Below are 245,095 nucleotides of genomic sequence, written 5' to 3'. Positions count from 1 at the left end.
AAATCATAAGCTCAAACATTTATTAACAAGCAACGCAGCTTGCATTACAGAAAAATGCCTCTATTCTTCAAAAACAAATACAAAATATTCATAAATAATGGAGCCATAGAGTATAGGATCAGTAATCCCATACGTCAACAGTGGTACAATATTGAGTGACACTTGACATTTGTGTGAAGAGGATGAACAGAGCACGCGGGGGTTGGATGTGGCAGTTTAGTGCGCTCAGTGCGATCGATGGCGTATTTGGAATTTTTTTGGTCTTGAGTTTTTAAATCACTGTTTTAGGTTTTAACGCAATATTGTGTATAAGAAATGACAAATTTTTGTTTTACTTAAGCTTTTCAAACCCAAAATATGCTTAATAGTGCGATTTATGTAGTAAAGTACTGCGAAGAATTTTTAAAAAATATTGGGAGAACTTATAAAAGTATTTTGAATTCTCTCTTTTGAAACAGTATCTCAATCAAATTAGATCTACATCCTAAGTCGATGTTAATATTGAGCCTGGAACATATGTTTTTAATCTACATATAATTTGATTGCTTAGCGTATCTTTTTGCCCCTCAGAAAACTCACCATATACTCGTACTTATGTATATTATACAGTATACTGCACACAAGGACATAAGATATGATAGATATATTGTGATAGATTATATTGTGTTCTCAATACCACATCCACACTAACAAACTCTACGCTTCCAAAAATGAACAACACGTACCATAGATTCTTGTTGATTTTTGTTCTCAACGAGGGTTGATCAGGCGTTCGCGCGTTCAGCCTTGTTCCCAAGACTGCCAACCTCTGGGGACGTGAGTGGACAAATGTAGCTCGTCGTAAGCCTGTTACCACCCTACGTGGGACAAATTAATATAATTGACACCGGTTTAGGTAATATTGTGGGAAGGTATTACCGTTTACTGGATTTTCTGATCTCGGTGTCGGTTTGCTAATGATTTTCTCTATAGTAATCTAAAACATTAATGTTGTGATCTGCCGATATTTAATTTCGAATTAATCTAGCTTTGTTATTTATCAAAGAAATTTGAAAAATTCAAAAACTATATAATGGGATACGGAAATTTTCTTTGATGTATTATGCCTAATCCTTAGTAAGTGAATATAATTTATTTGATTCATTTCTATAATATATAATCACACCTTGATATTCGCATTTCCAAACAGAAAAAGGTAACAGACTATAAAAAAAGGAAAAATAAAATATAGTTTTTGGTCTACCCTCATTCCCGCCAAAATTATGTAAATTCTACCACAGTATATACTTACACAATCCCCTAGCAATACAATGTGCATAACTAATATTTTATCGGTTTATCTATGGTCCCCAAAAACCGCTATCGTCATCAATGACGTCATTAAGGGAATCTGCATAAACGGTACTTTGCACCTCTCTAGGGAACCACTATCAACTGAAGGTACTGTATTGTTATTTGACAAAATATTGTTCTAAATTGTTAAAGGATTGTCGACTTTATTACTATGGGATTGAAGACTGTTTTTGATTGAGGTTGAGTTTGTTACACAGATTAAGGACAGTAGTTTAAGTTATTTCAGCTTGAAATATTGTTCTAAATGTGGACAAAACTAGGACAATATTAATTCGAGAATGCCTTGTTTATTCAACATACATACATTTATATAAAAATCACACCTTTTTCCCATAGAGTACTACGCAATCTAGTTCAATTCATGTCTGGCTGAAGTTCATTTTTGTACATGGTCCGTAAAAATAAGTATTACATAGGAACTTCTCTACTTACAAGCTCGAAGTTTATCATAAATACAAAAGTCTTTTGTTTAAATGACAATGTATGCTTGCTACTCTTTCACGCAAAACTACAGTATCAATTACCCGAATTAACTCATACACAAATGACGCACGGATAGAAGTAAACAAATATATAAATATATTTGGACAACTCACACACGGTCATCTGATTCCAAACTAAGCAGAGCTTGTACTATGGTAACCAAATAACCGATAAACATGCATATATACGACAATACATACTTATATAGATAAATTAACATCCAGGCTCAGAACAAATATTCGTGCTCATCACACAAATATTCTCGAACCCACCACACGCGGCGATACGGTTATTGCGGCGAGGTGACCGAAGTAAATCGAAAAGCTGTACAAAGTTAACCTTCTATAACTAGTCTGTATATTTCAAACTAGCTGACCCGCGCAACTTCGCTTGCGTCCAATAAGAGAAATGGGTGAAAATTTTTGTAACATTTTTTAATGGTACTCTGCTCCTTTTGATCATAGCGTGATGATATATAGCCTATGTCCTTTCTCGGCTATCAAAGTATCTCCATACCAAATTTCATGCAAATTGGTTCAGTAGTTTAGCCGTGATTGAGTAGCAGACAGACAGACAGAGTTACTTTCGCATTTATAATATTAGTATGGATATGTCACCCTACAGTTATAATATGCAAATAACATGCATAACTAGGGGTTCGTGTTTTATCTGCTTATCTGTGGCGGCTCAATTAATGACGAGTCGCGCCATTAAAGACCCGTCAAATATGCTAAATGATTTATAGATAGCTTTGATGCTCTATGGTCGAATTATTCTGTGAGCAGTAAGAATGTGATTTTGAAATTGTAGTGCAACGGCATTGCTTTGCAGAAATAGACTATGGGACTATAGGCAGTACCATAAAGAAATTTTAAATATTACAAAAAAAATGCTCCTTTGATTCACTATCATTTAATTTAACTGCACGTTTGGCGCAGTGGTTTAAGCGATCACCTTGCCGCAACAACCGTAGTGCCGCGTGTGGTGGGTTCGAATCCCACCCGGGACAAATCTTCGTGTGATGAGCACGAGTATCTGTTCTGAGCTTGGATGTTAATGTATCTATATAAGTATGTATTAAGAATGTGTATTTATTTGGTTACCATAGTACAAGCTCTGCTTAGTTTGGAATCAAATGATCGTGTGTGAGTTGTCCAATTATATTTTTATTTATTAATTATTAAAAATTGCTCCTGAATTGACTCTACACTTTAGACTCTATCACTACACGTATTATATTCAATTTAAATATTAAAAATAATGTTTTAGTTGATAATACAACGACAATTCAAGTACCCAAACCATCATGTAATATTAGCTACATAAACAGTAAAACCAACTGTATGTGACCTTTGACACACTACTCATATCAGTAGTAAAAAGCTTGCAAATGCCTCGAGGCGTGCACGAAGTTCGCAAAAATACCTGAAAAAACAACACCTTGGCTTACAATGTTTTATACAACTAACAAAAGTGAATGTAATAAATATTTGTTTAGGCCCCGACTTTAGGCATTAGGCGCTAACATCACTCGAAATCGTGACATGAGGTCAGACCGCTCTTTTTACAAAAGGCCACACGCATTAAATCTTAAATATCAGAACATCCTAAATATTATTTTTATTACGGTCACACATTTATAACCATTAGCGGCATAACAAAAAACTACAACAAACCACTAATTTCACCGAATCTATCCATACTAATATTATAAATGCGAAAGTAACTCTGTCTGTCTGTCTGTCTGTCTGTCTGTCTGTCTGTCTGTCTGTCTGTCTGTCTGTCTGCTACTCAATCACGCCTAAACTACCGAACCAATTTGCATGAAATTTGGTATGGAGATATTTTGATACCCGAGAAAGGACATAGGCTACTTTTTACCTCGGGAAAATGACGCATTTCCCGGGAAAATTCAGGTGGCGAACGAAGTCGCGAATATTCAATGTTATAATGACACTGAATTAACAAAATTCCGTTGTCATGGCAACTGTTTTAATGGCGGATATGCCTTAGCGCGATTTCGTTATATTATGAGATATAAATAATTTTGAGAATATTTTTCGCGAAAAATAAAGAATATTTTATATCATCACGCTACGACCAACAGGAGCAGAGTAACAGTAAAAAGTGTTACAAAAACGTGGAAAATTCTTACCCATTCTCTCTTATGTGACGCAAGCGAAGTTGCGCGGGTCAGCTAGTAAAAATATATAAATCAAATAAAAAAGCAAACACACACACAGACTATTAATATCTCTATCCTTATACTTAAGTTCGGAAACGATGATAATTACAGTCCATGGACGTCGGGCTTAACGTTCGAAAATTAAAAGCTGTAACGTTCAGCCAGCACGTATCATTATGTTTGCATTATTTTGTTCTTATTTGTCGACCTAAGGTTAAGTTGGGTCACGACACATCCCAATTAGGGGTGATTAGGCGTCGTAATTTATTGAGTGCGTTTCTGAACGGCTGTGGCACCGCGGCGAGCTTTGAATCGTGAGTGAGTGTCATGGCGCCAAATTCTTACTTTTTTTCTTTTTTTTTATAATGTGTTGAGTTGCGAACATGGTATTTGAAGCTAAGTATTTTGATATAATGCGAGTCATCGATTTAATCGTCGCCACGAGCGAGTAATAATAATTTTAATATTTTAATGAGGCTACTTTCTCTAACGGCCGTTGTTATAGCTATTAGGCGTACTTAAACTTATGTATTATTATTATGCGTAGGTTTTATGTCCAACCTCCTTATGCGTGGAGCATAACTTCATACCATTAAGAGAGTATTAGGCACATTTTATAAATTCCTATAGAAAATAGTTAAAGAATTACGGTACGAGGATTGTAGGTAGTAAACAAACATTTAATTTTGATTGCGAAATTTATGTAGCCATAATTATGTTAAACGTAAAAGTATCGGTAAGTAATTATAACTGAGGCATAGGTATTCGATCAAACATACAATAATAGGTTGAATAGCATAGCTACCAGCGCAATCGATAATTTACGTAATAATCTATGCAAATTGTATAATCTGTGCTATTAAGCTGTCAAGTGAAATTACGCGGTAAAGCAAATTGTCGTTTGACCTATGCTTTTGTCAGAACTCAGAACTTAGTCTTTAGTAATAGGTCATAATCATTGACTTGGCTGTAGTCGTGCTCTAGGTAGATGAGAGAAACAAAAAAAAAATTCTTTATGATCTTTGTGCCATTGCAGTTCGAGGGGCTTAGGTGGCGCTTTTATTTTATCTATACTTTATACTATAGTATAAAGCTGAAGAGTTTGTTTGTTTGTTTGAACGGACTAATCTCAGGAAATACAGGTGCGAATTGAAAAAATATCACCGTTGGATAGCCGAGATATATGAGGAAGGCTTTAGGCTATATGACATCACGCTACGACCAAAAGGAGCAGAGTACCAATAAAAAATGTTACAAAAATGGGGAAAAATATGACCCATTCTCTCTTAATTGACGCAAGCGAAGGTCAGCTAGTGTCTTATATTAGGAGCTCCCCTTTTCCTCTTTAACCTGCCTTGAACTGCAACGATATGTATGTTATTATGATCGTTATATGATCTTTCTACCTTAGGTAAAGTAATTTTTGAGTTTTCACGTTGGTATGGATTGCAAAACTTATTTAATTTCCTTATAATTTACCTTCCCTACCAAGCTTAGGTATGGTGTATTATATTAATCAAAATCTGAGAGGGATACCTACTTGCTAACATTTTCCCTAGTCGACGAACAGTACTAGGTTTATTACCTATACATTTTATATCTATAGCATAGTACCTATGGTATACCTATATACCGTTATGGTACATAAAGCTGTCACTAGCGCCATTATCGCCAACAAACTGGTTGTCAGTTTGGCGATTTTTGTATGTATTTTATAATGTGATGTATAATATGAATAAACGTTTAAAAAAAAAAACTTATGTCTCTATGAATGCTTTCCTAAAAACAACAGATATTTGTGAGGTCTGTACTTCCTCGTTAAGGATAAATTTATATTTGTCGTCCTTCAATGATTTGTCTATAAATATTCTTCCAGTACACGAAATTACTTTATACGAGGAAAATCGTGATTACGTAAGAATAATAATAATAATTTAATTAACCAGTTGTATACAACTGCATGCCTGCTAATAAATAAATAAATAAATAAAAAATTATCATACTTAATTTGAGCATTAAAAGTTGCATTTTGCACCACAATTTTGCGTCTACAGTGTATTTCTATGTTGCAGTAATGATATACAGTCGTGTACTCTATAATCGATCATAATGTACCATGATTATCGACGATTACAATAAATCAAAGGATTAAAAACTCTTTTATTTCGTACCTATTTAAATATTCATCGGAAAATGGCGGGATTTTCGACATATGTCAAAATGATATGACATTAGGTGTCTGAAAAAGAAAGTTATTTTTAAATTAGAAGCCAAGCCTTTTGAGTGTACAATTGGATAATGGTATTGCTTTGTAAGAAGGCCTGTAGCGAAGTGGCAAGAACGTAGCGATATTGTGTTATAAAAGAGAAAGGTATGGACTGTCATTATCTGTTTGGTATATGGAGTACAATTTTCTATATAATAACAATGGTGCAATTTTGTAGTAGTTACAATGACATTTGCTTTTTAAGCTTGCTTAAGATATTAAGATAAGTATTTATTTTCTATGTTGTTGCAGTTACGACATACTAAGATAAATAATATCAGCATCACATGATGTCGCGTCAATGTCTAACTTATATTATTGTAGAGTTATATCAAAGTCTGTTGTCTGTTCAGCCTGAAAGTGTAAGAAAATATGTCCTCACAAACTTTCTCATTTAAACGTTATACGGTCCTGTACTTATATATATAATACTAGCGGACCCGACAGACGTTGTCCTGTCTACACGTTACTAATAAATTAAAAATTAATTAAAAAACCATTGTCCAGCGGACAAAATTGTGAATCTAAACCATTCTCAGATCCCCTTGAACACACACAAAAAATTTGATTAAAATCGGTCCAGCCGCTTAAGAGAAGTTCAGTGACATACACACTTACAGAAGAATTATATATATAAAGATGTATATATTTCCTAAACTATAAAAATACTACTATTTTCCGTGATGCATAGGTTGAGGCGGTCTTATCGCCACTACCAGTGCGTCTGGAGGTACCATAGATTCGATTCCCACATGGAATAATTTTTGGTGCGATCCACAAATAATTGTTCCTGATCTGATTGTACTTTGTGTCCGCTGTTTGTATGTTTGTAACATTCCCCGCGATATAAAAGCAAAGCTAAGTGCAGAAAGTTGTCTTAAAAATTATCCGAACAGAAATAAAACACCCCATTTTTTACATAAATCTTGTAATTTTTTCATCCATTATGTTAAATCGTGGTTAATACACGCAGGCCCAGCAACAGCCTTCATTTCAATAGTAGATCTCATGGAAATAAGACGTCTCGATACCTGTACTAGTAAGTAGGGATGTTATAAATATCAAGTTTCGGATATAGATACGAATATCACATTATATTGGTTTCGGATACGAGGACGAACATGCTTTTTTTTAAAATATAACGGAAAACACGAAAAAGCCTATTCGTCATAGTTCAATCGTCAATAGTTACGGATATAGTTTATAGAAATTGTTAGATAACAAACGAATTATCAATCTAGACTCTGCCCTTTATTCGAAATTATTATTTATTGTTGCAGTTATGAATAATGTTTTATTTTAGATATCCTTTAATTTTGGTTGAGCTTCATATTTATGCTTGAAAGAGTTGAAATAGTAAATTTAGACTACCCATACTCGAAAATAACCAAAGTGTTTATATCGGTTACGGATAGTATTCTACTTCGGATATTCTAGAGTTGACTTTGAATTCGACTCCGGATACGTTCACGAAGCTCCATAGCATCACGATTATCGATTTACCCTCTTATTTATAAACACACTACAAACCTATTTTAGTTAAAAAGCTACTATGATATGTTTCTCTTTTTCATTTCGCTAAGGAGTGAAAGAAACCAAACACTTTATAAGCCTTTCATAACTTCATATATTTTTATGAATAAGAGGGTTAGACTGCACTGATCCGAAGCTATCCGAAACTTTACATTGGATACGGATAGTAATTTACCTCGGATATCCGATAGTTTCGGTTAGGTTACATAGACATCCCTAGTAATAATGTCTGAACTAAGTGATGTCTTCCTGCATCGCTAAGATAAGGCGACCGGTAATAGCACCGGACTGAGATTTAAACGGTCTTATAGTATAACAACTCGGTAGAGAGCCTGGTACGCAAGGTTCGCGGCAGATTGACTTATCCAACATTCAGATTTTAGAACATACTACTACTATTATGGGCTAAAAGTGTCACGATCTTTGAACAAGTATCGCGTAGCTTAACTGATAGGTATTATATTATTATTATACTTATTCATAGCCTGAAACTGGCCTGCGCGTGCGTTTAGTTCCAAGTGCCAGTAATCACAAAGTTGATAAGAATTTGATAGGTACTTCAGTAATAAATATGTGTTACAGAAATTTAATTTCAAAGGTATTTATATATAATACTAGCTGACCCGGCAAACGTTGTTTTGCCATATTAATAAAAAAATAATGTCACTTAGGCGTATGAAAAATAGATGTTGGCCGATTCTCATAGATACCGGATAAACACAAAAAAAAATCATCAAAATCGGTCAAGCCGTTTCGGAGGAGTATGGCAACGAAAACTGTGACGCGAGAATTTTATATATTAGATTATGATACAATAAGGAAGGTTATATGAATATCCTCATGTATTTGCGACTACAGTGTCCAAAAATATTATGTTATTAATACAATATGACATCATTATGAAATAAAGTCCCCTCGACGCGTCTGCCTTTTCGCAATTAACTGAAAATATACTAAACGTATTATTTATTTCCGAGGAAAGTTTAAGTGTATACTACTTACTTTTTATTCTGTTTTTTTTTGCTGAATATATAATACTAGCTAACCCGCGCAACTTTGCTTGCAACACATAAGAGAATGGGTAAAATTTTTCCACGTTTTTGTAACATTTTTTTCTGGTATTCTGCTACCATTAGTCGTAGCGTGATGATATATATAGCCTATAGTCTTCCTCGATAAATGGGCTATCTAACAGTGAAATAATTTTTCAAATCGGACCAGTAGTTCCTGACATTAGCGCGTTCAAACAAACAATCTCTTCAGCTTTATAATATTAGTATAGATATGAAATAGCTGACCGAAGCCAGTGTCATTTATTTCTTAGTCTCGCGTTTAGGTTGTTCTTGAGTTTCTTTTATCGTATGGTTAGTGCTCAACCTAGTGTCAAAGTGGTTCAACCAGCTCAAAGGCCTTTGTCATGACTTAACGAAGACAACAACCAGGACCGATTTGTTACGTGCCTTGCGAAGCACGGAGGCGATTAGTTCAAATACTACTTTGCTCACCCATATATGGTCGGGGAAAAAGTCTTTTCGAATTATAATATGTATGAACTTGTAATAAAATCTTTTCTCTACACATAAAAGCTCGATATTTGGGTACCTCACGAGCTCACTGAAAGAAACCTAATGAACCGTGTACTCATTTGTGATTCTTGAAGCCAATGAGATTTTATTACAAGTTCATATTCATACATACTATAATGCGAAAAGACTTTTCCCCGACCTAATATATTATGTAATGACCGTAACCGTAACCCACAGATTGTAACTGATTCGTATCCCACCCGGGACAAATATTTGTGTGATGAGCTCGAGTCAGAAGCTTGAATGTCTTACAAATAGACTTACCGAGGGGTACCTAGGTCAGTGACCTGGGTTTTAACTGGGCTGTGGAGGTCTAATAGGCCGCCGTTCCATGTAAAATCCTGGTATTCAGCTGCACCTGGTAAGAGAAATCGATTCTAACGTAGTTGGACGGAAGGGTTAGTCTGATGATGATGTTTACCGACCGGTAAGCGACTATGGGCCTCTTGCACTACATCAGCTATGCTAATTGTCATAGATAACATCGGCTAACGGTCGGCAACAGTCGGGAATGTTCGGGATAGATCGTGTGGCCATAATTGTCGTTTAGTTATAGTTATTAGTCCGCGCGTGCGACGCCCTCGGGCTATGACGTCACGTTGCCTGGAGGTTGGCCAGAGAAATGGGCCTAAATGAGAGGCTTTTGTTTTAATTGCTGTTTATGAACGTGGGTGTGAGCTGAGGTTAGATTTTACCCCGATTTTGTTTAGTTTTTGAGTATGAAAACTAATTTTTTAAGCGTAAAAGTCCATTAACTTAGCGTTTCTTATGCGCAAAAGTTATGATTTCACCGACTTAGCAGAGCCTTGGTATGGACGATCTATGTAGATCAGTGGCTCCCAACCAGTGGTCCGTGGAAGTCAAAATATGGTCAGCGAATGATTTAACTTTTTTTAATTTTCAAGATGATTATTACACTTTATTTTTAATATACTTATATGTATAGTGGTCCCTGCTAACAAGAATAATATAAAAGTGGTCTCGGACTAAGAAAAGGTTGGGAACCCCTGATCTAGATTATTATTGATATGGTTGTGTTTTTAAAAAATACACTAGATGTATCATATAAGCCACCATCAGCTGCGTAAGTCTTCAGGTCACTGATATTCTACATTCTGAACATGAGTTTTATAATATCAACATCTTTAACAGCCTTTTTATTTAAATAAGTCTTCCTACCTGGTAACCGGCTACGGCTCATAGCCAGTTGCGCTCACCGGTCTGACAAGATCTGTGGGTGAAGCAACCGTTGGCGCGGTCGTTCTATAGATGGGTGACCGCATAGTGGTATTTGAGCTGGGCGTCTCCGTGCTTCGGAAATCGGAGGGCACGTAAAAAGTCGGTCCCGGTTGTTGTCTATTACGATAACAGTCGTTAAGCCATGTCAAAGGCCTTTCGGGCGGCTTGAAAGACTCTGACACTAGGTTGACCACTAACCATAAGAAGAAGACGGCCCATTTCATAGAAACCGGCCAATGACTTGGTTTAGAGTGTCCATTACATATTTTTGAGATATCCTGAAGGACGCATAACGTTGTCTTCATTGATGTATCATATGTTCCTGTTTGTTTCGTTGTGCTAATGTGATATTTTGTTTAGAATTTGGTATTTTTAAAACTACTTCATTTTCAATTATTAGGATTAACGAGTATAAAATCAAACAAAAACATTGTTATAATTAAAACTTATTATTATTCTTTTAAGGTCGTAGACACATGTCAGCGGGTCGCCTACTATGGTGAGTTTTATTTTTACTTTAGATATCGTTGGTTTACAGTAAATTGACACGTACATTTGTTTACTAACACATGTTACAGAACTGTTCACTGTTTATAGTTTGCGTTTGTTTCTGTTTTTGAGGCCGGGACAAGGGTAGCATATTCCGTTAACCAAGCATTGACCTGCGGGACAATCTTTCATGGGGCTTATGCAGTTGCCTGCCCTGTCCTTGACACATTTTGTGCGACGCTCACTCCCGCCACTCTCGTCAGCTCCAACTTGCAACAGGACGGCCATTGCTATCAATGTTAGCAGCAAATATATACGCATGATGGCTTCACACGCTGTAACAAGAAATATATACTTAATATCTCGACTATTATATCTGATGCTGTAGGCAGAGGTGTATGAAACCTCGTGATCAGTATTGGTATGCCCAGACTACAAAGTCAGTATAAATAAGTTTACTTGTAAATCAAACGAGGCAATCAACAAGTCGTTAGGACTTCATAGATTTTTCCGCGTGAAAACCTCTATGACAATCCAGGTTATATCTACAAAATTCTACTTATATTTATTGGGCAAAAAGGCGCCAGTTGCGCTCACCGGTCGGTACGCGATCTGTGGGTTAAGTAACCCTTGGCGGCCTTTCATAAATGGGTGACCGCATACTGGTATTTGAGCTGGGCGGCTCCGTGCTTCGGAGGGCACGTAATGAGTCGGTCGCGGCTATTGTCTACCAAGATAACAGTCGTTCAAAGGCCTCTCGGGCGGCTTGAACAACTTTGACACTACGTTGACCACTAACCATACCACAAACAAACAACAATTTGGGCAATTTCGGCATGAGAGAGTAAAACATCTATTAAACAGGAAATAAGATAAGGCCTAAGGCCTCGGAGAGCTCGTGACCCCGTCGATAATGTGCATGACCTCTCACTGGTCATTTTAGTCATCCGTCCCACCGGGCTAGGAGAGAGTGGGACAAGGTTAATAAATACTAAAATAAAATAATATCAATCCTACCTTATCAATAATTATCGATACAGGAAAATACGTTGTCGCCACTGCGATGTAACACAGACTGCAAGTTTAACGTTAAATACAGTGATTTTATATTAACTTTCTATGTACTCTTCAAATACTTATTTATCGATGGTTTCAATTTAAGGTAAATAAGCACATTTATGCGTAACATGTTTGTGTTTGTTATAAATTGTATACTAGCTGAGCCTCGTAGCTCCGCTCGCGTATTGTCGTGTCTACAGTTGCCAGATGACCGGGATTTCTGGGATTGTCCCGGAATTTTGCCTGTGGTCCCGTGTCCCGTAATCCCGATTTTTTCGTCTATCAGCTTAGCCTTTTTTCCACACTATGTTGGAGTCGGTTTCCAGTCTCACTGGATGCAGCTAAATACCAGTGTTTTACATGGAGTGACTATCTGACCTCCACAGCCCAGTTACCTGGGTTATAACACGATACCCATTTTGGTAAGACTGGTTGTGGAGATCAGGTTGAGTCGTTCTTGAGTTTTGTGCTTAGTAACACATAAGAAGTATCTACCTAAAGCAGATTTTTTTCTGTCAATCGTCCTCAGTCCTTCAAAAACACTAACTCAGAAATTTCCTCTTTCTGCGGTAACCGTGTATGGAAGAAATAAACAAAATCTCGTTACGGCAACCGCAGGGGGATAAATTGCTTCAATAATTGTAACTCAGCGTTTGGGGTGACGCAAGTAGACTGTACCTACAATACGTAAAGATTTAGCCCATGTCCTATACTCCATGGCGCAGTGGTTAAGGTGCTCGCCGCGCCGCTACCATTGCGTCGGGGGGTCGTAGGTTCGATTTCATGGAACAATTGTTTGTGCGGACCACAATTGTTTCGGGTCTGGTTGTACGTTGTGTCTGTTATTTGTATGTTTGCAAAAGTCCCCGCGACACAAGAGCAATTCTTAGAGCGGGAGTTGTGTCAAAAAGATACTGCTAGACGAGGGTCTCCTCCCGGAATGAGGGAGCGGTTAGACCTTGTAATCGTGAATCAAGCTTTAAACATTTATATTATTTCGACATTTTATGCTTTCTTTGATCTTTAGAGAGATGTGGTTGTTCAAAGTGAATTATAAAATCGTAATACTTTAGATTAATTAATGAAAAATATTTAAGAATATTTTTAATGATGGCCAAGTAATAATATAGATAAGGGTGTAATTAAAAGAAAAATATGTAACTTGGGATGTTTGATATTTATTAAGTAAGGGACAGGAATGTTTTTAATTCCTTTATTTACAATTCGTACAAAAATAACAATTATTACCTACATACATAAAATCATGCCATTTTCCAATAGGGGTAGGCAGACCAGAGAACAACAATTATTATTTTTTTGCAGTAAATAGTACTTCATGTAATAGATGGTAAAATGTTGATGAATATTATATTTTAAGAAATAAAATAATATGTTTGTGAACGTGTACCAATAGGGTTGCCATAATGAAAATTTTCATGACTATGATTAATAAAATTACAAAAAAGGATTATTTTTGTGTGTGTGTGTGCGTGTGTGTGTGCGTGCGTGTTCGTGTGCTCTATTTAATTACAGTTAGAAAATCTTCCGCGTCATCGTACGATGTTTGTAGCAGGTCGGCTTTAAGTTCCTTTCTTGCTTTAGGTCTTTCAAAATGATGAATGTTGAATTTGGTTTTCAGTTTGTTATAGACATGTGTGTGAAGAAAATTTGGTAATTTTTGTACGAAAGAGGAGTGTACGGGAACGGGTGGTATTTTATTTGTGCGACTATTTGGCGTGAAGCCTATGAGCCTTGACAATAACTTTAAGTGTGTTTGACATGTGAATACATATAATTTGCGCACGCTTAGGTTATCAGGTTCGATGTAAATATGATGGGTGGGGTATCGGTAGGGTTTATGATACATTACTTTCAAAACAGCGCGCTGGGCCCTTTCTAGGGGTAGCATGAATGATTTGGCTGCTCCACCCCAGACTCCTATGCAATATGACAAGATTGACTGACAGAGAGCTATGTACATTAGTTTAATTGTTTGCAGAGATGAGCATTCTTTCAGCAATTTCATGACATATATTATTTTCCTAACGCGTTTAGTTAAACCTTCTATGTGTTGTTTAAATGAGTTACAATGACATGTTACAGAACTGTTCACTGTTTATAGTTTGCGTTTGTTTCTGTTTTTGAGGCCGGGACAAGGGTAGCATATTCCGTTAACCAAGCATTGACCTGCGGGACAATCTTTCATGGGGCTTATGCAGTTGCCTGCCCTGTCCTTGACACATTTTGTGCGACGCTCACTCCCGCCACTCTCGTCAGCTCCAACTTGCAACAGGACGGCCATTGCTATCAATGTTAGCAGCAAATATATACGCATGATGGCTTCACACGCTGTAACAAGGATTATATACTTAATATCTCGACTATTATATCTGATGCTGTAGGCAGAGGTGTATGAAACCTCGTGATCAGTATTGGTATGCCCAGACTACAAAGGCAGTATAAATAAGTTTACTTGTAAATCAAACGAGGCAATCAACAAGTCGTTAGGACTTCATAGATTTTTCCGCGTGAAAATTTCCTCTATGATAATCCAGGTTATATCTACAAAATTCTACTTATATTTATTGGGCAAAAAGGCGCCAGTTGCGCTCACCGGTCGGTACGCGATCTGTGGGTTAAGTAACCCTTGGCGGCCTTCCATAAATGGGTGACCGCATACTTGTATTTAGTGCTTCGGCTCCGTGCTTCGGAGGGCACGTAATAAGTCGGTCGCGGCTATTGTCTACCAATATAACGGTCGTTCAAAGGCCTCTCGGGCGGCTTGAACAACTTTGACACTAGGTTGACCACTTACCATAAGACAAACAAACAACAATTTGGGCAATTTCGGCATGAGAGAGTAAAACATCTATTAAACAGTAAATAAGATAAGGCCTAAGGCCTCGGAGAGCTCGTGACCCCGTCGATAATGTGCCTGACCTCTCACTGGTCATTTTAGTCATCCGTCCCACCGGGCTAGGAGAGAGTGGGACAAGGTAAATTAATACTAAATAAAATAATATCAATCCTACCTTATCAATAATTATCGATACAGGAAAATACGTTGTCGCCACTGCGATGTAACACAGACTGCAAGTTTAACGTTAAATACAGTGATTTTATATTAACTTTCTATGTACTCTTCAAATACTTATTTATCGATGGTTTCAATTTAAGGTAAATAAGCACATTTATGCGTAACATGTTTGTGTTTGTTATATATTGTATACTAGCTGAGCCGCGTAGCTCCGCTCGCGTATTGTCGTGTCTACAGTTGCCAGATGACCGGGATTTCTGGGATTGTCCCGGAATTTTGCCTGTGGTCCCGTGTCCCGTAATCCCGATTTTTTCGTCTATCAGCTTAGCCTTTTTTCCACACTATGTTGGAGTCGGTTTCCAGTCTCACTGGATGCAGCTAAATACCAGTGTTTTACATGGAGTGACTATCTGACCTCCACAGCCCAGTTACCTGGGTTATAACACGATACCCATTTTGGTAAGACTGGTTGTGGAGATCAGGTTGAGTCGTTCTTGAGTTTTGTGCTTAGTAACACATAAGAAGTATCTACCTAAAGCAGATTTTTTTCTGTCAATCGTCCTCAGTCCTTCAAAAACACTAACTCAGAAATTTCCTCTTTCTGCGGTAACCGTGTATGGAAGAAATAAACAAAATCTCGTTACGGCAACCGCAGGGGGATAAATTGCTTCAATAATTGTAACTCAGCGTTTGGGGTGACGCAAGTAGACTGTACCTACAATACGTAAAGATTTAGCCCATGTCCTATACTCCATGGCGCAGTGGTTAAGGTGCTCGCCGCGCCGCTACCATTGCGTCGGGGGGTCGTAGGTTCGATTTCATGGAACAATTGTTTGTGCGGACCACAATTGTTTCGGGTCTGGTTGTACGTTGTGTCTGTTATTTGTATGTTTGCAAAAGTCCCGCGTTACGGCAAATGCAAGGGGATAAATTGCTTCAATAATTGTAACTCAGCGTTTGGGGTGACGCAAGTAGACTGTACCTACAATAGACTTTCAAGCTTCTTACTACTGTACCTCGATTCTCTACTACTATCGACTACCGACAACCGACCGGTCATCGAGAAATTTTGTATGAAAATCTGATCAGCGCCTCTGACGGGTGTCGTAGGAAACATTTTGGCAGTACATTCTAAATGTCAAAATTTCGATAGCTAGCCGGTTCTCGGTAGTCGATAGTGGTAGAGAATCGAGGTACTGTTATCGACTATCAGAGATCTTCGAAAATACGACCGAAAATGCCGGGACTCACAATTTAACGTGCCTTCCGAAACACGGAGGAATTCGACATTTTATTGCTTGCTTTGATCTTAAGGGAGATGTGGTTGTTCAAAGTGAATTTTAAAATCGTAATATTTTAGATTAATTTATGAAAGTTATACAAGAATATTTTTAATAATGGCTTAGTAAAGATTAAAGGGCATAATTAAGAGAAAAATATGCACTTGACAGCACTTGATATATTTAATAAGTATGTTTTTAGTGAAGGCAAGAAATGTTTTTTTTTAATTCCTTTGAGAAAGAATAATTGAGTAAGAAATAACAATTATTACATTGATAAAATCACGCCATTTTCCCATAGGGGCAGGCAGTGATGACCAGTGAACACACAACAATTACCTTACTTATTTATTTATATATTTTGTTCCAGTGGTAAATAGTGCTTCACGTAATCGATAACATGTTGATTATTTAAATCGATACAGCTGTTTAGATGTAAAAGAAGGACAAACAGACATACACATTATACAGTAAAGATTATTACTTCAGTATGTATAATGTATTTTAATGCAGACATTGATTTTACACGCAAAGAAAATTAATATATCTAGTTAACATTATTTAAGTACATATATGTAAATATTCCGTTACGCTGTTACGGTAAAACCGCGTAACTGATTTTCATGACATTTACCTTGGAGATAATGAAAGATTGAAAAAAAAACATAACATTTTTTCCTTTTTTTTCCTTAGCCGGTTTGAGTGTCCCACTGCTGGGCAAAAGCCTCCCCCCTACCCTTCCAAATCCCCCTATCGGCGGCAAGAGAATAATATACTGTGTGAAAAAAGTTGTAAGTGTAACTATTGGCGCGTAGTTTAAGTATGTCTCTAATTAATCTATCTCATCATAGAGACAGCAGCTATTTGTACTACGAAACTCAAATTATGGTAAAATCGTTTTTATATTATCCCAATTTACTTCCACATTCCCAATTTACTACTCACGTGGGGAAATAATTAGTAGTACTAATATTGAATTCCATCAACTGGACACACATGTGTCCAGTCTTGTGTGTCGACTTAGTGAATAACCCGTATGCCGTTTTTGTATGCCATAAAAAATTTCGAAGAAATACCCAAAAATAAAGAAATTATAAATCTTATACAATGCTAACTAAACACATTTTTTTTTTTTTTTTTTTTATTTTAAAAAAGACAACTCCCGCACTAAGACTTGCTCTTGTGTCGCGGGGACTTTTACAAACATACAAACAACGGACACAAAGCACAACCAGACCCGAAACAATTATTTGTGGATCGCACAAATAATTGTCCCATGTGGGAATCGAACCCACGACCTCCCGTTGCAGTGGTATCGGCGTGGCGACCTAAACCACTGCGCCACGGAGGTAGTCAAATTGGTCACATTGATGTCCCACTATTGGGCAAGGGTCTCCCTCCGTAATTGGGGAAGGCTTAGACCTTGTATTCACCATGCTGGCCAATTGCGGCTTGGGTTAAGTCAATGGCATTTCGGGCGGCTTAAGCAACTTTGACACTAGGTCGATCACTAATTATAAGGTAAAATAAAAATGAAACCTATTACCTAAGGGCTAATTAGCTAACTAATAAAATAATAATATTATGACTACACCCAAGTTTAATTGTTAATTGTAATTTCGTACAATTTGTCTAGATATTATTATACATCTATACTTAATATTATAAAGCTGAAGAGTTTGTTTGTTTGTTTGTTTGTTTGTTTGAATGCGCTAATCTCAGGAACTACTGGTCCGATTTGAAAAATTCTTTCAGTGTTCGATAGTCCTATTAGTCGATAGTTCGATAGTCCTACGACCAATAGGAGTGGATTAGCAACGAAAAATGTTACAAAAAACGGTGAATATTTTGACCCATTCTCTCTAATGTGACGCAAGCGAAGTTGCGCGGGTCAGCTATCGTTAATATAATCCATGTTAGGGACAAACTTGTGTGATAAAAAATGAATTATGTATATTTATTTTCGTCTTGTACCTATGTTGTTACTAATTTATCACTGGTGTGTATTTTCGAGTCAGAATTGACCCGTCTTATCGTTTGACGTGGGTTTCGTCGAATTGGCTGAAGATGTGTGTTGTTGTCACTATTTGTGTCACGGATGACTGGGGAATGATAAAATGATGGTTCACCCTTGACTCTTCTGGGAATTATATATATTGTTATTAATTTGGAAATATTGACATTTAAAAAGAGCAAGCCGTGAGTTTCTTGCCGTTTCTTCTCACGAGCAACAGCTTTTCCGAAACGGTGGTAGATAAAAAATATTTTGACGATTTCAAATACTTGTTAAAGTTTATGAAATAAAGAATATTTGACTTTGACTTAAATTTAATTCCTATAATTCATTCATACGAAACTCTTATAGGGGATTAAGTTCACATTTAGAAATTAAGGTAATTTTAGATTCAAAGTCCCCTCAGGCAGGGATTCCTCACGATTCATTCATATCTAAAGCGATTGCTCATTTCCAATATTCAAATAACTTCGATACGTTAAAGGTCGGTCAGTCGCCAGCACCACAATGTTACGTTACAAATGTTTATCTCAATAACTAGCTGATCCGCGCAACTTCGCTTGCGTCACATAAGAGAATGGGTCAAAATTTTCCCCGTTTTTGTAACATTTTTTATTGCTACTCTGCTCCTAATGACCGTAGCGTGATGTTATATAGCCTATAGCCTTCCTCGATAAATGGACTATCTAACACTGAAAGAATTTTTCAAATCGGACCAGTAGTTCCTGAGATTAGCGCGTTCAAACAAACAAACAATCAAACAAACTCTTCAGCTTTATAATATTAGTATAGATTACAACGTTTTAATTATTGAAGTGGCTAAACCGTTCACAGTACTTTTATCAAATAACTTGGGTTTTGCCCGCATTAACAATAATCAACGTCACTGCAGTACTTCACGGGTCATCGTAGTTTATCTATGCGATGAAAAGCTGTAGGTAATCCCACTTATAAAGTGTAGCAATCGTAAAGAGGAAAACTTATGTAAAATAAACTTATCGTTTGAACCTGCGTTTCCCTATAGAGACCATAGATGGCGTTGCAATCCATTTCACAACATTCGCATGGTGAACGCGGCGCCGGCCGTATCGATACCTGTTGTCGCACCAACCAATAGATGGCGTTATAGTCTGCGAGAAAGCATGTTTTCCTTATTAATTTATTTTGATGGCTTAATTGTAAAAAATAATACCTTTGAAACGGGCTATACATTTATAAGATTTTCAAACATAAATGTTGTATGATATATTACACAAAAATGTTGGTTTACGTGGGTCCGGTGCGGTCGGGATATCCTAGATGGCAAACCAAGTATTTTCGTTTGTTGTCGTTGTTCGCCGCAACTAACAGATGGCGTTGCAGTTCGTAACACATAACCAAATTAATTGGCTGCATTAAGGAAATAAATTGGATAGCTATGAAACAGACTATGTGGTAAGTTTTAAAAAATAATTACGGGTTACGCGGTTTCGGACGTATCATCGCAAGTATACATTATTTCGCGTGTGAAGAGCTCCGGCGCAGATAGGTCTGTCTGTACCTATAATAATATTCTGAATCCAGACGGGTAAGCAATGGTCAGTCTATAATAAGGTATTATATTTTACACTGTAAACTGGTACGGATACAGACGAGAGAGGAAAAGAAGGTAACCACAGGAAATCAGGCCTGCCTGATCCTGTGTCACATTGTGTGCACTTCGGGTCCCTTTCGTAAATAACCATTAGATGACAAAAGAGTTGTTAACATTTTTATGTGAAGGTGTATCGAGTGCTTCGCAATTCGCGTGCTCAAACGAATAAGCAACAGTACGAAATTCACGCGAGTGGAGCCGCACGGGTCAGCTAGTCTATTATATCCAAGGTTCTCAAACTTCACTAGTTAAACAGTTTAACTAAACTTTACAACTCAAAGATTCGCTCTGTTTATAATAATAACATAACAATAGATCCTTTCACTTTAATATAACAATATCAGTTAATTTTCTTTAGTGGTATACAAACTCTTTGATTCAAAACTTTACTCTAAATATTGTATTAAAAAGTTAAAATTTCAAATTCGAATACGTTACCAGTTTTGGAGCTCTACTTTAGATAATCTATAAAAAATAAAATTGATGGCCAAATGCTTTATCTACGTAAAAAAATGCGGATTTGATAAAGCATACTTGTAATGTAAACCGCTTTAGAAAAGTATTTAAGTGAGTCGGTCTACTTTTTCATGATGGTCATAACTTCATTAGTCAATAGTCAGTGCTCTAAACTATAAAAGAATTGAGGTATTTGCTGATAATTGGTCTTATTTGAACAAAAAAATACGACACTCTTTCTGTTCCGAAAAACCATTCTCATCCAAAACTCCAGACAATGAAAGTACCGAAACAGAAATAATTCACTCTAAAGGACGTTTCGACTGTTAAAAAGCTCTTAAACCGGGAACGAGGCTAAGGAACACCCATAACATGGCAATACACGCGAAATGCCTCAAATATCCCAACACGGCCGCCTGGCCGCATGCGTGGAATACCTTTAACAACCGACGAGTAAAAGAAAAGAGTATTTGGAGCGAAAAAGTCGTGATAGTTATTCAAAAAGGAACGCTGGGCAATTACTGGCACGCGAGCGGGCAGTCGCGCGCCCGCCGAGGATGCGTTCACACCGACTCTACTGTACAGAATATAATAATATTATGATTATTTTTTGTTTGACTCACCCCCGGTTTCTGAGGTACATTTAGCGCTAGTTTAATCAATAGCGTGTAATGTCAGTTTGAGTAGATAAACTACCGCTAAATGTGCCTCAGAAAGATTAATATGATTTGATTATTTTTTCTTTCTCTTAACATGTAATATGTGTCGAAGTGAGGTTTACTACATTACGACTATTTGAAATTATCAGCAATATCCGTAGGCCCCTGTAAAGTTCTTCGTGCTGATGAGCAACAGCCAACTACCTATTTATTGGACACCTCATTGTAAATAGATATTAGACTACCCTAACTTTGCGTCACGATTAATTATTGCTTGTGTTGTTTAGGGTCCAAAAGCTATAGAAATGTAGATAGAGTAAGTAAGTTGAAGCAAGTAAGAAGTTTGTTGAACTCGTAGAAACTGGCATACTTTCATCTCTGCCCATTCTCTTTCGGATCAGTCGTACATTATGAGGCCCTATTTAGGAATTTGTTGTGTTGCTTTTTTAAAACAAAAGAATGGCTTAAAATGTTCGTTCTAGTGTTCATTGTGTGTATATCCTTAGGTCGTCGGTCGTCGTGACCGCCGCGAGCCGTTGACGGATCGCCGCACCCCGCCCGCGCGTCTCCCGCGCCCCGCGCCGCGTTTACACTACCTCCTTCATATATCTGGTGGCCTGGTACCTGCTAGCTGATTTGCTTCTGGCCTAGCCTATTGTAGGCTAGGTAGGCTATTATTGCCATAAATGGAGATGCGTGCTCGTGCAGTACATGTTGTGTTATGTACTCCTGGTAAACGATTTAAAATTGTTTTTAATGTATTCTGTTTTATTTCAGTGATATTAAGATCAATTTGAGTAACTTTGAATTATTTGGGTAACATTGACAGTGGGAATATGAACTAGTTTTAATTTTTTTAATCATATGAAACCATCACAAATGATAAAGGTTTATTTTAGTTTTGCAAACTTTTATCAATTGTGTTGGTTTCATATGAAAAAATAATCGAAACTAGTTGAAATTCCCACTGTCAATGTTACCCAAATGATTCAAAGTTACCTAGGTTGACAGTATTTATTTATATATTATGTAGATATAAATATACTAAAACTTAACTATGACTAACTGACAAAAAGGAAAATATTTAGAATTCTACAGTTATGGATTTTTTAGATATTCATTGGTGTTCAATGATTGTTGAATAATTTCGTAATGCATAAAAAGTGCATGTTTTGTTTATGTTCATTGGTTTGTTTTTTTCAGTGACTAATCTGCGAAAGCATTTAATCTATGGGTCATCATCGTACATTGAATAGAGCGTTATCGGGCGTCCTCTCAACAATCGAGAGTTGAATATATAGGTAATCCATTTGTTTTTTTCTTACAGATTGTATGACCTTTAGATATCACCATCCACAGATAAGCAGCATATCTCAAATCTATCATAATATATATAAAGGACTTCACAGAATATAAAAATAATAAAACCTTTTTTATGCGTCAGAAATATCATGTAACAGTTCAAAAAAGCCAGTCACCCTATTCTTGTAACAATTCTATGTATTAGTTCCCTATCATATAGCCGAATATCAACAATAGTTCATAATATAACTAGCTGGCATTGTAGCCAAGTTATTATGGAGGGATTGTCTTATTCCAATACGCACTCGAAAGCAAATAGCTTCGGGCTGTGCAAGCGACCCCTTCAAAGGCGAGTCCTGGCAACCCTGCTCTAACGCGTTCGCCGAATATGTTCCAATTAAGAATAAAAACCTATTCTTTTTTCAAATACGTGGCGGGAAACGGTTGCAGCTCAGCTGGAGATCGGTAAAAACAATCGACTAATAGTTAGGTGCGTGTTTTTTTTTAATTTAGCATATTCTTTATGGTCATTAAGAAAGTGAAGTGTTTTTTTGGTTGAAAGGGTGGTTATCGATGACTGGATTTAATGGTGTTAAATTCGTCGTATTATTTTATTACTCATAACGCGGTCACATTACCTAAGCGCATCAGAAATATGTAACGCGGCCTCTTCGGTGTCACTATGGTCAGTGTCTTGGATATCTTTAGTCTCGTCAATAATTTGACTTGTTTTTTGTGCTGTTTTATTGTTTTTGGACATCTTTATCGACGTGTACCTACACTTTTTTCTCAGTCTCTATATTTTGTCTCAAGCAATGATTAATTGATTTCTCAGTTACATTATTACAAAATTACTTTCATAGAACTAATCTACATATTAAACATACATTTTAAATGCATGAATAAAGAGCATGGCATTATTCGCTAAATCCTTTTGCCCACAAAAAATAATCTAAAATTCGAATTTGGTATCCCCTTCGAGAATGCGTTCCGTTTCGCCTGAGGTTATTTACATTTGCGAAACAACTGCAGTGCTCTATGGATGGGGGATTATAGCGATCTTTCATTACCTAATGGTACATTGTGAGGGGACGTCGCATGATTTCGTTTTAGCAGCTTGCTTTGAAGATCGTGTGTTGTACAGTTAAGAAGGAAGTTGATTATCCCTTTTTTGTACTGATTTGAAATATTCGTACTTGTTTTTGTGCGTTGTACAGTTGTAATGCTTTGGTTCTGGTCTTAAATCGAACTACCGAGAGCCTACCCAGCTATTTTTTGGATGGATGATAGATATTCTGAATTGTGGATTTAGGAGATTCCTTATTAGGCTAAGCCACCATTATCTACAATGAAGAAATTAAAGTAATTTTGTAAATGTAAGCCATTGAGATATCCTTCCCCTTATTTGGATCATAGCTGTAAAAATAATCTGTAATCTTTGGTAGTCAACAACTTATATTAAAACACAATACTGTACAGATTATGACACGTACAAAAAAAGCAATTTAGATTGTTTTAGGGTTCCGTCTCCAAAGGATAAGAACAGGACCCTGCTACTGAGACTTCTCAGTCCATCTGTATGCCACCAGGCTTTATCTCACGAACCGTGACATTTAGACAGTTGAAATCTTCACAGATAACGTGTTTCTGTTGCCACTATAACAACAAATACTAAACAAAACAGAATAAAATAAATTTAAGCTCCCATACAACAAACCTAATATTTTTCGGTTTGTTACAAACTTACTGTAAATAGTGCCCAACTTTAACACACATTAACGGCATTTTTCTCATAAAAAAAAAACATTCAAAGTTGTAACATGTTAATACCAACATAATGTTAGCAGTGGTGGCAACATAACCGCACGTATGAAGCTTGTTACCCGCGCGGCGGGCGGCGGCGTCCCGTAGCGCGGGCCGCTACCGACCACTAGTAGGTACCTTCCAACTTTAAAGCGACATGTCGATGAGCTCGTTTAAATGCTTCTGGTTATAAAAATATGTTGATTATGGTAGTTTTTTTAATGTTATTTAGAAAAAAATGGTAGAAAGGCTCAACTTTTTTTTTAGTTTGTCGGAAAATTTGAAAAGTCAATAGGCTGTTTAGCTGCTTTCAGTTAAGAGAAATTTCTTATCGAGTTACGTTTTTTATCTTAAACTTAATAATTAATAATAATAATTATTGTAAAAAACCGGAACTGTAAAAGGCATATAAGGCCTTGACTTCGGCTCCAGTCTTCACGTACACCTTTCAGAAGTCCGGGACGCTATAGTTCTGATATAATATTATTGTGGTAGAGACTTACAATCAGTAAAGATAATTATTTAGACTGTATCCTTAAACAAAGATGTCGATAATCAGGGTCAGTCCTCGTGGAACTAAATACGACAGTTGTTCTACATTAAATTTTGATTAGTTTCTTATAAAAAAACAATTTTTTCCGCTCAATAACTAACATTCAGCCACGGACCATCGACAAACAAACTTCACGCTAAAAAACAAAACAACTCGTGACAAATTCATATGGCAACACATGTTCGAAATTCGAAAGCGATGCAGTGATTAAACCTCTTTTGTGTAGTGTTGTTCTAAAACAAAGGTACACCATCGACAATTTGCACTGTCTTCAATAAATAATTGGGGTCGCCATTATGAGATATGGAAGCAAGAATATTTTAAATGGAGATTTTTATGATCAGGAGTTGAATTGTATATGATAATTTAGTTTTTGCTTTAATGATTTATGGTTCGAAAATATTTGTAGCACAATTTATTGATGCTACCTGCTGTTTTTGCAGAAGCTTTAATGAAATATATGAATATTATAGCAGACATTTGCGCGATACTAGTTACCTACGAATGCGATGCCATACGTTTTATGTGACACTTATTATAACGGAAAAAGCTACCTATGATCATTAAGTTTTACTACTGAATTATTAAATTATTGATATAGCCTTGAAACAGAACGAATCACTTTAAAATAGTTTTATACAAATGTTTAGTTATCTGTAAAACCAAAAGGTATTATTAATTAAATACAACTGAGAAGATGTTAAAATCCACTCATAAGATATAAGCAATAATCATAATAAATTATAGTAATCAACCAATAAATTTCAAAATTCTCAATTCTTCGAACTAAAATCAATTTCCGTATTGCACATCGATATCGTAAAAAAACCTTGCGCTTATTATGCATAACGCGTTCAATATTGGGACGCGTATAATCACCGCGATCACCCCAGTGTGGGGTGTCACCCCGTGTCACCCCAGCAGGCAAGTGAAATACCCCACTGTATTATTGCCAAATTATAAGTGGTTACATTTGCAAATTAATTGCGGCCAGTCCTTTGGTTTAAAAAGCGGTGGATGGAAATTCAAAATGTATTTTGTATGTAATTATTGTAGGTGTATGGAGTTTGTATGTGTATTGATTTTAGAAGGTTTAGAGATTTTTTTTGTGCTTCTCTGATAAAGATTTTTTTCTAGAAAAAATCGGGTCTATAAAAAGAAATAAATTAGACATCGAAATTATTTATCGACATTAATGTAATTTCTCAAAATGTATTAATTTTGCACGTTTAAGAAGACAAACTTCTTTACTAAATTGTTTGTAACCAAGTTATTTTTTGTCTACAAGTAACATCCACATCTATCATCAATCAACATTAATTAATCTTTCAAACAACGCTAGTTATACTTGCAGATTTATGAATGGCACTCGTAGTGTAGTGTGTGCCAAATATGAACGGTAATGGCGGCCGGACGCCTGCGGGCGGCCATCTGTCAACTGTGATGTCTAGAAGCGAGAAGACGAAAGCCAATGAAATATTAATCCGAAGTAATCGTGCGGAATACTGTTGAAAATATTATGGAATTACGATAGATTGTCTTTTAAATAGTTAAAGGACATATTTTCTTTTACATTTTTCGTTTTTGGTTTTTAGTTTTTTTTATTCGTGTGCTTAGTGGTCAACCTAGTGTCATAGTTGTATGAGCCGCCCAAAGACCTTTGACATGACTTGTTGTCCGAAGTATGGAGACGCCTAGTTCAAATACTACTAAATACTCATCCATCGATATAATTACAGCGCATCTAATTCTTAATCTACAGATCGTTTAGCGGCCGGCAAGTGTAACTAGCCTGCTATGGTCTGCGGTTTTTAATTTAGCTGCTTAAAGCGCTGTTTGAAAGAAAAAGGTGTAAAAATGAATATAGTAAAGTTCAAAGTAGTATTACGATAAATCGCAATTTATTGTAATACAGGGGTAATTTACCTGAATTTTTATTTTATCGGCGTCATAACCATACAGTATTATGTAGGCATTGTATCGATAACGACTTGATGTCTTTACGTGCTTTTAACTAGCTTTTGCCCGCGACTTCGTCCGTGTGGAAAAAGCTGTGACTTAGGACAGAACTTTCATACAAACTTTCATTCCCTTTTTTATCCCCTTAGGGGTGGAATTGATCAAAATTCTTTTTTAGCGGATGCCTATGTCATATCATCTACCTGCATGTCAAATTTCAGCCCGATTCGTAGAGTAGTTTGGACCGTGCGTTGATAGATGAGTATGTCAGTCAGACCTTTGATATATATTTATTTCAGAGCAGACACTGGCTTGCCGTACAGGTGCTGATAGAATGGCGCGTACGTAACATCCTTTTTATGTCAATAAACAAAATATTATATCATTTATTTTAGAACTCAATACTTGATTAACTTATCGTTTACAAAACAGGTGAAACTAAAATGACTGAGTGAGCAGTATTTATTTTGTCATACAACATTAAATAACTTAAATAAATTTAACCCATTAATGTTCCACTGCTGGGCAAGGATGCAGACCCTGGAATGAAGGAGGGTTTAGGCTTTGAGTCCACCACGCTGGCCAAGTGCGGGTTGGGCTTTGCTTAGGACTTTGCCTGCCCTCAATAAATGTATGATGAGTGGGATGGGTTATATGTTTGTTAAAAACATATAACCCATTAATGTCCCACTGCTGGACAAGGGTCTGCTCCCGGAATGAGGGGGGGTTATATGAGGGTTCATATATGATCTTACTGAAAGCAAAAAAAGGTTATTTCAATAGTATATCAAGTATTAAAACCTATAAAATATTTCACGATACGACGGCATTTTTTCTGCAAACACCTGTGCAGGCTGTATATTTAGTTGTCATGGCATAATACGGGCACAGTTAGTGTGATGGCGGGAATTCAATTTATTTGTCGATGGCGTTCGCTCAGCGTGAGTTGGTAGCGTGCCATATACACATGTTTGAGTACGCATTCTGATAAAAAATAATTGTAGTGATTTATTTATTGTTGTAAAAATGTTTCTATTAACGCTAGTTATAATTAATTATGTTCATTAATGAAACAAGGTTATAACTGTTTGTCACATTCTATTTTAATCTGTTCAACTGATAAAAACATATAAATACAAACGTTCGCTTAGTTTAAAAAAATAGCAGCTGTCAAAATGTGCAGACCGGACAGATCTTAGAAAAAATTAAGTAAATTTTATAGCAGTAATAAGTAAATAACACAAAAAATATGCGACGATTTCAATTATCCAATACTTGGTAGTATACTCCACAATTAATTAAATTTTATTCTTTAAAATGGTACAATTGTCCTCATAGATAGGCGAGTGGTTTACGCATGAGCTTTCCCTGCATGTGATCGAGGGTTCGTACCCGAGGTCTTTTAAGCAATTATCGTTTTTAAGTAATCATTTGCTAATTTCTAAGTAGCCTCTGTATTGCAAAGTCACCTCGTTCTACCGCACAGTTTTAGGAACATTTACAATGCCATAGTAACATTCATATCAAAGAGAAAGCAAACCAATCATTGTCAGTGTCAAGTCCTGTATCTAATATCTGTCAGGGTACTTGAAGGTCAAGACTTCCCAGGCTTTTCCAGGAAGGCACAAGAAAACCTTCCTTTTGTGCCTTCCTGGAAAACCGTTTACATCGTTACAATTGAACAAAGAAATTGGATCTGAAATTAACCAATTTACTTAGCCAGTCCTATTTTTTATTTAGTTTAATTTACTAGAGCTTTCCTGGGACTTCGTTCGCGTTATAATTTTCCGAAGTAAAATCCTATTCAACCATTTATAAACCAAATATCATCAAAATCCATTTAACAGGTATAAGGAGTACCAAACATGCATATTTGCATACTTATTACATAATATGTACATTCATCCTCACCAACTTTCGTATTTATAATATAACTAGAATATAAGGACAAGCTACACAGCAGTCCAGACAGGCAAAGTTTTATAAAAAACTAGCTTATACCCGCGACTTCGTCCGCCACCTGAATTTTCCCATGGAAATTCGTCAGTTTCCTGGTGTAAAAAGTAGCCTATGTCCTTTCTCGTGTATCAAAATATCTCCATACACAATTTCGTGCAAATTAGTTCAGTTGTTTAGGCGAGATTGAGTAACAAACAGACAGACAGAGTTACTTTCGCATTGATAATATTAGTATGGAAGTATGGATGTAAGTGTGTTTAATCATAGATCTTTTACTATCCCAAAGCATTATCAACGTAGTCAAAGAGGGAACAAACATATTAATAAAATTACGACCAAATTTTTATATAACATACGATTTTTGATAGAAAACAAACGAAATTTCACCTAATATTCCCTTTTGTTGATTATATTATAGTAGAGTAAGAGTACTGGTGTGGTAGACATTCGTGACTGATGTTCTCAGTCAGTCAGTAGATGAGACACAAAGTTGCAGGTTTACGAGTGTTCGCGCCGTGTAATTGAATAATCAACATGACCGTCTTAGGTGTTGTGCACAAACAACCAGATTTATAATTGTTTTCGTAACATAATAGTTTCTTTGTTTCTGTACGCTCTGATAAGAAAATAACATGATTTTGTGTATTTATATGTATGGTAAAATATTGATAATAAATAACAGAATAATACCAATTTTGTAAAATTAAAAGTAAAATCAAACTATCACATTTACTCTCGAGTTCGTGAGTATTTTGATATTAAAAACCTACTCAAAATTTACATTAACTTACGAAAAATCGTTCATGTACCAACCTCTTGCTGAAAATGGCTTGTGGCGCGACAAAAACTAATTTCAAAGTCTCAATCGCTTGTTTTCAAAAGAATAATACTGATAAAAGAATACTCCTAAATTGAGTAACTACTTGAAACAAAATTAACTGAGATGTGTAGTAAACATTTCACATGTTGTTCAACATCGGTATAGTTGCGTGAGTGGACACATTCCTGCGATAATGTCTCCGTCAGCACGCAAGACGCACTCAACAGAAACAATTATATTGTCTCTTGTTATTATACAGCGCTTTCAACGATAAATACTACGACAATAGTTCTGTTGTTAAAAAACAAGTGAACTGGTTAGTAAGACTATTTTAATTGGTTGTTCAAAGGACTTTTAAAAAATGTGTCTCATATCAGAGAAGTTGAAAACTAGCTTTCTCGGTGTTAAAGCTTTTTTTGCAAGTACTTAATTTATTACATAGATTGGTGGAAAACAGTAGCTCCAAAAATTAAGTTATTTTTATTTTGATTGCTTGCTCATGAACCAGTAGTGTGGCTTTAAATTTTAAGGAAACAATTTAAGCAAGAGTCAGTTAATTAGGTTTATTAATATATAAGAAAATAGCCTATAGATAGTTCCGTAGTGAGTGGTTTTTAAGGACTTGAAAAAAATTGTGGCCAGTTAAAAGAACAGTCGTCAAGAAAGTTATAATCTTCGCGTAAAACTACTTATGCCTTTCACTAAAACTAAAATGAATACAAAATTATTATAATCATAGATTTTTATTAAAAAAAAATATTTAATGATCATGATCCGAGACATGTAATACCCTGAAGCGTTGCTTCTAGCGTACCGTATGTTTAGAGCCTTACTGACCGAGGTGTTGTCGTGTCTCGCCTGTATATATCAGCCATAGGGCCCAGCAGGACTCCGCCGGCGGTATAATGTGGCTACTTTAACATATCAGAGAGGAAATATACCTAGATTTGTCAGGCGATGGCCTCAAATAGCCGACGGATCCATGTTAGTTGCCAGAGCGTAAAATGTTTCGGTTTTGTTATGTTGGCAACACTGATGTAAGTTGATTGTTTATTGTTGAGTTGGGTAATTATTTTTGTATTGTTTTATGTGTTATTATTATGTTAATTACACGATATAGGTGTATGTTTCTTATATGTATAGTCAAATTCGTTTACATTGCTCATTGTCATAACTTTTAAACTCTTGCGTTGCATGTTTAATGTATAATAGAATACGGGAATTAACGCGAACACGCATTTTACCTTAAAATGCCTAACCTTAAAACCTTTTACCTTAAAGTGCAACCTGCGCCGAAACGTTAGGCATTTTAAGGTAAAATGCGTGTTCGCGTTAATTCCCGTATTCTATTATTGCTCATTGATTTACAAAGTAATTTAATGCATAAAGTTAATTTAAAATGAAGAATGGTTATTGATATAACTTTTATGTAATCTTCCGATAATTACCTGTTAAAGATGTTTTTTAGATATAAAGTTAATTGTATTAATATGCCAAGTTCCTAAACAGTAATACACCTTAGGAACTTGGCATAAAAAATATATGAAAAAGAAATTGTAGTTTTTGTTGTAAGTTTTCTGTAATAGTATAATATTGTACATATAGTAATGCCACGTACCTACTGACACGTGGAAGTAGAGAACCCTATAAACATAATTAAGGAAGAAAATAATACGTAACAAAATTTTACCTTTAATCATGAACGAAATCCTTTAAGCAACTTTCTATGTTTCTGAACGCAATTAACAAATTAAAAACAAAATAAAACACATACGAAATTCAAATACGAAATCCCAATAATTGTCGTTGGCACACCCTTCGTACCTTTAATGTTGGTAGTACTGTAAGCCTACACGCACTCGAGTTAGGGTCATAAGCTTACAAAGTGACGTCACAAACAGGACCACGGCTTGAGCTTTTGATCCCTACAAAGGGTCGACTCATGTCGGCTATGTAACAAGTAGGTAATTAAATTGAGTGCTCTAAATTATATTTTATAATGTATCTTTGTATTTGCGGACTTTGAGTGTATTGTAGTATTATTTTTAAGGATTTGTATTAGGATTACATACGTTTAAGGGATGATTAATTAATATTTTGTAGTGCAGTTCTTTTAATAGAGCGCAGTTACTGTTTTGCTTAGTCAATAATCATATAATTTTTGATCAAGCCAAAAGCAAGCCAAGCTAGAAGAAAGCTTTGAAGCAACTCCCTGAAAGCATATCAAACTGTCAGTGGTTTTAACCATTAAAAAACAGTTTTTACGGGAAAGCGTTCTGTGTTATATTTATTTTTCTTCGAGATCTGTTCATTAGATGAAAAAAACTTGCGAACGGCAAACTCTTAAGAACAACGGGTACAAAGTGTTGTATCTAATATTAATTACAATGTAATATTTTTAGATGACAAGAACATACTGCAAAGAGTTAGAGGTTACTACTAAAATTAATATTCAAATGATTTTATGAGTCACTCACATAAAAAGTAACACAGGGTGTGGTTGGAATTAGTCATCTAGTTTTATTTTTATAAACAAAAAGTTCTAAATTAGTCAATAAGAAGCTTACTAAACTAATTAAGAATTAACCGATACCGCCAAATAAAAACAAAACTCTTTAAATGTTAACAACAAAAAATAATAATGAACGTTTAAAACGAATGCTGTTTACACCGCTCGCAAAACGAATTACTTTATTACATTCCATTGATTTAGTGTCGAATCTATCGGTAAAGCAAACAAGCCTGTATTTGTTATATTGGCAGCATTGGCCCAGCGTGCGTTCGCAGCGTGGCGCGAAAATTATAACCTCTTGCGGAGCGCGGCGCACAAATCAATTTGTGGCATTTTGTGCCGTTATGGCGATGTTAACGCACGCGCGACACGAGCCTCCTTGTGTACTTTATTTGTATTTATGTTCAGCTTGTAATTGTATTAACTGAGCTTCTAGAATCTTGATTTAAAATGAACACTTCTTGATAGAATTTAGTAAGAATGTCTTATTTGTCTCTAGGTAGAGTTCGGCATGTTTAGGTCCAGTTTCACAACTTATAAATAGGAAGAATAAGCAATAGGAAGTAGATTTATTTTCATAGTATTGTTGTTATTATTATTTTATTGGGCAAATAAGTTATCTGATATATTCAAAAGCTGTAACACTGGCTTTGAATGTTATTAAATCTGTGACAAAAATGAAACTTTATCCTAATATCCCGGCCCACGTCTATCATACGATTCAGGAGGTGGCCCTACAATGATGTGTTCAGATTGTGCAGCGTAGGAAAGAAATGGCCAATGTCTGCTGAAATCATTCTTCTAACTAAATCTGTAGGCCTATATGAAACAGGCTAAAAATTTGTTAAATACATTAAAATTTATAGAGGGCATGCAAAGTCCCCAATCCGTACTTGGCCAGCGTGGTGGACTCAAGGCCCCTGCAGTGGGACAGTAAAGGGTTAAAAAAAAGATATGAAACCTGTGTTCCCACTGTTAAATTGCTAAGGAAAATTAACAAAATGTCCCGCTTCATGTCCTCAAAGCAAACTGTTTACATTCTCAAGTACCACATCGCTGTCATACGACACAGGAGGTCGTCCAACAATGATGTGTACGCTCTGTACAGCGTAGGAAAGGAACGGCTAATGACTGCTGAATAACAGCTAAGAATCCAGGCTCCTGCGTAGACCTATGTGAAAACTAAGGGCTAGTTTTACTTCTTCTAAATATCTATCAAATAGCTCATCAAGTGAAATTTTCACTGTTGTTTTCATACATTTGCTGTCACCAATCCACCGTTCATTTTAAAGGAAAATTTTACAAAATATACCGGTTTAGGTCCTCAAAGCAAACTGTTTACAGTCCACAAGTACCAGGCTGTCATACGACACAGGAGGTCGTCCAACAATGATGTGTACACTCTGTACAGCGGAGGAAAGGAACGGCTAATGACTGCTGAATAACAGCTAAGAATCCAGGCTCCTGCGTAGGCCTATGTGAAAACTAAGGGCTAGTTTTACTACCTCTAAATATCTATCAAATAGCTCATCAGGTGAAAATTTCCTGCTGTTTTCATACATTTGCTGTCACCAATCCACTGTTAATTTTAAAAGAAAATTAACAAAATGTCCCGGCTTACGTCCTCAAGCGAACTGTTTACCGTCCACAAGTACCAGGCTGTCATACGACACAGGAGGTCGTCCAACAATGATGTGTACACTCTGTACAGCGTAGGAAAGGAACGGCTAATGACTGCTGAATAATTTAACGGGGAGGCGGCGCAACCTGCGCTGCCGTTTGTACCGCCGGTTTTCAGCCTTCTGTTTTGTAGTTTTAAATACTGTTCGTTGATTATACTTAAGTACACTTTATTAATCGAAAATTCGTGTAAAAAGATGGAAATTTATCATTTAGGTGTTCGGTCTACCTTTTTATTACAATGGGACGCTGATTTTTAGAAAAAACGAATTCATTGTAGAGCTAATTTAGTTTTTATTGCGTAAATCAGTAAACTAATTAGTTTTTTACCTTATCGCCGAAAGTACGTTTAGTATATATAAAATGGATAAAGAGAGCAAAACCAAATAAAAAAATCTACATTTTGAAACCAAACTTGTCAACTCAATTTTGGAGTAGAAAAAAAAAATCAAAATCAAAATCAAATCATTTATTCATTTAGGTCAAATATTGACACTTATGATAGTCGTTACAATTACTGAATCTACCACTAGCTCGGAAAGGGGGTAGAGCCTTATGAGAAGAGCTAGCGAGAAACTCACGGCCACTCTTTTCAATCGCCAAAAGTTTTACAATGTGGTTGATACAATAATTGATCTTGCGAGGAGCTGCCAACAATCAGCGATATAGACTAAACGTCAATTATTAAGGAAAATGAATATAGCAAGGTTATTAATTAGTCTCTGATCATACCGTATGTTGGGAGCACCTACTAGCATGTGATAATAAGAATATGGGCAGCAAGTGAGCACATTGGTTGTAACATTATAGAAGAAAAAAGTGACAGTTTTATGATTAAAATCAAGTTGTACGTAACATCACCTATTTGCATCATTAATTGCCCATATTTTACAATATTTAGACCTACTTCTACTGAGTTTATACAATTTATAGCAAAGTTCCCTAATTTCAAAGAATCCTAATCAAGCGAGCGACTAATCCCAAGAGCTATTGTCGTTTAGAAACTCATCAATTCTGTAATAAGCTTTCCTAACGAGATGTTCCTTAACAGCAACTTTGAATTTAGGCAGGGGTAAATCAAAAGTGTAGAGCCCAAGTTGTTGGCGGTATTCATTCGTCACGCTTTTTGCGTTTCAACATCACAATGTACCACTTAACCTACCACAAAGAAAAACATTGCAAAAAGATACAACAAAACTTTTTGCAAAAAAACATCGTACAAACAGTCGCCATATTGTCATATTACACTCCCGCGCAAATTCACTCAATATTTTTTTTTTAATGATCATATGCTATTCAGTCTGTTCGATGAATAGAATCGACTGATCGAGCATGAAATTAATTATCTGGGGTTTAAGCTACCTGAGTTTTGTTATTTTATGAGTGTAGTTCGAATTATTCCTTGAAAAGGATTTATTAAGGAGTTAAGATTTATTTTCGACATTGAAATAGATCGTTTCTTTATCTAGTTATTTTTTATTAGTACAGGTTTCTATACATTGGTTTTATTTAAGGACGTTATTGTCGACTTGCTAAATAATGGTAAAATAGGTGTATCGTTTTTTAAAAACAAAGATAGCGAATTTCATGACTGAGAGTTTATTCTAGAAACATTCCTATATAGGCGAGTAAAAATTCTATTAAAAATTGGGGTGATTAACATGATAGGAGCCTGCGTGCAGCGCAACCTGAATGAAAATAACAAACTAGTTTCGGTAACTCAGGACCTAGAAATAGGGTGATCAATCCTGTCACCATATTTGTACGAACTCGAACCAATACTAAACAGAACATCCAGTCTTCAACTCCAAAAAAACTAAATTCTCAAAAGAAAAGCTTAAACATTTACGCACTAATTCATATATAAACGTAACTATTGTGTACTAAACACCTGACATTTGGTACAAAATATTCCCATGTCAATATTCGTAGGTGTAAGTATTTACAAAAAGGTGCGTGTAATTGAAATCTCCGTGGTATCGATGCAGGTTGTATTTAAAATGTATCTATTTTGAAAAACAACCGTCGAATTTCATCGGTCGTGTAGTGGCGTACCGAATTGAGTGGCTAATGCCAATTTTGTATAGGTACTTTTTTTGGTCGTATTTTGTTGTGATGGATGTTGCGTTGAAATTTAATTGTATTTGTAAATTCTGCTTTTTCGTACATTTTACCTAAAATATTTGCATCTAAAATTGAATTATATGGCGATTCCGTAATATTTATATCTAGTTGTGTTTTGCTTAACTATGTTTTGTTATGTAAGTACCTAACTATTTTATAGAAGGTAGGTAGGTACATGCGTGATTATGCGATATATGTTTCTTAGTTTCCAAATTATATTAGCTAAACAATTTCATTAGTAGAAAACCTCATATTAACTTACTATTCACCAACCAATCTCTTGAATTCAAAGCTATAAAAAACACAATACACCCCCTATGTACAACGCTAACAAACTTTCAGCACCCCTAAAAATGCTCATCAAAATGAGAAAAAAGTATCTAAAACTTTGCAATATACATACATCTACATCATATCTTGACTGTTTATCTTGTGCTCAAAGTATTCAACGAGGGCCGAGGACTTGTTATTGCAAATTATATTTTTTCTTTAGGGGAGAGAATATTTGTACGAATCCTTAATAGAAACGAAACATTGGTGAAGGAATCTGTATAACTTATAACTTATATGCAAAAATAAACCTTATTTCTTCAACAATAAGGGTTATAAATATATTAAAATTTCCAGCTTTGATTGTGACAGGTTTATTAATTTGCGTTCTTTTCTTCTTCTGCTTGTTTTCTTTCGTTTGTCGTTATTTTAATCAATTTATGTTTTTACTTTTGATTTACTTTGAATTAAAAGAAAACATGCTTTTGTAATTAGCTTTACGATACATTATTTACTTGTACAAAGAGACTGTATTAATAACTGATCAAGGTTTTACAAAATGTTAACTTTTATATTTTTTCTTGCGTTTTAACAAGTTTCTATAAGAGTTTGATCTACCTCTGAAGTCTGGGTGGTAGTATATACGACTGGTGATCACGAATTCCCAGGTACCGTTTCCGGGTCGGTCCAAGTGCTATTAGACTTTTATAATTTGTATTACAATTTTTATTGAAACTTAATATACAGAATAGTACATAGGCGATATGCTTAAGACATTTTCTACCGGTCTCCGTTGGGGATTTAATATTCATATAGACTTTTGCCTGTACCTTGTGATACAACAAACGTGATGTTATCACTGCATGTATGTATCTATTAGGTCCCTAAAGGTTAAAATAAACTATCTGTGGGCCTAAATATATCAAAATCCATACACGCAGTTTTCGCTTAAAAGAGTAACAAACATCACTTTCAGACTTTCGCATTAGAATATTAGTTTATCAAACAATAGTTGTCCATACGTTTGGCATATATTATACAACGTAGAGCACTATTATTCGGTATTTCGAGTGAATAATCGGTATGAGTATAAACAAGCCTTGAATCAGCATTCACTGACATTGAACTTATCGCCGTTTGATATCGCGCGTTATAATTTATGATGTTTTCATGCAAAATAGTTTTGGTAGGTTTTGTTCATAAATTTTCATAGTAATGTATTACTTAATAAGGCATATAGATCCCCAGAGTTTGCTTGTTGGTACACGTTAATATCAGAAACTACTGAGTCCTACATATAGTCGAAATCGTCTGTTCGTTAGAATTTCGTTTGCTTCTGATCACAAATCTTTCCATTATAAAATGTCGGTCGATCTAATGTACTATAAACTAAGGCATGCTCCTACCGATATTGCCTACTCCGTGTCAAAATAAAATAGAGAAAAGTCAGAAACACCTTCAATACTTTACGAAACTTCGTTTCCACGAACATAGTAGGTCCTCTAGCTCGAAATGAAAAAATAATTTTGTGCTGAATAGTCCATTTATTGAGGAAGGCTAAAGGCTATGTGAAATCACGATATGACTTTCAGGAGTGGAGCTGAAAACTAAAGTCCACGCGGTTAAGACGATATGGTTTTATAAAAACTAATCTCTAATCGTTAAGTAACTGCGTCCGCGTGACAAGATTTCCCTCAGTAAAAAGTATCCTATGTTATTAACTATATTCGTACCGAACATCAAAATCTGCTCAGTAGTTTTGACAAACAACCAAATCTTCGCTTTTATTTATAATATAATATTAGGTAAGAAGTAGGATTATGCCTTGGAAGGATAGCATTTTCCGCTTTTGACTTCCTTAATTTACAAAGCATCCAGTTTTTAAACAATTCGTTATAAGCGGCGGCAATAACCGGCGGCCCCGTATGAGCAGTGTCAGATTATGAACCACTTGATGCCCAAAGCAAAAAACACTCGCTTATAAAATACGAAAGAATATCGTGAAATGTGACACGTTCTTTTTGTATGACACTTTTCGGTTTTTGTTCCTAAGTATTCAATAAGCCTTCAGAGTAAGGGTATCCAATAATGACTCTACCTGACTATAATCGTAATACATAGATATTTCAAATTCATTTATATACTACCGTAAAATGGGGTGGATAGACACAATTTTCAACTTCTACATCGATTTTCTTAAATATTTTATATGCGAATCATTATTGAAGTATTGTAAAATCAGGAGTCACGTTGCAATTTACTAAATATTTATGATGAAAATTAATTAAAACGTGTCAATAACTAGTAAATTAAGAAAAAGTAAGCGTTTTCTATTTACCTGGAAACAGGGGTCAAAAGATACGGGAGGGGGGTGAATAGAGAAAAAACACTAGGGTTGTCAAAATCAACTTTTATTTTTAATCAGTGTTATTAAGACAATATTTGTACATATTGCACACAACTTTCCTAGAGTACACGGCAAACCCAGCTAAATATATATATCTATCGCGATGATATCGCGTGATTTTTACACAGGTGATTTCGCGATAGATACATTATATCTATCGCGAAATCACCTGTGTAAAATGAGGGTTTGATTATAAAAAAATAACAAATAAAATAATGTTTTAGTTATAACATAAAACTATTAAATTCTAAAAATACTATCTATTAGTTTTTGGTTTACATTTAGTAAAGAATGAGATCAAGAATCACAAATACTCATAAAATAATAGTACTTATAAACCTAAGCTGAATACCTACCTATTAATAAAACTCACATTAAGGTAAAATGATTGTATAAACTGCAATCAGTGGTAAGTATGCTATGACTGAAAAACTTAAGAAGACGAAAAAGTTAAAATATTATACCTACTGAAAGTACTCAAATGAAAGTTCGAAGTGATCATTATGGGATAATAATTATGAAAACTATTAAATCAAGTAAATTATCAATCGACTCTAATCTAAAGCCATCAAATCTTTTAGGATGTCATCATCAGACCTGTAGTAACTGGGCCGCCGCGAAGGGCATTTTTTTGAAACGGTTGACTTATCTTTATTTGACAGTATTTTCTTCAATTCCGCATCACTAACTTTCACATTGGAAATAATTTCAACCTTTTTCGATTTCTTTTCATTGGGATATTCATTTTCATCTTGTACAATGGTTTCAACATGACCTATACCATTTAGGTCATCTTCAAAAATTAAAGGCAATGTTCTTATATCATACCGGCTGATGTTAAATGAACAACTTGGAATAGCTTCGTCTAGTGATATTGTGTGTTCAATAGTCGGGATGGTTTTGATGTAGGAACTATTTGCTTCTCGCTGAACACGGTGATCTTCAAGTACAGGTGGGTAATTTTTAACTTTTGTTTTTTTTCCTTTTCCCTTGCCTTTAGTGACCATATCGTTTACTTCTTTATTTTGCTTTTCATTGTTTTCTCTCAAGACAGAACAAGGCAAGTATTCTGGGTCAGACTCAATATATTCTTCATCACTGGAACATAAAACACTTTTCCCTGCCTGAATTTGAAGTTTTTTCTTTCTTTTAGGTTCTACTATATTGATAGTCCCATATCGCATTTCCTTCAAAAAATTTAATACTGTCGTATCAACAGCTTCGGCTGGTTTAGATGGATCTTGCCAATCCGGTAATTTTTTTAATACTTCTGATGGGTCCAAAGGATTTATCCCTGTTTTCCTAAAGCCAGATATGACATTAGCTGGACCATTTTCTTTAAGATCGTCCATTAATTTGCCCAGTAATCTAGGAAAACAACCCTTTGGGATTGAAGATTGATTACGGCCATCAGTTTTCTTCCATTGGAAAATGATTTTTCGCCACGCTATCTTCATAGGCCGAAAAAAGGCCACATCGAGTGGTTGCGTAAGGTGAGTAGAATTCGCAGGTAAGAAAATGAAATGGATATCCTTTTCCTTACACTTTTTTATTAATTCTATTGAAAGGTGGGATGATAGATTGTCGCCTATTAGTAACTTTTTGCCTGGTTTATTTTCAAAAAATGGAAAAATCATAGTGGTTACCCAATCGTGGAATATGTTGGCATCAAACCAGCCGGATTGACTTCTATTATAGCGTACTCCTTTTGGACCCGACTTGGTCCACGTATCAAATAAGTTCTGAGCTTTATAAACTACATATGGGGGTATAATTTCTCCTACCGCTGTACACGCCATCATAATGGATACTGATGCCTTTGAGTGATTCATCACCCGTTCAGGATATTTTGTTCCCCTCTTAGCTATAATCTTTTTTCGGCCGGGATCATCCGTTAAATTAGTTTCGTCGTAATTGACGATGTTCTCGATCGGAACGTCTTTAATAGATATTTTTAAGTGCTCGAAATAGTCTTTTATTACATCGGCTGAAACAGCAGCCCGATTCCTTTTAATATTCTGCGATACCCTTTGTGTTATTTTGTCACTGTGTCTCTTTAGAAAACTTCGGGCAAATTCTAATCCAGGCATGTTATCTTTAAACCTTTTTTCTGTAACACCTAAATTGTCTAAATAGTTTTTTACTAATAACCTCAAGTCATATAGTTCAAGAGGATAGCCCCACTCAGCACATATGTTTATATATTTTATGAATTCCAATTCCGTCTCTTTAGATAGGACTGTCTGGCCACCTTGTGATTTCATATTTTTAATGCTATGTCTGTGAAGGACAGATTTGTCCATATCAAATTTTTTCGCGATGCAACTCAAGGAATCGTTACTTTCCTTGTACTCCCGGACAGCCTGCTCTATTAGTTCTTTGGGGTACCTTCTATACTTCCTGCCACGAGGATCTGGCTTGTAAATTCTCGGCATGGTGGGCGCACCGCAATGTAGCCCTCGCGTACCTATTCAAAATAATTATCAAATATTTAAAAACAATAAATATAAATAATTAACATAACATAATATCATGCCTGTACTCCCAAAACGAGGGTGGTAGATGGAGGTGTTAAAAACATCCACATTTCGCCAACTGTGTTTTTATGTCCCAACGTAATAGGGGGCGAGCATATTATCAGACTCCGCGGTGCTACCGGGAATTGCCTGATGGATGAACCCAATAACACTGCCCGACCCGAGACCGCGCGTCCGATCCTAACTCAAGCGCAAGCTTATGCCACGACACTAACGAATAAATACCAATATAAATCTAAATAATAATTAACTTCAGCTATTACGGCAAAATATAATCATCATCATCATCATCATCATCGGTAAAATATCCCATTCTATTTTAAAATATAAAAATATTTAATGGCTCTGTAGCCATGCACCTAATAATTTTAAGTTCAACACCTGTGTGTTGCACTTAAAATTATTAGGTAGTAGGTACCTATACAAATATGTACGTGCTTTGACAAACCATGCCTCGATTGACAACCCTAAAAATCATGTTTCTATTGACCTCCCACCCGTATCTATTAACCTCTCATCCGTATCTATTCACCTCCAATGGCGTATCTATTGACCCTAAAGGCGTATCTATTAACCTCCTTCCCGTATCTATTCACCTCAAATAAGATCAAAAAAGCTAACATTTTGAATTTGCTAGAAATGAGAATATTAAATAATCAAATACGAACTTACCTTTGTTTTTCTTAAAGATAAGTAATGTATGTATCCAATTACACACACTTACAGGGTATATTAACCGAGAATTTGCTATTTAGCCAAAAGTTCTACACAGCAAATATTGCTTGATTGCACACCTTAACTTTAACCGCTTTTTTTTCTATGACATTTCAACTTGACATAAATTTGTGTGTGCCAAGCCTAAAGAAAAAATGTTGCTGTGTAATAAATCATAGAGAAAAATATTCTATATAAAGCTAGTAACAAATTAGAGTAAGCAATATCAAAGTGCCGGACATTTCTCTATTCACCCCACGATATCTAATCACCCCATTTTACGGTACCGCTCAAATTACCAACAGAGAGAGAGCACATGAACATGTTTTCTAAATAAGTAGGTAAAAAATCAGGTAATAGTCGTATTTAAACACAGCTGAAACATAGCACAAAGAGATGTTACAGCCCTGCACGGGTAGGTGTAGTTCACAAATTTCAACAAAGCTCCCTCTGACAGCAATTCCGTTTTAGAGCTTTAATCCCGACTCTAGTACGAATAAAAGGCATATTTCGTTCGCCGACGCTCGCAAAATTGTCATCGCAAATAGCTTTTGCCTTGGGCGTAGAACTTCCGCAACTCCAAAACGTACTATCTCCACACAAACATCAAGCCGCTTCAATCTCTCACTCGTCACAATAAAGCACGTTATTCTTGCCCTCCACAATTCCCCCGAGTATTGTAACAATGAAAATGCCAGCATTGCACACGTAAATACAATTCGTTGCCACTTTTCAACCGTTTAGGCTTAACGGCTTAAAGAATAAGGTCGACAATCCCTTGAAAGGTAAATCTGAACTTGAAAATCGTCGCCTGCCTGACGCTCGATATCAAATAAACATTATTACGGATGCAGAACGCCCGAAGCGGCGCATTGTGTTTGAGCAAAATTGAACCTTTATGCCTGTAAATAAAGTTGTTAATTGGAGGAAAATTCTTTATTGCTAGGATTTTCGCCGGGGGAAGTAACAGAGATAGTCGGATGCGGGTTTCGGTGAGTGGGTAAGGGAGAGCGATATAGCTCGGAGCACTGTGATTGGTCAGGAAGGCCGCAGGCTGTGAACAGTAGCCCGCCCTATGTCTACTGTAAACGATGACGCGTCTCATACAAAAGGTCGTAACTAGAGCGGTTGCTATTATTTTTTTATAAGTATCTGTGCAATTTATATTGAAGTTTTAGTTTTGTTTCTACAATTAAAGTGAACATAATTGTGTTTTGTATGAATGAATATACATTCGTAAGAATATGAAGAAAGGAGTGAATATTACAATTGTGGTCGAGGAGAGAAATACAATTATTTCAAGCGTGCTTTGTATTTTAGTATCAACAGTAATAATTACACATTAATTGTAAAACCACACGAGCTAAAATTGCATTTGCCTGCGGCTCCACTAGCCCCGTAGAGAGATAAATTTAAGTTAAAATTTTAGCCTTCGATATTATTTCAACGGCAGTTCTACTAAGCTACATCAGAAGTTGTAAGTATTCAACCATCTTATCATTTGTCTTACGTAAAAATAAATAATTATATTCAGTACTAGCTGACCCGCGCAACTTCGCTTGCGTCACATAAGATAGAATGGGTCAACATTTTCCCCGTTTTTGTAACATTTTTTATTGCTACTCGGCTCCTATTGGTCGTAGCGTGATGATATATAACTTATAGCCTTTCTCGATAAATGGACTATCTAACACAGAAATAATTTTTCAAATCGGACATGTAGTTCCTGAGATTATCGCGTTCAAACAAACAAACAAACTCTTCAGCTTTATAATATTAGTATAGATATCTAAAATCTAAGTCACATGTCACTTGTTTTATTTACAAAATTAACACAGTCCAAAATATTCGCAAATGTAAAGTGTAAGAAATACAGTTACGCCTTGGTTTGTCTGCGTCCTCGCCGTCGGCGTGACCGAGGGCGCATCGCTCGGGGCGTGGCGGCACACACGCAAACACACCCTCCACCAACACGAGGGAAAACAACCCTGTACACACACACAACGACAATCCAAGATGGGAAATATTTCTATGTCTCACACAAGCACATTCAAAGAAATTTTCTTCAAACAAAGTACTCACACATTCGAAAAACCGTTCCTATTTCCATATATGTATATAGAAAAATCCCTTGTGTGTTTAACAAAAAAACTTTTTTGGTACAATCCTACAGTTCTTTTTATATCCCGTCCACCCACACAGTGGTGTTTCCTTAGATTCGTGTTCTTGTTAGGTATGTATTTCATAATAATGGAACGATTTTTCCACGTCTGCTGTATAATGTAAAATATTTCTTCCTAATTACGAAGAAACAAGGTTCTTATGTACGGTATTATTATATAGGCATAAAGCTGGTATATTTAGAAAATAATTGTATATTTTGTATTGTGTTACAGTTCCTTGTAGACTCTGTGCGGCCGTCGCCAACAAGCGAGCTATCGATTGATTGCTAAACCTTTCTACATACTTAACATAAAGGCACATTATATACCCTTTTCACGGCTGTACAGATAGAACAGACTTTGCCAATTCTGTACAAGTCCGTCAGTAAGTAAATTAAATGTTGTTCTACTTAATGTTATAGTGTTGTTTAATCTTTCACCATTTTTAAAAAGAACATTTTAAACCCAGAGCTCTGGTTTCACAGCTTCTGAATAGGATGCTTGTCAGGTGTTTTTCTTTAACCCGCTACTGTCCCACTACTGGGCAAGGGTTTCCTCCCGAACGAGGGAGGGGTTAGTCCACCGCGCTGGCCGTAATATCTGTCAAACATCTCATTAATTTGCAATCACTTTATCTCTCAGTTAATTTATCCGAAACTTATTCATAAGTCATGAAATAGGCCATAAAACTTGCCAATACTATCTAAGAGGGTAAAAGGAAAAATACTATTGAACGATTTCCTGACTTTCTAAGAAAACGGCCGTAGTTAATGGAAAATGCCGAACGGCTCCGATGTCAGTAGGTAGTTAGATACTAACGGGACGAGGGGTTGATCTACGTGTTTATATGTAAACAAGCGTAGCTATGTACAGATAATTAGTCCATGTATTCATAGTTTGTTATATAATTAACACTACAATTACCTACTACCTACATGATGTGTGGTTTAGACTAGTAAAATGATCAATGATAGTATCTTTGGCTATCCGGGAACACCACCAAATATTTGTGTGATGAACAGGATTATCTGTTCTGAGCTTGGTAGTACATGTATCTTTATAAGTATGTAAGCACTATATAGTCAAAGGTCGAAAGTGCGAGTTGTCAAAAAAAAAAATTGTTAAGAACAAAGAACTTTAGAAGCATATAACATTGTTATACTATGAACGAAACAGTCTACAATTAAACAAACCGAATAATGTAATAACGTACGATGCTCACGAAGCATGTTCAGACTCCCAACAGCTTAAACAAGAGTAAAAATCAACGCCAATTTACGAATTCAGCGCAATATTTCAGTGTATTTCTGTATAAAATCATATTATCGTACAATATACTGTGGGTAGTTATATTGCATTTTGTTTCAGCCCGACGCTCCGTTAGTTTCAGGCGGGACGCCCTGAAACGCGGCCATTCTCGCGACACTCACGCCATCTGTTATATAGATAAACAAACAATTGTTTTATTTCGTAATTCGGAATTTTGTAGTTCCATTGTTATTTATTACGGGAGTGAATAACACGTGGTTTTGGCAGTCAAATAATTGATAATAATAAGGTTTGTGTTAACGAAAATATGCGGATCTTTTCTATAAACATCGAAATATACGTGACACTTTCTTCTATAAATATATTTTTTGCGGTGTAATGCTTTAATTTTTATAAACAAATCAATAAAATGTGATAAAATTTAGCCTAAAATGTGTTTAAAAGCCGTTATTTTCTTAAAACATATTTCATTCTTCCTGCTTCTATGCGTAAATGTTGGTCACATGTGAATTAAAGCACATATATTCCAAAATTCCGACGAACAAGCGCTAAATGGCATTGCTGTTTAAAACTTAGCAGAAAATTGTCGATAATACTTTATTAGATTGTTTATAAGGTTGTTTTGATGTTAAAATAATGAAGAGCCCTCAAATTATAGTGGTTTGCAGTCATTATCCCGCGCAAATTGTCAGTTAAACGTTTTAAAGGAGAGAGAATTGAAATATTTACACGAAACGCGAATTTCTTATAGTGTTAAAATGTAATTTATATTGTTAGTTTCAGTTTTAGGGTAACTTTTATGACTAACGGATAAGTGTCAAATAGTTTATTTGCTAGATAAATAATAGATGAAAAAAAAAATATCTAACCAATAGCTATGTAGAGGTGTTAAAATCAACCATTAGTGATATTAATTAAAATTAAAAAAGTGACATAAATATGTAGGTACATTTTACAGGTTTCAGTCACAATAATAAACGCATATCTATGAAATTTAACCTTTATTGCCATAAATTCAGTTCGTTACTTCGCGCGTTCGAACACATGATACAATAAGTACATATTTATTTTGTAATTTAATAGTGAGTATGATAAAGTAGATCTAGGTTATAAATAAACGACGTCTTCATTGCGATATGTTATAAATAAAAACCTGCCTATTAATCGCAATCAAACAAATATATACCTGTACTTTAATCTTTTGGAAACTATTTTACGAAACATAATTGACAACAATTTTGAAAATTACAGGCTGTGAATTCGATTATAAACAAGTTTCGTGACTCTCGGATAAGTGTCGAATAGTTTGTCTGATAGATAAAGTACCAGCTTTATCTTTGACAAAATTTTCAAATATTCTACATGTAGCTAATCACTACTATAGAGATCGTGATATTGATTATAATATAGATACTGGGATAGATATAAGTTATGTGTGTACTAGAAATATCTAATTATCACTTGTACTAACTGTGAAGGAAAACATCTTGAAGGACAATTAATGTTTCTTGACGGCTTGAATGTGTAGTCCCCAACTCGCACTTGATTAGCGTTGCGAAGGCCTAATACCTCCCATGTCCAGGAGAGTTGCCCAGAAGGAGGAAAATCGTGTGGTCAAAAATACTGTAAAAAACATCAAAAACCTTAAAACGCGGATAATTCCCTAAAAATAATAAGTAAAGCCAAAAGGTAATCATTGTCTTTAATCTTGTTACAGAAATGTTTGTTCAAAATAAATAAGTATAATTATTTAAGAAATTCCGAGGTACAAACCCTCCCTCAGCGGTGAAAGGGAGGGTAAAGAGGGGCCAGGAGGGGCTGAATTGTAATTATTTTTCTTAAAAACTTTCCCGGTATAAACTGTCGGGAAAAAGAATTATGCGGACATGGTTTATGGAAGTTTCCATTTTGTTTTCAGAAAGTCGGTTTGTTATATTAATTTATTAGTTTGAGAATAAAGGGAGGTTTTTCGGGATGTTTTTTTACGTATATATTTCATGTGAATGTTTTGTGGTTATTTAGAGCTACTAGTACATTGGTTTGTTCTTCTGTTGTCATATTTTTTGTTACAAGTATTTTTTACCTAGCTATTGAACCCAAAAATTGAGCTAATATACTGTTTAATTTTTAAATCGTGCCCATAAAACTACGAAACACTTTACTGAATATACCGCATTTTCATATGCGTCACTATCAAACTGAATTAATTTTAATATTATACCTAAATTATAGAGCCGAAATAAATAAATAAATATTGTTGGACAACTCACACTCACAAACTAAGCAGAGCTTGTATTATGGTAACCAAATAACTGATAAACATACTTATATACTAAAAAATGAAATGGTGCAAAAAACAGATAAATACATAACAAAACTAAATAACTATCTTTAAATACAAACAGATCCCCAAAAACATCAAGATATAAAATTAAATAACCGAAATATTCATACATACTCGCAGTGGCTAACAAGGCCGCTGTTACGAACTTTACTTCACAAATACTAGCGCAGTGAACCCCTACCTCACCCCCTAACAAGATAGGGGGACCCCCAAAGACATCTACGTATTCACTGAAAAGTATCGTGTAATGTTTCAAGTATATTTTTCAGGTAAGGCTTTCTCGGAAGGATTATTTTCAAAAGGTTGATCTTGTTCAGCTTGTTCTGATTTCCACAAAGATGTTATGTTATGTCACTCTGAATGTTTTTGTTTTTCGACTTATAATATACTAGATTCTGCTTCCGACTTCGTCTAAGTGAAAACATTTCCAGGGCTAAAAACTCTTTAGTGTTAATACAGGCCATAAACTCTACTCTACTCAACTAAATCTGTGTATCAAATTTTATTTAGGAAAGACTATCAACGCCAAACCGCAAAAGGATCGGTTGCGTAGTTTAGGAGTGAAACATAATAGACAGACTATCGCTTTTAACTATTCGTATTATGACTACGTAATGTGGAATGGGTGTTTGGAGTTTTATTTCGTTAAAGTACATTTTGAGGTTGGTTATAACTATGTACTTATCACGGTCATGAAAATGTGGTGTTGTCATTTTGATAAATTATAAAAACGTGTATATTGTCAATGTATCTAGTTCGTGTGTATGATTAAGTTAAAAGGTAAAATAAAGCCTAAAAGAAACTACTTAAAAAAAACACGAGAGATACCTTATTTCATTATAGAGGAAACATGCTTTTATTTTTTATAGTAAAGTAACTACCTACATTACATCATTGCTGTCATATTTATGTAAATAAAATTATTCACTACCTACATTTGAACATTTTTGTTAGACACTAGCCGGTGATAGAACTGTGTAAATATTTTATTGTTTTTACTCAAAGGTACTGTAACACAGGGCTACCCTAGTACAGGCTCCAAGTCCCTCAAAGGTTTCTCTTATTTTCTTAATATTGATTTGTAAAAGTGAAAAATTGTACAACCTTTGTGGAGAAATAAATACTTTTTATTATTTTATTACTCAGGTAACGATGATGCAAGTTGTTTTCAGAAGACGTTTTGTCAACTTCATACTCAAAAAAACATATAAGTGTGTGAGTGTAGTGTTTGTACAATAAATATCGTGATACATGTGTGCGTGGGATTCACATGACATTTCTTACTCTGGATTCTAACCAATGGCAGGTAAGTACTCAATAATCTGATATATTAAAAATATTGTATGTAATAATGAAGACATGTTGTTATTTGTATGTCTGTTTGTGTGTTTTAGTAAAAGGAAATATATATTTTTTTTGCGAAGATAATAACTAGCTGGTGAACTATCTATGTACATACAAATGAAATTCATTGAAATGATGATTGTTTTCATGTAACAAATCAAAGCGGATTTTACGTAAAAGAAGGAATAGAACAGGCTCAAAGCAATTTACCGTTAATTCTTTTACAGTTTTTTAATAATATTTTATTCTTTTATAAAACAAACCAAAATAATAGACACAAATAAACTTTAAAGCTTTAATAAACCTTCAAAAATCATAAATAAAATAACCATAAACATAACTAAGTAAAATATAACAAACTTCCACGCGTTTGTTACAAAATCAGATTTCCCATCTGAAAACCTTATTCCTTGAACGGAAGTGACGAAGCAAACTAAATAGTGGCGCCACCTGGCCGCGCCGGAAGTGGGCTTTATTGGCGGAAATGGACCGGCCGACCGGATATAGCAATTTACAGCGCTCACGGCTCTCGTTTTGTGAAGGGAACTGGATTTATTTGTGGTTGTCTGATGAACTACGATATTTTAAGTATTTATTTTTATTTATTTACTGTTTGAGTTCTGCAGTTGTGTAGATTTTGTTTTAAAGAACAGGAAATACAACTATGAGGTTACTTTATTTATAATTAGTTTACGATTAAACCTTGAATAAAATGGTTGTCAGAAAGGTAATGAGATAAACTCTAGTTTGTAGTTTTCTATCTCTATTCGCTTATGAGATGCTTCGCAAGGACTTTTTTCTTGTTCTTATCATTGTTAGTTTTAAAAGTTAGCCTGTGACTTACTGTTTTGATTTGCTGCTGTTCCTGGCCTTTTCTTTAGCATCGTACTCATTGATTTAAATAAAATCAATTCAAATTATAAGCTTATCTCTACATACACTCGTATTATGGGGTCACTTTACCCAACTAAAATACCAAATTGCGTTCCTAAAAATAACTTTGCAAATACTCTTGCCAAAATAGCTTCAAAAACCTGCCATCTGTGAGCTAAATTAGCCGGAACATATCAGATGGTAATCTCAGATAAGTTAACAGTGTTATGTTTAAATGTTCGTAATCGTTGGTTTTGATCTGATAGCGCCCCCTCGCGGTCACGGCCGTGACTAAACGCTTTGACGTGCCTCGTTGACGATACTGATTGATGACGTTTGATGTTTATTTGATTTTGATTTAAACTATTAAATAGCTTAGAGATAGTAGTGATAGAGAGGTTCAGAGTTTAATACGAAGAAAACACACCTATGACTTTTCCAAGTCATGTGTGTATTAGAAATAATTATCCATTGCTCCAACGGTGTAGTAAAACATCGTGATGAAACTTTGAGTCTAAGAGTTCTTTCCAACAGTTTTTGAAGGGATGAAATGGGCCAGCGTAGGGACTCATTCTGTGAGAAGACCATGGCCCATAAGTGGAATTTTAATGTGTCATAAAAAACTGCGATAAAATGCACATTGATCGTAGTTAAGTTTCAAAAGTATTTTTTTAATAATACATATATAGAAACATGACTTTCCTTAAAACTATTCAGTAGCTGAAAAAATGCTACACGCAATAACATTATGAAAACGAATTTTACTTGTCATAAAAGTGGCTGAATCCAAGTTTCTATTCGAGGGGAAGCACGGTTTAAGAACCTGTTTTAGTAAATGGGTCCTTAAAGGTGTGCTTGCAAGTTGACACCAGTCTACTATACGAACATTAGTTTGACTAAAACCTAACGCTATTATCTCTTTATACCATAGTTTAACATAACGTTTGATTACACCTAACAGACTTACCTGCCAAACTTTCTAGCAAGTAACAAACTCAACAACTACACGGGACAAAGACTGCTAAAATCAATTTGACAACAACTTAGTTATTCAGACATCGAGTTTTCATTTCTATGTGCAAGAGGCATGCAAAATCGCCTTAGGGGACGTCCAACTTACAAAGATCTCCACTACAAATGAAATTAGACTCTATTCTTTAGCTCATAAGGTCGTTATTTTTTGTCTTAGGGTTCTATGAGTCTTGGTTTTGTTGTTCATCGTCATCGAAGTGCGTTCGCGGTCGTTTGGACTTTACTTCGGTTGAGGAGACTCGCTGAGGGTACGTAATAGGCGGTGCAATGACGTTTCATGCCCCTTGACGACGATAACATTGATTTTTTTTCAATGGGACTTTTGAGAAAATGGATTTTTTGAGTTCGGAGACGAAGAGGCAATCTTAAAGTTTTGATCTTGCAAAATCTTGCGACTGCGCTGGTTGATAAATTGATCTATAAAACTATTTTAAAAGTTCAAATTAGTTATAGATAAATAACACATTCATCTTTTTTGAAATACTTTTTCTTAAATCTATCGTGCTCAAGAGAATCTTGATTCAGAAAAGTCGTTTTCTGCACAAAACAACCATAACTTTTTAGGTCGAAGAGCTTTTTTTCCGTAAAAGACAATAATAACATGAGACTCTATCTGATATAAGTAAAAAATATTTAGAAATACTTAATTTACGTAAGATTTTAGCATATAAAAAACAAATTAATATACTAGATTTTAACTCCTACACATATATTAGGTATACCTACCAAACTAATCAGTATGCTGTGACAACAAATACAAATTGTAAAAAACCACCATCGAATTCTGTGGCCCTGGTACATCGTAATTAAAGCAGACGATTGTTCGTGGATGTTGCAGAGGGGTGGGCAGAACGATTGTTATTTAAGCCAGCCTCTCCTGTATTGATCGCTAACAATGCCCTCGTACCTACCGATAGGGTTATGTAGAACTAACAAATGGTAGAACTGGATTTTGTGAGATAAAATTGTGTAGAGATGAATAACTACGGGACATTGTCATAGAAGAGTTCACTGTTCAATGGTTTTAAAGAGGATTGAGGTACTTTTTGTTACGTGATAGAATATAGTTGCAAATTTAAGTATGACTGTTTGTATAGAATATACAGTTTAAAAAAAATCCTTGATAAATATTCACTTGCATATGTCTTAGGTCTTTATTCAAGAAAGTTTCGTTTAAGTTATGTACTTAATTTTAATAAAAAAATGTATTACTTACTTTTTGATTGCGGCTCCATTCTGAAATTATAATTTTTCAATAATAATACTGTATTAATTCTATACATACAAAATACAAAATCGACTTTTTTATCGTCCGATAGGTTAGTCTAACAAGACATTTCATCGATGTGATATCGGTCATAACTTTAAATCTTAAGTCAAGTAAAATTAGTCTCGAGTACAAATGATTCTCTCCCGTGTTCTCATCTACAGATTCCCACCCCTATATCTCGACAAAGGGTTGCTCAACCCTTTCCCTTCCGGGCGGACATGACACCGCCGCTTGCCGCTGTACCACACAGTACTGTAGCACTGTAGTACAGTAACTATAATCTCCTCCCTTCACTGCGCGCCTGGTACATGTGTGCAAAATATTTTGGAAAAAATACCCTCTAGTTTTGCAATAAATGACCACTGGGTAAGGGGTAGTTTGGCATTCGTGGTTGGTTGATTTTGATTTTCTGGTTGGGAAAATGGTTTTTTGGTTATGGTCTGGATATAAAGAGGATTATAAAGAATGAAGTATAACTCCAAAATGTGATTTCAAGAATGGTAGTTTGCAATTTTTCAGGAAACTGCATTTTATAAACTTTCCAAAATTTCATGGTATAAAAACAATGTATAACATCTTTATTAAGCACCTATTGAGTTTTTTTATTGAAATCAACAACAAATGGTTTCTTGGAAACTAAGCTTCTTCTTCTAGTTTTTTCGTTCAGATACTTATTTTATTTACAGCAGGCAGATGCCCTAACACAATGGAAAAAATGATTCTATTTTCCTACAATGAAAATTTCTAGTAGTACTGCTCTACTTCACGTATGCACCAAATAACTGGAGTGAACACTAAACAACAGTCAGTAAGTGATCCAAGTTTGTCCCATTTACAAGTCGGGCCGAGCAAGTGCGCGTCTCTTTTATTTTCACAAGAAATATGATTGTGCCGGGCGTGTGCCCGGGGCGCGGATATTTTCAAAATAATAATTAAGCGGATACATTTATTATGGCGCACGAATATGTAATGCGCTCCGAGAAAAAACACATGGTGTTTTATGAACATCTTTATAGTTTTAACACTGTTTGAGTAATGTTTATGAGATTTTAACATGAAAATCTAGGCTAGTATTGTGTTGTTTAGATATAAGTATATCGTAAGTCACTAACCACTGAATTCAGTCACCACACACCAGAAATCCTTGTGACATTTTAGTTTAGCAACTGAATACTGAAACCACTTTTAATTTCAAGCACCGATTTCATTGAATGCTCTTTCTTTTACTTCATCGGACCTACATTGTAATGACGAAAATATTTAAAAGTGCCACTTAAGATAGGGAGGGTTTACACTTCAAATTGACTGGCTAGTAACTTAAAACTAAAAACTTTCAGAAATTACGCAAACAATGAATCATAATTATCAAGGAAACGAAAATGTCCATAAAAACTAGATACATACATAATATACACCATTTGTCGATAAAAATATACCTAAGCATTTTGCCAGCACCCTGTATAGTCTATATCTAAGCCGTCAGCGGTGTACAGGGTGCGTTCATTACCGGAGTGCGGCAGCTGCGCGCGTCGCCGCCGGCCGCGATTTGTGCGCTTGCGCAGCGCACCGCACTGTATCGCACCGGTTCACGATGCCCGTACAATCGGGATCTTCGAAATAACTTTTGTTTTTCATATTTTTTTATAAAACTTTTTCTTTTGTGATACATACAGATTACTAGGGGCCAGCCAGTCCAAGGTCTTTGTTATGGTTTAGTTGTGTTTATTGCTTGTCCCTTAGTTATTGGGCGGTAAAATTAGTAAGGACTGGCGAAGAAGTTAAACTGTCTCAAACGCAACCTCTGTACCGATTAATCTAAATATGTACGAAAATCTATTAACATTATCACTTTAAGCTTTATTTCCACCATTAAATCCGGACATTATATTATACAGTTACGAAAAATATATATTATCCCTAGACTCAATAACCCACATGACCATCAAAGGCTACAATATACCACAAGCCACAAACTTGACAATTATACGATAGCACTGTACATATTCTCGAAGTGACTCAACGATGACACGACACCGTCTAAGAGATAGATCTACGTTCACACGTCCTTGGTTCCTAGAAATTGATCCTCAGGAGCAGTTTCCTACAAGTATCAGCTTTCAGCTGTCGACAATTATTATTGCTGTCAGGAAATCCTGTACCTATGTAAAACTGAACAATGCCTTTTATGAACATCCAAAAATTGTCTTCTGTCAAAATATCTGCTTAGGACATCACCTACTAGTTTTATTTGATATCGTTAAAAATATTTGAGTATTTCGTTTCTGAGTATAATCATTTAAAATGTCAACATCATAGAGCTTCAATTTGGACATAATATATCCCAGAACTCATACATTTATAACTATGTATTTACGTTTCATCTAGACAACACATAACTGTTTTGAGAACCCACTGAAATATTCTATCGTAGAATCATCTTGTAGAATAAGTATACTAAAGTAACACTTTACTGAAGCTTCCAACTGAAAAGCCATCCGAATAATCGTGTAAGCAACTGTAACATAACATTACTGGCAACAATCTGCACACAGTTTTAGTTATTATTCTTATAAAAACACATCACAAGCTGTTTGCCGCGGGACATGGCCGCTCCGAGTATTTTTTATAAGAGTAGAGACAGCTCGATTGTGTTGTGTTTAGACACAGCTGATGTTGCTTTTCTGTATTGATGTTAGTTATAATGGTTTCGTTATATTGACAATTGTAATCATTCAATTTTGTTCATTTAAAGTATTGGGCTCTTTAGAAGTGATCATTGACAAAAATATCGTGAGGAAATTGAATTTTCTTATTTCATTGATTTTGTGTATGAAAACTATGTTACAGTAAAAACTAATATCTCAAAGGTGGATTTAAATTTGAAACATTTGGCTCATAATCTACCTCTCTATAATTTCAAGTGTAATCGCGACTTTATTTATTATTATTTTTTCGGATGAAACTGGAACTTGGAGATAGTTAATGCTACTAACTTTAACAGACGGTTTATAAAGAGTTTTATGGGCTCCATAGTCGCACTAGAAGGTGGATGAACTGAGTGTAGAGCTTAGATGCAGAGAAATTATATACATACTTATGACACTAACTTCGACGAATCGATAGCAAAAAACAGCTGTTTAATTTTACACTAGTTACAATTAAAGAGATAGAGAGTGTAACATTTGAATTTAATTAAGTCGCCCTCAAAGATTAACCCGCAACCAAATTTTCCATTTATTTTCCGGTATTTAACTTTAACGATTTCACTAGTATGTAGCTTCAATGTCTTTTGATTGAGGAGATTATATTCCTAATGTAGAACGTTCATTACAATTAGATAGAAAATATTACATTGTAGTTTCACCTTACACAATACATAGATAACTTAAAACATACGAAGGTATAAATAAATCATACCTATCCATTATCAAATACGGTGTAGAAGCACAGAATATAGTAATATAATGGAAATTACCATTTTAAAAGTAATAGCATCTAGTTTCTACGTTTTAATACCATAGTTGAATGTAAATTATCCGCCATCTGTATGCAACAGTGTACGTAATAACAATGTTTTAATGAGAAAATTATAAGCCAAAGGAATTGCGATAATGCCTTACTTAGTAGCAATTATTCACTCTATAAACTAATATCATACCTTGTTTAGAAAACCAACGTAACTTTACATTTAAGCCAAACGATTTTGAACTTTATGCCCTAAGTAATAAAAGTGTTAGTAAGTGTGTTAAGGTAAAGTAGTTAGGTCCTAATAATAGGTTATCAGAATAACATAGTATTGTTTGTTATATGACATATCACAATATTACAGTCACGATTTTGATAAGCCATTATTTAATATTTAAATTGATCGTTGTGAGGTCAGATTTAATATCTGTTTTTAGAGATTTTGTTGATGATAATTGTTGTTATTTATATCACACTATGATTAAATAAAGGTGTATTTAGCTAGGAATACACTAGAAGGGACAAATGTTTAAATTTCGGGTAAGACGATACCAAATTTTACTTGACATGCTACACTTCGCTATGAAATAAATCGCGCGTTGTTCCCAGTAGTTTTAAGTGAAATTGTTCGGCTTTGCTTGAAATGTCGCCGTTACATGTCGTAAGACATTTTGTCAATGCATCCCTAAGTAAAAATTTTCCTCGTCACGACACGGTAAACAGCCAAATTGACATATAAATAAAGCGTCAATTCGGCTGTTTTGGACCCATTTTGGACGATGTTTCTTGGTACACAGATAATTTATAACCTGCATATACAAAATTAGATTCCCGAGATAACTAGGGACTTTTTATCTCGGGAAATCTATCCACGAAGGTGCTCGCTAGGTGTTCACAGACAGGTGGTGTGATACCCTACAGCGTCTCCTGAAGCCTCCTAAGTACCTAATGGTTCAGTTATACGCTTAGCTTCATAACAGCAGGTGCTCTATCGAAACTAATATACTTTATTAATCTCATTAATGGATTAATGTACCCATAATTAGAGTTTCCTTTTTTCTTTCACAGTAAAATGTGCTATAATTCTATGCTCTATTTAAGTGCCGACAAAGTCCTGTGATTAATAAAATCATAAATCCAATTTAATTAATTGAATTATGAATGGTTTGAATACTAAAATAATTTAAAAAAGTTAATTTTATTAGTTTGATCAACCGTAACTAATTATTAGCAGAATTAATATCTAATTATGTAGGTATCAAAAGAATAAAATATGTATCTTGGAGTTCCAACGAATTCATTTTTTTTATAATCACAATAATAATCATCGCTAAAATGGAAACCCTATTATTCAGAGACAATCAACCTCCATCTAGATTCTAGCAATACCAATATAACAAAAACATTCCCGCCAAATTACTGACACACTACCAACATTACGAGATGAGCAGTTACTACCAACCGCACGTAATTGAGCCCTGCACTTTGTCTCGAGGCCATCATGAAGCTAGACCCACGACTACCCTTAGGGATACACTAAATACAACTTCACATTTCGAACAAATTTTAATTTCGCGTTTCGTGAAATTCTTAAACGGTAAGGATTGTTTCAATCGTGAGAGTTTTTCGTCATATTCGTGAGGTTTTTTGTTAGCCTTAGGGAATAATTATGAGCGGTTGATTCACTTCGTGGTAGGGATGTGTGAACTGACGTCACGATCTGTGCCCATCATCTGATGTCAATTGTTAGGGAATGTTTAGCGTTTTGGGCGCGTGAACTTGTTTGTGTTTATGATACCCTGGTACCTCCATTAATCTAAACTTATAAATGAAAAGTTTTCTTGAATCGTTGAAAAGATGTTTGTTTGTTACTTTTCACGTAGGCAAAGCCGCGGACAAAATCTTGTGCTCTATAAAATTGGAATAAATAAAGGTCATGTACGTTTTCGGAACTGTCCAGAACATAATACAATTCTAATAGGCTCTTTGTAAACCAGTAAACCTTTATTAACTCAGCTTTCGTACAAAAGTAATTCTTCGTAATCGAAATGTACTAAAATATTCAGTAAGTCTTTTACAGAGCCTTTTAAATAATATCTAGGTCTTTGTGAGAAGAAACGAAAGCAAATAGATATTCTTTTTGATACCAACGTTATGAATCTCGCAGTGACAAGGCGGCAACGACAGAAAAAAAATGGAGTTTTGACGTAGACTCACTGTTGAATTAGTTTTCTTCGTAAAATGGTCAGGAAGTGAAAAAGGAGAAAAGCTAGCGCTGTTTGTTTTATGCCAAAGATAAGTTACGATTCTATATTATACTATTGTTACGTCTAGATTGGGATAGTTGAACCGATTTTAATGACAATCAGAATTGTAAGTTGCTGCTATGAAAATTGAACGTACCTATCCTAAAAAAAAGTAATTTTGTGTGTTACGTTGTAAAATTTTGTTCTTATGGAGATTAGAAATCTAGATTTAAATAGATCGATATTTTCGAGAACGCGACTAACCGTGTAATATTATTTCAAATTGTTTGTGATATCATTATAAACAATTTACTTACTGAACTTTAAGCATTACATATTCACAAAGATGTAATTTAAGATTTTAAACAGATTTAAGTGAAATCTCACAATTTTAATTTTCTCATACTTTTGTTATCATCTTGGTTTATCCAAACAGGTCTAGCGAGCCATTCACGAACCCTTCATAAAGAGACAAAAGTGGTCGGTGTGACGTCACCGGCGCATGTTTGCTCACATCAAAGGCAAGTTTTCAATATGGCAGTGCAGCCACGCACGAGGAGGGTTGCAGGGTGATAGAGTGCGTGAGCATTTTAGGGTTATTTTTGAGGTTAGCTTTTTGACAGATTTTTGTAATAGTGAATTGTTTTAGAGGCGGTTTCAAAATTGGTATTACCTAAAATTTTGGGAAAAATCATACTAATATTGTAAATTCGAACGTTTATGAGTATGTATGTATGTATGGATGTTTGTTACTCTTTCACGCAAATACTACTAAATCGATTACGATGAAATTTGTTATGTAGGTAGCTGAAGACGCAGAATAACACATAGACTATCCTATCCCGGAGTTCCCGAGGGCTCGGGATTTACACGGGAAGGGAATCCACGCGAACGAAGTCGCGGACGGCCTCTACTATAATTATAGAATAGGCATAAAACTAAAAATGGCGTAAGTCACGATACGTAAGCCGAAAATGTTATTTCAATTAATGAATGTAACGATATCAATGAATGTTTCGGTTCATCGGATATTTATGAGTACACGTTATTTAAACTGAAATAATCCATTAATACAAGTCGAACATCATATTAAAAAATACATTCATTTTTTTAAATGAATAAGCAAAACAATATGGCACAAGATTAATTTGCCTGTGCCAAAAATATTTTATTCAATTTAATTTTTTTATCCGTACACGTCATCCACAACACTACACATTTAAAATTCGAATGCATTCTAATAGAAATTTGTTTTTAATCGACCTCTAATTGGGCGCGAAATGAGTTCGGCCCCTCGAGTGGGGTGCGACAACGATATCTTCATTACTGACTTTGAATTAATATTCTAAACATTTATCATTCCTATCAAGATATTTAGAATAAAGTTCTTTAAAGTATGAAACACCTGCTCAGTATGTTTTTTATTTTGAAGTAATGTCTGATTGTTTTTTTTCATTGGCTGATTCGGAAATACTCTTTTCTTTTATTTAGAAATAATTTCACTTTGTTCTAAATTTCGTTAAGTAGGTGCCTGCGTTTATGGCCAGTATTCATGATATAATAAAGTGAGTAAAGTTGATCGGTAGATATGAATGAGTAGAAAAGTGACCACAGATTAAAAGTCACAAACCAGAACCAAATGTTTTTCCCTCCAAAATCTGACAGCTCAATTACTTTTCCCAAACGTGCGACATTTGTTCAAATTGGTCTTGTTTTATAGATATTACCACTTTTTATATTACACTACAAGAATTACCACAACCGTCTTATGACTTGAGTAATAAAGGTTATTTTCGTTTAATTAGTGATTGTAAAATAGTAAATATAAATTTGTAAAAAAGGTTCTTTTTACGTTCCATTTCGCGGTTAACACAGCGTGTAAATGAGTTCTTTATCACGTCGTGTTTTAAGCGACTGTTTATATAGTTTTGGGGTGAAAAGGGTGCATATATTAAAATAAGAGAGAGCTAATATAGGGGTATAGTACAATGAATTGTCGTGTAGCTGTAACTAAATTATTTGTCGTTTTGTTACGATAGAATGAACAAATGTTTAGTTTTTTGGTCAACCAAAATTTGTAAGAGGGGACGGAGTAATGAAGACCTATAATTATTAGATTCTTTTTACCGCAATATGATATGGTATTTTTATACATTTGCAGCTCCAAAATGGGATTATTTTGCATTTGTTAGTATGGGAAAAATTTCAATAATGGAGCCGAGATTTTAATAAGAGACATTTTAAAAGAGGTTTGTATCTAAATAAAAATATAAACGTTCATGTCGTGACCTTTCGATTAATGTAACCGACATACATAAATCATAGTTGTAACTTTTAGAACAATGGAATAACATTATATTGTTAAATATCTAGGCTAACGATAGATAACTCTATCAAGAGGTTAATGCAAGAGTACGAGAACAGTAGCGTAACTAATCTACCCTTTCAAGGTAAATTATCAATTATGATAACTAAGAATTTTTCCGCTGAAATGTTTTGGCTATTGCTTGGGTCGTTTTACAGCGTAATAAAGAGTAAATAAAACCGTATTTGGAGTGTTTTATAAAGAACTAGCTTCTGCAAGCGACTTCGTCTGCGTGAATACATTTTCCAGGGTAAAAAGTATCCTATGTATATAACCTAGGTTATAAACTAACTGTGTACCAAACATGAGAATCCGTTGGGTAGTTTCTGCGTGAAAGAGTAACAAACAACTACCATACAAATCTTTCCTCTATGTAATATTATAGTAAAGTACTTAAAAGCTGATTGAAATCTAACTATTTATCAGATGTTGATGTATCATACAAACAGCATCTAAGGTTAACCTTATGGTCGCACAAAGTGAGTAGAGTAGAATCTATGTTTGTATTTGAACTTCCCCCAATGAAATATGTCTAGATTTCGAAAGAGTTCATTCATCAGAAATAAGACACCTGTCGGTTGATATTAAATGGGACTTTATTCATATAGTACTGAACAAAATGCACGTTTAAATAAAATATATAAATGGTAAGATTATGTATCCTACCTTATAATGATAGGCTTAAGACTTTTAACTTCCTGGATAAAAGGACTCGAGGTAGATTTTGTTAATTTGGATTCCAGATTGTCGTCTTAACTTCTTTTTTTAATCTGTGATTGTCCTTCTACTGGGCAAAGATCTCATTTCTAACGAAAGAGGATTAGACATTAAGTTGACTACGCTGGGCAAGTGCGTGTTGAGGACTTTATATGTCCTCCAGAAGTGTGAAAACTTTACCAAAATTTGAAAACTGCGACAGATTTTAGGTATTTTTTCTAAAAAATTAAACTTTTATATAATGACAAACTGCCAAAAAATGCCTGAAAGTTGTCATACCTGACCTTTTCATCTTGCTACGGGTCGTTATAACGACACAACTGCCTCAGTCCACCTAGTTCAATCCAAACAAACTTACATATCATAACACGCAGCTTCTTACAACTTTCTACATCTACCCACTTATATACAACTAATACATAAAGACATACACATAAGTCCATCTTGCACCTGCCATTCAAATCACGCCTACAATAATGCCACTCAACTATCAATCTTATTCCCTTGTAATAAAGACTATAAGTACAGATTGAACTAGTAAGGTGTTTGTCTTACTAAAGCGAGTTATGACCACAGATTAAAGATATACCAGACAAGATTTATTTGCGTCTAATGGACGTTTATAACTGGCTAGTTGCGAAGTTATGGTCGTTTTTGTTGGCTGTTAGGAGGTAGAATAAGGTGTTGTTTTATGTGAAGAATACTATCAAAATATGGTCTACGTTATATCTACGTGTGCTACGAAGCTGTCAGCGACGAAAGACAAGTGCTCTAGATCCACATTTTGGTGTGTGACGTCACAACTCATCTCCCCGCGCTGTGTAAGATTGGACACCAATAAAAACATACGTTTTTAGCAGCATAGTATCTTTAGCATGCTTTGCATTCTATACAATATAAAGCTTAATATCTTAAGCTAGCAATAAGCTGGTGTAATAAGTGAGCAAGTCAAATGTCAACTTTTGCGTTGACACACTATCGAATTTAATTACTGTAGAACTCGTAGCACATCGTAGCGGAACCGTAGACCGTAGACGTAGCACTAGCCTACGTAGCAATCAAAGAATTAGACTACTTTCTAAATTTTAGAAATTTAGGAAGATTTTTAAAAATATACATAGCCTCTTTCTTTTGCCTTACATACATAGGTGTATCAGGCTCTCCAACTACCTAATCGAGGGAAGTAATGTATTTTCTTCTTAGTATATAAATATTGTATTATAGTAATACCATCTGTATGTTAGTCTATGAGAATACCCGTGGCATACAGTTACCGAAGTGGCAGAACGCAAGCGGAGCGCAGCCCGCGGACATCACGGCTGCGCCCGCGCCGCCTGCTGCCCTCCTCCTCCCCCCACACTGCCCTGCGCCGCCCCTCTCCTTCCTCTACGCAGCGCATGCGTTCAACGGATTATTGTGATGCCTTCAGTTATGAATATGCGAAGTATAATTTTATGTTGAATGAAATGTACTTTATGAAACGAAGGTTATTTTTTTGTGAAGCTTTTGATTAATGTTATAAGATGAGGTATGAAGTGGTATTATGCCTGTACTTCACAAAAACTGGCACTGTTTGGAAACTGATACAAGTCGTTTATTCATATTAAATAATACTTTAATCAATTATTACACTATGACAATATACTATTCAATGTTTGTCTTTCCTATTTACTCCATTTTATTAAAAAAATATATGTTTACTTACCTAATTATCAGTACCTATCTATATTAATATTATAAAGAAGATATACGTAATACGTACTAACTGATAAATATAGATAAAATTAAAATATTCCGCCCGTGCGAATGTAATGCCTTTAGGTTGCATATGTGATCGAGATATGTGTATCGAAACATGTGATCTATAAAACCTGAGACATAAGTAAAACTGTTTAAAAGTAATAGATCGCTGTCAAAGTTCCGACTCACTCTCAAATCGTAACTTTAAGCCCCTGCCTCAGGCGTACGAGTATTTTCTTACACTCTTGCGTGCCTCTATCGTGGGAGGGACGCTTAAAATCCTCTAATGAACTTAGATTTACTACTGATTATACTACTAAAGTTAAAACTTATAGCTATCTATCTACGTTATATAATGTTTGCGTATCACTATGCGCAGCAGTTCTGTAGATGTGATGACACAATCGATCACACATTTTCAATTACCTATTTATCCACTGTTAACTTACTAAAAATGAGCACTATCTAACTATCCTTTATCATTACTCCCTTTCCTATATCCTATTTATGCATAACAATTCATATCGAAATCGGTTTATTAAAGGACAATTTGACTGTGATCAAGTGTCACGGTAAATTCATTAAGTAGTTTATAGTTAGTGTATTAAGTAGAGTTTATAGTTAGTGTATTAAGTAGAGTGGTGATTTACAATTACAATCAACTATCCAAGATCGAGTAGCTACAAGAATTTGATTTGTTGTATTCCAAAAGAATTGTTTTTAAAGTCCTAAAAAACATAAGTCATTCTTTACTGATTTGTGTATTTAAAACAGAAAAAGCCTCTCTTGAAAGAAGAAGGAAAAACCTCCGTCTGTAAAATTTTCCTCTAACTTTATCTTACGATACGATTCTGTGAATCAATGACGGCATTGTTCCTTGAAGCAAGATGCAATTACTTTAGTTTCCATTGTAAAGTGCGATCAATCGGTTTATAAGTCATGCTTAATGTGATCATAGAGTTGCATGATTAGGGTAATTTTAGTACTTTTATATGTCATACTAGCTGACCCGTGCAACTTCGCTTGTGTCACATAAAAGATATAGGTCATAATTTTTCCCGTTTTTCTAACATTTTTTACTAGTACCCTGCTTCTATTAGTCAAAAAAAGGCTATCCAAAATTAAAATATTTTTTCAATTCGCAACAGTAGTTTCTGAGATCAGCACTTTCAACCAAACAAACAAACTCTACAATTTAATAATATTAGTATGATTATGTCATGATTATCTGGATTAATTATAAAAGATTAAAAATTTAAAACATGTTACTTGTTTTACTCATCATTCATTCTACGAAATCGTAATGATTTCATTATCAAATATTTTTTTTACAATTTCATTAACGATTATTATTTTACTGTTATCAACAAAAGTAAATAAATGTCTGAAATAGTTTATATTGCCATCTGTTCAAGCTTCACCTGGCAAAATAACGTCTTGAATTCTTCGATTAAGCAATAAAAATCAATCATTTGACAGTTCGTCATTTACAGAAGTTTGTCATGACAGTATGTTTGGACATAGGGACCCTTGCCTGCCAACGAGCCCTTTTTTTTTCAATAATGGCAACTCCCTCACTAAGAGTTGCTCTTGTGTCGCGGGGACTTTTACAAACAACGGACACAAAGTTCAACCAGACCCGAAACAATTATTTGTGGATGGCACAAATAATTGCTCCGTGTGGGAATCGAACCCGCGACCTCCCGACGTAATGGTAGCGGCGTGGCGACCTAAACATCAGCGCCACGGGGGCAGTCAAATTAATAAAAAAAAAATTAGACACGTAAGAAGTAAACGACGTACAGAATAGTGGCTATCAGTGTTATCACGCGGTTGTCAACTGGAGACACAATAACCACACGAAACGTGGAGCAGTCGTATATACTAAAAGGGCAATTAAAATAAATGAACCTTAAATTGCATAATAACTTAATTAAAAAATATACTAGCTGCAAAGCTTTGTCATCATTTATCAGCTAGTGTTATCGTATGACATCGTGCAGACCACGCCGCGGGGAGTGACTAGTGTACAGTTGATTTATAGCCGATAATTGAGTGATCATGTTATTCATTGTGTCTGATAATTACATAATATATGTACATTGTGTTATAGACCATGTGCTTGTATAAATGACGCATGATATGATAGATTGTGATCGAAATTAAATCATATTTTTCTTGCAAAAAGGTCAGCTGTGCGTAGTTCGTATCCGATAGATTTGTTTAGAAGTGAATGGACCAAGTAAAATTTGTAGGGATAAACTAACTAACATACAAAAATGGGGTGATTTTATGTATGTATGTTAAATAATTTTTATTGGCAACTTGCTGACACGCGCAACTTCGCTTGCGTCACATTAAAGAGAATGGGTGAAATTTTTCCCCGTTTTTGTAACATTTTTTACTGTTACTCTGCTCCTATTGTATCGTATCTTAGCGTGATGATATATAAACCTTCCTCGATAAATGGGCTATCTAATACCGAAATAATTTTTCAAATCCGACTGACTTGAACAATATTAAAATGAGCATGCTTATTACTGGCAGTGTTTCGACACACGTGCTACTAGTACTTCTTCTTGCTAGTATTAAGCATGTGTATCAGCTTTACCTTGGTTTGCTTGATGATTCGGTGCACGCAGGTTATACAGCAGAGATTTTACATAACTAATGGTCACTATTAAGTACATTGATGCTTTGCGTATCGTGTTAATCACTATAATCTAAGGGAGAAAACAATGTACAGCAAAGTGGCTTTCAAATAGTTGCCAACTGAGCTAAGCCGTGGTCCCAAGTTAGCATAGCCTGTTGTATACTAACCTTGTAGTTCTGATCACTCGATAAGATGGTCTCTTTCATGATAAAATTAATTGAAATTATAGGTGTCTTTGTACGCGGCGCATGGCTCGTTAAATGTAAGCACATCTTTCCGTTCCACGCATAGAATTAAGTCATTTATTGATCAATTAATCGCTGATACCATACATTGTTGTTGAAGTTTATAGAGTGTTTAATTCTTTATGGCGAAGTCATGGGTTCGATACCGAAACGAACAATGTTGTATTTGGTTGTAGTCTGATTGTGCTTTGTGTCCTTTGTTTGTATGCTTGTAAAGCCCCTATGACATAGAAACACTTCTTACCCCCGGGTTCTGAGTACATTTGGCGGTAGTTTTACTCATACAAAAAAAAACGCTATTAAATAGTAGTTTATTCAATGAATAGCGTTTTTTTTAATGAGTTTAAACGCTATTGAATAGATAAAGTACCGCTAAATGTACCTCAGAAATCGGGGGATAGTGCAATAAAAAACTTTACATAAATATTTACCGGCCGCATGCAGAAATGTTACTCAACTTTTTAAATCTTAAGTTTCATGCTGCCTTTGTAGCTTTGAAACGCATGATAGCGACTGAAGTACTTTTAAGAATAAGTTGAAATGGAATGAAAATATGGCACTTTTTTTCTTACTAACGATAGGTTATTGAAAATACCATTAAACCTTTGCCTTTGTGACATGGTCTGTTCCTCGGTGGTCTACTAACTGGTACATAATGTACAAGTAATTTCACAATACGGGATCGATTATATATTTAAGTAAATAGCACAGATACAGTTTACATTCACCTAGTACCAAGAATCGTAATGGCTGTAGGTAGGGTCACCATACTATAAACGGTGCTAAGACATTATTTCTTTAATCTAGCAATATGAATCCTGCAATGTGGGCTTTTAAGTTCTATTAACTGGGGGCGGTCATTGCAGAAGCGGAAGTCCCGAACAGACCTGAACTTTTTAGTACTGGTCGGAGCTGGCCGGTGATGTGATGATTTCAAATAATATTTTTGCTCAGCAATGAGACGCCTGACAGGCTAATGAAAAATACATTATATTGGAATTTAGGTGAACAAACACTTTACTCCGGATTGTAGCGGCTAGCGAATATTGCGCCAAAACGTCATGAAATCCAGTGAGACTTTAACAAACTTCTAAATAAATTACATTATGAATTTATATTTTTCACTCATGACACTTAACAAAAACATAGCCGTAACTGACTTTGTCTTAGTTGTCCCGTGGCCTGACAAATGGCACACCTTTGTCGATGAATTCTATACCTTGTAAACATTATTTCAAATTACATTCTTAGATACTTTTCGCTATATACTGAAATACAAAGCAAACTTTCCAAGCACATTTCATTAAAATATATAATCTCCCAAATTTACAATCAAAGACAAAAGCCCTTTACAACTTAAATCTTCCACAAAAACCTTCGCAACCTCTCCCTCATGGAGTGCCTACACTGCAATAGCGTACTAGCGGGCAGTAGGTACGATGCCCGGGGCTGTCACGATAAATGACCGGCCATGCCTCCCATACACAATTTCACCGGTCAGTCGCTCGCCGCAGTCGCCTGCGCACCTCTCGCTGTACTCATGGAAACACACCTTTTTTCTTTAACCTTTTTTTAGGTTGAGTTTTTTTTTATTGTTTTGCCTTTTGTTTGTGCTTTAATTGTTTTTTTTTTGGAATTGTGTAGAAATATTTGTCACCAGTATCGAAAATATAAAAAAATCATTACGGCCATTAATATTGTTTAAAATTACGAAATTCAGATTTTGAAGTCCCATCGTAGTATTATACCGATTTGCTACTCTGTAGTTATGCCACTACTTGTCACCTTTGTCGTATATGATTATGATGAAGAGCCGTTGTATATCATAAAAATATAAGCTATCATGTAAATTAAGAAGGAGAGATAGATTTTTTAAGTGTGTGATAGAGATAGTGGTTTTCATCCCATCAATTGTAGAGCTTCATATAATTGTCACTACCGTTGTGAAGATAAAGTAGACAACTGTTGATCATTTGTAAAGGGTTCGATTTCCCGGTTGAGCAAATGGTTATCAAGTTAGATACATTCATAATAAAATCTAAGATCATTTAATAATAATACCATAGCGGAACATAAATAATTACATAAGAAATGATTAAAATAACTCTATTTGTAAGCAAGATATCTTCATTAAGAAACGCCTGGAAGCGTTCGCAGAATAGTTCCTATTTATTTGAATGTTGGCTATCAATATTAATTAACATACAACACGTCTAATATAGCGGTTTTGCTGCTTACAACGCTTCCTATCTATATATCTCTCTATCTATCATATGGTTAGTGGTCAACCTAGAGTCAGAGTTGTTCAAGCCGCCCGAAAGGCCTTTGACATGGCTTAACGACTGTTATCTTACCGACCGACTTTATACGTGCCCTCCGAAGCACGGAGACGCCCTGTTAAAATACCTACCATTATGCGGTTACCCATCTATAGAATTTCCGCGTCAACGGTTGCTTAACTCACAGATCGTTTACCTATCGGTGAGCACGTCTGGCTATCGCTTCCTACCAATAGTATTGGCCTAAGCAATACAACAGACATTATAGAAATCTCATTCAATCATGTCGTGCTTAAACTAATGTCAAAATTGTCTTATAAAATTCCAAATCAACGCATGATTAAACGTTGATTGATAAATGATAGATTCAAAAGAATAAAACGATTTATTTCAGTTTACGCTACACTCGAAATGTAGTTTTGTCAAGAAGTACTTTGGAATTTAGGGGTACAATTTCTTAGCCTGGATGTAAATATTTTTTCCGACTTTATTCAATTCTGGTGCTCAAATTCTTCCAACTAAAGAGGTAAAATAGCTGCGGTCGAACAGTATGAGTCCCGTTGAATTTTCACATTAAATCATGCATATTATAATATAATAAAAATTACAATCTCAACAACCCCAAATCAATTTGTCCTGCGCCAGAAAGTCTCTTGAACTATAGACAAAAAAAACACAAAAAAGGGGACCACAAACCCTAATATTACACTATGGCTATAATCACCTTATCCGTATTTTTTATCTGCAGCCCACAAATCTACGTAATGACAGGACCGGCCATAGACAACGGATCGAGTATAAGCGCCTATTTGGAGCATTGGGAACGTCCCTAGTGTCATAGACACGATTTATTTGTGGGTTAATAATAATGATTGGTTGTAATAAAGAGGTTGGATGGAATTGTTCTAAATGTTGTGTGTAAGACGTCAATAACTATATTTTGCTTTTATAAACCTATATTTGAGAATAAACTATTATTATTACTGTAACTAAAGATTTTTTGTACGATTTACTAAGTCTCAAATTTTTATGTAATTCTCAGTAGTTATCAGCTGATTCGAATCCGAAAACGATCAAATATGAAACCCATGACTTCATCTCTTTATCTATCATATAAATTTATTCCTATGAGGTAGAACAAATGACAATCACTTCACTGAAACAATATGAGAATCTAGGATCTTAAATTATTAACAAGAGTTTAACCAAAATTGTATCTAAGCATCTAATAACCAAAAACCACATTCCAATAACACCAAACCGCTCACAAACACTCATTGACAGCGTCAAATCTTTCCCCGCCACATCCAATCAGTGTACAATGACGTCACAATCCCCGCACACAGTGACGTCATCGCCGCGGGTGTCGCGCACAGCGGGATGCGCGCGCGTCGCAGCGTGACACCATTGTCTCTGCTCACCCACTCGTTAGCCGTGCCTACTGTTCCACTACTGATTCATTAAGTCAATATGCTTTTGAAGAACAAACAATTTGAAGCTCCTTAAAATTAAGTCCTTTATTTAGTTTGGTGATATTTTGACACTTATTTCTTTCCTTTTCTTTCTTTAAAAAAAGGCAACTTCCGCACTAAGAATTGCTCTTGTGTCGCGGGGAATTACAAACATACAAACAACGAACACAAAGTACAAACCAGACCCAAAACAATTATTTGTATACGCACAAATTTTAATCATTGTCCCGTGTTGTATTCGAACCCACGACCTCCCGACGTAATGACAAAATTGCACGATAGCTAGCCGGTTGTCAGTAGTCGATAGTGGTAGAGAATCGAGCTAATGATTATGTTTATTAAAGTGTCAACTGTAATTAAACTTATGATTACCAAAGAAACACTAACTGAATTGACCACTGGTTCAGGATGACTTCGGACTGGTGGGTGATGAAAAGGAGCAAGATAAAAATCTTATATGAACACTGTCGTACGCTTGCTGAAAAACTATTTATGTGTTTAAATGTTTAAGTACCAGTTATTTTTATCTCTGTTGATGTCAACTGCTAACAAAAACGTAAAATTCTTAAGACCTAATGGCAACAGGGTTGAATCTACGAGTGAATTCTTCGTTTATACATATTACTATTTTTGTAGAGTGAAATACATGTAGTGAAAGTTCTCATCACTCCATTATAATAACACGACCTTAACCACTATTTTACGACAACAACAGTAAAAAACAAGGATTATTATATTGTTGCCATACTACAAAAACTATACGACGACGGTAGAGTTCTTATCAGTTATCGTATCGAGCATGTAAACAGCAAAATTATACCATTTCAGAATATTTAGCACCCATTAAATACATCTGCATTTTACCGTGTAATTATAACGTTGTTGTAGCAACGTATACACTAGGGGAAAAATGTCTTGCGACTACCGACTACCTTCTTCTTATCGTATGGTTAGTGGTCAACCTAGTGTCAAAGTTTTTCAAGGCCTTTAACGTGGCTTAACGACTGTTATCTTAATTGACAACAACCGGGACCGACTATTTACGTGCCCTCCGAAGCACGGAGACGCCCATTTCAAATGCCACTACGCGGTCACCCATCTATGGAACGACCGCGTCAAGGTTAGCTTAACCATCAGATTGCTTACCGACCGGTGAGCGCAACTGGCTATGGACTACCGACTACCGCTTTCGAGAAAATTCCGTAGGAAGCTTAGAGGAAGTCTAAGAGAGGTTTTTTGTAAATTTCTGAGGAATTTTCATACATATATAAATTTCAACTTTCTACGCTCAGTAGTTTCGGCTGTGCATTGTCCATCAGTCACTCAGCAACGGAAGAGTTTTATAAATGTGTATTGGTTAGAATATTTCTCAATAGCAATAACTAGTTTGCAATAAAAGCCCGCCCCCTATTTCATGGGACTAGCATTGGTAATGGCGAAACGTAGGTGTATTTCATACACCTTTGCTTACACCTTCGGGTGGTATTATGTATACAATATAATACATGCAAGTAGTACTTAATTGATAAGACATAGACATGGGTGACAAGTGTGTTATCATGTTTGAATCAAACCCAGCCAGTAATACATTAATGTGTTTTTATAATAAAAATACGAGAATAATATTCATTTTTTTATATTCTGCTAGTATTCTGGGCACGTTACCCGAGAACAGTGATGGAAAGATATTATATCGTGGCTTATTTTAATTATTTTTATATTTTTCTTCTGTATACAGTTAGATTTTAAATGTAGATTTAAAAAAACTTTTCATACCTATAGTTTTATATTGTTTTCGGTTTTTTTAAAGGAAAATTTCCCTGCGTTTTATTTGACATTTTTAAAATACGTAAAATATAAAAGCGGTTTTTTTTATTAACGATATTTATATTGTAGTTATATATGTATAAGGACATCATATTTTTTGATAAAAGTAATAAAAAAAACATATTTTAAAATTCTCATAAAATAATTTTCCCATAAAATGATTTCGTCTTATATGTAAGGGGATACTGATATTTAGTTATCTTTTCATCAAAATAAAACCCACGGTTAACAAGCTAATGCAATAATCCGTCAGTTTTAATAAACAAGACGTATCGAGTGACGCCGCGTGGCAAACAATAGTGTAATGTTTTTTATTCAGCCTCTAATGGGCGGCGCGTGGCTGTATGAGTGGCCATGCGCGTATTGTGACGGTTCTTGAGGGGTACAACACTAGTGATACCGTAACTACGGTTATTTACCGACACGTGTATTCGTTATTGTAAAAAGGTAGGTGAGTTAATGTAATTTTATGCTTCGAGTGTTCTAGGTACTTGTGCGGTCAGTCATCTTTGTTTTTTATTAAGTTACGACTCTTTTATCAATGTTTTCGGTTTTTATTTTCGTAGATATGGTCAGCTCTATCGCTCTATTTTTTTCATAAAATTCTGTTTCGTTAACTATTTTCCTAAAACAAGCGTTCCCCGAAACGAATCGATGTTTGATAACAAAGAATCGCAGGAAATATTTTGTTAATTTTTCTACAAAATATTTTTGCTTCGGGGTAAAAAATGGCGGTCGTATTGTAACATTTTCGCGCCAATATGCAAACGAAATGCATAGAGCACGCGCCACCTGCCAGTTCAATTTGAATTTGGAACGCTTTCGAAACTTATCTGCGTGATGCGATTTTCGGCACGCAAGCGATGCGAAGGGGCGAATCGGAGGGAATCGATGCTTGAAATCACATTCGATTTACAATTTAAAACGATTTTAGTCCTTTTGATGTTTTAATATTATAGGACGAAGTGATTGTTATTTTTTGTCGGATTAAAACATAGTCATTATCAATTTGAGATAAAAATCTGTTTGGTTTTTATACCAAGATAATCGTTTTGGGATATTAATAACTAGTCAACGATGTCTATCAGTAACTTTACAATTGCAATGTGTTTCTTTCATTTTACTTGTAACAAAATATACTATTATAAGATTATAGTTGACATAAAGTATTTCCAGTTAAAATTATTACGCTCCTATATACTGACCAATAATAGCATGTAAAGAAAACAACAACAACTGAACAATCTAAAAACAATTAATTTAATACCTAATATATACAGAAACATCAAAAGCACGCATACATTACATCAAATTACAATATTCCAACATCGATAGCCATATTCACCAGCAATTTGAATTTCACTCCATTTGCATTCCGTGCATAAAATTTAAACATGAATTGATTAACTAAACTCCAAACATCCAATCTCCTTCATGTTTCGATGCACCTGTTCGTACATCGATATATCGAATTACCATAATCGATTTGAGGGTAAACCACGCGATGTGCAATACCAAACACCCTTCCCTAGTACTCGAGTTTTTAATTTCATCGACAATATGTTTTTGGGCAAAGGAATCAAATTTTGAGGTTTGAAAAGTGTTTTTTTTTGTTGTTAGACGTCCACCGATTGATATTTTTTAGGACGTTTAATGTATTTTTGAAGTAAAATTGATAAAATTAGTATATTACGAATACAGACATATTAATAACAATTTACTTTGTCACTTATACGTGGTATATTTCTTATAGTCTGTGGAAATAATGCAAAATAGTGCAAACAATTTAAATACTGGCCTGTAATCCCTATTAAATTTCACTAAGGCTGCCTAGGACTAAAATTAAGCTTCAGGAATAAAAAATACAACCAAACCAAACCAAAAACAACTATTTGTTTTCTCATAAATAGATCCACAGAATACACACTTCAACATCACGCTGGCCACTCCCAAAATATTATTTTAATACTCAAAGCGCATTTTCGCCTCTTATATTGTACCACAATTTTTACAGTCAACTTCTAATAGATTCTTTTAATACTCAAAGCGTATTGTTCGCCTCTCAAATATACTACAATTAAGTAAAGTAGTTAATAAAGAAATAGTATAATAAATCAGTGTTGTAGAGCACAGCCGAGTGCTCTACCTGCGCTACCATCCATCAATATTTCGACCATGATACCACCAAATTGCAGCCATATCTTAACGACTCCATTTTACATAAATGAGATTTCGGAAATTTTGAGATACCACACATAAATATTACAGCTGTGATTCTTTACATTTAAGATTCGGTAGATTTAAACCTTTACTCATATCTTGTTCGTAAATTCGTAGTAAACATATTTTTTTTATTTAGATTGTAATTTTAGCCTGAAAAGTGTCAATCATTTTTATTTTAGTGAAATATGTGAAAATAATTCACAAAATGCATATTTATTACGAACACACACAGCCATTTACCTTGATGTGTGTTGTAGGAATAGATATAACATTCAGATTTTCAGAATTACTTAAATCGTCTGAGTATGCCGTATACGACGTAAGGGTGATTTTAGAAATTCACTTATCATATAAGGGAAGTTTGTTAGGATCGAGTGGCATTCTTTGGTTTTTTTACCCCTATGGGAGTGGGCGTGATATTATGTATGTATGTACTTACTATTATTGAAGTAATATTTTTTTATTTAAGTAACTAGATACCTATGTAGTGTAAATTCCTCCTTTGTTTTACTTTCCCCGAACATTTAGTAAATCACATTAAACAACGATCACCGTGAAATGTTGTAAAATCTAAACTGTGTTGCGTGCGCGCCGTGGATGGCCGTGATGGTGGATGGTGGGCAATCAATCAGTCAAATTATATTGTCTTAGAGTTGGGACTAAATTGTCCCGGGCCGAATATACCGACGGCTTAAATCTTTAATGGTACGTAATTGTAAATAGGATTTAAATTGTGCTATATGCCCTCTTGTTAAAAGAAATCATCTGGATAATTTGGGCGAGAAAGTCCTGATTGTATAGAAATACTGACGTCTAACAATACAATTTCAATAATAACAGATTTATAAAATGATAATCAGTAACGCAACCATAGATCAGGTTAAGATAAAGAAATGAAAAAACTAGTAGATATAAAAAAAATATTTTAACATCGTTACTTATCGTCGTATTTCTTACAAAATTGTCCTACGAATAAAATAACTTCATATCATTATATCACAGGTAACTCGTAAGACTCGCAAGAGACTCTAAAAACAATCACACGTAAAAGTTACAGAATAGAAATAATCACATATTATGTGAAACACATTGTCAATTCAACTCGTAAATAAAAAAGACAAATAAAGCTCGATGACAATTTTACTGAAGACGACAGGCAAGCAAACATAATAATCTAATGATATATGGACAGACCGTCACTTAAGGTGTGCCATTTTTTGTCCAATCATTCCCTACCAATAATTAAATGTATTTAAAACCTCTTGATTACATGCTTTATGACATAAGGACAAAAACACCTAAAAACCCAACAATCAGACAACACTATGATTATCTACATTTTTACATGTTATTAAGGAAAAAAGACCAAAAGCGCAGTTTCGTGCATCAATATTTTTTCTCCAAATCAAAAATATGAAAGGTTAAGTCAATCGATTATCAGATTAGTGAGATGATCCTTTAGTCGAATTATAATAATTTGGTATCGTGTTAGTCGATTCTTTTTGTAGTACTCGACTAAAAGACTGTTGTTTAAAACGTTTATATCGTTTTAAAAAGTAAATTGTGATTGATAGATGTAATTTTGGAAACAATATGGCGATTGTTGGGACCTCACGCTCGCAAAGAGATAAACTTTTGATGGTGCAATTTAGCTTTAATGTTTTTGAAAGTGCAACATATTTGTTAAAATATTTGAAACTTTTATATTATAATAACTTAATTCTTGAGAAAAGCTCTTTTAATTATAAGACGACGTAAATCATTATTTTTTTTAAGGTTATTAAATTTAATTAGTCCTTAACCATTTTGGTGAGAGACTCTAGCCTAATGGGACATGGTAAATATTTACTTAAATTGTTTCATACAGCTCTGCCAACACCTTCGTGTAAAACAGGCGTGATGTTGTGTATGTGTATGTTTTTAACATTCATAATAATTTGTCTACGCAGATGATCTTAAAATCAAAATATATTAAACCAAAATACAATGTTCAATCTCAAATATCGTTACACCTTCAAAAACTTAACATACTAACACAAAATAAAATTTAATAAAAACCTTATCAACACAAAAATCACTTAAAAATATTATCCCAAAAATACACATGTATCAAAAATGCTGTGACGATAATGAAGATCATCTAACACAAAAACAGCTCGGCTCATTATGTTGTAGAAAAACATCGGCATTTTAATGTTCCTATAAGTATAGGTTGCGCTCGTCACCACGTGGTACCATCTGCATACTTGGCTATGGAAATTAAGAAGAATATGTATGGATAGACAATGGTTTGACTGCCTTCCTGGTGCTGGTCGCCACGCTGCTGCTACCATTGCGTTGGAAGGTCACTGGTCGTGGGTTCGATTCCCACACAGAACAATTTTATTATTTGTGCGATTGCGATCGACAAATGGTTGTTCCGGGGCTGGTTTTACTTTGTGTCCGTTGTTTGTATGTTTGTAAAATTCCCCGCGAAGAGTGATTCTTATTGCGGAATTGCCTTAGGTAGGAAATAATTATATGCAAATGTTGAGAAAATTTCCAGCTTATACGTTAATTGATACCTAACCATATACATTATAAGATGTGCTCTATCTCTATCTACTCGTCTTCTACTACAACCTGAGAGTAAAATAGACAATAAAGCTTAAAAAAATCGAAGACTTTTGGGACATTGCAATTACCCCATTAGCAATTCTTTGTTTTTAACCACTTTATCTATACTAACTAATACTAACTAATATTATAAAGCTGAAGAGTTTGTTTGTTTGTTTGAACGCGCTAATCTCAGGAACTACGGGTTCGATTTGAAAAATTCTTTCAGTGTTAGTTAGCCCATTTATCGAGGAAGGTTATAGGCTATATATCATCACGCTACGACGAATAGGAGCAGAGTACGAGTAAAAAATGTTACGAAAACGGGGAAAAATTTCACCCATTCTCTCTCTTATGTGACGCAAGCGAAGTTGCGCGGGTCAGCTAGTAACAAATATAAGTCACAGCCTAGTTTGCGTATGGACTCTTCCCCTGCCTACAATTGTAGCAGAATTATGACCAGTGATCATTGGGCCACCATTAACTGCCACGAACTTTATTCGACAACAAAGCTTTCATCACTCTCCCTTGCATCAATTTTCTAAACCAAAAGTTATCTCAGTTACTCAAAAATATGTAAAAGATCTCTCGCACGCTGATTATCCCGATAGCATCTCGGACTAGTTCAAAACAGCCTCTAATTTCACGAACAACGATGTCCCGCCATAATTATGGGTAGTTTCACTCATGTTACTGTTTTTATATGATAATAAGTAACTGATAACATCAACGTGATAAGGTTTAACAGACCATTTGCAGGGTTCTTTAGTAGTTGAAGCATTCCGTGCGATTTACCCCACAGTGAGAATGATTAGACATCATTATTATTCATTATTAATTTTAAGCCCTTGGCCCTTACGATTTAACATTGATTTGTTATTTCCATGCAATCTTTGGCGAAATTCTGTGCTTGCTTTGAAACTTATTTAAGGGGCTTAAATCTTCTGTAATATAAGTGGATATATGAGTTAAGACAATATTTAGCCTGAGCTCATTAAAGAAATCTAACTGAGCTACGACAAATCGTAATCAAAATTCTGTTTTTTATCGGGCTCTACAATTATATCAATCTTTGAATCGGTAGGATATATTTTACTCATATATTAAGTACAAAAATATTAAGAAACGTTACTTTGTTTCTTGTAAACTCTACCGTCCCACAGAGTCCCACCTACAGACAAAGTCTATTCTTGATGAAGCAGAAAATTGTTAGACTATCAACCACCTGTTTCTGTCAACATGACAACACACCTCTTTATCTACTACACACCTCCACCTCGTCGTCGCTTCGTCTCCTTGCCTAGGTTTAACTTACAATTAAGATTGTAGCCAAACTGTAAAAAAAAGTCTTCATAAAATTTAAACTGTTCACACCTATTTTTATAAAATGCTCAATCAGACAGATTTGTCTGTCTGCTACGTGTCTAAGACTAAATCTCTTAACCGATTTTGATAAAATTATGCATAGAGATACTTGATCATGATGAAATACCCGATGTCGAACATAAGTTTCATTATTTTAGCAATTATATTTTTATATAATTGTTTTATTTCTTCATTATTACAGTCTTAAAATCCTGCCGCCTTATTGGAGTAGGCAGAGACCAGAGAATTATAACAACTTTAATTATATTTTATCCGACTTACACGCGAGCGAAGTCGCGCTTGTCAACTAGTGATCACATAAACATTCTAAAACTAAAACATATTGTGTATTTATAATTGTGTTCTTATTTAAATTGTATAGGCTCCTATAAATGATGTAGAAAAATGTGTTTCTAGTTTTGACAAATTTAGTTTTTAAGGACATTGAAAACATTAATTAGTTCCTACTTTCCATGTTGAAATAATTGAATTATAACATTAACTATTATTATTTATACATAATTATTGTAATTGAATTGGAATTTTTGTTGAAATTATTTCGGTAAATACGTAATCCCATTCATAATAATTACTTATTAATTGACTTCGTACGTAGAGACTTTCTCATAAAAACAGTAAAATTTTGTGGTTTCAAAAACACACTATCCACGTACAATAATTAGAGTATATTAGTGAGCGTGTATCACATGACATTAGTGATGTTCTAATAGACAATCACCCGATAGTCGAATAATAGAGGTGAGCTCGCGTGCCTCAACGAATTCCCGCGTAATTGTATACTACACACGACCGACATGAAATATTTCACATTTTTACCAAATTATATACCTACTTCATAACACAATTTTTAGACGATTATTTTCTTTATTTTAAGTTCTTCTTTAATACTGCCAGTCTACATTCCGATCGAGATTGTTTATGATTAATCAGCGAAGGAATCGAATTTTTAATGTCAGTAAAAAATGTCTATGATTTATTTGGAGCGATCGTTATGATTTGGATGTTATTTAATTATTGGTAGTTGAGGACTTTGTGTATGTTTTATGAGACTGGACCCTAGGAATTACTTCCTTGATTAGTAGTTAGTTTGCTACAGAATAAATGCTAAAGGTTAACGTTGAGCTACGATCTAAACTAGAATATGGCTCTAGGCACACTCTTAAATATATTTTTTTGCATAACAAGTTGCATTTTCGACTTGACAAAGAAATTAATGATCGGAAATCAGCACTATTACGAACCCATGATTAAAAATTATCATCGAAGAAAAAGCAAAAACAATTTGTGCAAGTTTCACCACTAATAGCACTATAATGACTTTGATTAAAACAAAAACGAATCAACAATAAAAATAAAAAATGGCGACCAATAAAAAAAATACAAATCTAATTTCAAACCTAATTTTTAACTTTCCAAGAGACCGTTACGTAATTCTAAAATTCAAATCTAACGGGTCACCGCGACTAATGGGTCGGTAAGACAAAACGGCATAAGTCAAAAAATGAAAATTTATCATATGGAACTGTCATTTTTGTAATTTTTAATTGATGACCCGTGGGTCGGGTCGCCGCGGCGTATTAGACTTTAATGAGCCGATAATATGTTCGGCTATTTTTTTGTCAGAAGTTTGTTGTGGTTTTTTAGCCTTTTATTGTATGCATTGTTTATGACTACATGTGTTTGTAGATTTGAAGATAAAGTCACAATTTTGCTGGTGCAAATATTTTGATGTATAAATTAAATGTTTAGCAGCATCTACCTGATGTTTAAATCTTCAATAAAATTCAAGTAGATATTATAATATACAGAAATAGTGCGAATACAAAGTAGATATTTTTGGGTCGATATTTATAAACTGGTTATGTTTAGAATATATTATTATTAGTAGATTTAAGCCCATAGGTTTCTTATGAATGAGTATTAGTCAACCTATCTGCTAAATAAAGTGACAGTAAATGTATGAAAACTATTGTCAATTCCTTCTGATGGGCTATCTGACAGAAATCTAGAACGAGCTTTAGTCTCGGACACTCTTGGAGCCGCATCAAGACATCCTATTGGCGCAGTGGTTACCATAGTTACCTCGCCGCATTAACCGGAGCGCCGCGTATAGCGGGCTCGAATCCCACTCAGGACTAATATTTGGTTGATGAGCATGTATCTGTTGTTAATTTATGTATATAAGTTGTAAATATGTATTTAGAAGTATATAAGTATGTTTATCAGTTACTAGCCGACCCGGCGAACGTTGCTTTGCCATATAAAAAAAAATTGTGTCACTTAGGTGTATGTAAAATAGATGTTGGCGGATTCTCATAAAATTTTGTGAGCATCAAGCCGTTTCGGAGGAGCGTTACAACGAAAACTGTGACGCGAGAATTTTATATGTTAGATTTGGTTACCATAGTACAAACTCTGCTTAGTTTGGAATCAAATGATCGTTTGTAAGTTGTCCAATATTCTGTAACCGTGGAACTTCAGCTAGCAGTCTCTTGCAACACCGCTACAAAGTAGATATAATCTCCATAAAACATGATACATTGTATTTCATAATGGTGTCAATATTCAATAATAGTCACCATATACAGTTAATATTTCTTCCGCGCACCATATTTGTATACAATTAAACACTGCAATTTTACACTACCTTATACTTTGACCGTGATTGAGTTAATTTATGTAGGTTATTATTATTATACGATACTAGCTGACCCGCGCAACTTCGCTTGCGTCACATAATAGAGAATGGGTCATAATTTTCCCCATTTTCGTAACATTTTTTATTGCTACTCTGCGCCTATTGGTCGTAGCGTGATGTTATATAGCCTATAGCCTTCCTCGATAAATGAGCTATCCAACAGTATAATAATTCTCCAATTCGCAACAGTAGTTCCTGAGATAAGCGCGTTCAAACAAACAAACAAACTCTTCACCTTTATAATATTAGTATAGATTTCTAAGCTTGGTGTTCAGTTAAGGATGTCGTTAAGGCTTTACCTCTGTACCGAGAGTCGCGGTTGTATGAGGTATTCGGGCTTGAATAACGTTTATTCAAGCTCTAATGGCTACAATACTACTATTCTTCTGTGTAACTGCCTCTGTGGTGAACTCAATAATGCAACTGTTGATCATGAGGTCTCGGATACGATTCCCGGGTCGGGTATAGTCCTGTTGCATTTTTCTAATCTATAAGTATAATAATATCTTGAATAGTAAGCCTGGGGTTTGATAACGTGCCCATTACATGACATTAAAATTGCTAATGCGGGACGTGGATGTATTTCATACAACTCTAAACCTTCGCTATAATAGGCGTGATATAGTATGTCTTCATGTATATTTCAGGCTCTTTAATATATAGAAAATGCGTTGGATTACTCCCCTTTGAACTATGAACGAAAGATAAAACAATAATGCGAGCTAAACCCGCTGCGCATTTGAGCATTCAGGTGTTCCAAGTAAAATTAATTCCAATGGGTAAACTTTTTTGGAATAAGCTAATTACCTTTAAACAGTAATAAACATTGTAACCATAACTTAGGTTTTAAACAAAGAGTAATTCTTGGGATAGCTGTTAATGTTTTTCTTCCTTTTTAACAATACTACAAAATATAATTACTACGTATGAGACTGTGTAAGCTACGTTAAACTTATTTGAAAACACATAATTAGTATAATGAGCTATTCAAATCAAACAAACGATGCCCTTTGTAACAGAAAACGGGTCTGTTTCAAACTTTCGATATAATAAGAGTTTTCGGAAATTTCGTGGCGCGCCGACCAAATGTCCGTCACCTCAGGGAGGTTATTAAACACTGCATCGCGTTTCCACACGAAATTAATTATCTCCAATTATTCGCGATGGCAAGCCCGAAAAATTGACAATGTCGCCACCACAAGCCAACAGTTTTGGACCACACAATGGTTTGACAGCTGTCATTTGATCATTTATTTTTTTATTTCGCTAAAGGCGTTCGCAGCAAATGTGTATTGTTTTAGTAATTTTATACTTCCGCGTTTTGGTTAAGGCTGTTCTCGATTTTAATTTAATTTATGTACAAATTCACTAACTGTGGTTTTATTCTTAGACAAAAACTTTACATTTCGACTGCCTCCCCGGCGCAGTGGTTTAGACTACCACCCCGCTACTATTTCGTCGGGAGGTCGTGGGTTCGATTACCATACGAAACAATTATTTGTGCGATCCACAAATTGATGTTTCGGGTCTGGTTGTACTTTGTGTCTGTTGTTTGTATGTTTGTAAAGGTCCCCGCGACACAAGAGCAATTATTAGAGCGGGATAAAAAAAAATAGTAATACTAGATAAAATCAAAATTGCAGTTTATATTTAAAAGTAGAATTGCTATTATAATCTAGCTAGCTCGTACTCCTAAATACATTATTTAATAGCTTTCTATTTTAAATTGGTAATAATTAGTAACACGAAACTTATCTTGTAACAAAAATGCGCAATAGGAGGTTTACAAGAATAAGTAACACTATAAATGAAAAACTGGCATCAAATGAAATCCACAAGCTCTTTTTTCGGCAAGTTAAAAATACACTATTTGATTCGTTTTCATTCGTCGTTTCGTGAATAAAATTAAAATATAACTGAAACTGAAGCCATGAACGTGTTGCTGAAATTCCACTGTCTTATTGGTACCTATTAAAAAGGTGAAAGTTTGTATGTATGTTTGTTCCTCTTGCGAACAAAATTACTGATTGTTTTATGATTATATTACAATATACTGAGGCTGAAACAGTATTAATGGCGAAACGTGAGTGAATTTCATTCTTGCCTCCACCTACACCTTCTAGTAGGTATTACAGTCAACGTGTTATGTATGTGTGTATGGATTATAATGGAATTTTGGAATAATGATAGTTTATAACCGAAAATTAACACAAGAATACACTAAACCTTGAAAAAGGTCTCAATGCAGACAAACTTATGGGTACTACACTTATTTCCGAGAAATCGGGAAAATGCAAACAAACCCGAAGACCGAAGCTAGTCAACTGTAATTAATAAACACATAATAAATATCATAAAAGATATCATATAAATCAACTGAAATCAGAACAACTAAAAGGTATACAGTTTTTATTATAGTTGTATAAGTAAATCTTAATACAGAAACCAAAACTTTCAAAATTACAGCGTCATACAAGCAAACACTAAAAAGTCAAAATAAGTAATTCTCTTTCAAATTCTTTTAAAAACAGCAGTATTATCCTTATTATAATACATTTCTTTATGATATTATTCATTCAATAACAATATATTCTTAGAAGCCTTGCACCCTTGTACGCGCCCTCTTGAGGAAAACCCCTAAATCCGTTTCCCCCACACTTTTCTAAGATAAACATAGTCAGATGCGTTCATTGTATGTATGTATGAAGGGAGTACCGAAATACACCCTGTATAATAATAAATGCATATATGTGTATTGTTTTGTATTTTTATGAGAAAAATACGGGAGCCTATGCATGTATTGTTTAATGTTCTCGAGAGAATTACAAAAAAATATGTAAATAATATGTAATTCTTCTTTTATTTTAAAACAACTCCCGCATTAACAATTGCTCCAGGGACTTTTACAAACATACAAACAACGAACACAAAATACTACCAGACCAAAAACAATAATTTACGGATCGCACAAATAATTGTCCTGGGTGGTAATCGAACCCACGACCTCCCGACGCAATGGTAGTGGCGTAGCGACAACCTTAACCACTTCGTCACGGAGGCCGTCGAAATTGAAGGAATGTTTAGAGTTAAAAGTTTTTAGTATAGAACTATTTTGTAAAGGATATCAAACTACAAGTGTTTCCTTCACAATAGAGTTTTTAGCTGTATCGAATGTTTGCAAAATCTATTGAAAATATTTTTACCTTCGAGTAAGTAAACATGGGAACAATCGAACAGACAACCTTTCAAACGAAATGTAAACAAGTGTTGAGAATCAACAATAAAATTGTAAAAAAGAGAACCAAACGCGGACACAACGAGCCTACACAAATACTGACAAAAACTGTAACAAAACGCATGCGCCCGCGCAAATGTGCCACTCGGCCGAGCCACTCACAACGAGCTATACAAACATGGAACACAAACGTCACGTATAACTGCTCACTTAACCCTACAATAGCCATAAAGAATTACAATTAATCGCCGCGACGAGAAATGCCACCGCGCCGGTAAAAAAACGTCAAAATATTGTCTGTGGATGCGACACGGTACCCCCACCGGCGGCTACCGGGGAGCCAATGGGGAGGCGTTGTGGAGGCTCGCTACCGCATTTTGGCCAATGGCGCTCCCCGGGGCGGAGCCTCGAGCTACGCACGGCGTTTCGCCCCCAGCGAAAACCTTTTCGCCTGCAGTCGTTTACAGATAAGCCCGCGGGATGGTCGATTATTATTACATTTCGTACGCGTGATTCTGTGATCTACGCGCGTCGCCCGGGGCCTCACCGAATCGATAGCGATGTACCACAGTACAAAGGGAAGTGCGATACTAGAGTTAGTTCCGGATATATGATAGAACTTGCGTTGTTGTGATATGATCATATGAGAGACATACAGTGCGTTCTGTGATATGTTTGCCTTAGTATAGATATACGTGCGACGCCACGGCATGAACCTATATATGCAGTGTCATCGTGAGGTATGGATGTATCTGACTTATTTATGCTTGTGTATGTTCCCTGGCGTGCTGTTATTCCCTGGGTAAAGCTATGTCGAGTTATGGATACCGTTTGATATAATCCCGTGTATAGGTACTGGTACTGAAAGTGCAGCGGTATTACTGCGCGTAGAGCGTTTCAGGGTTATGATTTTGTCTAAATATTTTGAATAGAGATGTTTTTTAATATGTGATTATTACGGTGATTATATATTGCGGTTTAGTAGTTTGTGATTATTTTTAAAGAAAAATAATGGTTTAAAACTTTTCGGAAAAAAAACTTGATTAATAATAGAAGTGCTTAATAAAATCTGTGTATAATTTTAAAAATAGATTTGATACTTAAACAAGAAAAAAATGAAAAAATACAAACAAAAAAAGTATAATTCATAATTATCGCTAAGAAATAAAAAAGAACACATTGATTATAAAAAAAGAACTTCAACATCCGTTAACATAAAGTACATAAATACCTCTTACACCACATAAATTAAAAAACACTAATTACAAAACCCAACTAGAATAACACAAATACTAAAAAAACAACAAACATCTACGAAAAAACTTTTAAAAAAAATAATTTATATCAACGACAAACTATTATTATGAAACAAAACATCTTTGAAACACACTTGCGTAGGGCTGGCACAAAACATTCTTCATATATAATTAAACGGCCAGTATCTCTAACTTATACTTTAAACCTCATAATTGCCGGTCGCCGACACAAATTACACGACAGCCCTTTGTATCTTTAAAAAACTAGTTCGCTTTTATAAAAATACTTCAAAAACCGTTGTTTTTACGTTTATTTATTTAATTATACGGTTCAAAATGTATAATTATTAACAAAATATATTAAAATGTTATAATTACTAGGTACTAAAAGTTTTAGATTCACAATTATGTTAGTATTATTTTCATTTTAGCGATTAAAAGTCTAACTTAATTTGCAATAAAAATATAATTTGTAGCAATTTACGAAAAATATCGATAATTAATGAGGCAAGAGAAGTTTGTGAGGATCGTACCAATTCTCTGGTCTCTGCCTAGACAAATACTTATGTGATGAGTATTAGTATCCGTTCTTAGATTGGTAGTGAATTTACCTATTTATGTATTTCGAAGTATATGAGTATGTTTATCAGTTAGTTACCATAGTACAAGCTCTGCTTAGTTTAGAAATTCAAATTACGGGGTGTGAGTTGTGCAATGATATTTATATTTATTATTTGATTAGAAATAAAATACTACACTGTTTCTTTTATGGTCTTTATTCTGTACGTACGTAAAACACGCTAATTACTATAAATCTTATTGCCCACATTAAGACGTCTTCTCTACTTATTTAAGTAATACAAGCTATGTACATTAGAATATTATTTACATTTATTATTAAAAACCAGTTTATTTACCCAAGAAGCTTATATTTTGAATAATAACGTTTATGTTTATGAAATACGGAAATAGGCTTTTAATTGTAGTTTACAAATTAGCTACTCAATGTGAAACGTCCAAAACACTTTTTATTATAAAAATGTGGTCAAAAGTAAAATTAAGTTAATAATATCTTATGTATCAAATTAACACGTTATTTTTAATAAAGATCAGCCTTTAGCTCCAGCATTAAGATGCATGTTTTATAACAAATTAACAAGCTGACCCGCGCGGCTCGGTTCACGTGTAATTTACTTTTTTACTATTCCTTTGACTGAGAAAAAAAATCCTTTCCTTGTGTCTTAACCAAAATACGACGAAAAGAATTAGCCGCATTGTAAAAGCCATTTATTTTGAGTGCACTCGACTTTCTACTGTCCCACTGCTGGGCTAGGGTCTTCCCCCGGAATGACAGCGGGTAAACTTAGAAGCCACCACGCTGGCCAGCGCTGGTTGGGAACATTATATCCCTTAAAGAATTGTTTTCAGGAACACTAAACGCCAAAATTCACCTATAGAAAAGTATTTTAGGAACACAGGAAATTCAATTATGCAGGAAATTAATTAACGTTCATATTGTGAGGAGAATTTTGAAAAAAAAAACGTTGGATTCCAGACTGACTCATTGATGACTCAAGTATTTTGCTTCTGGGCTATCACATTTGTTTTGTTGCGTCATTATTTTATTTCATCATAAGTTTATTAAAAATAAAAATGGCTCGTTCATTATAAACGCGCTAAATAATTAAATTAGTTTATACTTTAAAACAAAAAGAGAGCTGTTTGCTCTATGGTTTACAGTTTACACGTTTGTAGTCCTTCATAAAATAAGCCGAATAAAGCCTTACTTCTTAATATTGAAATATTTTTGATTTTGTTTAGTAAAAAACCATGGCAAGTGTAATATAAATTGAATTCTGTATTTTCTTAAAAATAAAGTTGCTGTATCAAACAGGCCCTTCAGTTGCATAAATCTGCGTGTCTCTGATATTCCAAATTCTGGAAAATATATATACCTCCGTCAGTCGCAAACTTTGCATACAAGGCTCTCTCTGAAGCAAAGGTCTTTACTAAGTTGTTAAGTATTTCCTTATATAAGCTCAATTAGACAAACAAGCTCTCCCTCTTTTTAAAAGTAAATATAAATAGTTATTCTGTAGACTCTTGTACATTGTATGTCTTGTCTTATAAACAAGTTCTTCGGGGTTTTTAAAGTAAGTATAGATATGTAAACTATAGATGCTTTGTATGTCTTGGTATGAAGTACTCAATTATATATATTCTTAGAAAGCTGAGAGGTGTGACATCCGCTAATTTGTACAAACTATCATCCGTCGTAACTCATCCGGCGGCTTTTAAACGATTCCACGGAATTCTCACTAACTTGATTTCTTATAATACACTTATTTTATACTAGCAACTACTTCAGGCGTAACACGTTTAGCCGCTTAAAGAAATACTTCTAGACAAATAATTAACAAACTATACACTAAAACCTCCCGCAGGAAAGGCTCTTTCTAGTGCCTATCTATTCGAGAAAGCCACATGAAAATCCGTTTAAATTAAAGAGATTTTTTACCGGCGGTGAATGGCGGCAAATCTTTTGATTTTTACGCTAATTATCAAAAATGTTGAACTGATACTTCAGCAGGTAGTAGGTACCTGGTGATAATTTTATGAAAAATGTAATAATTGTTAAGCAATGAAAGGAAAACGAATTGATAGGGTTTCCTTATTTTTATTTTCGAATCAATGAGCAGTTCTTAGGACTGAAAAAACTGATCGATAGTCTGACCCAAGGCAACACACCGGTGACTCCACGAAGCTATGTGTATCAAAACATCGTGATGAATAAAACCTTGCATGCTTAAAATGTCTTTAAAACAGTTCTTGGTCTACACAGTCCTCAACCCGTCCTTGTCCAGCGTGGTGGACTCAAGGCCTGACCCTTCCATCATTCTGGGATACCTTTGCCCAGCAGTGGGATAGTAATCGCTTAAATTTTTATAATTGTTAGTCATCAGTCACGCTTATTGGCGAAAACAGCGCTTGCCATAAAGTACCGTGAAAGAATCAACAAATTTGTTCGTGTCTTAAGAAAAATAATGGGCAATAATCTTTTGATTAAAATACCTACGATGTATTCGTTATACGAGTCAGTGAACATTTTTCAGTGAAAAGACATCAACGCGCGAAGGACAGCGGTGATTTTAGCAGTAAAAAAAACATTTCGTCATCGCAAAATTAGAAGAAAATATTATTTCTAGTTTATGCTTTTGACTGCCTCTATGTCTAGACAGTAGTATTTATTCCTCTTTTCCCGGAGTTTAGCTTGCTGACTAGTTCCCTGTTAACGCTGTAAATTGCGAAATATAGGTTTGTTTAAGCATTTTTACAATCACTTTAATTTGTACTTACTTTATTTCCAACGAAATCGCTAAATTGACCATATTAATTTAGCTACTGTATTTTATAGACTATTTTAGAAATAAAAATTGCTACTTAATACACTTTGCGGAGATAATTGTAAAGAAAAATACTCATTTAACGGAACGAATTACACTGAAAGTAAACAGATTACGCAATTAAGAATACCTAATCTACTCTTATTGTTAAATTACAAAATTAATTTACACATAAACAAAAGGGAATTAAAATACAAAAGGAAATCTTCAAACGAAATGAAAGGCATTATATTTTTTATGTTCGCGATCCCATTAAGGCGCTGTCATCGCTACCTTGATAAGATTTAAATTAGCTGCACAATAAAGCTCCTGTCAAATCCGCCATTAATTTCCAATTTTGAATTTAGAACAGGAGCGAAATGGCCGACGTCCTTCGTCCATACAGCCAGTGTTCGGAATATAATTTTAACAAATTAATTTTGCTTCGCCTGTCTCCTTTTGAATAACAGTATTTGGACTTCAATTGTCTGGTGCCAAATAAAAATAATAGCATTTTTGATGAACGCCACACACGAATACGTTGCTTTTTGTAGACTTTAATTCTCTATATTAAAGCATCGCCGACTCTAACATAATAAATCAGATTTTCAATAATATGTAACCGATTTCTTGACATATTGACTGGATAAAATAAAAGCTTGCATTTTTATTTTTATTGTAATTATAGAGCACTCTAATTAATTACCTAATATATATTCATTATAGATATTCAGCTAGATTTACTATCAACATTTATAGAGACATTTATTTTTAAGAAATAGTCGTCACGAACTTTTTTATCTGTAGTCTTGAATAAACTGCTCTACCAACAGTCGCAAACCTTCTTTATTAAAAGCAAAAACGATTAATTCATTATTTATGCTAACAGCGAAAATAATAAAGCGTCCGAAACAGGTATTATTATACTTGTATAACATTCCATAATAGTTATTGTCAAAAAGATTTAACGACATGTCACTCGGACCCCGCCCACAGAGCGAACATAATCTATAACGAACATTATTTGAACTCGTTCGAATCAACTAATTGGCTATCTCAAAATTCGAATTTCAATAATCATTGCCGATATTATATTTTAATAGGCAATAAGAACAAGGATAAAATCTTTATTTTTTTAATAGTGTAGGTACCGCACCGACCAAATGAACGTGTTGTTGTTTTTCAATATTTTGATTTACAACCGATGAATGGTGGAACAATTAATGAAATAAGTTTCAAGTAATGTCGCGAGGTGAACACGATGCTTTTATTTTAATGTTTAATGCCCGACAATAATCGTAATTCTTGTTGTTAGTGCTCCTTTATAATGCACGTTGTTAAAATCATTCCTTTATTGTACGGGCAGTGTACGAGTGATGAACTAGAGCGTCAGTAATACGAGAGTGGCACGTTCGATTGTTAGCTTATCATAACAACACTTTTAAACTATGAAATATCAACAAAACATTCAGTTAAAAGGCTAGTAATTTTTCAAAGTCCACTTTTTGTAATAGCACATTTATTATAGCAAATACGGAGCTATTGTGTGGTTAATACAGAGGTCAGGCCGAGTGCGGCCGTCGCTTTTCTAAGCCATAACCGGAATTTATACCCGACATTATTCATGCGATGCCGTTCGGTTGTTTTCCTCTAATTAGAATCCATTCAAGCGTACCCCATTAAAACTCGTCTAAATTAAAATTCAAATAACTTACTAACTAGATGTATAAATCACAACCGTACAGAAAGACAATAAAATATATTGTCCAGCCGCTGGGAGGATGCGGGGATGCGGCCGCGACCGGCGCACCAATAATTAATACAACAATACACTCACCGGGTAATTAAAATAAACTAATTTCTAAACCTGAATGGCTCGCTTTTATGAATGAATATTCTATGGTGTTTTTTTCTGGCTGGTAACATTTCTCATTCTGCGTCTCTCGTACTGACAGTCGGGTTGACGGCGTTGTTTTGTGAAGCGCGACCTCTCAGCGGGGCGCGCGCGCGGCGCATCCGTACCGCGATACAATTATCTCATTTTAATTTAGAAATCGGCATTTTCAAGCATTGAGCTAATAATTCATAAAACTCTAAATCAATTATGGAAATATGTTGACCGGTTGTTATTACCTACTTTCCAGTAATCCCTTTGTTTCTTTCTCACGCTAAGCAAGGGTTGACTCCCACGAATTAGGCTGCTAAGGATTTTTATTTGCGGGAACATCGGATCGAGATGAGCAAATCGGTGTTCATAATTACAACGTTGGAGTATTTGGGCGAGGGCCGCGTGCACAGTAGCAATAACGTGCAATTTAAATGTTTCACATTTCCAACACAACCTTTTTTTGAATTCGAATCCGTTGCGTGTGAGCACGCAGCCGAAATATTTTGTAGCTGGCTGGTAACAGACACTAACTGTGAGTTCCAATGTTGAGAATATGCTCCGTGGATAAAATATTAATTCCCAGTAAAAAAATACTAATATTTTGAAAACGTCGAGTGAATTTATCGCCTTTGTAACGTGAGGAAATACTTTACTACATACATACATAATACATACACACGACTTACACGAAGCTATAATCTAGACATAATGATAAAATTTAAATAACTTACCTCACCATACCCTGTAAAAAATTGCAATGCCTGAAAAAGGCTACTAAGTTTGTCACTACCCTAATATAAGATCCTTCTGTATATAACTTAGTAAGCAATAAAATGATTTGAATTTGAATTAGATTTTTACCCTTAAGGGTCCAAAGAACCTACGTTAATACTTATTATATTCAATGTCATAAAAATGACAACCACATATTATCAGCCCATAACCTATCTTTATATTTCATACACACATTGCAATATTATATTCAGATGCTCACACTAAATAATAATTTTATCCACAGAAGGCGTAAAATGTATTATTAAACTAGCAATTTGAATACAAAAGCGATAAATAAATGAGTTATTTAACTTTCTAACCTGACTTTAAGTAAATGTCAAAATAGTTATGGCAACATTGACAACCGGTATTTTTGCATAACTGGCAACACTAAAAAGGTGGGGACGAATGAATGGCTGTCAAAAATTGCTATTATCTATACTTCTATACTAATATTATAAAGCTGAAGAGTTTGTTTGTTTGTTTGTTTGAACGCGCTAATCTCAAGAACTACTGGTCCGATTTGAAAAATTCTTTCACTGTTAGATAGCCTATTTATCGAGGAAGGCTATAGGCCATATATCATCACGCTACGACCAATAGGAGCAGAGTAGCAACGAGAAATGTTACAAAAACGGGGAAAATTGACCCATTCTCTCTCATGTCGCAATGACGCAAGCGAAGTTGCGCGGGTCAGCTAGTAGATAATAAATCATTAAATAAACGTTTGAAACAATTGATTATTTAAAATTATGTAACCGATTGACAGGTAAAGTCGACCAGTTAAGAAATTGAAGGCTATTGTCGTAATTTAATATGAACTTTTATCATATGGTCACGATATTGTTGCAATGATTTTGAACACTCCAAATTGAATTAGTTACCTATGAATTCTGCTTAAAAGTGAATTGAATGAAAATTAATACTATTAATACCGAAGTCCTGTGAATTGTAACTAATACGTATGACCATATTTTAGTGTGCATTCCCTACAGAGGGAAGCATATACTACAATTTGGATTTTTCGTATTTTTAATTGCTTTCAAAATTCACAAACCTACTGTTATTTAGGTGTATGTACATTATACAGAAAGTTTGACATTGAGGAACGTGAAATAACAGTCAAATATACATATATGTGCTCCTGACTGTACGCCCAAACTGAACAATTGATCAATCAAAACCAAAAAATCTTAAAAATATAGCAACCTATTTATTAAAAGGAACATGATTGCAGGCCACTAATGTCCAAACTCGCATTGTACCACTGTGCTGACCATCACGTACCATAAATAATACCTTTATTGTTCCTTCCATCCAAATGAGCCACTTTCATTGTAATATACCCCAATAATATCGAATCGAAATTAAAATAAAACCTTTTTTTGCGGATACTTTTGTCTTTGGCAACACTGTAGAGAGTATTTTGAATTGAGAAGGTAGTAAATTGGTGGACTACCCGATTTTTTTGTGATTGCCTTTAATAGTTTTAATTTAAAACAATGTATAAATATGTATACAAAAATATATTAATGACTATAGTATCGTGAAGAAAAGTTCAGATGTTCTCATATTCAAATGCAATGCGATTAGAAATAGGGCAACAAACTGAATATACATAAAATCACGTCTTTATCCCATAGAAGTAGGTCCTAGAGACCAGAACACATCAATAGATCCCTACAAATTTCTATTGCTTTAATATAATTATACATCCAAAAATTTTCATTCCATTATTACCCAATTTTCTTAAAAACAAAATTTAACTGACCAAAAAGCCATTTATGTACTTTGACAGATAAAAAAAACAAACATCCATAATTCGACACAATAAGTTGGCACACCTACCCATCATTCACTATGGCACAGAATATATTAGCTGAAAACGTCTGTCATCGCGCATTCTAGTAATTAAAATAAATAATTATTGTGAAGCGAGCCTTGAGGAATATCGAGAGATAATACCTGGGTGTAATTTAAGCGTAGCTATTAATATTTTATAGATTTTATGTCGTTGGCAGAAAAATATTTTTTATAGTCCGGGTGTTCTCTAATCACGATTTTGATTCCTAGGTCAGACGAACAGCTTTTCGTCTTTTCTAATGTAGAAAACATATTCTAATTTTTATTATTATTTAACAGAAATTTCTTTTCCAAGATAACAAAAAACCACGATCATTTGACTTTAAATACATGTGCATTTCTTTGGAATGTAACATAATAAAAAAATAATACATTTATCTGGAACGATAACCTAATAAGAAAATAGTTCTAACAGAAACTCCGTAAGTTTATTGAGCTTTGTGCTTAATTTCTTCATGTTTACTAAGGAAAAAGTAAATCAAAAATATTCTTAACTAAAAAGGACCATATTGTACTAAATCTGTAATTTTTCTTCTTCCGTTGACAGCTAATAGCCAGCAGTGGAAACAATCCTACATCCTATAAGGCTTTCTACACACATATTCGGGTCGGCATGGTCGATTCGGCAGTATTTATCAAACAACAAGACCGACTCGGAGCAATTACTGCCCTGGCTTAGCTTGTGCCGATCGAGTCATTCTTCTGGTTCAACCAATCATTCAATTCGGCAGTATTTGTGCAACGAAAAAGCCGACCCGTAACTACTACACTAGGATACGGCTTACGTCAATCAGTAAAGTTCCTTCGAGTCCGATCGTCATAATTCAGATTCCTTCCAGGCGCGGCGATATCAACTTTTAACTGCTCGATTGGCAATTATAGTTGTCACTACGCTACAATCACCGTAGCGCCGAGTGTGGTGGATTCGAATCCCAACCGGAACAAGTATTTGTGTGATGAGCACGAGTATCTGTTTTGAGCTTATTATTATTTATTTATTTATTTATTATTATTAAAACAGTGTTTCTTACATGAAACTTATACTTATGGTCCACAAAACTGTTTGAACAGTTTGTCTGTGGACACGGTCGAGTCTCATTTAATTATAGCAGTACTTAAGATGTACATATATGTATATATTGTATAAGAGCTTTGATTATATATTATAAGTTTATGTATTATAATGTATTTATATTGTATGTATAAGAGTAATATTATATGGTTCAGTAGCTTGTGTTTTATACATGTATATTTGTATGTATGTTTATAGATATTTATAAACTACTAAATAGATACTTTTTTAATTTTTTAGAAAACTTATTTTTATTTCTTTCTGTTGCGATGTCCACAGGTAAACTGTTCATTACATATGGTATGCGTTTCGATAAAGTTCTATCACCATAATAATTATTAACTCTAGGCACATTGTATCTACCACTGGTTTTGGTTCTTGTGCCGTGTGTATGCGACACGAGCGACAGGTTATGCTCTTGATTGCCATGTTGGTTGGTTAATAATAGGTACTTATGTTTTAAACTGGCCGGCAGAATATTACATATTTTAAATAATTTTTTATAGTCATTTTTACAACTGTTTTTGGTTTTATTATTTACTAATAATTTTAAGAATCTAATCTAATCTAATCTAATCTTTACTGTGTGTGAGTTATCCAACGATATATATATTATTATTGATGTTTTTCTTACCTAAAACAAAATTATATTCGATTTTACCGCCTGGTTAATGCCGAGTCGAATACGTGTGTAGCAAGCCTGAACAACTCACATTAAGTTTTTAATATTCGAATACCGGAAGACATGACACCTACGGATTTACAACCATCAATTATGTTAATAGACTATTGTGTTCTCTCTCACTCGTATGCACCTGTCCCGCTCTATTCATTTAGTTTTGTAGATTAGGATAAAAGAGGTTTTGTCCTTATTTTTAAAAAGTAATGCTAAAAAGTTAATGGCTGTTTTTTGTGACGTTTGTTTTTGGTTGTAGAGTTGAAATATTACTTTTTTGTATACTTTCTCATTGGTCATATTTCATTGGATTTCTGGAATGATCAATCTTTTATTTATATAAAACTGTTCCGCTACTGAATAATTAACTGAAAGACAACCCACAGCCGTAACTACCGAGCAGGCAACTGATATTTGGCATGTATGTTCCTTGAAGAGTGTAGGTGAGAGAGCACTAAGGTACGATTCAGACCAACCGGCTCGCGTCGGGCCGGGCCGGGCGGCATTTTACAATGCGGTAAAGAACATTGAATTGTATCAACAGTAAATACAGTTCATATTTGCAAGCAACTTACGCATAGCTATCTCCGTCGGCATCCCGCGACGCGTCGCGACCTGTCGCGACGGCCGACCGGCCCCGACCGGCTCCGACCGGCCCCGACCGGCTCCGACCGGCACCGACCGGCTCCGAACGGCGCCGTCGGCATCCAATCGGCTGCCGTCGGGTCCGTTCGGAGCCGGTCAGCTGTGCGTCGTGAAATACGAACGGAGATTACGGTGCAGCAACTAGCGAATCATTGAAGTTGTGTTCTTCAAGCGACAGTTAACATATTAAAATCAAAAATGGATACGGAAGAAACACTAATTTCTTTAGTCCAAACATATGATTGGATTCCAGCGGACGCTGTCGGCTGCCGCGGCACGCGTACGGCTACCGCGGCAGCCGTACGCATACCGCAGTAGCGGTACAGCTCCGGCGGACGCGTTCGGCTGCCGCGGCACACGTTCGGCTGCCGCGGCACACGTACGGCTCCGTTCCGATGCGGGCCGACGCTAGCCGGTTGGTCTGAATCGTACCTAAGAGTTTTTTTTTGGGAAATCCACTCTGAAGGGAAATAAATTCCACACGGGTAAAGCTGCGGGCGGAAAGCTAGTGGCGTATAATATAAGTTCCAGCATTTTTGCTTGATTAGGTCTGCGTGTCTCGTGGTGCGAAGCGAGGCTCTAGTGTGAAGAGACGAAGAATATTAACCGATTGGATTGAAGCAATTAAGGAAAGTCTTGTGCAATGCTTTTGACTTATATATCTGCGTTCCTTCGCTCTACAGTCTCACTGCGTTCCGATGGATAAGCAGCGTTACAAAAAAAAAACAATCCAATTTCAGAACCTTAAACAAGATCTTATTATTTACCCATTTTCGTGTGACACTGCTGAAACCCTTAGACCTCCACACTCTTCTACCATTCATTCTTTCTATAAATCTAAAAACACTCCTTACACAAACAATACTAATTTCCAAAACTGCTTAACTCTATACATCACATAATAATAATAATTGTGTATAAGAGTTAATCAAGTAGTTGTTCGTGTATTACCTCGGCTCATGGCGTCGCGTCGTGACTCGCGCACGCGTCCATCTCCCGCGTAACACGGTAATGACGTACCCGGCCACGGTTTATAAGACTTCTTTATATTATACCCTTAATTGATGGTTTTAGGAAATTGAAATTTTTTGAAGATTTATTAGGTTGATAATTGGAGTTGCCTAGGAGATAGTTTTAAATACGGTATGTTTCTAAAATGTAATATGAAATGTTTTTATAATACTCTAGGGCACTTCAGAACAGTTAACTTTGCTAGCTTTAGATCAGATTAAAAGCCATGTAAAATAACTAATTAAGATCTCCTTTAGGACTATAATAAATACAACACCATTATATTTTTTCTGATTGAAAAAAGGCTCCATTTTTTACATTAAAAAATAAAGGCTCTAAGTTAAATTACTGATCCAGTTTTAAGAATCAAAAAGCCTGTGACATATTCAGATAAAATTACATTAAAAAATCAAAAAAACATTTGTACATAATTCTATCTATCGAGTTAACCCATAACTCCCATAATACACTTTTAGGTCCTAAATTAGCTACTGTTTTAGTAACAAAGCTACTATTTTAGTAACAAAACTACTATTTTATTAATATAACTACTATTTATAAAGCTATTATTTAGTAGGTTCATTACTTTAAGATAGCTTTAGTAATAAAGCTACCTTTTAAAGAGGTCGTGACTGTTGACCGTGTCGCGTAACACGGGTGTGTTCGATGTTTATCGTAACGGAGGCGGCGCCACGTAACGCGGGCCGCAGCGCTAACTGCATGGGAGGAAACTCATTTATATCGAGGTTTAATTACCTTTTTATATCTGCTACTGATAGGCCTTTTTTTAAGTGTTTGGTGAACGTTTTATACAGATTTAAAGTGTTTTGTAAAGATAGGGAGTTTTGTAACGGTAGAGTGTAATAGCAGCTTGCCTGACTGAGAATTTTAAGGAAATCTTTGAAGGTTATTTTGTCAGCTTCTCCACGTATGTAGTAGGTATCTAAAAGTCAAAGTATTTAGAAAGATCTTTAGCCTAGAATTTTGGTTTCTGTTGTATCGCAACAATACCTGGTTTCCTTCCTAAAGACTGTCTACCGTCAGGACTCTATGTTTGTCATCTATCCCGCCAATTTTCTAAACTTTAGACTTTACAAAATTAGAGATTTCTCCAATTCAGTGAAGTTGCTATGTATCCGTTACCATGTTTTTAAAAGGGTTAAATTTTGTACAAAACAAGGCTTTGTTTTAAAAGGACACTGACATCAATTTTAATTGTTTCCGAGCGCATACATCAACGTCAGAACTAACTAACAAAAACAAACGCTAAGATATGGCTTCCTTTAAATCATTAGCAATAACTTACAAACCACTCTCTCGCTCTTAAAAACACAATATTAACAATAAGTTTTTTATTCAGAACTACTTTCTGAAAAAAATTAACCCAAACAATTTGATATCTTACAATGATTGAATGAAACTTTTCTGAAATTAAATAAAAAAATAACTCATTTCGTAGGCTCTTTGTCACTGTTTCTGTTTTTACTGCTACAATATTATGTTAATGTAATCATCTGTAGCATTTTAATGAACAGTTTTGCGCATTTTCACGGAAAACTTGATAATACTAAGCGACTGTCACCTATGATAGATCAGCCTTAGATTATTGGCATTATATTTAACAAAACTTAGATCTTTGTTATGATATGCAGCTGTTGAACGCATACAGCAGCAAAATAAAATAGAAATAGATTTTTTAAAGCTAAACAACTATTAAACCATAAACAGTATGAAAAATCACTTTAAAAAAAAGCTTTAAGAGAAATTCTAACAAGCTGTCACTCCTGTCAGTGTTGCGAGTTCTATTTTCAAATCAATCTCGCGCCAAGCCCGCAGTACAGTGCGAGGCACAGACATCGATCACAAACAGCCACGCCCCGCAACCGCCGCGACAACAGACCCGCAATATAAACTTTTTGAATCAACCTCTTTAAATTCTGTTGTGGAATTTGTTAATCTGTTTTTAGATTATCTGTGGGATTAACGTTGGGTTAAATGTTTTATATTTTTAGAAGCTTTTTTTATCTAAATGGATAATAATTAAGATAAAATGTTATTTCTAAAATACCACAAGAGCAAGAACTAACATTTTATTTTGTTTCCAAAAATTACTTAGTCAACAATTCAGTTACTTTAAATAAAAGACACAGAACCTCATTTTTAAGCAATATTTCCTTGAGATGCACACAGGCATGCGGACTCTATCACAATTCTATTGTCTTATATTCCTACATCGTTTCCTGAGGAACCTAAACATATAGAAATATTATTCAGCCTCTCATATAAGGCTTATTTGCTTAATTATATACAAAAAGGTACTAAACATTTGTACGTGATGCCTCCTAATTTTATCACAATAATTCTCTTGATAAAAGTAATCACTATCAAAACATTTCATAAAGCATTTTAACACTGACATGAACGAATGAAAATAAAAACACAAAACACTGGTAATTTAAAAAGAAGCAGAATTTAAAAAAGAACATTCGGAATGTTGAAATGGAACGGGCTACCATTTTCAATAAGCCTTTTCTATACAAATTCAAACTCTATTTGTAGAGGAATAGAGTATGTTTTTAATTAACACGATTCTTGTACTAAAGCCCTTTTGTGCTTCAGTTTCAGTTAATTTTGACTTCCGTTTTACGTGCATCGAAAAATTGGTTTTAATTTAAAATTGTAACCAAATTGATTATAGTAATATCAAGAGATTTGTAACTTTATTGATTGCACGTACGTTATTTTAGGACTGATGCTTAGAAAATAATAATTTCCTGTAGCAGCCTTCAATTTTACATCGAAACTGACATTATAATCAATTTTTAATTTTAAATAAATAAAAAAGCAATGCGTACAGCATTAATTTTATAAACTACTACACAGATACAACGGAAAGACGTAAAGTTAGATTGTTACTTTAATAAGTAGGTCTCTGATACAATTTAAATTCAATTACAGAATTCAGAGAACAAAATCCGTTATGGAAAAACGTAGACAGCCATTAGTACATTTACCAAGCTGTCTGCAATAATTGTATTTAATATCACATTACATCTAAAATCTATTCTGTGTGCTAACACGAGCTACATTCCGCAAATATACTAATTAATCTTTCCGAAACACGCAAAAAATACTAAAGATAATAATAACTCAGTATGTTCTACAATGAGGCATAAAATTCTTGATGTCTGTGGCTCACAAAAAAGAAATTCTAAAAAAGCGACATCTGTTATCGAAAAGTGGACTTAATCACTTGACTATAGAGCACAAAGTTGAATCGCCGCTTTTATTTTTTTCTTTTTTTGGTGTTGTAAGTTGTAAAAAATGTTGGAGGTGCGCGCGCCGCCTCGGGCATGGCACGGGCCGCGCCGCACTCTGCCTAGAAATCTTCACTTCAAATCTGTGCTTAATGATTGCGTACAAGTTAAAATTACCTGTCAATATTAACTCTCGGCCATTATTTTTATGTAGTCTATTTAATCTTAGGTGTAAATTATAAAATGGATTTTTGTTGAGGTGGTGGTTAGGACATTTAAATACTTAAATTTATTTCAATTGAATAATAAAAAACAACATTTCTTAACATTTACGAATATCATCAGCAAAGATAACAATGCTTTATATAAATCATCCAATATTTCCTAAAAAATAAGTACCTACATGATTTTTATTATTATCCAAGCATTGCTTCTTACTCCTACATTTCAATAAATAAAAATAAATCCAAGTTCATAACTTAAAACAGCAGTTTAAATGCATTTAAGTGAGTAGACGCGGCACACGGAGGTATTTTATATCGGAACTAAATCTGTATAAAATTATAGAGTCCAATCATACACCGATCCAAATTATATTGCTCCAGTAAGTTCGTGTTAAGATACTTATACATTATAATATTATATTATGACGTAGATGACGAGAGGTGATCAGGTATTTAAACATTAGAAAAATGTAGAGATATTTACTTCCTCCTATGTACTCTGTGGTATTTTCAGGAAACGATTGTACTACTAGTGATAATACAAGATTATTAAATTTTATGTTAAATAGAATAAATTTGGCAAAATCATTGATTTGTTGCTTGAAATTGAAAAAGTTAGATCGGACCATTGTAAAATACTTTTCTTCGCCGTTATTAAAGGATTTCATTTCTGATATTCACCTTAGTTACATTTAAAATTTGCCATACGTTTAAATTATTTATAGTAAAGCAAGTTGACTTTCCAAAAAAGTAAAGACCTAATTTTATCTGTGTAGAAAAAAAGTTGAGTTTCCTAAAAGTGTTTCAGAACTAATTTTATCTATGTGTAGTTATAAAACAAACTACATAACTACGTAACATTTATTAAATAATCTTTAAATTCCATATTTTTGTCTGTACACCACACAACTGTGTAGTAACCTCGTGTATAAGGTCTGTAAAGCCGGCATTGACGGACGTGATGAAGATTGCCGTCAATTATCCCGTCACAGCATCTTATCTATAAATCAATACTCACCACACGTTTACCTTATATGATGATAGTTCAATATTTTATATTATATCGCATAGTAATTTGAATGACGCATTTTAAAGACGCTAGGCAGATAGTTATTATAAAATATTCTATAAAAACAAACTGTACTAACATACATTTTAAGTTATTTCAATGAACGAGATTGCTATTTAAAATTATAAAAGATAAAACAAAGAAAAGTAGTAATAAATTAGAATAAATTTAACCCATTAATGTCCCAGGATCTCCTCCCGTAATGAGGGAGAGGTTAGGCTTTGAATCCGCCACGCTGGCCAAATGCGGGTTGGGGACTTTACATACCTTCAAAAACTGCTCTAAAGAACTCTCAGGCATGCAAGGTTGCATCACGATGTTTAAGGATAATAATCTGTAAAAAAATGATTTTAACTTAAGGAATGTGTCAGACGTAAAAAAATATTTCAATAAAGTTAAAACTAAGAACTGCTGTTATTTGTATCACTAAGTAAGTGTTTTGTTTTGTTCTAGGTAAGCTGTGAGAAGAAGTTTTCATTTAGAAGTTGACCAATTTTGTGATATTTAGTAAAAATGACTTTTCGGTGTGTTCCTACTTTTCAAACCGTGTCCAACGATAGTAACGCCACCTGGGTAAGTCTTGTTCAACTACAGTTTACTGCTCTTCAACAACAGATTACGCTACTACGATATTTCATAAAAAAATCTTTACTGTACTGTTAAAAAGTGTGCCCGAAACAAAAAATACAAAAGGAATAACATAAAAAAAGATTACTAAATGTAGTAATAACCACATAATGTTTTCTAATCATGGTTTTATACCGGTTTATAGGAAGCGCCATCTCTTGCATTTATGGAGAACCACAATAGCATTACACATTCTACTGTTGGACTTAGTTAATCTACTCGCCGCTAGATGTCTCAACATGTGTGTGTAATTTAATAATTTTGAACAGCTTTTATTACAACGAAATTATTCATTTCGAATATTAATTATTTCATTTGAACGTTTAATTTATTGATGGTACATATGAAACATAGTATCGGAACAAAAATCAATTAGACCCTAATATTCAGATCAACAAACCGAAAAAATCTGCACATCATCGTAGAGTAATCATAAAAAGCAATTATCGTTACAAATCAACAGCTTATTGTCCGAGCGCGAGCCATTGACACGTGAAGTGTAGGTCTTGTTGACACGGCGATGAACTGGTGACCTCGTGGTCGCCCACTCACTCACTACTCCACAATAGTGAAGAGCCCCTCTCAACTTTGCACGAAAGTGACCCTGATTTCATGGCTATGAAGGAATAGCTTGTTATAAAACTGTCAAACTGCTGTCAAAATGATGATGTTACAAGTTAATCGAATCAAGGCGAGATCAAGTGGTTTCATCTTCAATCATTGCTTTGATACAGTAAAATCATGATTTCATTTTATTCAATCGTTTATAATTCAGTTTTTGATTACTAACATTCGGAAATTTCCATAGCATAGCAAGCCGCTTAATGGAAATTCCGACAGATGGCAGCACTACGAAGTGTTCCCGCCAGTATTTTTTTACATACACAACCCGAATAAAAAGTTATTCTGTGTTTCTATCTCTATTTCTGTTTTCATGATGATTACTTCGTAACCATTCGTTATTTTAGAGAGAAATTGTTTTGCTAAGCAGAAGACTCTATTTCCAGAAGATCCTTTTCATCGTTTATCATTGATCTTCGGTCAGCATACGCCAGCCACAATTTTATTAAATTAGTTCTTACATTTAATTAACCATTAATACATCTCAACCAGCCTGCGTAAAAGTATAATAACACAACGTCAATAGATGTCACATAACTGTTTATTTACAATATTAATTTATATTCTCAGAGAGTCACACTATCTGACAGGAGCGTGTTAATCATAGCGCGTGGGCCGATCACAATGACGAATGTTATGACGGCTGTATTCTAACAAAAACATTGAATTATTTGATAGAAAATATTGTGACGAAATACAGTTATACAGGGTGTCCCAAAACTCAACGATAATCCGTGACAGGATGAAAGGCCAAGTCATACCGGTTCTAGGAAAAAAATAAAAAAATTCCATATCACTTAGTTCAGCAATAATAGACACTTTTCAAAAAAGTTGAAATTTCACACCCTTGGTCGCATTTTCAAGTCCTGTGATCACGAATGTCACAATTTCGCTGTGTTTTTTTGAATTTCGTGATCTTCATTAAATATGCTATTAATCGTAAAACAAATTAATGCACAAAACATTGTTAATTTAATAAAAAAAGTTAAGTTTTAGTGAGTCATGGTTCACAAAAATATCGTTAGTTAACTTTGACCCTTCATATTGAAAAAAAAATGTACTACACTACCCTTGGCAAGTTATTTCAAAAGTTGGCGCATTTAATCAAGATTTCAAAACTGTGCAACACTTGTCACTTTTCTTGCCATTAAAAATATTATTTTTATTTGAACGACGAGTATACTCGAAAATGGACGAACGCAGTGGTACAATTGTATGGCGTCCTCGTTCCCGCGATCTAAATCCAGTAGATATTTTTTACTGGGAATGCGTAAAAGAAAAACTCTATTCGAAATCAATACAAAATCTATCAGAACTTCGCCAGAAAATTGACACAGCGTCAGAGGTAATAAATGCAAGGAATTTTGCTTGACTGGTGCAAAGGTCTTTTGTAAGGCGTTGCAGAGCCTGTATTCGTGCCAGAGGAAAACAATTCGGAATTACTTTAGTTTAAGGAGAATAATTTAATAAGAACGATGGTTCGTTCATTCTTTTTTTTTTATTATCATTACCTATTATGTTTATTACATTAAATATTGGTTATGGACTGACTCAATTACATCTTTACTAAAAATAATTGCTTTCCTCTGGCACGAATACAGGCTCTGCAACGGCGTACAAAAGATCTTTGCACCAGTCAAGCAAAATTCCTTGCATTTATTTCTTCTGACGCTGTGTCAATTTTCTGGCGAAGTTCTGATAGATTTTGTATTGATTTTGAATAGACTTTTTATTTTATACATTCCCAGTAAAAAATATCTACTGGATTAAGATCGGGGGAACGAGGAGGCCATACAATTGTACCACTGCGTTCGTCCATTTTCGAGTATACTCGTCGTTCAAATAAAAATAATATTTTTAATGGCAAGAAAAGTGACAAGTGTTGCACAGTTTTGAAATCTTGATTAAATGCGCCAACTTTTGAAATAACTTGCCAAGGGTAGTGTAGTACATTTTTTTTTCAATATGAAGGGTCAAAGTTAACTAACGATATTTTTGTGAACCATGACTCACTAAAACTTAACTTTTTTTATTAAATTAACAATGTTTTGTGCATTAATTTGTTTTACGATTAATAGCATATTTAATGAAGATCACGAAATTCAAAAAAACACAGCGAAATTGTGACATTCGTGATCACAGGACTTGAAAATGCGACCAAGGGTGTGAAATTTCAACTTTTTTGAAAAGTGTCTATTATTGCTGAACTAAGTGATATGGAATTTTTTTATTTTTTTCCTAGAACCGGTATGACTTGGCCTTTCATCCTGTCACGGATTATCGTTGAGTTATGGGACACCCTGTATATATATGAAGTTGTAGTATATTTTTTGAAAAGTAAAGAATAAATTAAAACAAAGCTATATTTTGTAATCTTATACCTAGTAAATAAGCATGCACGTTGAAGTCGTTACAAAATTCTCTGTAACTCTCTGGTTTGTACTGAAATTGTACTAAACGTAATAAACTTATAGTAAAAATAACATTTGAAATTTTCAGCATATTCCAAAAAAGTTTCCTTTTGTTAATAAGTGTTAGAGGAATAATGATATACACTGAATCAATTTTACAACATTTAAAATGGTCGTGATCGAAGAACTTTTTTACGACAATCAATATACTTATAGTAAATAGGTAAGATTAGTTGGTGGAATATACAAATTACGTAAAACAAATTAAGAAAATCAAAAAGTATTTACCAAACAACATATATCTAGAAAGGTCTTTTAAAATACAATATCAGCACCATCCATAACGATAGAAAAGGTCTAACTTAACGATGGACAAATTACAAACATGATATGATATCAGCTCGCTTGTTAAAGAGAAAGCGTAAGGCAGTGAGGACAAAGCGAGCATGTCGTATCTGTAGATCGTATCACGGATCTTATATTAATGACATGAAACAATGCAGTAAGCGCCGCTTGTGCAGTCAGCGACTGCCTCCGTGGCGCAGTGGTTTAGGTCGCTACGCCACTACCACTGCAACGGGAGGTCGTGGGTTCGATTCCCACACGGGACAATTATTTGTGCGATCCACAAATAATTGTTTCGGGTCTGGTTGTGCTTTGTGTCCGTTTATGTTTGTAAAAGTCCCCGCGACACAAGAGCAATTCTTAGTGCGGGAGTTGTAATTTTTAAGAAAAAAAAAATATAAAAAATTCTGTAAGCACCGCTTGTACTTACTTCACTTACCCCCGGTTTCTGAGTACATTTAGTGGTAGTTTATCTATTCAATAGCGTTTAAACTCGTTTAAACAAAAAGAACGTTAATGTTAAATGTACCTCAGAAACCGGGGGTAAGAAAATACTTGTAGGTACTTATTTAAGGTTTTATAGTACTCAGAGAATACCTTTTCTGTCTTCGTAAAATTAGAAGTTCGACTTTTTTTCTTTTCAAAAGACAACTCCCGCATTAAGTACCTATTGCTCTTGTGTCGCGGGGACGTTTACAAACGTACAAACAACGGACACAAACTACAACCAGAACCGAAACTATTAGGTATTTGTGTATACAAACAACTATTTGTGGATCGCACAAATAAATTTTCCGTGTAAGAATCGAACCTGAGTTTCCAACGTAATGACAGTGGCGTAGCGACCACGGCGCCACAGAGGTCGGCAAAGGTTTTAAGAGTAATTTAGAGATTATTTTTCAGATTTTTGAAGACTACGTATGTTAAATAGCTTTCAAAATGTAGAATTATATTATTCAAAAGCTTGAACATAGCTAGCTTTAGGTTATTGCTGTCTTCTTAGTAATGTCTGTTCTTCTACGCTGTCTTGAACAAAAATCTTCAGTAGAGCAATTATAGCGTACCATTTATTGACAATGCAACGTAACTAGAGCATTTTTGAAGAAAAGTACTTTAAAGATCGTTCTTTCAGACATTTTACTCGACTAAACTAGGCATCCAAAAAAATCCAAAAACATATCTACGGAAAACTCCATTGTTTTATAAGAATTCAATGTTTCACCCAAATAGCTGTACAAAAATACCTTTTTTTATCCCAGAATCAATTAGGTTCGGTTTAATTCTCGCTCCAAAAACGTATCATGTACTTTACACCCTGAAAATTCCGAAGCTCATTTTCCTCTTAAACACGGAGCTTTTTAAAAGCTCACGAACACGTGTATGCGTACACACGAAAGTCACTGGTCACTACAAACTGGATGTGAAAGAGACAACGCTATAGATTCGCGAATAAGTGCGAGTGAGAGGAAGAGAGAGAATGTAGTATACGTTTGTATTTTAGATAAAAATGAATCGATGATAATCATCATCGTTATATTTTTTTTATTACTAAATATTTTCAAATCATTTTTGCTAAGTTGCCTATATGTTCTTAAGAAGCAATATTTGTGTAACTTCTAACCCCTTATTCATAAACAGACTATAAACCTATTTTAGTTAAACAACTACTATAATATGTTTTCTCTTTTTCATTTCGCTAAGGAGTGAAAGAAACAAAACACTTTATAAGCCTTTAATTTAGAGCTTGAATTTAGAGCTAAACTGAACTAAAACTAAGCTAACTAAATTAAAATGTAGACTTTTACATGGAAAATTGCAAGTCAAAGTTGTAATAGTCGAGAATTGACATGACATTGAATGAAGCTCGATACTATCGAAATTTTACATATTTTCTTAATTTGACTCCCAGCCGTCGCTTTTCCTGTTATATAATGATATATTGTGATTAATTAACGTCTTAATTACACAATTATGTAATTAATTTATCTTTATAAGATGAAGGTAATCGCAGATTTCCGCAGACATTAGTCTTGCTGTTAATTGCATTTTTATGAATAAAAGCATTTCATTTAGTTTCTTCAAAATATGATATTAAAAAACAAATTATGAATTTATCAATAAACCATTTAGTATGCGACATTTAAACATAAAAAAATATGGACGATCGGCATAACCAATCAATGTTATATTTACATAAGGAAACAATTAAGTTATTAAGGCGACAGTTCGATTAGCTGTTATTAAATGTTAATGTAAGTTGATCTGCATATTTGCGATGTTCTGTGGCACTCCCCGTCTTTATCACGTCTGGGAGGTGGAGGCGGCGGCGCGCGCGCACCACTCCATGTGATAGCCTCGAGCGACGCGCGCACCTCCACCACCGCGCACCGCTCACGTGGGCCCGCGACCCCACACTGAACATAACACGCGATTACATATACTATAATCGAATTTTTCAAATTTCGCATAAAGAATAGGAAGTGTCAAACCAGTGTTTTTTTTTGTTTTTTTTCTTCTTCGTGGACAGTGTCAACAGTGGGTTATGCCTTTTTAAAAATAAAGTTATTATCAACCGCATGGGAATACCATCAGACGTAATCACATATTGGTCGGGCAATTTCCTATACCATCAATAATAACGGGGCAAGTAAACAATAACATTATTTGATGTTAGAGCGAGACGCACGCATACAGAAGAGGGAGATAAATTCAAAATCATCGATCTAAGAAAATAGAATTCTCATACGAAATGTAATGTCGGTACAATGATCGTGTAAAAGTTCACGATAGTTACCCAACGCGGACTGTAACAATGCAATATTACCAGCGTATGTAGAACTTGTACAAATCGATTTTTGTATAGTTGTCGTGCTGAAATTAGAGGTCCAGAGAGAGTGGTCGGTTTATAGCGGTCATCTTGTGGTAGATAATGATCTGTCGATGATTTACGGCTGTTAAACCGACAATGGCACGAGATAACCCCCGGTGCGGCACAATGTGACCAATTAGAAACGACCAACATTCGCAACCATGACGAAAATGAACGGAATCAACCTGCCCGACATGACCGACAGAGATCTATCGGTCGACGATATATTTAACGAGAATATCAGCGTGAAAAGAAAAAAAATACAGATTGACTATGATACTAATAAAAAAAGTGAAGATTCGGAAATTAAATTTGTGAATAATAACAATGTGATTGATAAAATGGAATCGCCGCAGAATTTGAAGCGGAAATGCAAGAGTTATGATAATTATGATATTGATAAGATTGTACAATCAAATATGATAATTGGTAAAGAAGATAAGCATATGAGACAATTAGACAATGACATAGATTATAAGACAAACGGCCATCTTAATGGTGATATGAATGAGGTGTTACCTTTGGAGGATGGTAGCAACTTTTCTTTGAAAAATGGCGCTGATTTGCGGAGTGAGACTGATGTTAAAATGCTGAATAATAATGAAGGAGATTTTAATATGAATGGGGATGAGGAACATGGAAATGACGTAAGTAGTATACACACTTATAGTTTTTAGTTGGTTTTTCTCTACTACGCAGCTACGGTTGGACCCGAAGGAGTTGAAAAAAAATTTGCACCGGGTGTAAATTGCTATTGTCTTTTTTTTTGCAATTTATTAACAACTTGAAGATAATCACGAATAATACTATATTAGTTTTGAAAATTGCTTTAAATCTGGGACTTCATAAGCAGGCACATCTCCCATCTGGACCATAGAATCTACGTAAATATAAAATTCAAAAATAAAGCTCTAACAAGGCCAGCCGCACTAACTTATTTTCTTTCATCAAATCAAAACACTACAAACTTTCAAGGCTATATACAAATTATAAGAAAACCCTAAACAATTTACTATAAATTTCACTTAAACTACAATGTCTCAGTGTAAAACATAATAGCAAGTACACTTATCTATAGATCATACAAGACTTGCGCGGAGATCGAATCCCGACCCTTAACCTCGAGAGCTGGCCGATCTGCTACTACACCTACATACACAACACATTGTTATTTTAACGAACGGCCTCCGTGGCGCAGTGGTTAAGGTGGTCAGTGGTCGGTGGAGAGATCGTGGGTTCGATTCCGACAGGAAACAAATATTTGTGCGATCCACACATAGTTGTTTCGGGGCTGATTGTACTTTTGTTTGTTAAAGTCTCCGCGACACGAGAGAAATTCTTAGTGCCGGAGTGAATCTGATTATGATCATGAAACGGACTTATGATAGAAAGCTTACAATAAATTGATAGTACCTATTTGTTTCATAATTTAAGGTGACTTATAATAAAATAAAAAATAATCTTAAACCATAAAGGTCCCACTGAACAAGAGCCTCCTCTTGTAATTAGGGAGGAGTTAAGCCTTGAATCCATCACGCCGGCCAAGTGCGGGTCGAGGACTTTGCATACCTTCAAGAATTGTTCTAAACGACTCTTAGACGTGAAAAAAAAAATCTCTCCTATAAAATATATTTTTTTAAACATCTATCTTCATGAGAAATTTTACCAAAATCGACCTAGCATAACCGTGAAAGCGTAACAAGCAGATAAATTACAGATTCTATAGCCTTAAAATACCGAACGAATACTCCAATATACTAAACCGTAAAGAATTTGTCGTGAAGATATCATGTTGCGATAAGATGGCGGAATTCTTACAATACTTGTCTAATTCTACAATAGTACCCGTTAGTCGAGTACAATGGGGTTATAATGTGGAAATAATCGGTAACAGTGCGCTAAGGTATATCCTTTCTAATTGTCATGGATGATGATATGAGAATTATGTACTTCCGGCTGTAGAACTGTATTGAAAAGAGCTTTTCCGCCAACGAACGAACGAAAACGTAGTCGTTGTGGTAGATAGTGTATACGACTGTTGAGCTGACCACGAGGTCTAAGGTTCGATTCCTGAGACGAGCTAAATACTATTGGTTTTTCTATTCTTGTCGGATTTAAAATTATTTTCAATCATAGTCCGGAGCTTTTCTACTTGCCCAGTAGGGTATGTGGCAATAAGGTCACCTCCTATTACATTGGACATCATTGTTAGCGAAACATATATATGTAAGCATAAAACTTAAAAAGATGACAAATAATTGTTACAGAAGTAAATTAAATTTTAATACACATTAATGTAGTCAGTGTCTAGTAACTAGTCTAGGTTTTTGACAGAAGACGCTACAAAAAGGCGCGAAAATCTCAAAAAAAGTTAAAGATTTTTTTTATTAGCTTCGTGGCGATCCCGGCTTTATGCCTCTACGTTCGGAAACGCGTACAGGTTATAAACACGCATGCACTTGTCACCGTCATTCCTTCAATGTGGGTCACAAGGCAGGTTGCTGTTTATTACTTATTACGATTATACGCAAATGTCATTATTATTGTACAACCGCAGGTCAAAGTTTTGATATTAAATGTAAGGTTTATGACCCCGTTTAATTAGGTTTCTTTTTGCAAGAGCAATGTTTGGTAATATTTTATAAGGTAGAATGAATGTTTCGCAACATTGTTTCAGTCAATTTATTAAGTGTGTAAGAAAAAACATTCTGAAGATCTAATTCTGTAGATTTTGGTAATTGTGCTGGACTCTGCGCTTTGATAAAACTTTGTTTATTTAGGACTAGCTTAATTCCTTTCATCAGATAATTACTAGTACATATCTGTTCTTTTCTTATTTACCCCCAAGAATACGATTTTACACAAACAAAACTTACTACAAACAAACAAACTTACAAATCTATGGTCGGATTTTTATGTTTAATCATGCAGAAAAAAACAGGCAGTGCTATCGCAAACCAGCTTAAAAAAAACTTCGATTATGTTGGTACCACTGCAATCATCTACCAACTACAGTTAATGACATTAGGAAAAAAAAAGTTGACTGAGCACAGGTCAAAAGTCTAACAGCCTAATAAAGTGTGCACACCAGTAAGACTGGGACACTTGTAAGTACTTAACTGTTAGGCGTGAGAAAGATTGATTTGTGACTTCAGCTGTTTTATATTTTTGGTACTTTGTTTAACGCATCATCGAGTAATGAACTATGATTAAAATGTTGCTTTGCCCCCCAACGTTTTGAAGTAGTGACTGCCTCTGTGGTGCAGTGGTTTAGAGAGGTCGTGGGCTCAATCCCCACATGGAACAATTATTTGTGCGATCCACAAATAATTGTTTATTCCTATGATAAGATAAGAGAAGAATGGCAAGCAGGGCAGCAAGGGTTATGGAAGTAGTGAAAATGTTTTTTTTTAATCCATTTATTTAACTTATACAATTTAAAGCGAAGACGAAATTAAAAAGAAAAAGAGATGTACATACTATGTAGATATTACTTAGTTATCTTGCTCTTGTGTAAGAAGGAAGAGTCGACCCTCCCTTCTTTAGTACTATTTTAACAATAATACAGTACCACATGCACCTTGCAGAACCGATACCACAAATAGTTTCCGTGCGAACTTGTACTTACGATTACTTGCGCTACAAGTAGGCCAATACGTGATGACCACAACCTAAAGGTCATAGAGCTACCACTATACAGGCGGGTAGGGAACTATTAGTGAATTATAGGCTTGCGTTTAGTTAGATATTAAAGTTATTAATGACAGTTTGTCTCTTTTCTATTAATCATGAAAATGGTTTACAACATATAGAATTTCAAAAAAATCATGATTATTTGGCTAAAAACATTGAATTTCACACTGCAGGTTTCATTTTAGCATTGGGGAATTTTATCATATTCTACAATTAGTTATTGTTATGATTAACTCCTACTGTGATTGAAAGAGTCATGACTCTTTCTTAGTCTAGAAAGCAATCAATGGGACGGTCTAGTTACTATTGTTAATTTTTATTGATCAATTTTTTTATTGCGACGAAAAATCTCATTCAGCCATACGTAGAGTTAAAAGTTAACACTGCAGAGAATCGCCTAAAATTCCAAAGTTCAAAATTCGAATTCCAATTAAAACATCAAAGCCACTAGCCACTAGGCGCGAAATAGTCACGTCTCTAAAAAAAAAAAAAACTCGTATGATCAATTAGCGCGCATATTCCTACCAACTCAACTTGATATATTGTTTATAGTAGCATTGTGGGTTCTTCGACCTCTGGCCAATAAGTAAATGTGTCAAGCGTCAGTTGACGGTACAGTTTTTGCCGCCAACAAACCAGAATACAATGAGCTTTGTGGCCGAAACGCGATTCATATGTCCAACTTTAAATATAACTTTGTTTTATCGTGATTTCATTATGAAAACTGCTGTTTCTCCTAAATTAAAAAGTTAATTTTGATGGAATTTTAATTCTAAACTTTAAACAATGTATCTATGCATCATGGATCTCAACAGTACATTAAAAAAATAAAGTTACCATCACCATAGATAACCTATAAAAAACGTAATTGTTATAGCACAGATAAAAAACGTAATATATATTTTTTCAGCCAAATTGCATGCAGCTAACTTAAGCCCAACATGTTAATAAAAAACGTATCAATATACAATGGTTAGTCGACAAAAAATCTAGATCCAGACTGTCTGTCTAGTCTAGACGTTAATGATGTCATTATACTAATCGGAACGTTATAGATTCATCATCTACATTTCAATGTTTTTATAAACTTATTATCGGTATAATCAGCTAAAGTAATTGCAAATTAGGTGGGCCATTCTCTGATTGACAGGGTTTAATACCGACGAGGATAACGCCTTAATGCCTTTTTAGAAGGTAAAACGTTAAGGATGTAGGTACTTTTATGTTTAGTAGAAAACGCAATTCCCGGAGGAAAGACTTCTTGCAACCATCTATAAAATACATATGTCAAGACTCTTGCAGAATGAAACGTTTTTAATCCAATGTTACTTATTTATTGCCAAAAGATATATGTATCTTGATCTTCGATTGAAACTTTTTTTTTAAAATAACAAGGAAAAATATTTTTCCGTAGACTAAAAAAGAGACGAATAAATCTTTATTAAAAATGAATCGGTTTACAAATTGTAAACTGCCATATTAATGTTGTTTCGACTACTTTCGACTGTCTCCGTGGCGCAGTGGTTGCCACGCTGCTACGTGTCGTTTGATTCCCACACGGAACAATTATTTGTGCGAACCCCAAATAATTGTTTCGGGTCTGGTTGTACTTTGTGTCCGTTGTTTGTATGTTGGTAAAAGTCTCCGCGCCACAAGAGCAATTCTTAATGCGGGAGTTGTCTTTTTTAATAAAAGTTTTTAAATCATCTCTACCGTGAATCTTTACAACCGGCCAGTAAGCAAAGCTCTACTAAAGCTGGCCATAGAACATTGTACGCAGTTGTAAGACGCCCACGCACGCACGCCCCTACTCTGTAACTACGAGCGGTAGGTGCTGGCTGTTTGTTTTTGATACCTTATACTTGTTCATAAAAAAAAAAGTTGATGCATCTCGTCGTTTTAAAAAATGGAACTTTTTGCGTAGGCGCGAAAATAATTGTTAATATTAAACTCTAAAGGTTTGGCCACTTCTGATTATCTATTGGTTAGCGTATCAGGTGCAATTTTGACCCTTGTTTGTATATATTTGTTTTCAGTTCAACCTAGCTGTAATCCGACATACCTTACCCAACCATAAAACTGACTCTAGCCGCTCTAGGATTATATAACATATAAAATAATTTGAGGCTACACGTCAGAACTTATGATTTACGTTTAATTTTACGCTATAATATAAAGTTATCATTGCCACTGTCTCTACTACATATTTTCACTACATTTTAGAATTCAGTATTACAAATCGGTTCTTATTGACTTACTACAGTTAAAGTTACGGACTAATACAAACTTGAATACTTTAGGGCGCTATCTCTTAAAAGGATCTACGAAATGCACATAATATACCTCAATCATCAATATTTATTGCAAATCTAGCTCATACAAGTGCAGTTTTAGTACAAACAAGTGAAGTACCGTTATTTTCAGTTTTTACAAGCAAAAGTCGAAAACCGCAAGTTTCCAGACCCGTTGTCGGTACATTATAATTGAATATTTCGGTGATTACTTTTTGTAATTCATAAGTAATGATACTTTGATATAAGTGAGATGTGAATATATGAGCGGAGCAAATAAACGTAATGACTGTTTCTGATTGATGTTAAGACTTTATTAGTTGCTTTCTTGTTTTTGGTTGGATAAACTCGTATTTATGGTCTGTAAACAACTTTTTTTTGTTGTCTATGCTAAAATGACGTACATCTTATACTGCTAATGTTATAAATGCGAAAGTTTGTGAAGATGTTACTATTTCACGAAAAATGTAGTGAACGGATAAAAAGTGATTTTGGCTTGTTGGCAATTAGATAACAGTGGTTAAAGCCATGTAGAAGGCCTTTGGTGGTCTTAAACAACTTTGACACTAGGTTGACTGCCAACCATTTTGAATGAATGAATGAAACCTATATCAATTATTTAAGCAGTTTTTGCTCAAAAGAGTGACAAATAGACAAACATTTATCCATTTAAACCTTCTATTAGGATTGATAGTGGCCAGTTATTGGCATCGCAAATATAAATGCGGTGACTAAAAAGGTTGTGACTCAAAAAGATTGTATTTTTCTATAGAAACCAAGTAGGTAGTTATCAAAAGAGTTCTATGATTGATTACTGAACTAAAAAAACTGCTTATTTGTATTCCACACTACTTGAATTATTTGAAATATAATTCACTGTACATTAACAAATTACAAGCAAATATTTCATTATATGGACGATGAACTCATTTCCTATAGCACGACAACTTAGTAGAGAGCCTTGTGACGCACGAATAATCGTTTGGCGCAGTAGTTAACGTGGTCACCTCACCGGAATAACCATAGCGCCATGTATGGTGGGTTCGAATTCCACCCGGACCAAATATCGGTGTGATGAGCACGAGTATCTGTTTCTGATTGTCAATTTATCTGCATAAATACCTACCTATGTAATAAGGAGTATAAATATAAGTATGTTTATCTTTGTTTGGCTACCATAGTAGAAGCCCTGCTTAGTTTGGAATAAGACGAGAATTTTGGTCAAAAACTTCAGTATTAGTTACCATCTAAATTTCCTCGTTCATGCCAAGACTCTCAACTAATTTGTCGTATTACAAGTGACTCAATAATGAGAGAATTTCATTACGATTAGCTACTAGCTACTATAACAATAACATCCTAAGTTCCTTCAGAAAACATTACATATTGTTTTTTTCTCGCTTGACCAGTCCACAGATAAAGTAAAGAAGTATAAATATAGGCTGTAGAATGAATGCCGTCGCTCAAACGTCTATCTGTCAAACGATTGGGATCTTTGGCGCGCTTTTGAGGTTAGAAAAAAGTAAGCATTTTATTTTCGTTCGCAATTTATTGATAAATGCGTGATAAAAGATTACATACGGTTAGTTTTATTGTTATAAGAACTCGTTTCTTAAATAAACTATCTTTTAATCTTAATAAACTTTCAACTTTACTGCTTTAGCTTTTGGGTACAGTCGCATACCCAACATAGTTTTATGGGTAAGACTTAGACTGCTTCTATGGTCTCGCCGATAAGTAGGTACAACTGCTCGATTCCCGGGTGGAGTAAAGTGCTATTGTTATTTTCTAAAGTTCCAGGTATATGACAATAGGCTCACCCCGTGATATGGGACTTATTTTACCCATGTATTTTACATACTCCTGCCTGCACCTTCGGCGTTACCTAGGGCCTTACGACAGGCGTGATCTTATTATAAATGTATGCATATTATTAGCAGCAAATCTACGCAAATATCTATCCTTCGCAACCATAGCCGCAATTTATCACAAACAAACCTTATCGCATCCAAAATATACTCCGTACACCTTCATACATTATTTTCGCACATTACTTTTTACACCCAAACTCAATCACTCTATTCCAGTGGTTCCCAACCAGTGGTCCGTGGAAGCCCAAATATGGTCCGCAAAGCATTTTAAAATTTAAAATTTTCAGGATGATTATTACACTTTATTTTTAATATACTTCCTTAGTGGTCCCTGCTAACAATAATAATATAAAAATGGTCCCGGACTAAGAAAAGGTTGGGAACCCCTGATCTATTCTAATGCAAAAGTGCGATGTTGCGCAACAGTCGCGCGACGTTTGTCTCACTATTAGTTATTTATCGCCCACACGCTGTCCAGATACACACCATGCAATAGGTTAATTTCATTAAGAACACACTATTTTACGACCACGATTAATCAAAACGGACCAGTCTTTTTATAGACGTATAAAGTATACATACAATTGTTTTCTTATAATATTGTGGAGCTAACTCTTGGCCGTGGCTTCGTTCGCGTAAAGAGATAGGTGGTCAAAAGTATGTGTTTAAAAAGGTTATAAGCTACCAGTGTAACAAATTGTAGTTTTGTCGTGCAACAGTAAACAGACATACATACATCCTCACAAAATTTCGCATTTATAATTTTAGTAGGAAGACTAGTTCTCATGCCCGCGACTCCATCCGCGTGGACTATAAGTTAGGTATATGTCCTTACCTGCAAAATTCCAGTTCTCACCGGAAAAAATACGGAAATACTTTACGGGTATCAAACTATCTTTGTACAAAATTTCATCCAAATCTGGTCAGTGGTTTAGGCATGAAGAAGAAACAGACAAACGAACAAACAAAGTTACTTTCACATTTATAATATTAGTACCTAGGTATAATAAGTTTATGAACTCAAGAAGGATCATTTGAATTCATTATAAGTCATTATTTTGCTTGGAAATAATGAAATTATAATTCCTTTTGGTTTCGACTGTACAGTTAAGCGCAATTTACAAATTTATCTCATTATTACGTTTAAACATTTTGTAGGTCATTCGTTGGTTTGATTAAACTTTTAATTTCCGACTATAATGCCTTTAAAATTATCGTTTTATTTAAAAGTTACATAGAAAGGACAAAAATAAGATCAAAATTAGGGGTAGACTGCCTCGTAGCGCAGTGGTTTTGGTCGCCACGCCGCTACCATTGCGTCGGAAGGTCGTAGGTTCAATACTTAGAGGAGGAATTGTCTTTAAAAATAATAAAAAAAATTATTGTTCAATACATCACTCAAGCGCATTCAATGATTTAGGTCCTAAACGCAAAGCGCGACACTTACTACTCACTTAAAACCCAATATGTCTGCCAGAAGGCTGTCTGTCGTTCACGGCCTTATCATTTAAATTAGGACATTTAAGAGGATATATAAATAACTGTCATTAAACTGGGTGCATAAATGATTTCACATCACTAGTCAGTCGAGTTTGTTTTCTAAAAGTCATCAAGGATTTAATTAGACATTAAGATATCCTGTTTACAACACTAGTGGCAATTATTGCAATATTTTGGCAATAATTCGATGGGTCATTTGTATAATGTTGCCATATTTCGAAATGTCGTTTAGTTTATTAAGTGTTTTTTTTATAATTGCAATAATTATGGAACTAATGACCGGTTAAACGAGTGCATTCGTTTTTTAATTGTATGGTATGGTATTTAATTTAGTATTCTTATTTTCGGTGGTTTCTAATTGAATTAGATTATAGCACTGCCTTGTTTTATTTGTTTTAAACTCCTATTTATTAATCTGTTTATTGTTTGTTTTTTCATATTTAACAGAAAATATAACCAAAGATTTATTACAAGTACTCTACAATAAAACATGTATTTATTTACTATAATTTTATAGCAAGACGTAATAAAATCTAAATTTGGCTTACTCACTTACTAATGAACTCAAAAACAAACAACATTTCGTTCTACATAAACCGGTATATTTAATTTGTCACAATTACATATCCGTTCATCTATAAATTGCCAAATATGACATTAATTTCTCACAGTACAAATTGCATAACGGCCATATAATATGAGGGCATATAAATCACTGGCTGAATCTAATCGTGCCTTTGTCTATGGTGACAAGTTTTTTTTTATCTTTTTAATTGACACACGTCATGACGTAAATCATGTCACTTCCGTTTACAGTTTGAACTTAGAATGCGTGAAAGCGTGATAAGATTTTTTTTTAATTAGTATATTTTGTGTAAAGTTCGTAAATATTTAAATAAAGATTTGATTAATTGATAACTTGATTACAGAGGAATGTTCGGCAGTGGGCGATTACCGTAATGCCTGAAATTGAATAATATTTTCGTTGAAGTTGTACGGTTATAAACTTCAAGATATAATTATAATTGATCGTGATATCCTATTAGTAGGGCCTTTGCTTCATTTAGCAAGTTATTATTAGTTAATACGCAATAATATTTATTAGTCAGAATTATGTAAAACGCGTTAAGCTCAGAACCGCTGAACAGAACAACCTCTTTACAACAGCTCTAAAACATATAAAAACAAAAACTACTGGCCGATAAAGAAGTCTATAAAAAATATAAATTCAAATAACAGCTGAAAGACTGCTGCAACTTTTTTAAATCACGTAAACAGCTATACACTTTTTAACATAATAAAAAAGTATATCAATTTGTCGTTTCAGTGCTTCATATATCTTTAGTATCAAAGTGGTGACACCTCACACAAAATTTCGACAGTGGTTACGTATCATACATACAATATACAAGCCATACTCGTTTATACTTATAGAAAGTTGCTCCCAAATCAGCCTGCTTGTCAACATTACTCAACACACCGACCAAATTAAAAATACAGTTGAAAACTAAACTGATTTAGAAAAATCAACCGTATTACCTGTAAAATAAGAGTCATAGAGTGGTTTTTGAAGTGTATTTTCAACTTTGTCACATACACCTTTGATTGGGACACCAGTGGTTTTAGGTTAGGATTTGATTTGAATATAATATAGTGCACAATAAGATTGTAGACATTGATTAGATTTTTGATTTAATATTTGATTTATGTGGTACGATGACATCATGTAAATTGTAATATAATCTGTATGTGGGTTATTAAATTACTGTTTTTTTATTGGCTGAACGGTTTGACACTGGTAGCTGTGAAAAAGTTTCGCGCTTTTTGTCTTAGTGGAAGAAAGGCGTAAGGCGAAGTTATCTTACAATAATTTAAGCTTTTTTCAATGTGCGATGCGTCTTCACGTTTTCAGTAAAGGAAAATAGGGCATTTTCAGTTGCAAAATGAAAACGATTATTTAGTCAATACTTCTCTTGGATTATAATTATTTTCAGGATGCAACATAATGGTTTTATCGGAATGATATTTCTTAGAATAAAAAGCTCCTAGCTTGTGTCAATAAAGGAAAACGATGAATTATAAGTACGTACAATCAAACGTAGATCTAAGTGCAAGCTTTCAAACTACTACAACTATATCTCCACTTCTCTACAGTTTCAAAAGTACATAAATTTCAGCAGAGTTAGTTGCATTTTGAAAGCCTACTTATTGTTAAAGGTACTTATGGGCTGTATTTTACCATCAGTAATCGAATAAAATGTAGATCTAGTACAAGCTTACCAACTACTATTCAAATTACACACCTCCAGTTCTCCACATTGTCATAATCTTACAGTTTCAAAGCTACATAAATTTCAGCAGAGTTAGTTGCAATTTGAAAGCAATCTACATTGAGCTTCATAAATCTTCTTTCATACGTTATCCCAATTAGTTTAGGATCGACATGCAATTTACTGTGAGTGGTCGATCCTGTCTCAAACGGGAGCTCGGGGGAGCTGAGGGCAGCTTAATAAAACTAAAACGTTACGATTTTCAATAAAAACAACTGAAAAATATGACTGCGACGTCATTTTATCGCTGTCAAATTGCTAGCGAAATTGAAACTGAGGCGATTTTTCATAACAATCGACTATCAATGAACTATGAAAATGACATATCGACAAATTTTGTTTGAAAGAAAGCTCGTCCGTATTCTAAAATAACTTTTTTAGGCAAGTAATTTTAAACTGTCAAAAGCTCGCTATTCCGTAGAAAGAACTGCTTTGTTAAAATCATGCTACAGCGTTGGTGTCATAGGTAATCACAGTAAGTACTTTTTCAAAACAAAATAAGTAGTTAGTCTATCTAAGCGTGGTCGGCCATTGGTCCAGCAATGGCGTCGTACAAACAGCTGATCACAATGGGCGGGCGCGGGGAATCAATCACGCACTTCCAAGAACATAACGGTTGCATGCGCGCGCTTTTTACTTTCTTTATAGCGTTCCTTTTTCGAAATTTCGTAATTAAGACCTTTTTTGTGAACCGAAAAATATTTTGTTAAGCATTTTATTTCCACGGCCGTTGATTTACTAAGCTATTTTGATAATGCCGTGCCCTTTTTGGCGGGGGTATTTTAATTACATAATTTTAGACGGGTTTGGTCATACAGTATTAATATAATCTGTGAAATAACGGACTGTTTTGCTTTTCATTGAAAACATTGAGTACACGAATAATGTAACACATTTTTCCGGCGTGTTTCTTTTTTTAATTTCTCAAGAAATTCGTTTAATTAAGTCCAATGTTCATGATCTAGATTTATTAAAAGTATATTTGGTACATCCACGAGGCAAAAAGTAATTTCATATTCTATACTTTAGCGAATTAATGACATGAACATTGTAGTTTTTGCAAGCTATTCTAAGAAATATCTAAGTAACAAAATGATGTATTGAAAAACTTAGTTTTTTTTTCCTTAACCGTTACAAAGCGACGACATCATAGTACCGCGACACCTGTTACTTTCATACATTAGTCACCAGTACCGAGAAACAGAGAAATTAATCTCAGTGCGGCCTAAAAACTCAAAAACGCGAATGAAATCTACAAGACTGCACATTTCCCAACAGATTCTTTCAATTCATATTCGCATATATCCAGTATTTCGTAAAAAATACTGAACTATTCCAGATTTTTTTACAAAATGTATAAATCTTTCTCATGAATAGAAACAACGCTCTAGGCTCGCTCTTTTCAATCGCAACGCTCATTATTTTGTTTTTATTACAAACTTTTTATTTAAAAAGTCATAAGAGAACAAAATTCGAATTAGGGGGCATTAGGCAAATAGAATTCATATTTCCGGCCGAGAGGTTGGCAACATTCGGCACCCCGCCATCTAGCCTGAGGCGATATAGCCAATCGGCGTGCGTTCTTTATTCATAAACTACTTTTTTACAATACATTTTTATATTTGAAAAGGTTGGATAGTTACATTGTACTTATATTTAATTGGGCATTGATCATATTGTGACGAGTGCCTTCCTGGCACGTTTGTATTTAAATGGAATTACATTATTATTTTTAAATACGTATTTTAAAAGAGAGTCTATTATATGGGTATATTTAGTTCTGAAATGTTCACCTTTTGTATCGGTACAACGATGTAAAACAAGTAGAGTCGAAGTTAAAGATTTCGGAAGTTGTGATAGCCGGCCACTGACAGCCAGTTAAAGTCATCGGACAGTAAATACAAGAAGATTATTGCGACAGTCATTTATCCGATTTTTGGAGGGCATGTAAAAGTAATAATCTTAAAGGCCTAAATATAAGTTAAGGGATTTGAAAATAAAAAATAAAAGTAATATTTTCACATCTTTAATTATCAAAAATTATTCAGTTATTGATTTTGTTTTTAGTTTTGATTTGGAGTTAAAAAGAAACACTAGTAAGAAGCTTTAAAAATATGACGTCGTCTTCCTCCACATTCATATATGTTCTATAACAGTCAATTTATTAAGTTAGTTGTGTTAGTCGCCCGAGGGCACGAGGCAGGGCTCTACAACGGATATTGACGAAAGTCACTTTGAAAACCGTTTGATAAACAACTTGCGTTTTTATTTTGAAGTCGTTTTCCATCTAACGTAGAAACGCCTGAAACGACTATGCTTGCTTTCGTTTTCAAATATAAATTGCCTATTGCTTACTGAAAATACGAAAATCTAAAAATATTTCTGTAAATACGTAGTCAATCATGTTTGAGGTGAATAAACCAAAAATAGTAGTTGCAGGTGTAATATGACTTTATGCTTAATTTGAAGTTTTTAAAAGACTCCGCGCCACAAAGTTAACTCTTGCCGCGAGAGAATATCAACTGCATATAAAACAAGTCTCTTCTTTAAGCAAAAAAATCCAACAATATTTACTTATAATCATAATCGTAAACTACGCCATAAGTGGAATATTACTGGCAACACCAAGCATGTGAAACATCGTGACATGAATTTTAACACTTCTTATCGTATGGTTAGTGGTCAACCTAGTGTCAAAGTTGTTCAAGCCGCCCGAAGGCCTTTGACGTGGCTTAACGACTGTTATCTTAATTGACAACAACCGGGACCGACATTTACGAGCCCTCCGAAGCACGGAGACGCCCAGCTCAAATTCAACTGCGGTCACCCATCAATAGAATGACCGCGCCAAGCTTGCTTAACCCACAGATCGTTTACCGCAACTGGCTTAAAAATTTCATATTTTTCATAATATTCTCTGAAGTAGAACAAACAACGCATTAGCAATAAAAGAGCAATAGCTGTAGCACTTTGTAATGACTAGTTACCAAGTTAAGTTTTTTATGTGTAACAGAAATATATGGTTTAAATTGTTTTAAACACATTAGTACATAAGGTTGGTACAGTCGGGTGCAGATACGCACAGTTCCGTACAGTTGGGTACAGTTGTGTACAGTTGGGTACACTCGAGTGATCACCAATCGCGAACTCGTACCTACCTACTAATTAGACGCCTCGGGTGGGGCGGACGGTACTATGAGTTTTCACAGTTTTCACGTGAAATACTATCGAGATACTGTACTTTTCTGATAATAGAAATGTGAGTCATTTAGTTTGTAATGATTTCACAGCGAAATTGATGAAGGAATTTGATGAAATTCAACACAGATGTTTCCCCAGGAGGACACAATAATTTAAGAACAAGCCATTAGAGATTGAAGGAATGAACTTTTTAAGCTTATAAGTGCCGCGCGTGTCTGAAACTAAAAACTAATAAAATAAAATTAACTTTAAGAAACTTTAGCATAATAATAATAATGTTTATTTTGTCATTTAGCTAATTAGCTATCCAACATGACAACACGATCAATAAAAATCTATTCCAAAAAGTTTTACAAATTACATAAACAAAATGTCGTATAAACTATCTCAGGCCTGTTTGATTAGGTATTTACGAAATGTTCTAGTTTTAAAGACTTACTTTTACTCCATAATTAGAATACTTGATCAATATTTTTTAGAAAATTGTATATTTTGTTGCCTAACTACATTAGTCGATAAAAAGAGAGAGTTAGACTGGATATTACTTAAATGAATATACGATTACGTTAAGATTTATTAGATCATATTTATAAGGAAATAACTAAAATAGAGATTAACTTTTGCGTAATTTAAGGTTCTATTTTTCTTTCTTCATATTTATTCATATATTAGCTGATCTGCGCAGCTGTGCTCACGTATTTTTGTGTGTGTTTTTTTTCTCCATAAAAACCGTCCCCATGGACAATTTTACAATAACAATAACTCGAATTGGTAGAGCCGTAGTTGAGCTTTGGGCTTAGCAACACATTCGGCGATTCATATTTACCTTATTTTCTTCACTTCACTTTATATATTTTTCTTTCTCGAACACAACTCGACTGTAACGTGGCCAATAGTAACAATTTAATAATAAAAAGGGTCACATAAATCGAATATCAATCGTAAGGTCGCGAACACATGGTTACCCCGAGGGCGGAACGCCCGCCCTCCGGCAGTCTGTGCCGAGCACGCGACGCGCGCGATCGTAAACACAGCTTTACGATTTTTACCGATACCTACAAACTCCGATTAATCGATTATTGTGATATAAACTCATAATACCATTGATTTAAAATATTTTTCAATCAATTCTCATTATATTAATTACATCGTTTGGTTAATTAAAATATCGTAAGCGTAGTTAGTATAACTAAAACGTAATGCCAATTTATACGTATTTACCGTTATGTATCGTTAAAAAACATTCATCAACTACTAGTTTCTCTATTTAACAATAATTATTTTACTCGCCGTGCTGAATTGGTTTAATCGATTTTATTCGCAAACGATATTAAAATTTAGTGATGGGCACGAGCGCGTATCGGTAATTAGTCGATAAACTTTATTGACTAAAATTAATTACTTGTACTAAATAAAAAATATATGTGGTTATTAAAATAATTCATTATTAATAGCACGCTTGTGAAGTAGATTAACTGTAATAGTTTTTGATCGTTTAGTAACAGTCATTGTATCGGCAGCGCGGCATTGTTTATCTTTTGTTTTTACTTTCGCAATGGCCGCCGACGGATTGATTAATATGTTTCATTAAAATATCATTAGTCACAGTTTTTATCTAGATACAATTTAATGACTGACGTTGAATTGCCTATCCAGGTGTTCAAATCAGTTTTAGAACGGGGCCTAGTTTTCAAACGTAATTTAAACACCGCGGTAATAAAATAGTGACGTACTAAACATGATTCAAGTAGCTAGTACCTTGTACTATGTTGTTTAAATTTTCTAACAAACAGTTACGAAGGTGTACTATTACATGTTGATTGCATCTCGTTTCAACTTAATAGGATAGCGCGTCATCTCTATCGATATAAATCCACCACTTTGTAATAAATAAAAAAACCATCCAGTAGTCGGCATTCGGTCATCGAGCCGGCGCGCAAGGCAGCAATTTAAAAAGCAATCACTAACCGATTGTAGTCGGAATCGCCCGCCTTTTAAGGGACCGGTAATTATCGATACTCGAACATTTACATATCGCTTTTTTAAACATTCGCTTTCACTTCACTAGTACGACAATTAATCGTTTCTAGCTGCGTATCGTCTAATTTTATAATTAACGTTAATCCGACAGTAATCGTGATTTAAATCTGTTTGCGAATGTATTTCATTAGTTTATTAATTAGCGGTTTCGCAAATGTGTAAACGGGCCATCTGCTGGCAAAAAATCGCGTAATCGATTCACACGGTGAAGACTCGCGACTCGACTAACATCATCGTAAACATCCCATCTCTAGTGCCATTTAAAAACTCAAAATTAAAAAATAAATGTTCTTTAAAAAAAAATTACATGCATTCGTTCAGAAACGTTAAAGTGTCAAACAGTTTTTACAAAAGAAAAGTTTTTATTGTGAAGTGTTATAAAAGTTGTGGCGCTGGCGTACGTGGACTTATCCAGTGTGATCGAGGTGCAGGTAATGATTAAAAAACATTATTAAAATTTACAAAAACATTCTCTCCGGCGGGGAATCGAACCCCGGTCTCCCGCGTGACAGGCGGGGATACTGACCACTATACTACCGAAGACTTACTTATAATTAGCGAAATTTACATTCTGTTATCGAAAATGGTATTGATAATGCGCAAATTGTGTTCTTTAATACATAATTAATCTTTATGATAAAACAAATACGTCATTCGTTATCAATACAGTTTTAGCAAACATATTGAGTAAATTCTTTTATACTTCGTAGAGTGAACATATGATACATGCTCACTCTGAGCAGTGAGCATGTATCATACAAAGTAAACTTTATCATAAATACCTTTAATCTGGTGTAAAGTAAAAAAAGTAGCTCGTAACGCATATTAACTATCTCATAACCAAGTTTCGTCCAAATCTGTTCATCAGTTTATTAGTAAAAGCATAACATACAGAATATTTTTTGCACTTTAAAATATTAGTACTATTGTATGAACAGTCTTCGCTTGTTGCCATCTAAATAACGTTAAATATTAATATTTTTTTTTGAAATGACGTGTTTACTTTAATATATCATATAGTGAAATAATAATACTAAATAGGTTTGTTCTTACATGCTAAAGAAAGTTTAATACAAACAAAAACAATTCCTTAACGGGTAAGTTCTCTACCTACTCAGGTTATTATTTTTACCAAATTATAACTATCCAATATCCATGCTATAATAACATACCATTTATTAAGGACCTTAAGTGTTATCTAAGTATTCACCTACTCTATAAAGCAGATTTATTGAGAACTTAAGTCTTATCTAAATATTTACCAATTATTTTTAACTAAAACACAGAACCTACATATTCTTGAACTTCATAGTGTTTGTTGCCAAGTCTTCACAAAGGCTCTATACTCCTTGTCAAACTGGTGATAGATTCAGTTATTGTAACTTTCAGCCAGCATTTGATTTTATCATAGGTTTGCGATAATTAATGTGACGTGGAAAACTTGGAAGATTGATTAAAAACAATAGCCCATGGGTTACGCCTTCAAATGCCTTCAACTATTTACTTTCATGGTACATTTTATCAAAATCAGTTCCACAGTTTAGTCGTAAAAGCATAATAGATAGACAGCTGCAAGGATACGAATATAGAATTGAATACACCACAGTAAAGCACTTGAATATACTGTATCATATCATAATACTATAGAAACAATTCCCTTCCACCGAGTTCCACCTGACCAAGGAAAAGTAAGGCTATTTTTCCTTTTGACCCATTTCACAACCGTCTAACAACGTATAAAGAATTTAAAACAATATACAGTATAATTACATACATCGGTATGTTAATGAGACGTACGATTCGATTTATTATCGTACAGATAAAGACATACATTCCTATATTGATTGATGAGATCGATAATGTAACTGTATTCGATTCGTAACTTATCGATGTATGAACGGAAACGGAGTTGAACTTAAGTTTTGCTTATTTCTGCTTGAGTGAACTACCGTTTGGTGAACGGATATTGGGATTATCAATCAAAGTAGGTACACCATACCACGTACACCATATTAAAGTTTGAGCAAATAAATTATTTGATTGTATCTGAAAAATGAAAAGTCAAGGCAAAAGTGTCTTAAACTTTGTAAGATTAGCGACATTTTTTGACGGTATTCGTAAAAAGTTTTTTACAATCGGTTCTGTAAATAATTTTCAAGATAAGAGGATCTGTGTGTAGGGTACCAAAATAATGTCTTTAAGATAGAATTTATACTTAAAATTAAACATTTGTCGAGATCTTTATTGGCACCAAGGAAACAACTAACTATTCGATATAAATAGAATCTATTTATTCGCCTATTGTGAACTATTTAACTAAATCCGACACATTTTTCGAAGGAAATAAGCACTATACTAGTGATTTTTTTAGTGCAGTATTGGGAAAACAAGCTCTTACCCACCTAGTTAATATTGGTACTTTTATTCTGCAACTATATTATACTACAAAAAACGAGAAATAAAAAAAAATACAACGAACATGAAAGGTTGCACATTTACATGAAAGATTGTTAGCTACATAGTGTTATATAAAATTCTCGCGTCACAGTTTTCGTTGCCATACTCCTCCGAAACGGCTTGACCGATTTTGATGAAATTTTTTGTGCTTATGAGAATCGGCTTACATCTATCTTTCATACCCCTAAGTGACCCTATTTTTTTTTATTTATATGGCAAAACAACATTTGCCGGGTCAGCTAGTAGTGTTATAAACATACATTAACCATTCACTTACTATGTAAAGTAAACATGGCCGGTCTCACTGACAGCTGCTAAATTATCATCACACAAAGTTATGTTATATTCATGTTAGTTACGAATTATAAATAACTTTAAACATCATACAAGTTTATTGAAGTATCCATGTCACTACACATCATTTACCTATAAACATACATACATAATATGTAGAAGTATTTATGTATGTCTATCAGTTATTTGGTTACCATGGTACAAGCTCTGCTTAGTTTGGAATCTAATGACCGTGTGTAAGTTGTTCGATGATATTTATTTATTTTTATACATAGGTACATACGAAATAATAACATCATGCCTGCTATACCCTAAGATGTAAGCAGAGATGTATAAAATATACCTACCTTATTGCCTATTGCCATATACCGGGCACGTTACCAAACTCTGGACTATTGAGAAATATTAAACAAATTAAAAAAGCCAATTGTACTTTACCCGACCCGGGAATCGAACCCGAGACCAGCACTCGAATACACTACTGACCGCGCCAAAGGCAGTCACCTAAAACATTCTATATATTAAAACAAAATACAGTTACATCTATCTATCAATTAATCACGAATCTGTTTTTATAGCCGTGTCTATCAGCGGCTACTAAATAATGGCCGAAAAGCCGATGTCTCAAACACCGAACACGCGATGACCCGACGACCTGAGTAAACAATACCTTTGCCTTTCACCTCCCAGATACCATAGACAATATTAAGAACGTATTTATTTTTGTTTTATCAAGATTGTCTTTGATTTCACAATCGGTTTGATGAGTATCGTTTGGCCGTAGTTTGATTTACTGCTAGGCAAAGTTGATGACTTTTCTAAGTTATGTGTGTATTAGAACACCATTAGCATCGTACCTAGTGGTGTATTCTGGTCTCTGCCTACCCCTATGAGAAAAGCACGTGATATTATGTATTCGTGTATTAGAAATAATTATCATTTGTTCCAACAGTGAAGGAAAACATCGTGATGAAATCTTGCATGCCTATTTTTTTAAAATACATATTTTGAAGGCATGCATAGTCCCCAACCCGCACCTGAACAGCGTGGTGGACTCAAGGCCTATCCCCTTCCTCATTACGGGAGGAGATCCAGTTGAAAATAACTTGGGAAAATGTCTCAAGATTGTTGTATAAACAAGTGGCGCTCGCTAATTGTTGTCACGCCTACGTATAACGGGTTCGATTCCCGAAACAAAAATTAAATAGCCCACGCAGCTTAACGCAGTCAATAAATTCCATCTAATCAGTGTATTAATATAAACTCACTGCCTCCGTTGCGTAATGTTTAAGATCACCACGCCGTTATCATTCCGTCGGGAGGTCGTGGGTTCGATTCCCACACAGAACAATTATTTGTGCGATCCGCAAATAGTTGTTTCGGGTCTGGTTGTACTTTGTGTCCGTTGTTTGTATGTTTGTAAACGTCCCCGCGACACAAGAGCCAACCTTAGTGCGGGTGTTGTCTTTTTTAGAAAAAAAAATGAAAAATATTATTGATTTCCGGAACAAAATTGATATGCCCACGCGACTTATATCTCAGTCAATAAATTCCATCTAATCAGTGTATTAATACAAAGTTTACTCAATTAGATATATTTTGGTCGAGTATTTATGTGAAGTTATAAAATAATCAACGTATATTGCGTACACGCGCATAAATCAAGTGAATTCGGAGCAGTTGCGACATGCGCAAGTGTGTAGCGTCAGCAATGACAGCTAACGTCAAAGTTATTACTACAAGTGACAGTTGTACAAGTTATACAACAACTTACTAAGGACTTTTTTCTGAAACCGTCATTAAATAAATAAATTTAACCCATTATTGCCCCACTGCTGGGCAAAGACCTTCTTCTGTAGTGGGGGCGGGGAGCGGGGTTAGCCCTTTAGTGTACTTTGCATACCTTCAAGAAAGATGAGACATTCCTGTCCCACTGCTGGACAAGGGTCTCCTCCCCTAATGAGGGACGGGTTAGGCCATGAATTTTAGATGTTGATTTCCTTTAATGTTTGAAATTTAAAAACGATTAACAGCATTTTTATCTCTATAATTGTTGAATAAAAACTGCTAAAAGCACTGTGTCTTGCAATTATATTATTTGCATGTCTATAACTTATTTTACAAAACGGATGTCACATTTTGAAGTTTTTAACAAGCACTTCTGATTAAATAGCAATTTCAATGAAAGACGATTTGCCACGGTGTCCAATAATTGAATGACCATAATCAATTTACAGACTTACAGTCAACAACATGTTTTTAAAGTTCACAAAAAATACGACAAAATGTTTGTCCAACATTGTTTTTTTATTTTTTCTTTGCTGCTACTACAACATCAACAAAGTATCATAGCACCTATGTCATCACATGAGACAAGTTTTCTCCACATCCGTTAACAAGTGCATAAATTAAATAGATAATAAATAAAAAACTAGATCGAAAGTAATCGATTAGGTGTCCAATGCCGTAACTCGATACGAATACCGTAAGTTTTGTAATTGATCTACATTATATCGATTTCAAACCGAATGGACTTCACTAGTGATTGGAACTTTTGACAATCTTTCAAATGCGGCTCGTATGCATGTTCTGTTCGAAATTTTAAACAACAGTTTTTTTTATGGCTGTAAAAATAAAATGGCCGATGTTGTCGATCGGTTTAGTCGTTAGCGTAATTAAGTAGTGAATACAGGCAAGATTGAATACATGTTTTTAAAGTCATTAAGTAATTCGACGAAGGCTTAGAATGCTTGTTTATATTAATAGTCAAATTAAAATTGTAGGTCATATTGTAAAAGAAAGGATTGAATAGGAACACGGTCTTAGTTCTCAAGAAAAAAATGCAATCTATGGTTGTTGAAAAAAAAGCACATTATTTTGCAGCCAGCAATTTATAAATGAAAAATTTGATGTGTCATTACATTCTCATTTTGTTAAACTCATTAGATAGGACAAATTGATTACAACATTGAATGAGCTTACTTTATTATTATGTGCGGCATCCATCATATAGTGATGTGCTAATCCATAGATCGCGTGTGTCAAGTAATCATATAAGATCATCATTGTCTATGCCTTTATTGTAATACACTTGATCATTGACATTATTATTAACGTTAAGATGATACTCCATCGTACTTAATTCTATACAATAAGATACTTATTACTTACTCTCTTAAAACTGAAAAGAACTTTTTTTCCGCATATCTCTTCAAAATAAATTCAATAAATGCAACAGATTTTCATTTACCTACAGGTAGAGTGATTCATGAGGAAGATATTAGCGCTTCTATCTTTTAAAGCAACAAAAAAATCACATCAGGTCTATTTTTTTATCCCATAACTGTCCCAACAACTCCTCTCGACTCTCGACAAGCGACTCCTCTCGAGCAAAGAAGTTGTTAGGTCTTGAGTCCACATTGGCCAAATGCGGAACTTCGCATGCCTTTAAAAAATGAGTTAAAGAGATTTTAGTCTTGCAATGGTTCATCACAATATTTTCCCTCACCATTAATACAAGTGATAAATCATCACACATCATTAATTATAACTAATCTAATTAACATCAAAAGACTACTTAAATGCCAATCAAAGATCCTTCCAATACTTTTGTTCCTTTGAAGCACAAACACATGTATTTTAAAAATGGCGTCCAATTGACTCAATACAATATAGTATTTAAGTTCAAATTGTGTGATACGATAATTAACAGGTTTAATTACTGTTCTCGTTTGATTCGCTCAAAGATGATTGCTTTCAACTTTCCAAGACTATCAATGGATGGTTTCTTTGGCTACCTTTGTAATAGAGACCGCTTTTTATAATTGGTTGTAAGGTACTTATAGAGATTAAAGAATATAATTGGTATAATTCACGACAAACATGCCAATAGTAATCGTACATTATTAGCTGGAAGTAAGTCCAAAACAATATATAAATCTAGATGGTTCCAAAGCATTGTAGAATCGCTTTAAATGAAATAATTCGATCCTAGCTGAAAGTAAAGTAGAGCTCTCATCTTTCAGATCGGATGTTATAATATTACAAAATGTTACTGCATTCAAAAGTCATAAAGATGACTTAAAACTCTTACTTTAAGCAGTCAAAAAACACACTTTCACGGACTTCTTCATTAGGACAATGTAAATCCAATAGTGTAAAATACTGAAACTAAAACTCTATTATTGATGAAAATAACTATCTATTTCCATTCTTTAGAAATGTTCACTATTTGACTGTAGCCAATAAAAGCCCTCCACTACTGAAGATTCCGAGAAGCTTTCCACCAAACAACTGAAGATCTACGAATTTTCGTCCTATTTTCTTTTTAATTATTTCCTAAAACACATTATTAATGAGTTATTTTCTTGTCCTAGGAGCGGCTGGGCAGCGGCGGGCTGGGCCTGGGCGGCGGCGGGTTCCGCGGCGGCGCGCAGCCCTCGCTGGCAGACTTCCAGCCGCCGTACTTCCCGCCACCCTTCGCGCCCGCGCCGCACCCCGCCAGCCCGCACCACCAGCAACAGGTAATTAATATACACGCATGCATATGCATACATGCGATGCTTGAAAACAGTCGAGAGCTAAGGACACTGCTAAAAATGGAAATTGACCAAAACACAACCGGAACTGAAGCTAAGAAGGATAATGCAATGAATTAAAAAAGTAAATACATACATTTTCAAAACTAGCCACTGAAAAGATACAGACTGAATTAAATCCGAATGGCGATCAACTTAACTTAGACCGGTACTGTTTCTTCTAGGTCTTATAAATGAACACCATTTATTACTCAAATGATTGTTTAAACCGTTTATTTTTCGAAACGCATCCCTTTTTATTATAGCTACGCCAGTCTTCTATATACAGGGCGAAGACACAAAATGTTGTATCCCATATCATGTTGTATTTAAGCATATGTTCCCTGGTACAGCAAAGTCATGGCATGGAGTACGGCGGCGGGGGCGGCGGCGGCGCGGAGTACGCGCAGCACTACGCGCCGCAGCAGCTGCTGCCGCGCCACCACGCGCACCACGAGCCGCACGCGCACCTGCGCCACCACCGCGACCACCACGACGCTATACATGCGCACCACGTACGTACACACTATCCTTATCTCATCTCATCTTAGAAGTGCCAGCTAATCGCCGCGCCGGCTGAAACTTCGACCACTGTTGATCCTTTGTATCACAACCTTTCCTACTTTAGACGTTGGGGGGCAGAGTAAAAGTTGTCAGTTTTGTTATGCTCCCTATTATCTCACATATTCTACTTATAGGTACATGCCTGGAATACGCTATCATACTGATCATTCAGGACAAATATTGACACTTATGATAGTCTTTACAATTACTGAATCTACCACTAGTTCGGAAAGGGGATAGAGCCGTATTAGAAGAGCTAGCATGAAACTAAGGGCCAACTTTTTTCAATCGCCTAAATATTCGTTTGAAAAATAATTCTTAGCTGTATACTCGTACAAAAGAAAAATATGATTAAAATGAGATATCGTAAACCACATCGCCTTCCTTAAAACCAATGAGAAAATGCATTGCCCATAAAAACTTATGGTTTTGTTCATTAAAAATCCATTTCCCATAAAATGTACACGACAGATTTGCTTCCTGAACTATCATCTTTCAATAAACTCTAGACAATTTAACCTAAAGTATGCAAGTTTGACAACAAGCAAGTATGCGACTATGCGCGATCCCCCATGCACCCTCGTGAAAGAATCCCCGCTCCGCTACCCCTGCTAGGCTACCACCCTCGAAATTATTATCATATTAATTTCCTTCGATACATGTTACGTATGTTATGTCTATATTTCTGTCTATTAGTTTGCCTTTACGGTTAGACAGAGCTTTTGCTGGAAAAGAATTTAAGATAAATATTTTTGGTAAATTGATTAAGTAAATAAGGTAGTAGTTAGGTAATCTATATGACAGTTTTGTAGCAGAAAAGGAAGCCGATATTTTTTGTCAATGTTTACTTTACCAACCACTATTTAAAAAGAAAAAAATTGTTTATGGCAATTGCGTGACTTTTTTTTTAACCTCTCGAGCGCCCCACGTCAAAATTCAAATATACCGTTAAGCGTCCAGGCCAAAAATGGCGCGCGAAATTGAATTGGCGGTTGGCGTTTAAGCGCCGATTCCGTCATATTTTGATACTAACACCCTAGTCATACCTTATATATTTGAAATCTACATAAAATTTGCTATATATTAAAAAAATAAATCACAAATAATATTTGATAGTGGTGGTACAATAGTCGGTTTAATCTGAATATTGTGTGCTTTAGGCATGTGTTTGAAGAAAGTCTAAAAAATATTTTTAGGCATAAAAAATAATATGACGGAAGGTCTTATCGTGTAGTTAATGAATAATGACATTAAAATCCAACTGTAAAATATACTCAAATATTTAAAATTAGTTAAAAAAAGTATTTACAATATTGGTCATAAAGGAACATGTCGTTGGGTCAGATGTTGTTTAAGGTGCTCTCTGGCCTATATCAACCACTTATTCAAGTGTGTGCATTAGATCGTCGTCTCGTTTCATCAGCTTCAATGTCAAATATGTTTGAAAGGGATAAACATAGTTTTAGCATTTAATTTCTACGTTTTTTTAATGTAAGATCGTTTTGCCGTACCACGGTGGCGGGACGCTTGACGGGGGTAGCACATTCAACCGTGACACGGTGGCCGGGCGCTTGAGAGGTTAAACATCATATTTTATGAAAGGCAATAAAGATACTTCGCCTATTGAGGTATAAAATAGCTATGAAAAATTACATCTATCAATCAATGCTATTGTTAAATTGTCAAAACGGTATAAGAAGCTATAAAAATATGTAATTTGTGAAACTCTCTCTTTAAGAAGACCTACATTTGAATAAAACTAGTTGATGCATTACGTAGGACTACAAAACTAATCGTATTTAAAAGCTGACATCATAGAAAACTCTATGTTTATAGAGATATATCTATGTTGCCTACACTAACCAACAGAGTTTCCTTAAAGTTTAGGAACTATCCTACATTGGCCAAAAAAACATAGCAATAGGTACTGCTTTCGAATCCTTATCTATACTAATACTAATATTATAAAGCTGAAGAGTTCGTTTGTTTGTTTGAACGCGCTAATCTCAGGAACTACTGGTCTGATTTGAAAAATATTTCAGTGTTAGATAGCCCATTTATCGAGGAAGGCTATAGGCTATATAAAATCACGTTACGACCACTAGGAGCAGAGTACCAGTAAAAAATGTTACATAAACGGGGAAAATTTTGACACATTCTCTCTTCTGTTACGCAAGCGAAGTTGCGCGGGTCAGCTAGTTTCAGATAAAATAACTTGCCATTCAAGCATATCTGTCATAAATAAATAGTTTATCTTGATTTATCAATAACACAAAATATAAAGCTACTTTACAACCTTCATTGATAGAAATAACTTCCGTTACAACAAATATGATATATTTGAAATTAATTAATGAAAAATACGATCTGTTTCCCGCTACAAGATTTATTTAGTAACTTGAGTTGTTCAACAAATTACTATTTGCAGTCAAAGTTATTTGTTATCAGTAATTTAGCTTAAATCTCTAGACCGCAGGAATTCGAATAGATATTGATTTTAGATTAAATATTTAATGGCTAATAGGAAATACAATAATTATATAGCCATTAGAATATCATTTTATGCCTGCACGATGTTTAACTCTTACCAAAAACAAATAATATTTATATTTTAGCAAATGTCAAAGTTTCTTTAGCGCGTTTTTAAATGTCATATTTTAAAAATATGATCCATGTTTTTTTTTGTATCGTGCAACAATAATTTCAGCCAACAATATGTTATTGAACGAAACCGTAGGGATGGGATCACTTTAGTAGATTAGCCGTCTTAATGTTCCGGTTTTATAGAGCGGGCATCTTCGCATACAATGCGTCGCGGTCTGGCCGGGAGACTCGATGACATTATACGCGATTAAATGGCAATTTATGAAAAAGTTTCACAAATATTTTTGAAATATTCTTTACAATGAGATATTTTGTAAGAGGATTTATCTAGTCTGGGGTAGTACACAAAACTATACGGACTTAGTTACCCAACATAGGTTGAGATTTTTTTATACTTTTTAATCTGCTCTCCTTTTTCATTGTAGAGATTCCTCAGAAATATCATGTGACTGAGAAAGAAAACTTTTTATTTGTATCTCTCAGTGCAACGCCTTTAAATATTATTTTCATTGTTAGTTATCACACGGCGGGTTCAGCTACGGCGGCGGCGAGCGTCGCGCGGACTACGGCGCTCGCGAGCAGCACGAGCTCGCGCTGCACCATGCACTGCATTCAGCTGAAGAAACGCCGGTAAGAACACAGCACAACAATATAACTAACCTTCATAACATATAGTAAGCCTAAGCAGAAAAACTCCATAAAATAGGAGGATGTGTCTACTCTTTACGTCTTTAAAAATGATTAGGCCGCATCCACGTAGAGTCTCTAAATATAGTCCATAACTAACAGTCTGTGAACTTCTGAAAAGTTTGTCAAATCATGCCGTCACACGGGTAAAAACAATAGATTCAGATTTAGTTATACTTTCAGCTCTCATAAAATACCTAAAATCACCAAATTACTAACATTTGAAAATGAGAAAAAGATTCACTGGAAGTTTTAAAATCAACATCTTTTGAAAGCTTTTGCGTGCATCTTGCCAGCTAAAACATACTCTTAAATATTTTTATTTCACAAATAACAAGGCATTCCGCAAAGACTTCATGGAGTACCGAAGTATATTAAAATACCAATTACGTTTATTTAAAACTTCACCCTCGCGTCCATCGATATTTTGATAGACATCCAATATCTAAGAAATATGTGCGCTCAGGAATTTAATAAGTATACCAAATTAAAATGTTTTATGGACAACGGGGAATGTCTGGGAGCTCCATTTTTTACTGTCGATACATATTTTTAGCTGCAGACTTCATTTTATTCAAAGTTTTATTAAAGTTCATCTTCTTATAGTTCTTTTTATAATACTTAATATCTTGTGCATTTGCACTGACTTTTACAAACATACAAAAACGGACACAAGTTTTGCTAAAACGAAAAAATTTCGAACCACACAAATATTTATTTCGTGTGAAATTCGAACCCAGAATTTTCGGTCGTTGTGAGCAGCCTAATTTTAAAATAGGTTTTTTAATGAGCATCATTTTCCTTGCAAAATCCTATCGTAATTTAACAAGAGATAGACCATCTAATTAATCTGTGATGTCGTAAATAAGCCACCCACCTGCACAACACTGGCTAATAATTTTCTTTTAATTCCTTTCATCTCTTTCTAGAATGCCGGCATGGACGACACAACGGGGTTCATGACTGACCTTCCACTATTAAAAAGTAAGTAACAATTATTTAACAGACAAAAAAACTACATTTCTTTATAGACTCGCTACTTACATGTATTTATAACAACTTTCGCGGCATGTGGTATAATAAATTAGCTAAAAGATTGGCTCTCTTGTGGCCTGTGGCACAATCGATCTAGACTCCGTTGCCTCAAAAAAAAGTAGCTGTCAATTTGAAAAAAAAAGAAACGTTTTAATAGTGTGGCCAATTTAAATAATTATGGAACATTTGATGGAAATTAACGGAGTGCCGGGATAGTTAAACGATATGTTAGTTTTTGTTGGCTCATCGATAGAGTATACTGGAATAGTCACGGTACAGACAGCAGCTTAAACGATTAAATATCGGAAATATTTACGTTAATTAAAAAACATTAAGTAGGTATTAATTTGCTTTCGTTAGCGTTTACGAAAAACTTAACATAAAGGTTGTCTTTATTCATATTTCATACAATAAGGTTAACGTACTACCTACTTAATTTTCCTCAGACAACCTACCAACTTTAAGACAGCTTTGTGGCGTACTTAATTTTAACATCTTAATTCCTACTTGCGGCATAATAAATGATGTTATAAGTATCAGTTGCAAAACACCTTCCGAACGCTAACTCCACAATTTATTAATAATAACGATTGTAAAAAAGGCTTTAAGTCTCCGACTGTACGCATGTAATTTGAATCGCACGGACATAAAATAAGTACATATTATTAACTTATCAAAGTATTTTATTGTTATACTTCAAGATGACCTGTTGGAGATAAAACTGTAATTAGAGTTCATACAGCACTTATCGGATAGGTGTATCGATTTTTCTAAGTAGATTGTAAAAAAAACCTCTCTCATTCAAAGAACGAATGAATCAATATCAAATAAATAAAAGTATCGATCAATCATTCGATATTTGAATAGTAGCTTCGATTTCGGAAATGACTGTTCGTTTCTCTATGGTTTATGTAGTTGTCATTAAGATGCAGTTGTTTGTGTTAGTACTGTTACTTGCTTTTTTTACGTTTTCTAATATCAAAAGTCAATAGATTGATGTCTTATATTAGTTTGAAGATGAAAGTATGATACAGAAGTGTGTAGTTTTAGTCTTAAAGTAAGATATAAAAGTTCTCTCGTAATTTCTAACACATAAAAAAACATTTTTCTTTTTTAACGTCTTGTATAACCGAAGGTGTAGGCAGAGGTGTATAAAATGCGTTTTGCATTTACAATGTTAGTCCTATGTAATAGAACAAGCCTATGCCTATTCCGGGCCTGACCCAGCCTTGACACGGAAATCGAACCGGAGTCCTTAAGACCATGATTCGAAAGCACTTCGTTTAAGTAATTCTGGATTTTAATTATTTTCTAAGGAAAAAGTACACTAAAAAAAGACGTTGAATTGTTACACATGTTTTTTTTTTAATAAAATTTCTTTCATATTAAAGAACGCAGTCTCCAAAACATAATTGGCCAGTAATTTACGAACACCTTTATATAAAAAAGTAAGGGTGTTAAATAGCCAGTGTGTTGCAAGTTAATGACATAGTGATGTTTATTGTATTAGGGTTGCCATAGTGAAATATTACAATGTGAATGGAGATCATGCTGTGCGTATGTTTGGGGCGTGGCACTGATTGTTAAGCATCTATTGTTGATATTCGAAGCCGGCTATTTTGAAATCACTCTAATTTTTACACGTTGTGTGTGACTGTTATTTTTTAGAGACCTGTGGTGCGGTAAAAGCGGCACTGATTTACAATTTTAATATAAAATGTGCCTGCTGGAGTAGTTATTTTTAATATGTGCCTTCATGTCCTGCTAAGACTATAAATGCGATTTGTTAGGGTAGATGTATGTTTGTTAACCTTATTGCGCAAAAACTACTGAATTAATTTTGATGAATTTTGGCACATAAATAATTTAAACCTGGTTTAGCACTGGAAGTCTCCGCCCCAGAAACCTTTACTAGCCGACGAAGAAGTTAGTAATACTATTAATTTCCTTAACTAAAATCAGAAACGACCCAAATACTATGGCTAAAAAATATACCCACTAACCAGTTTTAAAAATACGAAATATTTCCGAAGGCCGTTTAAAACATAATTTAGAACTAGCTCAGTAAAAGTGAATGAAATGTCCATTATAAATAAATGATTGAATGTATAATAAAGTTACTTCCTGTTGTAAATCTAAACGCAGGATGTAATCGATACGTAAGCGAATGTTGCCACCCACTGCTCTCGAGATTGCACTTGTTCATCGTTAACTATGTTTGACGGGGTTTGACCTAGTACCATGGCGACGTAAAAACATGGTGATTGAGAAAGTTATGGGGACAATAAGAAATTAATACTAAACTAAAATATAAATTAAACATAGATTTCCCGATTTGATTGTTAAAAATTCCTTAAAATAGGTTTGCTTAATTTAAATGAGCAACAGTACCATGATGAATTTCGTAAATGATTTATAATTACTACACAATTTTTGTGACTTTATTGAGGTTTTCCTTAAGTACTGAAAACGTATGTAAGGTCGTTTAAAAACTAAAATAAATATCTTACATAGGCAGTAAAAGGCAGGCAAGGGAAATCACTACGAAAAGCATAAAGTATATTAAATGCGTCTTATGAAATAAAATAATTTAACCCGTTACTGTCCCAGCAATGCTGGGCAACGGGACCCGGAGTGAAGGAGGGGCTAAGCCTTGCCTCCACCACGCTGGCCAAGTGCAGGCTTGGGTCTTTATATTCCAAGATCTGTGTAAAAAACAGTTAGTCATAATTATTTAATACTTAACTCTTCTATTTTTCTCTCTCTAGCAATGAAAGGACGCGACGGCCTAGGCGGGACGGGTTCGTGTGCACCAAACGACGTGTTCTGCTCAGTCCCCGGGAGGCTGTCCCTCCTGTCCTCCACCAGCAAGTACAAGGTCACGGTCGCGGAGGTACAGCGGAGACTGTCTCCGCCGGAGTGTCTTAATGCGTCACTGCTCGGCGGTGTGCTACGAAGGTAAGAATTTTTGGGGTAATTTTACAATTATGCCGCCAAGATACTGACATATCATTCTCAAAAGATCAGAGACTAGGCAGAGCCGTAAAACGGAAAAACAAAGAAATATGTAATATTATTTGGCGCATTTTTTCGAATTTCATATTTAAAGATCAAAGGATTATTATTAAAAAAAAAACGAAATTCCAAGTGGAAATTGCGATATAACTAAAGTTAAAATAACGATTTCTTTACTCTAAGTTGAAGTAGACTACCATAGAATATTAAAAATATATAATAGTAACAATAATTGTTCATTGCGAAGACTTTTATAAGAGGCCGTCATCAACTTTGCCGTACAACATTCTATACACTTCTTAAAATTGACACACGAAGTTACGACATATGTAATGTTAAATTATAATCATAATAAACAAATAAAAAATATTCTATCAACAACTGCATGCTTGACTATCTACAAGTTAATTCATACATTAATTACTTTATGCACATAAATGTCTGACATTTATTCAGGCGTTTATGAAATAAATTCAAAATTTCAAGGAAAGACCACCTTCTTGAGTTAGTTCTTGTATGTAGTCCCGTTGTGTGGTTAAGACATTTTTTGTTGTGGCAACATTGAGTGTTCTGTGGCTTGGTTAAACACATGTTTGTCTTATAAGTTCCGATAATGTTGGTTTGCGTTTATTAGAACCATTTTAAAGTACGCACTACTTACTGTTTAAGTTTGATACGTTTTAAAACGTTAAGGTTATACCTATAATAAATTATAGACAACATTTCATTTTTTACTGACATGTGTGTTGGATAATATTTTTAAACAATCATAGATTATTTTATAAATGAGAAGACTTTTCCAACAACAAATCTCGGTGTAAAAGCTGAAAACTACTCGGTATGGGAGAATCAATCAATTTATTTATTAACTTGCCAGTAAACTGTAAATATTTAAATAAAGACTTAATTATTTTCATAGGAATCGTCTATAATGTGCCGTCATTAACTAAGATAGCATCACCATAAATTAAATTATTTCAAATTACCCGCATAATCTTCTTAAAGTGTAAAAAGGCCATGTAATTGAATATCAAGGAGCTAGCTCATTTGAATGACGGAACCCGAGGTAAACACGCGGCAAATTGCACTTTTTGTTGGCGGTTTAAATGTGGTCGAAACAACATTTTCCCTCACATGTTTATTGAATGTAAATACTGAGTATTACATCTAGATCTTTCATTGTTATCTTGTTCAAAGTATACCGTTATATTATATACCTAAACAGCTACCTCTTTGCGGCTAGTTTTTGCCTTACGTAAAGAGTTTTCTCAGAAAAAGCATTCGACTTTCCAACTTACGCATAATAAGCAATAATTTAACTAAATTCAAACACTACACAATGTCTGCCAAAAGCTCGTAAGATCCAGCAAAAAACTGTCCGGTCATGATTTAATAAAAAATCCAATTATTCTACAAAAGGAAGCCGTAATGACTATCTGTCCAACTTATGAGGTCATTTAAGCACATCCTAGTTTGTACGTGATAGTCGTAATGCTAGGATTAAATTAGGGCAACGTCGAAAAAACACTAAAATGCCTATCTAAGCCTTTCACGCGGGCAAAAAAGTGCAATCTAAAAAAAATAAAATGTAAACATTCCGTTTCACGCAATAAAATTATACAAGACCGCCGGTCAATTTTGTGATTAATTTTAAATTTGGAACACGATAAACACCGCATCTTGGCATCCATAATTACCGCCATTACGCCGACGGTTGCGTTGTCAAAACGCAAGTGCATTGTGGCTTTAGAATATATTTTATAAAATACCGAATAATAGCGGGAAACCAGCAGCTGGCTGTAGACATTGTCTCGAATATTTCACATTCTCGGTTCGGTGTCTCCTTACATGGTAATTACAGAGGTATTAAATAAATTTAAGCGAAACTACACGCTTCAATATACAGGAGACGAGGGAACTAGTTTACTGTTTTACATTGCCGTTATTTTTATAAATAGAATTTCATTCACTTGAGCTTAAAAATAGTATACTATGTATTGTGACATTATAGATAATATATATATTATAGTTATATTTAAATGTCTTGATTGACATCGTAATCTATCTAGCCACAGTCGCAAAATTCACGCATGTACGAATCTTCTAACAGTAGACATTCAACCGTGTCCATTTCAAAATAAAATCTTAACGAAATTAATCACTCGTAAAAATATCTTATCCAAGGCGTCTTTCCACAAAAGAAATGCTGTCAAAACATACCTATGGTACAGCCGCCATTATTTCGAAATTTAAAAAACTCATTGTGTAGTAAGTAGGAACGCCATTTTGATTTAATCAATCGCGTATTATTAATGGATCCGCCGCTTTACGATACGAAAGCTATTTTTATTATATTTCATATCGATACGTTCGATGCGGTAATTGGAGATGAAACGATCTCGCATTCATCGGTACACGGTCACATTCAATCGGTATTTCTTCGGTAAAAGCTAAAATATCGATTACTCAAACAGTAAATACGTGTGTCAATTTGATATGACGCCGCTAAAGGGCCGCAGTGGCGCAGTGTAGCCGCGAGATGGCTGCAACAAACAACCCATGTGGGAAATCGGCCAACGGTATCTTTTCGTCATAATTATCGTACTTGAATCAAAGACATGTACTTGATTGATAATCTCTTTAATCGGACACTCGAGTGTTCGATACATACTCGATATTCGATGCCCATTAGTTCTCTTTCCAATCTGTCGATTCATTCGATTTAGTTTTCCATTGATTCTAAATTCAAATTCATTGTTTGGCTCGTTAGCCTCACGAATGATTCTCGATTCTTTTGTAGTTGACTAAACGAACGTGTGAAAATATTAAACTCGACTAACGGAGCGCTGTCTAATTACGATTATGATTATTTTCACTTCAGCCATTGTGTAAATGAGAAATCATTGGTGGCACTATCGGTAAAGCTTACGGCTTTTTAACGGCCAATTAAATTGATATTTTGTAGAAATTTTGCTTTTATTTGTCGGTCTGATCAAATACTGTCTAATGATTTTACGATGCTGATACGTCGAAGCTGATCCAATCAGGTGAAATAAAAAGTTCGCTTCATCATAAACACGAACCTCTACAACTCTACATAGCTCTACATATTGCTAACGAGAAATACAAAGCTTTTTGAATTAAAAACTAGTTACTATAAATAGTATATTAAGAAGACATCATCATATTTTTCGGGAAATTAAGCAATTACGCCAATAATTTTATATTTTCAGGAATTTCAATAAACTAACATGTTACTAAGAAATTGACATTACTTTGAAATTTAATGAGACTAATAAAACTAACAGAGTAGATGTAGACATTCTCAGAATCTTAATAAAACTACAAGTACACTAAAATAACACAGAATTCCTATAACTTGGTACAGATCGAGGATAAAAATGTCTTAAAGCAAGCTATAAGTATAGAATTTGATCAAAGGTAGATCAATTCTATTAAAACCACACAAACTTTCCTATAAATAATCAATTTCCAGTTATAACAATTAACAATTTTAAAATATTACAATAATGACAGGCTCTGTGCAATTCATTTCAGAAAATACGAAAATCCAAACAAGTTCGATGTTCGATTAAAGAAAGAAAGATTTTTATTTTTAATTTAACAGCTAAAAAAGTTCAAGATCATAACCAATTTTTACTTTGACAAATGTACCGTTGAAAAATAAGTTCTCTGAAAATAGCAAAGCAGGTTGTATAGTGTATGAGGAAGTGCAAAAATCTCAAGTATTCATGTAAAGGGAGTGCGGCATATCTTACAAGTTGCTAAGACAAACTAATAACAATTCGGCGAAGGAATTCATCGCATTCCTGACCGCGATCGCGCGCCCCGCTCGAGACGTCGTTATACTAAATTAAGCCTATCTGAACACGGTCTGACGGCCTTTCCATCATTTACAGAAATTGTTTAAATTTTTTTGACTACCGAACGTTTTACTGAGATTGATGATTTTTTTTTTGGTTACGGAAGCTGTGGTGCCAGGAGCGCAGTGTTACACAAAGTGGTGTTTCTTTTTTATAAATTAATATTCTTGTTGAAAATTAATGCCTTTTTTTTATTCTCTTTACATCTTTGCTAGCAAAGTATAGTCCGGCCACCTGTGTTGAGACTTAGTATAGCTAATCGTTTTAAATTATCTGGAACCTAAAAAAAAGTTTTATGTAAGTATTACGAAGTTACGGCTTAGAATACTTAGGTTGCGTACATTTATTTCGAATAATATATTATTAAAAAGCTGAATTCTTCAACTTATAAAGTTTCTGAGTAGAATAGAAACTGTCCCTTAGTAAAGAGGTCTTCAGACAACAATGTTCAAAATAAAATTTTTAAGTTGCCGGTCTTAAGCGCAATGACACATTTTAATATGCAAATAATGCTGATTCAACAAAAACCGCAAGAGCACTTTACTTGTTGTCTAACTATCAACTTGTAAACGTCAACACGCCTTTGTATGTAAATTAAACTTTTATTTAACAAGTTCCCTCCAATTTCTATTCAAAATGTCAACGGCCTGTCAAAAAATAAAAACTTAAAAACCACAATCAATCGATACTTTTTTCGATTGATCATTATTTCTATAACGAGAACTCCCATTCTTGAACTTTATTCACAAACTACTATCGACGATTATAGAAAACAATTTAGTTAACGAGCTTTTATACCTACGGTCTGTTAAATACTGGTAGCCATTTTAAAAAATTAAACGTTCGACACACATTCAAAGTTTTTTACCGACAAACTGTTATTATAAATCATTCGATTACCAGCCCTATTTCGTAGCAGTAGGAAGTGAAGTAATTTGTATCGTTCAAAGATGTTATTTTCAAACTACTTTCTATGCGTCAATCAAGAATTACAATTCGGACGGTAATCGATAGGTTATCGGTAGCTCTATCTAGCGGTCAGTAGCAGCACTATTGATTGACATGGCGACCTGCTGTCACGCACTACGGAACTAAAAAACAACGTTTTATTAGCTTTATTTATTTATAATTAATGCTTAACTATGAATGTAAAATTATTGTTAAGTTATTATGCCTAAGGGCACCTAAGCAAACCCATTTCCTTCAATTACTCCGTGTCTAATGAAACACTTATTACTAATTAAAACTGCGGACGTCGTTAACTGCACAATTTATTCTTCATCAAGAAATCTGAAGTGGGTTATTTTTTCAGAGCAAAAAGTAAAAATGGCGGCAGGTTACTCCGCGAGAAGCTGGAGAAGATTGGCCTGAACTTACCGGCTGGGAGACGGAAAGCTGCCAACGTTACGCTACTAACGTCGCTGGTAGAAGGTAAATATTTATTAACGTTATATTTTGCTGCAATAATATTTTTCTTTATCTTTGTAGGTATATTGTGCATTATTTCCATGACTGCCTCTAGAAACTCTGAAATCATGGTATTAAAGAGTTTAATTAAAATGTAAAATATTAAAAACGTAAACGATGGGCGTATAAATGTTTTTTTTTTTAGGTAGTCTCGGAGAGTAGGTACCTCAAAAATAGACCTCTTAAATATTTGTATAAGCATTTATGTGAAGACAAATTTTGCTTGTGATGCTTTTTTTTAAAGTAAAAAGTAGTTTTCCTAGAATTATTAATCAACGCCTTGACCCCTTGTTAACAGGGTTATTCTACAGTTATTTAAACGTGTTCACACATCATTCTCTTTGTTCACGACCGTAATAATTTCACGTTATAACAATAATTTATTGCCAACCGATTTATGTACTGAATGAATTACTATGATTAGTCAGGTGATTATTGGCAAGACCGTGTACAACTATTATGTGCCCTATTATTTATTGACATGCGGATGAGAACGATTTGTATACGAGGCTCTAATATAAATTAATTTCAGAGAAATTTATGCACTGTCGACATACGCCATGAATTTGTGTAAATTGACTTCGACAGTGCGTAAAGGAACTTACTTAATCACCATGCTGAGTTTTATATTCCGCATTCAATTCCCGCCTTTTTCGCAATCTGTCATTGTGACATTTGACGTTTTAACTTTTTAAAGTCCCTAGTCTAGCAAGTTTTTGTTGCCACATACTTAATTAAATTAGTAAATGGCCTAATTACATTAAATTAACCTCCGGATATTTGGCAAACGATCGAAATAATTAGTTTATATTAATTATTTTTTTGTCAACAGCGGAAGCAGTACATTTGGCGCGTGACTTTGGTTACGTGTGTGAAACGGAATTTCCGGCGCGTGCGCTGGCGGAATACCTGGCGAGGCAGTACGCGGAACACGACGCGAGACGCAGACGTGATCTGCTACAGGCTACCAAACAGGTAATCATTGTTTACACTTTCTACATCTTATTGATCATTATCTCTTGTTCCTTTGCTCCATTCCGATCACATTATCATGACGTGATTTTGATTACTAAAATGTAATTTAGGACGTAATACTGAAAATAAATTAGGTATTTTTTAAGTACCCACTAAATTAGTGTTGCCAATGTTTTAGTTTATAGAAATGTATAATCAATGAAAAATTTTATATTTTCTTAAAGGCCGACTTTATCGCCTGACAAACTGTCAGCTGCGAATTGAATTTTTTTGGCATTTAATTAGTTCAACTATTAAATCTCACCTCTTATTGACCCTTTGTAACCCAGTGAGTGTTTTACAAATCTAATATTTGTATTTCAGGTGATAAAAGAGCTAATGGACCTGCTGAACCAGGACCGGTCGCCGCTGTGCAACACGCGGCCACCTCACTTACTAGAGCCGGCGATACAGCGCCATCTCACGCACTTCTCACTCATCTCACACGGGTTCGGAGGACCCGCCATTGTAGCTGCTCTTACTGCTATACAGGTTTGTACCTGATATTTAATAATTAATAAGGTGTGTTATTTGGTGATGTTTTGAACTGTATCGCGGTTAAGTGCTCGATATTGTCGTATCGCATTAGTGTCAAATGATTGACGTTTGAATATTACGTCGTCAAAATAAAGTTTTGAGTGATATTGATGCGCACTTTTACTGTTTTCTTGCAATTATTTTTTTTCGAGAACAAGAAGATTCAATTAATCAAGTGTGTGACCATTCTGTATCTTTGTTCCAGAATTTCCTCAACGAATCTCTCAAACACTTAGACAAATTATATCCTCAAAGTGGTATGGTGTCATCATCGATGGACAAAACAAAAATGGACCCTGACATCAAGAAGTAACAAAAGAGTGACGACGATCACGTCGGACTGTGCAGCAACGAACCACGCGCAACAAGAACAAACCTCTTGCTACTACACGCAATGAGAACATACTTGTTGTGGACTAAACTTTTTAATTTTACGACGGCAATGGTGCCGATCACTCAACCAATTAGATTAACTATTACGTTAATATCTAAAACAAAACTGCCATAAATGTGCGTATGAATAAATGTATGAAGATTGCGTATTTATTTTTATGATGATCTTCGTAAGAGGCGACCGACATACAAATAAAGTGCAATTATAATACTCATGATTGTGAGACCTGTAAATATAGCATAGATAATAAACACATAGTATTAATTTAAGCATTTATAGTAAATAATTTTCAGCTCAACCAGTGATTTTGTAACTTCAAGACGAATATTTTTTAATAAAGATAAAATATTTCACATCCACCGCAATAAAGACACATATCAATAATGTAAATAGTAATATAGAACAAAGGTGTTTATCATTTCAAAACTGTCAATTTTCATACTGTTTTAGAATTAAAAGAATAAAAACCTCTTTAGTTTATAATTATTATTAGATATAGTTTTGCTAGTGACTCAATGTGAAAGTGTGCCAATTAGTTATAATTGGGGAATCACCTCGTGCTCGGGGGTTCCCGAAAATTAAGTATTTAATATATTTATTGTGGCTTGTACATAATACTTATGAAATTACTATTCACTTGCCTAAAATTTAGTTTTTTTCTAAAGTTATTCTAGTACTCGTACATCTATCTCTTACTCCAAACTTTTATTATTAAGTACTTACTTTTTATTGAGTTTTAATTTTAATTCGTGATATGTTAGCATCATTTTTGAAGTCATATATCTGTCAATGACACAAGTACAAGTAATGTATTGTTGTTATAACATAGAAAAGAAAGTGTTAGAGACAGATCAATAGTTTACGTAGACTGGCAACTTTTTGTTCCAAATTGTAATGCTCTCTCTACACATTTGTCCTATAGTCTTCATTCCGCGTGTAGACATGTAGGTCTTGTATTGCGATGTTTTGATCAACCGTGAGTGAGAACTAGATGGATGTTGGACTGTAGATCGAATGTATGAGGGAACTTATTAGTCATGCAATCAGTCTATCAGAATAGCGACATAAAGTTGCCGGTCTACGAATAAATTTAAAAATAATGAAAACTTATACCTTCAGAAAATGACAATAGCTGTAATAAACAAAGGCGACCAAGTTTTTATGTGCCAAAATAAACCATTCATAACCGATAAATATCAATTTATTTTTTAAATAATTACAGACTTTTTTAATATTCAATGGTCATACAAACCAGTAACTATTTTTGCACTTGATACCCATATATATTATGGAGGCAATGAATAAAATAACTATAACCTTGTCAAATAGTCCATAAAATTATTAAATGAAATTAACTGACTGATAATTTGAAATTTTACCCATGTGCTACAACGATTAGGGCTTAGAGATCGTTCACCCTGCATTCCCTACATATAACTACGTCAAATGAAACTGAAACAACAGAACATAATATTGCTTTCATTTTATTCCTGACGTTACTTTGTTCAAAACCGATATTGCAATTATTAAAAGAGTTTTACTGGAAAAAAGATTCAATATATTTATATTACTGCTTTTCAGATTTGGCCTTTCAGAGAAACGTAAATGGCGTAGCTTATTATTATGTAATATAATTTATGTTACGCTATTTACTACAAATTGTATTATGTTGTTCAAAACCCAAAAAAAGTAAATTATAATTGTGTTCTCAAACATTAAAAAACTGCCATCAATTAACTTTAATAAAATCGATTTGTCATTTTCTTAAAAATATGAAATATTAAAATTACCAATTTGTATTAAATTTTGTTTTCGTGGAGTAAAGAATGATGTTTATATGTTTTGTTTTATTACAATGACAAATGCCTACCTTACCCTCACATAAAATATGAATCCTCATTACGAATAAAAACGTATACTGACAGTCACACTGTGTAGTTTTTTTGTGATAGAGAAAGCATAGTTGCAAAATATTGCAATGATTTAGTTGCCTCAACTGTTTAATGAAAGAAACAACGAGTGATGCCCCGGCGGTGGAAGGAACTTGTGCTGACCGAAAAGAAAAAAGAGAACTTACGTAATTTACGTATACCGCCAGGGAGACCGGTTGAATCCCAACGAACATTTGATAACTTCATTTTCCAAAAAATGGTTTACTATTCCTTTCACTAGTTACCTAGATAGGATAAACTTTTACAAAGAAGACGACATCAGAGTCATCGCCGTCCACATGTAAGTTTTTTACATTTTTATAGGTGTTAGAGTCGTAGATAAAATTTCTACAGGGTGGAAGTTTCTAATTTTCCATCTATAGTTTTATCTGGTCTAGTTATACGTAAAAAATACATATTTATTAAATATTAATAGCACAGTTTTCACGATACAGGTAATAATATATTTATTTCCGAAATGTTAAATAACGTTGGTACGTTTCTTTAAGAAGGTAGAAACCATTTCCGAACGTAACACTAAATGTCATGAATGTCAGAGGGACCTAGTCGACCCGACCCGGCAGCCAATCAATCAAATTTTCATGAAAGAAAAACACTTGCTATTTGAAGTTAAATAAAAAAATCCCTGTAATATCTTCCTTTTACTGTTTTCAATTTACAATGGATGTCAGTTATGACAACGATGAAATAATTAGAAGATGTTTTAAATGTGACGAACCCGTACTTTCCAATTTAAACGTAGCTTATAATGCGTCGAACACTACAGTTTCATTTTGGAACAAATTTCAAATATTCGTGTATGAAAATCTTGATTTCGAGAGTGCGTCCAAAGTTATTGTCCCAGAGTTTCAACTGCACAGCTTTATATCGTCCAGCAACTATTTAGTTTGTGTGGATCATGCTGGTAATATTCATACATCGTCGTTGAAATTCAAGATTGCTCCTCAAAAGAGGTTCAAATACGGCTTTCAGCCTCGGGATGATAAAGTGCTGGCTTGTGCACCTTATGGTGAAAACTACACAATTTGCCTCAAGTATGAATTAGGTGCATACTTTATAAGTGTGAACAAAATCAATTCAGAATTTAATTTGGAGAAAACAGCTATAGTACTATGTGATGAAGACATACCACTTCAGCAGTCAAGGGACTCAATCATTTTGAAAGCTTACAAAATTACTGAACATCACATAGAATATCTCAAAAAAGTATTTCCATCAGAAGTGAATATGAGGCATGATTACAGTCTTGTTGTTATATCTTTCGATAAATTCAGTGTGTATGGAGGTCTATTCAGTACTAAAATGCTTGAAGATGAAGTCAGTCTACTCAGGCTGTACACTTGTCCATCGGAGATATCTAGTATAGACTTCAGTTGTGTAGGAGATCTGAACATAGTGATAGGGCTTACAATGGGAACACTAATAAGACTCAATATGAAAGATCTAGGAGCTCCTATAATCACACATTTAAACACCTCTATCCACAAATTTTTGGTTTTTGAAGACTCAATTCTATACACCGATGGACTCACTATGTGGAAAGCAGAAAACATTCTATCCAAAGATATCACTTTTAGTCAACTTATAGTGAAAAATGTAAAGGATTTCGTCAAGTTTGGAGATCAAGTTATTTGTACGACATTCATGAATTTAATATACACATTTTCTATAGATGATGAGAGATCTTTTGTCAAACCACAATCCGCAGAGGAGTACTGTGCTGCAGAACAACTGCTCAGCCATTCAGAGTATTTCACTAAAGTTATAGATGAAATTGCTAAAAATAAGTCCTTGGTGACGAAACAAAATAAGGAGCAGCATTATGTGACTGCACTATCACTGGCTAACAGACAAGATATTATGGACAAAATAATACAACAAAAAGTCATAGTTTATGAAAACTATGAAGATGCAATCGCAGAGAATAACAATGTGACATTAACAAACAATTTCTCAGAATACTTTGATAAGGAATCGTTTTATTTCCTCATTAAATTGACCACAACAGAAGAACACAGACTCGGTGAGATTTTATCTAATTCCATTGGTGATTTGAGGATCCATGTGACTTTGACGTCTCATGGTAAAGTTATTAAAACAACCACTGTTAAAGTCACCGAGCAATTAAAGAAAACAACACTCTTGATTCCATTGAAATCTAAATCTATAAACACAACTGTAATGAAGGCACATTTGAAGATAATGACTAACATACCAGGTGCAATGGACACTAAGCAAAAACTCTGGACACTGCTGTACAGAAAAACAGTTGTACTGAACTCTGAACACTTCATAAGGTTCAACTTTAATTCAAACAAGAATGTATTCTTGCGAGAACCTAAAGAACCTCTCGATGAAAAGATACTAGAAGCAGCTAGAAACCAGTATGGGAACTTGATAATGTTTACTGATATTCGAAAGGAACGGCCTATGACGCCAAAATGGCATATGTATGTAAGATTACCTGTACATTACCAAGAAAAATTAAATAGTGATGATATAAAAAAGAAGTTTCGTTCAAAGAAAGTGAGCTACTTTCTGCACCAATTCACTTCTGAGGACTTTTTACAATCAAAATCTAGTCTTACTTTACTAATTGGTAAGGAGAAGGTGCAAGTAGAAATTCACAATGATGGCTTTTCTAACCCGTCACTGAAAGTGTCCAGTCACAATGTGAAGATTGCAGCAGACATCAGGAATTTTTTGTCAGATCTTATTTATTATGTGTTTGCTGACTTTTCACCAGGGAAGGAGTACATCAGTAACTCATTTTACCTTACTGTTGATGTAAGTATATTCTTGGTTTTTTAGTTAGTAGTGAAGTTATTATTTAATTGTTAGTGGTGGTCTTTGGCGTCTGTCTACCCCTATGGGAAAAAGGCATGATATTATGTACGTCCGCTAAAGGAGACCTTTCGTTATGACATCAGGTCTATAGGATATATATATGCCCAGACAAAATGAAAATAAAATTAGCTACATTATTTTACCCAAGAAAAAACATTTGTATTATGATTTTGGTGTGACTTTGTGATCATAGCGCCGAAACGAATAGACTGTTTGTGATGCGGTATTTTGTATTTATTGGGCAATACTTGTTCCAGAATTTGCAGAAGGCTGTTAGAGAAAGTCTGACCCAATCAACAGAAGATGACCTGCTACCACTGATTGAACAATTTGAAAGGAAAATTATTGGATCTCTACCTATTTAAGACAACTTCGTAATGCATTTTATGCTAGATTTTGCTAATGTATTTTTATTTTGCTAGACTGAACAAAAATTTAGATTATAAGCTTTGTATTATGTAAGCCAGGTATTTTAATTTAATGTATTTAAAAATAAGTTTTATGATAATTTAACTGTGATCATTAAATTAGTTAATATATAAACATTTTGCTATTTCTCATTAGTTCAAAAAATTGTTCATCACATTGTAATAGAAATCTTTAATGTTTAACTTAACTGGTGCATTATCAGGTGATTTTTGGGGCGATTAGAGCCATTGTAATTGATAATGGCGAAACCCGAGTGTATTTCATACACTGCCAATACCTTTGGGTATAACTGTAACAGCCACGATATTACGTATGCATGTATGTACTTCAAAAGTGGAGAATAGCATAAAATTGTGCAGGAAATAGTGAAAGAAAACGCCTGGAGTTATAATTATAATCTATATTTTAATTAGACCATTCTCCTGAGGAGCTCGTTGATCTTGTCCTCGCGGTTGCCGAAGTCTCCGCCGTCGACGTAATGGATGGTCTTCTTGCGCCAGCCTCCGGTAGGGTTGTTCAGCTTGAAGGGCCACAGGAAGTTGCTGGCGTACTGCACAAAACAATATCAAATTAGTTTATATAGTTTGACCTGTTCTAAGTAATGTAAGGAATAATGTAATTAATTTAAGTAGATATAGACGTAAAAATATTGTATTTGCCAAAGTGTTACAATTAAAATATGATAACTTGAAACAAAATAATAAATAATCTTACAAAAATTACTGCAAAGCAAAATAACCTTAACGAAAAATAAACTGTTTCCTTTCCTCCTTTCTTGAAGTTGGTTGAACAGCTGATAAAGAGTCATTTAGATCGACAATAAACAGGAGAACTAATCTCCAAAAAAAGGATGAAGTCTTAGTGAAATGAGGGTAGTTACAAATATTTACCTTGAACTTCTCTCCTACACTGAAGATCTCGTGGATGAGGTCCTCAACGCAGATGATGTTCTGTTTGCCGAGCTTCTGCTCGACGATTGTGTTGGAGGTGAGGGGCACGCGCTGGCCGTTCACCTTGGCGAAACCGCGCTTGTACACCAGCTAAGATGAAAAACACATTCATTATTGCTATTGTATTTTACAGTCTGCTACTTCCTTCTCGAAGTATTTTGGACATCTGACTACAAATGACTATGACATAATTATTGTCGTGGTTCTAAAAGATAAGAGCATCCGCTGTTTTAATGTGTTACATAAAATTACTAATGTGTGAAAATAGATAATTATGCATATCTATTTTCACACATTAGTAATATGTTCGATGTTACGCCGAAACCTTTCAGATCAACTATGATACCTTAGATAAGCATTTGCACTTAGAACACAAAAAAAATGTGTGTCAAACTAAAGATAATTAACTTTTATGATTGCTGTTTACTGAAAATTCTGGAAAATAATTATAAATAAACAATAGTAAAGCGAGTACTGACCTCCCTAACGCTCTTGAGGTTGGGGTATCCCCACGCGATGTAGGGCTCAGCAATACGCAGCATGTTGACGGTAGCCTTGTTCAGACGCACGAACACGCCGTTGTTGATCTGACGCAACCTGAACAGTTGCAGGACTTTGCGGACCTTGGGTGAAACCTGGTTGATACCACGGATACGGATCACGAACGCAAGCTTAGCCTCGCCGGGAACGTAGTAGTTGCCGCGGTTGCGAGCCTAGAAGTGAACAAACAAACTTTAATACACCAAAATAACATTAACAACAATATATAAAAAGTTTGTAACTGTCCCATTATGATAATGAAAAAAAGTCAGTGTCAAGTAAGCTTCTGCTAGTGTAAGTAGATAACAGAAACTGATTATGTATAACATCCACAGTTTATAATGTTTTTGCAGGTGCTGCAGAATCTACTCTACCATTAACTTAACACCATCTGCCAGAGGTCCTATAGTTCACAGACAGCGTAAAAAGTTGCTCTACGGTTCTTGATGTTGAATGCATAAAACCCTTGTACACAAAAATTTTTGCTCATAGATGCACAATCAAGTAGAAGACCCATTTCTGACCAAGATATTTCCTGAAAATAACATTAATTGAGTGTAACTTACTTGTCTGGCTAGCCTGATCTCATCTCGCTCCCTGATGCGGTATTCCTTAACATACTGTTCGGCCCTCTTGAAGATTTCCTTCCTCTTCTTTACGGCAGCTGAACGCCTCTTGAGGGTGACCTAGCAGAATAACATGTGAGTTAGTCTTGGTTGAGTAACTTTGCATGGTGGAGAATATATTGTTTACATCAGTAACATAACTTAACAGCATTATACTCAGATGAACTATGCCTTTATGTTGAGAATCATCACTCAGAAAACATGGGAAAAATGATAACAAGCAAACATAATTGAATCCAAAAACAATTATTCAGCCCAAACTCTGACACAATATTTTTAGAACATGGGTAATTTGAAGACAAGTTGTTCTTTGTTAAAGCGAGGTTATGTTGTGATACCTGGAGGCGACGAGTGCGGAGAGCTTCCCTCCTCTTGCGGTGCTTGAGCACTGACTCGGGGACAGCGGGCAGCTTCTTGCTGTCCTCCTTACCCTTCGCGGGCTTCTTCTCGGCCGCAGCCTTCTTCTCTGTAGTCGCAACCATCGTGCTGGAATATCAAACACGCTTGTTAGGAAATATGAAGGTTATCATCAATATTTATGAAATAGTTGCCAACAACGACAACACCATGAGGAAAGACCCATATTTTCGATAGTTTTAAGGTGTTATTCTCTAGAATAAAGACTATCGTTGTTGATAATTTGTGAATAGGTGTAAAAACTAGGCACTGTACAAGTTGTTGATCACCAAAAATATTCTTGTTTAGTTTCTCCATATCGTTCAGAAAACCATTATTTAGTTGTTATATCGTTACAGGACACTCAACTGTGTGAATGAATGTAATAAAATAGTTGCCAAATGGTTTTACGGTAGTCGTTAGATTATTTTGTCATGCCGAACCACACTGTTGTCTGATGAAGAGGTTAGGTCGCGCGACACAAACTTAAAATAATATATCAAATGGTCATAGAATCCACTGAATCTTTGATTGTTAATCATAATAATGTATAATGATTCTAAATTTATAGACATAAAAGGGACATGGGCATAAAAAACAAGAATCATCAGTGCGGCGGCATGTCACCATTGTACCCATCCAGTTTTTAGCACTATTCACAAAATTCACTAATTATTTCATATTACTGACACTGTATTTAGGTTCCTCGTGAAATTAGGAACAATATTAACACTAAATATCCAATAAAAATATATATTTTCAATAACCTGCGGGGTAAAACTCCACGCGGCACGTGTGTCAAATTATCAAAAGAAAGACAGAAAATACAGACTTCCGCCAGTCGCCATTTTATGCATTTTTATACATGGCAACATTATGAATGTAAGCGGTTTTGCTCGGTCTATTTCGGATAAAAAGTATTTAAGTTAAGTATTTTCAGTATAAGAATATCAATATTTTGTTTTCCAAAATACGTATTACAGGTATATATGAAATAAATATTCTCTGCCCATCAATATAAAACATGTAACGCGTTAGTAGATTTATCACCTAATGAAACATTTGATATTTAATTCTTATTCCTGGTGATATAAAGATCAATTCCAGCTCATCTAAAATCTTCAATATTAAACTAGGTAGTAAATTAGGAAGAACAGGTTTTTAAACTTTTAAATACTTATTAGTATTTTAACTTCTTACCTACTTCCGGTAGCGCTAAAATACAAAAAATATTGAAATAACGTTGTCATAGCTACAAGTCATTAATTTGTTGCGAGTTCTTCTCAAAGCATTTAATTTTATTTAAAAATGGTTGAAAAAGATCCGCAGCTTAGTGCTCTTGAGATAGGAGAGTTAGATATGTTTGTGGAGAGTATGGAGCCATCACGTATAGATGCCATCGGGAACCAAGCGTAAGTAATGAATAAAAATTGCCAATATAAACATCATGCAAGTTTTTATACGTAACGTAACATTTAAGCTAAAAAGAGCTGTTATTAATTCTAGATGGGTAGATTGGCATATTCGTTTGCAGAAGTTGAATCAGCAGGCTGTTTTAGAAGCATCGTCTATGCAAGAAGAACTCACCAAGGAAACACTTATTTCTAGCGGAAAGGTAGACAATGCTACAATAACTATTTTGTTTTTATAAGACTCATTATCAATATCTAGAATTTATTTTACTTATTCAACAGCTGCCAGTGTTGATATACGAAGCAATATGCATTCAAGTATGGCGTACAAAAATCTACCCGCAGATAATCAAGTTGGAGCCGGCACCTGAAAATACTTTTGGTATTTACATGGTGGTGAGTCGTATATCATTATTTGTAGAGTGTCTTATGTTCTTCGGAACAATAAGAATTAAATTAAACCACTAGCAAATTATTCATACTGTGTTAAGTTCACTTGCGCGATTCAGGATTTGTCATGTAACTTTTTAGTTCTGCCGCACATCGGTAGATGGCGTTATTCTTGGATCACTTTATCTGTCAAGTACCTACCTACTTACTTATTCTCTGAAGATTCACGAGTAGTCTCTTTTCATCAGTTATACCACGAGGCGGCTGCCGTAGGTATGTTAGAGACTGTGCTGTTCCACGAAGACGGTGCTCATTGCATCAGCGATGTGGTGGTGGACCTACTGAACTACGTTGCCGATCAGCTGACTGTGTTACTAGCACTCATCAAGTATGTATGAGTCATATTTATATTTAATATAATACCATTCTTACCTACTCACTTACGTTCTTACATATACTGGACGATTGCAGGCTGCTAACATTGAGGATCATAATGACAATAATAAAACATTCAATACCCCCTCAGCATTTAATAAAATGAATATAAGTATATAATAGATAGATATAATATTTTTATGAGGGAGAAGATACCTTTCGATAATTAAATATTTTGTTGTACAGTAACGACTATTTGAGACCAATAACAATAAAAGAAATGGAATGTGAGACGATCCTGGAAGAGCTGGAGCGACAGAAACGTGATCTTCAATTTGATATCGGTATGAGATGCATCTCCATTGTACGGTGAGTACAGCATTTTTTTATTACACTCTACCTCAATATAGGCATGGTTCTTACTAGATTCGAATATAAGTTACTTACGAGGAGTTTGCTAATATCTGTAACCAAGAGATAATCCACAATGAATATTCATATAAATACTGTCATAATTTATACCTACTGTCATATACCTACTTACTGCTTTAAATAATAATAATAATAAATTTATTTATTGGCTCCAAACTTATTATAATGTTACATAGTACAATGCTACATTTGAGTTTTATACAGTACATAAGAGAGTTAGTAAGAAAGACTATTTTAAAATATTTAAATTTAAATTTTAAAACATTTACTTTGCAAATGCAATAAAAATATAATTTATAAATATTTATTATTCTTTCTCAGTTACATAGCCGAACACATGGAGGTAGGTGGCGCTGCGGCATCTATAGCGACAAACTTGTACAAGACCCACGACGTGCCCTCACTGCTCACCCACCTGCTTCTACACGAACCGTGGCAGAGGAGGGATGAGAATGGAGAACTAACCACTTTTAATTGTAAGATTTAAAGCTCAGAGTATTGTAGGTAGCTTAGTCTTCAAGTATGTTACGTGACTACTTTCAAGCTACTAGGGCTTTTCTGTCGATTCAATTTGAGGAACTTTTGAAGGCTTGAAGGACACTACGTTGATAGCGGTGTCGTAGCGGTGCTTAATATTAAATGCACATTGAAAAATTCACTCTAAAACCTAAACCATCACCGGTCCCTAGATAATAGGGATATCTCATTTTCAAATATATATGGAGAGGGGAAAAGCAGTCAGAATGCAAAAATATCACATCTTCACATTATTTTCCTTCCTTATCAACTAACGTGTTTTCTATGCCCTAGTTGGTCGTTGGAACAAGCCAACATCAGAGGAGTTAGCGCAGATGCACCGCAGCGAGGCGCAGCTGTGGCTGTGTCTTCGACAGCTGTTGCTTGAGCCGCGTCTTGCACACTACTACACTATCGACGAGTGCCGACGAACTGCTTTCTGTAGGGTCAGTATAATCTTACTTATTTATTTACTTTGTAGCTTAATCGTTAAGCGTTGATAGTCAAGCTACTTTGGCATAGGTTGATTTATTACCGCCACGAATGTTTTGGTAGCCACAACGCTAACAATTGCAGTCTATATAATTGTATGTTTACAAAGTTCATTTTATCCCCCTTACTTGCTTACCTACTTATTTGTTTACTATTAGCGACATTCGTGCTCTGAAAAACTAGTATACCTAGAGTAAATGATCGGTTTTTTATAGAATGAATTAGTATTGTGAACTTTCTAGCTGCAAGCAAAGATGACAGACGTGATGCTGGACCAGATCCCGCCGCTGGGCGATCTGAAGGTGTTCCTGTGTCGTCTTGCGGTAGGGGACTACTCCAGTCTTCATAACCGTACTAATGGCACTAAAAACCCTGGGTGCACGCTCATCGAACTGGTGCCACAGGTTAGTAAGGCTTCCACCAGCTCTAAACCGGTCGTTAAAGCGTACCACTTATTGCTTATTACATAGAACAGTCTGCCGCGTACGTCAGCGTCGCTACAAAATTGACAAAAAATGAGAATACTTGTAGTCCGACAACTTAGTAGAGCCTTGGCATGCACGATTTATCTTGTTTTATAATTTGTTGTTAACATTCTGTTAATACCTAAACCGAAATATTTAGTTAGCTATGATTATTTTAAAGAAGGAACTCAACACAAGAAATGAATTTGCAGATCAAAGACGCCTATCTCAAAAAAGTCCACAAGCGTACCAAGGCGATCGCTAAAGCGCAACTGGAATCATTCCACATGGACGGTTCAGAAGAGTCTCGTGTGATGGCCAAGCGGCTCCTGGAGTCGTATACTAGTGATGCTGCTCTGGCTATGGACAGTGGAGGTGCTAAGTGCGCCAAGTGTGGAGATAAAGCCACTAAGAAGTGCTCTAGGTGTAAGAGCGAGTGGTACTGTGGAAGGTAGGCATTCTGTTTTGATTAGGTTAATCGCCTGCCATATGTCGAGTTGTCGTGGTTTGTTTGCGTAGGTATATCTCGGAAACTGCTAGTCCGATTTAAAAAGTTCTTTTAATATTGGGAAATTTATAAAACAAGTTTATAGGGATCAGCGTGTACAATTACTCTGCTGCCTACTCTCTATAAGATGCGTAGTGTTTTTAACTGCTTTCAGCTTCTCATGTGTTATTAGAAGTTGAAAGCATCAAAGCCTATTTATTTTAATATATTATTAATGATTGATTCCTTTGCAGAGAATGTCAAGTGCAGCAATGGCCGAAGCACAAGGAACTATGTGACCAGTTTGCTAAAGTGTGCATGTAAAAGTTATCTTAAATACATTTATAGCTTTTTAGTGTGTCAAGAAGATATTGTGTTTACGTTATATTTAAATTATGTCCTAATTATGTGTACTTTAATTTATTAATTCTCAATAAACTTATTTTTAATATTAATTTGTATTTTTATTAACTTTTTCTTAGTTAAGGCTTATGGAAGTAATTGAAAGATGTCAAGTAATTTTTTTGTGATTTTTTAATTGTTTAAACTTATTTATACACTAGAAAATTAGCTTGAAGACTTTAGGTAGTCTTTGAGCACGTCTAGCGCGGGCGTCTCCTCACCGAAGTCCTGTAACAAGTACACAACAACATTAGCAAACAGAAACATAATATTTGCTAAATAGTAACATTATACATTTGGTGATAAAATATATACTGGCCAGTTTCACTTCTCCATGAGTAGCATTTAGCTTATCAAGAGGAAAGCTGGCAGATTTTTTTCATATATTTACTTGTTAGGTAGGATATCTGAGAGTTCTCTAGAATTCTCTTTACCGCAAGATTTTATAGAGAGAATACTTTAAACAAGTAAAGACAATGTATGTTAATATTAAAGTATATTTGTGTGAGTGATAGGAAAGTTGCCTGTGCATATTGGCACGACACCATAGGGTCACTCGTTTTAATTTAGCGCCGTTATTTCGTCACTGCCAACGAAGAATATTGTCAGTGTTCGTGCTGAGCGCAAAAATAACTTTCTTTTAAGTTAAATAAATATGATGTCATCATTTGTGTCAGATAATAAAAATGTCTGACATCACAATTGAAACTGTTTTAAGTCAATGTAAATTAGATGCTTACCTTGATTACGACGCATGAGCAGCCGACGATCTTCCTGGCTTTGCCGTCTTTGTCGATTTTGCAGAGACCGGCCCATTCACCGAGTTTCTTGTTGTTGTCGACCTACAAACAGTTAACACACATTAATACTGCAACCTAAGTAAGAATATTAGAAGACTAGGGTGTATACGAAATGTACCCCAAATACTATTACTCTCATAGCAGGGGTAAGACAAAAAAAAACTAATTAAATGAAAAAGTGAACCATAGGACCACTAACACAAAATCTCGAAGGTGGATAACCATTTCCATTGGTCCTTCCTCTGGAGGTAAAAGGGCTATGAAATTCACACACAAGTCATAGACAAACAGATAAAAATCCATCATCTATGCTTAGAAGTTAATAATAAAATGTCCGGTTGCTAGGAAAGTTGACTCGTCAGGTTGAGAGTCACCATAGGGGCAGACGTTTTAATTTACGCTCGTAATGTGCGGGACCGGCATGTGGTGGCCGGGCCCGCTCGTGCGGAGCGATCGTGTAACGCATACTTTCCTACTACACTGATGTTGGTCGAGCTGACCATTGGTGGCATATTAGAAAAAAAAATACGTACATGTGACGCTGTGCAGTGTTTCATAAAACATCAAATATATGTACTTATAGAGACACCAACGTCAGTGTAACAAGAAAGTTACCCTCTTATTCATAAACACACAATAAACCTATTTTAGTTAAAAAGCTACTATAATATAATATATTTTCTCTTTTTCATTTCGCTAAGGAGTGAAAGAAACAAAACACTTTACCTTTCATAACTTCATATATTTATATGAATAAGAGGGTAAGCATAATAACGAAAGATATTGGTTAATTACCTTGACAAGTGGGATCTGGTGTTCGTTGCAGAGAGCCTGTACAAGCTTCTTGTAAGCAGCCTCGTCGCAGTTCTCAGCCAGCACGCAAAGGACTGCCTGCCTCCTGATTAACAATAAACACAATAATTAATACATACAGATCTGTTTCCTTTAATAACACACTAACAAAATGACCATTTTAAACTCTAGGCAGATAGACAAGATTTGTAAGAGAAAGACACTTAGGACTAGTAATTTTAAAATAACTGCATTCTGAAAAAGCAGAACAAACATATAACAAAGCAGTTCATAAATTGAAAGTTTTGGGTAAGTATTGGCTGATAATATATTGATTTAAATTATTCATAATTATCTGCCAAGTTGTTTCAAATTGCATATAGTTTTTTAATATGAATGTGGCACAATTGGGAGGCCACAATGTTGAGTATCAAGCAGTGTGGTACTATGTATGTGCGTCTATATTGGCATCAGAGTGTATCACACACAGCTGTGCACTGTGCATGATATTTCCACAGAGCATGAGACTAGAACAGCCCCACACTCAGTGAATATTGGTTGTAGTTCCAATGCCACAGTATAGTAATTCTAAAGTTTATAAATTTAAAAATAACTCCCATATTATTAACTAAAACATGTTATTACCACATGCAAAACAGCTTTTATTCTTTGTTTTCAGTAATTTATCATAATCAAAAAGTAAGTTAAAAACGTGTTGAGGAGCATTATTTAAATTAGATAATCTATATAAGAGTGTAAAACGGTTACTTACTTGTCGAGGACCTTGGCAGCCTCATGGAGACCATGGACCAGACCTCCGTGGATGAGGGCGGTCTTCAGCACCTCTTGCAGGGCTGTGTTCACGTCCATCGCTCCTCCGCTCAGCACGGGGTTAGCGGCAACATCGCTAAAATAACAATCTTAGGTTAGACGTGAAAACTTTTATTATAAGTGATTGTTTACATGAACTGTTTGTAATTATGCTACTATTATAAACGTTTAATGACAGCCGTAAACATTGAGATCAATAAATAGACAGTATATTGGGATAAATTGAGATAACTATGGCGTGAAAAGCAACTTTCGAAGTTGTTTTCGAGGTTATGTTGACAACATGTTTACAACGCGAAATTTAATTAAAATTGTTCTTTACTCTACAATTAATTAAGGTTTGTCACAATAATGATCATATTCAATAGAATAAGATAAGTAATATGAAGAAACTGAATAAAAACACAAGTACTTACACCTCTACATCAGCCATGGTTTTTTATGATTCGTCGACCTGAAATACCAAATAAAACGGATTGAGCAAGACTTCGACATAATTTGTGACTAACTCCAGTCATTATTTAGCAAAAGATCACAAAAATATTTCAAGATTCAGAGAAAACCAGCACAGAACGTTTGACAATTTACCTTGCGTACCGGAAAAAGACTAGAGCTGTCAAAAACATTTTTTAACTATGATTGTATTGACAGTTATAAAATTGTATAGTCAAGTTGAAATCGACTAAAAATCATACGATAGTAATAGACATAAATAGGTTGAAGAATTTTAATTTTAGGAACTTAGAAATGTTATTGCATACTCGTAATAATCAATAAATTAAACAGATAACAGAAACAATAATAAAACTGGGAGACCACAAGCAGGACTATCGACTGGATCCGACCTGCCTACCAGGCTCCTTAAATACCTACATATCGCCAAGACGGTCTACGTAGTTTTTGCGTTTAGACTCTATATTATATTTCACTTAGATCTGGTGGTTCATGGATATTTCTTACGAATAGCGAGTAATGGCCAAAAATCAGATTATTATTTTAGGGTTGTTGAAAATTGCATTGTTTAGTTTGTGGTAGAAAGTGCAAATAAAAATCTTACCGCTGATTTCTTCAAAAACCTCAACTGTGAAACTGGCGGGCACGTCACATAAGATCAAAAATGTAAAAGACAAAAGTTTATATGAGGTGATGTTCTTTGCCTTCTGCCTACCCATACATTATAGAAACGAGAAGTGCTAATATTACTATACATTTATTCCTATAAAAAACAAGCAAAATTTACTGGCAACTTGCAAAAATAACCCACCATGATAAAAACCGTGGTAAGTTTAAAACAAAAGAGTGTCAGCTACAGTGTCATTTGAATTTTATATGATGTATTTTTTGTAATTTTTATTTAGAAAAATGTGTTTGTATTGTAAAATCGTAGTGTTTTAGTGTCTTATTAAAAAGACTGTATATTATAGTTGTAAAGGACTTTTATAATATTTTATTGAAGATGGGCTATCAGATAAATAACGTACCATTGTTATTGCAATGATGAATCGCTGTCCCGATGTTATGTTTATGGCTGAATATATCAAAAATGTATTATATTTTGCCACAGTAAGACAAGGGAAGTCTCTTAAAAACACTGCAGATACACATTATTTCTGTATAGATAATGATTTAGTGTACGAAAATTATTATTCAGATTTTGGTCCCTTAAATCTTGGTTGCGTGTACCGTTATTGTAGAATATTGAATGAAAAAATAAACCTTTATTTAAATAAGCAAACAATTGTGCATTACACGTCAATTGATCCTAAGAAGAAAGCAAACTCGGCGTTCCTATTAGGATGTTACGGTGTGTTATATTTGAGTTTAACGCCAAGAGATGCTTTGAAACCTTTATTGGCTCACGGACAAAACTACAGGTATAGTTTACATAATAATAATAATATTCTGTTGATAAAGACAAGTCACTATTTGACATCTTATTCTCATCTATGTTCAAAGTAATTTTATCCAGCCACAAATTTTTGTTCTCTTTATCCCTTCACCCTGCAGCTAGTTGCTCGCTTATGGTGTGGCGCTGGTGCCACCAGGAGGCAGCTAACTATTAGCTACTCATTCTCATTTCAAGATGCGAAATATCGTCGATACCTTAGTTCCTAAAATCGAAATTATGTTAAAATGAAATTTACCCACCAGGCCCTTCCAAGATGCAACCCAAGGTGATTCAGCTTATACGATATCGCTAATAGACTGCTTGCATGCTATAAAAAAAGCTCGAGAGTTAGGATTCTTTAATTTTCAAGATTTCAACTATGAAGAATACGAAAAATTAGATAAAATCCAAGGGGGCGATTTGAATTGGATAGTTCCAGGTAAGAAAGTAAAAAAAACCAACGAAATAATTTCCAATTTTTAAAGATTGTCTTAAAACATGTGATGTAAAACTAGTAGACATATTTTTCAGGAAAATTTCTAGCATTTATAGGTCCAGTAGACTATAGCGTGTCTTTGTACCATCCGCCTGAAATGTACATCGATTATTTCTTGGAAAACGATGTCAGAATAGTAATACGACTGAATAAAAGATTGTACGATGGAAACGTGTAAGTACTTTGCAAATATATTTTGTAATCAAATTTGTCATTACTTCAATTTTCGTAAGTATTGCACCTAGTTGTTTTCTATTATAAGATAAATCAAAGTTATTCATAAATTGATTATCTTTCAACAGGTTCAATAATGTGGGAATTGTTCATTACGACTTATTTTTTCCCGACGGATCCTGTCCACCGCGCCACATATTGTTTAAATTCCTCCAGATCAGTGAAGAGGCCACATCCTCGATAGCTGTTCATTGCAAGGTTGCCAAGTTACTATATTGGTTGGGATTATACTTTTTACATTAATGATCGCTTTATAAAAATGAAATTGTTCAGGCAGGCTTAGGCCGCACGGGCTCGCTGATCGGCTGTTACTTGATCAAGCATTATAAAATGACTTCTCATGAAGCTATTGGCTGGATGAGGATATGTAGACCTGGTTCCGTGATTGGACATCAGCAGGTAAACGCTACTCTTACGTTTTAATTTATTTTATGTCGACTAGGAATAGTTGTGTATAATCTCTTCTCTCTTTTAATAAATGACAGGGCTGGCTGGAGCAGCTGGAGCCGTGGCTCATCAAACAAGGCAATATTTATAGGTAAACGGCTATATGAGGCCTTTTATTAATTTGTATAGATTATTAAATAATAAATGGATGAAATCTAAGTAAATGCAAACTAAAATTAATAAAGCTTGTGACAGGAAACACAAATATCAGGATACTGACAAGTTGCCGTACCACGAGTTTGGTATTTACTCGATTGCTGAGAAGACAACGAAGCAGCGGCCAGTTGTGTTTCAGAAGACACCGTCACCCCCTCCGCCATTACAGAAACAAAGTGTTCGGATGAATGATTTGTCAACTCCTTCTAGGCCGCAAAATTCAAGAATCAAAGAAGGTTTGTATCTACACTAATGTAGTCTTAACCCAAACAGTGTTATTGTTAAATAACTATTATTTTGGTGCTCTTAGTGATAATCTATTCAGAACTGAATTTTTAAAGTATTCGTTTCGCAAATATTTAAAATAACACTGTTTATTATTGTAAGTTTCCTTGCAGCTAATGCTTCCACAACGCACCGTAAATTCAATGATAAACTAAAACAGTGTTATTTTAAATATGGCATGACATTTGAGTATTTTCAATCACAAATATCTCCTTTTACGCCTAGATAAATCGGTTGAAGATAGACAAGATTGGGATACTGAATACGAAGCCGAGAAAGAAGTATGTTTAGGATCATGTGATTTGACAATACAGCCGATTGGACCCATGAAACAATTAAAAGGATGTGTTTTGAAAACTAGCAACGAAGAATGTAATGAGCGTGATCTGTATTGCGAAAAAAATAAAAAGTCGTGTTGGAAAAAATACTTCTGTTGTCAGCCATGTTTTAGAAAATTAAACGATGGTTTGTTTATGCTAGCGGTGCGTTGTGCAAGCGTTGCTCCAGACAAATGTAATTCAAATAAGTTATGCGGTTTATTAGACTTGGTTTGTAAATTAATGTACTATTTCAACTTATTTTTTAGTTCTAAGTTAAACTGTAATAGCAAAAATCTTTTTTTCGGTAGCTCTTAATAAGGCGGCCGAGAAGGAGCGCGACTGGCGCATGAAACTTAAGAGTTTAAGTAATAGTCAAAGTACTCCTTATAGAGGGTAAGAAAATGTTATGGTAATTGTAGTTTTATATCATTTGAAAACATACTGACATACCACATTTCGTAAATATTCCCACCTGGGAACATTTCAATGTTAACAGCACTCCAACGCCACCACAGAGGACCAGTGGTGCTGGAGATCCTAAAGCCGGGCGGCCAACCTCCAGGAATTCAACAACGCGTTCATCTGCGTTTACGGCTCGAGAACACGGAAAACCTGTCGGTAGATTTCCATATGTATGATTGTATTTTAAGCAGTCGGATTTAAAAATAATTTATCCTTAGACTTTTTTATCCAAGGCGGCGGAGACGACGTCCTATCGTGCGGGAAATACTCCTATAACCACTTTTCGAACAAGTCAGGCCCCCATAATAAAAACCCTCAATGATGCTAGAGTAAGTACACGATAGTCCATATTTTTTAAATTGTTTATTTCGAAAACAATTATTTTGTAATAATTAATGAATAAACTTATTATTGCAGAATTATTTGATGCGTAGCAGTATCTATAATACAGAAAGGGAAAAATACCTTAATTCGAGCCTCACAGTGACACCACAAACACGTGCTCAAAGTTACTTGGGCTCATTCAAGGGTAATTCAAATATTACTCCAACAAGTTATAACACGTCAAGTTATAACACAAGTGAGTAATTTCTTTGAAAAATAATTTTGCGGTCGTAATTTATGATTAAATATGGTGCTTTGCTTGTTCTAAGCTCCACGACCTGCACCTCAACCCTTGCCTCGAAGGCGGTTAGGACGTAGTCCTAGCCCACCGTCTAGAATGTCAACTGAACAAACAAGGGCTACAAATACGCCTTCGCCTACGGAAAAATTTTTGGTTAAAGATGCATCAAAGTCGGCGTTAAAGGATGTCTTGTCAAGATTAAAATGTAACGTTCTTTTAACCTTTTTATTAGGTCGTAGTACAGTAGGACAGTTTACTCCTATCTTACATATTACTAATTCCGTAATGACAAACGTTTTTCGCAACACAATCTGCAGAGATTTATCCTTTAACTTATCTTTTCTGGCATAATAGCATCCTTCAATACTTTACCTACTTCAGTTTTTATTATTTTTAATTTCATACACTGGCAATGTTGAACTTTTTTAAATCGCGAATTTTGAGAACTGTCAGTGTCAGTTGTCAGTAAAATATAACCTATGATGCAATAGTGTATTTTTCTTATAAAAACAATGTTATTTACGTGAGTTTTACCTAAACAATTACTGGATTATTGTGCTATAGCCACTTAAGATGGGTGCTTTAGCTACGAAAGCTTTGAGACCTATAAAGTCTTTCAATATCGAGAACCGCGCACATCGCGTGATATCCAAGGAAAAGCCGACACCAGCGCCTAGATACCCCGATAATCTCGAAGATTTGAAGAGAGCGATTGAATCAGATCCTGATCTAGATGAAAAATTAGATAAAAAGGATCCAGGACTAGATAATAGGCTGAAAGAAGTTTATGTAACCTCTACGGGGAGGCCGGAGGATGACATTACGCGGGAGAAACAAACACAGAGTAAAACAAGACCGTTACCTTTAGACCGCACTATGCCTCCCGTGTATGATTTTGGTTTTAAAGAACCTGACACACTTCCAGTCGGGAGAACTACGTTAAGAGATGCTACAGACTTCATAACTGCTCATCAATCGAATCCGGAAGAAGTGACGGCTGCTAAGATAGCTTTTGAGTACAAACTGAGGGAAGAAGATGTACAAAACATTCTCAAATATTTCAAGAACTTTGAGGTGTACTTACCTAAGACTAAGACGACTCCGGCCGTGTTCGCAGGACCAGCAACATTAAGAAAACAATTGAGCAAGCACAATGTTAAAGAATTGGAGGGTGAAAAACAGAACGAAGAATTAAATGTAGTCATTAATAAATTGCAGTCTAAGAAATAGTTACCATTTTGAATAGCTAATACCTCATTACTTAAGTTTACAGCTTCTACACTGCTTAGTTGAGTCTATAGATAGTGCAATGCTCAAAATTAAATAAACTTCCCTTTGTAATCTGCTTGGAACATATAGATGGAGTCAAAGAAGTGATATGAAAATATATCTTCATAATGCTGTCATTTTCAAGTGGCAACACTATCATTAAAAAAAATATTTTAGAGGGAAAGAGGGTTTTGGAACATGTATATCAACATTGTGTCATAAATATATTTTTACTATATAAAAGATGTAAATTTTCTCATATAAATAATGTACTAAGAATGTATAGTTAATTTATATAGACCATGTTTGGACTTGGCAGTTCTATTATTTATTACTCAGTACTTTTAATTGAAGCTGGATATATTTATATCAAAGCCAATGTGATTTAGATGTAGAACAAATAAAATGTTTTGTTTTTATACTTGTATTTTTATTACTTAAAATCATCAATGTATTATCAATGGATAGTAAAATATTGATAATTACCCAATAATATTAATTAGCTTAATAAATTGATCTATAGATTCTGTCATGTGGGATTGATCAATCTAAGTTAAGTCATTGAACACTATTTTTGATAATATTGAAATAAATGGTTTTGTATGCTCGTTCTTCCATGAAGATCAATGTAGATTAGAATTCTCAGTAGAGATTGGCCCTTCATAGCAAAATGTACAACAAGCAAAATGAGCACGACACTTAAAATGTACAAATCGCATAATGTGCAAATAGCAAAAAGAGCAAATCGCATAATGTACAATACGCATAATGTGCAATACTTAAAATGAACACTATACGCAAAACGAGCAAAAAGCAAAATGTACATAATACTGTTAGGGCATGTTTACAAGACCGACTCGTGGAGATTTTTTTCTTTGATCGTTAGTATCCTAAAATCAGCGGGGTTTGTTCTATATACATATATAAAATAAATAATAATAATTCCTGAGGCGTGGTATGAAATCCTTGAATCATCGCCAAATACCAACGCAATGAGAGCCTTTAGACTCTACTTCGAACGGACGTGGTATCCCAAGTTTAACCCAAAGATTCTAAGCTGCGCCAACCAACGACACCGAACAACTAATCCTGTTGAAGGTTGGCACAGGCGTTTGAATGCCAAAATTCCGAAAAAGATAAGTTTAATGTTTTTCATTTATAAATTAAAAAAAGAAGCTATGTTTAGTGATAATAAATTAAAAAAAAGCATATTTGTGCCGGCAATGAAAAATAGGAGAAAAGCAGACATCGTCTTTGATAAAAAGTATAAAAAAATACTAAACAGTTTGCATATTAAAAGTATTTCCGTTAAACAATTTCTTCTACAGATGATATATTATTATACAAGACTTGCATTTTAGTTTGTTTTCTTTAAAGTTTAAATAAATAATATAATTTCAACAGAATTAGTTGTTGCGCAAGTCCTCATTGCTTTGTTATTTGGTGATGATTCAAGGATTTCATACCACGCCTCATTAAGTTCCCTTTATTAATATATAAATAAACTTATATTGAATGTGAAGTTGTTTTATTACAATGCTCTATGAATCCAACAAACCCCAAACTAAGAAACGGCAGTTAGTGGTTAGTGTGAACGAAGGCGACTATGTACGTTTTGCTTTTTGCTCGTTTTGCGTATAGTGTTCATTTTAAGTATTGCACATTATGCGTATTGTACATTATGCGATTTGCTCTTTTTGCTATTTGCACATTATGCGATTTGTACATTTTAAGTGCCGTGCTCATTTTGCTTGTTGTACATTTTGCTATGAAGGGGAGATTGGGTCGTATCTAGGGTAACTTTCTCTAAGGGGTAATTTATTCCTTCAAATATTTTCATTTCAATCTTGGGCTTAAAATTTTGAGCTTATCTGGGAAAAGAGAAGTAGTCTTACTGTATAAGTGGACAGGCTTAATCAGTGTTGTGTTGTGGACAGCAGTGGCGACGTGTCGCGATGGTTCCCTGGGCGCGGCCTCTCTGGGAGCCAACCGCGATGCGCCCGCGCCGCGCAGGGCTCCCAGCGTGAGGTCCGACGAGCGGCCGCTCGCCACCCAGGGTGATATGCTGAACAGCATTAAGGTAAAAACTAAAATAATAGTTTATACTGATTTATATTAGGTACTTTTTACGAGGGTATACCTATGCAGAGAAACTTAACTGAACCCGTTTTGTTATTTTTTTTTCAGTTTCAAAGACGATTACGCGACACCTTGACAACACCTGACAAGAGTGGGTTCCACGACACCACAAAGACCAGGTAAATATAAATGATGAAATCTCTTTATTAAGGCTCCATCAAGTATAATGTTTGACTGCAACAATACTTGTCCATCATTAAGCACCTATGTTATTTCATTCACAGTTTGGCGGCTAAGAAGCCTAGCATCAAAAACATCACTTCTAGAACAAATAATGCAAACAAATCTAACTTATCTCAAAACCAAGGGCAAGTCAGGTAAGATCGCAAATAAAAACTTAATGGTTACCTAGTATTATAAAAATGTCTGTATGGCACATACACTTGCCGCGCAAAGGCTTTGGATTCAAATCTTGGTTTGGGTAAGAATTCAGTCAACAGTTCAATCAACCGGGATAAAGTTGATCTATAAACATGAGTACACTTTCATAAAATAATGTCATATATTGCAGCAATAGCAAAGACAAGCCAAACACGACAGCCAGGAGTTTCTTCAACCCGCCGCGTCCGATGTCGCCTAAAGGAAGGAGGAATAGTCAGGCTTCTAGTTTCTACTGACTCGAACGTGCTGCGTGTGTGTTAGTGAGCGTTCGACAAATTATCCGTGTTTTATAATGAATCCGCTGAAATGTCTGTGGACATACTTTAATGTGATGGCTTTTATTATCCTGAAAGATATTACGGGAGCTGAGATTTAACCTGTCTGCTTTATAAAAAAAAGCAATTCGAAGGAAACTAGGATTCACAATCAGACTGGCCTTTAATGTCATAATTTGTAGTCTCATAATCTCAATCTAGTCAGTAGACTCAGTCAATATTTTTTTAAATTCCAGAACCAAAACCAGAATTTGCATTGCTTAGTCTTTTCATGTTTAAGGGTTAAGCTAATCATCAAATTTCACAGAATGCATCAACCTAGAACGTATTCAACATACAACGTATAAGATTCCTGTTCCCATACTTTTCTCGTTTGTTTCAATGATGATTCGCATCGTGTGGTCCACAGATATTCTAGCCAAGTTGTAAGGGAGAAATAAAAGTATGTTGTATACAAAAGTGTTTTATTTTCAATCGTATTTACATATTTACAGAATTATTCCTACTATTACGTTCACATACTATTTTAATATGAGGCAACGCAGAAATACTGCACAGTAGTACATTTATAGAAAAATATTTCACATTCAATTGTTCTATAGATAGGATTTGATTTTTAACAGAACTAATAACTTCAAAGATTATATTATTTAAGAGTTTATTAACGATTTCATTAATATTTAACGAGGTTTACTATGTTGCTTTTGCTTCACACGTATTCGGGCCGGCAGTATTTATTGAACAACAAAACCGACTCGAAGCAATTATTGCACTTGTTGCGATCGAGTAGTTCCTTCGGCTCCGATCATCACCAACCAGTTTTCATTCAGGCGCTACGATGTCGAGCGGCATTTTTCCCGATCATCACATCGTCTACACGTATTGGATTACACGCGGCTTTGTCGATATTTACAGAACATCTCTGTATGTAGCAACTCTTATACAAGGAACATAGATTTACTGCTTGAAAACAAGAGTATAGATACTGTATACATTTCTTATGATTAATCAACAATAGCAATAATGATATGCCAATGCATATAACTTAAATTATCACTTACAATATTAGTGTGTCCGGCCTTATAAAGAACTTATTTAGGTTTATTAATTAGTGTCTTGTCGTAACAAACGTCTATCACTCACAATATTAGTTAGAGTATTCACTATGCAGTTTCACTTCACTTCGAAGTCACTGTCCCCGATACTCTACTTGCGATGTTCAGAGGGTGTTCAATTAACTCTTAAAAACCATGTCGGTTGGCAAAGGACTTCAAGTATGGAGACTACACACCAAAGTCGAGGGCTTTACTTCAAAAGCATATTATTCGTTGACATGAAGTCATCGAGTCGACGACGCATCTTGACTTTAGTTCAAAGATAGCCAATTCGCCAGGATGAAGTTATCGGAACCCGTCACCAAGTCGACAACTCTTGTGTAGATTTGTTAAAGGTCGTAACACATAAGCTTCACTTTAGTCCAAATTGCAAGAGAACACCCACTTCACACCGGAGAGAAGACTACAATATGGTCTTTTGAAGCAGGTCCAAAGGCCTCCATTCTACTGGCAGCTGTAGTGAGTGCGGATGGCGAGCGAGTCGGTGGGGAGGCGCCACATGAGGTCGCGCTAGGCGAGCGGCTCGGCGGCGGGCGGCGCCATGCAGTTGCCGTCCGGGTAGCGCTTCTTGAAGGCACAGATCAGGTCGGGGTCCACCAGGCGCACGCCGTCCACTTGGTTGCCTAGAGTTATCCTGGAAAATACATTTGACCCATATAATAGGACTCTGATACTCTGTCTTCATCTGGACTACTTTTAATTTTTTCTAGAAGATAAACACAATTAAAACACTTTGACCAGACCCGATACAAAGACAATTCGATCTAGATCCAGAAGGAGTTATGGTATAATAATCGTTAATGTAAAGAGAAAGAGAAGTAAATTGTTATTCGCTTACCAGTTTGGTTGTACATTGTGTGGTCGTCCGAACAATTCTATTTTTCTCGTCCCTGGGCTTAGCCGTTCTGTAATTATAATAATAGTCACGTTCTAGCATTGAATACACAAACGGGAACGGCATTTTATTATCAGTTTTATCCACAACCAGGATAAAAGCATAAAAAGTGATATATTTATTTATTTACATAGTTTATGAAAGGTATCTCACCGATAATGCCGTATATTTCGTCAGGTTTGTGCGAGGTGGCGCGCACTTCGGCCACGATGACGTCACAGTCCAGGCCGCGGTTCAAGTTCTCCGGGTTGCCTTTCATACCCACCTGCAAAATTAATAACATACTTATAACCAACACAGTTTGGCAAACTGTTCGAACGATGACACTGACTGTGACTAACTGATTATATTCAACTGACTGATTAACTATATAATATTGAATGAGAGGGTAAAGAGTGTATATGTTACTGTAAAAGCCCGAACTGTGGCAAATCCTAAGATTTTCCGGTAAAACCTAAGATTTACCAACTCTCAATGGTAAAAGTCCGAACAAGCCGGAGTTTAAAACTATGTTACGGTATATAAAAAAATCATCCTTCATATCTATGTTTATAACTATTTCACGGTATAATTATATTCTGTGACATAGTTATAAAGAAGGAGTTTTGGGCACAGCGACATGGGTAGGTTAGGTTAGAGTTGGTTATTTTTTTTTTAACCACCCAGTAGGAGGAGTAAATCTTAGGTTATACCGGAAAATCTTAGGATTTACCACCGTTCGGGCTTTTACAGTAATAATATACATCGAAGTTCGAATCAAGTCAAAAAGTACACGCTGTGCAATCACAAAGAATGGCTGCTATTAGGTTTTGAATTCCAATGTCTGGATAAGATAAAAAGTTGCAAGTGCATGGTCTTTAAGGCAACAAACAGTAAGAAATTGAAAATATGTACTGTAGACAAACAAAGGCAGACAAAAACGGACCGGTATTTGAACTATAAACTGCTGCCCAGACATCGCATTTACTATGTGGTAGTTAACCTATGTACTAAGTATACACCATACATACCAAACAATGTTCCTTGCCATGGTTGAGCCAGTGCCCCGTCCTGCCAGTTCGTATGATACGCTGCAGCTGGTTGGTCTTCACCCAGATCAGCTCGTCCACGCGCTCGTAGCCCCATAGCTTGAGACACTCACGACCTAACTCCATCGCTCTGAGTAGAAAGAATATACAGGATATTTTATTTGATGGCATTTCTTCTAATTTATTGTTGTTATTTGTGAACTCATGATTATTGTACAAGTAAGACATTTATTGCTAATACATGTAAGTCTGTCTTTTATAATCTTTGCTATAAAATCTCTGAACTAATTTTGTTAAAATTCAGCATGGAGTTAGTTAATACCTGGGATTAAACATAGACTACCGGTTTAAGACCACAGACCTTCTTTTTCCAATAACTAAGCCCATTTTTACTTTATCCAAAAGATTTACGAACCAAAGGTTTAGTTGAGTTCTTATAAATAAGGTACACGTTGATATTTTACTGTTATGTTGTATGTTGTAGTTAACATACCTGCCAGTAACCCACAGGAATATAAGACCGCTATCCTGCAGCTGTGGCACGCCGAGACATCTCATCTCATCGTCTGACATGGTGCCGTATGGCAGCTCCATGTGGATGTCCCACGGAGGGTCCGCCATTATCACCGCGAATTTACCTATAATAACATCGTAGTTTATTATCCTGGGTTAAGCGAATATAATAATAATATGGATGTCTTGGAATGTCAAATGTAAAATGGAAACAAAATATTGTTTTTTGCTTTCATAAATATAATAATAAAGCCTATTTATTTCCGAAAAGTGGTAGGTACTTAAAATCTAAACAGTAAATTTCGAAATAGTTATATGATGTCCCGCAGTTCGGTGTGCCTTTTGGCATAGGCCTCCTCCAGCACTTTCCATTGAGCTCTGTCTTCTGCGACTCTGGTCCAGTGTGGTCCCAAGGTCAGGCGAATGTCGTCTCTCCGTCTTGCTCTCGAGCGTCCATGTCTTCCATTGGGTACCACAGAGTCTGTGGCTTTCATAAATACTCTTAATAAAAAAAATCTTCTACATATTAGGGTATCCAACATATAGTTTAACGATATGAGAAGCTTTGCCGTGATAGTCGAGATGTCTCTTATAAAAGTTAAATGAGAAAAGAAGGAGAATAGATTGCATGCATATAAATGTTTCTTACCTAAGAACGTCATGTCAAGATATCTAAGATCGCACTGTATCCATTGAGGCGGTGTTAGGGTCAATACCCCGTCCGGTTTCGCTACCACACTCGTACCTAGGAAATACAAATGTGTCAATTTTAGTATCCAAAATTGAGAAATGGTTGAACAAAACACTTTCTAATAATTTTTACTTACCATTATGGGTTCCTTTTGGCGTGGTTTCTGGAGGTTTAGCCGTATTTGCGTTAGGGTCCGTGTTGTCTACCTCGTAGTGTACGTACCTGTGGAGACATTAACAAAATAATATTTAAACGAAATACTTTACATAAATAGCCCATTATTAAATGGGATTGTGCAATTTTCACTTAACAATGTGTCATAATTACAGCTTATGGAAGAACTGTGGCATATAGCATAACTAATCTAATGAACTAAACTAAAAAGCAATTTGAAATTCATAAAGCTACCGTGTACGCAAGTTTTGCACGCAGCATAGCACGATCCATTTATCTTTCCAAACAAATTAGAGCTATATAAACTAGCAGATTAGGTACAAAATACTTTACACTCTGTCGTTTAGTCTGTACTCACTTGCAACTATCCATATGGAAGCACGTATTAAGGAAGGAGCAGTCCCCGAGCGACTCGTCGGTGTGGCTCTGTATGATCTTCTTGAAGTGCAGCTTCTTGCAGGCGTGCGGCGCGGGCCCGCGCTCGGGGCTGTGCGCGTTGTGAGCTCGCACGCACTCTGCGCGCGTGCCGTGCGGACAGAACTCCATCACTTGAGCACCTGGGGAACAAATTACGTATTGTAGTATACTTTTATATGGAATTCGGAGTTATTAAGGTGTTTATCAGGGTGTTTAAAGACTATTCTAAATTGTGAAACTGCTCAAATATTTAAGATATTTTGACGTAGAGAAAGGAAACATGTTTTATTCTACGTTTAAAGTGGATTTTTGTAGATTTTGGAAAACATTCACAAAATGACGCATTGTGCCCATAGGGCCGGGTAGACACCAAAGAATTCACATGTGCCAAAGTACGATACTTATGTACCTAATTATTTGCAGTTAACACGATAATAACCATTGAAAGAGTAAGTAAACATATATCTAGTGTTGATATTATTACCTCCTTGACTCTTAAACTTGTCAGCCAGTGATTTCTCCTTAGCAGTAGGTTTACTGAGCAGATCCATGATCTCTTCTCCCACTCGCTTCACCGCCTTCTCTCTGCTCGACGGCATCGCTAACAGTGACTGTTGACAATTAATATTTATTAACCAAACTATACAGTTGTAGAGTACATAGAATATTTACCTCTAGATAAAAAATAAATAGAATTACTTTTGTGTTTATTCTTGAAAATTACATCACCTATGCTATTATCTATGCTGAAGCAATTTTTGCTTTCATGTTTGACATTCTTGTCAGACTTCATGACAAAGATTACATCAATATACATTTATATGCTTCCTTTAATTCAAGAGAGTGGCCTTTGCTACATACATGTGCCTTTGGGGACATAGAAATAGGTTAAAAAAAGCTTCCTTACCATAAGATCAGTGTCATTTTTAGCTGCTTTTTTCTCATCAACAGCCACTTTTGATACTTTAGGATTGCTACTCTCTTCTGCTGTGTTTTCACCTGCAATCGATGCAAAAGACATTATGCAAATGCACTGATCATATGAATTATCAATTAGACATAGGAATACACTACTGGCTATCTAAAACCACACTTCAAAATAAAAAAAAAATAATTAAGGTCAAATAGCACTTGTGATAGTCAATGATACAGAAAGTGACTTTACTGCCAGTTTTGATTTGAGGGCCAATGAAGAAAAACTGGCAAGAAACTCCTGACAACAATTTTAAATATACCAATGGTTTTAACAATAGTTTTATTACAAATTGCATGCAGTAATCACTACGAGCATCAACAAAATTGAGTGCAAATTGTCCACAGTTTTAAATTGAAAAGCTGGTAAATAGAAACAGTACTGTCATATAAAAATAAGATATAATACCTTTCCTCTTCTGTGTAGTCTTGTCTCCAGAGGCCTGTTCTTCCATCAGAGCTGCAAGCACAGCTCCCAGTCTTACTGACTCTGCATTCACCACCTCTATGCTTGCATCTGTTGTGCTTTCTGTCCTCTCCTTTATACTACAACAGGTACAGAAATATACTTATGTTATAATTTGCCAATACTATGAACATTTTATAAAAGGAATTTGCAATGAAGAGATAGGACTCATAAAGATATTGTTTAGAATTTTTTTGGTTCATTGTAAGCAAACAGACAATATTACTGTAGTGAGGGACTTTGTTTTCCATTATTTTAAGATGTTTGGATATCTAGGTAAAACAATATAAAGCTTTTACCACAATATTAATCACTACATAAAGCAAAAACACTTACTGTGTCTGTCTCTATGTCTGTATGTATGCTTAGATCTTTATAACTACACAATGGATTTGATGTAGTTTTTTAAATAGGTAGAGTGATTCAAGAGAAATGTTTAAGCTTTAATCTATGCTCAATATCTTACGTTATAAGCTTCTGTGTAGCAAACTTCTGTAGCAAGCTGGCTACAATCCTAGCATCCACGTCACCAAGTCCTGGCAGGAGTGCACTGGCCGTGGCTGGCAGTTGTAGCTGCATGTCTGACAGAACTTGTAGCAGGCGAACCTCTAAGGATACTAAGGGTACCACTGGTTTAGGCTTATCTGTACCACCTAAAAAAATAATGAGGAGTTCTTGAGTAAATTACTTTTTAGAAGTTAGGTACAGTTTTAACTACAAATTTATAATAAATTATTAGGTTTACCTTCATTTTTCAGTGTAGCTGGACTGGAACGCTCTTTGCCGCTGCCAGGCGACCCCTCTGACCTTTCGCCACTAGACAAATTCGAACTCAATATATTTTGGCGCTCTTTTTTACGTTTTTCTAACTTCTCCCGTAAACTATTCCTCTTGCTCTTAACAGCCTGTATCTCTTCCCAAGCGTCAGACATCTCGGCGGTGGTTTATTACCATTCGAAACAAACACCGGTCAGAAACTCACGTCTAATAATTATACAATATCCTCAAATAATAAGTATCACAAATTATACTCTACGTGGTGGTTATGATATATTTCATCATAATTCACCATCTGGAGCGACTGAGTATTCAGGAAACTTGGAATTTATACAAGTAAATCCAGATTCCAGAGGAGTAAAAATAAATGCAAGCTTTTGTGACATTAATGACAACATTGACATTTGTCATATTTCTACTTTGATTTTGACAGCTAGTGTTAATGCCAAACTGGAGGGTTGCAAGGCTAATTTTCCGACTGATTGTTAAAAAAATATTGATATTACCTATAATCTGTTATATTAAAATAATATTGGCCACTTGTTGTCATTTATGTTCCAGAAAAATATTTTATCATTATCTAATGTCATCAAACTTTAAATAATTTATAGTAAAATTAGTTTTTAATATTATTCAATATAGGTACTTTTAACTTCAATTACTACAATGGCATACGCTCCTGAACTACGCACTCATGCCCAGAAAGTGTGCACTCTTTATAAAACTGCTTTGAGAACTATTGAATCTTATTATGTTGCAAGGTAGAATCTCGTATATTTTTGCGACTATTCATGACTTTCTTACCCCTATCTGACCTCGAGGAGCATAGCAGAGTAGATATAGCTTTTGCTCCAGTACCTTGGCTTGACCTCTCGACCCTCGTGAGCTAAGGCCATGAATCTTGTCGGTTGCCTAACATCCTGCTGGGTTGTCATTTTAATTGTGATATGTCTGCCTCTCTTTCAATAAAATTAAGTACATAGGTATTCAATGTATTTCAGGTTCGTAGTTCGCTACCATCAAGTCATTTTGAGAGCTGAATTTGACAAGAATAAATGTGTGTGCGATCCCAAGGAACAAAGACGCTTACTATGGTTAGGCCAAGATGAAGTTTTTATGAAGCAAAATCCACTACCATCAGCAAAATGTTAGTATTTTTTGTAGCTGTCTCAAAATAATAAGTAGCACTAGACTTATTATAGTAGTAGGTACCTATGTACACAATCGCATTAGATACCTACATAATATATATACACAATCGATATACGACTCTGTTAGACGGAAATCTCGCATTAAGATCTATCTATGTACCTACCTATATCTATCTTGCAAGGATGTCTACAAACTTGTGTCAACTTTTTGTGGATCATTAATAAAGTTAATCTTTACCGAACTCACGATATCCGCGATTTGTAATAACGATGTATGTGGTGACCACCTTTGTTACAATTACACGGACATCATTTAAAAAAATTAAACTAAAGTGATATTTCTGTTTAGTCGCCAGATCGTATGGAATAGCTGGTGGCGTTGCAGCTGAACGACTGGTAACAACTCCAGATTGGATTCTTGATTATTGGCACCCTCTTGAGAAAGCTCATTTTCCTGAATACTTTGAAAGACGTGAATGCCGCAAATGCGAATTTATCCAACAATGGCATCGAGGAGTGCTACGATAATATTTTATTTTACCATTTTATGATAAAATTGTACGGTTCTGCTTAACAAATTATTTTTTCTACTAGGTAGTTCAAAACCACATAAAAAAAGTTAATAATGTGTATCTTGTTTATGTAGCTCTGTAATAAAATTTGATTATCGATGTGCATGTGCATTGTTTTCTTTTTGTCCCAATCTGGCTCTTGCGCAGCCGCGTACTAGTGCAATTTAATCAATAAAGTTTATTGAACCTGCACCGCCCTGCACAGTGCACGGCAGACAGTCCTCGGGCTTATACTAGCAATACTGAAATTATCTTGTCACTCATGTTTTAAAAAATTGAGGTTATAATAGACACTGAATCGCCGATTGAACTGATTATACATCATTTTTGTGAATGAAATGTGGTTAAAGTGTTGTGAATAGACATTTTATCAAGTTAACAATGGCTGAAGAAGCACCAAAGGCGGCTAAACAGCCTATGACGGAAGAGGAGAGAGTTGCACTCTGTCAGAAACTTGATGAAGAACTTGAAGACTTTATTGATAGTTTGGAAAAGAAGAAATACTCTGAAGGATGGCCAGAAGATCGCTGGGAGGTAATTAACTTTATTTACTTATTATGTTTTATTTCATAAAAAAAGGCTAGTGCGTATATTATTGTCTACTGTTAAAGGAAGTGTTTACACCACATGATTGGACTGATATTCGTCTCAATGGAAAAAAAAAATTATAAATAAAAATATAAAAGCGAGGCGCTAAAAAATGTAAGGTGCTTCTGTTCAAAGACGATAAGCTTTAGTCCAGCAGTGGGAAACTGATTGGTGTAATAAAAAAAAGCGTATTTGCGTTTTATTTTTGACCATGTGTTGTAATTATTACAAACAATTTTAAACATGAAAAATATTTTATTATATACAGTTTTGGAACACTCTGTATGTATAAAATCGCGCATATTTTCCATAGGCAGAGACCACATAATCTTTACAAAATTCCTTTGCTTCATTCTTCCATACATTTTGTCATACAGGACTGTTAGTTATGAGTACTGCGGGTACAAATTTTGTTTGTCAGTATCATGAGACTTTAACATTTTAATGAAGGGTGACTCTACTCATTAATGCTTGGCGAATATCTTCATATTTTTAGATGATTCAAGGCGATTAGAGAACAAATGTCGGAAATGCATAAAGCAACATGTATATAATTTGTTTACTATAATATTTGTCAAAACACAGGAGGAGATGGACAAGCATCCATTCTTCATGAAGTCAACTCCGGAGGGTGGGGATGAGATGTCTCCACTGGCTGAAGGGCTGGCCAAGTTGAAGTACGACCCAGAGGAAAACACACCGGTGGAACTAGCCACCAATTATAAGGAGGATGGCAACTTCAATTTCAAGCATAAGAACTACAGATTAGCTATATTGGGGTATGTATCTTTTTAAAATAGATAAAGGCAATGAAAATTATTAAGTTACAATATTTTTAATTTCTTTCTTTTATAACATCTATTTTACATGTCAGAAAACTGAATATTTATTTAATTGTCTACAGATACACAGAGGGCATTAAGCAAAAATGCGATAATGCAGAAATTAACGCAAGTCTGTACAACAACAGAGCAGCCTCACAGTGGTTTTTAAAGAACTACCGATCAGCTCTCCATGACAGCGAGAAAGCCTTGAGCTTTAATCCAAACCACACCAAAGCTCGTCTGCGCGCAGCCAAAGCAGCCTTTGAGATAACCAAATATGACACTTGTATTGAGCATTGCGAAAAAATCTTGGAAGCTGATCAAAAAGACACGGAAGCAGCAGAACTTCTTAAAAGCGCTAAACAGAAAAAGCAGCTCAAAGAAAGAGATGAACGGAAGAAACAAAGGGATATTGCAAAGGCTATAGAGCAGAGAGAATTGGTGCTAACAGCTATTAAAGAAAGAGGAATCAGAGTTATGGGAGTTGAAGATGATGATGAACTTCTATTGGGTAACTTAGAGCCATGTCTGCCAGGAACTCAGGATGCCATAGTACATATGGAGGATGGAGTCCTAAAATTCCCAGTACTGATATTATACCCGGAGTATCAAATGACAGATTTTATTCGCAACTGTCCCGAAAATGTTACACTAATGAAACAGTTGGAGCAGCTGTTCCCAGCGCCGTGGGATGAAGAGAGGAAATATAATTGTGATACTATCGTTGTTTACTATGAAGGGTTTGACAGGATGCCTCATAGGTCTGACCCTAACATGACTCTTGGGGAGTTGATAGTGGCGAAATATTACTTGCTGAAGGCAGGCACACCAGCTTTCTACATCGTGCCCCGTGATAGCGATGCTGAGTTAAAATTTTTGGAGGGGTATGTATGATCTTTGCAAGAGCGGAGGGAATTGCATATTTCCATCCGCGCTGATCATCCTTTAGTTAGCCAAGTTCCATACTTGTTCAGGTAAATGATCTTGATGTTATAAGGAGTCTTTATTTTTGTCTATATTTTATATTACTATTGTGTATGCCAGGCAAGTGATTGTTTGGCCAAATAGTGACCTACTCTATTAATGTTGATAAGTTATTATATTTTTATGTACAATTATTGTATTATTTTTATAACACTTCTGTCTGTAGTTTTTTCTGAAATATTTACTGGATTAGGAGTTAGTGTTTATGCTGATTCAGTACGATCTGAAACTTGACACTGTACTATATATGTGTCATGATCGTATCTTCTTAGATATAAGAATGAATTGATGTTAATTAGCATTGCTAAGAATGGCTAAACCAATTTGGCTCATTTCGGTTTTAAAATATTTGTCAAATTACAGGGACGGTAAATGTTAGGGAAATTTGGAGAAATTTAAAAACAAAAATCTATTTACACGCGGGACAGCTAGTACTATATATTTTCTATGTTTATAAAATAAATTTAGATTTAAGTCTTAAAGATACGATAAGATATGTGTACTTTTAATTAAAGTAGGGTAGATCAGTAGATATAACAACTGTGTCATTTAAAAAAACGTTACTATCATTGTCTCCCGGCGACCATGAGGTTGAAAGGTCGAAACGTCGGGTTAGACAAAATTTATAAATCACTCAATTATTTTAAATAATAGTGAATAAATGTTAGAGTAACCTTTTTATACATGAACGGCCGAATGCAGAAACATTAATAAAATGATAAGTGATAGATGTATTTCTGTCGCTCCGATTCACGTCAAAGTGACAAAGACAGCATGATACATAAGTCTTGCTTATTTGAAAAACTGCTGCTATATTCGGCCGAAATAATGTAATTCTAGTGTTAAACATTTAACCAAAAAATATCGTAACCAATAGTGAAAAATGTAACCATTAAAAATAATGAAATCGTTTTAAGAATAGCATAACCCTTGATCATAAGGGCAAGTACCACGACTTTCGGATAAGTGTCGATTAGTCTATCTGCCAGTTAAAGTGGTAGTTAATGTGTGGAGATATTTGTAAGGATCGTACTAAATGGCTTTCTCTGGTTTCTGCCTACCCCTATAAGAAGGAGGCGTGATTTCATGTATGTATGTATGAGATCTACCAAAGTTTTTGTTAAGCTAACCGACACTTAACCAGAGGTAGTAAAACCGTTATAATTGTAATAGTAGTGTTTTGAATCATAAAACTACTCTCAATATGTAATCCAATTTTGAATTCATAAAAAAATATATAACCAACCGATTTGTCCAAAACCTGTGTGTTATTTTAATTTCTGAAGAGGCTAAAATGTGATCCGGCACTGCTAAAAGAAGTGCCGCATTAAGACAACTTGATGTCCTTAACATAATACGCTTATGCATCGGAAAATGAATTTGGTTTTTTAAGGCTCGTTCTATCATTTTTTTGTGTTGCTTGCGCTAGTGTAGTGCCTCCTAGACTTGATGCCCAATGCAGTCTCTTAATTTGCGTAACAGCTAATCCGGCACTGACTGGTAAGAAAAATAATGGTGGTAGGGAGAAACAATGTTGCTGTTTTTGTTTCTAAAGACCACTGTGTCTCGGGCACGTTTACAAACATACTAACATCTGACACAAAATACAACCAGACCCGAAACAACTTTGTGGATCGCACAAATAATTCTTCCGTGTGAGATCAAACCCTCGAACTCGGACGCTATGTAGTGTCGTGACGACCTCCTTAACCACTGCGCCACGGAGGCCGTCAGAACAATGAAATAAAACATCACAGATGTATGTAAAAAGGTTATATTAGTCGAAGTCCTGTTCGTCAGCGTCGTAGCCAGACTGGTGCGGGTAGAAGTCGCCGGGCGGCTCGAATGCGTCCTTTTCGTCACTCATCGAGAAAGTGTTGCGAGGCACTGCGCTCATCCATTGTGGGTACCAGTATAGACCCTGGAGACATGATGGCGATAGACATTATTTATCGTATACTTAGTGGTCAACAACCGGGACCGACCTTTGGCATGCCTTCTGAAGTACGGAGACGCTCAGCTAACTAGCTAACATTACTAAGCGGTTACCCATCCACAGGATATCCGCGCCAAGGGTTGTATAACCTACTCATGGTTAAAATACCATTGAGCGGAGCTGACGAGTGGTTTTTGAGATAACATTAAAAATGTGTAACTTTCTAAAGATTTATGATAATGGTCACGTTTTGTTACTTTGTTACTACTCTAAATTATTCATTAGAGGCCTTACCTTATTCCCTCCGGCTGCGTTGCAAGTGAACCTGTCGTCGTGCATGTCGATAGTGTCGAGGTAACTCTTGCCGGCGATGGAGCCGTAATTCGGCGGGTACATGAACAGACACCCGTCCAGAATATCTGATATACAATCATTTAATTAGTTCGGTGATATTTGCAAGTAAAACAGAGGGGAACGGCTAATACTCTGCTTTTTAGCGGAGCCATGAAAACGATGTTCCTATTTTTTTAATACTCCTCTTTTATTGACTCAAAAAAAAGGAACATATTTTTATTGAGTGGACTGATTTTATAAGAACCATTCTACATTGATGTTAATATGGTATACGTTTGTTTTAGGTCTCAATAAGCGTAATTTTTGCTATGTCGCCGGTATTTTCTAGCACTGCTAATATCAAACTTCTTTAAAGTTAAAATATCTGGTATGTCTTACAAGGCACAGTAATGTTGTCGTCTTCTCCCTCGTCCGGTTTAGGCGTGGGCTCGATGTATGGCGGCACTGGATCTATGCCTGACCCAGGGTCACCAGGGATGAGGAAGGGACCTGGCAACATTAAAATAACATGCGTCATTGAAATTCAGCTAAAATTACGATGGCACCTATTTTGCTACCTCTTCTACGCTAACAGTTTCAAAACAAACTGACTAGGTTCGTAAAGCTTTAGTCGTTCTAGAAGATACCAATACACATTTAAACTTGAGTCGTAAGGAACTCATTTCCCCGTTGCATCTGAAAGATCTCTCTTGGGGAGCTGCCTCGTCATCCTTGCGAAAGATTTATAATATTTTTATTGCTATTCAAACAACTTTCTGCAGCCTAAGCTTACCTCCATAATGGTTGGTGTAGTTCCACTCACACACGTGATGATCACAGATGAGCGGCGACCGACTCTCCTTTGTATAATATGTGTTACCATTGGGCATCGTCTATAAGATAATAAACTAACATTATTACACAGTATTATAAGACATCATTATTGATATTACAATCTAGTCTTCTTGCGACTTATTTAGTAAAATCACTAATGTCTTAAGCTTAGGTTTAATAAGCTAAGGTAATATTGTGGGTCCCGGCCGTCTTCAGGGTAAAACTCTGTCTTGTAAACGCACCATCTTATCCACTAATTTTCTCACAAAAACTAGAGCAAAGCATGTAGATGAAGATGCCTTGTTGCATCAACAAGGAGGCAGTCGAAATTAGTATCGTCTTATAAATAAAAGCAACTGACGAAGGTATAATCTTGCAAGTATGTCGTACCAGCAAATAGTCATAGTGTCGATATCTAACGCCCTGTATGTTGAAGTCTAGTATGAAGGATCCAGAGGTGATGATGCAGGAGGCGGCAGTGAGCGGCGGCAGCTTGTACATCTCCGTGCCACACTTCACTATCGCCTTGGGGAGAGTTGTGACGTCTCGAGTTCTTTGCAGGATCTTCTTGAAGGGAAACCTTAAAGATAAAGCTTTTGTAAGGCTGGTATTTAGTAGATAAGAAGAATCCCGCAACGTTGCAAGTAGTCCCTGTTCTGTCTGTTAATCCATTCATTTAATCAGCATCGAATTCAGATTATTTCCCTCCTACTTTATTTTCGGCTTTCTATTCCTAAAGAAAATTCTCCATATTTTGTTTTGCCTAATAAACAATTTATTGCTATATGAAAATGATTACAGATTTTTAACACTCATTACGAAATTTCTTCTCTGAGCCTCTAATTGTTTCGACAGTAAACATAACCTTACCATCCTAACTATCCACTCCTAACAAAGTTAAACCTATCAAAAACACTAGAAAATTATATAAAAACGCACCTAAAAACACAAATCCCGATATGGCACTCCAGTCCATGTAGATAGTTGTCAGTCGGGAAGGATATGCTGGGGTCATCGAGCAGGTAATACTTGTGTTCGTCGTGGAAGTGCAGGAAGCCGAGGAAGACGAACGAGCGGTCCTTGCAGTACGGCGCCACGCCCTTACCCATGTTGTATATGTCACTGTACAGCTCTGATACGAAGATGTACACGTTCTTGCCGCAGTAGTACTCTGAAGAGAAAAAATATAATTAGAATATTGATTTTTGAAGCTAGTTAAGCTTGAGAACTATTTGTGGATCGCACAAATATTAGTTCCGTGTAGAAATCGAATCCACGACCTTTCGACACATTGGTGTTGGTGTGGTGATAACCTTAACCACTGCGCCAGGCGGTTGTCTTAGTGTTGCTAAACAAGTAGGTGAAGCTGTGATAAGAATAGCAAGACACGGAAGATCCAGACGGATCACTTTTAGTGAATTTTCTAAAATATAATGATGTACCTATAGCTAATGATTCGACAGTTGTCATAAAAATAATAGATGGGTCAAAGGGATATGATTATTATTTCTTAGAGGTATTTAGGTGGGTTGGTGATAAGACTGAGTTTTAAAAGATATAGGTAACTATATCGCTTATCATTATAAGCAAGAATCTGGGGAAGAAGAAGGAGGAGCTCGTGGCTTAGTTTACAACAGCCGCACGGATCGATCACTGAGGTTAAGTTACGCTTACCGAGGTTGTTACGTGGATGGGTGACCATCTTATACATATCGAGTTCCTCCGTGTTTCGGAAGGCACGTTAAATTGTGGGTCCCGGCTGTCATTTTCGAAGATCTTTGACAGTCGTTAACAGTAGTCAGAAGCTTGAAAGTCTGACAACCAGTCTTACCGAAGGGTATCGTGTTATCCCATGTAACTGGGTTGTGGAGGTCAGATAGGCAGTCGCTCCATGTAAAACACTGGTACTCAGCTGCATCCGGTGAGACTGGAAGCCGACTCCAACATAGTTTGGAACAAAGGCTAAGCGAATATATATATTATAAGCAAGAATCTATTAAGAAATGATATCAAAGTTACTATATTCTTACTGCATAAAGGTTCTGAAGAGGATTTAATGGCGTCCACTTACCTTGACTAAGATAAAACTCCATAGGCACTGGTCCCCCGGTATACGTCGCTTTACGTTCAGCCGCTATTGCGTTGTGGTTCTCGTACATCGTCAACATATTGTCAATCACGTCGTCCAACGTAATTAATAACACCTAAGCATGTTAGAATACAATATCAATTAAGTAATAGTAATAGTAATCACCGGTTTGTGACACCATACATTTTTGAAATATTAAAGCAGTCGTAAAGGGTCTCTACGTGTTGGCTTTGGCCCCATGCACGTCTTCCAAATATCCGGGATTCTGTAGTCCCGATATACAGTAAAACTTATATAATAGTAATAATCAAGTACTTAATTAATTTATAAAAAAGCTCTCTACGTATCTAAAATGTAACTTACTTTTAGTTCTTGAACGTGCAGTCTTATGAAACGTCCCAAATGATCAGTCGCTATGTGCACTCTTTCGTTTATTAAGTACTAAAAAAACGAAATAAATAACTGCAATTAAAGTTTACTAAAATTACTAATGCCTACTACTATACCCTAGGTTATCTAGTCATGGATCTACTGGTAATAACGTAGATAAAGATTACTGTCGGAAAATTGAACATCATTTAAAATGTGGGGATGTTTTGTAGGTACGTAGGTCTACGGCGTAGACTTTTGCTACGGCGTAGACCCCGCGCCCTTGCTATAGTGTCCTTTTCTAACAAAACAAAGTTTAGATAGAAAAAATACCACAATTCTATTCATTTGAACTATTATACAATAATAAGATGTAATATAACTATGCTTAATCGAAAATTGTCTTTGAGCATGTACCTACGAATAAAATAAGTCCATAAGCAATGAATTTCATTCTTTTCCACGAACTAGAGTAGGGCCCACTGTTATGAAGACATTATTAACTTAATGGTGTTCGTACCTGGTCGTCGGCAGTTTTGACCCTGAGCATCTCGTGCTGGTAGAGCCACAGGTTGTCGAGCTTGTCGGTGGGGTCGTGGCCGTAGATCTCGAACGCGTCGATGATCATGGCCAGCGTCAGGTTCTCGCCCGGCTCCAGGCAGCACGGGTGGTTGCGGATGTTGTATGGGAGCTATGCCATTTAATAGCTTATTATTATCAGTTTTTACACCAATATATTAAAGAGGTGGTACTATACGATTTTGTAGACTGCATTCTGGGGCACGAATTTGGCTTTAAGTGCTTAAATATTAGTAAAATATTGTTTTTTTTTGGGTTTGCTAATTTAGCACCATTTTCAATTACAAATGATGTTTGGTTATACTTAGGTACTTAACGAACTCGCCTTTCGTGAAAACTAGATTGAATACGGTCATCAGTTTTTGCAACATGTTCCACGCGTTATGAGGAAAAAATATGAACGTTGTTTTTAATTTTGTAGTCAATATCTAACCATGAGTAAGTCGGTATTTCAAAATGCAGTCCTGTATTCGTACCTTTTAGCTATTAAAAATGCATTGTCTAATAAATATGAATAATAGTTATTTGTATATTTTAATTAAACTTACCGCTATCTGTATACAGATGAGACATATTGCCAGCAACACGCATGCGTGAATGCGCGCGACCATTTTGCAAGCATGGCGGCCGGCGAGAGCGAGCGCGCCAACCATTTAATTAATTGCCAATTTAAAATGAAACCTTATCGTCACTCTGACCTTGCCTTTAGTACTTTCACCGCCATATTTAAAGGGTAGAAGTTATTAATTTATTGTGCAATTTTATAGAATTTTGCTCTGAATTTCATTAAGCTTTGGCCCCAGGATTACTTTTTATTTGGAATGATTGTGCTTTTAGCAATACAAATTATTTTAGGACTTCAGGGTTAAACGTTAACTAATTTCGTACTTAAGTTTAAGTATCATTTGAACTAGTACCAATTTTATAACAGAAGTCCCGCAAGGAGCTACTCTAGACCCACTTTTTGTTTAGTGTCAACCTCGATATACGAGACACACATACCTACTGGATAAAAAAAATATTGCATCAAATTTCTGCACAGAAAAAATTAAGACAAAATCTAATAATAATATGTTACTTTGGGAGTACTTCAAGAACCTAGTCTTTGGGCCTGAAATGTTACGTCAATATTGCGCCTACTTATTACTAGTTTTTAGTGTTATCACAAAAGGTAATAAAATAATTAAAAAACACACATCGAATAACATTTTATATTATTTAAAATACACACCTAGAATTGTTCATTTCATCACAATACATATTATTAAGTATATTTATACAACATTATTGCACTTGGATACAATTCTAATATTTTTAAGGATACAAGCGTGGTTACTTGAAATTAAACGAGGCGTCGAAGGAAAGCTTTTATAGACCTTATCGCCGAAACTTTGGAAGCCCAATTTCTAAATCTAGATATACAGATCGCTTAATATATAATTGTATATATTATAGTATATATAATTTTTGGTATATAATATCAAGTATCAATTATTATTGGTAAGTATAATATAAGTTTATTGTCATTAATAACATTTTGGCTTTAAAATTGGAGTCGAAAACGATTATATATATTGAATAGATTAATTTCAAATATTGGATTATTAATAAACTGTATTTCAATATTGTTGATATTTATATATGAATTATAGTACATAGGTTTGCAAACCACAAACTTTGGGAATTTGAAATTTAAATTTAACTGTTTTTTCTGTTAATTACTTGACATATTTATTTTAAATGGTATTTGGAAATAATCATCACTTTCTGTTGTAACAAATTAAAATAATAATAATATGTTATTGATATATATTTCATTTATAGTTATCATAGTATATTATAGTTTATTTAAACATCTGTATACCTAAATAGTTATATTGACAAAATTGTGGTTATCACAATAATCACATCTCCACAACGTAACTAACTATTCTAATCAACATGTATAATTTAGTACAATACTCTATTAATATAATCAACAACAATTATATTTAGAAATGGAAGACTTCTGGATATCTTTTTATAATATTATCGCAACTTTTTTCACCACTGGCAAGACTAACTAACCCTAAATAAATTAAATAAATCCTATAACCAGTTTTATATGTAAAAGTTCTTTAGTCTATGCCCAGCCCTACGGGATGAAGGCATGATTTTGAATGAATGAATGAATGAAATACTCTTTATTGTACTTGTATAAATAAAATAAAAAAGAAGATACAAGAAAAAGAATAGACATGGATAAAAATAAAATTTTATGTTTGTATTTACAGATAACATAATAAATATTGTAATCGGTTTTATATGTAATAGTTCTATGGTCTCTGCCCATACTTGTAGGAAGAAGGCGTGATTTTATGTATGTCAGTTCACACCTCTGCCTATATCTTTGGGTATAACAGGCGTTATGTTAGTTATGTATAAGTAAAAGTTTTCGTGAAACGTTTTCATTTTATCTAACCTTATTTTAGAAAGAGACGTTATTTATTGTCATGGCACATTTATTAATGGCGAGTTATTATATAGTTAGCTTGGTTGTGAGTTAAATTACATTTACTGTCTTAATTTTCCTCTGCTTACCCACACGGGTAGTAGTGTATAATTTGTACTGCATAATATTTGTTTTTATATGTAAAAACTTAGGAACCGTTTTAAAATCCTAGACCAGACAAAATTAATAATACTGTTGCCCGGTTACTGAGACACTTTTTCAATATATATTACAATTTCCGTTTATGCTGTCTATGAGACGCAGATTAATTATATTTGTTGACATTTTAAAAATACCATCCTATTTGCATTCCTTACCAGTGGTGAAATAAGTCTTAACATAGTATACTTTACCAGTATTATTCTTATAGATAAAATAAATTGTAAATATGTATATTTGTACGCTTACAACATAATAAAAATATTTCAATATCATGCTTGTAAAGTAAAGAGATATAAACAAGTAACAGATTAGTTTCATTTAAAATTAGATTAATTCAAAACTTACTGAAATTTCAATTATTATCATTTCAACTACAATACAATACCTAAGATTAATGTAAATATTATCCAAATATGTTTTTGATATTTATACGTTTACAAGCAAATTAACTTGCTCATAATATATTAGCATCATTATTATTGGAAGACTTCGTTGTTATATACTTCAAAAACATAGTTTATAATTTGTCTGGAAGACTTTGGATTAACAGTACTCTTTATATTTGTATAGCTAGTTTCAATTATAACTATATACATAAAAATCTGGAGTGAAACGAACGTGCGAAGGCAGAAGGTCGTATGTACTTCATCGTCACAACAAGAAAGTAAGGTCTGCTAAACACAGTAGATCATTATCTAAGTTAGTCAAAAACCTATTTGCCCATGAACTAACTGACCTAAGATACAAAACTTATAATACATCGGTCTATGAGTGCGTCAACATTAAGCCGCGTCTTAGCGACAAAATATAATTTACGATGTATGCATAAGTCTAAAAATAGTTCAACAATGATTGTCTTACGACAGTTTAGAACGGCAGACCGATCTTGAAGGCCTTGATGAGAGCCGAGCCGGAGTCATACATGCCTATCACACCGAACAGTACGCCGAGACCGATGATGAAGTAATCATAAGCAATCCTTGTGCTCTCCAACTGGTTACCCTTCAATTTAAGATGGAAGTACGCGGGCCAGATGAAACTCAACATGGTTCCAGTGAAGCTGCCGATAAAGCCCATCAGAATCGCGAAGTGAGGAATAAAGATCGCCATCAAAATGGTGAACATTATTACTCCCAGTCTCCAGGCGAGTCCCCACACTTTCAGCTCTCCATCGAGAGCATAAATCACAGGAAACAATGTCTTAGGCTTGCCTCTAAATAGAGCACGTTCGAGTAAGTCACAGGCCGCGTAATAAGGCAAAGGGTAGCTCAGTACCGCCTTGATAACCAGGAAAAAGTTGACAAGCCCTTTAAAACCAGCTGAACGAAGATTATTCGTGATCACCTGCTGAGTGTCGTTTTGGAAAGTCAAGAAGCACAAATATCCAAAAATAGATTTAAACGCGGCAGCTGCGATATGAGACCAGTCTAGCATCCATTCGAACTTTGATCGATCTTCCATGTTGCCTTCTAGAGTAGGCAAGAAGATCTGCGAAGTGTATGAGAAGACGATGACGCCCAAGCTTATTGGGAAGTTCTCGAAGTCCAAGCTCCATTTGACTTGACCCCAGCCCCAATCTCCGATGTTGAGGATACAATATCCAATAACAATAGCGTTAATGATCAAGTGGCTCATAGTGCACCAGAAAGATAGTACACTGACGCTTGTGAGGGACTTCAAGAAGGCTAGAGGAAGGAGGAATATTCCTATTAACATCATCCAAGAACGACCGTCGATGGCGCCATCAGGGAATGTTCCGATCATGAGATCACCACAAACAACTACATAGAGAATGCAAGTCATAAGCAGTTCAATAATTTGCGCGATGTTGACAATTCTAGCGCCATATTTTCTTCCGAAGCATTCTTTGGCGATGCTGACGTAAGAGTCGCGGACCCTGACGCGTTGTCCTGACACTGGGTCGTCTTCGTAGAGGCATTCAACGAGGATCTTACCGGTGTAGCAGCAGATGTGTGCGATGCCGATCATAGCTGCGATGGCCCAGTAGCCGCCTTGAAGCACAGCAAACGGCAGGGATACGACGAACATACCCTGAAAACGATACAACAGTTTTAGTCAAAATCACATACGCAACAATGATCAATTTGATCTCGAAATGATCAATTTATATGTACCTGAATAGCATTAGTAACGTTCCAAGCTGCCTGGAACTCGTTGATTTTCGTGCCTGGTTTTCCACCGCCCTCTTCGAAGCCTCCTTCTTCGGATGATGCGTAGAAATCAACGCTTTGCATACTTTGGGTTCTGAAACACACGCAAAATACAGAAACAGCTTACTTTCAAATACCCTTTAGTAATATTTAGCAGTAATTAATGTTTTTTAGAGTGAATTAATGTTAATTACCTTGGTGCCTGTCCATCTTGCTGAGGATAGGTGTTCTGATAGCTGGTGAACGAATCTTCGGCTTGCAGGGCACCGCTCAAGAACGGATTGGTAGGATTCGTAGACTGATATGTTGGTGATGTAGTCTCGTTCATAGTCGACAGCTCGCAGCTCTCACCCATGTTATCTAAAATAACATTCAACATTATATTAAGCTTCGAAATTGTACAATTTAGATATGAAAAAGAATTAGTTTTACGTTTGAAGGATTCTAATAAAAAGGATAGTAAATTTTGGACGTTAAATTCGTAATAGCACTGTTAGATAACATCCTGCAACTTTGAAAAAGGAGGTGAAACTTCCTCAGCTAATATTGATTTTACCTGGTGACCTTTTGTGCTTATTACTTACCTAAGTTAGCGAACCGCACGTTCTGAGGGGGCCGTGGAGGAGGGCCAGGCTTCTCAGGGATCTGTTGACGCACCGTCTGCATTGTGACGTCCAACACATTCTTCAATGGAGGCAACTTGAAACGACCCAGATTAATCATCTTGAATTCCTTATACCACCTCCTTCACACAAAACTTTTTTCTTACTGGCTGTATACGCCTTTGACTTTTTTTTTATTGTCAATTATTTTTGTATAAATACTCCTTGGTAAATAAACTCAATTAAATTTAGCTTAAAATTGACATCAACGCGACGACATTGATTTTCAATAATAACATTAATATTTTACGTTCTAAATTCACATTAATTTATAATTGATTAAACTTTAACACTATTTTGGAAGACTTCTTTACACTACACTATGTTAAATGGTTATTACATTATTGTTTTAACGTGCCTGCGATATTTTAAGCAGCCATTTTTATCCGAGGTTTTACGTGATTTTAGTCATTGTTTTCAGGGAAAACTTTGTGCTATATTCACGAGAGACACTTTAGATGTTTAATTAATAATTTTTTGATGTTTCACGGTTGATTTTTGTTGGTTTTTATCATTTTTGAGTGAGTTTTTGTCGGATACAATGGTTGTTCGGCACGGCGAGTGGTTCAGTGGGTCGGGGTGGGTTCATCCCTCGGCGCGGGGGTGATGCGCGGTGAGACGATCGATACATCGACTACATGCGATTCTCTCACGGGACACAATGTTAATTTCTGTTTAAACAACGAGTTTACAGATTTACACCTGTACTCCATACTGATATAGATTGGGAACAATGTTTTGGATAACGCGATGTCTTTATTATTGGATTGTTTTTTTTTATTGTAGCATTACATTTCTCATTTATATCATTTATACGATATTAATAGCAGAAAAATGTTCCAAAGTCTATAAATAGTACAGTTTTTTCATTAACAAGTTTGGAAGCCAGCCAGTACAAGTAATATATATTATGTAGTCTTTACTCTAGCGTAGTTATATACCTAATACATATTGCTATATCTAATGATGAATGGATTGTAGGCCTTGTAGTAAACTAACCAGCGCAATTTATCTTCGTTTCTAACACAAATTTTCTAAAACTTTTAAAGGAAATATATGACATATTTTCTTTAAAAGTTAGATAATCAAAATCATACCGTTAATTTAGGTTAAATATTGATACTTATTATAGTCCTTACGATGACTGAATCTACCACTAGCTCGGAAAGGGGGTAGAGCCTTATGAGAAGAGCTAGCAACAAAATCACGGTCAATCTTTTATGATAAGTTTATGAAATAAATGATTGATAATGGGAGGTACCTTGCATCATATATTATTATCAGGGCCCTATCTCGGATTCCAATAATATTTATATACTGAACTATAACATATAGTTTTAATTCAAATAAAAATTAAGTTTGACATAAGGCATTTAACAAATCAATCAACGGATTTATTTTATTTCTCTTCGAATGGTCAATAAAACGTAACTGCAATGGGAATAAAGTGGTGATTGGCAATTAATATAATTTGTTAGTTAATTGAGAGCGACTGCATCGCAGTTCGGCAGTCGACGGTATGGCCTGCCAATGTGTTGTGTGGCTCTTTACTTTAGTTGTAACATGCTGGCTTGGGAACACCGTAAGTTATTCAATCAATCATGTACTAGACCAGATTTTTCCATCAAATAAGTTATTAATTTCGTTTAAAACAATATTTTATTGGGATACCTTCATAAACGTTATTATCAATGTTGCTAGGGGCAGCACAACGGCTATTAATTTGTGATCGAAGCTTACGATACAAAGTAGTAGTAGTAGGTTCAAATCCTATTAATTGCACTACTGATATGAATCTACTATTAACACAAGTTTTCGAATTAAGGCAGCTGAAAATTGCAAATTGATTCTTATTAAAAACGGAAAGCTCTGATATTTATAAAACAAAAATACAACATTCATGTCAACTAAACAATAAGAGTAGAAGACGTCTACATGGATTTAAATCTACAAAGCAAACTCGTTACTCGTACACACATTCAGACGGACAAATAACTTGATAGCAAACGTTCAGGTGAAAAACATTCACATGTCAGTTGAAATGATACAACTATCTAAAACAGTACCTTCAGAGCGAAGACTTTAGTTTTAAAAACTCTCGCAGGATGGATACATCATCCGCAACCACCCATGCTGCATGGAGCCGGGTGAGAACTTAACGCTGGCGATGGTGATCGACGCGTACGAGATCTACGGCCACGACCCCACAGACAAGCTGGACTACCTCGCGCATTACCAGATCGAGATGATGAAGATCAAACGAGCGCCGGACCAGGTAACTATAATTAATGTCTTCCGAATGTTTCCTTTAGAAATTAGTTTTTTAAGGAAAATTTTACCCTGTTACATAGGAAACTATGGTAGATGGCAAAACGCGGGTGTATTTCATACATCTCTGTTTAAGCTTCGGGCATAAAAGGCGTGGTATTATGTATTACGTACCTACGTTAATTCTGTTAATCTGAATCAATATTTATTTTGTGTAATTTTAACTTTTATTCTTAAGGCCTTTTCAGAAAGTGTTCTAACTAACTCCGGCATTCATATGACTTTGTGCTTATGTTAAAAATAGTAACCTAGCAGACAATTTAAAATAATGCAGCAATAGCAGCAACTCTTAAACAGAAATTTCCATATCTTGTGCGATCACGAACGCCATTTTGCTGATATACTGTTTATAAGATGCCGACTGAAAGTTAGAACACAAAGTTTTCTTAACAAAACCTTGTATTGGAAGCTTGAAGGTTTAACCCATTTATGTGCTTATTAAAAAAGTTGGACGCGAGCCACTTGCGATAACCTACAAAGTCACGTAGAGAATAGGTACCGCTTTGAAAAATCTTTACTTTCAAACCAATATTGGACATGTAAAAATACAAATACAGGACATTTATATTATCTACTGACGTAACCTGAAATGGTGCCAATAATTCGAGGTTTAAATTATAATTCATAAGATTAAAGATATTAGTATTAAGTTAATCAAGTTATTATTTGGATAAAGTCGGGGTAAAGATTCGTTTTTTCCATTTCACAAATTGATTATTTGGTCACGAAGTTTTCTTTTCTCGTCGTGATTTTGCAACTTTCAGCAGTCTAACGTCAATATTTGTTGAAAACGCAATTAAAGTTGGACTTAAGTAACTAAACGTATGATTATCAAAGTAATGTAATCTATTTTTTTCGCAGTACATAATAAATGAACACGTCCACATAGCAACGGATCATTTAGCGAGATTCACACACATGCATATAAAAGAATTAAAAGTAAGTATGAACACTGATTTGCCAAGATTATCGACATTGCTCCATTCTTATCACTTCACGATGGTTACGATACGTTATGTCCCTCAAGAAATGAATGGAGTTTTAGAGATGATTGACAAGTTTAGAGACATTACCGAATTTGAACAATAATTTCTTAAACTTTTTTTTGTTTTATAAGTGTGGAAATCGTTAAAATATATATCGAGATAGTTGATACTAAAAAACCAGGATCGCAATTGCACTTAATTAACAAAATGAAATAGCTTTTACAGATCCCTCCTCTCTATCCTTTCCCATCTGAATATATCTTCCGGTGCAATAAAATGGTTTTCCTCATATCTTCAAGGACGCCAGCAATCAGTTCACTTCGGTGAATCCTCATCGAGCTGGCGTGAACTTGATTCTGGCGTCCCGCAAGGCGGTATTCTTTCTCCCTTATTGTTTTCTTTCTTTATTAATCTGGTTACCCAAAATCTTCAAGGAGCGTATCATCTGTACGCTGATGACTTGCAGCTTTATTCGCAAGGAACTGTGGACTCCATATCCACAGCGGTTGATGTCGTGAACGGCGACCTCGAACATATCAAGTCCTGGTCCGAGAAGTTCGGCTTAGCCGTTAACCCTACCAAATGTCAGGCTATACTGGTAGGCAGTCACCGTAACATCAGCAGGCTTGGTCACGTTCACGTTCCACCTATAGTTTTTAATGGCTCGACTATTGAAACTACGTCTGCTGTGCGAGATTTAGGATTATACATTGACTCAACTTTAAGCTGGAAATCCCAAATAGCCAATGTTTGTCGCAGAGTCACTAGCACATTGCGGGCTCTATATCGCCTCAAGAACATGCTGCCATGTAGGACGAAAGCGATGCTTGTACAGACTTTAATTTTCCCTCTCATCGACTATGGTGACGTGTGTTACTTTGACTTGAATGCAGATCTCCTCAACAAACTCGACCGTCTTCTTAACAACTGCATTCGATTTATATTCAATCTTCGCAAGTATGATCATATATCTACTTATCGCTCTCAACTTAGGTGGCTACCAATCCGTGAGCGCCGTAATTTACGCGCTCTCACGACACTCTTCTCTTTCCTCACTTCTTCTTCTCCCCCAGCCTACCTAACTCCCTACTTTCAATACTTGTGTGATAACCACAACCGTAATCTCCGCTCTTCAAGCAATCTCACTCTTCTCTGTCCATCCCACACTACTGGGTTTATTAACTCTTCTTTCCCTGTCCAGTCAGTTCTGTTATGGAATGCGCTCCCTCTTGAAATCAGGATGTCCACTAACCGTCTTACGTTCAAGAACAAAGTACGGGATCTTTTGTTGAACAAAGTTGCTGAATCGTCACAATTATCTTAGCGTATATTTATATTTATTTATTATTGTATATATCTCATATTTTATAGTATCTATATTTATTTTTATATATCATAAGTAATATTTATTATGTTTATGTACATATTATTTATGTTTATGTATTTACACTCATATCGCTCATTTATCTTATTATTTATTTGTACACTCTTTCTTAACTCACTTTCCTTCCTCTTTTAAACACCTTCGTAATAATCTCTGCATGCAACCCTAAGGAAGACTGGCAGAAAATGCCCCTGGCATTAAGTCCGCCTTTATACAAATTTGTATATTAAGTTTAAATAAATCAATAAATAAATAAGTTTGATGGAATAAACTAACTGATATATTGCTATATTATGAACGTGTGTTGTTCCATGGATGTAACGTCAGCTGTAGGCTAGAACGATATATTTTATTAGATCCCTTCTCTCCCACGCATCACACAGTTTAACTTAATGTTTGCAAGGGATGTATATTTAGGATACGTTTGCTTTTTCCTTTGCTATCTCTAATGGAGTGGGCACAGCTCCAAATGCTGTGTCTTTTCCGGCCTATGTATTGTATTATAGTTTAAGATTGAATTTTGAGGATTAAAACCCTTGCGCTTTAAACAAAATTTCATCGTTTGATTCTAATATGTACATTTAACACAAAGGAGAATGCTCAAAAAAAACCCAGGCTGTACACAAAAGTTATGTAACTCAAAAAATTAGTTATACTGTGTAATTGAATTCCCAATGTTTACCTCTATCAAATTCGATGGCTGAACATACTATTTTGCTATAACTTTTCAGTAGGGGTTTTCAATATATTTTTATATTTTTTAAATAAGTTACCTATATAAATGTTTAATCTTTTTTGAGTCACACATTTTTAATATAGGTATGTAACTGAGTTACAAATTAAAAATATTAAAAAATATATTTTTGAAAAATCAGTCATCATCACCAGGTCATATATGTCCCCACCGAGGGGCACGAGCCTCCCCTCTTAACAAAGAGGGGGATCAGGTCTTAGTCCACCACACTGGTCTAATGCGGGTTGGCAGACAATTGCAGGGCTATTATAAGGTAGAAAAGTGTTGTCATGGTGGTAGATTGCTAGCCTATAGCCTATGAAGCACCAAACCCTTCCATCCCTCTACTGACTTTTGCAGTATGCACGGGAAGAAATGCAGCTGGCACCTTTATGTTTTTTTTTCGCTCTCAATCCAGCATGGGAGCAATGGGAGAAATGAGTGATACTGTGTAATTAATTCCAGATATTTACCTCTATCAAATTCAATGGCTAAACATATTATATTGCTATTACTTTTACTTTTACTTTGTTTTGTACTATGTAGTGATAGAATATAATTATTTTATTGTTAATTATTTTTTTAAAATCACAGTTCCATTAAAATTAATTATATATAAGTATTAGATATTTACTTACTTATACAATTATATTATTCAAAAAATAATCATTGTGATGAACGTTTGAAAAATATTTATTTTTTAAATTCACCTTTTAAATAGTAGATAATAGCAAAAAATAGTATTTAGCCATCGAATTTGATAGAGGCGAATATCTGGAATTGAATCACTCAGTATCACTAAAATTCTGAGTTACACACCGTTTGTGTACGGCCTGGGTTTCTTTCCCATACATTTTGAGCATTCTCCTTTCAAATATGTTTGTACTACCTTATTGAAACTGGGTAAAATGAATTTACTGGGTGCATTTTCTCACATTTTCTAGTTACATGGAGGTTTGATTCGTTCGACTGATTCTAAGTCCCAGGTTCGATCCCTACATCGCTAAACTCGGAAACTTCAAGTATAGTTAGGAACAAGGGTTGGCTGACTGAATCTTTTTTGTCTATTTGACAGGTATTATTGATAGCGTTAGACGACACGATCGACAACATGTTGACGATGTACGACAACCACAACGCTATAAAGACTGAGAGAATCGCCACTTACAACTCAGTGTCCGGCGGCGCGGTACCTTCAGAGTTTTATATGAGTCAAGGTAAAGTATCAACTATACCGAAGTTCATCTATTATATCTGTTGGATGATCGTTAAACTTTTACAGCCTACCTGTCTCTAACGACAAACAATTTTTCAATTCTTTTCCGCCAGTGATGAAAACTGCTTTTTAGTCGTTGTCGTTGTTAGTCAGATCCAAATCTCGTTTAACAGCTTCATATTTTCCAAATCTCTTTATTACATAATTTTAATAAGTATCTAAACAAAAATATGTAGAATCAAGCGTTCCAGTCAATGTCAAATGTTTAAAAAAAAGGATTTTGAAAGATATCGAATATGTGACTTCTGGAGTTGAATGTACATTTTACGGTTGATTAAAGATCACATTTGGCGCGGACACTTCATAGTTTAGCGTCTTCGTGCTTCTAATGCCCTCTGATTGAATAATTTGACACTAATGTTGTCCAAACAATAACAAGCGGACAATACCGCTTGGGAATCGAAATATTCACCTCCTAACAATAGCAGTGGCGTGGCGACCAACTTAACCACTAGAGCACGTAGAGTACCTTTTCAACTGGACTGTAGCCCTTGAGTAAATATCAAAGGTTTCTTACAGAGTTCTACTGCGGCAAGAACGTATACATCTTCATATCAGAGCTGTACAGTGACATATACAACATGGGAAGAGGTCCAGCTCCTTACTGTAAAGGCAGAGCGTTCCACTTCCTCGGCTTCGTGCACTTCATGGACGACAAGAGATACTTCCTGGAAGAAGACCCTAATGTTGTGTTCTCTACAGAGAACTTTATACATGGGTTGGAGTGTAACGTTGGGATTTGTATATTTAGGTAAGTAAGTTTGCTGTTTCCCAGAGCTAGAGACATAATGTAATTTAGATGTTGTAATATATCGTTAGAAAGAATTGGTTCTAAAGTACTGGTAACTAAAAACCTAAAACTGGTACTAAAAGCAGGCGCAGACCATTATTTGGGTAATCAATAACCTCAGTATTGGTACAGGCAATTATTTCACTCAAAGATTTGGTAGCTGTCAAGTAATCAGAATTGACTACTTGAACTTTTCCCTAGTTTAAATAAGCAGACTCCTCGCATTGGACCCAATTCAACGATGTTTTGTATAATACACAAGGCATTGTGGAGTATGAATGGTCCAAAGCTTAATTTGGATTTAAAAAGTACTTAACTTACTTCTACATAAAAAAATACACAAAAATTGTATGACTTACATTCATCATCATCCAGGTTTCCTTTCAAGAAGAATCTGCAGCATCTTCGCGACGTGTCCACTCTTCCGAAGGCGATAGTGAAGTGTGGCACGGAGATGTACAAGCTGCCGCCGCTCACTGCCGCCTCCTGCATCATCACTTCTGGATCTTTCATATTTGACTTCAATATACAGGGCGTCAGATATCGACATCATGACTACTTGCTGGTATGTTTGAAAACGGCTATAAGTTCTGGAAAAGCAATTTATTGATGTACAAAGTTTTGTGATAAGAAATAGAAATTGAATCCGTGGTCATGGAATGTTGGTGTCAACATTAATTAGGTAGCATTAGTACTCTTCCCAAGATAAAAATATTCAAATTTTGAAAGGTCTCTTCAAAAAATCACAGGTGACATACATAACAGGATGGGATTTTAGTTTCTTTAAAAAAATATAGCTACTAGTTTTGCATTCAAGACGTTACTTGATATAAGTAAAGTCTTGAATGCAAAAGTTTATCGTTGTTATTTTGATCAATATAATTTTTTTTAATGTGGTTTGTAAATGTTTGTTGCTAGTTCTTGCCAAATGGTCAAACATATTACACCAAGGAGAAATATTCCCCGTTGACTTGTGATCATCACGTGTGTGAGTGGAACTATACCAACTTTTATGGAGGTAAGCCATCATAGTAGCTAAAATCTTGGATTGCTAACAACTTATAAACAAAATTTGGCCCCTAGCTAAAGAATTCAGAGCCCGATCGCAGTGCTGTAATTTTTTGACATCTTCAACCATTATCGTGATGAAACCTTGCATGCCTAAAAGTTATTTAAAGCGTATCTTTACGGTAACACAAAGTCCTCAACAGGTAAAAGACCCTGCGGGAAGAGCGATAGTAATGGCTGCCCAACAGCTGTGCAAAATTGAAAAAGCCGTATCTATCATCCTCAGCCTATTAAAGCCAATCTCAAGTATGAATTTAGATTCAACATCAAGTAATACTAATATCGTGTAAATTCCAGGTCCATTTATAATCCCTGGTGACCCTGGCAATGGTCTATCACCAGTACCTCCGTTCATCGAGCAAACGACTGAAGCGTTCATCATCACCACAGACCCCAACAATAACAATGGCGATGATAACAATATCACTTGTAAGTACCACTTGATCATTGTGAAACTCAATTTTCATTGCGACGCAAAAGTTCCACTAAAAGTACTTTGACTAACTTTGGTACTATACTCCAACAACTTACAAGAGGGCCTTGTACAAGGTTCGCGGCTGTCAAATAATTTGTTTTAAAATTTAGATTTTAGAACACATTTTGCAGCTCGCGGTAGATAGTTTGATACTTCTACTTTATTATGGAAATCACTGAGCAGTATCAATATACCTAATAACCTAGATAAATCGATAACAAAGTACTCTACTAAGTTGTCAGACTATGTAGACCAGACTTTAGAATAATTACAATAGATGACCACTGTAATTTTATTATCTAAAAGTCTCCTTCAGAACTAATTTTTTGTTCCATTTTACAGAGTTGTTCAAAAAAAAAAAGTGGTATATAGTGATTTAATTGATTTACAGATGCCCTGGACGGTTGCTGGTACATGTTCCCGCCGAACTACGGCTCCATCGCCGGTATCAGCTACCTGGACCCGCTCACAGTCAACGAGTACCGCTTCACTTGCCAGGGATCTGGGAATAAGGTGCGTTGTGTTAAAACTAGTTAAAATAATGAAGTAGGTGAAATTTTATTAGATAGTGATCTTACCTTTAATTTCTTTAAAATGTTGACGGATGTGTATAGCTGATGATGGGCTGTATGTTTCCATCATAAACTGCTTCGCTTAAAATACTAGAAGTTTCCACGCCGCTACCATAGCATCGGGAGGTAATGGGTTCGATTCTCACAAGGGAGAATTATTTGTAGGATCCAAAAATAGTTGTTTCGGGTCTGGTTGTACTTTGTGCCTGTTGTTTGTGAAAGTCCCCGCGACATAAGAGCAATTCTTAGTGTGAGAGTTGCAAAAAATATAAATCTAATTCACTAACTATTCCTAGAGCTACTCGAACTAAGATCATAAGAGATAGTTTTAGTTCTGTATAGATATAACTACATCTACATAATCTAATATACCTTAAGGCCACAACATGCGTCGACATTGCGACGCTTGTTTACTTCGAAGTATCACGTCGTTTAAGCCATGCGATACAACGCAGTGTTGTAGCATCGCCATTACCTGAACCTTTTGTTCCCCAGGGTCTATACTGGTACCCGCAATGGATGGGCGCGGTGCCTCACCACCCGTACCCGCACTCGGGCGACGGGCCGGGCTCCATCCAGCGGCCGCCGGACGCCATCTACTACCCGCACCAGCAGGGACAGCCGCCGCCGCCCGTGCTCACGCCCAAACGTAAAGATTATAGCGACTAATATGATACAAGTGTTTTTGTCACCCCTTTTCAATTTTAAGAATGTTTATATAACGGGAAGAGTTGTCACTATTTCGCAGAGTTTATGCTGATCCTTTTAAACTTTAAACGAATATTATACGTGGCTGTGTGTAGGCAATAAGAGCATTGTTTATGTTTTGCGTATGTATGTACGTGAGCCTATATATTTACCCAACGAATATGAAGAATTATATATAAAATTGTATTTCTGGTTAGTAATAACTAGTACTAGGGTAGTAATTCAGTGTAAAATGAGTTTAGGAATTAATTTAGTTGTGACATAATGAACACTTATTAGTCCTGCTTGCTTAACTGAAGTTCCAATGCAAATTGATTTTATGCTTTGTGTTCCTATAAGTAAATGGTAACAGAGGAGTTTGTAGTAAAACAAAATGTATCGATTTTTAATAACTTTTATTCATATTCATAATAATCATAATTTACACAAACATAACGATACCTAGTGTCAACTCATTAGAGTTTATAACCTAAATATATTTAAAATAAATGTCGAGTTACAGTTTAAGATAACTTTATTGCACTTAATTTAATATTTATCCAACCAAACATTTAAAGTACGTTTTCATGCGACCATAGGAAATGCTTGCACATCCCTACACAATTTGACAGTAGTGACAGTTAAAATTAAGTGTTGCCATCAAAAATAATTTGCATACATAAATATTTGAAACATTAACTTTCAATATTAAAAAGTTTATTCTAGCGGCCATTACAATTTAAAAATCTAATAGAAACATCTAAACATGTTTAAAAATAAAATAGTAATTTTATCTACAATACAATAATACAGCTATACAAAATTTAATAAAACATATTACAATTAAATCGAACGCAATCACGTTAATCAATTTATGTCAGCAATCAATTGACAATTACATAAAAATACATAACTTTATAACAATATATTTTTATTTGCAACACTTGTCTGTAGGGACAGATGTTACCAGCGCACAAAATTATCACTATTATCTACTTACAGCTATTTCCGAGTCCTATTTAGTGGGATATCACACTTCAAACATTATTGTACCACTTGCGAGAATTATAAGCATTTTTTAAGGCAGTATTGTACTATAAACTCGCCGACAACAGTGTTAGGCCTGAAATTGCGAAAAGCGGACGCTTGTGCGGCCCCACACAGAAGGGGGAAGCCGCGCGGGCACTCATACTATGGAGGCCCGCGCCGGGGCACTCGCGGCCTCCGAAAGCGCCTTGAACTGCTGAATAATCCGGTCCCCGCGACGGTCCCACGGAAACTGTCCGTGTGCACAAACACTTGTGCCCCTCGCGGGCGACCGCTAAACGCAATTTCACGCCTTAAATAAATACATTATAAAATCTATACCAATACATTTTCGGTTTCGTTTCAATAAGGCGATTTAAACTAATATAATACTATAATAAATATGGCTTTTTAACTAACTATTGTTGGCGAGTCTCAGTACTTATGGAATGGTTAACAAAAACTGTTGAACAGAAACCCATGTTAGTTAAAAGGTACGAACACATCACATTTTAAAAGAAAATATAAAATATTTTTTGAAAATGTTATCATAATAGGGGCGTTATGTACTGTCGATTGGACGCTGGCCAACTGTTTAAGTTTTTACTATCCTTATTTAATCCCACTATTGGGCAAAAGTTTATACGTGGTTTATGAAGTCCACCACATCTGCCAAATGATGGAGACTGCACACCTTCAAGAACTGTTCAAAACACTCTCAGGCATATTTTCCTCACGATGTTTTCCTTCACTGTTATAACATGTGATCATTATTTCACATATGACGTATATGACTTTAGAAAAGTATTAAACTGCAATATATAGTAAAAACCCCCCTTTTAAGGGCCAGTTTATAGCTTGTGAATAAGTGTCAGATAACATTCAAAATTTCGCCTAAAAACGTAGAAGTTATAATTTAACCGTTATTCAGCGCTAACCGACAGTACTTAAGACCTCATATAAATGCAAAAGGAGAAGGTAGGATCAATTTATAGTTAAACCCAAGTAATGTGCACTTACACTAATTGCTTTCGATACATAATACAATGTAGATACTTGTCTATATGATTATTTATAAACAAAAACTGTCTATATACTATAATATGTTATTATTGCTATACTATTTGGTCCTGATCTATACTATTTCAAAATGGTAAGTAATTAACAAAAAAGAAAGCGTTATCACTATTTAGTTAATTTGTAATAAAAAAAAATACATATATACACATATGTAGAGAAGTGGGAAATAGATAAAGTTAAAAATATTATGCAAACTGCTTATGAAATCTCAACAAAAAAAAGAAAAAAAAAAATTACATATTTAAAAAAATAAATAGGGTGAATAATAGTTTCCTTTGTCTATGAATGAAGAAAGAAATCCATAGACACGTATCTACATTGAAGTATGTGTACAATACTTAAAAATATAGTTTATATTATATTTATTTTACTCATGTTCAGTCCTTTCACACTAGTTTTGTAAGCCGTATATTTGATTGCAATCGTTTGTCCATCTTGCATATGCAAGAACACTTTGTCAAATGCAAGATATACAATACAAACATGATATAACGCTTGTTATACAGACGTGTGTAGGCAGAGGTGTATGAAATACATCCATTTTTCGTCATTAACATTGTTATTCGCACTTAAAAGAGGGCGTGAGGCATGCAAGTAACTGCCTCTATGGCCTGGGCGGTAGTGTATCCTCTAATTGTGAGGTTCTGGGTTTGATTCCTGCGTCGGAAAAAGTGCTATTGGTGGTTTCTAATTTACATTGTAACATTTCTCAATAGAAGCCCGGAGTTTGGTAACGTGTGTTAATGACGAAAAGTACTTTACTTATAGTGCATTTCATACACTTCTGTCAACATCTTCAGATATAACAGTCGTGATGTTATGTATGCAAGCATGCAAGTCAAACAATACTATCGAAACGATGTAACTTTTCTAGCATTTGCTCAAAGTATTCTCTTTTAGACTGACGACTGCAATCATCTGATATCTTGCATATTATTTCAACAATATACACTTGATATAACGTATTTTAAACATGGCATGAATTTCAATACGGTTATAGTTTTGACAGCCCGTTTTTATTCGTATAGCACACCTCCATAAAGGTGGATACTATCTTGCATATGCAAGCTTTTAAAGCTTCAAACGTATGCTATTTTTACGAAAAAAATAACTCAACTCTAAGAAATTTATGAAAACTATATTTTGTTTTGCTGTTATTCTATTAAAATATTATGTTTCCAAGTAATAAAGTGGTAAAATTAACCATTTAAATATGCAATATATGATTTTCTATAGTTCGTATAAGGCTGTCTTTGCAAAGCTTATAAGTGCGGCTGGCTATACGTTACATTGTGCGGTACAGCGACAAATATTGAAATATCTACTCGTTAATTCGAATTAAATCCATTGTGATACTGTTATAGTGCGGTAACAAAAACTAAATATTACTTAGTGCGACTTTCAAAGATGGCGGCCGCCCCGCACAATGTATCCAAACGTAACTATATTTATGCTTAAAACAAAATGGCCGGATTATCTCATGCTTTCTGTTCAACATCGTCTATTTCAAACTCTTTCTCCCAACTCTCATCTGAATTAGCACTAGCATCATCTTTCACTTCTTTATCTGCGAAATAATCTTCAACTAAATCGTTGCCACAAACGTCAGATTTTACCGCCTTTTTAGGTGAGCGGCCATTTTTTTTCTTATTGTTCATCTTGTCTCTGGTTTGTGCGTTCTTTTTTTTAATGTCTGTGCTAGTGGTTTTGTCTGTGTTGTTGTTGGTTAGGTCCCGAGAGGAGGTCTGCTTCGTCATCTTCTTTGTGGCGATCTCCCTCTCGTATTCTTCTAGAAGTAGTGTTTGTTGTTCTTCTGTGAGTTCCAAGTCGTTGGCGAAGTCTTCTGTACAGAGTTTTGATATATAGTCAATCTGAATTAAGTTTGCTCTAAGAAAGGGCTCTACACAAAAAGACTGAATATTTTATAAAATTTCATATTGACATTTTTACACAGTTAATTGCATTGAGCCCTTTATGAAAAATATACGCAAAGGTTTTCAAATATTGATGCAAAATTAACTTTCTAAACTTGCGGTTCATTGAACAATAGAAAAAAAAAAAAAATTAACTTCGAAGAAAAGATTATTTATAAACATTTACGTATAAAAAAATTAAAAAGGATAATCTAAAAATACTTGGGAATACTAAAACAACTATTTCAAAAGTAAGTTTTATTAAAGAAAAATAAACATTACATGAGTTTGAACAATACAATCTATGATAGCAGATCAATATCGATTTAAAATCCGATATATCGATTAATTTAAATCGATACCGGATTATGGTTAGACAATACAACAACTAAATTAGTATTATTATTTCCAAATCGATTTCATGCATCGATGTTATTTTTATATCGAGTTATTATTATATCGATACAAATACATGTGAAAATAATTGAAATACATTACATCTGAATCTAAGAAAAAATATGGATTTTGATAAAAAGGCACTTATTCGTAAGTATCGATTTAAGTACGTTATAAGAATATAGAATATCGATTGATATAATATCGATACTTTTAAAAAGCCTAAGCGTATACGACGATATGAGTTTTATTCGTGTGCACAATAAAAATGAGCAGTGTAATATTTGATTGATTTTTTATAGAAATAAAATGTTAAAATAACACGAAAGAAAGTTGAATATCTTGGCTATTTCCGATACATGGATAAAATGGAGAGCAGTTTTTGATAGTTTAAAAGCATTTAAAATAGCATTTTAAATGGAAAATAATTATATTAAGAATGAAAGCTCAAATATCACACAAAAAGAAGCTGTTTTGGTAATAAAAGTGGCATAAGCTCGGAATATCGTTACAATTTTACTGACAATAAGATAACAAATTAAACCTTTTTTCTTTTCTCTCAATACTACTATCTCGTTGTCTCGTCTTTGTTTAAAGTCTACGAACGAATATTAGTGAGGATTTCTTGTTAGACAGAGACCGTTGTCGCAAGCCGCAGCTAAACTATTATTGAAGAGCCTTATGATGGCCATCTTGTGTTTAAAATTTAGGTTGCATCAATAATATTTATTATTACGTAATTGTTTGGCAACCATGTTGAAACAAGTCCCCATGCAATCTTTATATATATAATTCTTCTGTAAGTGTGTATGTCGCTGAACTTCTCTTAAACGACTGAACCGATTTTGATGAAATTTTTTGTGTGTGTTCAAGGGGATCTGAGAATGGTTTAGATTCACAATTTTGTCCGCTGGACAATGCTTTTTTGACGTGTAGGCAGGACAACGTCTGTCGGGTCCGCTTGTATTAATATTAAAAATGAACTAACTCGAGCTTACGTCACATTTATTAGAAAAGTAAGAAGTTGTTCGTCGTATACGTTTAGTGTGCGGCACAATGTTCTGTGTGGTCACTTACCGTCGTCCCAAACCGCGTTGTCTATATCCGGCGCTACGTACGGCTTCTCCAGCTCCTCCGTGTCCAAGCCTGATAACACCTTCTTGGGACTCCTGGAACGATTACAAAGATAGTTGTTAAAAGTTTCAGGGTTTCATAAAGATTGAAGAATATTTAATTTCGTGAATAAAGTAGAGAATTAAAAATTTTCGTGAGTTCCAATCCTGGCTCCAGTAAAATGTATATCTTTATTCAATAGAGTTCTTTCAGTGAATTAAGTGAATTTAATTTATTTAGTCATCTTCATAATCTTTTATGGTTTTGCCACTAACGCCATCTAGTTACACCATCGAAACTAAAATAAACAAAAATAACTGTAGATTCACAAAACTCGTAGAAAAATTTTTTTTTCGTTTGCTCATCATACAAAATAAGCGTTAAAAAACGTGAAAATAGCATTAAATACTTTTGATATTAGCAATAGTACGTACTGTTCAATAGGTGTTGGTACAGGTGTCTGCATGGGCAGGTGAGCGAGCACGGGGTCCTGTGTGGGCTCCTCCAGGGGCTGCTTGCGGGCCGCCGCCGCCAGCCGGTCTTGTAGCAACGCCACGCGGAATAGATACCTGTGAACAAGTTTTGATACAGAATATTAGCAAGTTTTGATACTCCTGACTAAATATTGTTTATAACTTTATACTCGCTAGGGATTTACAACCATTTAAAACTAACTAGGTAACTTCTGACTGATACTAAAACAATTAAAAAAGTTCCACTGGCAGTTTTGATATAAGCTCGAATACAACTTTTTCCTACTTGAATTCAATTCTATCAGAAGTATGCCTTTTGGTGTCGGTAGCGATAAGACTGGCAAAAGATCAGGCGTAGGATAAGTTTATTGCCTTCCATTCGAAGGAACCCCCTCCCGGCGTTTCCATTTACATTACATAACATATTTATTGCACAGTAAATTTTATTCGCCAATTTACATTACATCTCTTTCTCAATCCTTGTCACTTCATCTCCTTTCTAACCACAATGTGACTTTATACTCATAATGATAATCTTGTATGATCTTTAACCTCATATTAGAGCAAGTACTGACCTCTCCCAGAAGTCATCATGCGACACAGCATCAGGTACAAGCTTGTCGTACTGGGAGCGCAGCAGCGGGCTGGCGTCGAGCCGCCGGCCGGCCGCCGCGGGGCTGATGAGGCCGGCCTCCGTGCTCTCCAGGCTGGCGCGCCACGCCTCGAACTCCGCGCTGTACGCGGGCACGATGAATGTCGCGTCCACACGCTGCAGGGCTTCTAGCTCCTTCTACAATAGACAAATAATACCTATATTTTAGTTTAATGTTCCTGTAAATAATATATAATTAAATATTCACCTAATAAATAAATTAATATCCTTTTGATACTACGCACATGATGATCACTATTGAGCACTATGTAATGATCTTAAAGTATTTAGACCTGTGTTTTGAAATATTCCCGGTCTTGTAGTGTTTGGTAAAATTAATGCAGAATAGGGTCGTCGAAAACATTTTAAATTTACTGTCTAAAAATAGTACTAACCCCGTAAAGGAGATGGAGACATAACATTTCGAAAGATTCTAATATCTTTTCTTAAGCAAGATAAAGTCTTTTTTCATATAAGAGAACCATAGTTAGGAGATAATGTCTACAAATCCAGTTTTTAATTTTTCATCCATTAGTTAAGCATACTTATAAAACTGTCAATAAGCTCAACATATAAAAGTTCCAACAATAATATAAAAGTGTAGCGTTTATCTATACCTATTATTCTTACAAAATGAGCTAGTTCTTACTTTATACGTAGACAGCATGGTGGTATCCCCTGACGACAGAATCACCTCTGTGTCGTCCTCATCATCCGGCTCTGGGTTCAACACTGTGCTCACTTGACCTGCAAACAAGAAACACAAATGATAGCCAAAGATGTACCAACATTCGCTTTTAATGAAAGAGGGTTAAGGCTTTCAATAAAAGACAGTGCGATGGGAATGAAGACAAGGTAGGAAGGGGTGTAGGTTAACAAATTAAACTTACCTATAAAAGTACTAAGACTCTTTTTCATCACATTTGCTGGTGACTCTGGAACATCCAGCTGCGGAAAAATAAAATTTATTTTCATTACGGACTTTATTAAAGACTTGAACTTCGTTTAGCACTTATTCATCCGACAAATACAAAAAAAAAGAAAATTCTACAGAATGGTAATTAAACAGTTATCTATAATTATCAATAAATAATGTCTATAACTTAGAGCCATGGGTTTACCTTGAACGTCTTGCCGATGACAGTGGAGGTGGTGCTGAACACGTGGCTCGCCTCGCTCTTGACGGCGGTGCCGATCTCGTCCAGGTCCTTCTTCACCATCGTGTACACCTCCGCTGACTGCAACACACAGACATACACATCTCTCAATAATTGTGACGTTACTTTTGACCTTAGCTTTCTTTATATTTATCATATTATAATCTTTAAGTTAAGCTTAATTAAAAATTTGAAATTAAAAAGTTTCATTACAGTTTTAGCCAGGTCTAACATTTCAATATTATTATTAAAATGTTGAATTACATACATATTTCTTAGATTTTTTCTCGATACATTTTGTAACCCACACAAATATTGAAATCAAGGAAACCTTAATAATTTCTTGCAGGCCCTATTTAAAGAGAGCTGTTTTGGTTACCAACCTATTTCAAATAATAAACAATTACAGAATATTAAAAGTCTTCTTTCATATTCAAAGTGAAAGTTATAGGTTTAAATATTATTTTCATATATCAGTGTATTTTTAGCATACGTGTATAGAGTGTAGATATGGTGTTAAGTGGATTAGCATTTGTTTTGACCAGACGCAAAATTGCCAAACTTGCCAAACAAATATATTTCATATACTATCTGTCTATTTATGATACTACTAAACTATCATACTAATATTATAAACGCAGAAGTTTGTGAGTATGTATGGATCTTTGTTACTCTTTCACGCAAATACTTCTGAATCGATTACGATGAAATTTGGTATGTAGGTAGCTGAAGACCCAGAATAACAAATAGGCTAGACTTTTTATCCCGGTGTTCCCGAGGGATCGGGATTTACACGGGAAGGGTTTTCACACGGACAAAGTCGCGGGCGGCCTCTAGTAACATATAAACACAAGTAGGCCAAGCAAAGTTTTCAGACAAAAACAATAAAAACGTATCTAAGTAACAGAGATAAGTGTGAGAGTAATCTCTATCAATATTTTTATCTTAAAATACAACATATACATACATAGATAACAATGTTTACAACTCTGGCCTATATAGATTATATAATAATGTTGAGAATCTAAGATATTTACATAATTTAGTGGTGATATTTTTGTAATAGACTAGTGTTTGTACCCGACTCTGCTTGATCGTTTAGAGATTCGCGATCATTGTGCCGGTTAAAAGTTCTGTTGACATCAATCAAATCGGGAAAATAGGATTACACTATAAACTTATAGAAATAAATATTTGCTAGTTTATTCTCATAATATTTTGTATTTCGATTAATAGTAACAACTTCTTGTATAACGATTACGTTATAAAACGAGGTAGTTTCTCTACATTTTCTTGTATATCCTTTTATATAAAATTCTCGCGTCACAGTTTTCGTTGGCATACTCCTCCGAAACGGCTTGACCGATTCTCATGAAATTTTGTGAGCATATTGACTAGGTCTGAGAATCGGCCAACATCTATTTTTCATACACCTAAGTGACATTTTTTTTTATATGGCAAAGCAACGTTTGCCGGATCAGCTAGTATTCTTTTAAAGAACAGACGTGGTTTTCATATAGCAGTATTAAATCATGATCATTTATTTGTGACATCAATGTAACTGCATAACATTTATACTTTACTCGCACCAGTTAGAACTAGAATTGGTAAATATGTAAAACATGACCTCTTTGCAAGTATTTGAACAACTGTCTACGATTGAAGTAAATGCATATCTAACAAGCGAGTATTACAAGATTAAAATTTATGTTAATATTTTTATTTCTACTTATTTTTTATTACATGTTTTTAATTCTTTAAAAGACAACTCCCGCACTTACTCTTGTGCTCGGTCTCTTACAAACATAATATTATAATGTAACGGGTCTTAAACGCGATTGAAAATTAAAGGTTAGAATGTTTCTTACAAACAAACAAACAAACGGACACACAGTACAACTAGACCCGAAGCAATTATTTGTTGATCGTACATATATTATTATACCGTGTGGGAATCGAACCCATGACGTCCCGACGCAATGGTAGCGGCATGGATCTCTAAACCACTGCGCCACGGAGGTAGTCTGCTTTAATAGTTGTGTTTTAATCCGTATTTTAAACAATTATTTAGTAAATTATTATTTGTAACATTAAAAATCTGTAAAACATCATCTATGTAAACATTTAAAAACTTGTTTTCAATCTCAAGGCGAGATGCAAATCGTTCGGTAACAGTGCGTGTTTGATTACTGACCTTTGCGTTTCATAGTTTACGATAACGATACAATAATCTAGTAGCTATTACAACTTTATTTATATATTTTAATGTTATTTTATAACGTGAGAACGAGGAGCGTAAATAATTTTATATTTTAACTTAGGCATTTTTCCTATCCATACCATTTGAATGAATAAGACAATGTATCTGACCGTTTGTTTGTCCTTCGTTCGTGTACGGCTGAACCGATTTGGAAAAATGGTTATTCGATAGATACCCGTTTTTCAACATTACAAGCAACAAAATAGGCTTTCAATACGTTTTTCTTTTGTATGTGACTGTCTGTCTATGTGATTGTCATTATTTTCTGTCAAAACTGCTGAACCAACTTGGATAAAATTTGATAAATCGATGTATTCTATTCTATCTATTCTATCTTCAACATTAAAACACATCAAGCCAACACATCCTTAGTAAGAAAAACTAAATTTCTAAGTTAACCAGGACACAAATAATTCTAAGTACAGTATTAAACATATTTCCAGCTTTCCCTTTCTAAATTTATAAAAAAATAATAACAAAACTAGTATAAAATAATTACAACTTTCACTCATATTTATACCTACAACATAACATAAGTACATTATGATATTATACCTAATCTAAAACGCATTTAACGCTCCAAAGACTTGTTTTACCGCCGGCATTTTTTTTATAATATGCAGTTTAAAAATACATATATTTTTATTTGCAAACATTATCTTCCTGCATATAATGAAACAGCGTTATCTATATATGATAAAACAGTGAAAATGTGTGTCTGTATATGAAGATATTTACAAAATAATAATTGAGGAGTGTTAAGAAACATCCTACTAGGTATACCACTAATATTATAAACGCGAAAGTTTGTGAAAATGTAAGTATGTATGGATGTTTGTTACTCTTTTACGCAAATACTACTGAACCCATTTCGATGAAATTTGGTATGTAGGTATCTGAAGACCCAGAATAACATATATGCTACTTTTTATCCCGGAGTTTCCGAGGGATCATGATTTACACGGGAAGGGTTTCTACGCGGACGAAGACGCGGGCGGCATCTATCCTACTATAAAATGAACCTTATGTGAGAAAAGTTAAGGTACATTCTAGAATGTTGTAGTAAATATTAGCAGAAGTGATTACAGTCAGTTTGTTTGAACACTAGTGAATCAGATTTCAGTGATGTCGTTGACCGGAGTACAGTAAATACTTCTTTACAGTTCACTGAATAGTAGAATAAATAATTAACCGTTAGCTGGTGTGATATGTGACCGTGTTCTTTTGCAGGACTAATTATATCAGCTTAGCCTTTGTTGGAGTCGGCTTCCAGTCTCACCGGATGCAGCTGAATACCAGTGTTTTACATGGAGCGACTGCCTATCTGACCTCCACAACCCAGTTACCTGGGATGTAACACGATATCCTTCGGTAAGACTGGTTGTCAGACTTTCAAGCTTCTGACTACTTTTAACGACTGTCAAAGTCGATCTTCGGAAATGACAGCTGGGACACACAATTAAACGTGCCTTCCGAAACCCGAAGAAACTCGATATGAATAAAATGGTCACCCATCCACAGAAGAACCTCGGCAAGGGTAGCTTGGCGCGGCTGTTATTAACTAAGCCTCGAGCTCCTCTTTTCGCGGGACTAATCAAGATACCTTTATTATTCCATTTATGTGGAAGATACCTATTAGTCCTACACCTGTATGCTTTTAAAAACTAGAACAAGGCTAAATATTTTTTTTTTATAGAACAGTTACTTCTAATCGACGAAGTTGACTGCCTCCGTGGCGCAGTGGTTTAGGTCGCCACACGGATACCTCTGCAACGGGAGGTCGTGGGTTCTATTCCCACACGAAGCAATTATTTGTGCGATCCACAAATAATTGTTTCGGGTCTGGTAGTGCTTTGTGTCCGTTGTTTGTATGTTTGTAAAAGTCCCCGCGACACAAGAGCAATTCTTAGTGCGGGAGTTGTCTTTAAAAAAAAAATCTTTAGAGGAGATTTTAGAACTGGAATGGGTTAGAATTTAAAATGAAAGCAACATTTTAATCTGAACGGTTCAAAGACACACACCCTATTCTTAACTTTTCACAAGACATTCGTTTTACTATAAGACTCATAAGGTACAAAATAAATAACAAACACAAAACAATCAACTTCCTAACTCGATCCAATACATTTTTTACAGAAGCACATCACGCATAAGCAGTGTAGTCTTCGAGTGCGAGCGAGGCCTTGGACGCGGCGATTTAATTTCATAAGGATTTCTTTTGTTAACACAAGCTGTTCGCCTGAACTAGCAAGCAGCTAAGTTTGACTCATTGTGAAACGTGTTTTGATATGCTAAAAACTTTTCCGGGTAGCGTTTTCGTTTGCTGACTTCTTGTAGCTGATTTCCTGATCGTTTTTGTTAATTGGAAGATAAATTGTAGCTCAATCTATATATTTATGTATGGTTATTTTACTAATATTTTCCTAACATTCATTGTTAATGTGAATTAGACCTACAGTCGTTAGATAGTATCCATTATCAGGAGTGTAATCCTCCATAGGAACTTAAAAAGAATAAAATGAAGGTCTTTATTTGGCAACGGTGCACGTAAAATTTTAAAAACAAATACATATTAAAAGGTAATGTTTCTTTAGGGGACCGATTCTTAAAAATATTTTAATATTAGGAAACTATATTTAATGTCACACACAGAATATAACACAGGTATGTATTTCGATTTGAAAGTGAACCGCACTACTTTTTATAAAAACAAATATCAAGACAGATAAGTAGGTACTATAATCCTTCTGTACTTTAGTATGAGTGATGCAAGCAGTGATCGATCACGGATTTAACCGTTCGTCCCTGAACCCGTCGCCACATAACTGACCTGGAGTCATGCCAGCTAATAAATAGCACTAGCAACGTATCATACTAAATAATATGCGTACGGGTAATACAATATTGATTGAAGGTACTCTATGAGATAGTTTACGAAATTGATAGGCTTTGAGTGATTTCTAGCTAGAGCTTTTTGCCCAGCAGTGGGTTGCTGAATCAAGATATAAAAATATACAATATCTATTTGGTTAGAGTTCAAGTTGTAAGTAATTATTTATTGGACAGACTTTTTTATAATTTTTTGGTGTTACCTGTTTTATCCATCAGATGGGCTATCCGACACTTATCTATAACTCGTGAAACTGACACTAGTGATTGTTAATGTTAATTATAGATTAATACGTTGATCAACTTATTTTAGGCTTGCAAAATTTTATCAAGTTCGTTACAGCCCTTTAGAAGAGCAGGACACAAAAATTTAGAGAAAAATACAAAACAAACTACATACTTACAACTGTATTCAAAATAAATTGATTTTAAAATGTACAGTGCAGTTCATTAATGCATAAAAGTGTTGTTCGCGTCATGATTAGATACGGAGTATTTACTACCTACCGGTTAAGTAACTGTAGATAAGTCATGATTATATTGTCGCTAAACGCATGCAGTATATCTGTGAAATAAATCCCGCCAACTAGCTACTGTAGTTTAGACAGGAGTATTTTTTTTAAACTTGCCTTTGTTAAAGTAAGCAAGGGAAACTATGCACATACCTAGCCTTTGTAAAAGTTAAGTTAATGATTTAATTTTGAATTTACAACAATAGTTAAATTGTGTTTTTAGATGATTTGTAGCAATGGCTTTACTTAATGCAGGTCCAATGTAAAATGTTATGTGCTTTAATAAAACTATGTATTGTATAGAAGAGAAAGCTTGAGAAAGTAAATATACTAACTTGCATTTCATTGCTGCTGTATCATTGTAGTATTTTTCTGACGTAACAGTGTTTACAAATATAAAATCTTCCTGGCCGATATCTGGCTACAGAGACCAGTTTCATTAAAACCAGCCAGTGCAAGACTTTGTTTATAGTGTCCAAGTGTGTGTACAATACACAGGTACAATCTCTATTCCCTTACTTTCATAGCCCGGATGGCTGTACCAACACAACCGGTGAGAGATCTTGATTTAACAAAGATATAGATCTATACTATACTATATAATCTATACTAATATTATAAAGCTGAAGAGTTTGTTTGTTTGTTTGAGCGCGGTAATCTCAGGAACTACTGGTGTGACTTGAAAAATTATTTTACTGTTGGATAACCTATTTATCGAGGAAGGCTATAGGCTGTATAACATCACGCTACGACTATTAGAAGCGGAATAGCAACGAAAAATGTTACAAAAACGGGGAAAATTATGACCCATTCTCTCTTATGTGACGCAAGCGAAGCTGCGCCGGTCAGCTAGTAAGTTTATACAGGTCTCTGATTGTTCAAATAAAACTTGCAAAATATCATACCTTTTGTTAAAGCTTTTTGTTGTTATCTTAATAGCTACAGATAACTAACTAGTTATGATTCATTCAAGGTGAAAAACTATGTTGTTTGAAAACAAATATAATCCTAATCTATAGTAAGTTGTGATAGTTTATTTTTAGTTCTAGAAATATAAATACATGATTACTTATAGTGCTTAACATCTAAATGGTTATGGAACTGGTTTTCATTTAGGACCATTTGTAGATTATAGTTTTTATTTCTTTTATTCACAAATATCTTTTATTCATAAATACTGTTTTTGTTTTCCTGAAATAATTTTAGTTAAGTTAGTTAGTTAATTGCTTGTGTACTTTGTTCCAATAGATTTTTTGATAGTAGCTTGGAGTTCGGCAATGGCATGCCAATAGGTTCGCCTTCAATTACTTGAGACTAACATAGCTAATGGCGAAACATGGATGTATTTTATGGTCCTGCCTAAACCTTTGGGTGTAACAGGAGTGATATTATGTATGTATGTATGTTTATGTTGATGATGTTAAAGTTATACATGAAAAGATAATTGATTTGATATAGCAGTAATTATGAGACCAACATTTTTTTATCTAATAAACTATTGTTGTATTAATTTGTAAGGGTCTAAAACCTTGAGAGGTAAGGGAAAACCTATATTTTGTTTGTGATGTCCATACTGACCTTGGTTTTGGCTGATGATATCCAGGAGTCCCACCAGTTGCCCGAGTTTCTGTCATCTTGTCTCGGAGTAGACGCCTCCTCACTGGGACTTGAATCAGTTGATCTGTTACAAAATACATTGTCTTACTCAAATTGTTTGTTTTAATTAACCTTACATAATATTAACAAAGCTAGCTTTATTTTTTTTAAGAATATATTATGCTGTGTTAGAAACTCCTTGATGCATATAAAATAAAAACATTGTTTAGTTTTTAATTTACATTATGTATTCTTATGATAACAAAAAGTGTCTTTGTCTTTAATAATGATTTTGTTGTTAAGTTTTTTTGTTTGTAGTTAATGTGACTTATTGAAATAAAAACAGTTACATACTTTATCATGTGTTTGTGTTGTTCCAAAAAGAACTTGGCATCTTAAATGATTAGACTTCTCTAAATATGCAAGGAGTTAGGTTACATAAAAGTTGATCTTATAATTTAAATTTTAAAACTAATTCAAGGCATAGTACCTGTACAGTTTACAAACTATGAGAACATTATTACAATGGGTAGTTAATGATTTAACAAGCATGAATGTTGAATGGTATTGAAAAGAAACAAGATACTCTATTGTTATTATTAGTCTATTGATTTGTGAAGAAATGACAAGCAAGGACAAAAAGAGGTTCAATATCTTTGCCAATGTTTCATCTAACCAAATAACAGCAAAACAGACTAATATAATCATAAATCTTTATAAAATTGTTATTTAACCTGTCACCGTATCTAGTTAGGACTGATATGATTCGGTTGATACAGTTATATGGTTGACATTACACAGTTACTATGTAATTCGTCTGCACATACCAACTAATAGGAAGTAACTAGGTCTTTCAATTAACTCGTACTATGACCTTCTTCATCAATAATCTCGTCAAACCAACTTAACTACGCGTCAACAAAGAATTCTCGATATCAATTTATCATCAAAACAACGCATTTTTGCACAACTAAACTAATTTCATGATAACCATAGAATGTTGACATGGTTTTAGCAAAAACGTAAATAATCAAAATAACTTACTTCTCTGCCATCACGATGTATCTTTATTGAATACAAAAATAATGGGAGCACATGGATTGCTGCACATAAATTGTTGTGTGATTTTGTTGTTGTTTTTACACGAAATTTAGAAATAATTTTGACATAGTTTTGTTTGCGTTGACATAAGGATACCGTTTCGTTACATGACAACGATATTAATACGTGTGATATAATTGCCTTTACTTCGATAAGCTTGTTTTAATTAGAATTCTTTGCCTTCCTTATGTTTATGTACTGTTTGTGTTCAAGTAATAAAATGTTTATTTAATGATCTATAAACATTTCTGATTATTCATCGACTTTGCTATAACGGAACGTTTTCTAACAATAGTTTTTAGTTCTACTGATAACATATAGATGGCGATGTATTGCGGTAGGTTTAAATGAAAACCAATGATTCAACAAGAGATTTTTTTTATTAATACTAATTTTAAATTGCTTACCTATCAGTTTAATTTAGGAAATTCGAGACTAAGTTTATTCACCACTAAGGGTTATTTGTGCATTTCATATGTGTACGGGTATTACAAAATGAATTTCAAATAAAAGGAATCATTTTCCCATACATAAAGTAATCTGCATAAAACAACCCATAAAACTGAATAATAATTACGGCTAATTATATTAATTCGCCGCCCCATGCGAAATATTAATTTGCGTTGGGAGAGGCCATATCAGGTTGATCTTTCGCTCGTCGATTATTCAATAAGGCATTGAAGAGGTATTTTTATAAATAAACCGACGAGCTTAGTGCACGTAGAGGATTATCGTCTTAGTTCTTACTTTGTATTTATCTTCTACAATGATGTTTGTTTTAGTAAGCCGTAGAGAAACATTACACATCTAAACCCGCATTTTTTATATGATATGCAGTTTAGTTTATAATTTTTAACTGTTCCTTTCCTTTTCTAACGTAAAATGATTCAATAGTAATGATACCAATCGAGGCTCCGGGATTCACATCTTACTACAATATTTGGTCATGGAATCGAACCCACGACATTCGGTGCGAAGTCAGTGGCGAAATTACCACATTACTCATTTGCGTCTCAAGCAATATTTCACTTTCAGATAGATTTGATGAAATTGACACATTCTTTAAACCAAAAACTTAAAAAATCAGTGTCTCTGCAACACCTGTATCCGCAAAAGTAAAAACACGGCGACCGTTCCGTTGCTTGTTGAAATCTTTCCGTATATTTTGTTATAACATAATATTATAATAAATAATATTTACTTTAGAGTGGAGCGGGTATCCGTGCACTCCCATTGTTTGCCGATCAAAAGATTCGGTGCAGCTTTCTTCGTTATTAATAAGTGCTTGCGGACGATGGTGTAACGGCCTCCTTGCGTACAGGGGGATGGGGTTATGGACCATTTAATTAAGTTTTCAAGTTGTTTGTAGCTTTACTGCTAAATAAAATAAATGAGAAGTCTTATTATAACTAAGTATCATTAATTGGAATGTTTTTACAGAGTTTAGGCTAGTCCAAATACGCAGTTACCACGTGTTATTGTATTTAGGCTGGCTTAGCGTTTATATCCTGCGGATGGTTTAATATGTGCTCTTCCATTTCCTGCTCCGGGACCATTTAATAGTGTTACTTGGACGTAAAAAGCTGGCTGGCTAAATAGAATAAGTGTAAAAAAAATATAAAAGACAGTCAGCAGAAACAATCCCTTCGTTGGTAGCCTCACTCATAACAATCACTCTACAACATCGAACTCAATTTATCTCAATATCTCATTGATACACGATACAGCAATAAATCACAACATCCTGTCTACAAAAATCTGAATGGATAATCCTTTGGCATAAACTGTAATAATAATATACGAAATGATCGACGCTCGGCAAAGTTCATCGCTCAATCAGCGCGCGCCGGCGGCGATGACGTCACGTTCGTGATGTGCCCCGCCCCACCGCGAGATGGCGCTGTACGATCATAGCGTAGATTCCAACCCTCACGCTTCGCCGTGTGTGGTTCTCGTCCACGCAGGGGGTTGATGAACTTTCAACTTTTTGTTGATTGATCATTCTGTGATTGATGTGTTATTTGATAAACATTGTATTTATGATAAGTAGCTGGTATTTCGCGTTTTTATTGGTTGGAATAATTTGGCACGTGCTGTATGGTTCGATGAAGGCAACGTTTTAGTTGTCAGAAGTATAGAGCTCGTGTTAAAATAATCTACTAATATGTTCAATGTAGTCAATTCAAAATTTGTCTCTACATTTGCGAGTTAGATACTTGCGAAATGTTGAGAAGATTTTTCAAAAGTTTCTGGGCCGGAAAGAATACTGTTAATAACCACTAACCACAGGAATTCATCATACGGGCACAATATAGGACTAACTATGGATTCCATTCAAATTCGGGATGAGACTGGAATCCGTTTGAATCGTTTACAGGTTTCACAGTTTCATGATTTTGAGAAATAATTATTATGTAGATATTTTAAGACTCATGGTCAGGTATACTTAGGTTACTTTTTCACAATGACCATCAACCCTTAAACGCTGATATAGGGGATGGAGTGTGCGCGGACGAAACCATTTGCTATAATGATGAAGGAAAAGCATCTTGAGAAACCAAATCTACATAAGTATAGGAAATGATAGACTATATTTTATAAGAACGTATATAGGTAATAATGTACCACCAAAATAATTGGTACCAATATTATAAACGCGGAAGTTTGTGAAGATGGATGTACGTACATATGCATATTTGTTACTCTTTCAGGGCAAAAACTACAGAACGGATTTTGACGAAATTTAATAAGTACTCGGATAATTTATAACCTGGATTAACACACAGGATACTTTTTACCCCGGGAAACTTTCCACATGGACGAAAATACAAATAGAAGCTATATCATACTAACTAACTTGTTTTATTACACTTGCGTTAAATCATTTAAATCAAAAGATGCAACTACAAGGCAACTGTATTGCTTATAATTTATTAGTCATCCATATTTCTAATTCATTTAGTAAGGTAAGGTCATATCTTGCGAAACCGCGGTAGATATTTAATAACTACGATTGTTTCATAGTACTGGCGATCGGTGAATTGATTGGTCGGAAAAATCGTGCCTGTTCGTGTAGGGCGCTTCTGTTTTGTAGGATTGTGAGATAATGTTTACAAATTGTGTGAAAGAAATATAGTCGCTTTGTGGTGGGATCAAATTATTAAAAAAGAGCAGAGAGACAGACACAAATCTCCGAGCGATAATCACAGAATTTTCAGTAAGTATATGAAAATACAGCTTAGTACCTACTCACATTTAAAGTTATTTTTCCTGTTAAAACGATCAAATTAGTTTTTAAATACATAACAATACGCCTAAGTGTATGTGCCTTGTTCCTGTCCTATGTTCTTTTTATGCAAATAGTAAAAAAAATCATCATAATTAGCAAAATTTTAAGAACTCTATTATCCTAAGTAAATTCGAAGTACCGGAACCCGCCAGCAAGTATGGTATTTTAAAATACGCAATACATTTATTTATACTACTTGAAATCGGTGTCTGCATCGGGCTTTGATAAAATCACTATTTTGCCCTATGTCGATTAGGCTGAATGGCTGATTTATCAAGAGAGGCTGATATCTAGAAACCAAAGGCATAATGAATGTAGAACCTAAAATTAAATTGAAATGAATTTAAGAATGAATTTAAGAAATACCGTCGTTGATGGTTACCATAGTGACCGTGGGCGAAGCGTGGGTGCCTGCGCATCATACAGTGATGCACATAAAATTTGATTGTTTCTGCAACCTGCGCTCAAACTGATTTATATTACTTATTATTAGTGAACCATTCATTTGGCTAATGTTAAACGGATATAAATTTATTACACGATTTACTGTTCATATCGTGACGGTCGAGTAAAAGGTGCAGGTTTAGCGAATAGGCTTAAAAGTACAGCTGATATTACCAAGCTCAGAATTCCTTTTAATAAGATGGTTTCGAAATAGATTTAGACGATGAATATTGAATTTATATTTCCCATTAAACTTAACTATATGACTACTTGCTATTGTCAATATTCATGCACACTCCTGCTCTGAAAAAGCTATATATCTGTAAAAAAGTTAACCTTTGCATTTTGGTGATCCATCGAAGTGCGTAAAGAATGAAATGGCAAACCATTAAAAACCACATTTAATTTTGTCGATATCCTTGTAGCCAAACTTTACATATACATATGTACATATATCAGCCTAGCTTTTCTTCCAACTATGTTGGAGTCGACTTCCAGTCTCACCTGATGCAGCTCGATATCAAAACTCCAGAACCCTGAACTGAACCCTGAACCCTGGGTACACGATACCCTTCGGTAAATAAATAATTTTACATACAACTAATAATATGATTTTATAAAGATGACCGATAAGCTTCTTTAGCTTGCCTTTATGAAGCGCCCCCATAATGTAACAATTTCAAACTCCTTCCCGTCGCTAAAGTACCAGGGGCGCAGTCGGCGGCGGCGGTGGCCGCAAAGAATGTCGTCGTTCGATTTATGTGTGCGCGCGCATGCGATGACAGCGCCGCCGCGCCGCACCGGCCACTACTCTACGCATATGTCAGCCTAGTACCGCTGGCTCCTTGCGAACAATTTTTCTTTTTGTTTTCAGATTTTCCTTTATTGATAAATTGTTTTGTTTTGAAATTAACATAAGGATGACGGTTGGTTAGTGCGTTTTATTTTGTTTCGGGAATCGGAAAGGGTTGTTAAACCAATTACTTATATGAGTAAGATACACTCGATAGCAGCTTAAGTCTTTGGATGTTCTCCAATAAGTTGTAGGAAACTGGGGTTAACTAATCGTTAAAATATCTAGCTAATTGCAAAAACTTGAATGTGTTTGGTAGAGCAATAAATTAAGTATTTTTTACATCGAAACTTAATTAAAAGCATCTTGATCGGGCTTACTTCAGCGAACGTGTTAACAAACCAACAGCAATTCTATTCGAAACAATGGATAATTACAAGCTGGACACTCATTGAACAACTGATGTCAATTGTAACGAACAACGTTACGCAGAGCAGTGAAGCAGTTTATTTGGGCGCGCTTCCGACAACGTAGAACCACTTGTATCTCGCATAAAGTTAGTTTAGTCTGTTTTCTCAGTTTATGTAGGCGCGGTCGGCTGTCGACTCCTGCCACAGTATTTATGCTAAAAGGCCGCGCGGCTCGGACCCTTAATAAACAAATGACGCGCACACAGATTTAAGAGCCCACGTCGCAATTATTTCGCTATTTCGACGCGGCCCGACCAAGTAAAGGCGGCTTTTTCGCTTTATTTGAATTTTAAGTAACCCCATGACGGTAATAGTTGGGGAGCGGTGGCTCGCTTTTGTTGGTTCGGCGAAGGGAAATGACTTGTTGAACGTCCGAGCTTCTGACGCTTTTCTTAATGTCACTTAAAAGCTTTTACTTTAAGTTAGTGCGCCGTAACTCGACGCGTTATACCTATTATGTAGATTTTTAAATGACCTATTGCGGTTTAAAACAATAACGGCTGCCTTTAAAATTATAAGTGGTTTAAACTAGGTGGTTTATAGGCAGTAGAAATATGCAGCCATTACTTTAAAGACCTGTGAAGAGGGCAAAGAGGTTTTATAGAAACATTCACCGTCCAAATTATAGAGAAGACAACCACCAAGGCTACAAAAAAATCAACTGGCTCGAAGTGAAGTAGTTTTATGTCCACTTGACATATTATTTTGACAAAGATTGATAATGTCAATCCGAGGAGGAGCTGTAAAGATATCATGGCACTGTATAAAGAACCAATTTTAAACTGAATAATTTTAAGTGCAACAAAAAGAAACGGTGACACTCGTGATACTCGAAATTTTATCGGATTTCCAATATGGCTGCTACTGGATACGATCATTTAAAATGATAAATCGCCTGCTCCGTCACCGAGCGACTCGTCAAAATGAACTTATTTGTCAAACTTAGATCACTGAGGTGCGATAACTAAAACAGGAAATTGAATTTTGAATCGCTGGACGAAAATCGGCCGCGTCGCCATCTTGGACGCTAATCGCGCCACGATTTGAATATGGAACTCTTTAAACGTAAATGGGTTTTTACTTTTTTATTTGTTGACTGCCAGTTGACGCATAGGTCATGGCAGGAAATGAGGTTAGTTATAATAAGGTCCGTAGTATTTGCGTGGGACGGACAAGTGACTGATATCAAGTAGATAAATTATTTTTAGAATATTGGAACTTATCTGAGATAAAAAGCGCCTAAACCAATACTTAACAAACAATTATTTAAAAATGGCATCTGAAAACAAACATGTCGAGTTCGGTATGTTAAAATAATGCAATGTAGTAGAGATTTATCGTCTAATTTTCTGCTGAGAAGTGTCAATACAATCAGACTTCCTTTGACATGGAACAGAAATAACACTGTACATTCTATAGCCGTATAATTAGTAGGAAATGTAGGAATCTGTAGATATCCACCATCATCTATTAGAGCTATCGGTATTTTACTGTAACTGCGTAAAGTGAAGTAATGGATTAAATTCTCTGAGCAAGAAAACTTGCAGACGAGTCCTAGTTATATGAAACTTGGGAAGTACAAGACCTCCTGACGGTGTTAACGTTTCATAAAAAATGTTTTATTAATCGATCACTTTTGCTAATGGTCAAAATGTGTTATTCGCATAAACACATGCATACATAATATCACATCTTTCCCAGAGACATAAAAACCGCACCTTCCCTTGCCTCATGTACATCCATACATATTTCATACAGCATCGCCGGTTACGAGTACTGGCAAATTTCTTAAAGTTGTTAAGATGGTGCCTTGTAATATCCAGTACTTATTTAGGCAATATTAGGCTAATTATCTTGGGCTTTAACATCTACTAAAAAAATGCGAATCGTCACTTCCGCAATAAGCCACGAACTAAGATGTCTTGATATAAACATTTGTTTATCTTAAGCCTGTAGCGCGATTTTTACAGTCGGTACTTTCGAGTATCGAGAGTTAGACATTAAAAATGGACTGCAAAAATAGTTCTACGACGCCCGCCAGAGGCGTTGAACCGATTGTCATATAACATTTTTCGATAGCTACCTGGTTGTCGATAGTCGATAGTAGTAGAGATTCGCGGTACTAAATCATCTGCGATAAACCAATGATGTGGACATTATTACTTCAGTATATAACTTAATCAAAGCGAAGGTATTATTAGTTTCACCGTTTATTTCGACTGCGCCCGTGCGATACACTACTTTATACACTTATACCAACATTACAGTTCTTAGTGCATTTGAATGCCTTATACGGAACATTTTATCTAACCCCTAACTTTATACCTACCTTTTACTGCAATTTAAACCTTATAGTAGGCTAGGAAAGGTTTAAAATGCTTTGTTTGCTTTGTTACTGTATCTATTGGTTAATGTTTTGGACAATATTAGAAAAGAGCCCTTTCTGCTATTTATATGTATTGCTCCTATGTTTGTATGCAGATTAGATGATGAAATTTTGTGAAATGATAACCATTTTTGTATTTGCTTTTAATCTGAAAAAGCACATAACTATAGTGGTTCTTACTCCTTTAAAACTATTTCTTAAGCAATCTTTGGATAGCAAAAATTAGAGAGAAAAATAAAACTAGCAATGCAAATTCGGCGGAGTAAAAATTTGTTAAATTAAATTGGCCCGAAAATGTTCTAAATGCTGAATTCTTAGTACCTCCGCCAACCGCGAACCTTGCATACAAGGCTTCCTACTAAGTCGTTGGACTATAGATCTATAGACTATGTACTATACAACTATAGACTAGTATAGTCTGTATGTTAGTCCATATTAGGCTTGTATGATATACAGCTGTGTTGTATGCGGTGTCGAAGTGCGCCGCGCGACATTACCACGTGCGGCCGAGGTGGACGCTATGATACAGACATTAGTTTGTTTAATTAATAAAGGCTTTAGTATAATACTTGATATTATAAATGCAGAGTAATGCCTAAACAACTAAACCGATTTGGATATACATACATTGTACATAAGCGACTGTAGGACGTAAGTTTCTTAATTTACCTTTGGTAATCATGATACTTATTAAAAGTTTAGATTAACATGTATTGGGAAGTTAAATGAGTAAGATACCTGAAGCTTGTCCTATTTGTGATTAATTGATATTATTGCTTGATAAAGAATAACTTAAGTAGCAATCGCATATTACGTCGACATCCATTCTTAATTTTAATTTTCTCTTACAATCGTTTTTCAGACGTAGAGCTTGGCCATTCCCCATTTCTGGAAGAGACCCGTGCATTACATAGTTTTCGGGAGACCTTAGCCTAACAATGGGACAGTTTAGGTTACAAAAGAAATGTAGCCACTGATAGATCTCAAAAATACCGAATACATGTTGTATGTAACAATTTTATTAATAAATTAGTCTGTAGCTGTTTGAGAGATCTTATAGTCAATTTCTTTAATCAAACTAAACTCCAGTTAAAATCAAACAAAACTAAGATTAAACCCGTGCCACCGTCTAGCAAATAGACTTTAATTAGTAGTATTGCTAATTACCGGGTGCTCACGACGGCGAGTGCCGAGCGTTGCCGAGCAATGCCGACTGGCCCCGAGTGTAATTCCAACTATTTCGTGATTTGTACCGTGCTAAAGGATATCCTTTGACCTAACTCTATTTGGTTATGGATATATGGAATTTAAATAGCTGTGTTTATTTTATACTTTAGTTTAATTAGTGGTTTTTCAGTTACGGTTGATTGAATAGTGGTTTTGAGTTTCTTGATGGGTCTACCTTCAGAACTAGTAACTTAATTAATTGGAAGTTTGACATTTAAATTATAATGATTTCTTTAATATAACAAGTGATTTAATCGAATTGAAATAAAAGTATTTGTTTTGATTAATTTGATTCAAATCAAAATACTATTATGTGAAGTACATTGGTCTGTATTATTATAAAAAAAACAATATATATGTTGATTTATTTGGAGTTTCTGCTCACGACTCCGTCCGCGTGAAAAGATGTAGATGATTAAAGTGTTCCATGTAATAATCCAGGTTATAGACTACTCATATGTACAAATATTCGTTTAATCTTTTTGACACGATGAAACAAACATCTAAACTTTCGTATTTATAATTTTTGTAAGATATGATTTACAGTCAAACGCCTACTAAGGTCTTATGAAATCTTATTACTATATTCTCCCACAAATTTGTCATTAACGAGTAATCTAAAACACTGATTTTCCATACAAATACGTATTAAATGTAGTAATGAGGAGGAACGTTAGATAGGCGCAATCAGTTGGTCCCGCGCCCGTTGTTGGGAACAAATAAGTATTGCGATGTGATCAGCGGTTTGTTCCGCGCTGGCCGAGCGATCACCGATCAGTGATCACGGCGCGACGTTGAGACTTGACCTGATGCGCATTTACTTTGTTTAAATGATCTTTTTTACGAAAATTTTATTGTTGAATTGTACTGTTGTTTTTAAGAATGCTTTAAGCATTAATAAGCAATGCTGCTTTCTTTAGCAAATTGTGAGTGTCTTTAAATTTAATTTTGAACGAAAATTTTATAATTAAGAATTGTATTTGCGATGCTGCTTTGTTAAGCTTGCTTGCTTTATAGCTTATTCTCAGAGGTATAGTAACATCACCTTGCTGAATTTTATGAAAATTGGTTCAGCCATTTTGAAGTGAAATGAGGACAAACACACTTCCGGATTCCTCTCTCTCGTGAATATCATATGGTAGTGGCTATCTTGCAAGCAGTGGGAAGTGTGTAAAAAAGACTGTGGAGAAAACATAACTACACAGGAATGATGCAATATATTAATTACGCTTCATTCTGATACTTTGTTTTAGTACTTTTGCATGCATGTAGGTACTACAAATCAGTTAATTTCTGGTTATCAAAACAGCGCACTTGCAACAAAATCATCGTGATCTTCATCTTTTAAAGTACATTAACATTACATGTAAACTGTAAAGTAATGGAAGGTCGTATATAGCATTAATAGTGTATCTACTATTAGTCAGCTAATAGCCCATACAGAACATTCCACGACACAGCTCTCTCACGAAGAACTACGAGACGTCCGCATCACTTACATATTTCAATATTGAAAACAAATAATTATATAAAGTAGTACTTACAATATTGAAGGAGTAGGCTTACAGACGTTTCAGTAATTAAGCAAAAAGTATTGTTGTTTTAACTTAAAATAAAACCATTAGTGTCCCACTGCTGTGCAAAAGTCTATTTCCGAAATGAGGGAAGGGTGAGGTCTTAGGACCATCATGCTGGCTATGTTTATCTACTTTACCTGACTAATTAATATCTTAGTACTTCGGTATTAGTAAATTTGATTAATTCTTGAAATTAATCATTTGTCAAGAAGATAAAGTCAAAAAAGATTTGTTTTTCAAGTTCCAATTAATAAGTATCTAGTCTAAACTGAATCAATTCTAAAATAATTTAAACAAACAATTGAAATAAATCCACACTATTCTTTCGTATTGCAATTAAACATTTTTTTAAATACCCCATTAGAGTCCTTAATTTGTAAGCCGTTCAGGCTTTAAAAGTCTTACCAATTGTCTCTGCAGAGCAAAACAAACCTTGCCTAAACGAAATAAGGTTTAAAATGTTTTGGAAATGATTTGTAAGGAAGTTTTGCGCTAAAAATATAAGAGCCGCAATAAAATTGTAGTCGATAGCCGAAGTGGAACGTTTTGGGGTGCAATTTGTAAAGAAATTAAAAGAAATAAAAACAATAGTCCGTTTTAAGAATTCTTCAATGAGTTGTAGTAATAAAAGGTGTACTTTATGAACTACTCAGTGATTTCATGAGGAAGTTAAAGAGATTTTTTTGCAGCGTGTGAAATATTTTTGGCGGTATTTTATGTGCACTGTCAAAATTTTCGATGGATTGACTTTATCTTTTTTTGCTACAACAACTTTTAGATTGACAGAAGCATACTTGAAAAAGATATAAAAAGTGAAACATAGAATCTTCTTCTTTTACTGGCTAAAAAGACGCTTTATATAGATTAATATAGAGGCTTTAACTGAAGAATGAATAGCTATTTAGGATTACTTTAGAAATTGATGTGATGATGATGATTATACACATAGGATATCGATGGAGTGGTCTTAAAGTCACTCAAACAAGTGCATACATCAAACTTAATTTACGCCTATAAGCCCTCGATTTTGCCTACGCAAAATAAATTCGAGATTAAAAGTATCTTATGTACTAATCCAAGGTATAAACTATACCTAAGTATCATATAAAAACTCTTATAGTTTCTTCCTGCGATATCGTCGGTGTGGAAAGATTTCCCGGGATCTAAAGTTCTTTATCTCTTAAATATCAATTTAACAAACTTAATCCAAATCAATAGTTTGACTGCCGTGGTTTCGATTCCCGCACGAAGCAATTATTATTTGTGCGATTCACAAACAATTGTTTCGGGTCTGGTTGTACTTTGTGTCCGTTGTTTGTATGTTTGTAAAAGTCCCCGCGACACAAGAGCAATTCATAGCGCGGAAGTTGTCGTCTTAAAAAAAAGTTGTCTTTGAAATAGAAAAAAAAGGAATTATGACGCGATTAAGTACGATACATACAAACATTCAAACTTTCGCATTTATAATACAATTTCTATGAGAAGTATTTCACGATTGTATCAGACGCCAAACGTTTTCATCTGGGTGGACGGTGCGGCGGCTGTCCGCGTTTTACTCCTGTGTTTGTCCGACAGCCGTGTGCTACCGGGCCCGATACTAAATAACAGTGTCACACTAGCCTTTAAGGACACCGCCGGGATCACAGAGTACGAGAGGGAGGCAAGAATATTATGTGAAGTGTCGATTTCCGCGTTTGATTTTTTATTTTACTTACGCCATTTTGTTGTATAATCTAGTTTTGTTAAGGATTACATTAATTATTTTTTTCATTATCTATCCATCGATGAACTGATGAACCATACATAACTTTTGAGCGGTGAGTCCAGAATTTACATCGTTCCTTGTAATGACGTCTTGCTCCGCGCTTTGGTCGTTACTCCTGAGTACTCCTGAGTGTCGATTATTTTAGTTTTATTTTCTTATTCGTATTGCTTTGTTTTAGCGTAGAAGTAGGATCATTTTGCATAAAAGTGGTCAAAATAAACTCAAGTACAATAGATAGGTGGATTACTTGATTATATCAACGTGATCGTTCGTGAATCGTCCTCTTCACAAGTTTTCCATAATACAAACCAAAAGATTTATCAAGTATTAATTACCCTCCTAATGCTAAGAATGTTATAAAACACGATCCTACAAAAAGGCTTGCAAAAAACAACCTGGCAACATTTGACATAACGCCATCTTGCGCCCGCGCACCTTTTTGTTCAATTCTCCGTCGTATTTCGGCTGCGCGCGCTTCCATTTATCTCGGCTATCATCTGAGATACCGCGGCTATCGCAACGGCTATCCGCTGAATCTTTATGCGAAAGCCGATAGCCGATACTGACCGTGATTAGCCGATACGTACATCGTTCATGATTTGCTGATATTTGATAGTTGTTACATTAATATTTAGTGTATTAATGTCCCACTACTGGGTTAAAGACTGTTTCCAATACCTTAATGTCTTGTCCTAAATCTTTTCTTCCTGGATGACTTAACATCCCTTCAAAGAGTATTATAGTACTCCCAGATAGGGGTTCTACAACTAGGTAACTGTCAGTAACCTTAATAAGCGCAATAACTGCACATTTTTACCGACTTTAGATATACATGTATCACTTAATCTAACCAATTAATTTAATTAACATCTTCGTCGTGAAATCGCTATTTAGTCGAGTAAATATTTAAACTTCTTTATTTTAATCGGTCATAAAAATACGTCATATTTGGATATAATAAATTGCACCGTAATATGTCAAATATTACATAAACATAGCACGGTTACGAAGATATAAAATTAATAAATAAAAGGATAAGAACAAAACATCTAATCAATTATAATAATTAATATTATTTTTTATGTCTTTTGGCACTAAATATGTCTTGATTAATGAAAATATAATTTGTGTTACAACTGAACAAGTCTAATTTGTAATGTTATTCCCCCTGTGTTATTACTAAAATAAAGATTTTGATAAAATAACAGAACGATATTTTACACTTAATTTACTTTTTATAGGTACAAAATGTAGTTGCTTTTTTACTTTCGCAGTGGTAATATAAACTGACTGGTTGCTTTATTCTAATAAAAACTTTATTTTAGGTTATTTCCGTAATTCTATGTATTTCTCAGCTATTTAGAAAACCGAACCAATCACCACCAAAATATGAAATATTCTACCATAAAAAGCTTCGTGTTATAAATTAGAATTGCAAGAAACGTTCAAAACAATAATCATCACTCTTAAATCAAATAACACCAATGTAAAAAGTTTAAATATAAATAAAGCAGCTAAAAAAAAAACAAATTTAAGTTCAAAATTAGTACTAAACTTTACCGTAAACTATGCTCAACTTTTTTCACAATAGTGTAGCACTACACTTCTCTATCAGCCAACACACAGTCTAATCAATAAACACACTACACTGTACATCATTTAACTGTTTGTCGTTGTAAAGGCATTGTGTGCCCTTAATTAATTGTGATTTGATTAAAAGCGTCAATCTCATTGAGATCTGTATCGTTGATGGCGATTGTGGATGTAATCTGATGGTCGCTCCGTGTATAATGTATTTAGCTCTTGATAGAGTGTAGGCTTTATGTAGTTCGTGTAAGTACTTGGGTATGTATTTATTGTGTTAGAACCTTGGTGGGATGAGGCTTGATGTCAGGCTTAGAACTGGATATATAGCAAAATATACAGGCGTTTTTTCTGTACAACATTATCGATGTAAACAACTATTTTGGTCAATACTGTGTGTTAAGTATATGAAACAAATCTATGTTTACAGCTGTTGGGCTAGACTAACGTAAAAAAAATAAAAATGAAACCAAGAAATTGTGATGTGAAATGCTTGGTAGAGCAGGAAACTTTTTAGAGTATAAAGAATAAGCTTTTAGAATTTCATGCTGAAATATCTTTCAGAATTAATGAGTGAGTTCTGTTAAAATAGGTAATTTTAATGTATTAGGATAGACGTTAGAAATAGCTAGATGTGCATTAAACGTTTGATAATCAATTCAATAGTCTTATAAATCGAATTCCATAGTTGTTGTTTCAAGTTATGCACAAACTTTGGTCGTCCAGAAACGAAAATTACTTCGGTGATCAACCCCATTCATTTCTGTCTCAAGTTGTTAAATCACTTGAAGATATACTATGCATTGTTTAAACATCGTAATTTAACTAAAATTATACGTTTTGTGATACAAGATAAAGTTGTAAGGGTTATTTGGAAATTACCGCAGTTCTTACATTTTTAAAGGAAATCGTTTTGTTTGTTTCTAAGTTGTGACTGGTGCACTTAACAGATGCTTGATGTCGGCTTTTGAGATTACGATAAATTGTGTAAGTACAGATTTATAGGATGGGTAGGAAACTAAAGAATCCTCCTGTCACTGTAAATCGTCAGGATATTGAAATTTTCTTCCGTTTTTAGTTTATAATATCAGGCCATATTGTGAAGCACTTTTGCTACGTCAGACGAAAACGATGTCTTAAAAACCAGGGGATATTTATTGTTGTAAAAATTTTGTTTATTAATATAACCATTATGAAATAAATGCGAAATACGTCTATCCGTTTGTTACGCTTTAAATTTTATTGAAATTCAGCTTGGAGAAGGTGAGAGACCCATTTTCTTTCGTTTGAATCTACATAAAATACATCTACATATGCGGATAAAATGGGAGATAAAACGTTACATGAGGGGACTCTGTTAGTTCGGAATAGAGGGTTATGCACTGTATTAAGCTACTTTCAGAAATCAATGCCTTAACAGACGTCACAAATATGAACCACAGATAATATCCTGGAACATAAAACATTTAATCACCATCCACGGTGGCCGTGCACCGAACAAATTACGCGCTTTACATAGCCAGCTCAGGCACATAAAGCACAATGGGCAGCTACTATAAATACGCAATACATAATACTGTCGTATGTATAGTCGGCGGGTGTCGCCACAAAGCGGAGCCGGCGACAGCGACAGGCTCCTTCGACAGACTATGTGGCCTCTGCTTGCACAACTTTTGTTTGTTTTACCGACTTACGACTTTTTGTTCAATAAAATTGTAATGTTTTTTTCGGTGGCGATAGATTACTGTTGCTACTGTAGTTACGTTTTTGAAAGCGGCTCAAGCGGGTTAACGAAAAAAATTTCTGGAAAAGGTGACTGTTGACTTATGTACGAGATTGTCTTGTTTGATGTGCTCATTTTTTTAGGTGATTGTGAAATCATGTCAAAGTCCTTGACTTGGTGCACAAAATATGCTGAAATGTTGAAAAATGTGCCTTGCAATTACAGGATTAATACAATCCCTTCTCTTTTCAATTTAACATTTTCTATTTTCACTAGTAATTATTCGTTTTAAATCTATAACTAATATTATAAAGCTGAAGAGTTTGTTTGTTTGAACGCGCTGATCTCAGGAACTACTGTTCCGATTTGAAAAATTATTTCAGTGTTAGATAGCCCATTTATCGAGGAAGGCAGGCTATATATCATCACGTCACGACCAAAAGGAGCAGAGTACCAGTAAAAAATGTTACAAAAACCGGGAAAAATTTCGCCCATTCTCTAATGTGACGCAAGCGAAGTTGCGCGGGTCAGCTAGTGGTATATAAATAGTACTGACTTAGTCTTCGTCAAATTAAGATAGATTATCCAACAATACTTAAAATCAAGACATCCCAACACTTAGGCAATATAAAAGTGTGTCTCGTCAAACAAGATGGCGTTTTTCCGGCGGAAGTCAATTACGCAATAAATCTGCGGCGGCGCGCGGGCATAGATCTCTGCTTATTTACATACGACTGCAAGCGCTAAGTTATCGCGAGTACGTGAATATATTGGTGCAAACGATTGATGGAGAATGGAGAGAAGAAGATTTTAGTGCGATTTAGCTAATTGAAATCTTGGACTTTAGTTTAAATGTTTAAAAACTGAAATGTCTATTTGTATTAGTACATGATCTCGGAAACTACCAGTAAGAAAGTTGGGAGAAAATTCCAGTTACTTTGATGCACCAAAGGCAGCAATTAAGGTAAAGTGCCCTATTACGGAGGTAGTCAAAATCGGCTCCTATTACGGTGGTATATCTATTTTCGAGTTTTATTCCTATTTTACTCAGTTTAAGAACATAAAAATGTTATCTACTTATACTAAATCTACTACTTCATGACATAACTGAAATTCGCCAGTTTTGCACAAAGACAACACAACAAAATCAATCAGTTTGTGTAACGTCATCGATGTGACAGGTGTTTTCATACAAACGCGCGACAACAAAACTAAGTACGCTAATATTTATAAACTAAGTTTTTCGTATTAATAACCCTTTCAAGTTTGCTTATGTGTTGTTTATATCATTTTCCTACTAATGCACTAAGTATTTAAATAACTTGTTTCATATTTGTAACTCATTTTATGCCCAAAAAATCAAAAATAAAATACCGCCGTAAAAGGGTACGAATTTTATAGGTTGATCCTAATACGGTGGTATAACTCCGAAATAGGAAAAACACTGCTCATGTTTAATTGCTTATAACTTTCAATTTATTAACTTATTTCATTAGTTCTAAGTTTAATTGAAATAATTATTTATCTCATACATTAGAAACCATATTCTGCGGTACGTGTTCTTAATTAGAAATCTAGTTTTATACGAAAACTGTTAAGAACAAAATGTTGGTTTCTTAGAAGTGGCCAAATTAGGAAGGTGTATTTTAATTGATTACAAATCATTATATTGTATAAGTGTAGACTTGAGTTTTACAAATCTGAGCTAAAAAACAGTCAGCGTTTGATTAAGCATTTACAATCTTTTGTTTATCGATATTTTTATGGGTCAGAATTAGGATTATTAAAACAAGAGTAGTTTTCGTATTACGGTGGTAGTTATTTCTAGGTAACTCTGTAATAGGTTCTATGATCTCCTATTACGGCTTCATTCATAGAACATACAATTTCAAGTTTTAGGGTTCTGTAAATAACTAAAAAGTTTTTTCTGGGAATGTTATTTGATATGCATGTACTTTTGAGAAAAGCAAAAGCGATAAAAACTTAAAAATGCATGTAAATTAGTATTTTTATTTCTTTAAAATCAGTAAACGCTATACAGGCGCGTGTTAAAATACGCTAATTACTTCTTATTCATGCTTATATTCCTACGGAACCCGTCGGAAATAAATATTTATTTGTATCGGACTTTCGGACTCGTAGTGGCAACGAGTGTTGCACGCGGCGCATGACGTCCCAGGCTCGATCACCGGGTCGAGCAAGGTGTTTTTGAGAATGAGTAGATATTTCTAGAAATTCTTAGAAGGAGCCCGGAGTCTGGCACGGTACCCGAAAATGGCAATAGGCTCGCCCCCTGTTACATGGGACTTAAATAATATAATTCGCGAAATGTGGGTGCTGAATATGCTGCACCTCTGCCTAAACCCTTCGGGGTATAACAGACGTGATTATACGTATGTATGTAGTATGTACGACACTACAATGACAAAAAATTCTGACCCTCCGTGTTAGGAACCGTCTACCGCCGTAATAGGCTCTCACCGAAATCATACCTCCGTATTAGGGAAATTCGACACTGCTATTTAAATATTTTTTTAAAATAAGAATTATCGTGAAAAAAGACATAGACTCAACAGCATTACAAAATATAGATACCAATTTTGACAATAAAATAGTTTGGCACCTATAAACACACTTACAAATGCTTATTTTTGTTTCTTAGTTTCAAATGTTGCGAAAACCCTCCGTAATAGGGCACTTTACCTTAATTGGAATTTTGGAACTAGGTAGTCGAATATTGTTTTAATTTGAATGATTTATTTTGAAAATTCTTAGTAGTTTCAACTCACGATACACGTCAGATGCTACAATACACGTTTTTTTATTTCTCATGCACAGCAATATACTAGACAATACTTAGTACCTAGGTAACGATTTATTCGAGGACACATATTTTGAACCTTTGTTATAGAACTAAATTGATGGCATCATAAATACTGTGAACAATGTTTGTTATTTTAACATATCATGACTAGCAATAACAAATTTAAGTTCGAATTTTAGGTCGGAAAAATATTGTTCTTAGTGTTCTTATTTATCCCACTAAAAATTATTTAAAGTCCAATCTAACGTCACAAACTCAAAAACAAGCTAGCACTTAGATAATGAATACTTTAATCCAGCCGTGGGCTTGCAGTGGGCTGTAAATCACCAGGGCGGTAGGGGGCAGGCGAGGTGTCTCTCCCTCATTTACCTGGCAGCCTGGCCGTCGCGCTATCGCTGAACAGATATCTGCGATACAGGGCGGCGATAAATAAAATATTGACGGGTATACGCTGTGGAGATACTGGCTTGCTGGCTTCGACGGTGAATGTCGAAGCTGTTTGTCCGTATAATTTTGTAGATTTGTTTGAAATGTGTTTATTAAATAGGACGATTTTGTTTTTTTATTGATAAAAAATGATGGCTGTAGTTGTGTTTTCCAAGGGTACGATGTACCCAAGAATAAATGGATCTCGTTCTTCATAACTTGAACAAGAAGAGTAGGGGCTCTAAAGATTTAATATGGCATAGAAAAAAATGTCTATTATACCAGAAAACACAAAATAATAGTCATCAACCATTTGCTTAAAAAGATTTTCCACAAAAACCAGAGCAGATTCTCTGGATTACAATTTAACCCAAGACCTAGGGTACACTCCTACAGTTGTATAACACCAATTTAATCCTTCAAAAAATCACATGCGTAAATTAAATCTCATTCCACAATGTCGTTCCCCTGTACAGTGCAGCATCCAGTTTAAATTAGCGTTTGCCGTACGCACAGGAATCTTCGAGTGCCCATTAACATAGGAGGGATGCCCCGGATCTGAGGCATTTTTAGCTAAAAGCCTACAACACAACGGTAGTGCATGCCATGCGCACGCATGCATGCATAGTGATAGCTAAGTTAATTGGAGAAGAATATTTTAAGTAATGTGTAAGCTTAAAAGGATTATGTTCGGTTTGTTTTGATACGGGAGTTGTTTATTTACGCAGTTAACTTTATATCTCAGAACATTTTATAAAAGATTCAATCAGTTTATGCAACCTTGCCTGAGTGAGAATTCTTTAAAACAGTTCTTAAAGTAATGCAAAGACACCAGCGTAGTGGACTCAGGACCTAACTCCTTCCTCTTTTCGGAAGGAGACCATTGCCCAGCAGTGGGACATTAATAGCTCAATTTAATCAGTTTAGCGTTCCTGTAATTGAAAACGACTGTAGAAAATTATATGACGATGTAAGGTTCAACATTCCAATAAGCTTACTTGCAAAATATTTTGAGTGTCGTGTACATTTCAAAGCATTTAAATTTATATGAATAGAAAGTAACAGTAGATGCACAAAAATGGTAAACTCTGGTATAATCAGAACATTTACAAACTCTCCTTTACTTTCCTTTTATCCCTATTTCAATTGATCATAAATATAGAATACCATAAAAACAATTACAAAAAAGTATCAATGGCCAATAACTAAACCTAACGATGTTATAAAAAACAAAAAATGATCAGTCACTTCCGAACAATATCTCGATGCAAATCGATAGGAAATGTCTGGCCGTTAAGTTACTGTACCTTAGCTCGTGGCACACAAACCTATAAAAAAAGTAAAAATATTTCTTTTTTATTTCATAGAGAATTTATTTTTAAACTGGCAATGTCTTGTTAGATTCGAATTTAAAAAGTTGAGTCCTATTTGCCAGCAATAAGGTTTTATTTTCTTTTTCAAATGTTTATGCCGATAGGAATGATTCGTGATGAGAGTATGAATTCAACATGTAAAGCTAAGGGTGGTCCGACGGGATTTTTTTTATGAATTTCTAATTTATTTATGAGTATGACGCGACATGTCGATTTATGAATATTAAATGCGTGTTCCTGTGAGTGACAGGCGTCAGCGTCGCTGGTTTTTTGTAGAAAGGTAAGTGTTATTATTATTAATTTATGAGTTTTTTACTGAACACTAATGCTGAGAAGGTAACCACTCAGATTTAGCAAGAAACGCGCTGTTATAATGATAAGTTATTATTTTTGCAAGTGGTTAAAAAATGTAAATAAATGATTTTGTCAGTACCGCATAACTACCTACTATGCCTTTTCCTTTTGATTTTCTACATTCTTCTTTTACAATTATTTTTTAACTGATTATTGTATCACGCAAAAGACAAAGAAATTCAATTCAAACCACTCATTTAGGACAATATGGAGCCTTAAGATAATCAGTCGTTACAATCTACGTCAACAAAATCTAATATTATTATATTCAAAAGCTATTAATATTACACCACAACCCGTCAGTTATCCATCCAATAAAGTATAAAATAAAATGTATCAGACAAAAAGCTGAGCGTCTATGTAAATCACGGTGAGTGACGGACAGAATACAACGCTTGACAGGATGTCGCCATGACATAGCAAAACTCGCGCCTACCCATAGACTAACTTCACTTATGGTCTATGGAACATGTTATTTCATCAAAATTGAGTTGAGATTTTTGTCTAGAATTAGTTGTTAGATACAATTATTGCTGTTTTTAAGGCTATATATGAATTTGGCGTTGGTGAAACAGTCTTTTGAATGTTAAGAATACCTTATTTTCTAGTTGGATAGTGTAAAGATCAAAGCGTATTGAGGTTACTGTATTTTATAAGTATGATTTTTTACTAATCTTTAACGTGAGCACAAAGAGTAGACTATAAAACAAAACAGCATTCCGGTGGTACTGAACATAAATTCCTGCATTTTTACAATGCTGGTTGAAATTTGTCTTAAATGAATTTTTCAGGTGCAAGTTTGAAAAGTAGTCTGTTTCATGAGTGAGAAGAATGGACTACAGCTGAATAAAAACAATACGGCTGCTATCTTCACTGATACAAAGGTATGTAATTTAACTATCACAGACATTGTAGCACGCATGCTTTTGGAAAAGGCGTTGTTAGAAAAGCGGCATTTTGTTTTCCTGTACAGGTCATTCTGTAGCTTTACGACTGGACCGTGACTGGTCGACGAGAGATATATTTGCCTAGAATTCATCAATTACCCCTGGTTTCTGACTACAATTAGCGGTAGTTAATTTATTCAATAGCGTTTTTTTATATGAGTTTGAACGCTATTGTTTAGATTAACTACCGCTAAATGCCTCAGAAACCGGGGGTAGATCGACTACTAATAAACACAAAATACTACAATAATAAGGTAAATAAATACAGATTGTTATCAACGGGCGCGCAGTGGGCCACGTGCGTCCTATCACAACATGTCCTTTTTACCCAGTTTCGATTGAAAGCAAAACATCGTGTTAATGATCCATTGTGCACGGAACAACTCGCACCTTTGTTTCTAAACACACGGCAAACCAAATAAAAAGAGATCGAGCGATACCGATAAGATGATGCTGTACTTACTTACTACAGGTTTGTGAATTTAATTCTGAATTTTGATATTTGGAAAGACTTTAATTAGTGATCGCACTTGGGAAATCTTACCCTTGCCGATGAATGAGATTTGTGACTTTCAGACTTATTCTGTCAACGATAAAGCCAGCCTTTATCTGTCTATGAAAAGTGGATGGGATTCACATGACATTTAACATCCCCAATTATCAGGCCTGACTATCAAAAAGCTCAAATCTCTAGCTTTAACTTTATCTTTTTAAGTTGTTGCAATTCGAAGGTCTTTGCCGTCACACAGGGTAAGGACTTTTATAACGCTTCTCGTAAAAAAGAGTCGCTAAACTTTAAGCTACCAATTTTGAACAGTCCTTATTAAACTTGCCAAGGTTACTTAACTGACAGATTGTCTACTGATTCCCTTTTATCTGTCCTAATGACACTTTAGTTAAAGTGTTCTCTAACATCATTTCGTGTCATGGTTTAATTGAAAATCTGTCTTATTTTCTACAAACTGGTCTCGGATTTAGTCTAATTTTCAATGACTCTTGGTCCATTTCTGAAGTTGAAAAAAGCAAAGATTTCAATCCAATACCCTAGCATTAGAACTTAACCAATAGAAAACCCAACCAATTAAACTTTAGCACCACAAAAATCCATTTCAACTAGCGAAACTTACGATTCAGAATAATTCAATCGGGAAGGGAACCTTATACGCATCCATTGGAGGGTGATAGGCGGTCGGTATGCAAACCAGCGGGCTAATAAATGTATCGGCGCTATCTTCAAAGGCGCATCTCCCTTTGCTGCGCCGCGCCGCTGCCGTCCTCCGCGCACTGCGCTGCACTGCACGATACGCGATACAATTATATACTGATGACGATTGTTTTTCAATTGTGTATTTAGCGGTGACAACAAAATAGGAGAAAAAAGTTGAATATGATGTCGCTGAAGATTTTCAAGATATTTAAATGTAAGGATAGAGTTCGTTCAATAGTGATTCAAGTATCTGATCTACGAATCATATAAATGCTTATTATAGGGGGAAATCGAAACTACTCACTATATGGTAGTAGAGTCGCTGATTCGTCTCATTAATTGTTATAAAATTAGTTAATAAATTAAAATCCATATAAATGTACAGTTAGAAGTTTGCTCCATTAGTCTCTTGGTGTAATCCATCTCAGTTGTCTAACAGGGAAGGTGACAGTATTTTTTGAGCAGAGCACTTAACTAAGGTTGTTGTTAAAACAAACTATAGCAGTAGCCCGATTTTTACTAGAAAAATGTTGCATAAAAATGTGATCAGCGCCTCTAGTGGATGTCGTAGTAACAATTTTTGTCGTAGATTTTGAATGTCAAACACTCGATACTCGATGGTTCCATTGTTTTGATTGTTTCAAACGCGCTACAGAAAACAGATATCCCAGTGTATCTTCCACTACATTTCCACCTTAACGACGGTCAGTCCATATTTATAGGCTCTCGATCCGCCATTAGGTTTTTATGTTCATTCAATTTTAGCGCAAATGCCACGTGTCGGCCTCACTATACTCTAATGAGCTTAGTTCTAATAGACTAAGTGTTGTGCCTGTATTGTTTCTTTAAGGAGCGATGATTAGAACGGACACCAGCTTGAGATAATTAGCTGTGCCTTGAGACACTAGTATCAATATTGTTTGGGTATTGTAAATGATGTTGAGTAATTTTTGTTGCCTTGCTTGTTAGTTGTGCTTAGGTTTATTTTTTATGTGTCTACGTAATAGCTCACGTTTAGTTATTGTCAATTTTACAGTTCTTTGTAATTGTGGGGAGCCTTTTGCCATAATATACTGGACGTTATGAAATTGCTGGCTGCTTTTGAGAATAATTCTAATTGAAAGTGGAAAAAATAAGCACTTTGTGCGACCCCGGAATCGAACCCGAGTTGTCGCAATCAGCAGTTGCATAGACATTTTTGATCTAAGTTGATGTTTCATAGAAATATTAATATGTCTAACTTTGTAATGTATCACATATGGACATAAATCAAAATAAGTTCTTTTGACATCCGCTAGAGGCGCTGCAGTAGAGGAGAGATGGCTTGTAATTGCCGCCTATTCGAATTCGCAACAATGTAGCTAAGATTGCTGGACAATTAATAAATATGGACATCGACTGTTTGTTCATTATATTTCGTTGTAGCAAGGATATTAATTATGAGAGTAAATAAAGGTATTTTAACTATTATTTAGGTACTTATTCAAAATGGTGTAAATTTAGAGTTTGTTTATGTCTCCTCCGTCTTGGGAAAGTGCCTTTTTAAAAAAAAATGCCACGTACTACAAAAATGTTCTCAAAAATAATTCAACTCGATTAACGCACCGACTATTATTCAGTGTTTTCTCAATTTTATTAACTTCCAAACTACAAGCGATAAAATAAATAAATACGAAAACAAATAAAATAAACGTGATCTACACAAGATGTCTCCGCGGATTAAAACATAAGAGTTGGAATAAAAACGTAATTATTACTTATTATAACAGCGGCACAACACACCCTCGTCACACGACTGTCATAACACGCGAAATTTACGTTTTCTTGATTTATGTGATATAAAATATGAAATTGTGATTTTTTTACTGATTTTTTTACTAAAAACAAATATTTGCTTCACTTAATTTTAGTATTTTTTGGGATGTTTATTGTCTTATGCTATGTTAGTATTATTTTCTTAGGATGACTTTTTTACCGATATTCAAAGATATTGTTCAAATAGATTCGAAATTTACAATAAATAATATAATCATCAAACGCTTTATAAAATAACTGCTTTATAGGGTTTATTCCATATAATTTAGGATAAGAACAACTGTAAAGTATTTTACCAAGTACCCATAAAAACAGCCACCACTTGACTGCATGATTACTACGATCGCCCTGGCAAGAGCGAAACGTAACAGAAGTAGAAAGTATTGAGTTATAGCTGCATTAAATCTTCTGTAAACTCTTAAGTCATTTGAATGCTATGCGACAAACTAAATTAATGTTTCAGAGATAAAATACCGGTCCACATAATAATATATCTTGTTTCGTATAAATGCCACAAACGACTCTTCAATAATAACGTTATAATTTCAGTCTTCCTGATTCTTATCAAAAACTCAGTGAGTAGTCATTGAATGATTACATAACCCACCCAGGGAGGGATTCTTCGTAATCATTGCGGTATCGCACACCCTAAAAATGTTTATTTCGTACGTATATCGTTATTTTCTTGCAAACGTCAATACATCAATGGCCATGGTTCGCGGC

General features: G+C 34.9%; 15 protein-coding genes, 1 long non-coding RNA gene and 1 other non-coding gene across 24 annotated transcripts; 8 read left to right on the top strand and 9 right to left on the bottom strand.

Moving 5' to 3' along the window:
• Positions 1 to 13,349: 13,349 nt before the first annotated feature.
• LOC142982662 (uncharacterized) lies at positions 13,350 to 15,347 on the bottom strand. The gene is made up of 2 exons (XR_012960014.1): positions 15,226 to 15,347; positions 13,350 to 14,542 (listed from the first exon to the last, which is right to left on the bottom strand). It is a non-coding gene; the product is annotated as an uncharacterized LOC142982662 (long non-coding RNA).
• Positions 15,348 to 38,407: 23,060 nt separating this feature from the next.
• On the bottom strand, positions 38,408 to 42,188 carry LOC142982877 (uncharacterized). The gene is made up of 2 exons (XM_076129591.1): positions 41,871 to 42,188; positions 38,408 to 41,128 (listed from the first exon to the last, which is right to left on the bottom strand). The coding sequence occupies exon 2, from the start codon at positions 41,094 to 41,096 to the stop codon at positions 39,216 to 39,218; it is 1,881 nt and encodes a 626-aa protein (XP_075985706.1). The 5' UTR covers positions 41,097 to 41,128; positions 41,871 to 42,188; the 3' UTR covers positions 38,408 to 39,215.
• A 41,635-nt stretch (positions 42,189 to 83,823) lies between these two features.
• On the top strand, positions 83,824 to 148,636 carry TfAP-2 (transcription factor AP-2). 3 transcript variants are annotated; one of them, XM_076129542.1, is made up of 11 exons: positions 83,824 to 84,092; positions 100,929 to 101,043; positions 131,397 to 131,543; positions 131,951 to 132,112; positions 135,282 to 135,395; positions 136,382 to 136,436; positions 139,256 to 139,445; positions 144,699 to 144,817; positions 145,686 to 145,828; positions 146,192 to 146,359; positions 146,610 to 148,636. In XM_076129542.1, exons 2-11 carry the CDS (start codon positions 100,984 to 100,986, stop codon positions 146,715 to 146,717), a joined length of 1,266 nt encoding a protein of 421 aa, XP_075985657.1. In that variant the 5' UTR covers positions 83,824 to 84,092; positions 100,929 to 100,983; the 3' UTR covers positions 146,718 to 148,636. The 3 variants fall into 3 exon arrangements, with proteins under 3 accessions (XP_075985657.1, XP_075985658.1, XP_075985656.1); XM_076129543.1 differs by lacking the exon at positions 100,929 to 101,043; XM_076129541.1 differs by lacking the exons at positions 83,824 to 84,092; positions 100,929 to 101,043 and adding an exon at positions 106,745 to 107,990.
• TRNAD-GUC (transfer RNA aspartic acid (anticodon GUC)) lies at positions 124,741 to 124,812 on the bottom strand. Its single transcript has one exon. It is a non-coding gene; the product is annotated as a tRNA-Asp (tRNA).
• Positions 148,637 to 149,170: 534 nt separating the features above from the next.
• On the top strand, positions 149,171 to 152,142 carry LOC142982936 (uncharacterized). Its single transcript, XM_076129685.1, has 2 exons — positions 149,171 to 151,537; positions 151,855 to 152,142. Exons 1-2 carry the CDS (start codon positions 149,411 to 149,413, stop codon positions 151,960 to 151,962), a joined length of 2,235 nt encoding a protein of 744 aa, XP_075985800.1. The 5' UTR covers positions 149,171 to 149,410; the 3' UTR covers positions 151,963 to 152,142.
• A 269-nt stretch (positions 152,143 to 152,411) lies between these two features.
• Positions 152,412 to 155,422, bottom strand: RpL7 (ribosomal protein L7). The gene is made up of 6 exons (XM_076129687.1): positions 155,306 to 155,422; positions 154,481 to 154,628; positions 154,083 to 154,202; positions 153,456 to 153,689; positions 152,917 to 153,066; positions 152,412 to 152,576 (listed from the first exon to the last, which is right to left on the bottom strand). The coding sequence occupies exons 2-6, from the start codon at positions 154,622 to 154,624 to the stop codon at positions 152,436 to 152,438; spliced, it is 789 nt and encodes a 262-aa protein (XP_075985802.1). The 5' UTR covers positions 154,625 to 154,628; positions 155,306 to 155,422; the 3' UTR covers positions 152,412 to 152,435.
• A 376-nt stretch (positions 155,423 to 155,798) lies between these two features.
• Zmynd10 (zinc finger MYND-type containing 10) lies at positions 155,799 to 159,572 on the top strand. The gene is made up of 10 exons (XM_076129686.1): positions 155,799 to 155,950; positions 156,045 to 156,153; positions 156,233 to 156,346; positions 156,589 to 156,728; positions 156,962 to 157,084; positions 157,469 to 157,623; positions 157,958 to 158,109; positions 158,398 to 158,559; positions 158,832 to 159,070; positions 159,361 to 159,572. Exons 1-10 carry the CDS (start codon positions 155,847 to 155,849, stop codon positions 159,428 to 159,430), a joined length of 1,368 nt encoding a protein of 455 aa, XP_075985801.1. The 5' UTR covers positions 155,799 to 155,846; the 3' UTR covers positions 159,431 to 159,572.
• Positions 159,573 to 159,622: 50 nt separating this feature from the next.
• Positions 159,623 to 162,552, bottom strand: RpS12 (ribosomal protein S12). The gene is made up of 6 exons (XM_076129688.1): positions 162,520 to 162,552; positions 162,348 to 162,385; positions 161,873 to 162,007; positions 161,104 to 161,206; positions 160,249 to 160,350; positions 159,623 to 159,736 (listed from the first exon to the last, which is right to left on the bottom strand). The coding sequence occupies exons 2-6, from the start codon at positions 162,362 to 162,364 to the stop codon at positions 159,674 to 159,676; spliced, it is 420 nt and encodes a 139-aa protein (XP_075985803.1). The 5' UTR covers positions 162,365 to 162,385; positions 162,520 to 162,552; the 3' UTR covers positions 159,623 to 159,673.
• A 686-nt stretch (positions 162,553 to 163,238) lies between these two features.
• On the top strand, positions 163,239 to 171,327 carry LOC142982704 (uncharacterized). 5 transcript variants are annotated; one of them, XM_076129343.1, is made up of 17 exons: positions 163,239 to 163,805; positions 164,083 to 164,258; positions 164,351 to 164,489; positions 164,618 to 164,747; positions 164,823 to 164,948; positions 165,035 to 165,087; positions 165,192 to 165,388; positions 165,663 to 165,950; positions 166,066 to 166,150; positions 166,254 to 166,371; positions 166,438 to 166,548; positions 166,637 to 166,799; positions 166,873 to 167,049; positions 170,051 to 170,193; positions 170,301 to 170,371; positions 170,477 to 170,569; positions 170,764 to 171,326. In XM_076129343.1, exons 1-17 carry the CDS (start codon positions 163,426 to 163,428, stop codon positions 170,867 to 170,869), a joined length of 2,556 nt encoding a protein of 851 aa, XP_075985458.1. In that variant the 5' UTR covers positions 163,239 to 163,425; the 3' UTR covers positions 170,870 to 171,326. The 5 variants fall into 5 exon arrangements, with proteins under 5 accessions (XP_075985458.1, XP_075985460.1, XP_075985459.1 ...); XM_076129345.1 differs by having other exon boundaries at positions 166,453 to 166,548; positions 170,764 to 171,325; XM_076129344.1 differs by having other exon boundaries at positions 170,054 to 170,193; positions 170,764 to 171,325.
• On the top strand, positions 167,283 to 168,532 carry LOC142982820 (NADH dehydrogenase [ubiquinone] 1 alpha subcomplex assembly factor 4). The gene has a single exon (XM_076129504.1). The coding sequence runs from the start codon at positions 167,418 to 167,420 to the stop codon at positions 168,072 to 168,074; it is 657 nt and encodes a 218-aa protein (XP_075985619.1). The 5' UTR covers positions 167,283 to 167,417; the 3' UTR covers positions 168,075 to 168,532.
• Positions 171,328 to 171,354: 27 nt separating the features above from the next.
• Positions 171,355 to 178,360, bottom strand: Mettl3 (methyltransferase like 3). Its single transcript, XM_076129348.1, has 13 exons — positions 177,925 to 178,360; positions 177,646 to 177,832; positions 177,123 to 177,259; positions 176,649 to 176,740; positions 176,226 to 176,352; positions 175,683 to 175,881; positions 175,287 to 175,372; positions 175,109 to 175,204; positions 174,440 to 174,584; positions 173,929 to 174,076; positions 173,072 to 173,183; positions 172,862 to 172,928; positions 171,355 to 172,657 (listed from the first exon to the last, which is right to left on the bottom strand). The coding sequence occupies exons 1-13, from the start codon at positions 178,109 to 178,111 to the stop codon at positions 172,534 to 172,536; spliced, it is 1,707 nt and encodes a 568-aa protein (XP_075985463.1). The 5' UTR covers positions 178,112 to 178,360; the 3' UTR covers positions 171,355 to 172,533.
• A 182-nt stretch (positions 178,361 to 178,542) lies between these two features.
• LOC142982709 (NADH dehydrogenase [ubiquinone] 1 beta subcomplex subunit 9-like) lies at positions 178,543 to 179,784 on the top strand. The gene is made up of 3 exons (XM_076129359.1): positions 178,543 to 178,717; positions 178,958 to 179,103; positions 179,457 to 179,784. Exons 1-3 carry the CDS (start codon positions 178,623 to 178,625, stop codon positions 179,633 to 179,635), a joined length of 420 nt encoding a protein of 139 aa, XP_075985474.1. The 5' UTR covers positions 178,543 to 178,622; the 3' UTR covers positions 179,636 to 179,784.
• A 125-nt stretch (positions 179,785 to 179,909) lies between these two features.
• Dpit47 (DNA polymerase interacting tpr containing protein of 47kD) lies at positions 179,910 to 183,329 on the top strand. Its single transcript, XM_076129358.1, has 3 exons — positions 179,910 to 180,213; positions 180,853 to 181,046; positions 181,172 to 183,329. The coding sequence occupies exons 1-3, from the start codon at positions 180,061 to 180,063 to the stop codon at positions 181,983 to 181,985; spliced, it is 1,161 nt and encodes a 386-aa protein (XP_075985473.1). The 5' UTR covers positions 179,910 to 180,060; the 3' UTR covers positions 181,986 to 183,329.
• Positions 183,330 to 183,833: 504 nt separating this feature from the next.
• Positions 183,834 to 188,901, bottom strand: LOC142982644 (uncharacterized). The gene is made up of 10 exons (XM_076129257.1): positions 188,764 to 188,901; positions 188,157 to 188,327; positions 187,631 to 187,708; positions 187,250 to 187,382; positions 186,118 to 186,349; positions 185,569 to 185,758; positions 185,138 to 185,237; positions 184,744 to 184,854; positions 184,306 to 184,430; positions 183,834 to 183,996 (listed from the first exon to the last, which is right to left on the bottom strand). The coding sequence occupies exons 1-10, from the start codon at positions 188,866 to 188,868 to the stop codon at positions 183,853 to 183,855; spliced, it is 1,389 nt and encodes a 462-aa protein (XP_075985372.1). The 5' UTR covers positions 188,869 to 188,901; the 3' UTR covers positions 183,834 to 183,852.
• Positions 188,902 to 189,412: 511 nt separating this feature from the next.
• VGAT (vesicular GABA transporter) lies at positions 189,413 to 194,290 on the bottom strand. Its single transcript, XM_076129530.1, has 4 exons — positions 193,624 to 194,290; positions 193,234 to 193,399; positions 193,004 to 193,133; positions 189,413 to 192,920 (listed from the first exon to the last, which is right to left on the bottom strand). Exons 1-4 carry the CDS (start codon positions 193,760 to 193,762, stop codon positions 191,736 to 191,738), a joined length of 1,620 nt encoding a protein of 539 aa, XP_075985645.1. The 5' UTR covers positions 193,763 to 194,290; the 3' UTR covers positions 189,413 to 191,735.
• Positions 194,291 to 195,133: 843 nt separating this feature from the next.
• On the top strand, positions 195,134 to 203,992 carry LOC142982550 (uncharacterized). The gene is made up of 10 exons (XM_076129090.1): positions 195,134 to 195,283; positions 195,806 to 195,976; positions 196,891 to 196,968; positions 200,208 to 200,349; positions 200,928 to 201,159; positions 201,574 to 201,763; positions 202,117 to 202,216; positions 202,564 to 202,695; positions 203,133 to 203,254; positions 203,809 to 203,992. Exons 1-10 carry the CDS (start codon positions 195,221 to 195,223, stop codon positions 203,980 to 203,982), a joined length of 1,404 nt encoding a protein of 467 aa, XP_075985205.1. The 5' UTR covers positions 195,134 to 195,220; the 3' UTR covers positions 203,983 to 203,992.
• Positions 203,993 to 204,399: 407 nt separating this feature from the next.
• Positions 204,400 to 220,273, bottom strand: LOC142982551 (uncharacterized). 2 transcript variants are annotated; one of them, XM_076129093.1, is made up of 9 exons: positions 220,112 to 220,273; positions 219,050 to 219,152; positions 211,775 to 211,891; positions 211,544 to 211,601; positions 211,303 to 211,400; positions 210,577 to 210,791; positions 209,963 to 210,097; positions 209,493 to 209,584; positions 204,400 to 207,946 (listed from the first exon to the last, which is right to left on the bottom strand). In XM_076129093.1, the coding sequence occupies exons 1-9, from the start codon at positions 220,120 to 220,122 to the stop codon at positions 207,585 to 207,587; spliced, it is 1,191 nt and encodes a 396-aa protein (XP_075985208.1). In that variant the 5' UTR covers positions 220,123 to 220,273; the 3' UTR covers positions 204,400 to 207,584. The 2 variants fall into 2 exon arrangements, with proteins under 2 accessions (XP_075985208.1, XP_075985207.1); XM_076129092.1 differs by having other exon boundaries at positions 204,400 to 207,949; positions 220,112 to 220,272.
• Positions 220,274 to 245,095: the final 24,822 nt, after the last annotated feature.

This window comes from Anticarsia gemmatalis, chromosome 22 (assembly GCF_050436995.1).
Source record: "Anticarsia gemmatalis isolate Benzon Research Colony breed Stoneville strain chromosome 22, ilAntGemm2 primary, whole genome shotgun sequence".
NCBI lineage: Eukaryota > Metazoa > Arthropoda > Insecta > Lepidoptera > Erebidae > Anticarsia > Anticarsia gemmatalis.
The sequence above is the reverse complement of the archived record's forward strand: the minus strand, read 5'-3'. Positions and strand labels throughout refer to the sequence as shown.

Excerpts from the sequence above, each read along its gene's own strand:
- LOC142982877 (XM_076129591.1), bottom strand. The coding sequence starts at position 41,096 with ATGCCGAGAATTTACAAGCCAGATCCTCGTGGCAGGAAGTATAGAAGG.
- LOC142982936 (XM_076129685.1), top strand. The coding sequence starts at position 149,411 with ATGGATGTCAGTTATGACAACGATGAAATAATTAGAAGATGTTTTAAA. Across the intron at positions 151,538-151,854 it reads CATTTTACCTTACTGTTGAT|AATTTGCAGAAGGCTGTTAG; the intron begins GTAAGTATATTC and ends TACTTGTTCCAG.
- RpL7 (XM_076129687.1), bottom strand. The coding sequence starts at position 154,624 with ATGGTTGCGACTACAGAGAAGAAGGCTGCGGCCGAGAAGAAGCCCGCG. Across the intron at positions 153,067-153,455 it reads ACCTCAAGAGCGTTAGGGAG|CTGGTGTACAAGCGCGGTTT; the intron begins GTCAGTACTCGC and ends TTTTCATCTTAG. Across the intron at positions 152,577-152,916 it reads GTGTAGGAGAGAAGTTCAAG|TACGCCAGCAACTTCCTGTG; the intron begins GTAAATATTTGT and ends TGTTTTGTGCAG.
- VGAT (XM_076129530.1), bottom strand. The coding sequence starts at position 193,762 with ATGATTAATCTGGGTCGTTTCAAGTTGCCTCCATTGAAGAATGTGTTG. Across the intron at positions 193,400-193,623 it reads CGTGCGGTTCGCTAACTTAG|ATAACATGGGTGAGAGCTGC; the intron begins GTAAGTAATAAG and ends ATGTTATTTTAG. Across the intron at positions 192,921-193,003 it reads ACGTTACTAATGCTATTCAG|GGTATGTTCGTCGTATCCCT; the intron begins GTACATATAAAT and ends TATCGTTTTCAG.
- LOC142982820 (XM_076129504.1), top strand. The coding sequence starts at position 167,418 with ATGGGTGCTTTAGCTACGAAAGCTTTGAGACCTATAAAGTCTTTCAAT.
- LOC142982704 (XM_076129343.1), top strand. The coding sequence starts at position 163,426 with ATGATGAATCGCTGTCCCGATGTTATGTTTATGGCTGAATATATCAAA. Across the intron at positions 164,949-165,034 it reads CCGTGATTGGACATCAGCAG|GGCTGGCTGGAGCAGCTGGA; the intron begins GTAAACGCTACT and ends AATAAATGACAG. Across the intron at positions 170,570-170,763 it reads CAAAACCAAGGGCAAGTCAG|CAATAGCAAAGACAAGCCAA; the intron begins GTAAGATCGCAA and ends CATATATTGCAG.
- LOC142982644 (XM_076129257.1), bottom strand. The coding sequence starts at position 188,868 with ATGGTTGGCGCGCTCGCTCTCGCCGGCCGCCATGCTTGCAAAATGGTC. Across the intron at positions 184,855-185,137 it reads CTACACCAACCATTATGGAG|GTCCCTTCCTCATCCCTGGT; the intron begins GTAAGCTTAGGC and ends TAATGTTGCCAG. Across the intron at positions 183,997-184,305 it reads ACGCAGCCGGAGGGAATAAG|GGTCTATACTGGTACCCACA; the intron begins GTAAGGCCTCTA and ends TCATGTCTCCAG.
- LOC142982551 (XM_076129092.1), bottom strand. Across the intron at positions 210,792-211,302 it reads CCATGCTGTCTACGTATAAA|AAGGAGCTAGAAGCCCTGCA; the intron begins GTAAGAACTAGC and ends TGTCTATTGTAG. Across the intron at positions 210,098-210,576 it reads CATGATGACTTCTGGGAGAG|GTATCTATTCCGCGTGGCGT; the intron begins GTCAGTACTTGC and ends ACTTGTTCACAG.
- Dpit47 (XM_076129358.1), top strand. The coding sequence starts at position 180,061 with ATGGCTGAAGAAGCACCAAAGGCGGCTAAACAGCCTATGACGGAAGAG. Across the intron at positions 180,214-180,852 it reads GGCCAGAAGATCGCTGGGAG|GAGGAGATGGACAAGCATCC; the intron begins GTAATTAACTTT and ends GTCAAAACACAG. Across the intron at positions 181,047-181,171 it reads TACAGATTAGCTATATTGGG|ATACACAGAGGGCATTAAGC; the intron begins GTATGTATCTTT and ends AATTGTCTACAG.
- Zmynd10 (XM_076129686.1), top strand. The coding sequence starts at position 155,847 with ATGGTTGAAAAAGATCCGCAGCTTAGTGCTCTTGAGATAGGAGAGTTA. Across the intron at positions 156,347-156,588 it reads CTTTTGGTATTTACATGGTG|TTATACCACGAGGCGGCTGC; the intron begins GTGAGTCGTATA and ends TCTTTTCATCAG. Across the intron at positions 157,624-157,957 it reads AGAACTAACCACTTTTAATT|TTGGTCGTTGGAACAAGCCA; the intron begins GTAAGATTTAAA and ends TCTATGCCCTAG.
- LOC142982550 (XM_076129090.1), top strand. The coding sequence starts at position 195,221 with ATGGCCTGCCAATGTGTTGTGTGGCTCTTTACTTTAGTTGTAACATGC. Across the intron at positions 195,977-196,890 it reads TCAAACGAGCGCCGGACCAG|TACATAATAAATGAACACGT; the intron begins GTAACTATAATT and ends TTTTTTTCGCAG. Across the intron at positions 202,217-202,563 it reads CTATACCAACTTTTATGGAG|GTCCATTTATAATCCCTGGT; the intron begins GTAAGCCATCAT and ends TGTAAATTCCAG.
- LOC142982709 (XM_076129359.1), top strand. The coding sequence starts at position 178,623 with ATGGCATACGCTCCTGAACTACGCACTCATGCCCAGAAAGTGTGCACT. Across the intron at positions 178,718-178,957 it reads GAATCTTATTATGTTGCAAG|GTTCGTAGTTCGCTACCATC; the intron begins GTAGAATCTCGT and ends AATGTATTTCAG. Across the intron at positions 179,104-179,456 it reads TCCACTACCATCAGCAAAAT|TCGCCAGATCGTATGGAATA; the intron begins GTTAGTATTTTT and ends ATTTCTGTTTAG.
- RpS12 (XM_076129688.1), bottom strand. Across the intron at positions 161,207-161,872 it reads GCTGCCAAGGTCCTCGACAA|GAGGCAGGCAGTCCTTTGCG; the intron begins GTAAGTAACCGT and ends ATTGTTAATCAG. Across the intron at positions 160,351-161,103 it reads ACCAGATCCCACTTGTCAAG|GTCGACAACAACAAGAAACT; the intron begins GTAATTAACCAA and ends AACTGTTTGTAG.
- TfAP-2 (XM_076129541.1), top strand. The coding sequence starts at position 107,505 with ATGACGAAAATGAACGGAATCAACCTGCCCGACATGACCGACAGAGAT. Across the intron at positions 135,396-136,381 it reads ATTCAGCTGAAGAAACGCCG|AATGCCGGCATGGACGACAC; the intron begins GTAAGAACACAG and ends ATCTCTTTCTAG. Across the intron at positions 144,818-145,685 it reads ACTAACGTCGCTGGTAGAAG|CGGAAGCAGTACATTTGGCG; the intron begins GTAAATATTTAT and ends TTTTGTCAACAG.
- Mettl3 (XM_076129348.1), bottom strand. The coding sequence starts at position 178,111 with ATGTCTGACGCTTGGGAAGAGATACAGGCTGTTAAGAGCAAGAGGAAT. Across the intron at positions 176,741-177,122 it reads GACTACACAGAAGAGGAAAG|GTGAAAACACAGCAGAAGAG; the intron begins GTATTATATCTT and ends CATCGATTGCAG. Across the intron at positions 175,373-175,682 it reads TTCCATATGGATAGTTGCAA|GTACGTACACTACGAGGTAG; the intron begins GTGAGTACAGAC and ends ATGTCTCCACAG.